Source organism: Diabrotica virgifera, chromosome 2 (genome assembly GCF_917563875.1).
Source record: "Diabrotica virgifera virgifera chromosome 2, PGI_DIABVI_V3a".
Classification (NCBI taxonomy): Eukaryota; Metazoa; Arthropoda; class Insecta; order Coleoptera; family Chrysomelidae; genus Diabrotica; species Diabrotica virgifera.
In genome coordinates, this window is record NC_065444.1 from 229,911,104 (window position 1) to 230,199,461 (window position 288,358).

General features: G+C 32.4%; 2 protein-coding genes and 1 long non-coding RNA gene across 3 annotated transcripts; all 3 read left to right on the plus strand.

Moving 5' to 3' along the window:
* The first annotated feature begins 46,937 nt into the window (after window positions 1-46,937).
* LOC126880466 (uncharacterized) lies at window positions 46,938-80,894 on the plus strand. The gene is made up of 4 exons (XM_050644325.1): window positions 46,938-47,141; window positions 69,777-69,952; window positions 78,373-78,480; window positions 80,599-80,894. The coding sequence occupies exons 1-4, from the start codon at window positions 47,001-47,003 to the stop codon at window positions 80,789-80,791; spliced, it is 618 nt and encodes a 205-aa protein (XP_050500282.1). The 5' UTR covers window positions 46,938-47,000; the 3' UTR covers window positions 80,792-80,894.
* A 21,470-nt stretch (window positions 80,895-102,364) lies between these two features.
* Window positions 102,365-151,179, plus strand: LOC126880467 (uncharacterized). The gene is made up of 3 exons (XM_050644326.1): window positions 102,365-102,581; window positions 127,557-128,077; window positions 151,022-151,179. Exons 2-3 carry the CDS (start codon window positions 127,581-127,583, stop codon window positions 151,152-151,154), a joined length of 630 nt encoding a protein of 209 aa, XP_050500283.1. The 5' UTR covers window positions 102,365-102,581; window positions 127,557-127,580; the 3' UTR covers window positions 151,155-151,179.
* Window positions 151,180-220,517: 69,338 nt separating this feature from the next.
* LOC126880468 (uncharacterized) lies at window positions 220,518-222,260 on the plus strand. The gene is made up of 2 exons (XR_007696601.1): window positions 220,518-221,053; window positions 222,080-222,260. It is a non-coding gene; the product is annotated as an uncharacterized LOC126880468 (long non-coding RNA).
* Window positions 222,261-288,358: the final 66,098 nt, after the last annotated feature.

Genomic DNA, 288,358 nt, shown 5'->3' on the forward strand with positions numbered 1-288,358 from the left:
TGTCTAAAGAAGTATAACTTCTAAAAAGACAAAAAATAATTCTAAATATTGTAAAATTATTTTGCAAGAACATGTGAATTAAAAAGGGGGGGGGCTAAGTTCGTCCCTAATTGTCCTAGGACAATTGTTTTTCTAATTGTTAAAAAAAATTTAATTGTTAATTGTTTCTAAAAGTTATCCTAATTGTTTATAAGTAAGCAAAAAATCCACATGTTTTTGCAAAATAATTTTACACTGTTTAAAATAACTTTTTGTCATTTTTTTTAATTAATTTAATAGTATAAATGTTCTTCTTTCACAAACTGCTCGAAGTATTACTGTAACGTCATAATTATCTGACTTATAGTGTTGCAAAAAAATAAATTTGAGATAAACAAGTTAAATAACTTTTAAAGGTTCCAACTTAATTTTTACAAGTTATTAACATTTATTAAGTCTCAAAATTTATGATTTATTTTGCAATTTTCTAAGCAACTAAAAAGGATAGACATATTCAGCGCCATATTAAAGTTTTTATATGGTTTATGAGTTTCTTATTCTCAAATTTGTTTAGAATGCTTCAGATTTTAGTAATAGACGAAAAAAGCAAAAATTTACCATTTTTTGATCTTCATTTGTTTATAACTATGTATATCATCAAAATCGGCTGCAGGAAACATATAGGTTATTAATATAGATGTCCATACTACTCAAAAAATTTGGTTTCGGCCTGGAGGGGGATGTGTCACGAGAAAAATCTTATTTCTCTGGACTACAAAGTAATACCGGTCTCTCAATATCTTTATTAAAAAAAAGATTATAATAGTGAGTTTTGGAAAAAATGTGGAAAAACTCATTTTTGCTTGAAGTGCATTCAAGTGCATATTGAAGGTCGAAGGCTAGATTGACATCAATTCCATCTACGTCATCTTGAAAATGTTTGCTGTTTGGCGAAAGTATTAGGGAACTAATTAGAACGCACCTTTTACATATCTAATATTTTTTCAGATAATAAAGATTTATCGTCTGGCCAAAGAAGCGATAGCTATATCGCTACAGCTGATCATGTATAGTCGTGGACAGTGAAGAGTTTATACCTTCATTTTTATATTGTACTACTGTAAAATTGCAGTAAAAAACTTCTTTCTATAATTTCAATTTTTTTTACGTTTTGTAAAATGGATGTATTTTATTTTGTTTTTTTTTTTTTAATTTTAATCCACCTATTCTCGGTCCGCTACTGGTAACGTCACTTTGACGTAAAAAGTGCGTTTAAACGAAGTAAAAATTCAAAAAATTTGCCACTGAATATTAGAGTGTAAACTATTCAGTAGGGCTTTACAACAACTAACAGTCATTTGTTTCGAGTTTCTGTCATAATACGTCGTATAATCTGAATGATATTCTGCAGCCTTCCATTGTGTAAGCCAAGCTGAAATTTACAGGGATTTATGCTGTTTCATTGGCTTCACTGATACTTTTGTTTTCTGTTTACTTTTATAACGATAAGTTCACGTCGAATTTCAGAGAGTAACTCAGAAGTGTCATTGTTCAGTGAATTTTATTATTATTTCTACATATTGCAAAATTTTATTATGTTAGTCTTTCATGTCTGAAATTATTTTATATGTCTTCTTTTGTAGATGTGCAAATGAACCAGTTATTGGCCACCCTGTTCCAGTTATTGACACCATATATGTTAGTGATTGGTCATCATTTTTTAAAGTTATATTTTACCAAATAATTTGTAAGTTAAAATAGGTAGATAGGTAGGTGTTTGGGTAAGCATATACTTGATCTGTGCCGCCATAGAATCTTGTTATGCAAGTTACATGATATGTTCTAAGACACATTTGACATTTAATGCCTTCCTTACACTCTGTAATATTTAGTACACATAGATAACACACACCTTTAGAAACGTTTTGATTTTTAAAATGTGATGGAATGTTTGATACCAAGTTTGTATTTTTAAAACGCGGAAGAACGTTTGATACCAAGTTTCGATTTTCGAAGTGTGAAGGAATATTTGATAATAAATTATCAGACAGAATTGTAATTTTTGTTGAGGACTGATTTGTATTATCATCAAATAATTTCCGTTTGGGCACAATTTCTTTCTCAGGGCTTGGAGATTTAGTGTGGGCGAGAAATATTTTTGGAGATAATCTCAAATTCGCTTTTGGTGTAGGTGAATGCTTGAAAATGTCAATATGATCTTGGTTATTTACAGAGCTTGATGATTTTGTGTGAGGAAATTCTGGTGTAGGAACTTTGACAAATTCAGGTAGTGGTGGCTCAAAAACCTCAGTATTGTTACTTCTACTTTCCTGGTTTAGAGGAGAAAACACTTTCAATGCTTTTTTGTCTTTTTTTGATATTTTTCAATAGGAAAGTGAACTTTTACACCTTTTTTTAATTTTGTTGGGGTCATTTCTATGGTTGGTCTACTTTTCTCTTAAGAGTTATTAAAAGTTTTAACTAATTTTTTGGTTTTTTTATTATTAGAGCTTTTTATTTTCTTTTGATTTTCTTTAATACTTCGTTTTTCCTTTCTTTCAAGTTTCCTCTGTTCCTTTTTACTCTTTTCTTCTAATTTTTTTTCCAGCTTTTCTTTTTCTAATTTTCTTCTATCTGATGAAGTTAGAACAAATGGAAGCTTTTGAGTTTGCTTCTTTCCTTTTCGTGCTGGAGTATCTCGCCATATTAAGTAAGTCGCAAGAGATTTATTTGTAGCATTTACAGATATATTTTCAGAAATGTTTAAGGGTTTCTCGGGTTTTTTGGTTTTTTGATCTTCTTTAACCGTTTTCGTCACACTTGATTCAGCTTGATTTGTATATTCTTCTATTCCTTGCATGTTGAAAATTTCATTCTCGGGTACTATTAAGGTTTCGTTCTCGATTTCAGGAATGTTTACAATTTCAGTATCATCTATTATTACAGGTATATCATTTATATCGAAAATTACTTCACCTGTGTCTAAAAATTTTACTTCTTCGTCTAAAATATTTTCTTGTTTGTCCTTTCTAGATATTTCTACCTAGGATATTTCTGTAAATGCTGAAAAGATTTGTTTCAATATTTGGTAATCATCAGATTGAGTTTTACAATTATTTCGAAATAGTTGTTTAATTTTGTCATTGCCAACTATTTCACAAAATTGTTTATAAAAAATTGTTTTATTTGGATCAATAAGTGTTGGTTAATCATTGTCCTCATCCAGATTATCTTCAGTTTCAAATTCTTTCCCAAGACATTTTAAATAGTCAAGAGCAGAAGAATTCTAAGGAAATATACCGCATGCCCTAAACCCACTTCTGATAGCATCTGGATTTAACCTATCTATAGCAGATTTTAAAACAGAGACAAACTGTACCTTCGTTAACACTTTTGGGGGATATCTCTCCTAAGCTGAAGCACAACTTTGTTCCAAAAAGTTTTTAGAGGCTTAAATGCAGCCACATACGCCGGTTGCATCAATCTCGTGGCATTAGGATATAAAGCTACTAAAATAATTTTCAAATATGTACAAAGTTGACTTGTCTGTACACCGAGAGAAAAAAATTCTTGACATAAAGAAACTTTATTAATATTTAAGAAAGATCGACTTGGCATATTGCATAAGAAATATATCTTTGTATGTAAGATATAATTTTCTAAAATATTTCAAATAAATTCTACTATAGCCAAAGAAATATATCTTAAACATGATTGAACTATCACTTTCTGGCAAACTTCAAACCCATTTATCAGAAAGAAATTACACTTGATGTTAATTAATTTTATTAGTCATAAAAGTATATTTTCTACACATTAGAAAACTATTCTTTCTGAGCAATAATATTTCTTAGTAAGGAATATTATTATTTTACTATTAATAATTAATTTATTTAATGTTAAGAAATATATTTCGTAGAGATAAACGTATACTTAGAGTTAAGTTAATATTTCTTGAAAATAATGTGATATTACATACGGCGAAATAAATCATTGTGTTAAGGTAAAATCATTATTTATTAATAAAACAAGATATAAAACATTATTATTACATACAAATATTTTCTCCACTCTTAAACCACTGGCTTCTACACAACAATAAAAGGATGGAGAGGCAAATCCAACTTTCTCAAATTTTTCTCCTTTTGTTAATAGCACTTTGTATATCAGCAATTCCCTAAAACAAAATCGTTATGTAGAAAGAGTAAACTTACTTTAATAATTTTTTTTTATAAATATAAATATATTCATATTTATATTTTATATAAATTTTTATAAATATTTATTTTGACAAATTTAGGAAATACAAAAAAAACAAATACACGGCCCCACATAAGAACTATTAATACTAATAATAATCAATCATATTTAGTTCAAACATGGCATTATTTAACCTACACATCTTTGTTTATTTTTTTCTTTTTGTTAATGAAATATTAATTATTTATCTGTATAATATTAAGTCACACAATAAACATTGTTTAGCTAAAACAAGAGGGAAAATACAACTAATGTAAAACATTGAATCAGACATAATAATATGTAATTTTCTTAATTTTTATAATCTAAAAGAGACAGCATACGTAATCATTAAGAAATTTTATTACGGGAAAGTATTATTAGTTTACATCTAAGTAATTTAATACATATTAACTAATTCACGGTTTTCGGCAATAACATTTCTTAACCATAAACATATATTTTTTTAGACTAACTGATTTCTTTATCTCAAATAAATTAACAGAAAAATCCTCAACGTTGCACCCGCCATGTTTGATATAGCGTTATATTGTATATTTTTTATAGAAGACGATACATTCAAGAAACCTATTATAGTTGATACATGTATACACATTTTTAAAAAGGTACTTACATGTATGAAGTTCTACCATTTCTGGAAGGCCCCGCAGATGGTTAATAACTCCTTTCTTAATATTGTTCTGAAGCTATATATTATATCATTCTGTCCCAGCTTTAAATTGTGGCATATTTCCCAGTTAGAATAATAAGCTTCTTTATTTCAGAGTCGTCCATCATTAAACCTAAAAAGCATATGAAGATACTATTATGTTTCTTTTTTAACCATTCGGATACGCAACAATATTATTATTACATCTTAAATTACTCAATTTACTTTTATTTAATACCTATATATGTACGTACCTTCAAAATATCCGTTAATTTTTAAAGTACACCAATAAATCCAACATCCATCTATATGAACATGAACATATCACGCCATCTTGACAAACACTGACGACTAAATCATAAATAGTTAATCTGCGCAATTCTTTTGTGGAAGAAAATCTCTTTTCAGGTAACATTTCGGCATTAATGACAAAGTTTTTATTTTATAACCACAGTTACTACAGAGGGTATTTCTGAAGAATTATTTCTTGTGGTTTAAAATATTTATTTGATTGCAAGAAAATTTCTTGTTCACAAATATAAATATGGAATAACTTAAAATTATATTTCTTATACTGCAAAATATTTGTAGTTTTCAATTTAAGAAATAAAAACTTTAGGATAAGAAAATTAAATGTAACCATTAATGCATTTCTTAGTATTGAAGAAATTATCTGTAAGAAATTATTGAGTTGTGTTTAAAAAACTCGTTTCTTTATAAGTGAACCGGTATGTTTAAGTTAATAGGATATGTTAACTTTTAAGAAATATTGCTCAAAGAAATCGGTGTTTTAGGAGAAAAGAAATTGTTCTCTCGGTGTACAGTTAAATGGGTTTTATGACCATCAACAAAAAGTATCACCGGACGTGTAATATTATTTCGATCTAAATAAGGGTTAAATATATTTTCAATATATTCATAAAAGTTTTTGTTGTCCATCCAACCATTTTCTGTTAAACCAATACCCCACGAATTCGGCACAGCACTTAATATATCATTTGGCAATCTTTTATGGGGATAAATTATCATAGGAGGTAAAATATTGCCTATTGCAGAAAATGTGAACATAACTGAAGTTAACCTTCGGATTATGTTCAACTTCATAGACGTTTCTGGAACCCTTCATAGCCAAAACCTTTTTATTTTTGGGACATAAATAAAAACATGTCTCGTCACCATTGAAAATTCTTGTTGAAGAACGTCTGAAATTCCTTTTCTATCCAGATAAGATTTTATGTTGTCAAACCATTTGGTAATATCTCTTTGGTTAATGTTTGAACTTGCTGATGTCACTCCCTCTGAAGTCCTTATCGAAATGTTGGGATTGCGCTTTAGAAATGCTGATAGCCATGTTCTACCTGGTCTATTTTCAACAAATGGATTAACTCTAGGTTACTTTCTAAAAATGATTTAACGGAGTCCTTAATGTCGTCGACACGAACAGGAAATCCTCTATTTTGACAATGAAAAATCCAGCGTTTCAGTTGTTCCTCTTCATCTTTCGAAAGAAAGGGATCTGGTCCATGCGTTATCTTGTTATGAAATTTTTCACTTTTCCGGTAACTTATGGTGGCTGTGGGAATATTAAAAATTCTTGAGGCTTCTCGCTCACTCATACCATTTTTAATTAACTCTAGCGCTTTTTTAACATCGTCTTCGGAATACTTTTTTTATAATTATTTTCAGTTTTAGATCGTTTTGGCATATTTTCTAAAACAATTTATAATAATTAGTTATTGGCCACACATAAAACACTAGTTATTAACATATGTCAATCACTAGATTCTTACAAAATCTAATGTTTCAGTTATTGGCCATTTAGTCCAATACATGATACATTGATAATTGCATGCATTAGTAGTTGGCCACCTTAAAATTTACGTTATTTGAACAAATAACGTTATATTCGTTATGCAGTTTGTAGCAGGATATACACTACATTTACACAAAAACATAAAATATAAAGTAGAAAGTGAATTGCAGTATAAACACAGGGTGTCCCGGAAAATAGTGCGTTCCTTAAAGGTATAGGTAGAAGGCACCATGTAGAACAAAAAACTCTTATAACATTTTTTTCTAAATGCAACCGTTTGACCAAAAAATTAAAATGTATTTTGGTAGGCAAATTTAAATCTGACAACTATGTGCGGTACGCAAATTTAAGCATAGACAGTCCCATGGAAATAAATAGATAGAAGATAGATAGTAAACAGATCGTTTTAAAGAATCCTGTTTAGTGTCAATGCCGAAAATGTTTTCGAATAGTGAGTGTATTACCTATTATGTTATTACCTATGAATGGTGTTTGTGAAAGGTTACTTGAAACATCTATTCGGTATAATAATTATTTTCAAGTAAGTACAACTTAGTTATTTCAGTTCACAAGTAAACAAATTACTGAGACATTATCTGGTGTATTTAAGTTCCACTGTAAACTATTAAAACTATGTAATGCAGTTAAAGCCCTCAGCAATACTCAGCATTCAACCCATTTAAACCTTACTCAATACATAATACTAGTTCAGTTAAAAGATGTGTTTTTATGTTAAAAGAAAAGATGTGTAATTCGTTTAAAATTATGCAATAGGTATTTCAATACATTTCAAAAGAAAATAATTTTAGTAAACAAATAGTAAATACATAAGTATTACCTACTATTAGGTTGGATTATTTTAAATACTGTTAATCACAATCACAAACGAGTTCTTATTATGTTATTATTTCGTAGTGCGTACGATGTTGCCAGTTTATTAAAATTTCCAAACATTAAAATACAGCTATATGGAAAACAATGTTAACTTTTTTTTTGGAAACGGTTAACTTTAGAAAAAAATGGTATGGGACTTTTTTGTTCCAAATTGTGTATTCTCTCCATACCTTAAAGGAACGCACTATTTTCCGGGACACCCTGTATAGTACTTACCGACCAACACAAGTTTCTCTAGGTAAATAACAAAATTTCGGTTGCAAACTAGCGGCACAGAACAGTGTCTCGTTCAACATCAAATACTGACTAAAATCTAATGGTTACCTTGAAATTAGATGTGTCATAATCTAGGAGACATGTTGCCAAACTTAAAAAAAGTAGTTAGAATTAACAAAATACCAACATTTTCCTAATTATAATTAAAACATATTAGTAGGCCAATAACTAGCACATGGCCAACAACTGGTGCATTTACCCTATTTATCGTTAGATGACACTAGTGTCATTATACGATTATCCAAAATCAACGGCGCACCGAACACAAACAGTGTCACATATCGACTTGTGCAAAGCATTTGTCCATCTAAGATGTGTATAAAGTGGCGTTTGTCGAGTTAAGACAGTATATATGAATGTGATTACTTTATTCAAAACAATCTGCGTATGTGCTTAATTAAAATGACACAGTATTTTGCACACATATTTATCTTTCCTTTTGCAGTATTTTGTGTTTAATGTTGTTACTTGTATTTAAAGATACACCATTAAAAAGTATAACCAGTTAAAAAGTTAACCAGATAATAATAATGATATTATATTCTGTAGTGCAAGTGTAACTTTAGATAAATATGTAATATTTTGTAAACTTTTCGTTATTTTATTGCAACTCAAAAAAAAATTTAATATTTTTAATATAATTCATATGTTATTTTATAGAGCTTCAAACACCATTGTAGCTGACTAAAATAGTTGTTATTCTAATTTTAATAGTTTTTGAATTAAATCCGAAAATGTTGTAGGGCGAACTCTAAACGTAGTTTTCTCTTTTTACTTTGCTTTTTTGACTTATGCCACTCTTTGAGCGAAGGTGCAACATGTCTTTTCTATTAAAAATGAGCTTATTCACTTACAAATAACTCGAAAAGTATTGGCTTATTGAAAACATTCTATACAACAAAAGTTGCTTAGAATTAGTCATTTTATCCAATTCCGGACTTATTTTGAATGTATATTTTTTCACGCCCGTGAAGAAGGGGGTATTTTCGAATTTTTGTAAAATGGAGGGGATGTAGAATATTAGACTTTTTCTTATATAATAAATGACAATTTCAACTACCTATTCCCAAATTTTTATCCTTCCTTTATTTTTTTGGTCAGATTGTTCTTTGATCGGGCTAAATTTGAAATCAATAAAAAAACATACTATTAAACTATTTTTATGACAAAAATAATTAAATTTGTGTTTTCATGCACTATTCACTGATATTCACAAACAACACACCCAATAAAAATGGTTTATTGTCCGATCAAAAGAAACATTGTTTATTTAGCCGATTGACCCAGTTGCAATATAGTGTCCTTTGTATTGAATGTCAGCTCGATGCTGCAAATAGAGACTAATAGCGACATTTCCTTCAGAGTTATCTAATATGGCTGGCATCAGTACCATTACCACTCGATTGAATGGCACATCAAACAAAGGTAAAAGGGTCATATCAATCATTACATTGTAGTGTCGGCGGTGTCACAGACAAAAATTGCATGGCTCCAATTAAAACTTTTGAGTTTCTGCGAGTGTTAATTATAATTAATGACTAGTATGAACAGGGCGGATAATTCAACTTTTAAAAAACTAGTTAGAACCTAGATAGAATAAAAAATCACAAGGAAAAAATTTCTTGTAACTTCTATTACAAACCGAGTCTTTCTTTCACGATTAGTGGAGCATATTGTTACTTATTATTTCTCAGTATGTGACTTATGTATGATGTTTTTTCTAACTTTATCCCTGTTGAAAGTTTCTCGTTCTTTGCCTATTCTATGCAGCACTTATTCATTTGAGGTATGCGATGTCTATGAAATCTTGAGGAGTCTCCAATAAATCCACATTTCAAAGGCTTCCAGCTATTTACGATTGATGTTTTAAGGCCCACGTTTTAAATATTTAGAAAATAGTCAATCAGACGTAACAAATTTATAAACGTTGTCGAATTTAGGGCTTTATTTGGAAATCACTTAGCAGTCTTTTGATTTTTCCGAAATATTCTTATAGGTCTGTTCTATTCTAGGCCTTATCTATAGATCAGGATTTAGGCTGCTATCGATCTAACATTCCAGGTACTTGAACCTGTTGGCCTATTCTAAAATCCTAGTGTAGGTTTTTGTACCCAAAAATCACAACAGTTTGGTTGTAAAAATGAAGCTAAAATTAAAAAGGGTTATATGGGTGATAAGCCAAACAGTTACAAGTTATTGATAATAAAACATCGCAGTACAGATAAAGAGAATATAGCAATATCGATAAAGAAAGTATGACAATATAAATTAAGAAAATATAACAAATGACACCATAAAATAAGATGTGATCAGTATAGTAGAAAAAAAGTATAGTGGATACCAAGCAAATTGAGGAAACTTGAAGATAATTAATAATATATTATATTAAAGAACATTCAGGAAACAAAATTGAGTGCAGTATAACATGAAGATGAGAATGGATGACAGATATTGCAGTTCATGTAGCAAAGAAGATGAGTCAAAGCTAAAGATAAAAATTAATACAAAACAATTTAGATAGTACTCAGACAGAACATAAGCTAAAGGAAAACACAGTTTCGTATATAAAATATGATACTTTATACATGCACAATAAGTTAAAGGAAATCACTAATAACAATAACTAACCCAAACCAAAGTCTTGAAAAAAAGGGAAGTAAATTATACCCCATATCAGGGAATATTTTTTTAGAATTGGGACAAATTACATTTTGAATTACTGGAATCTGCATATATGGAATATATCAATACTTGTTCTATAGAGGGTGTTTCGTAAAGAATGGGTCATAGCTTAACCTTAGATTCCTGAGGTTAAAATATGTAGGTTTAAGCTAACTTACCTTAGTACAGAAGTTCATAATAATGGAATTTAACTTAAATTAAACTTTTATTTTATTTATTTTTGAATATTTCCTAACAGACATGGGACAACAATACGAAATTTGGTTAGTGGGGCTGGTACAGTACAATCTACTAAATTATGTTAAATAAATGTTTCTGGCTACTACCAGAGGCGTACGACGGGGGAACGTGAATGGTCGACACTTCCCAAATTCTGCGCCAATAGCGGAATTGCTATTTTAGTGCAATTTTTTGATTCTCCAATACTTTCTATGTAAAAAACATACTTCTCATTCGTAACGATAAAGCAATTAGTTTTCGAGATATTTGAAGATAAAAACGAAGGAGCACAATACATTAATCAAAATAAGTGTGCCTTTTCATTTTTAACTTCAAATATCTCGAAAACTAACGACTTTATCATTACGACTGAGGAGTATATTATTTGCATAGAAAGAATTGGAGAATCTAATGTTATGCTAAAATAGCAGTTTCATCAGTGGCGTAGAATTTGAGAAGGGTGAACTATTCACTTTCCCCTGTCGTACGCCACTGGTAGTAGCCAGAAACGATTATTTAACATAATTTAGTAGGTGTACAGTACCTACACTTTCTGCCAAGTATCACACGGATATGTCAAATTATTTTAAAATATATATTTTTTTAATAATTTATTCTTTATTTAAAAATTTAGGAAGTATCTGTGCCCGGTACTATAAAACTATTTGACATATCCTTGTGGTACTTAGCAGAAAGTGTAGGTACTGTACACCCTACTAAATTATGTTAAATAATCGTTTCTGGTTAATACCAGAGGCGTACGACAGGGGAAAGTGAATGGTTGGCCCTTTCCAAATTCTACGCCACTGGAGGAATTGCTATTTTAGTGCAATTTTTTCATTCTCCAATACTTTCATACTCTTCATTTGTAACGATTAAACCATTAGTTTTCGAGATATTTGAAGCTAAAAACGAAGGAGCATAATACATTAAACAAAATAAGTGTGCCTTTTCATTTTAAGAGCTTGCTATTTACATAGAAAGTATTGGAGAATCAAAAAATTGCACTAAAATAGAAATTCCACCAGTGGTGTAGAATTTGGTAAAGGTCAAACATTCACGTTCCCCCGTCGTACGCCTCTGGTAGTAGCCAGAAACGTTTGTTTTACATAATTTAGTAGATTGTACAGTACCAGCACCACTTACCAAATTTAGTGTTGTTTTCCCATGCCTGTCAGGAAATATTCAAAAATAAAAAAATTAAAAGTTTAGCTTTGACACCCTGTATTTCGGTTATTATCAACTTTTGTACTAAGGTAAGTTAGCTTAAATCGACCTATTTTAACCTCAGGAATCCAGGGTTAAGCTATGGCCCATTCTTTACCAAACACCCTGATAGAGTAAAAGTATGGAATATAGATGATCCCATGCTTAAACACTTAAAACCTATTATAGAGATGTGGGTATACAAACGACTACAAAAGATAAGATAAGATGACAGAGTCATAAATGAAGAGGTCCTTAAACGATTGAACCAAACAAATAAATTAGTCAATGTAATAAAAAAGGAATGTGTGTGTACTTTGTACGCACGTAAGAAGTTATACTTCTATTGTATGATTTCACCGAAATTAATATACTTCAAAAAGTTTATTTATATTTTATTTAAATTTTAAATTAATTTTAATACTTATTACTTCGCAAAATTTTTTATTAAAACAGTGCCAAAAATTAAAATAATAAAAGAATAAAACACACACAAACAAACACATTGAAAAATGCCACAAATGATTTCTGAACAATGTAGGAAAAAACTTTAACTAAATACGTATTCTCTAAAAAAAACTTATATAATAAATAAATTTACAATCATAAAATGTATAAAAAAGTGCAGTTAGTATTGAAATTCATTCACCTTAAACTTTTACCCACGGAGACCATTTGTCATCATGTGCGAAGATCAACTAACTAAACGGATTAAACTTTTGACGGTTCTGAATTTAACCAAATTATTTTGATTTTTAATTGAAATTATTTAAAATTGAAATAAATATTTAAAACAAAACATAGAGTAAGAAAACAATATATTAGGTGAATATTGATAGAAATTTTGATGGTAATCAAATTATGTAAATCAAAGCATTACATACTATTTTGGTTGGTTCCTTTTAAATTTTTTAAATAGGTAGATACCTATGATATTTTTTATTAGGATACTGAAACATTTACAATTATTATGTACCTGTCGCTTTTAAAAACTATTTAAAAAGTCACTACAATATTAAAAATTTCTTTTTTGCTCTGCCATCACAACAATAAAAATTAATATACACAACATTAATTTGTTTATCCAAAATCTCCATATTGAACAATAATTATTGACAAATGATTTTAACACCCAATCAGATCCCGTATAACGTTTATACCATACTGTCTGTTTTTTTACCCTTTTACCCTCAATCGCGCCTAAAGAAGTATAACTTCAAAAATCACAATCCGGAATAATCCGGGTACATTATAGGGCACCCTGAAAAATTTAAGCTTTTGCATTTCGTTATAAAAGGAAATATCCAAGGCAAACTTGGCTGTGACAAAAGAAGACGAGCAGGGCTTAAACACTTAAAATGGTACGTAAAATGTTTATATAATTATTTCATTATTTAGAATTGTTGTCAGTGAAATCAAGATACATAGATACAGACATTATATCCAACGATGAATAAAGGTCATGCAACTAAAAGAACATGGAAAGGATTAGAAAAACTCAAAGAGCCATGAAACGACAGATGCTTGGTATCTCACTCATAGATCGGCAAACAAACGAAGCAACTCGAAACAAAACAAAACTAAAGGATGCCATGGAATAAGCAGCTAAATTAAAATGGATATGGGCTGGATACAACAGACGTCTCTAAAATGGTAGATGAAACAAAGAAGTTGAAAACTGGCGACCGCAAGCAGCGAAGAGACCAAGAGGAAGACGTCAAATGCGCTGGAGTGACATCAAATGAGTCGCAAGACCAATATGGAAACGCCTCACACATAACGGGTATGCATGGCGAGAAATGGAAGATGCCTTTATTCGACAATTCGAATAGAGAAAAGGCTATAAAAAAACTAAAAGAACCAGATGAACTTAAATAGTCAGTGCTTAAACCCCAAATAATCAATTTTAAGTCAATGTAATTGGTAATTCCTGATATTTTAATATGTCATAAGATATCATAACATAGCATATTCATAACAGAAAATATTGTCTTCTGGCACTCAGTAACATTTGATTAGTTATCAGTGAAACTACGCTAAATTAACATAAAATTTCGACCTACTCATTTAACCAAATAAATAAACACTAATGTTTATCTATTTGTTTATGTGCGATAAAAATTTACTTTACCTTATTTATGTTGTACACTGCAAGGATATGAAATCAAGGTCGGAACTGATCGAATGTAGGTGGTTGTTACACTTATTTCATTCTATTAGATTTTCTACACCGTATTCGTTACTTTCACTACAAAATGTGAGTGTAAACATGTGAGTGTAAATAATTAAATTGATATGGTCACTGCGGTGAGTGTATGCAGCAATGTTGTTTCTAATCCACAGCAATGTTGTGTCCTTCAGTTTTTCTATCTCTCATTATCTGCCTTTATATTATCTTGATACGCATTTGACGGCTTTTCCCTTCTTCTTTCTTTTTGCGTGACCACACCAAACTAACTATATTGTTGCAACTATATCTACAGTGGAATACAGTACGAGTATTTGTCCCTTTAATCCTAATAATGTTCTCTCCATTTCTTATATGATCTTTTTTTGGTATAATACACTGCCTCCTTAGACAATCCATTTCAACTACTTTATTAATTCTTTTACCTATCCTTTTCTGGAAACTGACAAACTTCTGTCTCGTGGGTGATGATAGGCTCTATCTAGGTTCGATAGATTGTCGTTTTGGAATATTGTCTATTAAGACATAGAGAATAGAGAGCATACAACACAGTTCCAAATAGAATATATAAAATAAAAAAGTCCAAAAAGCAACAAGCGCTTTAAACTCTTTACCATGGCCTAAAGATATTAGACAAGTTTCTAAAATGACAATCAATCGAACTTTGATAGAGCCTATCATGACTTATAAGAAGTTTGGCAGTTTTCAGAAACGGATATAAAAATAATAATAATTGAAGTAGTTGAAATGGACTTAATTCTTCTTATGTCTAACTCTGAATCTTCCAATTATTTTCTATTTTTAGATATTCTGTCTCTGGTATCAAAGTTGTTAGACCTTTACCACTATGTATATCTTTTTTACAATAATTTGATTTACTTTATTTTATATTTATTTTCCAGAATAATATCCGTTAAAAGTAAAACTTTTTATACAAATTGCAATCAACAAATATAAGATTTAAATAATACAACTACTTGTACACATATTATTATATTCTGGGCTTATTAGCAAAATACAAGAAAAATTTATTTACCAGCACTTTTATTCCTGGAATCGAATCTTATGATGGTACATATTAATAATATAGGTATGCAAAGTCCGCAGATAGTGTGCTACTTTTTTTATAAACAAAATGGCGCCCGAAAATCGTGTTTTTTTTAATTTTTGCTCTATACCTATATATGTTGTATACCTATATTATTAATATATAGGGTGAGGCAGATAACTGGCCTATTAGAAATATTTAGAGAACTAAAGGTAACAGAATCATGAAAATTGGAATAAAGGGGTTTTGAAGGGTGATCTATTTAATGAAAATATTTTCATCAATTTGCCACTTCCGGTTATACCGGAAGTTGCTTAAGGCTTCGTTTTTTTAAATGGGACACCCTGTATATTTTTACATTTTTAGATTCTACTCGATGTCTTCTTTCTTAAAATATGCGGTTTTATAATGTTATACAGGGTAGTTTAATAGCTAATTACGTTTTTTTATTATTTTCGTAGACTTTCATATTTTCACACTTTGTAGAATTGTAGTAGTTGGATATAAAAACTCTATTTATGTTAAAATGATTTTTAATATAGTCTACTAATATTAAAAATTATTAGTATAGCTAAATGTTCAATTTTAGTATACAGGGTTGGTCGAAACTCGGAATGAGGATTTTCTGAATTTTCTTAAATGGAACACCCTGTATTTTAGTATTGCAGGGAAAAGCCATTTTATGGTACTTTTTTATTTCTTAAGCATTCCCTATACCTAAATGCTTTAATTTGTGCTTAATTGTTAATCGCGCCAAAAATGTTAACTACGTAGGCATTTTGATAGCTCAACCATTATTGGCAATTTTAAAGATGTCTAAATTAATATGTATTTATTTCCGAAAAATTATTTGTGATTGAATATTTTCACGGCCAACCTAATAAAATTTCACGTATTTTTTGTTGAAATTAATGTTTGGCTTGAATCATCAATAACTCACAAATTAAAGCAGCTAGGTATAGGGAATGCTGAAGAAAAAAAAAGTAGCATAAAATATCATTTCATTACAATAATAAAATATAGGGTGTTCCATTTAAGAAAACTCAGAAAATACTCTTTTCGAGTTTCGACCAACCCTGTATAGTACAATTCAACATTTAGCTATACTAACAATTTTTAACAATAGTAGACTATATTAAAAATCATTTGAACATAAATAGAGTTTTTGATGTCAAACTACTACAATTCTACAGGGTGTGAATGTTGCTAGGAAATTAAGAAAAAAAACGTAATTATCTTTTAAACTACCCTGTATAACATTACAAAACCTCATATTTTAAGAAAGCAGACATCCAGGAGAATCCAAAAATGTAAAAATATACAGGATGTTCCATTTAAAAAAACGAAGTTATAAGCCCCTTCCGGTATAACCGGAAGTAGCAAATCCATGAAAATATTTTCATTAAAGAGATCACTCTTCAAAACCCCTTCATTCTAATTTTCATGATTCTGTTTCTTTTAGTTCTCGAGATATTTTTAATAGTACTTTTATCTGCCTCACCCTGTATACAATCATAAGATTCGATTCCAGCAATAAAATTGCTGGTAAATAACTTTTCCCAAAAATAGCCTAATCTCTTATAATCTGCCCAGACTAATATGCATATTCAACTGAATACTAAAATGTTGCACATTTTGATAATGCTAAGTACCATTGTCCTATTTATAGATGAGTAAAATAAAACTCATAATTACGATTCAACGAATTGGATTTCCGAAATTTATTCATGAATGTGGTTTATATTCATGGAGAGAGATACATCCAGCCTATTCTGCAAGGAAAGGTCCAAGAAAAAAGAAACATAAGGAGACGTAGAATATCATAGCGGCGCAACATCTGAGAATGGTACGGATCTACATAAAATGAAGCAGCCGTCCCTAAAGTCTGGATAGCTATGATGATTGCCGACCTCAGTCACGGATATGGCACTTGAAGAAGAAGAAGATAATCTAGAATAAATATTAGTTGATAAAAATAATTTGGTAAACGGTAAAAAACGATAAAAATATTATGAAACTTTTATTTAAAGGTAAACAAATTTTAACGGTTGAAAAAGAAATAAAATTTTGGCCTATAATCGTTTAATAAGGTCGGAGATAAACAGCAGAACACAGACCGCACCTTGAAAACCATATGGCAATAACTGCAATTTTTTCATGAAATGACCTTTGAATGCAGTCTAATAGAAAAAAAAATCTATTTTTTAATGCTATATAGCAGCATCTCCAAAAAATTTATGTTCCGCACCAGAAAGATACATTTTTTCAAAAATCGATCCTTATTTTTATACCATCACGCATTATGTGACCCACGCTCGTAAAATAAAAGCAAGATGTAATAAGGAAAAATCCTTTGCATGCAACAAAACATAGAGTGGTGCATAGAGATTTCATTGCAAAACTGGAAATAAGCGACAAGAATATAACAAATTAATATACAATGTCGTATACATAAATGATGTTGTCAAAACATAATGATTTACATCGAGTTCATTCCTAGAGTGGAATCTCACTACCTAAGGAAACAAACTACCAGGTAATTCGTCAGCGATGACAAAACTCTTGCTGATATTCATCGCGATTATATAAAATTTTGCAAAGAAAAAGGTTCGGTGTTCGGAAATTACGTTATGATGATGACCATTTCACACGGAATTTAATATAGACTTCTTTAAGCCCAGAAATACCTTTGCTTGCTGTGAGAAAGTTACAGAAATTAATTAGATAAATCGACATTAGAAACAGCCTATAATACTCACCGTCAGGAAGTGGAACTCAATAGGAAAGAGAAATAAATGACTTAAAATCTGCAAAATCCAACTCTTGCATCACTGCTTGTGTTGATTTACAATCATTACTACCGACGCCTTCAGGCGAAGTCTCTTTATTTTATTACAAAAGGAGATTATCAACATTATTTAATTTCACAATTTTTTACCTGACCACAAATGCAGGACACTTCTGTCTTTGGTTCGAGCGAATTGCTAATCGTGATTCAAATGAAATAGCGTCGTTCCTGTTACAAGTTCTGAGGAACCATGCCAGGGAAAAAGAAATAACATTATACTCAGATAACTACTGTGGGCAAAATAAGAACAAGTATATTGTCTATCTTTATCAGTATGCAGTCCAGAAATTGAACATACCTAAAATTATCCACAAATTTTTGATAACGGGTCACTCCCAAAATACGGTAGATAACGTGCATTCTTTGATTGAGAAACAAAAAAAAAGGCTTTAAAAGATGACCAATTTACGTGGCTGGGCAATGGTTCACAGTAGTTCAAACAGCGGAAAAACCAGGTGAATCTTATATAAAATTAATAAAGGGTGTTCATCGGATATATTGGACTTTAAAAAACGATGTAAGGAAATGGGAAACAATTATAACATTGACGAAGAAGGAAATCAGGTCGTCTGGAATGACATAAGATAAGCTAGGTGGAGAAGACATTTAAAAATAAGTTTCAGGTTAAGGCAAGCTTCAACGATAGAGTTCAGAACCATTAATACAAGGCAAAGAGGGATGTGGCTAATATGGAACAAAGTAAAGCATATTAACATCCACCAGGAATATGCAATCGCAAAAAACAAGATGTAGACTCTCACTATGTAAGGCTAATGTTATTCAATAGCACTATCATAGGTGTTATGCAGATTTACACATGACCAATGCAACAATAGAAACCGACAGACAGATTATAATATGCAAGACTTTGAATATCAAAGTCTTGCATCAATCTTAAATAAAAAACTGTTATTTAAAATGCATTTTTTACTGCGTCATTTGCGAAAATTGATATATTTTTTAAAACCATATAGCCGTATGTGTTAAAATACCTATTTCCCGGAGGAAATTTTATGTACTTCTTAATTCATATAAAAATATGTAAAATTAAAGACAATGGTACCAAATATCAAGTTTGTAGCTTAATTTTTGGAACTACAGGAAATAAAATTAACTTTACAAAAACTTAAAACGCTCATAACTCGATATTATGATTTTTGCAGTTACTGCCCTATGGTTTTCAAGGTGCGAGACAAGGACACACACAATCAGCGACTCAGTTGATAGTATCCCTTCCTTGGGGAAGTATCTCCGTGTATAGTATCTCTGTGTCTCTCAGAACCTCTGTAACTCTAATGCAAGCAAGTCTTGTACCTTACCACTAATGCAAAAGTTATTATGGGTTATTCTGGTATTCTATTTCTCATGATCATCTTTCAGTGCGTCACAGTTTTTCGATTTCTTTCTAACGTATTAAATTGTATATGACAGAAAAAAAGGCACGTCGTTGATTACTTTGGTAATTATTCTAGTTCTGTGATTATTCTAGTTGTCGATAGATGGCGCCATAATAAAAAAAATAATTTTTTTTTAATTAGATAATAATATTACAAATATAATCTGTATAATTTATAAGACTATACAAATCAAAGAAAATACCATTTTATAAATGCAAGAAACGCATTTGATTTGTTTTTATTCCACATTAAAAATAAAATGTGACAACTGTCAGATTTAACTAAAATGTCATATTAGAATAAATGTCATAAATGTGTATTATCACGGACTTACCCTTTTTCCTATCATTAGTTACGCACTGAAAAATGATCATGAAAAGGACAATACATAGTCAGCGCTCTATTGATTATTCAATGTATTTGGTGATTCCAAGTAAGCGTGGGGTTTAATCTTAACCTAAAATACTTTACTTCACTCATCAGATTACGATTTGTACTTGTAGGTGTAGATTATCTAATCCTTATAAATTATTTTCTTCTGATAAACTTCATGATTTTGAACTTCTTTGGGCTTATGTTAAGTACTATATTTGAATCTAATGGATGTCATGGTAGTGTTGGCGCTCTTTTCGGATATGCTGGATATTAAAAGGAATATCCTTCCAGCAAGGCGGATCTTCAGCACATAATATACAGGGTGTTTCGTAAAGAATGGGCCATAGGTTAACCGTAAATTCTCGAAGTTAAAATAGGTGGATTTAAGCTAACTTACCTTAGTACGAAAGTTGATAATAGCAGAAATTCAGGGTGTCAAAGTTAAACTTTTGTTTTATTTATTTTTGAATATTTCCTGACAAACATGGAACAACAACACGAAATTTGGTAAGTGGTGCTGGTAGTGTACACCATACTAAATTATGTTAAACAAACTACCATAGGCGTACGACGGGGGAACGTGAATGGTTAACCCTTCCCAAATGCTACGCCACTGGCAGAATTTCTATTTTATTGCAATTTTAGGATTTTCCAATACTTTCTATTTAAATAACATACCTAGTCTTGATTTGTACGGTAAAGCGATTAGTTTTCGAGATATTTGAAGATAAAACGAAGGGGCATAATACATTAATCAAAATAAATGTGCCTTTCATTTTTAACTTCAAATATATCGAAAACTAAAGACTTTATTTTTACGAGTGAAGAGTACATTAATTGCATATAAATTATTGGATAATCTAAAAATTATGCTAAAATAGTAGTTACGTCACTGGCGTAGAATTTGGGAAGAGTCAACCCTACACTTTCCCCTGTCGTACGCCTCTGATATTAACCAGAAACAATTATTTAACCTAATTTAGTAGGGTGTACAGTACCTACACTTTTTGCCAATTATCATAAGGATATATCAAAAAGGTATAAAATACCGGGCACAAATCCTTCTTAGTTTTAAAGGAATAAATTATTAAAAAATATAATACTTTCATTTTCAAACCATTTGACATATCCGTGTTATACTTGGCAGAAAGTGTAGGTACTGTACACCCTACTAAACTATGTTAAATAATCTTTTCTGGTTAATATCAGAGGCGTACGACAGGGGAAAGTGAAGGATTGACCCTTCCCAAATTCTACGCCACTGACGGAACTGCTATTTTAGCATAATTTTTTGATTATCCAATACTTTCTATGCAATTAATGTACTCTTCATTCGTAGCAATTAAGTCATTAGTTTTCAGTAGTAATAACCTAAGGACATTGATAATTGTTCGAAAAAATTTTATAACAGATTTCGAAAGCTTGTTGCTTGGAAACAGACCGACGCAGTAGGCGGAGGTCTGTTGCCTGTAAGCAACAAGCTTGAGAAAGTTGTTAAAAAATTTTTGAGCATTTATCAATGTTCGAGGGTTATTCGGATAGAAAATTTTTTACTGTAAACAGTATTCTTTGGTATATTTGATTCGATAATTTCATTAATATTCTCATCAGTATTACAACCAAATCGTGACATTTTGAAATATTGAATATTTGAAATGTCAAAATCGAAATGAAACGAAATGTAGGTATCCATAGCTACATGATTGAGTGAGCCCATGGGATCTGTTTTCAGTATAATGTTGGTTTTATTGGTTGTATTCAATCAGATGACCACAAATTAATTGATTTCATTGGATTTCTAATTGAGCAAAAAATTTTCGAGATAATTGGAGTTAAAAATGAAAACGCAGTTATTTTGATTAATGTATTATGCTGCTTCGTTTTTAGCGTCAATTATCTCGAAAACTAATCGCTTTATGGATACGAATGAAAAGTACATTATTTACATAGAAAGTATTGGAAAATTCAAAAATTGTACTAAAATAGAAATTCCGTCAGTGGCGTAGAATTTGGGAAGGGTCAACCATTCACGTTCCCCCTTGCATCTACGCCTCTGGTAGTAGCCAGAAATGTTTGTTTGACATAATTTAGTAGGGTGTACAGTACCAGCACCACGTACCAAATTTTGTGTTGTTGTTCCATGCCTGTCAGGAAGTATTTAAAAATTAGTAAAATAAAAGTTTAAATTTGACACCCTGTATTTCGGTTATTATCAATTTTCGTACTAAGGTAAGTTAGCTTAAATCCACCTATTTTAACTTCAGGAATTTACAGTTAACCTATGGCCTATTCTTCACCAAACACCCTGGATAATAGTCCTGGGTTAAACTATCCATATGTAAACAAATAATTTCTAGCTTGGGATTGTATTTCCGTGTTTTGCGTTTTTGGAAGTTCAATAATCCTGTCACTTGTCTCTTCGTAATATTCTACTTTAAGTTTTATCGGACATTATCTTGTCTTCTTCTTCTTCTTTTTGTATAGACATGACTCTGTCTGTTTTTTCAATGTGCCTCTAGTAAGTTGTCGTACCACCATTTTCGTGGTCTTCCCACTGATCGTCTTCCTATTGGGGAACCGTCTCTCGCTGTCCTGACTACCCTACTTGTTGTCATTCGGCTTATGTGGTCATTGGTTTACTGTAAAGATACCGAACTCATTAGACCTAAAAGCACTTTATCGAAACCTCACTAGACCGAACAGTAGGAGACCGAAAATCATTAGATACATAATACATACAGGCTGCTCAAACAGGATTTTAATTTGAGCAAGGGTAACATCAACCTCCCTTCACCCTTTTTCCAGGCTTATGACTGAATAGACCTAGAACGCAGTGGCGGCTTTTGGGGGTAGGCCGGATAGGCCGGGCCTACCCAATAATTTTAAGAGCTTTAAAATTAAAAAAGATATATTCAAAAATTATGTTAAAGCATGTAAATAACTTTTAAATATACTAAATCACTCAATACATCAGCGTCCGTTAAGACAACTTTGTTATAATATTACAGAAAGCATCGAATCGTATTCAGGCATTTTAAATATCATTAATAGGCCCGCTCGCACCAGGCCGAGCTAGCTCACATAATATCTCCGTACAAAAAGCGTTTGAAGTTAAGCAGCTTGCCGGACAACGATTTTATTTGTCGTGTTATGCTTGGTGTATAGGCCCGAATCGAACTGGCCTTCGCCCAGCCTCGTTGCCACTTTAAACATAATTACCGAATTCTAATATAAATTTTCTTTTAAATTTTGATAAAAAAATATGTAACATAATCTATAAAATTGTAAAACATTTTTAGACAAACAACACAATTGTAAACAAGTGCACGTTTACGCAAATGAGTTCAAAAAAATTCGTAAAATTCGAAAAAAAAAATTGTTCGATTTTCACTGTTATTACTAGTGGTTTGGCCGATTTCGGTTGATTTTTATACAGTATTTTTATACATAAAAATAAATTTATATTTGCATATTATGTATTACACATACTTATATGTAATTTGCTGGCTTGGCCTACACAAAATTTTACCCCACCAGCCGCCACTGCTAGAACGTCAGTCTACACTTAATTTATTTTTACCTTCACTAATTTTTTAAACGGATGAAAATTATTTCATATCAGACTGTACAGAGTAGCAATCTACACAGTCTGTATATAAAACAATATAAAAAAACCATAAACAAAAAGACAGAAAAATCTTAACATAATCTACTGCAATATTTTTTAATTTATGTACAATTTCGGTCTAATGGTGTTCGGTCTAGTGAGGTTTCGGTAAAGTGCTTTTCGGTCCAATGAGTTCGGTCTACTGCTTTCGGTATAATGATTTCGGTCTTATTGTCGTGTACCGTGGTCATTCCATTCTATTCTTCTGTTTCTTACCCAGTTATTAATGTTATCCACCTTGCATCTCCTTCGTATATCTGTACTTCTAGCTCTGTCCCATAGAGTCTTACCATCGATTTTTCGAAGGGTTTCCATCTCCGCTGTTTCGATCAATCTTTTTGTCTTCTTGTAGCTGTATGTTTTATGGAAATAGTATGGTATTACAGCTAAATGATTTCTTCTTCTTCTTCTTCTTCTTCTTCTTCTTCTTCTTCTTCTTCTTCTTCTTCTTCTTCTTCTTTTTCTTCTTCTTTAAGTACCATTTCCGCAACGGAGGTAGGCAATAATCATAGCCATTTGGACTTTAGCGACGGCTGCTCTGAAAATTTCATTTGATGTACAATGTACATCCGTACTATTCTCTCAGGTTGCGCAGCCGCGATATTCTGCGTCTCCCTATGCTTCTTTTTCATTGAATCTTTCTCTGTATAATGAGTTGGAGCAAGTTGCATCTCTCTCCAGGTGTATCTAATATGTCCGAGATATTCCAATTTTCTAGTTTTGATTTTATTTCACTCTTTTCCTATTTCATATTTACATTTTTATATTATTCCACTTCTCGCCATTTAAATTAATTAACCAGATAATTATTATAGTCCAGGGTAATAAGGATTTATAGCTGACTACTTTTTTAGGTATTGTAGACCTATAGGAAGAAAACCTACCTGTTTCCTGTCTACAGTTCGCGTCTGATTTTTAATTATTAAAAATTTAGTGCAAAAATCGCGATTTTCTTCGATTTTTGAACCCCATTAAAAAGCTAAATAGTTGACATAACATTAAAAAATTCTGTAAAATAAGTCAAAAGGGTTATTTGTTAATAAATTTTACTAAAACTACCTTAGAACTTTAGTGTTTCACCCAAAGTTGGGTATTGGCGTACTTAACAAACCTTTAAAATGTGAGACCGATCCATTAAATAGTTTAAGAATTATTCTATTTGTTTATCCCAGAGACCTTTATTTTGCAATAAGATAAGACAGAAAATAATGAAGGTAGGACAATTCTGAGTATGTTAAATGAAAGTAGAAGAACGATAGTATCAAAATTTATTAAAAAAAGGTGAAAAAATAATTAGTATAGTTTAAAATCCTAATGCCAAATTAGACCTTACAAGCATTTAGAATAACTTTAAAAATATTGTCCGTAGAAACAATCTTTTTATATACAGTAGAACGTCAATAATCCGGATTAATTGAGACCGGACCCCATCCGGATTATCAAATTATCCGGATTATCGAAATTACCTTAAAAGAGGCTAGAATAGACATTTAAGTACCTACAACAAACATTTTAAAACTTTATATTTTCTCTTAAAAAGAAAAGTGTCTAGAGGTGAAATTAAACAAAACATTTTTTTATGTTCAAACACTATATTATAATTTATTTATAGCAACATGTGTACAGTACAAACATCAGACACTATTCGAGCTTTTAAAAAAATGTTTAAAAGGTTTTTGAACCGCTCTTCGTTTTTTTGCAGCTTAGTTCTTAATTCGTTTTAAAAGAATATGGTAAACCGCAGATGTTCGTATACAATTAGCGTCTCTTTGCAAAGACCATGACATCGACTTTGCAAAGTAACAAGACACTTACTCAACACACACACTCCACATGACACGAAGTACCTCATGTTGTGACTGGCTGAATGACATCAAGTCCATGCCATTAAAAAAAAGAAGATATTTTTGCTAGATACAAATCCGGATTATTGACGGTCCGGATTTTTGACGTCCGGATTATCGAAGTTCTACTGTATTCGAAAAGATAGTATTTTAACACAAATTTTCAAATAAAAAAATTTAGCCTGGGTTCATTTGGGACAAAGTTAGCCATATGTTTTTTTAATTCACAGCGAATTTGTTTAAAATAATTAGGGAATCTTATTAATGCCATTTTAAAGAATGGGATTTGTATTTTTTTCTAAAAATTTGCACAAACATTGTACCTTCACAGCACCCTCTACTAATTTTTCAAAAATGTTGTTCAAACGATTAATAGTAAAAACCTACAAATCCACCGAGTTAAAATACCGAAAAAGCAATTTCAAACGAATATAATTTTCTATATCTCTGGATCAACTCAATGGATTTTGATCTTTCTTTTTTTAATTTGTATGTAATTTCTACGTACATTACAAATATGCAATTTGTTTATAAATTTATTAATTAATAAACAGTCTAATTTATTTACACAGTTCTTGAAAAATATTTTTTTTCAAAAATCTATTTTTTTAATCATAGTATCATTAAGGATCATAGAAAAAGTTAAAGTACACTTTAATAAAGAAATGATTTTTATTAGATAATTATTTATTTTAGTTTTTATTTTTATTTATTTAAAACTTTACAAACACTATAAACTAATAGTAGTTACATATTATGTAAAGTGTAGTACTACCTAAGAATATAAACCTAAAACTAATAATATAAGTAAATGAAAATGAAAAAAGGAAGGGAGTATTCGTGTTTTATGAAATCCCTTAAACCTAGCGCTGATGTGCAAGCAACGTCCTAAGGTCCCTGATTTTTACATTAAATATGTCTACATCAGTCAGTCTATTGAATACTTCGTTGCATATTTTCAACATATTATTTATTGGTGACATGTTTCTATAAGAGTTTGTATAAAAAATATCTAGGTTGGTTATCCTTAACCTACTCTTAGGTACTCTAAAGTAAACAAACTCAATCAGATCACAGTCTGTGTACTTAATACTGTTAACAATTAGGTATATAAACATAATGGCCTGACTGTTTCTTCTAGTGGCAAGAGACTGCAACTGAAATGAATCCAACATTGCCTTGTAAGAGACCATATATGGATATTCCTTGTTGTTCCTTAGGTATAAAAACCTTAAAAATCGTTTTGGAACTTTTTCAATCCTTTCTGAGTTTGAAAATGCAATTGGAGACCAGATGTTTGAAGCATATTCCATATGTGGTCTCACCAGGGCATTATAGAGCTTTATAATTGTGTTTATTCTGAAGTTATTGCTATTTCTAATAACAAAGCCCAAGGCACTATAGGCTCTGTTAGTTATTTCACAAAAGTGTGTATTGAACTTCATGTTTGTTTGAAATTTAACTCCAAGATCGGCATACATTTTATTGAACATAATTGATTTATTAAAGTATACCTTAATTTTTTCTATGATTAATAACGATAGTATGATTAAAATCATGGATTTTTGGGAAAAAAGTATTTTCTTAAAAATTGTTTAAACAAATTCAAATTAGACTGTTTATTAATTAAAAAATGTCTAGACAAACTGCATATTTGTAATGCACAGAAAAATTACGTACAAATTAAAAAAAGAACGATCAAAATATATTCAGTAGGTCCCGAGATATAGTCCTGTCGCCAGGGGGGGTACAACGGCCTTCTTAATTCAGATGGACTTACCCAAGTTTTTTTTATGTATTTTGACCCGTAGAACACGAATTTTTTGGGTAACAGTTGGTCCGGATGTCGATAAAATTGTTATAACCAAAGAAGTTGAGGAATTACATAACAGCGATTTCTCGCAAAACAAAACATTTTTTTGTATTTTTTGGGTCATTCTAACCAAAAAATGTTCCTACAAGTTTTTTCGTAGGATGCATAGTTTTCGAGATAAACGCGGTTGAACTTTCAAAAAATCGAAAAATTGCAATTTTTGAACCCGAATAACGTTTGAATAAAAAATAAAATAGCAATTCTGCTTACCGCCTTTAAAAGTTTAAGTCAAATTATATCTGTTTTGAATATTTGCATTGCTAAAAATTTATTTTTTGATTATTAAAAAAAGCTATAAACACATAGTGTTTCCCGTGCCTAATACATGCGTTTTAATGCATGCTACTTAGAAATAGCCCTGCTTGCACTTTTACCTCCTCTACGTACTCGTTCGATTTTAAATGAGAAATCATTGAACATCACTCAAGCACTAGGTGTTTATAGCTTTGTTTTAACAATAAAATAATACATTTTTAGCAATACAAATAATTAAAACCGATATCATTTGACTAACTTTCAAATGCGGTAAGCAGAATTGCTATTTTATTTTTTAATCAAAAGTTTTTCGGGTTCAAAAATTCCAATTTTTCGATTTTTTGAAAGTTCAACCGCGTTTCTCTCGAAAACTATGCATCTTACGAAAAAATTTGTAGGAACATTTTTTGGTTAGAATGGCCCAAAAAATACAAAAAAATGTTTTGTTTTGCGAGAAATCGCTGTTATGTGATTCCTCAACTTCTTGGTTTATAACAATCTTATCGACATCCGGATCAACTGTTACCCAAAAAATTCGTGTTCTACAGGTCAAAATACATAAAAAAAACTTGGGTAAGTCCATCTGAATACAGGAGGCCGTTGTACCCCCCCCCCTGGCGACAGGACTAATATAGAAAATGATAGATAGTAGGTACTTTTAAGTTGCCTTCTTTAGTTTTTGAACTCGTGCATTTTTCGGCTCCCAGCTCCCCCTTCACTTACCACGACTAGTCAACAATTAAACGATTTTAAAAATTCGTGTAAAATACCAGCTTTTCTAATATGTAAATTGATTTTTTCTACGGACAATATTTTTAAAATTATTCTAAATGTTTTTAAACTACAAAATTTCACAAATTTGGCATTAGGATTTTTGAATATTTTAGATCATTCTTTATCTTTTTTTAGTACATTTTGATAGCGTCAGTTTTCTACTTTCATTTGGCATACGCAGAATTGCCCTATCTTCATTAATATCTGTCTTATGTCATTGCAAAATAAAGGTTTCTGGGATAAACAATTAGAATAACTTAAACTAATTAATGGATCGGTCTCAAATTTTGAGGGTTTGTTAAGTACACCAATACCCAACTTTGGGTGAAACACTAAAGTTCTAAGGTAGTTTTAGTAAAAGTTATTAACAAATAACGGTTTTCACTTATTTTTCAGTTTACGTAGCAACAATTTAACTTTCAAAAATCGTCATTTTGAAGGTATTTTATGTTCTAAAAAATTAAATTTTGTAATTTTATGTCAACTATTTAGCTTTTGAATGTGGTGCAAAAAATCGAAAAAATCGCGATGTTTACACTTAATTGTTAATAATTAAAAAACGGATGCGAACTCTAGGCAGGAAATAGGTAGGTTTTCTTCCTATCGGTCTACCATAACTAAAAAAGTAGTCAGCTACCTGGATTTTTGAGTGTCCCTAACATGGTCGATTTTTAGCTTATTACCCTGGAGTATTATGATAAGTTCAACTCTATTCACTCACTATCTCACCGTTAGTAAAGTTTCCAATTATATTGGTTTTTGATTAAATATAATTCAATTTATTCCTTTTTTACACCCGTGTATAATTTCTGCATGATGTGGATCTCCTACTGTCAATAACTATCTAAAATTTCACTTTAACAACAAGTATTGAAGTCATTGTTTGAATGGAACAGTTTTACAATTTGTACCCTTTAAAATAAATTCACATAAACTGCTTCTAGTGTTTACACTATATATTTTCGCCTTCATGACAATTACAACACTTAAATGAATACCGGTAGTCAGAGGTTTTTTCCACAATTTAATAGTGAGATGCTTGTTGTCTTTTGAGTTTATACTACTATTTATGAATTTATAAAAATAAATATTCAATACGAACAGTTTTACACAAAGAGCAATTAAAAATTCAAATGAAGCAAATGATATAAATATTTTTACAGAAAGAAAAATACTAAGTTTAAAATGGTGAACAGGGTGCGAAAAATTATAAATTAAACTAATAATTATTATTAAAACTGTGACGTACATACAATAGGAATAAGAGGATGGAGCTCAAATTTATTTTTTCGAATTGCAATTTTGCGGACTGTGGAACTGATGCTCATTTCATTTTCGAATGGAAAATTTAACATAACATTTGTATAACATATATTTTAACATAACGATAACATTTGTTTGTTTTTTCAGTCTGAAAAGGGCCCGAATGTAATTGAACTTTTGGAATTTTCTAAAAAAAAAATTCTAAAAAAATTCGAGAGAGTCCAGATATTGTTTTTTGTTCACTTATTTCACCTATTAGCACTATAATATAAAGAAAAAAGAAAAAATATTCAACATAAAATAAAAACAGATAGGCTTACAATTTAAAGTATAACATAAAAAAAATCATTGAAAATGATAAAAGGCATGATTTGAGCTTATTATTAATAAATCCGTCTCTCCTCTGTGGCCCACAGACGGCAGCACTTCTTGCTTTTGTAACTAATTTGACACACCTTTTAGTAGATTGTGTGTAACATGGAATTTTTCTATTTTTCAGGATTTCATTTTCCACAAGCTGTAGCTCTATGATGGCCTGAGATAATATTTCGGTTCTGATATTCTTAGTAAATGGAGGTTCTGCATTGGTATTCCAATCTATCATATCGATATAATCATTATAGTCCAAGAGACAGTGCTGAAAAATCTCACTGAATTTACTAAAGCTAGTTTTTCACAGTTGATTTTTTTTTTGCCGAAACAAAAAAGTCCTGTATTTTGAGCGTAACTTGCTTACATTTGACGCTAGAATTTTTTTTATAAAAAAAATTAAGACTTTTAAACTCTTTAAATAACTTATACCTCATAAGTTTTCTCCAAAAAGTGCTTCATTTTTTGGTTATTTCACGTTGAAGTATTATATTTGGATGTTGGCGAATATGAACCTATTTTTCTTTAGCTATAAGTCTGCTCCTGATAGGTCTAGAGACTTCATGCATACACCATTTTTTTTCACTTTGTTATCCGCACCCCGCATTAGATTAGGTTTATTTTATTTACATAATATTAGGGGAGGAAAGTATGCTAAATGTGCAATCACTGGAGCGCTTTGGGGACCTATTGGGTTGTGAAGAGTAGGTTCTAAAACCAAAAAAAGTTAAGTAAAGTTTTCTATTTTAGTGGGGACTTTCCATTTTTAATTTAATTTTCTATTTCCAACAATCGTTTTTTCCGATTTTTAGCTCCATCTATGCATAATTCGAAAAAATGTTTCAAATAAAAGTTACTTATTTTTACGTAAGGAATCTGAATGTGCAATACAAAATGGGGGTCCTGTTAAAAATTTTAAAGTATCCCACCACCCCACATCTGGGGGGGTCGTGTTTGGTGCCATTCGATAGATGTTTCAAACATATTGAATAAGTGTATTTTTCAGTTTTTCGATCTGATGTTCATTTCGCGAAATATCGCGGGATTCGCATTTAAAATTTCAAATTTACCCCCACCCTTCTCCGTGGGCAGTCGTGTTTGGTATCATTCGATAGATTTTTGACAAATATTGTGCAAGTATTTTTTAGTTTTTGATCTACTTACTGTTCATTTCGTGAAATATTCGCTTTCTTCTTATGAAATTTTTGACTCACTCATTTCCTTACGCCCCGCCCAAATCGTCAGTTTTTGAAATATACACTGTTTTGCATGTACTTGACTTACCTTATCCTAATCTGACGATTTCGAGTTTTTCTAAGGATACATTTTTTTTTTTCGGCCCCCCTTAACGAACTCCCTTGTGTTTAGAGCCAATATATGGTAAAGGTACATCTACAGGGAACCCAAGTGTTCTCCCCATATGATAATCTGACGCTCTCGAGTTACTGCAAAGATCCCCGCTTGGGCTCCCCTACCATAATATAAATTCAATATTTTCCCTTAAGGTGATACAGTAGCAATCAACAGGTAGCCAAAACGCGTTCCAAGATTGTGGCTGTAATTTTGAATATTTTTTCGAGATATTTGGCACACATATTCGTAATATAATAAAGAATGGCGGTACAGAGCCAATTTGAAAAATATATTAATATGTGAAAATTACTCTGTAATTAAATACAATATTAAAAAAACGAGCCTGTACCGCCATTAAGAAGAACAAAAAACACACTTTCTTCAAATAAACTTTTTTATCCGATGCCTAGATTTTGTGTCATTTTGGAACTACTAAAATTTTTTATTTCATTAGTAGTTCCAAAATGACACAAAATCTAGGCATCGGATAAAAAAGTTTATTTGAAGAAAGTGTATTTTTTTGTTTTTCTTAATGGCGGTACAGGCTCGTTTTTTTAATATTGTATTTAATTACAGAGTAATTTCCACATATTAAAATTTTTTTTAAATTGGGCTCTGTACCGCCATTCTTTATTATATTACGAATACGTGTGCCAAATATCTCGAAAAAATATTCAAAATTACAGCCACAATCTTGGAACGCGTTTTGGCTACCTGTTGATCGCTACTGTTTCCTCTTAAGCAGATTGAAACTTTAAGTTTAGGTAAAAATTCTAACCTGCTATGTACTAAGAGTATAAGTCATAAAAAAGATTTTTCGGGATTCTTCTATATTTTTAATTATATAATTAATAACGTATTACCAAAGTAAAAAGTAGAATAGTTAATTACTAATTTATTAATCATATTTCGTCATCATTTTCATATTTAGTTGTAATAGTTATTTCATCAGTGGTAAAAAAGACTTTGAAAAGTCCTAATAAAAAATTTTCATTTTTAACTTTTACTCTTAATACATAGCACTCTAGAATTATTATTTTTAAATTAGAACCATTTCGGCGCGGACAAATTTCTTGTGTCGAATATATGTTGTTTCCTAGCTGGGTATGATGTGATAACGATGTAGATGTTCCATTGTCTGATTTTTATACGTATGTAAGAAGGAAATTCGTAGACAATGGCACAATGTAGCCGAGAGTTTTCCATGCAGTTTTCATTCTGAATTCCGTTCTCTCGGCTGTCATCTCAGGATGACGACATTTTCTAAATACGTTTCAGGAAAACGCCGACCGCCATTAGAAGATAATAGAAAGAATTTTCGCAGTCTTTGTTACTTTCGTTTCATAAATTCAATTTCTATGCCGGTATTTGCTTTTTGCTAGCACCTTTTTACGGGAATTATATGTTTGTATTTTAAGTGAAAATTCAGTTAATTCAGTTAAACAAAAGATTGTTTTTTAGTAAGAAAATTTGATAATTTAATTTGCAAAATATAAAATGAAATACATCAGGTAATTCCAAGACAAAAATAAGACTTTATTAAAATGGAATTCAAAATAGTAATGTAAATATTAAGGGCGTATGCGCAAAGTTTCGGGACAATGTGTTTTAAATGCATTATTCTTTTTCGAATCCTGGGAAAACTAATAAGTATTTTTGAAAAATTTAAAAGCAGAATGAAAGACTACATTATTGGAGAGAATTGAAAGTCCCTTAGAATAACCAAGAAGTTTCTTTAGAATGATATATTTGAAATTAAAAATTACACTAAATTATCCCCTTTCTTCACCCCTGTAACTTATTAAAATAAACATAGAGGTTTTCAAGAGCTTTCAGCTCTCGGTATTAATGGAATATTTCATTCTGCCTTTAAATTTTTCAAAAATATTTATTAGTTTTCTCAGGATTCGCAAAAAATGGATGTATTTTTGGAAATGGAAATTTTGCGCGTAGGTCCTTAATGATATACCTGATTTTAAAAATGAATAAAAAATTAAATATTTAAATACAAATTAAATCAGTCTTAAAGATAGTATAGAAGGCGTGTCACGATGAGAAAACCAAAGTAGTGACTTTAAGAAAATGACCTCAGAATCATATTATCGACATTAAAATGTAAGTAATGAGCAATCATTTGTGTTAACGAACAGCTAACAGAAGAAATTGAAATTACACGTGGTAAGATACTGACCTTGTAGCCTTCACGTTCTCACTTACGGAGCTAGAACCTTTTTTTGGATTGAGGTGGAACGCTCTTAGCAGACTAGGGAAGGTGTCCCTTGTACTGTTCGCTCGGACAGGAGAGGGAAACACGCTGGGGCCCACAGATCAGAATCTGATATGGTCTATGCGTCCCGCGTGCCACCCATAACCAGCCGCCAACCAATTACAACCACCCCCTCTTCCGACCGGAACATCCTTGGACGTGTTCATTAGTGAACGATACATAGGGATATTCCGCACAGTCAGTAATATATAACTAGATCCAAACCCAGACATCCAAAGTGAAAGTTATTCTCCAACATCAAATTGTTCTATATGGTCCACATAATGTTCAGAAAAAAGTCACACCATTTTGAGCGTCGGGTTTGGGGGGAGAGGGGGGAGAAATCGGTAAATTGGTAGTTTTTTTATGTTTTTCGTCAATATTTCTAAAACTATACGGTGTAGCATGAATAACCTTTTATACAAAAATGTTCTACATTAAATTTGAAATAAAAAAAGCTCTCCATATAATCCTTCTAAAATGAACGGTTTTAAAGTTACAGAGGTAGTATAATATTGGTCCAAAAAATGGGCTAACCCAAACATCCAAAGTAAAAGTTTTACTCCAACACCAAATTGTTCTATATAGTCCACATATTGTTCAGTAAAAAGTTACATCATTATGAGCGTCCAGTTTGGGGAGGAGATGGGGAAGAAATCGGTAAATTAGTAGGTTTTTACGTTTTTCCTCAATATTTCTAAAACCATGCTTTATTGTAAACAATGTTCTAGACAAGAATGTTCTACATAAAATTTAAAACAAAAAAGTTAATATTCATATTTGTTATAAAATCAACGGTTCCCGAGTTACTGAGGGTGAAAGGTGGAGGTTTTCGATACTTTTTATATTTTTTGGGCAATTTATAATATGTAGTATTACTGCTTAAAGAAATTTTCGTTAACAGGATTGTATTTTGTAAATAAAATTTGCTATGTTAGTGGCCGATGTCAACCTCACCACCCGAAATCATCCTCAATTGCCCAAATAATATAAAAAGTATCGAAATATTGACGAAAAACGTAAAAAACTACGAATTTACCGAATTCTCCCCCATCTCCCCCCCCCCCCAAACCGGACGCTAAAACGATGTAACTTTTCACTGAACAATATGTGGACCATATAGAACAATTTGGTGTAGGAGGAAAACTTTTACTTTGGATGTCTGGTTTAAGCCTTTTTTTGGACTAATTATACTACGTTACCTCCGTAACTTTGGAACCGTTCATTTTAGAAGGATTATGCATAGGACCTTTTTTATTTCAAATTTAATGTAAAACATTTTTGTATAGAATATTATTCATACTAAACCGCATAGTTTTAGAAATATTGACGAAAAACGTAAAAAACTATGAATTTACCGATTTCTCCCCCTCTCCCCCCAAACCCGACGGTGGCTTTTTTCTGAACATTATGTAGACCATATAGAACAATTTGGTGTTGGAGGATAACTTTCACTTTGGATGTCTGGGTTATGCCATTATTTAGATCAATTGTATCATACTATAAGTAGGTCTCGAGAAGATTTGCGTAAGCCCTGCTATGCTATCCTGACCTTCTAAGAGCTGAAAGGAGGATGGGGAGATTTTTAAGTGACGTGATTTATGATGAAAATGGACGGAGCTCAAACCTGGACATTCAAAATTGACTGGACATGGATAATTTTCGAAAATCTCAGCGAGACCAAGAAGAGACGAAGAAGAAGAAGAAGCGAAGAGGCCAGGAAGAAGACCTCAAATTCGTTGGAGCGACAAAATGGACAAAAGAGTCTCAGGAACAATGTGGAAATGCTTTACACACAACAGGGATGAATAGCGAGAAATGGGAGAGGCCTTAATTCGACAATTCGAATAGAAAAAAAAGGCTATAAAAAGGAGTCTGGGATGGATATTGTCGCCAATTATTTTGTTTACTCGGAAGAGATGCAAAAAGCTGAAACCGATGTGAAATAGAAATAAATTGAATTCCAATATTAAATATGTGGATGGCAATGTCATATCAGCCGAAAATATTGAAGATCTTTAGAGACTGGTGACCAGAATAGCGCAGTATGGAAAAGAATATGGTCTAACAATGAAAGTTAAGAAGAAAAAATTTATGAGAATATTAAAAACTAAAATAGTCCATGTGGTGCGACCGCTCCCGTCTGAACAAACTTCTGATTCGGTTTCTTTGTGGATTCTTATTCAAAAATATCTCCTTTAAACAAATCTGAAGGGTGCCGGGCGAAATTTTTGGGCAGAAATTTTTTAAACAATTTTTTGAAACAAAAATACAAAACATTACCTTTTTTGCCACGAAGAATATTTTTTTAGGTTTTTAGGTCATTCTAAAAAAGAAACGAATCTTGTAATTTTTCTCAAAAATTGATATTTTTCGAGTTATATGGGATTTAAAATCTGAAAAATGCGAAATTACGCATTTCTAAGGCTTAAAAACTCATATTTAAATTAGTATTTTGGAGGTTTCCAAGTACTTGAATTGTAGTTTAAGCATTCATTTTTAAGATTCTGTAGACTGATCGGGTCTAACTTCAATTTATACCGTTGTTATTTAATTGTCAATTATGCGTGTCCATCCGATTGTTTTGCCGGTGCGGCGCGCACTTTTTCCAAAAATCTCCTATTTTCCTCCGGAAAATATATTTTTGGATTTTTCGGGACCTTCTAAATGAAATAGGTTTCTTGTCATTTTTCTCAAAATTTAATAGTTAAAGCCATTTAAAATCCGAAAATGCGCTTTAAATCGCTTATAACTTTAAAACTATTAACTTTTGAGAAAAATTACAAAAAACCTATTTTATTTAGAATGTCCCGAAAAATCTAAAAAATATATTTTTCGGGCGAAAATAGGAGATTTTTGGAAAAAGTGCGCTCCACACTGGCAAAAAATCGAATGGACACGCATACTTAACAACTAAATAACAGCAGTGTAAATTGAAGTTAGACCCGACCAGTCTGCAGAAGCTTGAAAATGAATGTTTAAACTAAAATTCAAGTACCTGGCAACCTCAAAAATACTAATTTAAATATGAGTTTTTAAGCCTTGAAAATGCGTATTTTCGCATTTTTCAGATTTTAAATCTCCTATAACTCAAAAACTATAAATTTTTGAGAAAAATCACAAGATATCTTTCTTGTTTAGAATGTCCCAAAAAACCTAAAAACATATTCTTCGGGTCAAAAAAGGTGATTTTTGTATTTGTTTAAAAAAAAAATATTTAAACGATTTCTGTCTCAAAATTTCGTCCGGCAGCCTTCAGATTTGTTTAAAAAAGATATTTTTGAATAGGAATCCACAAAGAAACCGAATCAGAAATTTTTTCAGACGAGAGCGGTCTCACCACATGAACTAAAAGAATTATCAAGAAACTTCTAATAAACGGAACCAAAGTCGAACAAGTGGACAAAATATGAATATCTTGGAACAATGATTAACTCCATAAATGATGACTTCCAGGAAATCAAAATCAAAAAGAATAGGCTGGAGCAAATTTCAACAAAATGAGAAGAGTGTTTTGCTCAAGAGATTAAAAGTTGGAGCTTATAGTAAGGTTTTCGAGGTTCTACGTTTTCTCGGCTTTGTTTTATAGAATGTAAGCTTGAACTTTGAATGCGACTTCAACGAAAAAACTGAAATAATTTTACTTGTTGGTGTATAGAAAAATTATAAATATATCGTGAACAGAATACGTCAAAAAACAAAGAGATTTTGAAAAGGATGAATAAAAAAGTGGAAATATTGAATACAAATAAGAAAATTAGAGTATTTTGGACATATTACCACGTAAAGAGAGGTATAGTCGGTTTGCTAACCTCAGACACAAATGGCTAGTGATTTTAGTAAGTAATTTTGCCAATTTGGTCAAATTTGCAAAAAAATAATTACTAAATAGTTAATAATTATTAAATAGTTAGCAATTTGGGCAATTTTGGCAAAATTGGCCAAAAACAAAACAATTACAAACTAAAATCACTAGCCCGTTGTGTCTGAGTTTAGCAAACAGACTATAGTGATAACTCTCTCAAACTGATTGTACATTGATCGCTCCAAAGAAAAGCGTAGGGAGACGTATAATGTCATGGCTGAGCACCATGAGAGAATGGCATGAATGTAAATCAAATAAATTTTTCAGTACAACCGTCTCTAAAGTCCGAATAGTATGATGGTTGCCGACCTCCGTTTATTTAAATAAAAAAGAAGAAGAAAGAAGAAAATGATATAAACTATGATTAAACAGTAATGGATAATCAAATGTAAAAGGGAATTAGGCAGAAGACACAAAAAGATGTAAGTTAAAATAAATTGGCAAAAAGGAGGTTTCACATAGGCGCAGGACCATGTGTAATAGCCAAGACTATCTACACCGAGAGAACGATTTCTTATCTCCTAAAACACTGATTTCAGGGGCGTCATTTGATAGGGTCAGGGGGCATTTGCCCCCCCCCCCCCCTGACCCTGAAAATGACTGAAATTTACAAAAAATAGATCAATTTTGTATTATGTTTGCATATATAATGTATTGTATATATAATGTTTGCCCCCCCCCCCTAGCAAAATTTCAAATGACGCTCCCGACTGATTTCTTTGAGCCATCTTTCTTAAAATTTAACATATCATACTAACCTTAAACATACCGGTCCACGTATAAAGAAACGAGATTTTTAAACAGAACTCAATAATTTCTTACACATAATTTCTTCAATACTAATAAATGCATTAATGGTTACATTTTAATGTTCTTATCCTAAAGTTTTCTTTTCTTCAATTGAAAACTACAAATATTTTGCAGTATAAGAAATATATGTTAGGTTAATCCATATTTATATTTGTGAACAAGAAATTTTCTTAAAATCAAATAAATATTTTAAGCCACAAGAAAGGATGTTTATAGTCAAAAAAGGACTTAGACAAGGTGACCCTCTATCAACTGTGTTATTTAACCTAGTTTTGGAAACAATTGTAAGGAACAGCAGAATAGAAACACAAGAAACGATCTACCGTAACGAACATCAATGCATGGCCTACGCCGACGACCTTACACTGCTAGCAAAAACTAATACCGAATTAAAGAAAATCATGAGAAGATTAGTCAGAGAGGCAAAAAAATTCGGCCTAGAAATAAATGAAGAAAAGACGAAGTATATGGTGCTAGGCAACACAGAAAGAGAACCTGTAGATATGCTAAAGTTAACAGCGTTCGATGGAAAAGAATATAAATTTAAACGAGTAAATCACTTTACATATCTAGGTGCCATTATAGATGAAAAAGGACACGAGCAAAACGAACTAAAGCACAGGATAGCTAAAGGTAACCGAAAGGTCGGCAGTTTAAAAAAATTATTAAAGTCAAATTGCGTATCAAGAAAGACGAAAATTAGAATATACCAAACTGTAATAAGAGCAACAGTCACCTACGGATGTGAAACATGGGTACTAAACAAAACAGAAGAAGAAATGATAGAGAGATGGGAACGCAAGGTACTGAGGACTATTTTCGGGGGAAAAAATACGGCAGATGGTTGGCAAAGAAGAACTAATGAAGAATTAAGGATGCTTTACAAGGAACCAACTATAACAAGATACACAAAGGCACAAAGAATCAGGTGGGCAGGTCATGTCGAGAGGATGGATAGGTCAAGAATGCCAAAGAAGATACTATTAAGAAAACCAGTTGGGACAAGGAGACGAGGTAGACCAAGAAAAAGATGGCACGAAAAGTTTCAAGAAGATATAGGATCGATGGAAATTACAGACTGGAAAGAGAAAGCGAAAAACAGGATACAGTGGAGAAACATAGTGCAGCAATTTTTACATAGTCATTAAATCAAATTATATAATAAATATAAGACACTAGTATATATTGTTATTTGTATTATGTAAAATTGTTATTGTTAAGTTGTAAAGCCCTAGGCCTCCAAGGTCTGTAGAGCATGTTAAATAAAATATAATGTATTGTATATATAATGTTTGCCCCCCCCCCTAGCAAAATTTCAAATGACGCTCCCGACTGATTTCTTTGAGCCATCTTTCTTAAAATTTAACATATCATACTAACCTTAAACATACCGGTCCACGTATAAAGAAACGAGATTTTTAAACAGAACTCAATAATTTCTTACACATAATTTCTTCAATACTAATAAATGCATTAATGGTTACATTTTAATGTTCTTATCCTAAAGTTTTCTTTTCTTCAATTGAAAACTACAAATATTTTGCAGTATAAGAAATATATGTTAGGTTAATCCATATTTATATTTGTGAACAAGAAATTTTCTTAAAATCAAATAAATATTTTAAGCCACAAGAAACAATTCTTCAGAAATACCCTCTGTAGTAACTGTGTAATAAAATAAAAATTTATCATTATGACGAAATGTTACTTGCAAAGAGATTTTCTTCCACAAAAGAATTTCGCAGATTCACCATTATTCACTATTTGTGATTGAATCGTCAGTGTTTGACAAGATGACGTGGTATTACCTCATGTTCATAGGTAGACGAATTTTGGATTTGTTGGTTTTCTTTAAAAATTATTAACGGATATTTCGAAGGTACGTACAGAGACAATTAAATTGAGTAATTTAATAGATAATAATAATATTTTTGCATATCAGAATGGTTATAAAAGACACATAATGATATCTTAATATGCCTTTTAGGTACAATGATGGACAACTCTGAAAAAAAGGAGCTTATTATTCTAACTGGAAAAAAGCCACAATTTAACTTAAAAAATAATTTTATTGACGTTTGGACTTCCACTTCAGACAGAATGATATAATATGATGTAATGTCTCCAAACAATATTAAGAAATGAGCTATTAACCAACTGGAGGCTTTCAAAAATGGTAGAGCTTTATACATGTAAGTACCTTGTTAAAAATGTGTATACTTATGTGTAAACTACAGGGTGTAACAAAAATACAGGTCATAAATTAAACCACATATTCTGGGACCAAAAGTAGTTCGAATGGACCTAACTTACCTTAGTACAAATATGCACACAAAAGAAGTTACAGCCCTTTGAAGTTACAAAATGAAAATCGATTTTTTTGAATATATCGAAAACTATTAGAGATTTTTTGTTGAAAATGGACACGTGGCATTCTTATGCAAAGAACTTCTTAAATAAAAATTATAGTGAAATTTGTGCACCCCATAAAAATTTTATGGGGGTTTTGTTCCCTTAAACCCCCCAAACTTTTGTGTACGTTCCAAATATATTATTATTGTGAAACCATTAGTTAAATTAAATATTTTTAAAACTTTTTTGCCTCTTAGTATTTTTTCGATGAGGCAGTTTTTATCGAGTTGCGGCTTCTTTTTTATTATGTTTACATAAAAATTTTATGAGGGTTTTGTTCCTTTAAACCCTCCAAACGTTTGTGTACGTTCCAATTAAACTATTACTGCGGTACCATTAGTTAAACACAGTGTTTTTAAAACTTTTTTGCCTCTTTGTATTTTTTTGATAAAGCATCTTTTATCGAGATGTGGCTTCTTTTTTAATATGGTTCAAAATATACTTAAAAATGTAAATCATAAATAAATTTTCATATTATTACAAAGTCTCCATAATCGTACTTTACCATATACAATATGTGGTGGATTTGACAAATATTGAACTATCTCGATAAAAACTGACTTTTGGAAAAAGTACTAAGACACAAAAAAGATTTTAAAAACTCGTGTTTAACTAATGGCGCTACAATAATATTTAAATTGGAACGTACACAAAAATTTGGGGGGTTTTAAAGGTACCAAACCCCCATAAAATTTTTATGGGGTGTTCAAATTTCATTATATTTTTTTCTTAAAATACTACTGCCATAAGAATACCACATGTCCATTTTCAATAAAAAATCTTTAAACGTTTTCGATATATTGGAAAAATTCGATTTTCATTTTGTAACTTCAAAGGGCTGTAACTTTTTTTCCGTGCACATTTGTACTAAGGTAAGTTAGGTTCAATCAAACTATTTTTGGTCCCAGAATATGCCATTAAATTTATGACCTGTATTTTTGTTACACCCTGGATTTTTATATAATAGGTTTCTTGAATGTATCGTCTTGGATATACAATATCTATAATTCGATATACATTGCAATTAAACGTTACCTATATCAAAAATGGCGGGTGCTGCGCTGAGGAAGTTTTTGGTTCATTTAATTGTGGTAAAGAAATTAGTTAGCATAAAGAAAGATTTTAATAGTTAAGAAATTTTATTGCCGAAAAGTGAGAATAAGTTAATAAGTAAAAAAATAAAACGGGATAATACCCGAAGGTTGGCTGTATACCATCTAGTTAAATAAAATTAACATGAAGTAAAACTCCCTAGTGTAGTTGGTATATTTAATAAAAATTCTAAAAATTTTTTAAAAATCCAAACGGATTACGTTCAAAACGTTTTCGGACTTATCAGTCCATCATCAGTGAACCTAAAAGTAAGTAATCTCACTTAGTAAAATTGAAAAAGGTGAAATTTTGAATGTTAAAAATTGAAAAGTGTGGTTACGATTACTTACTCTCTGTCCTTGCTAAATAGCCACAATGCCAAACACTGGTCAAGATGTATGTTCTAACTACATGGTGAAATCTGATCTACAATTTGGCTTACATTGGATGCCAACGGATTAGTACTAGGTACATGATGCTCTACTCCATTAATTAAGAGATTTTTTTATATTATTAGGTCTACATTGAACTACGTTTAGTCTGTCAATGATTTAGAAGGAAGTTGAAATACTTCAAATGTCAGTAACATTGACATCCAGGAAAGGGAATTTTTAAGGTATTGACCAAGGTCAAGATCCAATGTGGTTACGGAAATTTAAGTTTAAGACTGTGTTGGAATTTTAATTTTTAATATTAGAATTTAAATTTACTATTTTTATAAAAATATTACAACCATTACTATAAACCTGACTATAAAATTAAATTTGATCGAACTTATTGTCATAATATGGTAATGAAAACAAAATGTAAGATAGAATTATTGGTTAATGAAAGTTAATAATTTTTGGCCTAAAATAGCCTTGTGGGTGAAAGTTAAAACGTTGAAGTGATACAACAGTTGTTTAGTGTGTATAGAAATATAAATTTGTTAACTGTAATGTTGGTTGTATAAGTCTAGTAAGATATTGATTCTGTATGAAATTAACTATTTAAAAAAAAATTGGTGAGAATTGAGGTAACTGATATAAGATTGTTAAGTGAAAAATATAAATAATTGACGGAATGTGAAAATGTGTTAGTTATAGTCAAAAATATAGGAAATATTATAACATTATGCATAGAAAAGAAAATGGAATTATTTGATTGTTAAATTAAAACGAAGTTGATAAAATGTGTAAATGAACAAAAGATTCAAAAGAAGTGCGTCAACCGGATGCACAAGACACAAACTGTTAATAAGTATTAAATATTTTAAATGTAAACTAATAATACTTTCCCGTCATAAAATTTCTTAATGATTAAGTATGCTGTCTCTTTTAGATTATATAAATAAATAAAATTACATATTATGTCTGCTTCAATGTTTTACACTGGTATGTTCCCTCTTGTTCTGGCTAAACAATATTTAGTGTGTGACTTAATATTATACAGATAAATAATTAATATTTAATTTACAAAAAGAAAAAATAAATAAAGATGTGTAGGTTAAATAAAACCATATTTGAACTAAATACTATTGATTGTTATTTGTTGAAATGCCAAGAAATATTTTTGGATTGTAGACTTTTTTACTGATACCTACCGTTCTTATACCAAAAAATTAATAGTTTTTATGTGGGGCAGTGTATTTGATTTTTTGGATTTCCTTTTGTCAAAATAAGTATGTACTTATATCCTTATAAACATTTTTTTGTTAAAATAAGTTTACTCTTTCTACAGAACGGTTTTGTTTAAGGTAATTGCTGATATACAAAGTGCTATTAACAAAAAGAAGGAAAAATTAATGAAGTTGGATTTGCCTCTCCATCCTTTTATTATTGTGATGGAGAAATTATGTGTATGTATTAATATCTAACTTTTTTTTCCTGTTTTTATTATCTAATAAAGAATGATTTTACCTTAACAAAATGATTTATTTCGCCGTGTGTATTTTTATTATTTTTATTTATTTTTTTATTTAATTATTTTTAATTATATTTTTATTATTTTTAAGAAATGCAACTTAATTCTAAATATACCTACAATTATATCTGCGAAATATATTTCTTAACATTAAATATATTAATTAATAATGGCAAGATATAGATATAGATTACTAAGGAATATTATTGCTCAGAAAGAAGAGTTTTGTAATGCCAAGAAAATATATTCTTATGACAAGTATAATTTCTTTCTGATAAATGGGTTAACAGTTTGCTGTTAAGTGATAGTTCAATCATGTTTAAGATATACATTTGTTTGGGTATATTAAAATTTATTTGGAATATTTTAGAAAATTATATCTTACATACAAAGATATATTTCTTAGGTAATATGCCAAGTCGATCTTTCTTAAATATTAATAAAGTTTCTTTATGTCAAAAATTTTTTTCTTTCGGTGTAAGATGACTCAAAAAGAGATCATATATTTGAAAAGGTCTAGAGTTATATAAACTGAGCTGTTGTTTGAATGAAAACGGGGGTTAACTCAGGAAATCATAAACAAAATAGAGCAAGCCAGAACAGTATCAGTGAAGAAGGTGCAAAAAGTATAAAAGGACAGAACGCTAAGAATTCCCTTACGAATACGATCATTACGTTGTCATGTCTTTGTCAGAATTCTGCTGTATGTATACAGCATGTAAAAGAATTGAGGCTTTCGAGATATAAGCGTACCGCGAAATGTTTAGGTTTTACAAAGAAAAGAGTTTCTAATTCAATAAAAAGAGAAAATCGGAGTAACTTGGCATGTGATGAGAAATGCTAAGTGTATGCTTATTACATGTAATTCATAATCATCGACAGGTATTTCATCTATCGTCGGATGTAAGCCTACCTTAAGGGCGTCCATTAATTTATGTTCGTTGATATTTGCAACCATTCCTGGCCAGTAGTTCGGTAGATGTCATCGGTCCATCTCATTTGGGACCTGCCTCTACTTCTCTTGCTTGCTTTTTGTCGCCATTCAACAATTCGCTTCGTGCAATTTTGTTGTCTCTATAGTTCCTTTTCGTCCTACCCAGTTCCATTTTATATTGGTAATCTTTTCTTCGTCTTCTTTAAGTTCCATCTTATATCGAAGGTTGGAAATCAGCATGGCAATGCGGACCCTGTTGACTGCCGCTCTAAATAGCTCTGCACTACTGCATTCGAACCATTCCCGTAAGTTGTTAAGCCAGAATGTTCTTCGTCTTCCCACATTTCGCTTTCCTCGGATTTTGCCTTGCATAATAAGTTGTAATAATAAGTATTTTCCCCTCCAATCACATGTCCCAAGTGCTCAATTTTTCGTCTTTTGATAGTTAGTATTATTTCCGGGTGATTTCATATCCTTCTAGTTACTTCCACGTTCGACATTCTTCGAATCCATGACATTTGTAGGATTCTTCTGTAATACCAAAATTCAAAGGCGGCCAACTTATTCAAATGGACTTGTTTCAATGTCCACGCTTCCAAGCCATAAAGAAGAGTATAGAACACGTAACATCCAAGCATCCTTAGGGGTAGTTGTAACCTTATATCCCGACAACAAAGAAACTTTTTTAGTTTAATGAATGATGTTTGGTCTACATTTTTGATGTTATCCATGTTCCTAAGTATTTGTAGTTATTAACACTCTCAATTAGAGTATCCAGTATCCTCAATAGTTAATTGGATGCTTGCATGTGCTGATTTAGATGATCATGCATTTAGTTTTCTTTAAATTCATCTTCAGACAGCGTTCATTAAGGTACTGCATTACGTTCTTTAGATGATTGTTGTTATCCGTTATTATTACTGTATCGTCTGCAAAACGGAAGTTGTTCAAAACTTCTCCATCCAAGAATCTGAGAGCGCAACTCTGACAGACTCCTCTCTGTATTTTGATATCTTGGGTGTCCTGGTTGTCATCTCTTACCTTAGCAGTTTGATTCCAATATATATTAGATATAATTTTCATATCACGACTATCAAGATTTTTGCTTTTTAATATATCTACAAGCTTTTTATGTTGAACTTTATCAAATGCCTTTTCAAAGTCTACAAAATATAAGTACATATTCTGATTCATGTCCAATTATCTCTAAGCCAGCACATTCAAGCCGAACAAAGCATCTCGTGTGCTTATACCATTTCTAAAGCCAAATTGTGTATCACTGATTTCATATTCGATAGTTTTAACAATTCTCCTGTGTATTATTTTCAAAAAGGTTTAAAGTGTGACTCATTAAATATATTGTTCTGTGATCCGAGCAGGTTGTTGCACTTGACTTTTTGGGAATTGCTACAAATGTCGATTGCAGCCATTGTCTGGGGATTGTGGCAGTCTCATATATTAGATTAAAGAGTTCAACCATTACATCAATACCATCTTCATTAATAAGTTTTAATAATTCGATGGGCACATCATCTGGTCCAGTAGCTTTGTGTTTTTGGCTTAAATATATTACGTTTGATTGTCTTCTTATTTCTCCGTTGTATTTGCTGTCACTGAACTTAATGTTGAGCATTCTCCGTTTCATAGCTCTCTGAGTCATTTGAAGTTTGCAGAGTATTATGTTGTTAAAAGTTGTAAAACGAAGATGTTAGTTCCTCAGATACTGTAAAATATCTTGTAAGTTTAAGAAGAAGAGTTTCACATCTGTGTTAAAGAACATCTTTTATTTAAACCGGCCTTTAGGTTAAGATTTGACAGTTCTTATAAAAGACTGATAACAGGCTAATGGGTATATGGTTTACTAATTTATATTTATTTACATATAATTCTTCATCTGCATTATACATATTATTCATGGAAAATAGAAGAGAAATGTGGTCCTACACGACGAAGATCATCCTGGCTCAAGAATCGCCAACAGAGGTATTGAGTCAGCAGAATCACAATATTTAGGTTTGCTGCGAATAAAGTAAAAATCACATGAGTAGTAAACCAAATCGCTTGTGTTAATATAGGTATATGATTTTTGAGATATGGCTCATTAAGTGAATAACTATTACATACTTCTAGTAAATATTACGGTAAATAAATCTGCCTTTTGTAAAAAAATGCTGATGAAAAGAACAAGAAACACTAAAAGAGACAAAGAGAAATGGTTTAGCTGAAATATATTTCAGTTTATTATTTATCTAAACATATAACAAACCAGTTTCAGACGTTTTATATACGGAAAACAAACTTAAGCGAAATTAATACCCTTTTTAAAAGCACCTTTCTATGTACACCACTGCGAAACTCTCCTGATTTACTGTTTCATTAACACCCGAATGGCAGCAGCTATTGGAAAACTTTGTATCTTGTTTACACTCATATAAGTTCTTTAACGTAAGGTGAGGTCATTCTCTTACAAGTAAAACAGAAACTATCATGACTGAAAATACGAAATTTCGTTGGCTGTGTAGTTTGTTAGTGTTGGTGATACTCGTGGGGAAAGTTGTGCCACAGGGATTTCAGTTTACCAACCCGATTAGGTTTCCCTATTCTAATACAGGAAATCCTTATATTGGGGTAAGTAGCATTCATAGTTAAGTTATTATCCCATTTTAAGCTAATAGTCTGATTTAACGAAAGATAAGGTTTAAAAATGTTCATTGCTCCAACCAGTTACTATGAAATTATCGTTTAACTTTTAAAAATTGGAAAAATTCTTTGTAAACGGTAAAATTTTTTTATTAAAAATCTCTTTAAGGGCTACATCACAACAAAACGTTTTCGATTTTATAAAAAATCATCATCAGTGTTAGACAGATTGGATGCCAGATGAGCCACCAAAGAAATATTCGGGTAAAAACACTTTAAATATAATATGGATGCATTAAAGGTGCATACTTAAATAAAATGCCTTAGGATGGATACATGGCAACAAGGATAATGCCCTTCGGTAAAGTATTGAATTTCCCAACACGTGGGATGCAAAATGATTCCAATGACTTAATGGCAACTAAAAGTTTTTAGTTTCTATTAAGTCATTGGAATGTAAACAACTCAATTTGTATCCCAAGTGTTGGGAAATCCAATACCTTACCTAAGGGCATTATCCCTGTTGCCATGTATCCATCCTAAAGCATTTTACTTAAATATGCACCTTTAATGCATCCATATTATATTTAAAGTGTTTTTACGCGAATATTTTTTTGGTGGCTCAGCTGGCATCCAATCTGTCTAACACTGATGATGATTTTTTATGAAATCGAAAACGTTTTGTTGTGATGTAGCCCTTAAAGGGATTTTTAATAAAAAAAATTGTATACCATTTTCAAAGAATTTTTTCAATTTTTGTGATTGATGGTATACAACCAACTACAGGAAAAATTTTTCTTTTCCTTGTGGATTCTGTTTAACTTTTATTATAAAGCAGGAGATTCATATAATAATAAAATACATCGACAACAATTCATATTATATGATTACCATTCGTAATTTATAACATTCCGTTATTTTGATAAATTTTCAATGGCCACGTTTAGATTTTTATGCTTATCATATCAGAGTTTTTCTCTAAGCTCTGCTTTTCTTATTAGTTTAGAAAGCCACTGCGCATCCGCTAGGAAAAATATTCCGATTCGGATTTTTTGCACAATCGTACTCATAAAGGACCCCTTTTAACAAATTTGTATGTTGCCAGGTCCAAAATTGGGTTAAAATTTTTTTAAAGTTTTTTTTTGTTTTTTTTTTTCCTAAAATTATTTTTTTTTTGCATCGAACAAAGTTTTTTTAGGTTTTTTTGGATCATTTCAAACAGAAAAGGTCTTTAGTGACTTTTATCTAAAATTGATAGTTTTTGACATAATTTAAGCGATTAAAAATTTAAAAATTACGAAATCGGCCCTTTTTAAACCTCATAAACTGTGTGAAAAACTGAAAATTTCGATGTTGCCGATGAGGTAAGAAGATATTCTTTGAACATCGATTAATGAAATCCCGAGGAGTTTTTAGCAATACAATATCGAAAACCCCTTTGTTTTTTAATTGCCAATCAAGAGGGCGCTTGATTGGCAACCGTTGCATGTATATGCGCACATATTTATAGGGTGTCCCAAAAGTAGCGGAACGGTCGAATATTTCGCGAAATAAACATCGGATCGAAAAACTAAAAAATAAGTATTCGTTCATTTTCAAAAATCAATTCAATGACATCAATCACCAACCCCCACTACACCCCCTGGAGGTGGGGTGGGGGGTAACTTTAAAATCTCAAATGGAAACCCCCAGTTTTTCTTGCAGATTTGGATTCGTTACGTAAAAGTAAGCAACTTTTATTCAAGACATTTTTTCGAACTGTGGATAGATGGCGCTATAATTGGGAAAAACGATTTATCCGGATACCATGGGTAAATTATAGAAACGGTCTAATATCTCGATAAATACACTTCCAAATAAAAAACCAAATAACAGGTTTTTAATATTTTTCGAAAACCTATCGATAAACACCAAACATGACCCTCCAACCCACCCCCTGGAGGTGGGGTGGGGGTAACTTTAATATCTTAAATAGCAATCTCCTCTTTTTAGTGCAGACTCGAATTGGTCATGAAAAAATAAGTAACATTTATTCGAAACATTTTTTAAAATTGCTGATAGATGGCGCTAATAAATCGTATTTTTCCAATTAAAGCGCCATCTATCAACAATTATAAAAAATATTTCGAATAAATGCTGCTTAATTTTTCATAACGAATCCGAATCTGCAATAAAAAGTGGGGGTTGCTATTTAAGATTTTAAAGTTACCCCCCACCCCACCTCCAGGGGGTGGGTTGGAGGGTCATCTTTGGAGGGTTGTCATATCGATAGCTTTTCGAAAAATATTAAAAATCTGTTTTTTCGGTTTCTTATTTGGAAGTGTATTCTTCGAGATATTAGACCGTTTCTATAATTTACCTATGGTATCAGGATAAATCGTTTTTCCCAATTATAGCGCCATCTATCCAAAGTTCGAAAAAATTTCTTGAATAAAAGTTGCTTACTTTTACGTAACGAATTAAAATCTGCAAGAAAAACTGGGGGGTTTCCATTTAAGATTTTAAATTTACCCCCCACCCCACCTCCAGGGGGTGTAGTGGGGGTTGGTGTTTGGTGTCATTGGATAGATTTTTGAAAATAATTGAACACATATTTCTCAGTTTTTCGATCCGATGTTCAGTTCGCGAAATATTCGACCGTTCCACTACTTTTGGGACACCTTGTATATAAATATGTGCGGAAAAATATTTCGATTCAATTTTTTTTCACCATCTTGCTTGAAATATCCCTTCTTAACAAATTTGTATGTTGCCAGGATCAAAAAGTAAAAAAAATTTTTAAACGTTTGTTTTTTGTTTTTTCCTAAAACTAATTTTTTTGCTTCGCACAAATTTTTTAGATTTTTTGTATCATTCCAAATAGAAAATATCTTAAGCGACTTTTCTGTAAATGTGATAGTTTTCGAGATATAAGCGATTGCAAATTTAAAAATTGCAAAATCGGCCATTTTTAACCCTCAAAAATTATGTAAAACACCGAAAACTTCAATGATACCAAGTTACGTAGAAATTCTAAGAATATCGATTGATGAAGTCCCGAAGAGCTTTTTGCAATACAATATCGAAAACCCCTTTGTTTTTTAACTGCTATTCAAGCGGCCGCTACACTATTTTTAACCGTTGCATGTATACAACATTGTATGTAATATGCGTAAATATATTATAGGTCTGGATCCCGCGTATGAAAAAAAAGTTGATTAATAGCAAGCTGAAAATTTGTTAATAGCTTAAGGGTGTCTAGTTGAACAAACTTTGATATATGGGAACACTGGAACAGGAGACGTTTTAACTGTGGAACAGGTTAAAAATTTGGAACGGTCAGAACACGAAAACGGCACATTTATTTTATCCGACAGAACAGGCTTAAACTCTCCGAACAGAGATTACACTCTCATGCAAAAATCAGACTGCTATTTATCACCTGTCATAATTCCTGTCATTTGACATATTCTACATGTTCCACTCATTAAAACGCCCATTTGGTGATAAATAGCAGTCTGATTTTTGCATGAGAATTTAATCTCTGTTCGGAGAGTTTAAGTCTGTTCTGTCGGACAAAATACATGTACCGTTTTCGTGGTCTGACCGTTCCAAATTTTTAACCTGTTCCACAGTTAAAACATCCCCTGTTCCAGTGTTCCCATATATCAAAGTTTGTTCAACTAGACACCCTTAAGCTATTAATAAATTTTCAGATTGCTATTAATCAACTTTTTTTTCATACGCGGGATCCAGACCTATTATGTGCGGAAAAATATTCTGATTCAAATTTTTTTTCACCATCTTGCTTAAAAAGGTTCCCTATTAACAAATTTGCATGTTGCCAGGGTCAAAAATGTGTCAAAAAAAGTTTAAAACAATTTTTTAAACTTAAAATGTTCTCCGATTACGTATTATAAATGTACACATGCAACGGTTGAAAATAGTGTCGCTCCCGCTTGATTAGCAATTAAAAAACAAAGGGGTTTTCGATATTAAATTGCAAAAAGCTCTTCGGTATTTCATCAATCGATATCCTTAGAATATCTACGTACCTTGGTATCATTGAAATTTTTGGTTTTTCACATAGTTTTTGAGGGTTAAAAATGGCCGATTTTGCAATATCTCGAAAACTATCACATTTACAGAAAAGTCACTTAAGATATTTTCTATTTGAAATGATCCAAAAAACCTAAAAAAATTTGTCCGATGCAAAAAATTAGTTTTAGGAAAATACAAAAAAACCAACGTTTAAAAATTTTTTTGACTTTTTGATCCTGGCAACATACAAATTGGTAAAGAGGGGATATTTCAAGCAAGATGGTGAAAAAAAATTTAATCGAAATATTTTTCCGCACATAATATATTACATACAACGATTGCCAATCAAGCGCCCGCTTGATGGGCAATTAAAAAACAAATGGGTTTTCGACATTGTATTGCAAAAATGTCTTCGGGATTTCATCAGTCGATGTTCAAAGAATATCTTCTTACCTTGGCAACATCGAAATTTTAAGTTTTTCACATAGTTTCTGAGGGTTAAAAATGGCCGATTTCGTAATTTTTAAATCTTTAATCGCGTATATGTCAAAAACTATCAACTTTAGAGAAAATTCACTAAAGACCTTTTCTGTTTGAAATGATCCAAAAAATCTAAAAAAACTTTGATCGATGCAAAAAAAATAATTTTAGGAAAAAAAACGTTTAAAAAAATTTTGACCCACTTTTGGACTTGGCAACATGTAAATTTGTTAAAAGGGGTCCTTCTTCAGTAATATTGTGCCAAAAATTCGAATCGGAATATTTTTCCGAGCGGATGCGCAGGGGCTTTATGAACTTTATACATATTTGGACAGTTTCATTAATAATTATCTCGTCTTACTGTCTCCTGTGTATCTGTATATTGAGTGTTTTTTTTTAATTTCTTTTATGTTTTTAAATTTGAAGACCGATATACATGGATGAAATACTAAAAACGCTGGACGGAAGGGCCGCCCGAGAACTTTATCGTACCGATCTATTATCGTTATCGTACTAGATACTGGCATTCTATAAAAATAACAAAGTTACTCGTTATTTTGATATTTTAGAAACACCTTGTATACTTGAAAATATTTTATGGTTCTATGCATCATTAATTCCTGCATTTGAGAAAATGTTCGGGGACACACTATATATTATTGCATAAATCAATAGAATATTAGTCATATCTTCATTTCAAATTAGTTCATTTTTCTGAGAAATTAATAGTTTACAATATTTGCATTTTACTGCATGGATTTTAATGAAATTTTGGGAGTAGCCCATCAAAGTCTATCCTATATACTATATACTATGGCGCTTTTATCATGGGGGCGGTTCCCACCACTTCTCGGGAAAAGAACATTTTTATTTTCGAACAGCATGGAGCAAAAGGAAGAATTTTAAGAAAATTTAAAAATGCGCTCTTTAATTTGATCTTATTTTTTTCACCCGTCAAACTTTTTGAAAGTAGAAATAACATTATATTAAGAGGTATTGCAAAAGAAAAACAATGCATTTAAATTCTGGTGGATGATGGGTTAAATGTATGTACTTCTCATTTTTCCTTAAAGTACATTAGTCATATATTCTTTTGCACCATATCTCGCTTAGTTTGAATGTAACCGACATTTTAACGGTGCTCGTTTTAAATGCCTTTTCAAACACTACAAAAGCATGAGTACTTTGAGCATGCACCAAAAAACAAACTCTTTTTACCTACCATTATCTCTTTTTGTATTATAAATAGAATGTTTAAATTTCATTTAAACATACGAAATAATTTAAAATATTTCGTCAAGTTCCATTTTCTTTAATGTCAATTTGTTATTATAATATATTTGTAAGTATAGTTTAAGATTAGCAATAAGTGACAATGTGTAAGGACATGAAAACAATTCACCGTGCTCTGGACTGTCACAAAAAACTTCAACAAGAAAAGTCAGAAAATTATAAAAAAGTTAGATGAATTTTTTCTCTTGAAGACATACGTTGTTTCTAAAAGTTTGCACTCACAAGAAACAATACTTTGTTTCTCTCCAAGTTTTACATATTACTTTATGTAAAATAATAGTTTTTTACTGATCAGAAGCAATACTTCGTTTCTTCAAGTTTTTGTTCTCAAGATAACGCAATATTTTACCACCTGACTCCAGATACTCCAAGAATTATAGTGAAAATTCTCAGATTGGACAACCTCACCCTTCACTCTCCACACCCTTTGGGATTTAAAGACGAACTTTTTTTCCGTTTTTATTTTAGTAAGTTTATGTCACGGACTAGTCAACATCTGTAAGTTTGTAAGTTAAGTTATTGTTATATTTATTTCTAAAGCTCAGCTAGAGTAGGGTTTTCAGGTTTTTTCATTTAACTATATATTTTTTGTACTCTTGTTCACTATTATTTTGTTTTTTCTCATTTAGAATATACAATTGTCCTAGTTATACGTTCTTTTTAATTTATCTTTAGCTTTAGTGGAATTATATGTCAGCTCATTTTTCTCTTTAGTACCTTTGCCATCTACAGTATTTCTTTTGAGGCACAATATTGATATTTCGATATTAAAGCAAGAGCTCTTCTATTTACGATCCTGCACCTGTGCTTGTACATCTCTAATCCAAGATCTTTTCAAGATTTTTGGACACTTGGTTAACTCTATTGTTAACATAGAAAATTTATGAAGGAACGAATCTCTTTGTTATTTATAATCTAAAAAATTTTATATAGTGTTTTTAGTTTGATGCATAGTTTTTAAGGTATTCACAAAAAACCGTCCGAAAACGTGTCATTTTTAAATGAAAATGGCCAATTTTCAACTACGCATAACTCAAAAAGTATTGAGTTCTCAAAAAAAAGTATAGATCAGTTTTTGCTTAAAAATAGGTTCTCTAGCCACTTCCATGCCTATTTTGACCAACAAATTTTCCACCCCCTTGAAGAGGTGGGAATTGGCCCAAGATAAAAGCGCCATATTATATAGGGTAGATTTTGTTTCTTGAGCTATTCCCTACTTACTGTGAAAATATCAAGTACATCGATGTAGTAGGATGGAATTCGGAGCCAAATACCCTCATTGACTGCCCTATCATAATGCTCTGCTATGATCGCGTGAGAGGGGACATACACAAGATTCTAGCAAAAGTTCTATTTTCTGTAACTTTTCGAGTTTTTAAGTTACAGCAACGAGGTTTATGTCGTTGGAAAGGTAATTTTACACCCTTTCAAAATATGTAAAAATATACAGGGTGTATCTAAAAAATTAAGATTTTTTCTTCATTTCCGATTCAACCGGAAGCCATATTGTGGGTAAAATTTATTGTGGTAATAGATAATAAAGTACTCCATATGTCTCCCAAACGTCAAATTTCAGTTTCTATTACAGAGGAAGTTACGGGCACTCGAATATTTTTTAATAAAAAATTCATAACTCCCCTCCTATGAGGAGTTAAGAAATCTGGCTAATGTTATTCAATTTACCGATAGGATATCAAAAACATATCAAAAAATAAACAAATTCCTTGAAGCGATTTTTGAGAATATCTAGTTCAAATTTATGTCAAATTTTGACCCCTTAAATATAGGCAACCCATAACTTTTTTGTGAAAAACGATAATATTCTTGTTATAGCCCCATCTTTAGGCTATCTAAATGTTTTTTCAAATTAAATTTATCTTAAACAAGTTTTTAGATTGGTAGGGAAATGTATCGGGTGGGCGGTCGGCCATGCTGGCCGCCATTTTATATTTGGAAATGTCAAATTCCGTATTTCTATTCACCTATCGATAAGCTAACTTTAAGTTAAATTTCATTCAGTTCGGTCAAAATTTGCAAAAATGGGCCCCAAATAACCCCCCTATTTCGGCCCCCCCTTTGAGAGGTTTTTTTCAAAAGCTTAGTTTCTCGACAAAATTCTCTTAAACTTACTCATACCGAATTTCATCGAAATCAGTCCAGTAGTTTTTGCTGGGCGGTGGTGACATACGTACGTACGTACATACGTACGTGTACATACTTCCGACATGTTTTTTTATTTGCTTTTTAGACTCAGGGGGACTCAAAACGTCGAAAAAAAGTGAAATCTGAAAAAATTTTTTTGCACGACCCTATAACTTTATCTATTATACTCATACTACGTATGTAGTACGATAAAGTAAAAAGAGCTTCACATTGCAAATATTACATACAAGAGCTATCATAAAAAGAATAATTAGTTCCAACAAACATATTTAAGCTAGTGAGTAAAATTTCCTACTTTCCTTTACAATGTTTAAATAACCTCTCTCTTCTCCTTTTTCTTCTTCTTCTTCTTCTTCTTCTTCTTCTTCTTCTTCTTCTTCTTCTTCTTCTTCTCCTTATTTTTGTGTAGACATGTCCGTTTTTAATGCGCCTCCAGTAAGTTGTCGTTCCATCGCTTTCGTAGCCTTTCCACTCGCTGTCTCTCCTCTCGCCGTCTTTACTGCTCTGTTGATTGTCATTCGGCTTATGTGATTGTTTCATTTCTACTCTTCTGTTTCTTACCCAGGCCTTGATGTTCTCCATCTTGCATCTTCGTCATATATCTGTATTTCTATATCTGTCGCATAATGTCTTACCATCGATTTTTTTAAAGATTTTTATTTCTGCTGTTTCGAGGAGCACTTTTTTGTCATCTTTGTGTTTCTGTCGTATAGTCGTGTTTCTGCCGGGTGTGCCATTATTGCTCTAATGACTATTTTCTAAATTAGGCCATTCATTTCTTTCCCGATATTTTTATTTCTCTACATTGTTTCATTCGGGCAACCTGCGGGTCTGTTTGCGCTATTCGCTTGATCTTTCACTTCTGTTTCAAGCTTCCCTTACCTAGATAGTGTGATAACTAGATATTTAAACTCCATTTATCTAACCCTTCAGCTCTAATTTGCATCTTATAGGTCAGAGAAATATGGAAAAAAATGTCCTATTGTTGACACAACCCCCTCCAGGCCGAAACCAAATTTTTTGAGTAGTATGGACAATGGACATCTATAATAATAAGCTATATGTAGTCCATTCTTTCACAGTTTTTGCTCTAAATTTTAAAGAACCGCTTGGATTGACATGAAATTTAGCATACGTATAACTTACAGGCCAAAGAAAAAAAGTGATATTGTGCCGATGTGTGCTTTTGCCCTGGGGGTGACTTTCACCCACTCTTGGGGGTGAAAAAATATATGTCCAAAATAAGTCCGGAAATGGGTAAACTGACTAATTTTAAGTAACTTTTGTTCCATAGAGCTTTTTCGCCAAGTCAACACTTTTCGAGTTATTTGCGAGTGAATATGTTCATTTTTCAACAAAATAACCACATTTTTAGACGGTTTTTCGCAAATAACTCAAAAAGTAAGTATTTTGTCAAAAAAAACGTTTTTAGCAAAAATATAGCCTATAAAAAAGTAAAAAAAATGGTGTACGCGTTAGGTCTCTGGATCTCGTAGAACCAGAGTTATAGCCAATGAAAAATAGATTCATATTCACCAAATTTCAAATATAATAATTCGACGTGAAATATCCAAAAAATTAAGCACTTTTTGGGGAAAACCCATAATAACTTTTTTAAAGTGTTTAAAAAAAAGCTTTATTTCTCTTTCTACAAAAGTTTCTAGCATTAAATTTAAGCAAGTTACGCTCAAAATAAAGTTGGTCCCTTTTGTTTTTGCAAAAAAAAATCGGGAAGACCACCCCCTAATTAGCAACTTAAATGAAATTAATCGTTACCGCTCCACAAATTATTTTACTTATATTGTGTTTATATGATCTGTAAGTTTCATCGATTTAAAGTGATTATTATTGAAAAAATTTGGTTTCAAAGTAAAATTTTTAAAAATTTAAATTTTGAAAAATATACTTTTTTTCAAAATAACAAAAATTGTTAGAGAGACTAAAAATCTCGAAAAACAAAAAAAGTCAAATTTGCTTTTCTGAATATCATGTATTTTTTTGTTTTTCTGTTAGACAAAAATTGATTGAGATTTAGTGTTTCAAAATTTGCATACATTCGTGATCAGTGACTCGTTCAACCACTTTTAATTACAGCCCTTTCAATAATAAGGACTTTGAACCGATGAAACTTACAGATCATATAAACAATATATACACGAGTCAAGAAACTTTTAAAGTCGTAACGATTAAGTTCATTTAAGATACTAATTAGGGGGTGATTTTCTCGATTTTTTTACCAAAACCAAAAGGGACTAACTTTATTTTGAGCGTAAATTGTTTAATTTTGATGCTAGAATTTTTTTTTTATAAAACAAAAATGAAGATTTTTTTAAACACTTTAAATAAGTTGTAATGAGTTTTCCCCGAAATGTGCTTCATTTTTGGTTATTTCACGTTAAAATATTCCATTTGGAATTTGACGAATATAAACCTATTTTTCATTATCTATAACTCTGCTTCTACTAGGTGTAGAGACGTGATGTATACACCATTTTTTTAAATTTCTTACAGGCTATATTTTTGCTAAGAATATTTTTTCGACAAAATACTTACTATTTGAGCTATTTGCGAAAAACCGTCTAAAACGTGGTTATTTTGTTGAAAAAATGAACATATTCACTGCCAAATAACTCGAAAAGTATTGACTTAGTGAAAAAACTCTATAAAACAAAAGTTACTTAAAATTAGCCAGTTTATCTATTTCCTGACTTTCTTTGGACGAATATTTTTTCACCCCCAAGAGGGGATGAAAACCACCCCCAGGGGAAAAGCACATATCGGCACAATATCACTTTTTTTCTTTGACTTGTTAGCTATGTGTATGCCAAATTTCATGTCAATCCAAGCGGTTTTTTAAAATTTAGAGGTTTTGCAATATTTTACCGTTAATGTTTCCTGTAGCCGATTTAGATGATATACATAGTTATAAAAAATGGGATTCAAAAAACGGCAAATTTTCGCTTTTTTTCGTATATTACCAAAAAGTTAAGCATTTTAAACAAATTTGAGAGTGAGAAACTCATGTGTGTGTGTGTGTGTGTTTAGATTTATGACCTTGGTTTGAACCAATTGGCCAGCTCAAATTTTTTTTTTTATTTTCATAGACACAATTTCCTAATTTTAACTGATATACATTATATTTTAATAATCACAAACATACATATATTACATACATTACATTAAAAATACATACTAATAAAACACTATTACTAAATACTTATACTAAACCACTAATTGATATTAATTTTTTTGTTTCTTTTTTTTTCTTTCGCGCTAAGACCTAAACCCGATTCATCCTCGCGGAGGTTTAGGCCTTCTTTGTGATTTTTTTGTTTTTTTTTGTTTTTTTTTGTTTTTTTTTGTTTTTTTTTTGTTTTTTTGTTTTGTTTTATTTTGTTTTTTTTTATTGTTTTTTAATATTTATTTATTTTTTTTTGTTATTTTTTTTTCTTTTTTTTTATATATATATTTTTTTTTAAATTTTTTTTATATATATATATTTTTTTTAATATCAATTTTCATATTTTTTTAAGTGGTTATAAACAATTTTATACAAATTTATATTTCGTGTACATAAAATGGAATTTAAATTTGTGGGGAGAGTAACTCCTACTGTTTGTAGATTCTTATATAACTGTTGATTCAGCATCTGGAAGTTTGCGCAATCGAAAATCACATGCTCTAAAGTACCCAACTCCCCGCATGTGCAGTTTTGAGAAGTGGCCAACCCTAGTTTATTTTTGTGAACTGGATATAAACCATGTTTGTTCCTTGCTCTATTTAAGGTTTTAATGAAGTGCCGATTTGTAATGTCGTTAAACCACGGTTTTCTATAAATTTTTGGTTGGATATCATGAAATCGTACACCTTTAAGAGATATATCATATTCCAGTTGCCATTGCTCCATTTGTTTTTTCTTAAACCATTGTCGTAGATCAGTGACTGGCATTAATGGTTCTTCTATCGTTTCCCCTGTTGTAGTAGCATCCTTGGCAAGTCTATCCACTATTTCATTTCCGTTAATTCCATAATGAGCCTTAATCCAAACCAAAGAAATTTGTTTACCTGTATTCGTAAGTAACTGGATTGTTTCTAAAATTTTTATAATTACTACTGATGAAGTGCTTGATAATTTAGTTTGTACTATTGTGTCTACCGAACTTTTGCTATCTGTTAATATAACAAACTTATTCTTGTGATGGATATTAATATACCTCAAAGCTTGAAGAATTGCGATGAGCTCAGCAGTATAACTAGACATTTGATTTGAAAGTTTAAATTTTTTGGATAGATTTTCATTTGAATGGTAAAAGGCGCATCCAGTTGACTCAGCGAATTTGGATCCATCTGTAAAAATACAATCGGACTCCGGCCATCTTTTCAGAATTGTTTTCTCAACAAACGTATTTATGTTAAATTGATTAACGTGTGGTTCAATATTAAGATAATAATAAGGAATTTGTAGTTCTAATAGGTTATAATCACAATTATAAAAGGGAAGGATGTCATTTGTGTAAACCTCGCTATTAAATTGGATTAATAGCTGATAACTGCTTATTACTTTGGGATGAATTCTACGTCGCCAGAAGGGACTATCTATTTTTGAATTGAGGTTTTGTATTTTCTCAGATCTTTTCTGTGCTAGGAGTTTTGACATAAAAACATCACACAAAAATTGCCGTCTAAGATGCAAAGGAGGCTCTGCTGCTTCAATTTCTAAAATATGTGTTGGTGTGCTTTGTATACATCCAAGACAAAGTCGTAAACACTTATTTTTTATTTTTTCCAATATCTCCAATTGAGTTAAATTTGCATTTCCATATAAAATACAACCATAGTCAATCACTGAACGTACTAGTGCTCTATAGAAGATTAGTGATATATTTGGATCGGCTCCCCACTTTGTGTGGCTAAAGGCTCTTAGTATATTTATTGCGTTTTCACATTTTTTTGACAAATGATGAATATGTTCTTTCCAAGAGAGCTTTTGATTTAAAATTATGCCAAGGTATTTAACAGATGTTTTATATGGGAATGTGAAAGGTCCTATATTAATTTGGTTTGGTGGTTGATAACGTCTTCTCGTAAATGAACACATGACTGATTTATCTTGAGAGATGCTGAATCCATTTCTTTGTGACCATTCGGCAATTCTTTCTGTGGCGTTTTCTAATGCATTGATTGAAGCTTCGATCGACTTCTTTTCCGTATAAATGCAAAAGTCGTCTGCGTACTGAAGTATTCTAGTTTCTTCGGTAAGAGAACTAGTAACATCAGCAGTGTACAGAATAAACAATAATGGACTTAAAATACTTCCTTGAGGCAATCCAATTGATGTTGATTTGGGCGTACCTATCACTCCATTTATATTTAAATACACTTTTCTATCACGGTATAACTTCATTAAGTTCGCAATAACCCCTTCTGGAATTCCTATGGCGTATAATTTATCTGTCAATATGTCTAGATTAACTACATCATATGCTCCCTTAATGTCTAAAAATAGGCAGGATATTGAGTTGTTACGAGTAAATGCTAATTGTACATCAGTAACAAATGATGTTGTAACTTCTTGAGTTGAACGTCCTCTTCTGAATGCATATTGGACTGCTGATAATAATTGATTTTTCTCCAGCCAGTGTTCTAACCTGTTTTTAATAAGTCGTTCGTACGTTTTCATTATACAAGACCCCAATGCAATAGGTCTGTAGGAGTCTGCAGAATCTCTAGGTTTATTAGGTTTAAGAATAGGTACTATTAAATATTTTTTCCAATCGTCTGGTATGTTCGACTTGTTTGTATATATACTGTTATAAATGCCTAATAAGCGCTGCTTAGTTATAAATGGAATCTCAGCAATCATTGGGTAATGGATGTTGTCTATTCCGGGAGACGTATTATTTCTTTTCTTACAAGCTTGTTGTAATTCGTTCATTGTGAAAGGTTTATTTAGCATGTGATCATTTGTATAATTATTTTTGAACTCTCTTGGTGTTTCGTTAACCCAATTCGGACAGATTTTACTATGAAAATATTCTGTCCAGTCTCCCCACTCTATTTGATGTCTATTTGCTTGTTTCCTGTTTTTGAATCTGTTTAATTTAGCCCAAACATCTTTCATTGGAGTATTTTTGTTCAAACTTTCACAATACGATTTCCAACTAGCTCTTTTTGCTTCATTTGTAATTCTTTTAACGATCGCATCTTGATTTTGATACTTATTAAGATTATCCAAATTTGGATTCTCATTATATTTACTAAACAACTGCTTGCGTTTCGTTACTGCATCTTGGCAGTCATTATTCCACCATGGTTTGCATTTTTCCCAAGTATTTCGTTTATTTGTACTCTTTTTTGGTATAGCTACGGTAGCTGCTTCGTTCATATCTTCTAATAATTTGTCATAACTATCGTCAATAACATTCAATGATTTTTCATATAACAAAGTGCTAAATTTTCTCCAGTCTGCCTTGTTAATTTTCCATATTTTATGACTTTTTGTTGGTGGTGGCGTTCCTCTAAGTTGACATTTCATGAGTATTGGCAAATGGTTAGAGCCATGGGGATCTTGAAGTACCTCCCACTGGAATAATTGACTGATATTTTGAGAGCATATAGTAATATCAATAGCACTTTTTCTTTGGCCTGGTCTAGTAACAAGGGTTGGTTCCCCTGTATTTAAAAATACTAGATTGAATGAGTTTATTGCTTCTAACAGGTTTCTTCCTTCAAAATCTTCTAGATCTGATCCAAAAGCCGAATGATGCGAATTAAAATCCCCACCAATTATACATGGTTTTGGTATGCTATTAAAAAAATTAAGAAATTGTGTCAGTGTAACTCTACTCAAAGGTTTTATGTAAACTGAAACAAGATAAACTTCCTTAAATTGACCAATCCGAACACACACACACCTAGCCATAATCTTTTCCATTTGAGGTAAATCTATCTCAGAAAAACTAATTTCATCCTTAATTAAAATTGCTACACCAGCTTTTCCATCTTCTCTATCTAAACGTGAACAATTATAACCTACGAAATTATAATAAATATTTGGTTTAAACCAAGTCTCCGAAAGAAGACCTATATTGATTTTATATTCATGAAGTAAATACTCCAAATTACATTTATTTGAAACTGCCGATCGGCAGTTCCATTGTGTAATAGAAAAAGTTTTGTTCATGTCTGCGAGCTTAATCCCTGTTTATTGAGTCTGTCCTTAATAATATTAACCACTTCAAACTGTTGAACATTTAAAATATTATCCCTATTTAAAGATTTTAATATATCCATAACTAATTCAAATACTAATGTTATCGTTTCTGTTTCTGACATTTCATTCGTTTTAATAATATTCTCTCGGTAAGATTCTTGACTCAAAATACCCCCTTGTAACCTAGCGATTTCAATTGGTTTAGTTATTTTGATTGCTTCATTAATACAAGGATCAGGTGTTTGAGGCCTGGCCCTTTTCGTTGGATTTCTATAGATAGTGTATTTATGGGAATATATGGGGCTAGACTGCGAAAAACCTGAAGAATATGGAAGAGCAGCTTGACTTGGAAGGAGTGGAAAAGCTTTTTGAGACGCTAATTCTATGGGAAATTGAGGATTTAATGTTTTATTTTCACTAGTAGTTGCATTTGCATATGTTCTATTGGGGATTAATTTAATTGCGTCATTGTATGTTAAATTTTTTTGAGACATAATATCTTTAATAGTTTTTTGCCTCAGATATTCAGGACACAGCTGAAAATTTGTAGTTAAATGATCTCCGTTGCACTGAAGACATTTATTGGTTGGGTTTTCCGTGCATTTGGAGGATAAATGTTCACCGTGACATTTGAAACATCTAGACTTACCACGACACTGTCCACCCACGTGCCCGTAACGATGGCAATTGAAACACAAAATTACTTTCTGTACAAATAGTTCGACCGGAATTAATACCTTATTAATAACTACATACTTAGGTAAACTTTGTGCCCTAAAAGTCACAATAATACTTTTAGTTGGAACATATACCGTAGTATTATTCTCAACAATTTTCCTTTTTAATCTTTTGACTTCTACTACTGTAAATTTACAGTGGTAGTCATAGGCTTTAATTTTATTTTTTAACTCCTCATCTGAAATGTCTCTATCAATATCCCTTAAAATACCCTGACGATGAATCATAAATTTAGGTACATAAGCCTCAAGTTTATTTTCAGTAAACCTTTTTGATTTATTTTGATCTACTAAAAAATTGGCCCATTTTGACTCTCCAAAAACTACTTTTACTCGATGTTTTCCTGCCAAATCAATTCTTTTTATTTTATTATCCAGTTCCGGCCAATTTTTTAGTATTATATCACCAACCCTAATCGCATTTAGACGTAAATCACTTTTATTTTCAATTATTACTTCAAAAGGACCTGTGTCAGTTTGTAAATATTTATAGGTAGTTCTAATGTCATTTGTATTTATTTGGGACGAGTTTGACGAAATATGAAGTTGATTTTTACTTACGTTTGAGCTGCTATTGACATTTGTATTAATATTATCGATACCTGAAACCGCTGTTATTTCCATATTATTATTCTGTTCTTCTCTAAACTTGTAAAATTCGTCCTCTCCGGGATCGGGAGGGTCACCGTCACCGTGTCCGCTCATCAAGATTTAATCGCTTCGAACGCTAAAACTGACTTATATTTATATAAAACTTAAACTATAACTAAATTAACGAAACTAAAAAAGAAAATTTAACGGATTTAACTAATAAAAACTGCTAATAAATTTAAATTTTCGAGAGGAACTTTGAAATGCGTCTTTATACTTTGACAGTAGTTTGACGTTGGAGAAACTCATAAATCGTATAAAAAACTTCATTGTTCTAAGCAACTATTGGTTGCTTAGAAAATTGCAAAATAAATCATAAATTTTGAGTTTATATAAATATTTATAACTTATGTAAAAATTAACTTAGATCCTTTTTATTACACAGAATGCTGAGACTTCTGGTGCTTAAATCATACACTAAATTTCAAAGCAATTGGTCAAATACTTTAAAAGTTATTTAATTTGATTTTCTCAAATTAATTTTTTTTGGAACATTATAAGTCAGAAAATGATAAAGTTACAGTAATACTTTGGATAGTTTATGAAAGCGGAGGGTTTACACTATTAATTTAATTAAAAAAAAATGACAAAAAATCATTCTAAATACCGCATAATTATTTTGCAAGAACATGTGAATTAAAAAAGGGGGCGCTAACTTCGTTCCTAATTGTCCTAGGACAATTATTTTTCTTTCTAAATGTGTATAAAAATTCAGTCTTTCTAAATATAATAAAAATATTTTTCTACGTGTAGCGGTTAAAAAGTTATTCTAATTGTTTATAAGTAAGCAAAAAAATCGACATGTTTTGCAAAATAATTTTACACTGTTTAGAATTACTTTTTGTCATCTTTAATTAATTTAGCAATATAAACGTTCTTATTTCATAAACTGTCTGAAGTATTACTGTAACATCATAATTTTCTGACTTTAGTGTTGCAAAAAAATGAATTTGGGATAAACAAATTAAATAACTTCTAAACTATTTGATCAATTGCTTTGAAATTTAAAATATAATTTAAGCACATGAAGTCCCAACATTCCATCTAATAAGAAGGTTCTAACTTAATTTTTACATAAGTTATGAACATTAATTTTGCAATTTTCTAAGCAACAAATAAGGACAGACATATTCAGCGAACGCCATATTGAAGTTTTTTATATGATTTATAAGTTTCTTATTGTCAAATTTGTTTAACGTGCTTCACTTTCTAGTAATAGACAAAAGAAGCAAAAATTTACTGTTTTTTGATCTTTATTTGTTTATAACTATGTTTATCATCAAAATCGGCTACAGGAAACATAGAGGGTATTAATATAGATGTCCACGCTACTCAAAAAATTTGGTGTGACACGGAAAAAATCATATTTCTCTGGTCTATTAGTGGATTTGCTGTTATAACCAGGGATTTTTTTGGGGGGAAATTAACATGTTCAATTTTCTGGCGGTTATAATAAATTGGTGCAGCATATATTGTAAATCATCTTCACTTTGAGAGATTAGTATTGCGTCATCTGCATAGCAGATTATTGTTGTTGTTTTTCTCCTAACTAATATCTTTATTTAGTTCTTACTTTCTTTATAATTTGATCAGGTTAAATCGTAGAGGAGTCAGGGAATTCCCTGTTTTATTCCACTGCCAGCTTCTTTTGGGTTAGTTAGTTCTTCTATAACTTTTACTTTTATTCGTTCTTCTGGTAAATATTTTCGACGGTTTGGATTATTCCTAGAGGTATTTCTCTTGCATACAGTAAGTGGAATATATCCTTTAGTTCGACCGTTTCAAATGCCTTCTTAAGGTACACGAAACGTAAATATGCCGATTTGCTCTATTCCAATGATGTCTCTTGAACTTACCTCATTATAAATATAGCGTCCGTGCATGATCCTACCAACCTAAAATATTGTTGTTCTTTTGCTAGAGTTTGTTTGTTTTTACTTTGGTTTTTAATTTCACTGTTGTATTTAAAAATTAATTCTCCTGTAATTCTTCGGCTCCGATTTGTCTCCCATTTTGAAGAGTAGTATTAGAATGATTTATTTCCAATCTTATGGTATTCTCTTTTTTCTCTATTATTTTTTGGATCAGTTTCAATTGCTGTTTAGTCAGATCTAGTTTTTGTACTTTAGGAGTTCATTCCGTTTTCGGTCCTCTCCTTGTGATTTTCTGTTTTTTAATTTTCGTAATGCTTCCTTTATCCCCCCCTCTTCAAAGTTTGTTTCTTTGTTTGTTGTTGTTGGTCGTTCATTATCGTCACCTTTAGCAGATAGGGATCAAATGTACTCTGCCCATGTTTTTTCTAACTGTGTTTCTATCTGCTCGTTTCTCTGTTTTCTTTTTTCCTCTGATCATTCTCCCTGTTCCTTTTTTGTGTTTCGTAAAAGTCGTGTTCAATCTGTTGTGAACAGTTATTCTTCCACTTGTTTCCTTTTTATTTGTCTGATTAAAGTAGTCGTTTCGTTTCTAATTCATTTTAGTGGTTGTATGCTATTGTTTGTGTTGTGTTTTCTATTGCAAAAAGGCTTTCTTCTCTTCTTTATATTTAATCTTCACTTCCTTTCTATACCATGGATTTTTCTTTTTTTATATATTAGTGTTCGTTACTTTCCTTTTAATATTTCATTTTCAGCAATCGTCTCTGGGATTATATGTATAAGTGTTCCGTGGATTCCGGGGGTAGTTCTTCGGCTCTGATTTTTGTTTTTGTTATTGCCGCTCTCTTGGATGTGAATTATTTTAAAATTATTCTAATTTTACGTAATACTACGCTATGGTTGCTACCTACATCTGCTGAGTTGAAGCATGTTTTAGTTGAGCATGAGGCTTCGATTATTTTTGATGGATGTGTATGACTGATTATTATACATAGTCCTGTCGCCAGGGGGGTACAACGGCCTCCTATATTCAGATGGACTTACCCAAGTTTTTTTATGTATTTTGACCTGTAGAATACGAATTTTTTGGGTAACAGTTGATCCGGATGTCGATAAGATTGTTATAAACCAAGAAGTTGAGGAATCACATAACAGCGATTTCTCGCAAAACAAAACATTTTTTTGTATTTTTTGGGCCATTCTAACCAAAAAATGTTCCTACAAATTTTTTCGTAGGATGCATAGTTTTCGAGATAAACGCGGTTGAACTTTCAAAAAATCGAAAAATTGCTATTTTTGAACCCGAATAACTTTTGATTAAAAAATAAAATAGCAATTATGCTTACCGCATTTGAAAGTTCAAGTCAAATTATATCTGTTTTAGTTATTTGTATTGCTAAAAATTTATTATTTTATTGTTAAAAAAAGCTATAAACACCTAGTGCTTGAGTGATGTTTTTAATGATTTCTCATTTAAAATCGAACGAGTAGGTAGAAGAGGTAAGAGTGCAAGCGAGGCTATTTCTACGTCGCATGCATTAAAACGCATGTATTAGGTACGGGAAACACTATGTGTTTATAGCTTTTTTTAACAATCAAAAAATAAATTTTTAGCAATGCAAATATTCAAAACAGATATAATTTGACTCAAGCTTTTAAAGGCGGTAAGCAGAATTGCTATTTTATTTCTTATTCAAAGGTTATTGGGGTTCAAAAATTGCAATTTTTCGATTTTTTGAAAGTTCAACCGCGTTTATCTCGAAAACTATGCATCCTACGAAAAAACTTGTAGGAACATTTTTTGGTTAGAATGACCCAAAAAATACAAAAAAATATTTTGTTTTGCGAGAAATCGCTGTTAATTCCTCAACTTCTTTGTTTATAACAATCTTATCGACATCCGGATCAACTGTTACCCAAAAAATTCGTGTTCTTTGGGCCAAAATACATAAAAAAACCTGGGGTAAGTCCATCTGAATTAAAAAGGCCGTTGTACCCCCCGTGGCGACAGGACTAACATAAATCTATCATAGATATTTGTCCACGGGTATGATTGAATGTATATTTGTGTTGCCTTTGTGTTAAAAAATGTGTTGTTTATGCTAGTAAAAGTGCGTTTTTTTGCATTCTTGCATTCAGTTCCCATTTTCGTTATTATCGTTCTTGTTGTGTTTTTGCCTCCGGATAATACATGGTTTCCTATTCGAGTGTTAAAATAGTCGAGTTAAAATTCGAGTATATATTTATAGTTAAAATCCTAGTATCTTTCCTCTAAATTGATCTACTACTTTTGTTTTAATTCGTCTGTTTTTGTTTTAATTCGTCGTAAAAGGTCTCCTTTATTTGTTGTTTGGGGCTCTTTATTTTTTGGGCCGTATACCCCAATAATGTTCCGGTTTTCCTTCTTCATTCTTATGTTTGACACTATTTGAAATAATTTTTGGTATTTTCGGTGTATTAGTAAGGTTACACCTTGGTTGGCCCTATTTTATTTGGCTATTCCACTGTAGATTAGTTTACATTCACCTAATTTTGATTGTCGTATTCCCTTCTTTGCGTTTCCTGTAAAGCGAATATGTCTATTTGTTTCTTGTTTCTTTTAGTACTTGGTTATTTATTAGTCTCTTTTCATTTTTTAATTTATTTTTTGTCATTTCCAAAAATTGTTTTTTTTTCTGATTATAGCGGCGTCTATCCATAGTGCCAAAAATGTCTCAATTAAAGTTCATTGTTTTTACGTAAGGAATCCAAACCTGTAATAAAAAGGGAGGTTCCTATTTAAGATTTTAAAGCAACTCCCACCCCACCTCCGTGGGTATCGTGTTTGGTGGCATTCGATAGATTTTGAAAGATATTGAACACGTATTTTTCAGCTTTTGAACTGATTTTCATTTCGCGAAATATCGCAGGGTTTCCCTCCCAGCTCCCTCCGTGGGGGTCGTGTTTGGTATCATTAGATAGATCTTTGAAAAATATTAAATATTCGCTTTTTTGTGAAATTCTGTGACTCGCCCATTTCTTTACGCCCCACTCAAATCGTCTTTAATTTTTAAGCATTTTTGACACTTGATGATTAAGTTATGAGGTATTCTAGTACTAAAAGTTACTCTTGCTATAAGTAGGTAAAATACACCGTTTTTTTTATTTGTCTATTAAATTTTTTTAAAATTAAAGAAACGAAAAATTTTCAATTATATTTTTCTAGAAAACGATGCATCCTACCTGCTTGAAGCAAGAGTACCCTTTGGTATTATATCTCAAAATTTAATAATCCAGTGTCAAAAATGCTTAAAAATTAAAGACAGAAAAGTAAGGCGATAAAATAACCGTTTCCCTGCCCAAAACGGGCGCCTATGACCGGTAGTAGAAATTCGTAATTGATGGAATCAATTTATCTCTGGAAGATAAATAAGCGCATCAGTTTTGGTTTTTCTAAATAGAAGCGTTCTGGAGATAACGTGTGATCAAAAATTATTGTCAGAATAGGTGGCTCTGAACGACAGATATACTATACAGTGCATGTCTATTCTTAATTCAGATATACTTTCCAGTTAACGTCAACTTTGCAGTGTACGTCAACTTAACAAGAAAAGTTAGGTTATGTAGAGATGTTGTTGGTGGACCTATCCAGCATCTTGTTTGATTTCATTTATTATTGTTATTTATAATTTTGTTAATTCTTTTTATTTTTGATTAAAGTTCTGTTTTATAAAGGTTTGACTGATTTTTTATGTTTTATAATGTTAATCACAATAAAATAATTGATAAACCTATAAATTCAGATTAAAACAAGACATACCTACGTAATTTTTTGCACGGCTAGTTTTGATCCCAATAATTGTAGACCGCTCGTTATTTAACAAAAACTAATTCCAAGACGCCACCTTCAAAGAGCTCTAGCTCCCTTAGGAAGCATTTTCGAGCTAGTTGAATTGAGCTAAATTGTCTTAAAATTATCTGAAAAATCTCCAGTCTTCGTTTGACGGGAGAGTTTCTGGACACCCTGTATAATATTATATTGTGTATAGACTTCAATTAAGCTTTTGATAAAAGAATTTCGTAAAATAATTTTCATCTAATAAAAAAATAGCAATTTAAACAAATCGTGCCAGACTGGTATAATGTAACTTCCCATATTATAATAAAATTGAATGTATATGCACAATATTGTAATAACTTTATATTGTTTCAGATGTTTGTGGCCATTGCGGTACCAATTGATCTAAGAGGTCCGGCAGATCTTTTCTTTTCTGCAAATTTTGAAAGTTCCTACGGTCTACCCTCAAACCAAAGTTTGCTTAGTTATCCACCGATATATGCTTCGACTCGACAACTAATATACCAGTTGCTCGAATCAAAAATAAAAGGGTTTGTACAATCAATTCATTAGTAGGTATAGTCGAGGAAATGAAGCATTTTGGCTCGCAATTTTTTCGTCCAGCATGGATTTACTTGAAATTTTCACAGAAGGTAGGAAATAGTCCAAGGATCATCTTCTATATCATGCCGCTGTACGCTAAAACATTGGAGGTGGTTGCCACCCCATCTCGGGGGCGGGAATTTTTTATTACATTTTATCTATGTAAATCGATGTAAAAAGTGATTATAAAAAAATGTTTTTTACATTTTCCTCGTAAAACTAATATTTTTCGAGTTATTCGCGCTTGAAAGTAACAGTTTTTCGATGAAAAAATCGACTTTTTTAGAGGGTTTTTGAGAATACCTCGAAAAATATGCATTTAATCAAAAAAACTGTCAATATGAAAATTGTATATTTTAGTAACACAAACCAAATTATTTTTCTGTAATATCGCTAAGACCAATACAAATCGAGATACGGCATGTTAAAAGTTAGCTTTTTTAGTCAAATGCATAATTTGAAATATTCAAAGTAAAATAACGGAAAAACTTTGCATTTTTGGAGGAAATCTTAAATAATCTTTTTTCAAGCATACAGTTAGACCTTTCAAAAAAAAATAATGAAAAGTTTCTAGTCTGAAAATTAAGCGACTTATGATTAGAAAAAAGTCGGTACCTGCTTTTCTCTATGAAAAAATCAGTGAAAACAACCCCCTAACTACCCTCCTGATTAAAAATTGGTCTTCACCTTGCTGTAATTCCTTTTATATTTGTATTATCAATATATCCAAGAAGTTTGACCTATTTAAAAGGCCTAGTTTTAGAAAAATTGGAGTTTAAAGAAAAATTAATTTTTTGTAATTTCCCATTTTTCACCTTTTACTTCAAAATATCTCCGAAAATACTGGAGATACAAAAAAAATGATACATTAGCAAATTGTAGCCTCTTTAATAACTAAAATTTCCTTGTACATAGATTTTCATAACAGTGAACAGTTAGCGAGATATAGCTGTGTAAAACCTCTATTTACGAGTAAACACCCACTTATTCGAGCCCTTTAAACCCACCCTTATTAAAAACTGAGGGATTTTACGGAATTTAGTTGACACAGTCTTATAACTCTTCAAAAATCCTAGAAAGTCGTTTTTGAAAAATCTTTTCACCGCCAAAAATGAAGGAGCTCTGTTTATAAAACGAATTTTTTTTTCGAAAAATTCGGATAGTCAGCTTATGGATAATTTTCAATGTATGTATAATACCACAGAACCCGTTCGTATACTGGAAGATGACTAAAAAACTATTTGTATTTGTATTTGTACATATTTGCAAATTCGTATTTTTGTGTAAATAAATGTTTTTGTAATTCTTTAATTCTACTTCTTTTTCTGTATAGACCTATTAAAATATCTACTTATAAAAACTGTAGTGTTATTAAGGGTGGTTTTTAAGGGTTGAAGTATTATATTATATCCTTAAGTATAAAACAATCAATATTTAACCAATCAAAACCAAATTTTACCCATATTAATGTATAAAATATTTTTATATAATTTTTGACAATAAAGGGTTGTTTACACCCCTAAAAATAATCAACGCCCTTAAGCATGATATAGAATATAAAGTACAGGGTGAGATGATCCTAATCCCAAATTTTTATGTAAATCGATGCAAGCCGAAATTATTCCTTTAGAATAAGTAAATTTTTATATATAGCTCCAACAAGGGTGGTTTTAAGGGTTGAAATATTATGACAGTATGTCTTAAAGCATAACACATTCATTATGTAACTAATAAGAACCAAATGTTGACAATATTAAAGTTTAAAATGTTATTTTATAATTTTTTACAACTAGGGGTAGTTTTCGCCCTTACAAAACCAAAAGCGTACAACGGCTCAATATAGAAAATGAACTAGTGGGTGTAATGAGCCTAATCCCAAATTTTTGTACAAATCGATGCTGGACGAAAAAATTGCGAGGTTTTGCCATTTTTTCAGCTTCATTTCCTCGACTAGTATGCTCATTTTAAAATATTAATCATTTAACCGAAACACGACAATGTTCCGATCTGTTTAATGGATAAAAATTATTGGATATCTAATTTAGCATGTTAACAATTACAAAAAATAAGGGTTGCCCAATCTAATCATGTTGTAACAATAGTTAACTCAAAATTAAAAATTAATTTTTTCTTAAAAACATAAATACATAAATATAAGTAAAATATAATTTTTGAAATTACGAAGTACCTATATTTAAATTCAAACCTTATTCTATGAGTTCTTAATGAGTCTTTTGGGCTTATTTTATTCTGAAACATTGTTTTTTAGTTGTTAATGCCCGTCTCCTCATAAGAAACCTTCCTCATTAACAATTAAAAAAATATGGTTTAGAATAAAACATGGCTAAAATTCTTATCAATACCTGATAGAAAATGGTTTGATTTTGAATTTGTGATTACAAAATAGTTCTTTTCCTAACTAGTGCGGAAAGTGATACTTTCACGCACGAGCGGGAAAGTGCAATTTTCGGAAACGAATTGCTTGCGTGAATTGCTCTTTTAGCACGGCCGTAGAAAAGGGTCTAGGACGTTTCATCGCCGCCGTTTCGATGCCGCCAGTTCGATGCCGATGCCGGCCGATTCATCGCTAGTCAATTAACCGCTATCTGATATATTTCCGAATTTTCGACAGTTACAATTATTAGTTATTTTCAGTATTTAGGAATTCTAGGAAATGCGAGATATGACGGCGATGAAATGGACTGGCGATGAACCGGCGGCATCGAAACGTCCCATTCCGGTAGAAAATAGGTATTTTTCTAACTATGTAGTGCGGAAAGTAATACTTTCACGCACGAGACTGCTGTTGACCCAAACGACGCGATAGCAGAGTTCGGGCAAGCAGTCGAGTGCGGAGAAGACACTTTCCGCATGATTTAGGAACAATATTTTTCTATGGCCGTACGTTTAGAAAAAAGCCACAAAAAATACACAAATTAATTCTTTGACAAAGTTGTCAAAACCAAACTTTCAATATAATGGATTACCACGACGACGATATTGGTTTCCATGACGACGATTCAAAACCATTTGTAATTTTCTACTAATCTGACTAATATTATTTTAAAATAATTGTATTTCATCGAATTATTAGTAGTAATTGCACAAGAGCTCTAAAATTATCGAATTTATCCCGAGTGACACTTTGACCGTTTTAATTTCACGACCCGAAGTGGAGTGAAATTTTGTCAAAGTGGCATGAGGGAAATAATTCAATAATAATTTTAGAGATCGAGTGCAATTTTCTGCGATTATTTCATGAATAAAATTGTTCAAAACCAAAATTGTACTGTAATTTATTTATGTAAGTAATAATTACTGCAGTTAAACACACAGTTGTTATAAATATTTGACGGTTGAAAGTAATCACTTTTATAACTTTTAAAACAATTAGTAAGTTAACAATTATTAAGTGAACAACAAGTAATTACAGTATGGTATAGTTAGACCCAAACCCAGACATCCAAAGTGAAAGTTATCCTCCAACACCAAATTGTTCTATATGGTCCACATAATGTTCAGAAAAAAGTCACACCATTTTGAGCGTTGGGTTTGGGGGGGAGAGGGGGGAGAAATCTGCAAATTCGTAGTTTTTTAAGTTTTTCGTCAATATTTCTAAAACTAAGCGATTTAGCATGAGCAACCCTCTACACAAATTGTTCTTCATTAAATTTGAAATATAAAAGGCCCTATACATAACCCTTCTAAAATGAACGGTTCCAAAGTTACTGAGGTAGTATAGTATAATTGGTCCAAAAAAGGCTTAACCCAGACATCCAAAGTAAAAGTTTTCCTTCAACACCAAATTGTTCTATATGGTCCACATATTGTTTAGTAAAAAGTTACACCATTTTGAGAGTCCGGTTTGGGGGGGAGATGGGGGAGAAGTCGGTAAATTAGTAGTTTTTTATGTTTTTCGTCAATATTTCTAAAACTATGCTTTAGCGTAAGGAATGTTCTATAGAAAAATATTCTATATAAAATTTAAAACAAAAAAGGTTGTACACATAATTGTTATAAAATCAACGGTTCCAGAGTAAGAATTGGAGATTTTCGATACTTTTTATATTTACCGATTTCTCTCCCCTCTCCCCCTCCCCCAAACCCGACGCTCAAAATGGTGTGACTTTTTTCTGAACATTATGTGGACCATATAGAACAATTTGGTGTTGGAGGATAACTTTCACTTTGGATGTCTGGGTTTTTGGTATAGTTATATCATAAATATTGTCCAAAAAATATAAAAAGTATCTAAAACTTCGACATTTCACCCTCTATAACTCTGGAACCGTTGATTTGATAACAATTATGTATAGAACATATTTTGTTTTAAATATCATGTAGAACCTTTTTGTATATAACATTGTTTACGCTAAAGCACAGTTTTAGAAATATTGACGAAAAACCTAAAAAACTACTAATTTACCGGCTTCTCTCCCGTCTCCCTCCCACACCGGACGCTCAAAATGGTGTAACTTTTTACTGAGCAATACGTGGACCATATAGAACATTTTGGTGTTGGAGGAAAACTTTGACTTTGGATGTTTTGGTTAGGCCTTTTTTTTGACCAGTTATACTATACTACCTCCGTAACTTTGGAACCATTCATTTTAGAAAGATTATGCATAGGGCCTTTTTTATTTTAAATTTAATGTAGAACAATTTTGTATAGAGGGTTGTTCATGCTAAACCGCATAGTTTTAGAAAAATTTGCGAAAAACTTAAAAAACTACGAATTTACCGATTTCTCCCCCCCTCTCCCCCCCTCTCCCCCCCAAACCCGACGCTCAAAATGGTGTGACTTTTTTCTGGACATTGTGTGGACCATATAGAACAATTTGGTGTTAAAGGATAACTTTCACTTTGGATGTCTGGATTATGCCATCTTTTGGATCAACTATACTATACTAATTAATGTCATTAATGTAACTGAATGTATTTTTTCGTAGCAACGGACATCTGACGTAATATACTTGACGACGGGATATTATCAAAAATTATCGGTTATAATATCACAAGTGAGTGAGAATAAATTGAAAATAATGCGACAGTTTTTCGAAAACTTGTTGTCTGGCAATAGACACGAGAGTCCGCAGGGCTCGAGTGGCTGTTGCCCATTGCCGATAATATCGATTTTACCCATTTCTTTCCTAAGCCATAACTTTGGAACCAACCTGTATATTTTTTGTATATTTGGTACACATATTTATGTCTCATTCAAAACCCAAACAACCGACATACTAACCGTAAGAAAAATCCAGGTCCGGATTAACAAAAAATTATAAAGTCATTGTGACCTTAAAACAACACCCTATATATTCAAATTTTGAAGATCTGTTTGCATATTTGAAAAGAGCACAAAAAAGTAAGATTAATCGTTCGCTTAAATTTTTCTTCCAGACAATTTTATGACTTAAATTTTGAAATAATATTGAATTATTTAAGAACTCTGACATTAAAAAGCAGGTATTATTAAGTTTTAGTTATAAATTATTAAAGTTAATGAATAAATACTCATTTCAAAAATAATCAATACTTATTTACCATACTGGAACGACCCAATTACCAATGACAAGATAAATCCAGGTTCGGAATAACAAAAAAATATAAAGTAATTGTGACCTTGAACCAACACCCTGTATATTGAAATTTTGAAAATTTGTCTGCACATTTTAAAAGACCATAAAAACTGTGATTAAAGGTTCATTTTAATTTTTTGAGCCGTTGATTTAATTACATCAATTTTGAAGCTATATTGAAATTTTAAAGAACTCTGAGATTAAAAACCAGGTATTATTAACTTTTAATAATTTGATGTAAATGAATCAATACTTATTTTAAAAATACCTAACATTTATTTACTATGCTGGCTTCATGGATTCTCTGTATTTGCAGCTGTATGCACATCATTAAAAATTAGAATTGCGAGAATTAGGATATTTTAATGATTTAGTAAAGAATTAGAAAAAAAAACAGCTATAACTAATAAAAAAAAATTCCTTTAAACAATTTAACAACTTAACATAAATTAAATATATGTAAACTATAACAGTTGCTCAAAATGTCAGCCATGTTTTTCGATGCGTTTCGTTGCTCGTTTTAAAAGATTTCGAATCGATTTTCTAATTACATTGGGATTGTTCTTAATTTTTCTTGCAGCTTCGTGTCACCTTGACAGAATTAATCAATATGATTTCAAAATTGCTATAATTAGATTTTTAACGCAGTTTTTTATGCTCTTTTGAGATACGCAAACAAATTTTCAAAATTTCAGTATACAGGGTATTGTTTCAAGGTCACAATTACTTTATATTTTTTTGTTAATCCAGACCTGGATTTTTCTTGTAATTAGTAATTGGGTCGTTCCAATGTGGTAAATAAGTATTGATTATTTTTAAAATGAGTATTTATTCATTAACTTTAATAATTTATAACTAAAAGTTAATAATATCTGCTTTTTAATGTCAGAGTTCTTAAAAAATTCAATATGATTTCAAAATTAAAGTCTTATAAACTTTATAATTTTTTGTTAATCCGGACCTGGATTTTTCTTACGATTAGTATGTCGGTCGTTTGGGTTTTGAATGAGACATAAATATGTGTACCAAATATAAAAAATATATACAGGGTGGTTCTAAAGTTATGGCTTAGGAAAGAAATGGGCAAAATCGATAAAACACCATGTAACTAGGTTATAAAAGTCGGCAGGGCAAAAAATGTACTGTTGGATTTTTTATCTAGCAGTGTGGTCTGGTAAACTCCGATTGAGTTTGTTTCTCTGACAGGAGCATACCTAACATTACCCTTCCTATTGCCCTTTCTGTTCTGAGCACTTCATTCATATTTGTCTTTGTTAGGGACTAGCTTTAAAATCCATATATCATGATAAGAAGGATGCATTAGTTGAACACCTTGGTCCTCAAGTATTGAGGTATTTTTCGATTCTTAAGCCGGCCACTTACGATAGTGCGGCTCTTAGCTCTTAGGATTAGTTGTTTTAAATTCGGCAGGTATTCACAAATTTACACTTACTTAGATTTAGTTCATACAAACTTAACAATGTGTGTTCCTCCATTTATGACTGTATGTGATTAAGATTTTGAGCTGCTATCCCTCAATTTTCTCTTCTCTTCTTGTAGCATTCTATGGTTCAGTCGATACTAGGTTAGCTGACATCCTCTTTTACTTTAACAATATTTAGTCTTCTATAGTGCCAAAAATAATATTTAGAGCTGGTCGACAAACTTTTTTTATTATTGTCCCGATTTTTTATAGCGTTCTTCGCCTTCCGTTATCCCAGTTTCCAGCGTTGTTGGTGGTTTTATTCGCCAGGTTGAAGGTTCCTTTCCGACATTGTCCTCTGAATGCCGCCTAACCAGGATTATTTCGGCCTTCTCCTCTTCCTTCTTTCCCTTGGCATCCATTTTAAAATCTGTTTTGGCAGCCTGTCGTTGTTCATTGTTTCTACATGACTATACCAGACCAATCGTTTGCTTTGAATTTCTCGTCTATAATAGTTGATTTGATTCCCATTATATTTCTGATTTGGTCATTTTGTATTCTTTCAAGCCTTGATTCTCTAGCTGATTTTCTCCAGAAGTACATTTCAACTGCAAGTAGGCGTCGTTCCAGCTATTTAGTAAGTTGCCATTTCGCATCCTTAGAACACTATACTTTTAAAGATGGAACTAAATATGAGATGCTTTCTTTGATTTGATAGTTCTTTTGAGCATAGCATCATGTTTAGGCATCCAGTCACCATTTTTTACTTTCATGATCCTTTGTTCTATCTCTTTTTCAGTGCGCCCACTCTTATTGATTGTTTTCCTAAATGTACATAGTCCTCACAATTCTTGATTGTTTCTTGTTCGTTACCTATTAGATCTTATACTTCAGTTCAGATGCATAAGTATTGTTTTTGATTCTCGTTACAGAAAGGCCCCACTCTTCATATGTTTGAAATAACCATCTCGTCATAAATTCTAAATCTGCCTTGTCTGGTTCCACTACAAGTTGGTCGACCGCAAAATGTAGAATGTTGTATCGTCGTCAAGTTGGATCCCCATCCGTGAACAAGATCTTCTCCAGCGTTTTAGTGCTTCATTTAAATAAATCTTGAATAGTACTGGAGACATTCAGCATCTTTATCGTAACCCTTTTGTTACTGGGAATATTCTTCTGATAAGATGCTGTTTAGGTTTATTTTTGATGTTGCTTTATTGTATAATTGTTTGACTACAAAAATTGGAAAAAACTACTTTCCTAAATACTAATTTGATATGCAAATTTGGTTTAAATGCAATTTTTAATGTAAATACTTTACACAATAATTTTAATGTGGGTACGTTTTTATCGATTATAATTTCAGATATGGATATCCTGGAAAGAAATGCTTGCAAAGAGCAATATGTGAGGCAGCTGAATATACTACAGAGAATTATGGTGTTCTTGGAGACATATTACACGTATTGTTAACGTAAGTTAAATATTATTGTTAACTAAAATAAATTTTTTGTTTCTGAACTATTTTTGGGACTGATTAAAATATTACAACTTAAAACATTTTGCTTGCAAAACTTGCATTTTGCTTACATAAATCTTACATTGTTTCATAAAACTGCATTCTGCGATCTGGACGTTTCTTTGATGTTACTGTGGGAGATTCTAAATTTTATATAAAATTTATACAGTTGATATTTTTCTTTTTGAGTACACGTAAAACAGACTTTTTAGAAATGTTCATATTAGCTCCAATTTTCCTTGAAAATTTATATATTTTTTATATACAGACATATATCTAGTATAAGTATAGTATATGTATAATATGGTAGGTACTAGTACACTTTTGAAGACCAAAAATAAGCATATTTATTTTTTTCAAAAATTTTTTAAGCCTTTATTAAAAATAGACATAAAACTTTTTACATATTAATATCTAACTCTTAGAGAGTACAAAAAATATATCTCTTAGGATTCGGATATCTTAAATAAAAAAATCGTACGGCATTTGAAAAAGGAAGTTTTTTTACGTGTTGGTTTACCACAATTTGACCAAATAATAAAAAATAAATATTTTTAAACCATGAAAAACTGAAAAAAAGGGCGATTTTTTCATAAAAATTTTTCAAATATCCGTAAATTTTTTTTTGCTCAATTTTTTACTAAAGGTGGTAAACTGTCACGTAACAAACCTTCATTTTTCAAATTCCATACGATTTTTTTGTTCCAGAGATCCCAATCCTGAGATTAACTCTCCGCCATCGGAACTACTTTTTTCGAGGCTTCGAATTTGGCGCCCTCTAAAATATCAGTGTACGTGCACAAATGAAGACCTTGGGACCAGAAGGGGGCATGCCACCAAACAATATTTTGGAGAAAACATCATTTTAAACTTATTTTCAAATCCTGAAATCCAATTTTTAAAATTTTCTTGGTAGTAAGGCCCATAATCGTTTGGAAATATGATATTAAATACACAATAAAAGTAACACAAATGTTTATTTAACGGTTTTTGAGTTTTTGAACATTTTTTGAAAAAATATGAGGCTTATGCTCTTTTGTATAAAAAATTATATTCTAAAATATGAATATAAAATGCACCAATAAAATAATTCAGTTGTCAATATTTTCAATATCTGAAAAGTCGTCTAAATGTTCAATGTCTTCCAGTGGTTCATTATTCTCAGTATCTGGTAGAATCTGTTGGCAAGCACCAATTTCTGCCTACACTGTTTTTTGCAACCGCAATGCGCACCTAATTTTTTGGTTCTATTTTCTTCCCTTTTGTATTTATATGCATATTCGTACACTAGATTTTTTTTGTCTTTCGCTTAATTTTTTATGTCGTTGGGTATCCTTGGGTCTCCATCTGGAAGGCGTCTTCTTTTCTGAGAAGTCTGGCGGGTACAAACCTATTCATTTTCATACAATGTAGTAGGTATTTTACTAAAAAGGTATAAGCCACAGAAAACCCTTAGAACAATCCTAATATTTTTAGGTTCGAAAAATATAACATAAGGGGACAAGCCACACAGTAAATAAACTTAGTGTTCCTGAGTTTATATTTTCCCAATCGTTGCTACTTCCCGATACTGTATTTGTCATCTCCGCTTTTATTTAAAAACGGATCTTGGTCACTGTGTTCAGAATCAAACTCAGAAAAGTCTATTTTCCGTTTACATGCACGAGAATGTTCCGCCGCCATGTTGATTACTACTGTGGCTTGTCTCCTTCTGTTGCAATATAAAGTAAGGGTGACACAACGGGACTTAACTACAGGGGCGCCATCTATGAGAAAACTGCTGAAATTTTCTGTTTGAGACATTAATATGGTCTTAAAGTGTGTGATTTCTACTTTAACTCATTTTTTACGAAATTGTGGCTTGTCCCCTTCTGGTCCCAAGGTCTTCAAATAATAAAACAAGATATATTTTTTATATTTCATAAAAGTTAGATATTAATATATAAAAAATTTTATGTTCATTTTTAATAAAGGTTCTGAGAAAAAAAAATTTGAAAAAAATTCTTATTTTTGGTCTTCTAAAGTACCTTAAATCAAATTGGAATTTGATTAACAAAGTTTTGTTTGTTCTAGGCCATCCACATCCCGCAACGATACTACTGTAGAAGATTATGCAAAATCCGAGGAATATGGTAGAACTAAAGGAAATTGCAAAAAATATAAGAAAAATTGTGGATTGAGTATATTGAACTTATTTAGTGTGGTCAAAGATACATATGCGATGTACAATCCTAATACCTTAAAGAAAGAAATATCTATGCTCTAGTGTTTGACTTATTAATTAATACGTTTAATGATAATATTAATAACCTGTTCAATGTTTAACTGGAAATATTAGTTTCATTTTTAATACATAATTTTCGTGCAAATATTTACATTTTATATAATTTGTGCTGTTGGTGAGGATTCACACATTAACATTTACAAACTTTAACAGGCCTTAAAAAGGCGATAATAATGAAATTTAATATTTATCTGTATAAGTTACTGATATACAGTCTGTTTCAACGAAAATTTGACCCCCACAGAAAAGAAACTAAGAGCTTCTTCAAAATTTAAAAAAACACACCAATTTTTAATGGAAGTGGGACGAATTTTCATGCAAAATTCATGACCTCAAATGTAACCCCCTATTGCCCCCACTCAACCCCCACTTTTTTTAAATAGCAAGTGTGGTCGGGTGGCACATCATTTAAAAGGTAATTTTTTTCCCTAAACGACGCTCTATTTTTTTTATTTATTTAATAAATTTGAAGATAATTTTGTACTTAACAAAATTATTATAAAATAGTTGAATCCAAAATTATCTTTAAGGTTATTCCGCAAATTAAAAAAAAAATAGAGGATCCTGTAGAGAAAACAAATACCTTTCAAATTATGTGCCACTCGACTACATTTGTTATTAAAAAAAAACTGATGGGCTGATGCGGGGCAGGTAAAGTGGGACTAATTTTACATGAAGATTCGTCCCTTCCTCAATATAAATTGACATGTTTTCTTTTATTCCGAAAAAACTCTTGGTTTCTGAGTTACTGGGGTGGGGGTCAAATTTCCATAAAGGGTATATTAGGTCAGAGGCGGCCCGTCGGGGTAGGCAAGGTAGGCGCTGCCTAACCTCTTCAAATGTACAATACAATAATAAATAATTTATTAATATAAATTATTTATTTCAAAATGGTAATTTATAAATTTTGACACAATGCGTAAGAATCTAAAATAAAAAAGCTATTTTTTAATTTCTCTTCAAAGTTGTAATTTTGTACGCTCCTCGTAGTAGTACTACTGACTTCTATTAATGGCACTACCCTATGGACAGGCACTTTAAAATCCGCCTAACCTAAAGAACAGAACAGAATGACATGCGTCTCTCATTCTTACACTAGCACAGCGCTGTAACTGTGGCTTGTCTAGCCCTAGTGGACGAGAATTTCCGGGAACTTTTTGGGGCTAGGTTAGGCTACATTTGTTTGCGCATTCGGTAATGGTTGTCCCGAGCTGTATCTCCGATATCTCTAACGCGAAGCAAAATATCGAAAATTCGCCTGTTTGTAGATTCGCAGTAGAGAGCGTTTAAAATTTAAATTTGAGTTGACTATGACTATCTTAAAAAATGTGAACCATCACACTTGCTTGACTGCAGAATTTTAAATCTGTATTTAGTATATATATTTCGAGTATATAGGGTGTTTCATTAATAATTGCCCATATAATAATTGGAGAAACCTTAGCACCAAATAAGAAGATTTAACCTAAAACACTTAAATAAAATGTGGTTCCTTACTTAGTTACAGGGTATTTTATTTAAAAATTTAAAAAGTATTTTTGCTCAGAATTTTAAAACTATAAGATATATCCTTTTCATACTTGGCAGAAAGTGCGACTACTATACACCCTACTAAATTGTGGTAAACAAACGTTTCTAGCTACTACCAGAGGCGTACGACAGGGGATAGTGAATGGTTGACCCTTCTTAAATTGTACGTCACTGGAGGAATTACTATTTTAGTGCCATTTTTAGATTTTCCAATACTTTCTACGTAAATAATATACTCTTCATTGGTAACGATAAAGTCATTAGTTTTCGAGATATTTGAAGTTAAATATGAAACGGCAGAGTTATTTTGATTAATTTATGATATGATTCGTATGATTAAAATTTAAAAATTTTTGTACCCAGTACTTTAAAACTATTTGGCGTATCCTTATAATACTTGACATAAATTGTAGGTACTGTACACCCTACTAAATTAAGATAAATAAACGTTTCTAGCTACTACCAGAGGCGTACGACAGGGGATAGTGACTTGTTGACCCTTCCCAAATCCTACGCCACTGACGAAATTGCTATTTTAATGTAATTTTATGATTTTCCAATTCTCTTTATGTAAATAGTATACGCTTCCTTCGTAACGATAAAATGAGTAGTTTTCGAGATATTTGAAATTAAAAATGAAGCGTCACAATACATTAATCAAAATAACCGTGTCGTTTCATTTTTAACTTCAAAGATCTCGAAAACTAATGACTTTATCGTTACGAATGAAGAGTATATTATTTTCATAGAAAGTATAGGAGAATCCAAAAATTGAACTAAAATAGTAATTACGCCAGTGGCGTAGAATTTGAAAAGGGACAACCATTCACTTTCCCCGTCAGACGCCTCGGGTAATAGCCAGAAACGTTTGTTTAACATTTCTGGCAACAAGTTTGTACAGTTTAACAATTTAGTAGTTTGTACAGTACCCAGACTTCCTACCAAGTATGAAAAGGATACGTCGAATAGTTTTAAAATGTAAATTACAAAAAAAATATTTATAATCTTTAATTAAAATATAACCACTGAACTAATAATTGATATTTTTTGTAAGTAATTAGCTTGTACTTTAATCTCACTTTTATGCTCTGAAAGAATTAAAATAAATTATAAACAACGTAGTAATCGTATGTTTAATTTGCTGTTTCATAACTTTTTTGCAAATGGTTGCGCAAAAGTTTTACAGCATTTATTTTCAAGATCTTTGAAATACGCATTTTACCTATTTTTTAAAATTAGAATATAATACAAACTTTCTAAGAAACGTTAATTTGTTTATAACTATTTTTTTTTAACATTTAAATATTATTCAAAAAAATTAAAAATTTATATTTTGTCGACAAAATATTAAATAGGCATCTCATCTTTATAAGATTTCAAAGTTTGATCAGTGTATCATAATTAGTTTGGTTATTATTGCGACCGTAAATTATTAATTAACAATTGAATTGTTGTTAAAATATTCGTTTAATTTTCACCGGCTTCTCGAATTATAATCTAAACCAAGGAAGCTTTTATGTCATCGAGTTATTTAATTATTGGTAGATAATTACAGTCTATTCGGTTGACTTTCCACGGTTGGGGATTAATCAAGAAACAAACGAATCGGCAGGTCGATTGTAATATTTTAGGTATACCAGTAACACAAGCGTAGACCTCGGGTGTGTAGAGGGCCAATATCTATTTAATTATTAAATTTTTAGTAATTTTTTTATTAAAATTTAATAAACAAGATAACTTAACGAAAAATAATAAGATGGATAATAAAATACAATGCACATTTGATAGAAATACCTTTCTTAGCAAAAACTTAATACTAACTTAGGAATAAGATTATGCAAAACTTCTTCTTCTTCTTCAAATGCAAATCCACTAATGGATGTTGGCGATCACATTTTCCATTAACTCTCTGTTTCTTGCAATGTGTATCAGTGATTGTATGTCGGTAATCCCTGTCCATTGCCTTATGTTTCGGAGCCAGGACATTTTCTTGCGTCCTATTCCGCTCTTGCCTTCAATTTTACCCTGTATTATAAGTTGAAGGAACTGGTATTTTTCGTTTCGCATGATGTGACCCAAATACGCCGTTTTTCTTTTCTTGATGTTTTCGAAAAGCTGACGTTCTTGGTTGATTCTTTTAAGGACATCCACATTTGTGACTTTCGCCGTCCATGGTATCTTTAGGATACGGCGATAAAGCCACATTTCGAAGGCTACTAATCTGTTTATATCCCTCGTTTTCAGTGTCCAGCCCTCTATGCCATATAGCAGCACCGACCACACGTAGCATTTAGTAAACCTTAGTCTCAGTGTAAGGTCGAACTCTGAGCAGCTCAGTACCTTCCTGAATTTTACGAAAGCTTGTCGAGCTTGCTCAATGCGACATTTTACTTCCCTGTCCGATGCCCAGTCTTCAAAAAGCCACGTTCCTAGGTATTTGAATTTGCTCACTCTCTCAATGGACTTAGTATTCAGTGTTATGGTGGAGTTTTCAAATGCATCCAAGTTTCTGGAGATGATCATGAATTTGGTCTTTTTGGTATTAATCTCTAATCCCATTCGCTTACTGTATTCTCCGATTATAGTGACAAGTTGTTGAAGATCTGCTATGTTGTCGCAAATTAAGACAGCATCATCAGCATATCGTATGTTGTTGATTAATACTCCATTCACTTTGATTCCCATCTCTGCATCTTCCAAAGACTCTTGAAATATGGCTTCCGAATAAATGTTAAATAAAAGAGGGGAAAGCACACATCCCTGCCGAACACCCCTTCTTATATGTATGGATTTGGATATAGAATTGTCTATTTTTAATTGTGCTGCCTGATACCAGTACAAGTTTTCAATGCATCTTATGTCTTTTTGGTCTATATCAAGCTTCTTGAGGATCTGCATTAACTTGTGATGTTGGACACGATCAAACGCTTTCTCGTAGTCTAGAAAGCACAGGAATACGTCCTTTCTCTGATCGTAACAATTTTGGACCAACACCTGTGTTGCTACTATTGCTTCTCTTGTTCCCAAACCTTGCCTAAACCCAAACTGAGAATCACTAATGTCCCATTCACATTTTTTGTATAATCTTTGATGTAGTATTTTTAAAGTGTGACTCATGAGGCTAATGAGTCTGTGATCCTCACATCTTTTTGCATTGACTTTTTTGGGTAGGGGAATAAATGTAGAGAGCAACCACTGCTGAGGATAGCAACCAGTTTCATAAATAAAATTAAATATTTTATGTAGTGCTGAAATTCCCCTTTCATCTAGTAGTTTGAGTATTTCTGAAGGGATTTCATCAGGTCCAGGTGCCTTATTGTTTTTTGAATATAATATTGCCTTTTCTATTTCCTCTTTAGTAATTGAAGGGCCAGTCAGCTGGTCGTCTGTATAAACTTCACTCATGGATCTTTCGTCATGAAAGAGCTCCTGAATATAGTTTTCCCATATATGAATTTTCTCTTTTTCACCTAGCACTACCTGGTTATCCTGATTAACTATCCGATCGTCGTGCTGTCGTTGTAAATGTTCTAGATCGATACATTGTTGCTTAAGCCATTCATTTTTTGCTATTCTTATCTTTGCTTTTATTTGCCTGTTAATGTTTTTATACATATTGCTGCCATCTGGGTCATTCTTGTGTCGTCGTCGTTCATCAATTAGTAATAGTAATAGTATTTCTTCTGTCATCCATTTTTGCTTCTTGTTCTTTGGTTTGTACCCCAAGTTGCTTTTCATGATGTCTGTTACAGCACTTGTAATCGTATTCCATGTTGGTGTTAGATCTTCGGTAATGTTTGTCGTCAATATTTGAATTTGTGTGTTTATTTCATTACTTATTTCTGCTTGTATCATTGGATCTTTCAGTTTATCCAATGCGATCTGTTGTTGAGTTTCAGGCTTGTTTTTGCATGAAAGAGCGATCTTTATGACGGCCACTAATAGTACATGGCACAAACCATACATACTTATAGACGTTTCACGACCATGTTAATCTTTCGGATCGAATTAACGCCATCTCTTGATTGGAATGGGAACTAAAATGACAAATTTTAGTTACGTGAGAATTTCAAATTATAAATTTTGCGGGATTTTTGATGAAATTTCGCAGGAAATTAAAACAACAGAAAGAAAACTCAATGTTTTATTCCATATTTTACTGAAAACTTCAAATATTCCAATTTGTTTTCAAAATGCTAAACACTACTGCTATGTGTCACGTGAAAGCACTGATGTGTATCGACTTAAATGAAAATTTTTGAAAGAATCTTGTAGGATGATTGTTTAGATAAATATTACCTTATAATCTTTTACAAACTTCCAAAAATATATAGGTCCGAAATGTTGATGACACACTTCTTGTCTATTGGAATAACCTGTTTCAGGATCTATTATATTAACAGACCTTTTTTTAATGTGGAGGAACACAATACGGGATGATCAATGTAAACTAAAAATTCTACTCATAAAAACGGAGAGGAGGTTAATACACTTAATTAAAATTGTGATTAAAGTTTGTAATCAAAATTTGTTACTTGTAAAACTAAAAATTTTTATAGATTTGGCAACATCCAGCAACGTCACATGTAATTATCAATATGGCGGTCTAAAAAAGTGTATAAAATCCAATTTTCAAAGTCTTTTATTATGAAAACTAATGGATAATCCGCAAAATTTTTTCTTGAGAATAGCTTAAATTAATGTATATTTTCGTATTTTTCAAAAAATTTCTCTCATAGCGGATGCCTACTAACGGCCACGGCACCACAAATTAATTTAATTGTCAACTGTCAGTTGTTAAATATGACAAGAGAATTGACTGACAGCGACATCTCTTGACTGGAATGGTAACTAATTTGCTGTCTTGACCTTGACAATTTACGTGAAACGTCTATGAGTATGTATGGTTTGTGGTACATGGTCAGAAGGCACATCTGCTCCAGGATATGTGCAAGCTCTTTTGACAGTTGTGCTGAATCTACCGTTGATGATATGTTATGCAAAACACCTGACTAGAATATTTTCCCGAGCGGATGCGAAGTGACTTCCTTGACTAAAAGAACAATTAGGATTTACCCTCAAGTAATATTTTAAATACGAAAAAATAATAGGGGTGATTACATTTCAAATCACTCAATTTTGGAGCAAAAGAAAATTTGGATCTCCGATTTGTCTGGAAATTGGTATATAGCTTCTACGTGACCTAAAAATAAGATATTTAAGGTCAAAAATATTCTTCTTTTTTTCTCAAAATGTTATTTTATGCGATTTTACAGTGATTTGGTGTTTATTTAAACAAATTTTCATTTTCTATCGTGAAGTATCAATGAAAATCATAATATTTTAATAGAAGGGACTTAAAAATGTCATTATATGGCATTATAACAAGTTACTTTGATTCAAAACAAGTTGTCGATCAAATTTTATAGTGTAGAAAACGTTAAAATACCGTGTTTTACATTTTTCCCCATTCCCAAAATACGTTATAATCGATTTGGCTGAAAATTTGCCCACAGATAGCCAAAGCATATGACTTTAAGTGGTAAGAAGAATTTAAATTATGTTATAATACCAAAAAAGTTACATGCAATATCATAGTCAAAGATATAAGCTTCTACTCTTAGTACAATTAACTCGAAAATATCGACCACACGACAAAAATTGTTAAAAAGAAATTGTAATAATTGTAAATACGATTTATTTGGAACAATTTTAGTTCCTACCGTTTTTGTCAAAAAGTTAAAAATGGCGGAGATATTGAGCAAAACAGGTTCTCCTTTAAAATCAAGATGGCGACTAACATAACGGAGGAATTCATTCGTGATTTTAAATTTAGGCTACTATTGACTCCCCTAAAGATTATAAAAATCAAATTATGGGCAGCTCGGCATGCAAGGTCAAATCCTATCCCGACTGGACTAATATACTTTTGAGTCGGATATTACTGCACGTAATTTTTTGGTATTGTAATAGAATTCAAATCCTTCTATCCACTTAAAGTCCTATGTTTTGGCTATGTGTGGGCAAATTTTAGCCAAATCGATGATGATGTATTTTGGGAGTGGAGGAAAATGTAAAAAAACAGTATTTTAACATTTACACTATAATATTTGATCAAAAACTTGTTTTGAATCAAAATAACTTGTTATAATGCCATATAATGACATTTTTGAGCCCCTTCTATTAAAATATTATGTTTTTTATTGATACTTCGCGATAAAAAATGCAATTTAAATAAACACCAAATCACTGTAAAATCGCATAAAATAACATTTTGAGAAAAAAAGAAGAAGATTTTTTGACCTTAAATATCTTATTTTTGCGTTCTGCAGAAGCTATATTATACCAATTTTCAGACAAATCGAAGATCCAAAATTTTTTGCCTGAGTGATTTGACATGAAATAATAATAATAATAATCATAATAATGATGTTTATTTAGGAATAACAATAAAAATTTACAAAAAAAAAATAAAAAAAAATAACATAATGAGTACTACCTAAATAAACATAAATAACTCACTGAAGTTGAGCTACCCTGTATATATATTACTAATATACTGTTATATTTCTATTTGATATGAAAATTAAATTTTGATAATTATAAACAAAATTCAATTTAATATAAAATAATTTCAATTTTCTCAACCACGAGCATATAAATTTAAAACAACCTGTATACAACAAATTGTTATATGTAATTTTAAGAAGTGATTAGAATAAGCGTACGAAACTCGGAACAATGTGCTTAGATAAACAAAGTGAATGACGCGTACCATTATCGTTCTTCTCGGAAGGTCGATCATTAGCCTATGCTAAATAAAACTCAGTGAAATAGATGATAGTTCATTATCGTTTTTCGCGGAAGGTTTCGATCATTAGCCTATGCTAAATAAGACTCATTTGAAAGAGAGAATAGGTCATTAAAATTTGTAAATAGTTAGAAAGTATTTTAGAATGGGAATTAAATATTTTCTTTTGAAATCCATTAAGCATATTTAGAAAGATTAAAAATTGGTTTTGAGGAATATTACGAATGAGAGTTGGTGGTGGAAAATTGATTTGTGAATCTGGAAGGGATATTTAGAAAGTAGGGGAATGGATGACAAAGTGAGAGCAGAATGTTTTGAGCTGTCGAGAAGTGAAGTCGAGTAGTAGACGGTAGTGTTCGAGGAGTGAGAAAGCCGGTGTAGTTCCGTGAGTGTGGAGTATCTATCGTGGAACGAGAAGTAGGCCAGGTCGAGAGTAAAAGAACCTCCTTGAGCCCAGAGTGTCCCGGTAGCTGATAGCAGTTTCAAAAAAGGTAGAACACAACATCACGACAAAAGCAGGAACGAGAGCTATTCGAGCTAGTTTTTCAAAGGAGAACAGCACTGGAAGCCAGGACGAGGTTTGATCGCAGCCAAGGATAGCAGGAAAGGGTCTTGTGTGAGGACATTTTCAGTTCACCAGGAAAAGGTCAGTCTCATTTGTTTGGACATGAATGTATGGGTTTTCGTATTAAATTCCACATAAAAAATTGAATAACATAATCAATAATATCAGAAAAGCTTCATCAAACTTAAATAGAGTTGTTCCTAATAACTCCTAATAGTTAAATGTTAATAAAAACTTTCAATTGAAAACCAAAAGGAAATAAGATTCCCATTTGTAAATATTATGTTTAAGAATAATAAGAAATAGCAAATATTAAGCATTGATTGCCTTTTTAAATAAAATAAAAAATATTTTGATTATAATTGTAACCCATATGTGTATTTTTTACTCTTTTCTTTTCTATCCCGATTAGGAACCATTAAGAAATATTTATAAGCCACGGAAGTAAGTAATTAATTTATAATTCGCCCTGAGATTGAAAACATATTGATATGTGATCTGGTTAATTAATTAGATTAGTATTAATACATTGATTAAATTAAGTAACATATAAGAATATTATCTCATATCAATAATAAAGATCACATCAACTGTCGTCCAACGTGGAAAGCATTGTAAAGTATTTCTAGTGGCAAATTTGAAGGATAGAAAGAGTAAAGCCGGTGTTTGAAAATTTATATGCCTGTGGTAAAAAGTGAGATACTTACATTTGATAACATAAAATTTTAGATCTCTTTAGGTACAAATTTTACATAACTGATTTAATATTTTATTTTTACGATATTTACATTTGATATATTTATTGACAATTTATAATATTTGGGTAAAAAAAAAGTCGTCTTGGTAACATACTAGTAAAATTTCATATTTGGCGGGGATAATACTTCTTGAAAACAAATGTCTGTGACAAGAAGCCAAAGCAAGGACAACAAAAAACAAAAAGAACATTCAGACCAAGAAGATATTTTAGACACGACAATCATGGCATCAGAACAGCAAGAATTATCAGGAATAGATAAACTATTACAACTGATGCAACTCCAGTCACAAAAACTGGATGACAATCAACGAAAAGTGGATCGAAAAATGGATGAAACACAACAAAAATTGGATCAGAAAATGGATAAAGTGGAGAAAAAAATGGATGACAATCAACAGGAAACAAAACAAGCGATAGAAGAGAACAATAAGAAAATAGAGGAACGCATAGAAAAGTATGAAATGAAAATTAAAGATCACATGCAAAAACAAGAAATGAGAATGAAGGACCACATGAAAGAACAAGAAATGAAAATTCAAAATAAAATGAAGGAGTTAACGAATTGCCAGAAAAAAGAAATGGAAAGTTTGGAAAACAAGTTGCAAAACGCTATTCAAGCAGACATAGAAGAAGTGGAAAGAAAGATTGCGGAAATCAATACGCAACAAAATGTCGGAGAAAGAAGAGAAATGGTTATACATAGCACAGATGACGTGAAGATAAGGTTTGGCGGGGATGTAAGAAGATTACACCCAGTGCCGTTCATTAATAGCCTGAAAAAGAAAATACAACACATCGGAAATTTCGATACAGCAAAAGAAACTATCAGAAACCATCTCAAATATGAAGCAAGCCTATGGTTCGATAGTAAAGAAGAAGAATTCGGCAATTGGCAACAATTTGAACAAAAATTTTTGAATTATTTCTGGGGAAAGGTCCAACAATTGGAAATTAACAAGGAATTGCAAAATGGGAAATACAATGATAGGATGGGTGTATCAGAAAGGACATATGCTTTGCAAATTTACAATAATGCAAAACATTTACAATATAATTACTCATCGGAACAATTAGTCGAACTGATTGCAAGACATTTCGAGGAAACGCTGGAAGACCATATCACATTGCAAAATTACAAAGACATAGATAGTTTATGCCAATTCCTACAAATAAGAGAATCACGTCTAAGAGAAAGAAAATCAAGAAGGTCGCGAGAAGATTACAGGCCCCGAGAAACACAAGATTACAGAGATAGAAATCAAAATAGGAGGGACCATACAAGACGAGATTTTAATCCCAGAAGGGAAAACGAAAATAGAGACAACGGAAGAGGAAATTATGAACAAAGAAATAGGCAATGGAATGAGGACAGAAATCGAGAATACCAGAATAGAAACACCACACGCTCAAATCAAGAAAACAGAAATAATGGTAGACAAAATGAACAGGGATATCGAGAAAACCGAAACAGATCCGACAGACCAAGAGAAAATAGAAGAGAAGTAAATAATACCCAGACAGATGAATATGACGGAGAGAGACATTATGACGAAAATATAAACAACGATGAGCAACCGGCGTCTTTTCACGACGGCGCTCACTAAAAACCAAAAATCAAACAGGAATCTTTTGTCACCCCAAGGAGTTTATTAAATTGGCAGGAAACAACGAAAAGAAAAATGGAGTTAATTTAAAATTTGTGGATGGATTTATCAACGAGAAACCAATTAAAATTATGATAGACACTGGATCTGAAATAACATTGGTCAACAGAAAACTAATAGAAGAAGTTAACTTAACAAATTTAATTTATAAAATACCTAGGGTAAATTTAGTGGGCGCAAACAAACGGACATTGGCAACTATAAATGAAGGCATACGAGTAATGGTACGACTGGGCAAGAATATGTATGCACTACAATGTGTAATAATGCCAAACATGTCACATGACATGATAGTAGGAGTGGACGAATTGGCAGAAAAACATGTAGTGATAGATTTTAAAAATACTACGATGAAACTAACAGAAGAAAAAGAAAAAGAACAGGACAAGGAACATGAGAAACAAAATACGGACGAATCAGGTAAAGAACAAACAGTGGAAATGAATTTGGCAGCGAAGCAAGGACAAAGAAGAAAAAGGAGAAAAGGTCAGAAAAAGATAAAAGAAAATGAAACCTGTGGCTCCTCAAAAGAAGAGTTGAGCCCAGAAGAAGAAAATTTGAGAGTATCAGAAACAAAGGAAACCTGGGATTCCTCAAAAGAAGAGACGGGCTCAGGAGAAGAAGAAATAAAGCTAAAAAATGAAAGTGAAAAGAATATGATTGAAACAGTGGTATTTGAGGAGGAGGTATATGCAAACGAGGATGCAGAATGCACGGTAAACATGTGTGAAGAATCTGAGAAAAAAGACAGAAAATTGATATGTGGAGAAGGGAAAGAAAAAGAATTGCGGTTGATGTTAAGAAACTACGAAAATTTGATCAATGAGGAAAACAGAGTGGCTAAAAAATACGAACATTCATTTGAGGTGAAAAACTTGGGAAATTTTCGATCAAAGACTTACCCGATTCCATACAAGTATCGACAAGAGGTGAAAGAAGAAATAAATAAAATGTTGGAAGATCAAATCATCGAAAGATGTGATTCACCGTATGTTAACCCGATTGTGATAGTAAAGAAAAGCAGTGGAGAATTGAGATTATGTTTAGATGCCAGGAATATCAACCAGCACACAGTATCACAATATGAATCACCTCTAAACATCGAGGCCATTTTTGGAAGAATCACCGGGTCACACATATTTTCGAAAATTGACTTAAAACACAGTTTTTGGTTGATACCGTTAGCTGAAAAGTGTAGAAACTACACCGCTTTTTCTATTGATGGTATTGTCTACCGGTTTAAGGTAGTGCCGTTTGGATTGCAGAGTGCTTGTGCTGCACTCGTCCGAGCTCTACATACCATTTTGAATCGCCACGAAGATTTCATAGTTCATTATATCGATGATTTATTAATTTTTTCACAAGATACTCAGATTCATCTGAAACACATAGAAATAATTCTGGAAGAATTGGACACAGCGGGATTGAAATTAAACATTGAAAAATGTCAATTTTTTCAAAAAGAAGTCATTTATTTATTTGGGTTTTCAATTGGACACCAAAACAGTAAGATTATCCGAAGACAGAGTCAAGCTCATAGATGAATACCCAAGACCAACGAATTTGAAAACATTGAGAGGTTTTCTTGGCACGATTAATTATTTTAAAAAACTGATTCCCGATTTGAGCCAAAAGGAAATCCCTCTGATAAAGTTGCTTAAAAAAGGAATAAAATGGAATTGGAAAGAAGAACAGGAGGAAGCTTTCGAAACATTAAAACGAGAATTCGCAAAAGGAACGAAAATATACCACCCCATTTACAATTTACCTTTTATACTCCGAACTGATGCGTCCATACAAAAATTTGCAGGAGTTCTGTCTCAAATACAAAACGACCAAGAAGTGCCGATATGTTTTATATCGCGAGTGACTAAAACACATGAGAGAAAATATAGTGTTACAGAATTGGAGTTTGCCAGTGTACTATATTGCGTAAACAAATTGAGGTTTTACTTATTGGGAGCAAAATTCACAATCGAAACAGACCATGCAGCTTTAGTACATATCATGAAGAATAGATTAGTAAATAATAGAATACATAGAGGTATTCTATTATTACAGGAGTATGATTTTGAGTTCCGATATATAAAAGGAAAAGACAACATAATAGCCGACGCTCTAACACGGGATGAGGACACGGGAAAAAAGGAAACAATTACTCTACAGGTGGGACTAAAGAGATTAATACAAGAAGAAGGGATATATTCGTTAAATGAGATAAGGACAAACCAAGAAGACCTAGAGGAAAGAGAGAAAAGAAGAGCGGAAGTAGAAAATGACATATATTTTAAGAGAATAGACGGAAAGGAACTATATTTAGTGACACAGACATTGGCCGAAAAGATAATAAAGAAATTACATGAGGACAATGGGCATATCGGTAGCAGAAAAGTTTGGCTCGTTTTTAGGGAAAATTACATCAGCCGACAGGATTACCGCATTGCAAAGGAAATTACCCAGAAGTGCGATGTATGTCAAAAATATAAGAGTCGGAATTTCAAAAACGAAAATGTTGCCAAAAATATTGAAGACCGAAACAAACTAGACATTGTAGCAATAGATATGTTAAGCGATCTAATTATGACCACTAAAAGGAACAAACATATTCTGGTAATGGTGGATGTGTTTTCAAAATACGTAAAATTATATAGTTGCCGCACCACAAAGGGGGAGGAAATATTAAGAAAAATCGACAATTTTATAGCCATAGTAGGAACACCAAAAAAGATCCTACTGGACAATGCAACGTATTTCCGAAATGATCGTTTCAAGGGACAACTTCGAGAACGAGGAATAGAGACAAATTTTGTCAGCATCAGGCATCCACAGAGTAATCCTTCGGAACGATTCATACAGGAAGTGACGAAATTTCTTCGCATTGCAACAGATGGTCAACATCGCCACTGGGACAGGAAAATGGCGGAAATAGAAAGGTATCTAAATACAATTCCGAGCACAGTAACAAAAGAGACCCCAGAATACATCATGAAGGGTGTATTGCCGATAAGGCCATGGGAAGACCAAAAGCCAAAAGAATATCAACAGGTGATTGAAACCGTACAGAGAAGATTACGGCGAAGCAACGAAAAATATATCCAAAGACAGGAACAAAATAGAAAAAGAAGACCAGTGACTTTCCAAAAGGGTGAAAAAGTACTCGTGAGGGCATTACGAGTATCAAATCTTCCTGGGGGCATTTGCGCAAAGTTGATGCCTGTTTTCGAAGGCCCGTACATCGTGAATAATGAAAATGGGATAAATAGTTATGAGTTGAGGCACAGGAACTCGGAAAAGATCCGAGGAATTTATAATATTCACGATGTATACAAATATCACGAATAAAAGACAGAATTACATGAAGTAGATAGTAAGTTAGGATATAAGAAGTAGATTAAAGTAAGGAAATATACAGGGAATTGGTTTTGCCTCGAGAAAATTTATTTAAAAATGCAGATAAATTTTATCGAATACAAGGCGGGGATTTGTTATATTTCTATTTGATATGAAAATTAAATTTTGATAATTATAAACAAAATTCAATTTAATATAAAATAATTTCAATTTTCTCAACCACGGGCATATAAATTTAAAACAACCTGTATACAACAAATTGTTATATGTAATTTTAAGAAGTGATTAGAATAAGCGTACGAAACTCGGAACAATGTGCTTAGATAAACAAAGTGAATGACGCGTACCATTATCGTTCTTCTCGGAAGGTCGATCATTAGCCTATGCTAAATAAAACTCAGTAAAATAGATGATAGTTCATTATCGTTTTTCGCGGAAGGTTTCGATCATTAGCCTATGCTAAATAAGACTCATTTGAAAGAGAGAATAGGTCATTAAAATTTGTAAATAGTTAGAAAGTATTTTAGAATGGGAATTAAATATTTTCTTTTGAAATCCATTAAGCATATTTAGAAAGATTAAAAATTGGTTTTGAGGAATATTACGAATGAGAGTTGGTGGTGGAAAATTGATTTGTGAATCTGGAAGGGATATTTAGAAAGTAGGGGAATGGATGACAAAGTGAGAGCAGAATGTTTTGAGCTGTCGAGAAGTGAAGTCGAGTAGTAGACGGTAGTGTTCGAGGAGTGAGAAAGCCGGTGTAGTTCCGTGAGTGTGGAGTATCTATCGTGGAACGAGAAGTAGGCCAGGTCGAGAGTAAAAGAACCTCCTTGAGCCCAGAGTGTCCCGGTAGCTGATAGCAGTTTCAAAAAAGGTAGAACACAGCATCACGACAAAAGCAGGAACGAGAGCTATTCGAGCTAGTTTTTCAAAGGAGAACAGCACTGGAAGCCAGGACGAGGTTTGATCGCAGCCAAGGATAGCAGGAAAGGGTCTTGTGTGAGGACATTTTCAGTTCACCAGGAAAAGGTCAGTCTCATTTGTTTGGACATGAATGTATGGGTTTTCGTATTAAATTCCACATAAAAAATTGAATAACATAATCAATAATATCAGAAAAGCTTCATCAAACTTAAATAGAGTTGTTCCTAATAACTCCTAATAGTTAAATGTTAATAAAAACTTTCAATTGAAAACCAAAAGGAAATAAGATTCCCATTTGTAAATGTTATGTTTAAGAATAATAAGAAATAGCAAATATTAAGCATTGATTGCCTTTTTAAATAAAATAAAAAATATTTTGATTATAATTGTAACCCATATGTGTATTTTTTTTACTCTTTTCTTTTCTATCCCGATTAGGAACCATTAAGAAATATTTAGAAGCCACGGAAGTAAGTAATTAATTTATAATTCGCCCTGAGATTGAAAACATATTGATATGTGATCTGGTTAATTAATTAGATTAGTAAACACATTGATTAAATTAAGTAACATATAAGAATATTATCTCATATCAATAATAAAGATCACATCAATACATACAAAAGTAGCACCCCTTGTGCGTGAGACTTAAAAATATAATATACTAATTTACAAATATAAACAAACACAAAAAATATTTAACAAATGTATAAATGTATACAGTTTTCGAAAATTTATAAAAATACTAAAAACTCTAACATTAATCAAGAAAAAATAAAAATATAATAATTTTAATATAATTTGTGATATAAATGTGGTCATCAATAATTCAAGAAATGTTGCAGTTGATAATAAAAATCTATTTAGATACAATTTTTATTTTCGATATAATTTTTTATTTCTTATTTGTTTATTTATTACAATTATTGTCCATTGATAAGTTCTTCGCAGAATTTTGTTGATTTGTTCCCAATCCATTGTTTAATTTCATATTTATATCTATGTTTTTTATAATTTTTAAATTGTTTTAAATTATCCGGTAGCAAATTGTACAATTTGGGCCCTATGTAACCAACATATCTTTGAAGGATGGATTTATTACATTTTGGTAGAATTGTATTATGTTTTATATATCTAGTTTGGTGGGCATGACTGTTAAAATTTAATATTATCTTTTTTTCATGTATATGTATAAGGGCTTTATAACAGAATAATTTACGTACATTTAAAAATTTACTTTCGTTATATAACAGCTCACTAGAATATCTTAAATTTTTCCCGTATATAATTCTAATTAGCCATTTCTGAATAATATTTATAGAATATAAGTAATTATTGCGTATTCCACCCCATCCTAAAAGGCCATATGTGAGTTGAGATTGTATAAGTGCATAATAAAGAATTCGCAAATGAGTTATTCCTAAAAATTGTTTTAAAAATTTAAATCTTGATAAGAGTTATTATTTGCTTGGGTGTTCCATCGTAAATGTTTATCAATTATTATACCTAGATATTTAATCTCGTATGTATGTGGAATTTCATTTTTTGCATCAATTTTTAATGAGCCAAGATTTGGGAGGTTATTAACATATGATGTAAATGGTATATATTTTGTTTTTTCTATAGTTAAGGTAAGTTTATTAAACTGAAACCATTTCTGAATTGTAGCAAAATATGTTTCAGCTTTTTGTTTTAAATTATTCCATGTATTTGCATCATAGAATATAGCTGTGTCATCTGCAAAACTTATGATTTTACCTGTTACATTCAGTCTGAATAGATCATTGATATAAATATTGAAGAGAATTTGTCCCAAGACTGTTCCCTTTGGTACTCCGTAAGATATAATTCTTCCTTTACTGATTTCTCCATCTATAGAAACATGTTGTTGTCTATTTAGCAGATAACTTTCTAGGATGTTATATGCAAGTCCTCTTATACCGTATTTTTGAAGTTTATTTAGCAGTATTTTATGTGAAACTGTATCAAATGCCTTTGCTAAATCTACAAATATACAAAGAGATGGTTTTGCATTATCAAGAGCTTTGTAGATGTTAGCTGTTAGAGCACAGATTGCATCTTCGGTTGATTTTTCCTCTTGAAACCCATATTGACATTCAGATAGTATATTAAATTTTTTTAAAAAATGTGTGAGTCTTATTTTAATTATTTTTTCGAATATTTTGTACTTTATTTAAATATTTAAATATTTCGAAATGTAACATATATTAGTGCCGATTCGATATGCGGTCTACCATCCAATATGCGGTCTACCGCAGAGTAGCTAATTCGTTATGTAGTCTATCACAGAGTAGTTATTTCGATATGCGGCCACCACTAAATAATGTTAATACATTCAGTAAATTTTGCATCTATTCTTATATACAGTACGGTGCAAATGAAAGGAATAAATTCGTTATTTCGTAAACCGATGACATTAGGGAAAATCCATTAGGCCGCATTGCGGCCGCTTTAATATATCACTTAAATTGATTGTGACTTTATATAAAACCATTTTAGAGAATAAATTAAAACATCAACAATACAGCAACGTTTAGCCTTCTACCTTTTGATAGTTATAATTTGTTTTATTTTTATTATACATATTGATATTCATGTAACAATTAATATTAGGTATATTGATTTGATTTTTTGCTACGGGTAATGAACTGTTATAAAGAATCATGAAATTATATCGTTATTTAATTTGTATAAGAACCCGCTCAAATAAAAAATGACTGCGCCCATGTGTAAATAGTCAAACTACAGCGGACCAGTCAATTCGTTCATTTCTTTCTTAATCCGTGACCGGTGTAAGCCTACCGAATAGACAGTACTTATCTAAAACTTTATTTTAATTTTAAAGATTTTGTTGGGAAAACCCGCATTTTTCGAGGAAAATTTTCGTCGGAGCCGATCGGGAAAAACATTTGTTTGTGCAGAATTTAATTTCGGTGAATTTTTATTAGGGTGTTTTTGGTGTGAAGTTAAAATGTTCGTAGTTATGGAGCAAAAATTGAAAAAAAACACGTTTTGTAGGCACCATTTTGTTAATAAAAAAAGTAGCACACTATCTGCGGACTTTGCATACCTATATTATTAATATATATAATCATAAGCTTCGATTCCAGCAATAAAATTGCTGGTAAACAACTTTTCCCAAAAATAACCTATTCTTCGATCATCAGCCCAGACTAGTAATTGTAGATAAAATTTTTTTTTTTTTCAAATTCAGATTTTTCGGATTTAAATTTTTTTTATTATTATTTTTTAATCGCCAAAAGTCAGAAATTTTAGAGCGCCTGAGTTTTTTATACATATTTTTGTTAACATCATCAATAAAGTTGGATGAGCAAGTATTTTTATACCGTGATAGTCCGAAATAACTAAGAACTTTTTATTATTTTATGGTTACAAATACGTAACTACCTACCTACCATAAATGTAAAAATTTGTTGGCCTATATGGAGTATATGGTTTTAAAGAATAATTTTAATTTAAAGTTTATGTTTATAATAAGGTAAATTGCCTTTAAAAGTTTCCATTTAAGAAACCTTTTAGTTTGCTATAAAACTGCGAGCACTTAAAGTGCCTTTTAACATGGTTTTAAAAATACCTCCACAGCAGCTTTAAAAACAGTTGCTTAAGAATACAAAGTTTTAAGAAGGTTTTAATTTTTGGTTTTCTTGACCTCCTTCAGTGTGGGCCCTTTTGTGCTGAAAGCGGATTTATTGCAATCTTAAGGTTTAGGTTGTTTAGGTTGTTACGCGAGTGGTCGCGCGTGAGATTTTCTCTCACATATCCAACTTTTGCATTTCTTTACAAAATTTTACAAAAAAGATGAGGTTTCATCAACGATAAAGCCATTTTCTTTAAAAAGACACGACGTTTTTCTGTTTTATTATTATCTTTATATAAAATGTGGCTATTGATGCCGCCAATATTTAACATTGAAAAATAATATATGGTAAGTGACCATCTACAACTAACCCGTGAAACAGAATATAGGATTTTCATATCATCGACCACATCCACGGCGCCTTTTATTACATCATAAAAGGATATTATTTTAGGTTTTAAGGGGAAAATAAAATTAATTTTTATACACAGTTGGTGACGACGGTGGTCGCTTGATGAGAGAATCTCTCACATGAAGCGCACTGACTCAACAATATGGTGATACTAAGTAAACTGAGTCACTATCTGAGTAGACGAGTCTATTAGATTGTCGAGGGGGGATAGTTAGGAGACTAGAAGGAACTACAGCGCGTATAATTTCGCAGAAAAAAAGTTGTGCGCAATTTTCTGAGACCATGAGAGAAAATCTCATATAGCGATCACTGGCGGGTTAAAAACCAAATGGTTTTAATTTTAATTTTATTCTACAGTTTTAAAGCATCCTTAAAATACTTAATAAACCCGTTCGGTGCTACTTGGGAAGACATATTCTTACAGGAGACCGCTACAGAATATTTCAGCTGATCATGAAAGGTAATATCGAAGGCTGCAAAGAAACTGGAAGTAAGCAGATGGAATGGCTAAAGAACATTCGCGATTATACAGAAATTCGCAGTAAAAAACAACTATTCCAATTAACTGAAGACTGCGAAAAACTTTCCAATGTAATTTTTAATGTTCGAATACAGCACATAAATATAGCACCTAAAGAAGAAGACTATGAGTTTTCTAGAATTTCTATGGGAAATTTAATGTTTGAAGTTAACACGAACTCCAGTTTTTTTTGCAGCGTTTTTGAAACAATGTATATTTTGAAAGAATATATATATAATTAAATGAACAAGCTTCCAAATAAAACACTGTCAGTAACTAGGAACAAGCTGCCAAATAAAAGATTCTTAATAAACGTAGAAATACAGGAAGTAACTTCGAAAAGGAGCTAATAAAATACATATAAATCACCTAACCGTAAATACTCACCAGCAATAATATGAAATATAAACCAAAATATTCAAAATTATCCCCAATCAATTTTGAATACAAGATTGGACAGCATTGCCTAGATACTGTAACTTTCATCAAGGATCTTAGTGTTACTTTAAACTCAACTCTACAACTTTCTGATAACTTAAATAATGTGGTCAACAAGGCATTTCAGATGCTTGGCTTTATCAGAAGAAGCACACAGCATTTTACTGGGATTACTGCCTTAAAAACGCTTTATTGCTCTCTTGTCCGTCCCCATCTTGAGTATGCGTCCTGTGTATGGTCACCTTTTTATGATGTGCATATTGAGACCTTGTGTCGTGTTAAGCATAAATTCCTTAAACAGATTGCTTTCAAATTAAACATCTTGAACAACTACAATGATGCAGATTTACTTGCTACATTAAACATGCCACCCATTTCTATGCGTCATAAGAAGAGAGATTTTGTTACCTTTTACAATATTCTGCATGGTAGAGCTGCTGCTCCTTTTTTGCTTAATACAATTACTATACATGTTCCATCTAGACCTACCAGATCTATATCTAGTTTCCATTATTCTATACATCGCACTAACTATGGATTTAACAACTTCATTTCAAGAACTGCTAGACCAGCCAATCAATATAACAACATAGATTTCTTTGCAACCTTTGGCTTATTCTTGCGTCAGGTTTTGTATACTCTTGGCTCGAGTAATAGAGATAGAGATAATAGATACAGATAACTTTTGTATTACATTGTATAATAATACAGTTTAACTTTTTGTATTGTAACTTATTGTAATTGTAATTTATAGTTTAACATTAATTGTAATTGGGTTTGCCCGTTGATAAATAAAATAAAATAAAATAAATAAAATGTTTAAACTTATTGCTTTGAAACAGTTTTTTAGTCTGTTGCGTAGCAAATCTCAAAGTATAGATAATTAATTAATACTTTTCCCTTGCAGCTTCAAGTGATGGTCTCAATCGTTCGTCCGTGTTAAGTCTCTAATTGGATTATCGGGTGATTGTGTAGCTTTATATGTGCAAATTAGATATCTACGAAGTCTCTACTGTAGCAATAGAATATTCATAATCACCAATCGATTACTAGTTGAAGGACGTCAATATAATTAAACGCGAAATTGTGAAAGATTTTTTTGTGTTACTTAATTTGTTATCTTTGACTAAAAGAAAATAAAAATGGACAAACTACTTACTTTGGCTCATATTTAACCGGTAAGTCTCATAATGAGAAAAATATTTTCATAAATGTCTTTTGGCAATAAAATTAAGAGTAATTAATTTTTTTTAAACCAATATTTTTATATAAAAAAACGACTGCTGAGTTTATACACTACTGGTAAATACCATTCATTTTTTTTCAAATTTTTTTCTTTAATTAGGTATTAATTTTATCTAGTCTTAGGTTAGGTGGGCTATTTCTGTTAACTACTTTCACATAAACATTTTGGACGTCATGTGTCGATGAGGCAGAAAGGGGTGGTAATTAATCTGCTTCTTCGGTCCTTAATTAAATAAAGATTATTTCGGTCCAGATAACATTATAATACGTATCACATAGGATGTCGAAATACAATGGTCAACAATTACAATACTGATCTAACACACTATTTCGAAATAGCCAGGTCTAATAACAATATACGAATCATCCATGTCTTTTCACCCAGTCTGTATTTATACACCATGCACTTAATCAATAACACGTAACTATACGTTCAATGTCATCATTTCTTATTTTTCGGGTGTAAGGTTATTACAAAAGTAGTCACATTAATATAATTATTAAGAAATAAGATGTAAAATACTATAAGGGTAATTAGACTAGTGCTTAGCATATACTATAGTCACAATAATTTAAAACAATATTTCAATTTTTAATTTTATTGATTTTTCTACTGGTGCGATCATGCATCGCTGGCAAAATATATAGGTTGTCCCGAAAAGATTGGTCATAATTTATACCGCAGATTCTGGGTTCAAAAATAGGTTGATTGAACCTCACTTACCTATATACAATAGTGTACACAAAAAAAGTTATAGCTCTTTGAAGTTAAAAAATGAAAATCGATTTTTTTTATATATCGAAAACTCTTAGAGATTTTTTATTGAAAATGGACATGTGGCAATTTGATTGCAGTAACATCTTTTAAAAAAATTAAAGTGAAATTTGTGCACCCCATAAAAATTTTATGCGGGTCTTGTTCCCTTAAACCCCCCCAAACTTTTGTGTACGTTCCAATTAAACTATTATTGTGTCACCATTAGTTAAACACAATATTTTTAAAACATTTTTGGCTCTTAGTACTTTTTCGATAAGACAGTGTTTATCGAGATATTTTGAATATTTGTCTAATCCACCACATATTTGTATGTGGTTAAGTTCGATTATAGAGACCTGTTAATAATCTGAAAATTTATTTATAATTTACATTAATAGGTATATTTTGAAAAAGAAGCCACATCTCGATAAAAGGTGACTTATCAAAAAAAGACTAAGAGGCAAAAAAGTTTTAAAAACACTGTGTTTAACTAATGGTACCACAATAATAGTTTAATTGGAACGTACACAAACATTTGGGGGCTTTAAAGGAACAAAAACCCCATACAATTTTTATGTAAATATATTAAAAAAGAAGCCGCATCTCGATAAAAACTGGCTTATCGAAAAAATACTAAGAGACAAAAAAGTTTTAAAAAGGTTGTGTTTAACTAATGGTACCACAATAATAAATTAGTTGGAACATACACAAAAGCTTGGGGGGTTTAAGGGAACAAAACCCCCATAAAAATTTTATGGTGTGGACGAATTTCACTATTATTTTGTTTTAAGATATTCCTGCCATAAGAATACTAAACGTTCATTTTCAATAAAAAATCTCTAATAGTTTTCGATATATTAAAAAAAATAAATTTTCCAAAAGTCTCTAATTTTCAACTTATACACGGAAACCATGTTTACACAATTTTTTTACGAATACCCTACCGTGACACCTATGTTATGATTTTACTTATTTATTTATTAACTTTATTTTAATTGAAAACATTTAATTTAATAGTCTTTATTTTTAACTTATTTACACACATATATTATTTAATTTTATTTATTCAATATTTAACTTATTCACAATAGATATATGCGAAAAATACAAAAAATCCCCACAAATTATCCCTGGACAAAAAATCCCCAGACAAAAGATTCCCACAAAAAATCCCCACAAATAATCCCCAAAAATAATCCCCGGACAAATAATCCCCGGAAAAAAATCCCCACAAAAAATCTCTGACAAATAATCCCCACAAATTTTTTTGGACAAAATATCCCCACAAAAAGCCCCGGACAAAAATCCCCAAGAAATATTTGCTGCCGAATAGTTCCCTAAAAGTTTTTCCGTGAATACAATCGACGCAAATATTTTTCTCTGACTTAGAGAAAGTTTTCCGAAAAACCGTCTGAAAACGTGTTTTTTTTGTTGATAAATAAATATATTTTTGATAAATAACATTTTTTTCGCTCGAAAATAACTCGAAAAGTATTGACTGTGAAAAATCTATATAGAACAAGTTGCTAAGAATTAGTCAATTTATCCATTTACTGGCATATTGATATTTAAACATTACTTGTTACAAAGTTTTTATTCGATTACTTGTAAAAAAAAATATCTGTTATTACCTTTGATGAAATACCAATAGGCAACAACTTATTTTTTTATTAGCAGTATTTAGATTATTCGATATTTTTAACAAAAGACGCAGCAAGAACGTACAATATACACATTTTCACTGTTAACTGCTTTAACATAAAAGAAAATTCTTCTTTAAAATGTGCCTTAAAATAAATTTAGAGAAGTTGAGGAAATGTTTTTTTGCAGAAGTACAATCTGATGACGGTAAAGATATCATAATATGACAACATTAGGGTATAATAACTAGTAGTTTTCAGTACATATATATGTATTCGGAAAAGCATTCAATGTTTTCATAAATTTTTTAAGGTCCGACTGGTATATTATTTGACAAATAATGACATGACTTCGAAGTTAGTTAAGTACGATATAATGCCCTAATGCCGAATGCATTAAATTTAAATAACTAGTTAAATACTGTCAAGTTGACAAATAACAACCTAAGTAAAACTATGGTTACCACAATTACGTTACGACTATTGCTGGTAAATGTACTTATTTAAAAGCTAATTAATTCAAAATTCATTCAAATTTTTTGCATATAAAGAATAATTTAGTCGGACATTAAACGTTGAAGTTACCAAGGGTATTATAGATAATAACGCTTTCAGTCAACGTATATCCCTCAAGCCAAAGGCCCTCGGTATATACACCATTGACCTCAAGTGTTATTATCCTTATAATACCCTTGGTACCTTAATAACTAGTATTGTTCCGAAAATTTGCAATATAGGACATTATTTCTCTCTCCTATGCCGCTACAGTCCATGTTTGGCCCTGACCGTTCCCCAGCATCTGCTGCCAAGTACCACTGTCCCTGGCTGCTCTCCTACAGTTACCCAGCCTCAATATCTCTTTAGTCTCAGTCAATATTCTTTCCATCAACAGCAATATTTCGATTCAGCACCATATAAGTCATTACTTGCATCTGGTTTATCCGACCCCAAGGAGCGTGTGCAATCTGCAACAGTATTATTTCGTTATCCGTACGATCGACATGATGTCATCTTCTTCTTAACGTGCCCTATCAAGTCCCCTTGACGTTGGCGATTAACATGGCGGCGAAACTGTCTCTGTCTCGAGCTATTCTAAATAGTTGTTCTGCTTTCTTTATTCCTGTCCACTCCTTGATATTCTTCAACCAAGAGGCCTGCTTTCTACCAATTCCTCTGCGTCCTTCGATTTTACCCATCATAATAAATTGAAGAATATTATACCGGTCTCCCCTTACTACGTGTCCAAAATAGGGTCCAAAATCTTTCTATATTTGATGTTATCAAGCAGCTCGCGGGCAGCATTTGCTCTATTAAGGACTGCCACATTTGTCAGCATAGCCTCCATGGTATTTTCAGTGTACGTTTATGTAGCCACATTTTAGAGGCCTCCAAACGATCAATGGTGGATATTTTAATGTCCATACTTCGACACCATACAAAAGGACGGATCAAATGTAACATTTGATGCCATTTCAAATAATGACTGAGCCTCTGGCAGAGAGACTATGGCAGTGAAGCATGGGTCCTGAAAGAAACATCCAAAAACAAACTCGATACATTCGAAAGGAAAGTACTGAGGAGAATACTAGGACCTGTGAGGGAAAACGGGATATTCAGAAGTCGATACAACAACGAGCTTTATCAACTTTATAAGGAAACACCCCTGTTAGACTTCATTAGAATACAAACATTGCAATGGACCGGACATGTGATAAGAGTGGGAGAGGATAGGCTACCGAAAAGAGCACTAAAAGCTAGACTACAGGGAAAGAGAACGGTTGGAAAGCCAAGAAAGCGCTGGGAAGACACAGTAAACAGCGACGCACTAGTCCTTTTAGGAGTGCGTGTATGGAGAAGAGCAGCCACAGACAAACAAAGGTTTGTCAAAAAATAAAGAAGGACAAGGCTCAATTTGGACTGTAGTGCCATGGAAGGAGGAGGAGGATAATTAGTGATTAGAATGTATTTTATAAAAATGCCCTATGTCTTGACGCCCTGTTGTGCGTATCAATAAATACATCGGCACATGAAGCTAACAGGTTTGTTAATATATTTATGGAAGTGGGACAAATGCAAGAATAATGAAAAAACAACATGTTAGTACATGTATAGAAAAATAAAGGAGATGTTCAGTAATAATTTGTAAAATATAATATCATCATGACCATATGTCGGAGACCGAAATATCGTGAAATCTGTTGAGATTTGCAAAATTAAAATCAAACGTAAACTGATGAAAATATATTATATTTTAGTGATTTTGTCAGGGGTTTTAGGGGTTTTAAAAGAAAGTCCATCATCATCAACAATAATACTTTTCAATATTTTTGAGTTATTCGTGTTTGAAAATTGTTCATTTTCATTGAAAATTACACCTTTTCGGACGGTTTTTTGCGAGCACTTGAAAAAATATACATACATCTAACTTAAAAAAACTATATAAAATGTTTTTGTAGCTTATAAAAAACAAAGAGATTTTTGTTCCTTCATAAATCTTCTAGTTGTAATACAAAACGAGATATGGTAGGTGAAACAGTTTGTTTTTTTGTGCATGCTCAAAGCGGTGTATTCAATTTGAAATAACAGAGAAACGATCGATTTTAGGTGTATAATGCTACCAATATCTTTTCTAGTGCTTGAAAAGGCCTTTAAAATGAGCAATATTAAATGTCGATGACATTCAAACTAAGCTAGATAAGCTGCAAAAATTTAGTGACTTAAGTATTTTCAGAAAAAATGAGAAGTATATTTAACCCCTCATCCACCAGAATTTAAATGCATCGTTTTCCTTCTACAAGACCCTTTCCTATAGTGTTATCTCTTTGTAAAAAAAAGTTGGACGGGTTTAAAATGAATGTTTTTTGAAGAAAAAAAAAAGATTAAAATATAGAGCGCATTTTTAAATTTTCTTAAAAATCTTCCTTTTTCTCCATGTAACGCGAAAATGATAAGAGATACAGTAATGAAAAATAAAAACAAACTTTTGATTTAAAACACCCTATATTTTTGTACAGCACCTTTTTTGGAATCTCTTATCATTTTCAAGTAACATCAAGAAAAATAGTTATTTATGATATAAGTGTTAACAGTACAATTTTAATGCACGCATGTGAAAGTTTGCAGAATGAGCGAAGCGAATTCTGCAATTCCCATGAGTGCCTTAAAAATGTACTTTTTAACACGTATATCATACAATATTTTTTCTACAAACGTTATAAATTTATAAAATACAATATTTTTGTTAATTGCTGAAACCGTCAAACCTATGACACGTAAAAGGTAGAACTGGTTGTCTACACTCGAGGGGAATGTCTAAAAATTCTTAGCGAAAATATTATACCGTTATATAAACTTGTTTTTTTCTACAAACGTGTTAAAATGCAATAATACAGTTTAAATTAAATTTTAAAAAAACCTTTTTTCTACAACTGTGTTAAAAATGCAATTTTTAGCACTCCATACGAGCGTTAAAAATGCTACTTTAAGGCACTATTGCTTTAAAAAAATTTTAAGGCACTGCAGTTCGTATTGACCGTATATACAATTTTGATGTAATGTCAAAAAAATATAAAATTGGAATGTCAGTCAAGTTCAAGTAAAAGCTTTTGTAGATATTGTCCTGTAATTACGTTTGTAGAAAAAATATTGTATTATATGCGTGTTAAAAATTAAATTTTTAAGGCACTCATCTGAATTGCAGAACGCGCTTTCGCTTATTCTGCAAACTTTCACATGCGTGCCTTAATCGTGTACTTTTAACACTTATATCAAAAATAACTATTAAACCACCTTTTTCAAATTGCGCAAGTTCTACTATTAATATTAATGTTAATAAATGAAATATAAATGTTTTGACGTTTCACAATTTGACAAATCACTTTCAACTACAGTGCCTTAAAAATTTTAAAGCACTAGTGCTTTAAAGTAGCATTTTTAACGCTCCTATGGAGTGCCAAGCCCGTCCAACATTTTGAATTTAGAAATAACACTATGATAAAAGGTATTATAGAAAGAAAACGATACATTTAAATTCTGGTAGATAAAGTGTTAAATGTATTTCTCATTTTTTCTTAAAATAAATTAGTCATTAATTTTTTGCAGCATATCTCACTTAGTTTGAATGTAATCGACCTTTAATATTGCTCATTGTAAAGTTCTTTTTAAGCACTACAAAAGGTATTGGTAGAATTATACATCTAAAATCGACCGTTTCTCTGTTATTTTATGTTGAATACACTAATTTGAGCATGCATCAAAAAAACAAACTTTTTTCACCTACCAAACTTTTTTTTGTATTATAACTAGAATATATATACCTATTGATGAAGGAACCAATCTCTTTGTTTTCTTATAGGCTTCAAAAATGTTTAAAATATTTTTTTTTGGTTATACTTCTTTAGGCACGAGGGTGAATTTTTATTTTCCTATGCGCATGCGCACATTGATAGTATGGTATTAGTCGTTCAAACGTTATACGGGATCTGATAGGGGGTTAAAATCATCTGCCAATAATTTTTAAATATGGAGATTATGGATAAACAAATGTTGTGTATATTAGTTTGTATTGTTGTGATGGCAGAGAAAAAGAAAGTTTATGATTGTAGTGACTTTTTAAATAGTTTTTTAATGCGACAGGTACGTAATAATTGTAAATGTTTCAGTATCCTAATAAAAAATTACATAGGTACCTACCTATTTGGAAAATTTAAAATGAACCTACCAAAATAGTATTTGCTTTGATTTACCTAATTTAATTACCATCAAAATTTCTACCAATATTCACCTAATATATTGTTTTCTTACTCTATGTTTTGTTGTATTTTAATATTTCAATTCTATAAAAAAATTTTTATACATTTTATGATTGTAAGTATATTTATTATATATATTTTTTTAGAAAATACGTATTTAGTTAAAATTTTTGTTTTATTTTTTAATTTTTTTAATTTTTGGTACTGTTTTAATAAGTAGTATAATAAGTAGTAAGTATTAAAATTAGTTATATTATTTAAATAAAATTAAATAAACTGTTTAAAGTATATTAATTTCGTTGAAATCATACAATAGAAGTGTAACTTCTTACGTGCGTACAAAGTACACACACATTTTTTTTGTTAAACGCATAGGTATTCGCAAAAAACCGTTTGAAAAGGTGTTATGTTTCAATGAAAATGACAAATTTTAAAACCACAAATAACTGAATTGGATTTAAAAAAAATTCCAGCACAATTTTTGCTTAGAATTAGGTCCTCTAGCCACTTCCGTCATTATTTTAACCAAAAAATAATTTTCCAGCCCCGAGAACGGGTGGGAACCGCCCCCAAGATAAAAGCGTCATAGTATATAGGGTAGACTTTGAATTAGGAGATAAGTAGGGGCTATTCCCAAAATTTCATTAAAATCCATGCATTAGGAGAGAATTCGGAGGTAATATCCTGCTCATTGACTGGCGTACACGCCTTTGTTAGTTTTTGATTCAACATTGTCAAAACAAAAATTTCTGGAACCATTGTAGTAGAGCTTAAAAATATTATTAGTACGGAACTGGAAAATCAAGAGGAAAACTCTAAGCTTTTAGTTTTCTAACGTTGGTAGTGATCTTTATATACCTACTTAGTTTCGAGTAATTGGTTATTGAAAATTTTACAATCGTAACGAAAGTGTTTCTGAAATTTTAGTTTAAAGTGTTTCTCAACTTTAATTTATGATTTTAGATAGCAAAAATATTACATGGATTTTTAACCTACTACCAGACAGTAAGTGCCAACAACTGATGACATTCTTTTGAATTTGTTTGAATTAGTACGAATATGTGAATAATTTACAAAATATAATTTAAAAAATATAATTTATTAAAATTATTGCATTCACCAATAACAACTATGTACCGACTTTTATAGTAAATAAACGTTACTAAATTTCTCTTATTATTTCTGTGTAATAAAAATAAATTTTACACTTGACGAATTGCTATCTTACAATAATTCACTCCATAGCCATAATGAATTTTATAATCGAAACAAAACAGAATCAACTAGGGATGGCGGTTTTTGACAATAAACCGGTTTTCGGTTATACCGGTTTTTTTTGCTTACGGTTTAACCTGGCGGTTATAGCCGGCCAAAAAAAACCGGTTTTTGGAAAAACCGGTTTTCGGTTTTTTTAATACAATAGGTTACAAAGTTACATTTACAATTACAATTTTCCTCTCCTCCCAAAATCAAAAAATTCCCCAACCATTTCAACTTATAAAAAATTTCCCAGACTCTTTGAAATGGGATTTAAAAAAAAATAATATCAACATAAATATTTTACTTAAAAATAAATTGGATAATGCAATATATCTTTTATTTTTGCTACCATCAAAAAAAAATTATCATGTATTACTTTTAACACGTTTGTATATATTTCTAGAATAGGTACATTTTAACTCATTTAATACTTCCTGTATGGGTGTATCGTTTTGAAAACGTAGGGAAATTCTTGGAGAATCGTATTCGTAATCAGTAATACGATATGCATAGGCAGAGCATTATTTTTGGTAATCAGATAAAATCATTCACCGACTTTCAATGTCAAGAGTTAAGAGTTTAGTGTGAAAAATAGATGTTTGGCTTGAGTCTAATTCAAACAGACACTTCTTATGTAAATATTATGATTACAAATACCTTTTCAAGGAAATATTAAATAAAACTTAATAACTGATTCTGCTGGCTGATGTGAGATTGCACTTTCAGTTCGCTTCTGTATTTATAAAATAAAATAAAATTTGAATTATGGTTTTGTTTGGAATAGTTACTTGAGAATAATAATTATGATTGGGATCCCAAATAATACCTAACCTAATCCTAATCACCGTAAAAACCTAATAACCGGTTTTTTCTTTAAAAAGAAAAAACCGGTTATAACCGGGACAAAAAAATAACCGGTAAAACCGGTTATTGCGAAGTAAAAAAACCGGTTTTAGGTTTAAACCGGTAGGTTTTTCCCATCGCTAGAATCAACCAATACATTTTTTAGATTTAAAAATTATCAGACTTGAAAACAAACCTGAGTACTCCGTGTTTCATAAACCTACACAACATGGATTAACATAACGAACAAAGAATAAACAAAATAATTTTAAACCAGAAACTCCATAAGATGGTCTTGAAATAATTAGTGTATCCACCACCACGGAAAAATTCCGTAACTTCTACTCGATTGCGTACACAGGCAAGATGTCAACAGAACCAGTCAAATACCTAAAATAGAAAGGAATAAACCAGCTTTCAGAACGAACAATATCTTAGGCAAGTATATTAAGAACAACTAGAGCCAAAATAAAAAGGGCTCAAATAGTGGTGTATAGAAACTTAAATGTGGTGATTGCCCAAACACTTAAGTAAATACATCGGTCAAACTCGTAGAAACTTTTACAAACTTATAGCGGACTACAAAGAGGCTCCTTCTACACCATAACCTTAACCTTTTAAATCAGAGTCATTATGTTAGTAACGAATTCGAAATACAGTGGAACTCCGATAAGTCGGCCCCCGATAACCGGGAAGTCTGGCTAACCCGGATAGATTTTCACCAGACAAACATTTCAACAATAAAAATGTATATAATATTTGAGAGATAATTGTGTATTTGTGTAATTTGAGCTATACCTACGATAGTAGAAATGACTCATGGCACATGGCGGCAGAGCGACGTTCATTGGCTCGGATTATCGGAAACAACAGGCACCTGCATTCATTTATTTATTTCAAGCTGTCTTAACATTGTTCAAAAAAGACTAAAAGACTATTTAAAAAATTCTTTTTTAAACAATAGTCTCCACTGTTCTGGACATTAAAGTAAAAAGCGAAACTAAACAAAAATATCAGAGAGGACCACAAAAAATCAAGTGGTGGATGCTAAAAGATGAGAAAGAAGGTCTATTCAGTGAAAGAATAGTAGAAAAAATATGTTGGAACATGAAAGGAAGCCCTTACACAATTTGGAGAAAAATGGAGAATATTATTAGAGAGACGGCTATTGAAATACTTGGGAAAACGCCACGAAAGAAGTTTGAGGATAAAGAGACTTGGTGGTGGTCAAATGAAGTACAAGGAAAAAAAAGAGAAGGGAAAATTATATAAAAAGTGGCAAGAAACCAGATCGGACATAGATCTTCAAAACTATATGGTCACCAAAAAGGAAACGAAAGTAGCAATAGCAAAATCTAAAGCAGAAGCGTATTTAAACCTATACTATCAACTTGATACCAGGGAAGGCGAAGCCAGGGAAAGATATATAAAATAGCCAAACAGAGAGCAAAGACATCAAGAGATTTTAATCAGATTAGATGTATCCAAGATGAAATAATAAAATACTAATTCACGAAAAGGATGTCAGAAAGAGATGGAGAAAGTATTTTGACAGTTTATTAAATGAAGAATTTGACAGACAGCCTGTGAAGTTAACGGAGACAGTAACAGCAATGGTTACCAGAATAACAAACGAGGAAATAGCCCAAGCGCTTAAAAAAAAGAAAGGAAAAGCAGTCGGACCAGATGATATTCCTGGGGAAGTATGAAGAGCTTTGTGAGAGACAGGAATAAGTTTGCTAGCAGGTCTATTTAATAGAATTATGGAAGTTGGACAAATGCCAGACGAATGGAGAATCAGTATATTACTACCTGTCTACAAAAACAAGGGAGACATATAACAATGTACAAACTACAGGGCTATAAAACTACTTAGCCACACCATGAAAATATGGGAGAGAGAGCAATTGATAGACGGATACGTGAAGAAACCGAAATATCCAATAATAAATTTGGCTTTATGCAGAGCAGATCAACAATAGATGCAATTTTCATTGTAAGGCAACTGATGGAAAATTACAGGAATGAAAAGACAAACGCTCATATGGTATTCGTTGATCTTGAGAAAGCATATGATAGAGTTCCTTGAGAGATTCTGTGGTGGGCACTCAATAAGAAAGGAGTCCCTGGCTAAAATGTGAAGATTGTGAGAGATATGTATGAGGGAGTAACGACTGGTGTTAGGACAGGTGTGGGAGAGACTGATAAATTTCAGGTGAAAGTAGGATTGCACTAAGGCTCGGTGCTTAGTCCTTATTTATTCTTATTAGTTTTGGACCAGATAACAGCGAAACTAGAGGGTAGCATTCCATGGTGCCTAATGTATGCTGATGATATAGTGTTAATAGGAAATAGTGAAAGAAACTTAGAACAAAAACTGGAACGGTGGAGACAATCTCTGTAGGAAAAATATTTAAAACTTACTAGGACAAAAACAGAGTATTTGGAATGTTCATTGAAAGATGGAGTTACTACAAATAAAATGGTATCTTTGGATAGTGAAATGATTGTGAAAAGCAATAGTTTTAAGTACTTAGGATCGGTATTACAGAGTAATGGAGAAATAGATGGAGATGCATGCAGTAGAACTAGGGCTGGATGGATGAAGTAGAAAGAAGCGAGTGGTGTGTTGTGTGAGAGAAAAACTCCAATGAAGCTGAAGGGAAAATTCTATAAAACAGCCATAAGACTGGCTATGATGTACGGAACTGAATGTTAAATATATTGAATTTTCTGAATGACTATCTTGAGATAAACAGCTCTCCTCTTCTCAATTTATTCCGCTTAAAGGCTATGTGTGGACGCATAATAAAAATACATCACTTAAGAATTTGAGAAAGGCACTCTTCCGAAAAAGTGATAATACATTATATAATAATATAATGTAGCTCTTGAAAACACAAACAAACTCTTTAATTAATGTCCAAACTTGTATTACTGTTCCTTCTTTATTAAAAAATAAAAACAATTTCCACAACAATTTCATTGCCCATTCTAACTTTTATATATTGTTCTATAAACGTATTGTAAAAGTTATTTTGATTATGGGAAAACGATAATATTAGACCAGTCCATCTGTGAAAAATCATTGATTTCATGTAAAAATCTTATACAGATATGTGGAGGTTCTAAATGATATACCAATATGAGGGGTAGTCGATTAAAAATTCGTAAAGAGGTACAGGTGATTTTGCTTTGTTTTTTTTTTAAACAATCTAAAACAGTGAAAAAAATATTTTTTGCCTATAAAACATTCCTTATTCATTTTAGGTAGAGCCACGAAAGACCTCAGGTCCAGATGACATATAGGTAGAGATGATAAAACTTATCAATGAAGAAAATCTTCAGATCTTAATACTATTATTTAACAAAATATATACCACTGGAATCGTCGCAGAAGACTGGTTTCGACATTTATACCCATTCCCAAAACAAATACAGCAAATGCTTTATTTGCTCATAGTTTAGATTAATTAGCCCAATGAGCTATTTTGTGAAAATTTTACTTAAAATTGTACATCAACGTATATAGAGAAAATGTGAGAGAAACCTGACCGACAATCAATTTGGATTTCGTATGGGGCTTGGTACGAGGGAGGCATTATTTTGCCTCCAGATATTACAACAAAAATGCCGAGATCAGCAAAAAGACTGCTTTATCGTCTACGAAAAAGCGTTGGATTAAGTAAAACACACAGAACTCATAGAAACCCTAACGTAACATGGTATAGACCATAGCAATATGGCACTTATTAAAAGCCTATATTGGGATCAAATGACGTCAATCAAAATAGACAATCGTCTAACAGCAGAAATGGCAATAAAAAGAGGAGTTCGTCAGGGCTGTGTACTTTCTTTCTTTCCAAAATATCTTTTAAAATGCCGTCGAGTGAACAGCCGTGGCGCAGCGGCATGATACTTGCCTCATAAGCCAGAGCACCCGGGTTCAAGCCCCGGCACAGACAATCCATTTTCATTTCTAAAAATGATACGAGCTCTTCACCGAGACTCGGAGTACGGTAAGCCGTCGGTCCCCCTGGGCTAGTGTACATCGACACTAGTTACTTGAAACATGGTTAAAGATGCAATTGGCGCCGGAATAATCCGAAAGGATCTCCATGGCAAAAATGCCATACGATATTATTATTATTAAGATGCCTTCGAAAATATTGAAGAAGTAATAAAAATCAACGGAGAATACGTAAACAGCTTATGTGATAACCAGAGAGAGAGGGAGAGATAGCTTGGGGATGATTAAAAACACAAGTAAAACAAAAGTAATGGCTGTTACACGTTACACGTGCACCAAATGTGGACATTATTATTCGTGTCTATGTATAACAAACACATAGAACCTGTACAAAGATTCCAGTATCTTGGTTAGTGGATGACAAACGATCTAGACAACGAGGTCGAAATACGTTTTGACAATTTTGACATACGTTTTCAGTTGCGTTCGTTAGATTTTGTCTAACAAAAGTTACTACACCCTTCGATCTACTACAGCGCGACCGATCCCGGGTTAAGTAAATCGCTTTTCGGGATAAACAAATTGAATAACTTATAAACTATTCTGTCAATCTATTTTAAATTTAATTTCTTAAATTTTGAAATATTTTAACTTTAAATTTAGAATTTAGTAACTCATTATAGTCCATCAGCTAACGGTTTATGTTTTACATTTTAAAAAACCGCATGGATTGACATGAAAGAGACACGCATAGCTAACATGTCAAAGAAAAAAGTGATTATGTGGCGATGTGTGCTTTTGTCTTGGGGTGAGTTTTACCCCTTCTCGTCGTGGCCTGGGACGACCGAATAATTCGCGGGACGATCGAATATTTCGCGAAATGAAGATTGGATCGAAAAACTGAAAATAAGTGTTCAATATTTTTCAAAAATCTATCGAATGACATTAATCACCCTAGAGGTGGGGTGGGGGTAACTTTAAAATTTTAAATAGAAAACCCATTCGTTATTCGAGATTTGGATTGCTTACGCAAAAGTAAGCAATTTTTATTCGAGACATTTTTTAGATATTTCTATAGATGGCGCTATAATCGGAAAAAATTATTTTTTCGTGATAATATAGGTAAATTATAGAAACGGTCTAATATCTCGAGAAATACACTATCTACCAAATAAAAAACCAAAAATACGTGTTTAATATTTTTCAAGAACCCATCGAATAACACAAAACACGACCCTCCACTCTACCCCTGGAGATGAGGGGGGGGGGGGTAATTTTAAACTATTAAATAGGAGCTCCCATTTTTTATTGCAGATTTGGATTCCTTTCGTAAAAATAAGAGGATACCCGTAAATACTTTTATTCGAGACATGTTTTCAACTTATTGGCCAACAGATACAAACAAAATACCGGACTTAATTATTTCTTTGTTATTAAAAATATTTCATCCAATTATGTAGATAAATGAAGGTTGGGATATGAATTCAGATCATTCACCCGTAATACTCACTGTGAGTGACACAATTATGAGAAAGGATTGTAACCCAATACTAACAAATAAATTAACAGTTTTGGATCAATCCTTGAAGATAGAATTGAATTAGCAATACCATTAAAAAAAAACCTGAACAACTAGATCAGGAAGTTGAGTTGCTTGTACAAAATATACAAAAATCAGCATGGGAAAGTACTCCAACTATAAGATCAAACGTCAAAGGAAACAGCTATCCGAAAGAAGTTAAAAAGTTAATTAAAGAGAAAAGAAAACTTAGAAGGAAGTGGCGACAAACCAGAGCACCCCAAGATAAAACAAATTTAAACAATGCTTGTCAAAAACCTAAAAGAGAGATCCAAAATATAAAAAATGAGTCAATCAGTTATTACCTGAGGGAGTTGACGGATGATAGCAGCACGGAGTACTCTCTATGGAAAGCAACAAAAAGGCTAAAAAGACCAGTAACCCATTCTCCACCCATTAAACTAGAAGACGGTAGCTGGGCTAGAAGTAATGAGCAAAAGGCAAAGAGATTTGCCACATATTTAGAAAATACATTAAAACCGCATGATGACCAAAATAATGATCAAATATCGATAGAGCCTAATCAGACAGAGAAGAGAATCAGACCAACAACCCCGAAGGAAGTAGCTGATGAAATAAAAGACAATATAAATCCTAAGAAGGCACCAGGATATGATCTAATTACTGGAGAATTACTAAAAAACCTGCCTCGTAAAGCCATAGTCAAATTGACCAACATCATCAATGCTGCAGTTAGATTGAGATATGTTCCAAATTTATGGAAAATAGCTGAGGTTATAATGATAAGGTACACAGAATTACTAACATAATTGAGAAATCATTAGAAGAAAAGAAAGTATGTTCTACAATATTTTTAGACGTAGCTAAGGCATTCGAAAAAGTATGGCATAAAGGTTTAGTCTACAAACTCAAAATTCTTATGCCTTAACATATATTCAGAAATTTTGCAATCATATATATCTGACAGATATTTCAGAATTAAGCAAGAAGACGTGTACACTGATCTAAAACAAATCAGAAGAGGAGTCCCTCAAGGAAGCGTATTAGGTCCTGTCCTCTATCTATTACACACATACGATATACCTGAAATGGAAAATGATACTATAGCCACATTTGCAGATGATACCGCTATCTTAGCACTAGGTGATACCAGCGAAGAAGCAGCAGAAAAATTACAGTTGGCAATAAATAAAATACATAACTGGACTAAAAAATGGAAAATCAAATTTAATTAATCTAAATCTATATATGTCAATTTTACAAATAAAAAATCGAAAACATTCCAATTAGAATAAATTATGCCCAAATACCATGTGAATCTTTTGCAAAATATTTAGGTATCACACTTGATGCAAGGTTTCGCTGGAAAGACCATATTTATTAAAAAGGAAAGGGAAGAATTAGGCATACGTTACAAAAAAATGTATTGGCCGATGGGAAGAAACTCTGCATTGTCCACATATAACAAAATACTTCTATACAAACAAATACTTAGACCAGTATGGATGTATGGTTGCCAACTCTGGGGCTGTGCCAATTCAAGTAATATCCAGATCATCCAGAGATTCCAGAATAAAGTATTAAGGAACATCGTTGATGCTCCTTGGCACATCCGAAATGTCGACCTCCACAAGGATCTTGAGATGGAAGATGTAGACAAAATTATCGAGAAGATGGCAGGTACTCACGAACAACGGCTCCACAGTCATGTAAACATCGAGGACATTCAACTCCTCGATAATACTGGGTTATAAAGAAGACTCAAACGAAGAAAATCATTTGATTTAGTATAAAGTGTTAATGTAAAAGCAGAGCATAGTGTTGTATTGTGTGTTAGTTTTAGTTTTAAAATGCATACTTGTTAAATAAGAGGACACCATAGGGTTAAGATCTTAGATTATATATTATTTAGTAATTTAAGTTAAAAAAGAACTGATAATTGGTCAACTGATGACCAGATTTTACTAGTCTAAACACAGCTTGTGTTAAATAAAAAAAAATTCGAATTATGGACAGATGGCGCTCTAATCGGAAAAACACTATTTATTAGCGCCATCTATCAACAATTCTTAAAAATGTTGCAAATAAATGTTACTTATTTTGTCACGAGGAATCCAAATCTGCAATAAAACATGGGGATTCCTATTTAAGATTTTAAAGTTACCCCACCCCAGCTCCAGGGCTGGAGTGGAGGGTCCTGTTTGATGTTATTCGATAGGTTCTTGAAAAATATTAAACACGTATTTTTGGTCTTTCATTTCGAAGTGTATTTCTCGAGATATTAGACCGTTTCTATAATTTACCTATGGTATCACGATAAATCGTTTTTTCCGATTATAGCGCGATCTATACACAATTCGAAAAAATGTCTCAAATAAAAGTTGCTAATTTTTACGTAAGCAATCCAAATCTAATATAACAAACGCCATAGAAAGCGCCGCAGCGGAAACGATAGGGAAACAAAAGAATAACAAGAAGAAAAACCAGTGGTTTGACCAGGAGTGCGAACAAAGCTTGCAGCAGAAAGCAATCAAGAGGCTGGAGCTACTAACGCGACCTACAGAAGAGAACAGGGAAGACTACAACAGAGTAAGGACTCAAACGAGAAGACTTTTGAGAAGAAAAAAGAAACAGTACCTAGAAGCACGAATACAGCAACTCGAGGAGGAACATAGAACCGGTCAGTCTAGACAGTTTTATAGGGACATAAAAACAATGACGGGCAACACGATCAACAGCCCAAGATGTATAAAGGACGATGCAGGACAATTGCTCACTGACGACGAAGAGATAAGCCGCCAATGGAGAAAGTATTTTGAGCAACTCTTAAATACAGAAAACCCCACAACGACAGGGCAACAAAGACAGTACCAGTTAGCCGAACCTGAAATACCAGGGCCCACACTAGCTGAAGTAAAGTCCGCAATTTCGTCCCTAAAAAACCATAAAGCCCCAGGCCCAGACGGCATACAGGCGGAACTACTAAAAAAAGGGGGAGACAAACTACATCTTGAGATATATCATCTTATAAAAGAAGTCTGGGAAAGAGAAGAAATACCGAAAAACTGGCATGAAAGCCATATAATACCTATTCACAAGAAGGGAGACAAACAAATATGTCGGAACTATAGAGGAATATCGTTAATTAATACAACATACAAGATTATATCCATAATACTGTTTAGAAGATTAACTCCATACGCAGAGGAAATAATAGGCGACTACCAAAGCGGATTCAGACCGGGAAGGTCGACTATAGACCAGATCTTCGTCCTACGCCAGGTGTTGGAAAAAAACTGGGAATTCAACCGCGATGTACACCAAATCTTCGTGGACTTCAAACAAGCTTACGATTCTGTTAGCAGAGAAGCATTGTGGGAGACTATGGTAGAAATGGGAGTACCTGGAAAACTGGTACGATTAGCAACGGTGAGCACGGAGAACGCTTCCGCACGAATCAGAGTTGGCAGCAACACGTCGGAGGAATTCCTCATTGACACAGGACTTAGACAAGGAGATCCTCTCGCCCCCCTGCTGTTTAACTTCGCACTGGAACATGCAGTAAGGAAAGCTCAGCCACAACTGACAAACGGATTTGCCGCCCAAGGATCAAAAATACTATTAGCCTTTGCGGATGACGTGGACACAATTGCACAATCCACCAGAGATGCAAAAGAAGTTTTCACCCTATTCGAGAACGGAGCCAAGGAAGTTGGTCTTAAGGTCAACGAGGACAAGACCAAATACATGGTGGTTACGAAGAACCCAAGACCAAGGGTTAGACAAAACGTAACAATTAATGAATACAATTTTGAAGTCGTCAAAGAATTTAAGTACTTGGGAGCGATCATAACATCTGAAAATAACTATGAAAAGGACGTGGCAGCCAGGATTATTGCAGGAAACAGGGCATATTACTCGTTAAGGACCCTACTTAAATCAAAAATACTCTCAAGACCAGCAAAAATAAGAGTATATAAGACAATAATTCGTCCCACAATAACGTACGGAAGCGAAACCTGGACTCTGAATCAGCGGGAAACAACAAAATTACTGGTACTTGAAAGAAAGATACTGCGGACTATCTATGGGCCTTGCAGAGAAGAGACAACAGGAGAATGGAGAAGAAGACACAATGATGAACTCCAGACAATATACGGAGATGATAACATAGTACGCTACATTAAATCAAACAGAATACGATGGGCGGGTCACGTACTAAGATCAAGTGACGAAAGACTTCTAAACGCCACATTCTGGGAAAGGCCCGATGGAAAAAGGTCAGTTGGTCGCCCAAGAAAGAGATGGAAGGACGCAGTAGCCAGCGATCTACGCAAAATGGGAGTACAGCAATGGGAAATAGCTGCTCAGGACCGACAACAATGGAGGGAAATAGTAAACGCGGCCAAGACTCACATAGAGTTGTAGAGCCAAATGATGATGAATCCAAATCTGTAATAACAAATGTGGTTTCCATTTAAGATTTTAAAATTACCCCCACCCCACCTCCAGGGTGTGGAGTGAGGGTCGTCTTTAGTGTCATTCGATAGATTTTTGGCAAATATTGAAAACGTGTTTTTCAGTTTTTCGGTCCAATCTTCATTTTGCGAATTGTTCGATCGTCCCGCGAATTATTCGATCGGCCCAGGAGACGAGCTCCACCCTGGGCACCAGGGAGTCAATTCTCGAGAACGATCGTTCGCTGAACGTATACGTTCGTGACGTAATGAGCGAACGTTTCTAAAAAATGCAATTCTGGAGGAATGAATCTTGAACGATTCGTTCGAAATCATCGCTCAAAGTGATCGTTCGACAACGAGTGGTCTTCATCATACGTTCGATAATAGTAACGGCGTTCTTCTTAACCTCAACTCTGTTTTTGTTGTAAATAAGATTTTGGGAAAATTAATGTGAAAGATTTGATATTAGAGAATATGATGAGTGTTGTGAGGGAAGCTGAAATTTTAGTGGAAGACGGCCGCAAAAGACATTTTTATGATAGATTTAGGTTAGATTCCTGGTAATTTTACATTCTTTCAAAAATTGATTTGTACAGTAAATAAGTTACTTTTAGATGTTAATGAATGAAAATACACGTTATCCAGGCACTACACATGATGAACTTATTTGGAATCAATACTCAATACAACTACCAAAATGTGCCACGATATCTTTTTTAAGATCAAGGTCATTTTACCTATCAGGTCAGAATGTATTTATAATATACCACAAGGCCTGAGAATTTACCGTGAATTAGTAGAATAAGATTTAATTAGTGCTGCTATATTATTATGAATTATTTTCACAATTAAAGAAATAAATTGAAAATTTACTGACTTTTACTAATTATTAAACTGAAATCATTTTCCATTTTCATAATGTAATATATTTAAATCTTGGTGAATGAATGTGACAAATCAGGTTTTAAATAAACACCGAAACAGTTTTATCACATGGAACACAAACTTTTCAATAATATTTACCACGATGCCGAACCTATAGATCTGTTAAAATGAGCGAATATGTTAATCGGAGCGAGTAGTTAAAAACATCCTCGAGAATTAACATTGCGGGAACATTGCGTTCAATTTCATTCGTTCGTGAGCGTGTAGGCTCAGGGAACGATCATTCTCGAGAATTGTCTCCCAGGTACCTCGGAGACCATAACCGTCATGAAATTTGTGTTCAATGACCTCCAAAACCCAAAAATATAAAAATTGAACTAGTTTCCGTCAATATTTCCTGAGTTCTAAATTTTTCATTTTCCGTCTCTTCGAAATGTACTTTGAAAATGCATTTTCTCTTGCACAATTTTTTTTGCCGGAGATCAATTTAGTTCACAAAATTGCCTGACACTCTCTCGAATCGAATCCAAAAAGTTGCATTATCTTACTGCACAAAATTCCTAGGTTTTGGGGTTTTTAGTGCTTCGTTGCTTCGCCTAATATTAAAACATTACTTGTTATAAACTAAAAGTTTTTTGTTATTACCTCTAATGAAATAATTAATAGGCACCAAATTATTTTTTATTGGCATTATTTAGAATATTAGATATACTGTTAAGAATATAAGCAGCAAGAACGTAGGTACATATTATATAAACGTATCAACCGTTAGTGCTTTATAGTATAAAAGAACATTCTTATTCGAAATGCGTCTTAAAATTAGTTTAGGGTGGTTGAGAAAATTTTTGTTTGGAGAAGTACAATCTTATGACGGTAAATATACCAGATGAAACAAGGTTTAGTATACTCTACCCTAAGTTTATTTATACAGTGCGTCCATAAAGTAACGCATAAATTCATTGTTTCGTAAACCGACGACTTTAAGAAAAAAAATCCCGAAACAGTTCGATTTTGATTTTTAAATTTCGATTTTCTGGCATATACATCGTACTAGTGACGTCATCAATCTGGGCGTGATGACGTAATTGATGATTTTTTAAATGGGAATAGGGGTCATATGATAGCTCATTTGAAAGGGTATTTAATTCTCTATTCAATAATATAAACCCTAACATAATTTTTTATGCATGGTGTTCAAAAAAAAATTTGTAATTAAATTAATCGAGAAAAACAGAAGAATGTACGTAATTTCTTTAATTCCAAATACGTTTTACTGTTGACAGAAAACAGGAAAAAAAATGTTTATTTGACAAATAAATATTGTTTTTCACTTAAATTCAAAATTTTTTTCTATGTTCTGAGAGCAGTAAAATGTATTTAGAATTAAATAAATTGCATACATTCATCTTTTTGAGTTAATTAATTTAAATTAAAAACATTGTTTTTGGACACCCTGTATAAATAATTATGCTAATGTTTATATTAGTGAATAGAGAATTGAATACCCTTTTAATTGAGCTATCACATTACCCCTATTCTTATTTAAAAAATCATCGATTACGTCACCACGCCCAGATTGATGACGTCACTAGTATGATATATATGCCAAAAAATCGTAATTTAAAAATAAAAATCGACCTGTTTCCGGATTTTTCCTCCAAGTCGCCGGTTTACGAAAAAATGAATTTATGCGTTACTTTACGGACGCACTGTATAGGTTTGGAAAAATATTTAGTGATTTCTTTAATAATTAATTTTTTACCAGTGATTTTGCCCGACGCGAAATACAATATATTGCCTTCTAGAGTCACTGCAGTGCACTGCTCCATTTTTTCTGATTTCCTCAATTTTTTTTGACACCCTCCAATTTTATCTGATTTCCTTCATTTTTGCCTGTCTCTTTTTTTTTATTTTAAAACTCGAGAAGGACTGGATTGATTTGGCTACTTTTGATTTTGAAATATTTGTAGAAGTTTAATGAAGAAGATCTTTACAATATCCCATCAGATATCAAATTTTATTAGTTGTATAGGAAGTGTGTAAAAAATATGCTCCTTACTCAAGAATATCTCAAGATAACTAGGAAAAATTTATCAAAGGACAGCATTCTAATAAAAAATAATGTTTTGGAATATAAAAAGTAGGTTTTGCAGAGACCGTTAAAAATTTACAATTTTCAACTGGCACTTTTGATCGAAATGTTCGTCTGAAATAAAAAACTAAATAGTGATATTTGTAGAAAATTTTAAGTACTTTAGTTTTTGTGAAGAGACCTTTTACTAAAAGTTATCTAATAGTTTTCGAGATTTAAGCAGAAATTTTTCATTTTTTTCGTGATTTTTTCAATGTTGCGTCACGAAATTTTGTCCGCAAACCTCATATTCGGATTCAGCACCCCAAAATACATATGAAATGAAAAAATCAGAACTACCCCAAAACTTTCCCACTAGGGGGCTTCTAGAGTACAAATTGACTGAATTACTGAGTATCTAAATAAAATAAGATCAAATATAATTTAAAATATATATCATATTTTTTCAGGTGATCCATATTTTTGGATGCTAAATTGGGGAACAATCCTATTCCGTAAACCTTTTCAGGAATATATATGTCGTGTTATATTCTGGTATCACAATGTTACTCTGTATCTTATGGCTACTTTCGCATATTTAAAAAGACCTACTCCAATTGAGCTCTTGGAATACCTGGCTTTAGCTTCAATGGTCTTCTTTGTTAGTAAATTTTTGCATTAGGCTAAGTATTATGAAGTATTATGGGGTTTATAATTTAATTTATGTCATACCGGTTTAATATTGTGTATTTATTACTTAGTTACGAACCACATAATGGTATACTTTACATTATGCCCGCGCGGGCATAATGTAAAGTATACTAACTATAATATACTATAAGTACTAACAAATATTTCCCTCTATATTAAGGAATTTTTAAGAAAATAATAACCCTCGTAAGGCGGTGCTTAGATTCTTACGTAAACAACGCTGCTGTAAAGACAACATTTTTTTTATATGTGAACGTCGGAAAAATTGATTTGAAAGGTAATTAAGACTTGTTTATTATACTATTAAACATAATTTTACAAAAAAAGTACTTAGACAAGGCGAAAACGGCGGGTTCGTTGGGAAAAATATTCCCATGAAATTTTTTTGCATAATCACATTCGTCAGACACCCCAGAATAAGGTTCAAGAAGTCGCCATGCGAAAAGTGGTCCAAATTTTTTTTAAAAATTTATTTTAAACAAATTTCAAAAATCAATATTTTTGGCCCGGAAAAATTTTTTTTAGGTTTTTTGGACCATTCTGGATAAAAAAGGTCTGTTATATTTTTTCTCTAAAGTTGATCGTTTCAACTGACCAACCAAACGGTTCAACTGGCCGCTTATGCCGATGATAATTATGAGTAGAACATCAACAGGAGCACAGGAAACATACGCAGAGTTAAAAAACACTAAACAAAAATGCTAGGTCTGGAGATTAACACAGAAAAACAAAAATAATGACTCAGACAAGAAGAAATATAGTCACACAAAACATTATAAGTACATGAAGATGATATTGAAACAGTTGCAAAGTTTACATACCTGGGAGTAGAAATATATGCCGACGGATCAGAAGTTGGAGAAATACGGAAGAGAATAACACAGGCAAACAGAGCTTATTTTGCCCTCTCCCATATATTTCGGTCTAAAAGTGTCCACCGAAATACAAAGATGAGAATCTATAAAACTTTAATTCGACTAATAACATGCTATAGCAGGTCCCGTAAGAAACATCCAAAAACAAACTCGACACATTCGAAAGGAAATTACTGAGGAGATTACTAGAACCTGTGAGGGAAAACGGAATCTTCAGAAGTCGATACAACAACGAACTTTATCAACTTTATAAGGAAGCGCCCCTGTCAGACTTCATTAGAATACAAAGATTGCAATGCAGGGAAAGAGACCGGTTGGAAAGCAAAGAAAGCGCTGGGAAGACACAGTAAACAGCAACGCACAAGCCCTGTTAGGAGTCCGTGTATGGAGAAGAGCAGCCACAGACAAGCAAGGGTGGAGGCAAAAAATAAAGGAGGCCAAGGCTCAATTTGGGCTGTAGTGCCGTAGAAGAAGAAGAAGATTATTTATGATCCTAAAACTAAAAAATATTTCCCTTTATATTAAGGAATTTTTAAGAAAATATATAACAGGTGAGGCTTGTTCATATGAGGGCGGTTTGCCAACGTCGTCTGCGCGGTTTACCTGTTTTCCCCTGTTTTCATTGGTAACTTCAATGCCGGATTTATGTTAGGACGGGGACGTGGACGACACGGCTGTCTTACGGGGCACGTTGAAGATCGTCTCATATGCACAGCATTGGCTTGTTTATGCTACAACGGGACGGAGCGACAACGTGGCGGGCGACAACGGAGCTGGAAGGTGCGCTTTCTATTGTTCTATGGCACGTACCTATCGTGCACGCCTCGTTCTAACATAAATCAGCCTTTAGGGTGAGATCAAATAAAACAGGTAAACTGCGTAGTCGACGTTGACAAACCGCCCACATATGGACAAGCCCGTACAATTGCCGTCTGTTAACGTTGTAAAATTATGCCGCTCGACAAAGGTTAAAAAATTATGTTCTGTTGTGATTTACAGCATTGTTTTTAATTTAAAATTTTAGGCAAGTTCCCTAAAATTTCAGAACCAGTTACGTTATCGTCAATTACCACTTGAAAAGGGAGTGTTTGGTGATGACGGATATGTATTTTATGTTGATTCTATTAATCCGTTTTAATTTTTAGCTTGCAGCATTCTATGGATCATTCATGAGAAATTTCGACGTATTCAAAGAACTCGCAAAGGATTTAGGTAACCTCAGCTATGTATATGCAAGACCAGCAAGTCAGAACGTCAACAATCAAACGTACCAACGCAGTGACAAACTTAAGCGATATTTCAAGTTATACGCAATCACTTTTACAATATTTTACTGTATGAGTATCTGGTTCCTTCACAATGTCAAAGATAATATTGCGATGGCTATAATAAAATCATTGCCTTTCTGCACACAAATCCTTTTTGTCACATTTGCTTTTATTCAACCACACAGTGTATTGTTTTGTTCTGTAATTATGTCATTATTGTGTTACTTTATATATCATTTGATATTTAATTTGCATAACTTAAACGAAGAACTTATTACATTAATAAACAAGAAGAATTATCACATCGATAAGTTTAATCAAATTAATTGTGTCCGCTGTCAGAAGGATATTTTCCAAGAGATGGTGTACCTATTTAACCAATATCTCAGAATTAAACAGTAAGTATTTTTTCTTGAAACTACTCCATTACAATGTTACATTTTTTAAGCCGTACCTTGCACTTGTTAGATGAGTCAATTTTATTTCTTTAATGTGTAGGGGGATCATTAGAAGCTTAAGTTCAAGTTTTTGGGGTCGCCACCCTTGTCCTCCGGCCGCCATCTTGGAAATAGTGTGCAAAGGGATTTCGCGCTATATCTCGTAAACTACCAACCCTACGGAAAATCTAATTAAACACAAAATGTAGAAAATTAAATTTTCTACAATTTTATTTCTATTACTTTTTATCGTCAAGTGACCAACAAAAAAGATATAAACAAAAATACAGTAGGAAAAATGAAAGAATACCCATGAACGAACATATAAAACACGCTGTCCTTTCCTGTCACCGTGTCACACAAAAAATTGACCAGCGCAAGTACATGTAATAATTATTGTTACATGTACTTGCACTGGACAATTTTCTTTGTGACACGGTGACAGGAAAATACAGCGTGTTTTATATGTTCGCTCATGGGTATTCTTTCATTTTTCCAACTGTATGTAAAAAAAATTTAACAGGATTCCTTTTGATGTTATAACTTTTTTTCAGTTCATTTTAAAATAAAACAACATTTTAGCAATTTTGTAGAGGGTTTTTCAGCGAACAATTTCCACTATAAAATTAATTGATTGGTTGACTTACCTGTTAAAGAGGGACAATCATAATTGTCCTATCTTACATTTCGAACATTTGTACTTATGGTAGTGGTCTTTTCGGGCCGCTGATCACAGTTTAAAGAAGCAGAAGAAGAAAAAGAAGATTATTAAGCTTCTTAACAAGTGACGTCCGCGCATCACTGTTTTTTTTTTATTTTATTTTTATTTTTATCGCACAAGACATGGGTGGGTTCAAAAGAATCAATGGGGGGGAGCGTACAAATGTTCGAAATGTAAGATAGGACAATTATGATTGTCCCTCCTTAACAGGTAAGTCAACCAATCAATTAATTGTCCTTCACATAACATTTCGAACATTTGTACTTATGGTAGGCTGTTGAAAGATTAAACAATATTGTGCGATAAATAAACAAAAGTACATTGCAATCCAAAAATGAATAGTACTTAGCAATTTTTTTTTTATAAACTTTACAAAAAATATATACATATGTATACCTAACTAATATATTAGAGCAATTATTAATTAAGATTCATGTTTATATTTTAATTATATGAGATGTGTACTTTCAACCAGGTACAAATAAACATAATAAGAAAATTAATGTTCTTACTAATATTAGTAACCTACACATGTAATATAATTACAATTACATACAATTACATGGACTCACCAGACAATACGGTTTTGCAAAGAGTCCGTAATCTTTTGCTAGAGGTTTATTATAAAAAATATTGAATACTTGAGAATTTTCTGTCCATCTCGCCGTCTCTCTAATATCTTCTATAATCCAGTTCTAACTCCCGCTGAGGTAGATGCATGTCTGACACTATACACTTTAAAAATATTAGTGTCTATATTTTTAATTTAAAAAAATGTTATATCTATCTACTCAACGCCTGGGTAGATGTTGCTTTATACGTCTCTTTTTGTTTTTGTTTTTAGTTATAAACAAATTGTCTTCCGATTGAGGACGAATGTTTTAGAAATCTCTAAACACTCTAAACTGTATTTTTTGTTTTAAATAGGTTGATATTTGTTTATTTATTAATATTATTATTATTTTTTGGGGAAGTCTTTATCCTATGTTATATCAAAATGTCAATTTTATCTTGATCCATGAAAATATTCTGAATTTTTATTAGGTACAGGGTTTGCAACCTCTGAACTGAAGTGAGTGCAATCAACATTACAAGTTTGTAAGTAAGATCTTTCAGGGAAAGGCTTGTGAGACGAAATAATGTTTCTAAATAAAGTAATACTGGTAGAGGGTCCCAAGTTAATTAATATTTGGGCAATTAAGGTTTGAGGTTATATATACATTTGTAAAAAAATTTAAAAATGTTTTTATAATATTCTAGGATATCTTCTATCAACGCCAATGCAGCACTGTGAATGTTAATACGAGCTATAATTATAATCCGGTTCTACGATAAATTTAATAAAATTAAAATTTGATAATTCATAAGCAAAATGGTTATTATTTTATACTAAACCGTCACCATCTCTTGAAAACTGTATCATACAGATTTAGTGATTTGTTGTAATAGATGGGATGGAATCCTCAGGAATGCCTTTTCTTAAAAAGCTTGCCTGACAAGAATATGGAAACCCAAAGGATGTCCTGGATATAAAACCCCAAAAAAAATTCTAGATTAAATTTTTATCAGGTCCATAATTATCTTTTTGGTTGTTTAAGGTATGGTGGTCAAAGGTTGTGTAGGTACCAAGGCTGAAAAACATAAAATTTAAATCCATGCCAATCTAGAGTTAAGGCATTGGCTTTCTCTGATCCGGGGTCAGGGTTCAAAATTACATACCTTGCACATTTTTTTTTTTTTTTTAGGATATGTGGCAAACATATCGATTTCTGGAATAAGAAGCTGCTCAAAAATTATAGTAACACAATTATCACTTAAAGAATACCTACTCTGTTTCTATTTTTAAAGATCTTGATTCCGAGTCAGGCAAAAGCATTTTTTTTTACTGTTACAGATGCAAAAATAATTTTTAAATTCCTATTTTCACAGAATTATTAAACTTATCTGCAAATGTTGAGTACTGTACACTACCCATCTTGTTAATGCAAGACACAGCTGTTGCGTTATTTATTCCTAGCAAAATGTTACAATTCCTATATTCGTTGAAAAAGGATTTCAAGCCACTATATGCTGCTAGTAACTGAAGTACATTTATATGTAGTTGTTGTTCATGACTCCAAAAAACCATGAGTTTTGTTATCAATGCAGCATACCCGCCATGCTAAAAGATATATGCATCGCAAAATATTTCAAGTACATAATTGGATTATTTTGTATTTTGCTCACTAATTGGTATGTTATTTAACCACCAATTGTAAACATTTCTAAGTATTTAGGTATGGTCATTTTAGTGTTATAACTATTAGTTTAAGAAAGGGGCTACTTTTCTTTTGTATTTATTTATATATTGTTTTTTTTTTTTTTTTAGTATAATTTTCCATATTTAACTTCCATAAATGGACGAACTGTTACAAACTGACCGATTAAGGCTGCAAATGATCTTATTTTACATGTACTTTTATTTTTGATGTTCTGAATACTAATAGATTTTTTTTTTTTTTTTTTTGTCAGCAGGTGCAAAATATATCAGGTTCGAATCAAACGTAAAACCAAGAAAAGTTATATTTTGTGGGGGTGAAAGTATACTTTTCCTTTTTTTTATTTATAGTAAATCCCAAGCAGAAAAAACATAGAAAATGTTTAAACAATATTTTCTTTACATTTTAAATATGATTTTGAAATTGGTAAATGGTCCTCTAAAAAATTGACAAAAGTAAAGCCTCCTGTTATTAGATTATTTAGGGCTGGTTTTAAAGTTTTTGTAAATATAAAAGCCGAGATATTATTCAAACCAAATGGTAAACAGTTTAATTAATATAAAAAAGTTCTGTACTTAAATTTTAAATATTTTTTAGAATTTTAATGAACAGGAATAGCAAAATAGACAACTTTTAAATCTATTTTTGCCATAACCCTTGAAAATGAGCTTGAGGACTGACCTATTATAGTCTTCCAGCTTAAAATATGTGGCTTCTATAAAGCAATTTAATTATTTTAAATTCAAAACAAAATTCTCTGATTTCCGTCTTTTTAGGCACAAAAAACTACGAAAAATAAATTGTCCTTTTGTATGTGAAGAAGGAGAAATAGTAATTTTTAATTACTTTTCAAGTAATTTTTTTTTTTTTTTTTTGTCATACGACCAGTTTGGGTCTATGAGAACTTTTGGTGCTCTCTCTTCAGAGGGCGTTGTTTTAAATAAAATATTAAAACCTTAGACCAAACTTAAAAATTTCTTATCTGAAGTAATCCCTTTCCATATTTTAATACAGTTAGCCATATTACCCTATTAATTTTTATTGACATTTAGTATGACATCCTGGTTGTTCTCATTTGCTTTTGGTACTGCTGTCTGTTCGATTGTTTGCATCTCGATGCTAGTAGAGGGTGATTTGAGTACTGACTTTGTCCAATTCTTGGTCTGCTCAAGGTTGGATTGAAGTTTAAACGCTGCTGATTAAAGTTGCTAGATTCTGAAAGAACTCTTGATGGATGCTGAGTGGAAACAGCAGCTTGGCTTTGTGGTATAGTCTTTGGATAAACAGTGGTCTTTTGTGGCTTCGTAATGACTTCGAGATGACTTAATAAAGCTGATTTTGTATCTTTGATTAATATTTTTGACAAAACCAAACAAAAAATTATTGTAAGTACACTTACTAACTGTGTAATATTAAAGTAGACGATAAAAATCAATGCAGAATGTGCAAAAAGTAGTTAAATATATTTTATTCTATTCTAAACTTCTGGACTACTATAAGTAACTCTGCGAAATAGGAGTAGCTCAAAATAAAGATTTTCTGGGCTACTAAAAAAAAGTACCCTCTTCTAGTTTTATTGTTTGAGGACAAACCAAACAAACATTTAATGTAAGCAGTAAACTTACTACCCTCGTAATATGAAATCTAGGCAAAATGTGCACAAAGTAGTTGAATAAATACATTTTATTGTATTCTAAACTTCTGGGCTACATTAAAGTACCTCGGAGAAATAGAAGCAGATAAAATAATCATAAAGATTGTCTGGGCTGCTAAAAAAGTACCCTCTGCTGTAATTTTATTGTTTGAAGACAAACCAAACAAAAAGCTTGGTGTAATTAAACTTGCTTGTAATCTTAAATCAAAGTAGAATTTACAAAAGTAGTGAAATAAATATAATTCTATTGTATTTCAAACTGCTGGGCTACTGTAAAAATTCCTCTGAGAAATAGAAGCAGATAAAATGATCATAAAGATTGTCTAGGCTACTAAAAAATACCTCTGCTCTAGTTTTATTGTTTGAACACAAAACCAAACAAATAATTTAGTGCAAGTAAACTTGCTTGTAACGTGAAATCGAAGTAAAATTTACAAAAGCAGTTAAACTAATATATTTTGTTCTATTCTAAACTTCTGGACTACTGTAGAGTACCTCTGAAAAATAGAGGCAGGTCAAATAATCATAAAGATTTTTTGGGCTGCTTAAAAGCACCCCTGCTCTAATTTTATTGGTAAACCCTTTATTTTGTTCTATTTTAAACCTTTGGGCTATAATTTTATTTTTAAACCCCCAATAATGTAGTCTGTATTACTTTGGGCTACCTTAAGGTATCCTTCTTGACACAAACAATATAAATTTTTGCATAATATCATGTCTGTCGGACATTTTGCTACAAAATAAACATTAATAGGAAAATCAGTGCAGTGTGGCAACATAGCGCCTGTTACATCTCTGTGTGTTTTGACAAATACTATTGACGTTTTGAGTATTTCGAATAGGGAAGAAGGCGAGATATAGTAACTATGACAACAGAGAAAATATATTGATAACAACAAAAAAGGACCCCAAGTTTGAATTTGGTTAAAATTGTCATTTCGTAAATATTAAATATTTATAGTTCGATCTATTCACACATAATTTAATTTATCTAACATAAAATGATTCAAAAATATCTTATAAATAACTTGATCTTTTGGGATAAAACCCAAAAATATCATATAAATACCTTAACTCTACCAGTTTCTGTTGCAAATTTTCATATTTCCGCCTCTTTCGGGATACACAATTATTCTCTGATGACTTTTGTGGTATTTTAAACACTGTCTAATAATTTTTATAAAACTATTTGGAAAGCACTTGTGATCAGTACACGCACAGAAAAAAAACAGTGATGCGCGGACGTCACTTGTTAAGAAGCTTAATAATCTTCTTTTTCTTCTTCTGCTTCTTTAAACTGTGATCAGCGGCCCGAAAAGACCACTACCATAAGTACAAATGTTCGAAATGTTATGTGAAGGACAATTGTTTAATTTTATTTATTTTTGTAGGTGTTACAGCGCTCCAAACTTGACCAGATTCTCAAATGCTCATAGGGATAAAATAAAAATAAAAGTTAGGCTTACTTTTCTATCTATATATATTTTTTATTCATACAATTTATTATGATTTTAACATTCCTATGCTATTATTATTCTGTTTTTGACCTTTCTCCCCACTATAAGACTTATAACCCGAAGCATATATAGAAACGGCCCAAGAAGTTGTTTGAGGACAAATTCGCCGGTTCAGAAGAAAAATGACGCAACTGCATATTGCAAAATTGTTAAGAAGAGCAAAAACTGAATTTTTATTATCAAAATCATAAATTATGATTAAAATTAGCCATTCACCATACCGTGGTCAGGATCTCGAGATATAAGCGTTTTTTGGGGTGTGCCGCTTGTTTATGAAGTAACATAACTTTTTTCCTATTGTATATTTTGACTTCAAATTTTCCAAAAAACTTCTTCATGAATTATATTTATTGTTGTGTTGGTTAAAATTATAAACTAAAAAGTTTGTCACTCAACTTTTTTAAGTAAAGATGAAACTAACGAAATATAATGACAAAATGTTTAAAAACTAACAACTCCTTTTTTAATGTGTTTAAATATTTAGTACAAATCCCATTGTTATCTACATACTTCATAGATTAAACAGTAAAATTTTCAAAAGGAAATATTTACAGCGACCAAAGACACAGCGAGGTAAATTTGAAAAATCATCAAAATTGATTTTCGGTATTTTTGTATAAAATTTGATTTTTGAACATGTTACACCAAATCTAGATAAAAATAAACTTAATATTCGGATTCAGCGACTTCGAAAACATAAAAATAGACCAAATTTGGTCATTCACCTTAAATTTGATTTTCGTGGTCGGCATAAAGATTGCTGCCGCTCGACTAATATATAGATAGAAAAGTTTTTTTTTTATTGTATTCCTATGAGAATTCGAGAATCTGGTCAAGATTGGAGCGCTGTAAAACCTAGATAATAAATAAAATTAAACAACTTTATAGCGAAAATTGTTCATTGAAAAATCCTCTGAAAATCGCTATGATGTTATTTTATTGTGAAATGAACGGAAAAAAAGTTATAACCTCCAAAAGGAAACTTCTTACAAAATTTTCTCATATTTTTATTTATTACTGTTTTTGGTCACTTGACGATAAAAAGTAATAGAAATAAAATTGTAGAAAATTTTATTTGCTACATTTATATGTAATTAAATTTTCTGTAGGATTGCTAGTTTAGAAGATACAGCGCGAAAACCCTTTGCACCCCTTTTTCCAATATGTCGAAGCTTCTACTGAAACTTGAGCTTCTACTGAACCCCCCTGCACATGAAAAAAATAAAATTGACTCCTCTAAGAAATGCAACCTAAATGTAACATTTTAATTGACTAAACGTTTATTCAGCAATCTGTTAGTTATAAAAATTCTAACAATAAGCGTCTTTGGGGTTGAAGTAAAAAAATTTACGTGAGAGGTCACTTTAATGACTGGACCTCTAGTATGGAACAAACATGACATTTCGATAATATGCTACAGACAAACATACATTTCACATTTACAAACAATACACAGGTATATCTAAAATATAAACACAATTACGGTGACTTATAAAACTTATTTCATTCCCATTTCAGAAGCCAACGAGTAAAGTACTCCTCGCTTATCGTCTCTGCTAATAGTGTATCATATAAAAACTAGTTAGTTAATGTGCTGTGTTTACCAACAAAAATACTGGTAAGCGATTTTTAATTAACAGCAAATATCGACAACCAAAAAATTAGGCCAGTTCTTACTGGCCATATATATTTAATATTTTGGCATCCAGAATATTAAAATCAAATTATGGCATCAACATCATCTCAAACATCATCACAAACAGTACAACCCAGCTTCGCCGCAGTAACAAAAATCACACCAAAAAAACCTACAACAGCAATATCATGTCCCAGTAGAAGTTTCGCCATCGTTATGAACGCTCTTCCTGACGTCGTGCTATTTGAATACATCAAGGCAGTCGGCGAAATTGTTACCCCTAAAGAAATAACCTTTGCCTCACGAATTTCTAACCAGCGTATATGCATATATCTTTCTTCCTTATCCGTAGTGGATAATCTTCTGCAAAATTATCCGACCATTACTGTTAGAAATCAAACAGTATCTATTCGCAGACTTATTACACCTGCAAAGAGGCTACTACTGTCCAACGTGAGCCCTTCGATCCCGAATTCACTCATAGAGCAAGCACTTAAAGAAGAACTTCGATTACAACTTGCTTCTCCTATCTCTTTTATCCGATGCGGCTCACCTGAGGACGAATACGCTCACATTTTCAGTTTTCGACGCTCTATCTATTAGTCCTGTCGCCAGGGGGGGTACAACGGCCTCCTTAATTCAGATGGACTTACCCAAGTTTTTTTTATATATTTTGACCCGCAGAATACGAATTTTTTGGGTAACAGTTGATCCGGATGTCGATAAGATTGTTATAGACAAAGAACTTGAGGAATTACATAACAGCGATTTCTCGCAAAACAAAACATCTTTTTGTATTTTTTGGGTCATTTTAAGCAAAAAATATTCCTACAAGTTTTTTCGTAGAATGCATAGTTTACGAGATAACCGCGGTTGAACTTTCAAAAAATCGAAAAATTGTAATTTTTGAACCCGAATAACTTTTGATTAAAAAATAAAGTAGCAATTCTGCTTACCGCATTTGAAAGTTTAAGTCAAATTATATCGGTTTTGATTATTTTCATTGCTAGAAATTTATTATTTTATTGTTAAACAAAGCTACAAACACCTAGTATGTGAGTGATGTTTTCAATGATTTCTCATTTAAAATCGAACGAGTAGGTAGAGTAGCTACGAGTGCAAGCGAGGCAATTTCTACGTAGCATACGTTAAAACGCATGTATTAGGCACGGGAAACACTAGGTGTTTATAGATTATTTTAACAATAAAAAAATTAATTTTTAGCAATGAAAATAATCAAAACCGATATAATTTGACTTAAACTTTCAAATGCGGTAAGCAGAATTGCTACTTTATTTTTTAATCAAAAGTTATTTGGGTTCAAAAATTGCAATTTTTCGATTTTTTGAAAGTTCAACCGCGGTTATCTCGAAAACTATGCATTCTATGAAAAAACTTGTAGAAATATTTTTTGCTTAAAATGACCCAAAAAATACAAAAAGATGTTTTGTTTTGCGAGAAATCGCTGTTATGTAATTCCTCAAGTTCTTTGTCTATAACAATCTTATCGACATCCGGATCAACTGTTACCCAAAAAATTCGTATTCTACGGGTCAAAATATATAAAAAAAACTTGGGTAAGTCCATCTGAATTAAGGAGGCCGTTGTACCCCCCCTGGCGACAGGACTATATATTATACCGGATAAAGAAAACTTTGAATTAAATACCTCAATTTTAATATCGCACGAAAATAACAATAATAGAATCTTTATCACTTCGGATAAACTTGAATGTTTCTTATGTAAACAATCTGGACACACTGCAGACTCCTGTTCTAACCCTCAAGAAATATCTACCAATCTTTCTCAAAATACAACTTCTAGCCTAATCCCATTTGAAACTCCTTCTACTATGTCTCGTCCTTCCTCCTCCTCAAAAGAAGAAATCAATACAACTAATAACGACTTAATAATTCCAAATGAACAGTCTCTAATGTCAGTGTCCTTACCTTCAAATCCTTGCATCAAAAGAACTTATTCTACCGACACAAGTCTCGAATCACCCACTTTATCGGTTACTGATAACCCCCCAGACTTAAACCCTATAAATGATAAATCTCCCACAGCCTTTGCAACTCCTAAAACAGCTCCTAAAAAGAAATTAAAAACTGATGACAAAGAACTTGGTAAAATTACTCCCTCTGCTCAATCAACTATTGAACAATTAATTAGTGCTAACCCAGAGAGATTTTCTTTGACAGCATTACAGCTTATTGCCTTCCTGGAAAATTCCTTTGGTAGCAGTGATCCTCTCAAAGAAGCTCATAACTTTACCACCAACATTAAGTCTCTTTTAGAAGACCTTACGCAAATATATCAAGCTGTATCTGATAGATCGCTTAAAAATCGAATTACAAGATTATCTAAAAAGCTTAAGATCACATTAAATCCCGTAGACGCTGACGAAGTTGCAAGCCTTTCATCCAATAATTCATGTACCTCAAACACCAATGATACCGATCTTTTCTAAAAATAATACAAAAGTCACTTTATTATGGGTACCATCCCATGTTGGCATTAGTGGTAACGAAAAAGCCGATTGCCTTGCCAAAAAAGCTGCATCATCGTTGGATACCATACTTAATGTACAAATCTGTAATGATCTAAAAGCCAGACTGAAGAAGCACACTCTATCCACCTGGCAAATTCACTGGAATAAAATTACTTCAGTGCTGCATAAAATTAAGCCCTCAGTGAACCTATTTACCTGCCCTAGTTTATCTAGGAAAAACATGGCAATCTTACGAAGACTGCATATAGGACATACCCGTAACGCCAACAGCTTGGTATTAGTCCTAACTTCAAAGATGTCCTCAACAGTACAGACCAAATCAACAAGGTTATCAAATTCCTAGAGAAGAATCAACTGTTAAACAAAATATAATTATTGTTAACTGATCTTTTTTTACTTATGTTAACTACTACTAATGTTAACTATATATTTATAATTTGTAATTTATAATATTACCATGTAAACTGTAACTCGTGCTAATGGCCATAGATGTCACATGCACGTTAATTTAAATAAAAAAAAAAAAAAAAAAACTTATTTATAAATAAGGTCCAGTGGATTTTTACGTTGTAGTCTGTGAGTTTGTTGACTAGGTATAATTAAGCAAGTTTATTGCCAGAGCATGTGGATAGCTTTCTAGGCGTTTTATGTACCGAACACTACACTGAACTATTACTTTACTGATCGTAGGTATTTCTAGATTACAATAAATGTCTTTTTTTGACACGAATAATGGGGGGTCTGCTATAGAGCGTAACAGTTTAGATTGTAATCTTTCCATTATGGATAGGTTGGGTTTTGCTGCTGTATCCCATAGCTGGATCCCATAGGTCCAGACCGGTTTGAGTATTGTATTGTATACCAACAGTTTGTTACGTATAGACAATTTCGATGTTCTGCCCAGTGTCCAATAATATTTACGAAATTTTAAGTTTAACTTTTTATATTTTTTCGCGCTTTTTCCATATATGGGTTCTCCATGTCAAAGTCTTGTCCAGGTGCATAAGAAGGTATTTAACGCTTTCGGTTTGTAGACCAGGGCGGATCTGTAAAAATATTAGTACATTTGGACGTTGAGAGGTGACTCAAATTTTTTTGCAGAAATTGCTTGAAAATAAATCAAATAATAATATTTGAGTTATCCTCCCTGTCAAAAAGGTCCGGAACATTGTTTAAATAATCAAAATGTCAAAAAATGAAGGAAAAATTCGATTTTTTTCTTCGTTTTTTGATTATAACTTTAAAAGTATTAATTTCCGAGAAAGGTTGTACTAACATAAAAGTTGCGTAATTAAATTTGCTACAATATAGAATTAGTTAAAGATTTAGAAAATAGTCACCCTTGTTGCCAAATAGCAATAATTGCGAAAAAACCATACAAAAACAAGTATTCGCATTTTACGTTTTTCAACCATTTGTGCTAAACTTAGGACCTTCATATTTCACCCAGAAACACTTTATGATACAGTAAAAAACTTCTGTAAATTTCATTAAGATCGGTTCAATAGATTTTGCAAAATAAATTTTTTCAAAATGTTACAGGACTGAAAATAAAGCAGATAGCAAGTTGAAATTTTTTTTGCGTATAGAAGTGTACTGTACCTTTCATTTTCAATTTTGCAAAATTCAAATCGATTAAGACCACGGCGTCAGGAATTTTTTTAAATAAACATTAAATATTGGTGCTACGCGCAGGACAGCGGATAGTTTACTCCGATTGGGCATTCCAATGACCTTTGATAATGATTGATACATTTTAATTTTTATTACATTTCGATATAAATAAATAAATTTGTTTATTGCAAAATAAAAACCTATACTCTATCCTTTAAAATAACAGTTTTTTAGCAAAAATTTTCTTTGTTCATATATTTTAACTTAGAGAATAAAAGTTTATTATTTTTAAACATATGCAATTGTTTAAACAATATTTCACAAACAATAATAAAATTAGTTTGATTTTTGTGGAATTAAAATATTAAAATACAACAAAATATAGAGTAAGAAAATAATATATTACATAAAGATTGGAAGAAATTTTGATGGAAATCAACTTGTGTGAATAGAACACCGCTGTCCTGCGCGTAGCACCAAAAATTAATGTTTATTTAAAAAATTTCCTGACGCCGTGGTCATTAATCGATTTTAATTTTGCAAATTGCAAATAAAAGGTACAGGACACTTCTATATTTAAAAAAAAATTAAACTTACTATCTCCTTTATTTTCAGTCCTGCAACATTTTAAAAAAATTATTTTTTTTTGCCAAAGCTGGATTGCAAAATTTATTTTGCAAAATGTATTAAACCGATCTTAATGAAATTTACAGCGTTGTTTAACTATATTATAAAGCTTTTCTGGGTAAAATATGAAGGTCCTAAGTGTAGCATAAATGGTTGAAAAATGTAAAATGCGAATACTTGTTTTTGTATGGGTTTTTTCCCAATTATTGTTATTTTGCAACAAGTGTGACCATTTTTTAAATCTTTAACCAATTTTATATTGTAGAAAATTTAATTACGCAACTTTTATGTCAGTACAACTTTTCTCAAAAATGAATAGTTTTAAAGTTATAATCAAAAAACCAATAAAAAAATCGAATTTTTCCTTCATATTTTGACATTTTGATTATTTAAACAATGTTCCGGACCATTTTGAGTGGGAGGATAACTCAAATATTATTATTTGATTTATTTTCAAGCAATTTCTGCAAAAAAATTTGAGTCACCTCTCAACGTCCATCTCAAAACAGATGCGCCCTGGACTATTGTGGAATTGCTTTATTATTTATTTCTATATTAGGTGATATTTCTATTTGAGGCTAAATACTCAATACACGTAAAAAATGGTATATACCTTAATTTTAGTTTTTTTCTGTGTCAAATATTATACCTATTTTACTATTTCCATGGGGTAAAAAATAACCGAGATAGAAACGTTTAAATCTTAAATTTTGCTGTGAAAACCATGCAACCGGGGCTATTTAACCTTTTATTTTTAAAAAAATAAGAGGTCTAAACGATTAAATTCAACGTGATTAAATAGCCTATGGAACTAGCTTTCAAACGATTTTTAGTTAAACCTGATATCTTAAAAATAGATGGAGTTACTAAAAAAAATAACATTTTTTGGAAACATTTTTAAAAAATAAATTTTGAAAAAATTTTGTTGCATAAATTTTAATGCTATCAACATGCTCGGGGGCTCGTTTGATAGATATTTTTATGTACTTTTACAAATGTTTAATAAGTTTATGTTATAAAATGCATCTTTTTCCCGTTATTTCAGCTTGAATACTTAGATGTTTTTACTCGCCGAAAAAAATATATATTCAATTACCTATAACTCACTTTTTGTTAATATTAAAGGATCTTTATAGTAAAGGGTTTATTTAGTTTTTTATTAGCTCTAATTTTGGTAATAATAACTATTTTGTAAAAACTTATAGTTTTTGAATTATTGATGAAAAATCGGTTAAAAACATGCCTTTTTCTCAAGAAAAATTGAAATTCTTGATCTTCAATAACTCAAAAAGTTTTGATTTATTTTAATAACTTTATATAACAAATGTTTCTTAGAATTGGTCCCTCTATCGAATTATGGGATTCTTTTCAATAAAATAATTTTCACCCCCGAGAAGGGGTGGCATCCACCCCCAGGGTAAAAGCGCAAGTTGGTACCATGTCACCTTTGTTTCTTAAGATATCCTCTAACCAATCACCAATTTTCATGCAAATCTATGGACGTTCAACGAAATCGGAGGTAATAGCACATATACACCTTCAGTGACTGCACTATATAAAAGATTTAAAAAAATGGTGTACGCGTGAGTTCTGTAGACCCAGTAGAAGCAGAGATTGTTTGCTTTTTTGTTTTCTTGTTAGACAAAAATTGCAAAATTTGGTGAAACTCGTGATTAGTTACTCGTTCAAGCAATTTTAACTACAGCTTTTTCGAAGATAAGCACTTTGCACCGATGAAACTTACAGATCATATAAATAATACATAAGCAAAATAACTTGTAAAGTGGTAATGATAAAATTTATTTGTAATGCTAATTAGGGGGTTATCCTCGCGATTTTTTTACCAAAAAATAAAAGGGACCAACAATATTTTGAGCGTAACTCACTTACTTTTAATGTTACAAGTTTTTTTTAAAAAATAAAAATAAACCTTTTTTTAAACATTTTAAAAAAGTTGAAATGAATTTTCTCCGAAAAGTGCTCCGTTTTTGGGTTATTTCGCATTGAAATATTCGATTTGGAATTTGACGAAAAAGAACCTACTTTTCATTAGCTACAACTCTGCTTCTACTGAGTCTACAGACCTCAAGCATATATTTTTATCGCTAAAATACGTACTTTTTCAGTTATCTCCGAAAAACCGTCCAAAACATGTCATTTCTGTTAAAAATGAACATATTGACTAGCAAATAACTCGAAAAGTATTGACTTAAGGAAAAAACTCTATAGAACAAAAGTTGCTTAGAATTAGTCATTTTGTCCAATTCCGGACTTATTTTGAATGCATATTTTTCACCTTCGAGAGGGGGTATTCCCCTTAATTTTTTGTAAAATGGAGGTGATATAGAATTGTAAACTTTTTCTTATATAATAAAAGACAATTTCAACTAACTATTCTAAAAATAATTATAATAACTAAAAATTAAAAAAAAAATACAAAAATAATTATTGATTAGTATAATTGTTTATTAGAGATTAATATTAATATTAGTTTTAGGATCAGATACGAAAAAATGAATATTTAAATAAAAAATATTAAAATTGGTGAATGGATTTAATGTCCGCAGTCATATAAACCCAAATAAACAAAAAACAACAACTAACTAATCCCAAATTTTCATTTTCATCCTTCCTTTATTTTTTTTTTTTCGGTGTCAGATTGTTCTTTGATCGGGCTAATACCATAACTTTTAAATGTAAGTTAAGAATAACCAGTAAAAATCATTCCACGAGAGAATAATTTCTAGACCAGGGCGCATTTGTAAAAATATGAGTAGATTTGACTGTTGAGAGGTGGCTCATATTTTTTTGCAGAAATTGCTTGAAAATCACTCATATAATAATATTTGAGTTATCCTCCCACTAAAAAAGGTACGAAACATTGTTCAAACAATCAAAATGTCAAAAAATTAAGGAAAAATTAGATTTTTTTCTTCGTTTTTGATTATAACTTTAAAAGTATTTAATTACGAGAAAAGTTGAACTGATATAAAAGTTGCATAATTGAATTTCCTACAATATAGAATTGGTTAAAAATTTTAAAAATTATCACTTATGTTACAAAATAGCAATAATTGCGAAAAACCCATTAAAAAAAAATTCGCATTTTACGTTCTTCAACCAAAACTATTTATACTAACCTTAGGACCTTCATATTTCACCCACAAAAACTTTATGATATAGTAAAACAAGACTGTAAATTTCATTAAGATCGGTTCAATAGATTTTGCAAAATAAATTTTGCAATCCAGCTTTCGCAAAAAATGCATTTTTCAAAATGTTTCAGGACTAAAAATAAAGCAGACAGCAAGTTGAATTTCTTTTACATATATAAGAATACCGTACCCTTCATTTTCAATTTGCAAAATTAAAATCAGTTAACTACCACGGCGTCAGGAATTGTTTTAAGTAAACATTTATTTTTGGTGCTATGCGCAGGACAGCTGATACGTTCGCTCTGATTGGGCATTCCAATGACCTTTGATAATGATAGATAAATTTTAGTTTTTAGTACATTTCGATATAAATAAATAAATTTGTTTATTGCAAAATAAAAACACACACTCTGTCCTTTGAAATAATACTTTTTTTAGCAAAAACTTTTTTTGTTGACATCTTTTAACTTAGAGAATAAAAATTTTATTATTTTTAAACATATTCAATTGTTTAAACAATATTTAACAAACAATAATCAAATTGGTTTGATTTTTGTGGAACTAAAATATTAAATTACAACAAAATATAGAGTAAGAAAATAATATATTAGATAAAGATTGGTAGAAATTTTACATTTTCTAAAGAGAATTGGTATATAATTTTTCATAACAATGCTAAAAAATTTACATTTATGTACCTGTTGCTTTTAAAAACTATTTAAAAAGTCACTACAAGTATCAACTTACTTTCTTGTCTGTTCTCAAAACAATGAAAACTAAAACACCAACTTAACAATTATTAACAACAACACATTTGTTTGTCTACAGCCGCAATATTCGATAATTTTTGACAGGTCATTGGAATGCCCCATCAAAGCAAACGTATCCGCTGTCCTGCGCGTAGCACCAAAAATTAATGTTCATTTAAAAACTCCTCACGCCGTGGTAGTAAATCGATATTAATTTTGCAAATTGCGTATGAAAGGTACAGTATTCTTCTTTACGCAAAAAAAATCAACTTGCTATCTGCTTTATTTTCAGTCCTGCAACATTTTGAAAAAATACATTTTTTGCGAAAGCTGGATTGCAAAATTGATTTTGCAAAATCTATTAAACCGATCTTAATTAAATTTACAGTATTATTTAACTATATCATAAAGTTTTGCTGGGTGTAATATGAAGGTACTAAGTGTAGCATAAATAGTTGAAAGTTTTTAATGGTTTTTTCGAAATTATTGCTATTTTGTGACAAGGGTGACAATTTTTTAAATTTTTAACCAATCCTATATTGTAGTAAATTTAATTTCTCAACTTTTATATCAGTACAACTTTTCTCGATACAACCTTTTAGTTATAATCAAAAAACGAACAAAAAAAATCGAATTTTTCCTTCATTTTTTGATATTTTTATTATTTAAACAATGTTCCGGACCTTTTGGAGTGGGAGTATAACTCAATTATTATTACATGAATTAATTAGAAGCAATTTCTGCAAAACAATACGAGTCACCTCTCGACGACCATCTCAAAATAAATGCGCCCTGGAATATTAAGACAAATACCGTTTGCGAAATACTGTAAGTATATTAAACCGGGAGATATTACCAGAACTTCCACGATTTTCTGAGTCCTGCCCTTTGCAATACTGGAAGGTTAGAAAAAGTAATTACAATTTATGGAAAAATCCACGGTTTTCCTGTGACATTTTCCTATGAAAATTAGATTTTACATGAGGAAAAAAATGGGAAGCTACGATGAATTTCTGAGTCCTGCAAAGGAGGGTTGCAAAAGGACTAAGGGAGTATATAGATATACAAACATATAATAAAAATAATGAAATTTTCATAATTTTCTGAGTCCTGCCAACTTAATAAATTAAACATAATTATTTGAAAGTGATCGAAAAGAATGTTGGCATGACGTCTCCTAATGTTTAACTGCACGTCCCTTTTAAAATACTGTGGAAAATTTTCACCCTGGTTCCGTGATTTTCTTAATCATAAAATAAATTTTATTATAAAATATATAATTTAAGTAGAGATTATTCAAAATGGCAGGATGTTAATTACACCTTTTTTACTATACATAGTTAAAAAATGTGTAAGAAAATTCGTGGAAAGTTACACGATTTTGTGAATCATGGCATTTTGCACATATCTCAAGAATGTTAATATAAAGCTATTTACAAAGAGGCAGGATGGCTGTGTAGTTATTTCGTATATAAAAATAAAACTGTAAATCTGTAAAATTATTTCAGGTTGTCATACAAACATATTCATATCACCACAATTTTCTGAGTCATGCCATGTCAAGTATGCTTAAAAAACACTAATATAAAACCGTTTACAACGTGGCAGGATAATGGCAAAGATATTTATTACATAAAAATTAATTTTTACATCGTTAAAACAATCGTACGGTATTAAATCTTATTTTTCTAATTAATGTCTCGGATTTTTACACACCTTTCAAATCTAATACCAAACTGTAAGATCTTTATTTTAAGCGATTAGATCATATTTGTATCTAAGTAAACGTAATAAAAGTAATAGGAAAAATATCAATAATTTTACAATTAATTGGTTAGAGTAGGGATTGTACCTATTATACAGGGTGTCCAGAAACTCTTCTAATAAACGAGGCCCGGAGATTCCTCAGATAATTTTAAGAAATGCTTCCTAAGGAAGCTAGAGCTCTTTAAAGATGGCATATTGTAATTAGTTTTTTTAAAATAGCTCCAGAACACTTCTTTTTAGAAAAACGAAAACTGGTACACCTATTTATCTTCCAGAGATAAATCGATTCCATCAATTGTCAATTTTTAGTACCGGTCATATGCGTCCGTTTAGGGCAGGGAAACGGATATATATTTTATCGCATAACTTTTCTATGTTTAACTTTTAAGCATTTTTGACTCTGGATTATTAAACTATGGGGTATTATTGTACTGAAAGGTACTCTTGGTCGGTAGGATACGCCATGTTCTAGAAACATCGATTTGAAAAATTTTTCGGTTTTTGAATTTGAAAGAAAAAATATTAAGAAAAACGAAAACTGGTACGTTTATGATTCTAGAGATGAATCGATTTTATCAATTTTGAATTTCTAGTATCGGTCATAGGCGTCCGTCTTGAGTAGATCAACGAAATCTCATAACTTGCTTTAATTTTTAAGCATTTTTATCAGTAGAGAATTAAATTATGAGGTATTCTTGTACTAAAAGTTACTCTTGCTTTAAGTCGATAAATACACCGTTTTTTTACTTTTTTTTTCAAATTTTTCTTAAATTCAAAATACGAAAAGTTTTAAAATTGATTTTTCTAGAAAATGGTGCATCCTACCGACTTAAAGCAAGAATACATTTTAGTACCAGGATACCTCACATTTTAATAATATAGTGTCAAGAATGCTTAAAAGTTAAAGACAAAAAAGTTATGCGATAAAATAACCGTTGCCCTACACGGATTAATACGACCGGTACTAGAGATTCAGAATTGATGGAATCGATTTATCTCTGGAAGATAAAATGGTACACCAGTTTTTGTCTAATATCGAAATGGAAGCGTTCTGGAAATATAAAAAAATCTAATTACAAGGCGCCATCTTCAAAGAGTTCTAGCTCCCTTAGGAAACATTTTTGGATTAGGTGAATTGTGTTAAATTGTCTTAAAATTATCTTAGGAATCTTAAAATTATATACAGGGTGTTCCATTAAAAAGCAAAAGTTTGTGTGGCCCTGTCAATACGGGTAGCCCTGTATATTAGAAAATATTTTTAAATTATAATCCTATCTTTGCCCCACATTTTACCTAAATAACTTTTTTTCGTATCTCTTACGACAAACGAGTAATTGGACTTTGCCACACTAATGCCCCAGCCTGTATACGAAATAACTATAAAACCATTCTGCCTCTTTGTAAGTAGACTTGTATTAATATTCTTGAAACATATCCGAAATGGCATGACTCAGAACATCGTGGAATTTTTCACGAGTTTTCTTACAAATCTAGGACTCCTGCCTTCTTACAAGAACCGTTTAACGTTCCTGCAGAGTACCGAAAAAGTATTGATGGCATTTGAGTATTATAACTTTTTAAAAGCAGGACTCAGAAAATGACGGAATCAGGGTAAAAATTTTCCGCACAATTTGTAACGGTCCACCCGTTATATTATCATTTTTAGCGCTGTAATTATTTTAAAAAAAAATAATTATTTTCTCTTGACCTCCCATTTAAATTCTTTAATTTATCGTAAAGGACTTCTCATGTGACGTCACACTGTACGGAACATAGTTGTTGAACCGTTCCTTGTCGTTTAATTCGTGTTCCGTGAGAGTTTGACGTTTTCCTCGCTGACTGTGGGAGGAATGAGAGGCACTTGGCCGGTGGCTGCGAGGTTGACAGGTTGGTGTTGGTGGTTAGTACCGTAAATGGCGGTTAATTTCTTCGAAATTAATTTTTATTTCAACTAAGTTTGGAAGTATAGTAAAAAGTTACCACCACTTGTTTCCTGGAGTACGGGTTTCCTGGAGTAAGGATGGGAGTACCATCAGTGGAAGAGGAATAAAAAATTAACCGGTAAATCGTTTTTTCTACTAATGTTTTTTAGTTAACCTTGAATATATGAAATAGTTGGTTCATTGTTAAATGTTCTTAGCCAGTCCCTTAGGTGAAGGATGTAGATTATTTCGATCTTTATATTATCTTTATATCGATCTTTATATTAATGGGGTTTTTGGTTTTACATAACCAAACATTTTTGAAGTCCTCAAATTAATATTGGAAATAATTACCATTTCTCTGTACGTTTTAAACCGATTGAACATCCAATATATCTATAAATTTTCATGTCCAATATATCTATAAATTGTCATGTAACTATCTTTGTCTGGTTCAATACCATTTCATTAAGGTATATAAAATGTATGTAGATGGCTATTACTATCTTAATCATGTTATTTCAGATAAGTCATATTTTATATTCCTATTTCAAATGCAATGCCATTATTTGTTCATGTTTTCAAACTCAAAATAGTTCAAGGTTACCTGAGATTAGTTTTTGTTCCATTTTTAATGGTTGTTTTTTTTATGTTATTGCTTCTAAAAAGTTTTCCTCGATTATTTCTTCTTCTCTTTACTTTTGTTTACCGGTTTATATGAGAAATCAAACGAAGTATATGTTTTTAGCCATTTGGAAGAAAACTAACCCTCATGTGATGTCGTACCCACCTTGACTACCTAGGGAAGCCACCTTGACCTTATTGCAGCTACCGCCAAGTCAAACTGGGAGTATGTTTTGGGAACAAGCTTTTTGGGGGACATTCCAGCTCCTTTTCGTCCTGCCACCTGGGCCTACGAGGGGCATGGAGGTGCATCATAGTGATGCTCATTTTCTAGGATGCAACCGCAACCTCGTTTGGGAACATTTAGTGAGGAGTTTTAGTAACTATTGGTTTTTTTTATATTTCAGACTATCTGTTAAATACACTATGTTTTTTTTCCAGATTTAGGTTACCTCTGTTTTTTTTGACATATGTATTTGTATATTAGATTATTTGGTTCCCAAACTTTGTATCTACGGTAACTTCTTGTGCACAGGAATAAGCCTAGAGAAAATTAGGTTTTTAATACTTTATTATTGCTTTGATATTGGTTTATGTAATTCGGGTAAATTTATTTTGTAACATTACTTGCTTGTTTCCCAAATATTGTATTTATTCGCTTTATTTCGTTTGTTCGGTTACTTCGTCGTTACTTTATTTCATTGCATTTGCTCGGTTAATTTAGGTCATTTTGTCGGTATTTTTCTTAACTTCACTTCTATAACGTTTATTCATTTGTATATTTAATTTTGCTTTATTCAGTATTGTATTTTCTCTTAGTGAGGCTTGGGCCTATTTATTTGTATTATTTTCATCTTCGTCGGTTTCCTTTAGTTGTACGTAGCAGGCGTACTATAACCATTTGGTAGAAGACTTATGTAATTTTGTACCCTATATGTTAGTAAGAGGTACTTATATTTAAGTTTGTAACAGATAACATTATTGTTGTTATCTTTAAAATATATATATCTTCTTGTATAACTTATGTCATTTTAGAGTCACAGCATAATATGAACTTGCTTAACTCAGAGATTGTTAAAAATCTGGTAGTTATTTTTAATAAATATGTTTATTTATTTTGTATATCATTTATTTTTATTATTCCTTTATGTTCATTATTACAGGTTTGATATATTTAATATCTGACAGCAGTATAAGATACCTGGGAGAATGATCGAAGATCATTTTCATGGCGCCCATGATTTGTTAGATTTATTTATCTTGTTCGTCTTTAGAAATTATTCATCTTCATTCCTCTTCAGTACATTATTCTTATTTTATTATTTCATATTTTAGTCATTATTACTATCTACATAGAGCTACTGTTCTTCGACAGGCATGCAAACGAGCCGTATCCATCCTTGAGTGTCAAGTTGCTCTCTTGCATCTATAGCTAGCCAACTCTATTCAGTTTGCCTCTGTCTCTTCCCACGTCTACTTATTATCCCTTCTAATTCCCCTTTCTTCAGTACTACTGCAAAGTAGTATTTTTTATTTTTCCTACTTCGGCTCAACCGCTGAAGCCCCTTCATTTTTATTTTCATAAGAGGCCCCAACTAGTTACCTTAGTCTTTTCTTTTCTTCTTTTTTTTCCTTACTTCTGTTGGAGTATATCTTTCTTTTTACTTTCACTCCAACAGAAGTTTTCTTATTTTTGTTACAAATTTTCCAAGGGACAAATATACTTATACATTAGGAGACGTCATGCCAATATTTTTTTGATCATTTTGAAATTAATATTTTTAATTTATTTAGTTGGCAGGACCCAGAAAATCATGAAAATTTCATTATTTTTCTAACATGTTTGTATACATATATACTCCGTTAGCCCTTTTTCAACCCTCCTGTCCAAAAAAATTTCTTCATAAAATCGATAGTGTCCTGTCATTCTACGGATATGGCAGGACTCTGAAATTCATCGCAAAACCCTATTTTTATTTTTTGGGAAAATCTAGTTTTTACAGGAAAATGTCACAGGAAATTTGTGGATGTTTCCACAGATTGTAAGTACTTCGTCTACCCTTCCAGTATTGCAAAAGGCAGGACTCAGAAAATCGTGGCTGAACTTCTGTATAATATTTGCCGGTCTATATGATTGTTATATTTTCAGGGCTGTAGACGATTTTAATGACTTTTTCAAATGGAGAGTACTGGCTCTAATATTTGCCGGTAGTGCAGTTACTGGATCATCTCTAGTATTTATAATCGTATGTGTTTATTATTTTGATGCTGTATTAACGTGAATAAAAAGGACAGTACATAAATTGTCATTTGCACTTTTATTCTGTTTTAGTCAGTGAGACGTGAAGAATCCATGATATCTTATTGCTTATTTATTACAACAATTTCATGCTACTGTATACTGGCGGAAGCCGGGGAAGACCTTAGATCAAAGGTAACTAAGTAACACTATGTACGAGTATGTGTCTAATCTTCTTCTCCTTCATGTGCCTTGTCCGTTGCGTACGTTAGCTATCATCATAGCAATTTTGATGTTGTTTGTGGCGTTTCTGAATAACTCGATCAATGTTAGTCCAAACCATTGGCGTAAGTTTTGAAGCCATGTGTGTCTCCTTCTTCCGGGTCCGCGTTTGCTTTCTATTTTACCCTGTAATATCAGTTGGAGTATATGATATTTATCATGTCTCAAAATATGACCGAGGTATTCAAGTTTCCGTTTCTTAATCGTGAAAGAGATTTCTTTTTGTTTTCCCATTAGGCGCAATACCTCTAAGTTGGTGGTGTGAGTCGTCCAGGATATTTTGAAGATACGTCGATACACCCACATTTCGAATGTCTCCAGCTTCCTCATTAATGTTTCCGTTAGTGTCTATGCCTCTGCGCCATACAGCAAGACTGGAAATGCATAGCATTTTAGCAGCTGTATTTTTAGTGGGAGAGATATGTCGGAATGGGTGAATATATTTCTCATGTTGTTAAAATGTTGCTCTGGCCTTTTCAGCTCTAGATCGTATTTCGGTTGTTTGATCCCATTTCGAGTTGGCGACTGTTCCAAGGTATATATACGAGTCAACGTGTTCAATTAGTTGGTTTTTTATTTTCAATTGTCTGGCAGGTTTTTGAGTTTTGCTGACCAGCATCCATTTTGTTTTATTTATGTTGAGGTTAAGTCCTCTTTCTTCACTCGCTCTTTGTATCCTGTCCATAAGATACGGAAGTTCATCGATATTACTGGCAAATACGACTGTATCGTCCGCATATTGGATGTTATTTGTCAAGTCTCCATTGATTTTTATGCCTTCGTTTGCTTCATCTAGTGCTTTTTTTAAAATTTGTTCAGAGTAAATATTTAAAAGGAGAGGGGAGAGAACACATCCCTGACGCATACCTTTTCTGATATCAATGCTCTCTGTGGACGCATTGCCGACTTTTACCCTAACTGTTTGATTCCAGTAGAGACTTGTTACAATTCGGATGTCCTTATCATCAATTCCTATGTTTTGTAGAATTTCAATTACTTGGTCATGTCTTACATTATCAAAGGCCTTTGAGTAATCTACAAAGCACATGCAGACATCCTTGTTCATATCTCTACACCTCTGTACTAATACTTGCAGACAAAACACTGCCTCCGTTGTGCCCAAAGCGTTCCTAAAACCAAACTGTGATTCGTTGATTTCCGCTTCACACTTGTTGTAGATTCTGTTGTAGAGTCTGTTGCAGATTCTGTTGTAGATATGTGCAAGTAAAATGAGCCTCCTGCTCCGTTCGGATTTCCGGGTGAGGACTGTCTCAGGGGGAACACCATTGCAGGTTAGAAAAATCAGGATAGGGTCATGGAATCTTGGTAGTCTTACAGGTAAGAGTCTGGAGTTAGTGGATGCGCTCAACCGAAGGAGAGTTCAAATTTCTTGTATTCAAGAAACTAGGTGGAAAGGACAAAGGGCGAAAGAACTAGTTGAAGGTTACAAATTGTGGTATGCAGGGAGTAGTAACACTAGAAATTGGGTTGGTATAATTGCTGCTAGTGAAATGAATGATAACGTAGTGGAAGTTGTAAGAACGAGTGATAGAATGATGTGAATGAAATTTGTAATCGATAAAGAGCTATTGAATGTTGTGTGTGTATGCTCCTCAAACAGGTCTGGGCGAGAATTAAAGAAGAGCTTTCTCTGACCAATTAGGAGACGTCCTAAGTGATATTACGTCAGAGGAGAAAGTTGTAATAGGAGGTGATTTCAATGCACATGTGGGCCAAGCCAAGGCAGGATACGAAGCAATACATGGGGGATTAGGCTTTGGAACTACAAATGAAGCTGGAGATGATATGCTTGAATTAGCAACAGCAATAGATATGGCGATTGTCAACACATTTTTTAAAAAGAGAGAAACTAATCTTATTACGTACAAACGTGGGCAACATCAATTCCAAGTAGACTATTTCATGAAGGACTGCAAGATAATAGTTAGTGAGACAGTAAGCCAACATCATAAGCTAATTGTTCTGGACATTGAAGTAAAAAGGGAAGCTAAACCAAAATATCGGAGAGGACCTCAAAGAATTAAGTGGTGGATGCTAAAAGATGAGAGGAAAGGCCTATTCAGGGAAAGAGTAGTAGACAAAATATGTTGGAACATGAAAGGAAGCCCTAATACAATTTAGAGAACAATGGCCAGTAGTATTAGAGAGACTGCTATTGAAATACTTAGGAAAACGTCAGGAAAAAGTTTGAGGATAAAGAGACTTGGTGGTGGTCAAACGAAGTACAAGGAAAAATAAAAGAGAAGAAAAAATTATATAAAAAGTGGCAAGTGGCAAGAAACCAGATCCGACACAGACCTTCAAAACTATATGGTGGCGAAAAAGGAAACGAAAGTAGCAGTAGCAAAAGCCAAAGTAGAAGCGTATTCAAACCTATACGATCAACTTGATACCAGGGAAGGCGAAACGGAGATATATAAAATAGCCAAACAGAGAGCAAAGAAAGCAAAAATTTTTTATCAGATTAGATGTACCTATCCGAGATGAAAATAATAAATTACTAGTTCACGAAAAGGATGTCAAAAAGAGATGGAGAAAGTACTTTGACAGCTTATTAAATGGAGAATTTGACAGAGAGCCTGTAGAGTCAACGGAGATAGTAGCAGCAATGGTCACCAAAATAACAAACGAGGAAGTGGCTCAAGCGCTTTAAAAAAATAAAGAGAGGAAAAGCGGTAGGACCAGATGATATTCCTGGGGAAGTATGGAGAGCATTGGAAGAGACAGGAACAAGGTGGCTAGCAGGTTTATTTAATAGAATTTTGAAAGTTGGACAAATGCCAGACGAATGGAGAAGCAGTATACTAGTACTTGTCAACAAAAACAACGGAAATATACAACAATGTACAAACTACAGGGCTATAAACTGCTTAGCCGCACCATGAAAATATGGGAAAGAGTAATTGATAGACGGATACGTGAAGAGACCGAAATATCCGAGAATCAATTTGGCTTTATGCAGGGTAGATCAACAACAGATGCAATTTTCATTATAAGGCAATTGATGGAAAAATACAAGAGTAAAGAAACAAACGCTCATATGGTATTCATTTATCTTAAAAAAGCATATGATAGAGTTCCTCGAGAGATTCTGTGGTGGGCACTCAATAAGAAAGGAGTCCCTGGTGAATATGTAAAGATTGTGAGGGATATGTATGAGGGAGTAACGACTAGTGTTAGGACAGGTATGGGAGAGACTGATAAATTTCATGTGAAAGTAGGATTGCACCAAGGCTCGGTGCTTAGTCCATATTTATTCTCATTAGTTTTAGTCTCTCTCTTTTAGTCTTTATTCTCATTAGTCAGGGTAACATTCCATGGTGCTTAATGTATGCTGATGATGTCGTGTTAGTAGGAAATAGTAAAAGAGACTAAGAACAAAAACTGGAACAGTGGAGACAAGCTCTGGAGGAAAACGTTTTAAAACTTAGTAGGACAAAGACAGAGTATTTGCAATGTTCATTTAAAGATGGAGTTACTTACTACAAATAAAATAGTATTTTTGGATGGTGAACTGATTGTGAAAAGCAATAGTTTTAAGTACCTGGGATCGGTATTACAGAGTTATGGAGAAATAGATGGAGATGCATGCAGTAGAACTAGGGCTGGATGGATGAAGTGGAAGGAAGCGAGTGGTGTGCTGTGTGACAGGAAAATTCCAATGAAGTTGAAGGGAAAATTCTATAAAACAGCCATAAGACCGACTATGATGTACGTAACTGAATATTGGGCAGTGAAAAAAAAAAGAGGAACAACGAATGCATGTGGCGGAAATGAGAATGCTTAGATGGATGAGTGGAGTGAGAATGATGACTTTTTGTAGATTCTGTTATATATGATTTTGGTGAAGACTTTGGTGATATGATTAATTAGGCTTATCAGTCTATGCTGGTCACACAATTTAGTGATTGGTTTTTTAGGTATGGCCACGAAGGTTGAGTGTAATCAATTTTCCGGAATTCTGCGGCTGTCGTTTATATTATTCAAAAGAGTGGTTAGGGTTTCTAGGAATGATTTGTCCGTTTCGCATAAGAGTTTTAGCACTTCAGCATGAATATTGTCAGGTCCTGGAGATTAGTTATTTTTAAGGGAGCACATTGCTTTTTCTTCCTCTGAATTGAGAATGGACGTCAAAGTTAATTTAAATTTGGAAATCTCTCCGAAAAATATTAATTTTTGGCGGATTATTTGATTTATACCGTTCTAATTTAGTTTGTTTAGTTTTGTTAAACTTTTCCTTATTTAGTTTACATTTTGAAAGTGTTCATAAGTTAAACGTTACTTGAAAACTCCTCTATGGAGTCATCTAGTGGAGGCGAACCGCCTGATATTGAGAATTCGATGGATAGTAGCTGTGATTTACAAGATTTAAATGGATTTCTACCCAACCAGCCTCAAAATAAGATAAGTAGTAGTATTAATCTTAACAATATTAATGAAAAACAAAATACTTTAGTAAACTCAGATCAACCAGAAAAAACCAGGCCTGTTTATTTATACGAAAAAATTGATTTAGGACCTTTTTACATTTTCATTGAAAACTCCAGTTTAAATTTTACAGGAAAATTAAACGCTGTTAAAATAGGCGAGATCCTATTTACGTTACATCCAGAAATTGACAATTATATAAAAAAAATTGACTCAATCGGACGCAACCGAGTTAGGGTCTCATTTAAAAATTATAGTAGCGCAAATGCTTTAGTTACTTCCAAATTCCTTATTCAAAAAAATCTGACCGCATACATTCCAAAATTTCAATTGTTTAAACTAGGTGTAGTAAGGGATATAGATTCAGATATATCGGAAGAATATCTTAAAAATAGAATAAAGGAATTTGATCACCATTGCAAATTCTCGGTTGAGTATGTGAAACGAATAACAAGAAAAATAGTAGCAGATGACAAAGTAATATTTAATCCAACAAAATCAGTTATTGTGTCTTTTAAATGCCAGAATATACCAAAGTATGTAGTAATTAATCATGTCTTACACACTGTTGAAAAATACCAGCAAAAGGTAATTATCTGTTACCACTGCTATAGGTATGGGCACATGAGTAAGCAGTGTAAAAGTAATCCTCGCTGTTTTAAGTGTCATGAATCTCACCTTTCCGATTCTTGTTCTTTATCATCGTGTAACAAAAAATGTCTATCCTGTGAAGGTGAACACTTCACTAATGAATGGGAGATATGCCCAGAATTTGATCGCCAAAAGAAAATAAAACATTATATGTCTGAAAACAGCTTATCTTTTAAGGAAACAATTAAACTCTTTCCTAAGATAACTTATGCATCTATAGCAGCCAATAATTCCTCAATAAATTCTCATCCAACTCCAAATATGAATGCACCATCCTCTTCATATTCCTTTACTCAATTGTCCACGTCTCAAACATCTTCCAATCAGTTCGCTCTACCTTCAGTTTCAAATAGATATACAATAATAAAACCACCAAAATACAAACGACCTATCTCTTCCTCACCAGACCAAGTAACAATGGAACATCAAAAAATAATAAAGTTAAACCCCATGTCCAACAGACCTGGTGGTATTATCACCTCTTCTTCGTATCAATCTACATTTAATCCAGAACAAGGATCTAAAATACATGAACCATCAAAGAATTAACAGAATTAATATCAAATATAGTTACAAGTATTATCTCTAATATAAATCACAAAAATTTTGAAATTCCAGAAAAATCAGTTCTAGTAAATTCAATTCAATCAGTTTTAAGTTCTCTCTTATATAATAATGAATAGATTGGTAATTTGTCAATAGAATTGTAGATCGGCTAACTCTAATAGAGAAAACCTTATCCACCTATTAGAAGACCAGAAAGTTGATATCGCATTATTATCAGAAACTAGATTTAAACCAGAAAAGTATTATAACTTTCACGGGTACAATATTGTCAGAGACGACCGCTTTTCAGTAACTGTTGGCGGTGGCTCAGCAATTTTAATAAATTCAAACCTATATTACGAGGAAGTCACCATGAAAGTAGATTTAATAAACGTCAATAAAGTAGCAATAAAAATAAAGTTTAAGTCATATACTGTCACATTTATATCTATGTATGTTCCCCCAGGAACCAAGTTATTGTTACAACAATGGAACAATTTCATAACATCTATAGAAAGACCATTTATAATAGGAGGTGACCTTAATGCTCACCACGTTGCCTGGGGCCTAGACAACCAAACAGATATGAAAGGTAAAATCTTGATGGACTGTATAGACGATAATAATTTAATATTCAAAAATGATGGCTCTCCTACTTTCTTTAGGAACTTCTCGAAATCGGCAATAGACCTGACCATTTGTACTCCTGACTTAAACCACCTGATCACTTGGAAAACACTTCAAGACCTATTTGGTTCAGACCATACACCTATAAGAGTAGAGTTAGAGGATCAACCAACTCATACATATAATCCATATTCACAAAAGTGGAATTTAAAGAATGCCGACTGAAAATTATATGAACAGTATTCGGAAGATGTATTCTCTCAATTTAAAGATATAAATTCTTATGAACAAATTTTGAACAATATAAATACAACTGCATCCTACTGCATCCCGAAATTTAAAATAAAAAAATCGACTTCCAGAGGAAAATACTGGTGGGATTTAGAATGTGAAGAAGCAGTCAGAAGAAGACAGGAAAGTTTTTGTATATTCAAAGAAAATCCAAACCATGAAAACCTACTTAAGTATAAAAAAGATGATGCACATGTCAAGAAGATCACTAAACAAACTAAAAGAAATAGCTGGAGAGATTATGTCGGATCCCTAAATAGGTCAGTCCCTATTAAAGATGTATGGTCAAAAGTTAACCGAATAAAAAATAGAAAAACAATGAACAAAGTCCCTGTTATTCTGTCGGAAGCTTCGTGGATAGAAGAGTTCCATCAAAATATCACACCGCCGTCTGCAGAATTAGTAATTCCTGATTTACAACTAAATGCTCTGTACGACTATCCAGAACCAATCCGTTTCCTAGTCAAACCATTTTCTGCCACTGAACTAAACTTTGCGTTGAAGAAAAACTCAAATTCAGCACCAGGTGCCGATAATATCCATTACTCGATGCTATCAAATCTTTCAAGAATTGGTAAGGCTGCACTACTAAATATATATAATGAAATTTGGATGCGCCGCATAAAGATTCCTGACGATTGGCACGTTTACACTATTATCCCGGTTTTAAAACCAGGAAAATCATCAAAGAATTGGGATTCTTACCGTCCAATCGGTCTGGCTTCCTGTATACTAAAAACATTATGAGAGACTTATTAAAAACCGTCTGGAATTTTGGCTAGAAAAGAACGACCTATTACCAAGAAGTCAGTTTGGTTTTAGAAAAGGTAAATCCACACAAGATAGCCTCTGCCACTTTTTAATAGACATTTATAGTTCCTTTACTTATAAGAAAGCAGTTAGTGCTTTGTTCTTAGATATAAAAGGGGCTTACGACAACGTTAATCTTTACATACTATACGCGAAAATGTTGGAAATAGGAATACCCGAGATAGTAACATGGAACATCATTAACTTATACATTAATCGAGCAGTTCACGTTAGATTAAATGGAGATCAATCTAACTCCCGATACACATCTTTGGGACTACCTCAGGGTAGCATCCTAAGTCCTATATTATATATACTGTATACTGCTGACTTAGAAACTAAACTTCCTCAACACATAAAAATCCTACAGTACGCTGATGATGTTGCGATATATGCAGAAAATAAGTCAATAGATAGATGTAATAACTACCTTAAATCGACATTGAATATTATAAAAAAATGGGCTACCGATAATAACTTAACAATATCAGAGAGTAAATCAACCATTGTTACCTTTACTAAAAAACGATATGTTCCTCAAAGCCATCTACAATTTGATAATACTAGTATTCCTTATAAAACTTCAATAAAATCTCTTGGCGTATTTTTAGACTCCAAATTAAATTGGAAAGAACACACAAATTACATATTACGAAGAATGGAAAATGCAATGAATATCATGAAGACTGTAAGTGTCAGTAACTGGGGAGCTGATCCAAACATATCAATATTACTATACAGAAATTTGATAAGATCAATCTTAGACTATGGATCTATTTTTTATGGCTCAGCATCAAACTCTGTACTCCAAAAAATCGAGAGGATCAAAAATAAGGCACTTAGGTTATGCACTGGTTATCTTCGTAGCACACCTATATTGGTCATGGAATGTGAGCTTAATGAACCTCCACTTTCATTACGCAGGGAATACCTAAGTGAGAAATTTATAGTTAAAACAGCGGTTAACGATAAACTGCTATTAAATAAAATTGTTCATTTAACCACCTCATACCTAACTCATTATTACTGGGAAAAAAAGAAACTGCTTTTAGTTGTGGAAAGCTTCCTCAACGTTTCTAATTCCATTGGCGACATACACCAAATTGAACAAAGCTCGTCTCGAAAGCTAAATTATGAAGATTATTTATCTCCAGTTAACTGTCATTTAAGTAATATTCGTGCGACAGACTTCCTTACTAAAATAGACCACCTTCAGTGTGTACAAAAAAACTGGGGGAGTTATCAGAAATTATATACGGATGGTTCAAAAATGGAAGGAAAAGTTGGATATGCTATATATTACCCACAAAAAAGTATAAAAATAAACAACAGATTACCTGATAAAATGACAATTTTCACAGCTGAACTTATTGCAATCAAAGAAGCATACAAAATATGTATTAATCAAAAAGAACTCAATTATGTTATATTTACAGACTGCCAAAGCATTGTAAAGACATTGAAATATAATGTACATAATTTTGCAGAAAATTATATCATCAGTGACATCATAGCAATGAACAGTGAAGCTTTGAAATCGGGCAAAAATATAATATTGTGTTGGATAAAAGCACACATTGGTATAAAAAACAACGAAATAGTAGATGATCTGGCTAAAAAAGCAACAACGAAGGAATCCACTCTGCATACTTATCAACTTCCTATGGGAGACATAATTTCTATTATGAGATCTATCAAACGGACGAAATGGCAGGAACAATACAATAATTCAGACAAAGGAAATTATTACAAAAAAATCCAGCCTACACTTCCCATCAAGACATGGTTTAATCAAGTTTCCAACAAAGGCTTTATCAAAACTATTTGTCGAATAAGAAGTAATCACTGTCTGACTCCAGTCTACAAAAGAGAAATAGGACTTGTAGATAATGATGAATGTTTATGTGGAGAGCTAGCTGATCTACAACATAATATGCTGTTAGAATGTCCTTTACATTTTATTGAAATATCAAACTTTTTGCCAATCTAGTTCAAGTTAATGTACAATTTCCTTTTAATCTTATATACCTTTTACAATCAAACAATCTAGATGTTTATAAAATTTTGTACAACCATGTTAATTGTTTAAAATTAAAGCTCTGAGAAAAAAAGAAAAAAAAAATAAAAAAAAAAAATAATTAAATAAAATAAAAAGTTACTAAGATCTAAACCTCCGCGAGGTTGAATCGGGTTTAGGTCTTAGCGCGATAAAAAAATATAAAAAAAAAAAAAAATGTAATAAAAAAAAATGTTAAAAAATATAATAAAAAAAATAAAAAAAAAACAGTAAAAAAAAAACAGTAGTACTAATAGTTTTAAATTTAGATACTAAGCATATATTTTGTAAAAGAGAGAATTCAAAACACATTGACTGGCCAGTTGGTTGCTTAAACCAGTGCCAATAAAACATAAACACACACACAATTGAGAATGGAAGGACTGTTTTTGGTGATTTCAATAAAGTAATTATTAGGGCGCTCTGAAGCAAAGAGGTTTTCAAAATATTGCTTCCATGTTTGTAGAATCTTTGTTGGTTCTGAAATCAAAATTCTGTTGGTGTCAAGTATGTCCGTTGCTGAGCTGTAATTACTGCGGAATATGCATCCATGCTAGCATCACAAAACGTATGTAAGGAAAATTGTTCAGCTTCTTTGGGGCCTGCATGTATCCATCTAGAAATCTTAATCGCAGCTAAATATGAAAGCCCTTTGATCCAATTCCGAAACAACCGACCGGTGTATTCCAAGGTAGTTGTTCTTTCCATGTCTTCTGCAATAACAACTTCGGAATTAACGTGGTTGGACAAGAATACCCAAAAGGATCAAACACACGCTGCGCTTGTGAAAGTATGACTCTTGTGGTTATAGGTTTATCAAAAGGTTGATCTGTATCTTCATCCTTTTGTCCTAGATACAAGGTGTCATCTATTTTGTTCCATTTTATTCCCAAAACCTGGGTCGAGGCATTAATAGTGTCATTTTGGTTGGCCTGTATACCCCACCCTCTGAGGTCAAACTTGCCTTCAGCCATTATTATATTTAACTCTTCTATAAAAGTTCGCAGTGCCGGTTCACTAGCACCGAACAGGGAGAAGTTGGTTTTTTGCGGTTTCCCAACTTCATTGCACAATTATACCTGTTCGTCCCAAGAAAATAGCCGCAACTATTTTCTCCACTCGAACGCACACTGTCCACGCTGCACTCAAAGCCACCTCCTGACCGCCGACGAGGGACGCAGGTTCGCCTGTCGTTGTACAATGGTTTCTAGGGAGACTGGTCGAGAGCAAAGCACGGACAGTACACGTAAATGTCTATGGAACCAACAACAATCCATCAAACTTTCTTCTCTGTTGACTTCTTAGCCTTCTGGACACCACCGTCCGGCATAACCCAGGATCCAAGAACACCAGGACACGGCGCTTGCCCCAGTGTGTTTTTCGGACTGTTTGCTTTTGCTGCCAACACAATACATTCACCTCAAACCCTGAAGAGGACAAAATCCTAAACGGGGAAGCACGTTGAACGCATTTCTTCTAATCATTATCTAGACAAGCAAATCAAACAATGTGGCAGTTCACTAGCAACATTAGTGACGCAATTGACAACGTAAAAGCTATGCGACAATTTTAAAATAGTGTCTTCCGAAACATTCAGCAGTTTTGACGCACATTTTTTTAACATCAAGGACAAATTATGTTCTAGTGAAGCTCCCAATAAAAACGGACTACTGCTGATCGCGCGAATACCACACGACAATGGCAGTACACCTTTTCTTTACCTGCATCAGCCATCCAAAGAAAACGAAGAAAATCTCTGTCAGCTCTGTGTATCCCAATCTGTCAAAAGGCTTTGCGAATATCTGAGACTATACCGATTTCTTGTCGTCTGAATCTTAATAAAATAGCAGGAATCACTCCAATTAAGTTAACCCCCTTTTCAAGGCGATGATTTAAAGAAGGTTTGTCTTTTCCTTTAGATGAAGCGTCAAAAACTGGTCTGATTTTTGTGGACGCGCTATTAGGCTTAATTACCGGCCAGTGGGGTAAATAATGACCTTCCTGATTTGGCTGCTCCTCGAGCACTTCCTCAATTATACCTTCATCCAGCCACTCCGAGTAATGCAGCCGAACTATCATCTGATAGTTCGGCTGAAGATAGTATGGTATAACTAGACCCAAACCCAGAGATCCAAAGTGAAAGTTATCTTCCACCACCAAATTGTTCTATATGGTCCACATAATGTTCAGAAAAAAGTCACACAATTTTGAGCGTCGCATAAAGCGGATCTTTAAATAATGAATAAGATGATGAGTCAAATTTAAAACTGCAATAACTCAAAAGCCACTTTTTTGACTTATTGCGTTTTTCTTATTTCCCGACGATATTATCCGTTTCTAGAATATAGTAAAAAAGACCCAAAATACACTCACCGGCACAGAAAAGGGGCACTCAAAAAAATGGGTCATTTTTAATGTCTTGTATTTCCTAAACCTAATGTCCGATTTAAGTAATTTTTTTAATATGTTATAGCCTTATTATTTAGCAATATTGCTGTAATAATATTCTTGCTAGACAAGTACATTGTCATTACATACAGGGTGTACGAATCAAACTGTGTTTTTTCTCAAATTTTGGAATGAACACCATGTGGAATGTTCTAGCTTTTATAAAATACTGACATTAAAACCCAACTATAGCCTCAGGTTTTCTTAACATTCTGTTTTCTGATTCATTCGCTTATGTTGGATAATGAAAAAGTTAGGCACTTTAACAACTACCCCTGTTTTTCGTCAATACAGAGTTTTTTTAAATAAGTAAGGCACACTTTAAGGGGTAATTCTACATGATAAAATAATGACAGTTTGCTTTATAAACGTATGCCCGCAAATGCTTCGTTTCCGAGATAGGGGGTGTTGAAATTGTTCTTACAAACTGACGATTTATTTATTGCTCTAAAACGGTTTGTGATATGCGAATGAAATTTGGTAGATTTTAAGAGGTAGTTATTGCGCATTTTTTGGCATACAATTAAGAATCTTATATTCACCATTGGCGTGCATACGGGATATATCTAAAATCTTTATACCCGTATGCACGCCAATGGCGAACATAAAATTCCTAATTGTATGCCAAAAATGCCCAATAACTACCTCTTAAAGTCTACCAAATTTCATTTGCATATCACAAACCGTTTTAGAGAAATAAATAAATCGTCAGTTTGTAAGAACAATTTCAACACCCCCTACCCCGGAAACGAAGCATAAGCGAATGAATTAAAAAACAGAATGTTAAGAAAATCTGAGGCTATAGTTGGGTTTTAATTTCAGTATTTTATAAAAGCTAGAACATTCCACAGGGTGTTCCAAAGTTTGATAAAAAAAACAACACAGTTTGATTCGTACACCCTGTATACAATGACAATGTACCTGTCTAGCAACAATATTATTACAGCGATATTTTTAAAGAATAAGGCTATAACATATTAAAAAAATTACTTAAATCGGACATCAGGTTTAGGAAATACAAGACATTAAATATGACCCATTTTTTGGGGTGCCCGTTTTTTGTGCCGGTGAGTGTATGTATTAATACAACAATACATTTTTTGTAGGTATTTTGTTGTTTTCTGTGCATTAATTTATGTTTTAGACTGAGATGCTGTTTATTAACGCACAACAACTGAACTGGTACTACTGGAATAAAGAAAACAAAAATCTTCTGTTAATGTTCTTACTGGTAACCCAGAAACCTCTAGAGTTGAACTGTCACGGATTTTTGGTCCAAAGTCGGGAGATGCTTCTTAAGGTTATATTTTTTCTTATTACGATTTCTTTTGATGATCTCTTAGAAGTTATCCATATGGTGTTTGGTCTTGAGAAAGGTTACACGTTAACCACCAAAAGGGGGAATTTATTAGAGGAAATATACGACCTAAATTAATACGACCTTGGTTGATGTATCGCTCCCCGACTTCGTTAGTGCCATAACACTAAAAAAATTGGAAAATTGTTTTTTTGGCCTAATATGTTCATTTAGGTGTTATCTTCATTGTGCAATAATTTCATATAATTTAGTTATCTTAAAATCAAGATATTGCGCCTGTATCGTTATGACGTTTTCCGGTTTTGGCGCTCCCAGCGACAGCAAGACCGCCACAAGACAGTTTGGGTCACGCTGTGGTCGAGAGTATATGTGTGGTAAGTAGATTTCATTTTTCAATATTGGCCTAACATGTGATCATGCATTTGTTAACCAAGAAAAATTACTCAAGTAAAACTTCTCTAGTGCCCTAACCTGTGATATAGCAGTAATGCAAATTGGAATTGTGGGTTTGTGTGATACACCCAACGTTGCTCACTGCCCTAACCTGTGTTATGGCTGTAATGCGAACTTGATTAGAAATAGATTTCCGATGGTAGATCATTTGCCATACTTTTACATAATGTGCTAAGGCGTTATTGAAGGATAACTATAATTGATCTATGCTGGCATAAAACGCTATTACTTATTATTATTAGTCGTTAAGTCGTATTTAAGAGATTTAAAGCGAATTTGTAGCGTCTTTTTTTAAATCTTGAAACTAAGTTTTTAATTTATAACTTAATATCGAGTTGGCCCTTCATTGTTCGGAGTCAAAATTTCATTTTGACACGTTGCATTATCGCATTCCTTATTACATGGGCTGCAGTATGTATAAATACATTTAATAAACATAATTTAATATTTTCCCTCCTATTCCTTTAGCACAATGAATACCAATTCAAGAGCCGCCTTGATGCTGCGCCTAGTTCACGACAATTATTCCTTGCAACACGAAATAGAAAAGGACGGTGATTATTCTATAACGTCAGAAATTGAATTTGCATACCTCAGCAATATGTGACTCTAATTAGAAAAGCAAAGAAGACCGGAACACAATTTGAAGTGAAAGAAATGTCTCATGCAGATTTTTACGATTTCAAGGCACTCAAAAAACAAATGGGTGCCAACTTTCATGTTGATGAAGCTGGCCAGAAGCATAAGCTTAATGAAATCAAAATTGCAAGGTACGAAATGCCGGACTACTACTTAATAGCTACTTCATACGAAGACATAGATGAAATGAAAACAGTTTTCTTCAAACAGCGACAAATCAACAAAAAACCTGTCAAATTATTACTGATGCATGCTACAAGGAAAAAAACTGATAATGACGAAACGAAAAAACATAATATTGAAGACTTGCTTAGTCAGCAAGTCATTACCGAAGCTTATGGTCCCATGTTAAGAGCCATTTTAAAGTCATGGACGGTGATCTTTTCATTTTAGACAACTACAGTTAAGTGTTTAGTATTTTAGAATTATTTCCTCATTTGCATATTTATAAAATGACAAATTTAGTTTATTAAATAAAATACAATATATTGACCAATATTTTACAATTTTGCAGTTTTATGTCGTTTAAAGTTCAAGAAAACGATGTCATTTCAATGAATTAATACAGGTTCATAGGCCGTAAGCCTCGAATTTTAAATTTGGGCGCCCCAGCAATAGCGCCTTATCATATTTTAAGGGTGAATTTCAGGGTAAAGCAATGTCAATAACTAAAAATAAATACTAGCATTAGATAGCTACATATGAGGCGTTAAGCGCAAAAGTCTCACAAGCCCAAAATATTCAACTTGGAGAAAATCGCAAGAGAAACTTTGCTCTTTTTTTAAAGGCAAATTAATGTTCCTTAAACTTAAATTGTATTATTTATTTTTTTTATGTTTGTATGTAAAATAATGTTAGGTATGGTAATATTACTTTTTTTGCATGTGATTAAAAAAATAAAGATTTTATTGTGGTTTGGGCCGCTTTTGCATTTATAGTTTTTATTTATATAACTTGTCAAAGCAATATGGGCTTGTTATACAAAAAAAAAGGAAAATACAAGTATGTATTTAAATTTATTAAAAAAAAAAAAATTTTATTTACAATATTTTTCAATGGTCATCATCTGCTATTGCGCCCTGGTCCTCTGCAGCACGTTCGCTGTGTAGAAGTAGTTTATAAAATACGTGATGAACGGGAGGGATATAATAAATTAACGCTAGCAAATCTTTGTATTTTGCTACTTGTATCGACCTTGGTCCTGCAAATAATCGCTGATTGAATGTGGAAAGTTCCAAAAAGTTTTTCTTGTCCCATTTTGTCATGTTAGCTTCATAAAAAAGAACCTCTTCGTTGTTGGAATATTTGAATTGAATAAATCCAGTTTCTTCCTTACTGTATTGTAGCCACTGTATGCGCAACCATTCTACTTTTTCTCCTGTTTTAGTTGTTTTACGATGCGTTAACGCCTTTTCCAAACCTTGCGCAGAAAAAAAAATCTGTGGATTTCATTGTGACCACATGTAACTTGTTCTTTTTTCGTGTGTCAGAGACTACTTGCATCCAGTCACTAGGAACATAGATGTTTTTATAGTGCTTCTTGTTCTGCTCAATATCTCCGAAATCTTGATCATTCGGTAGATATGAATGTCCAGAGACTAAAAATATATGATTTATAGTTTCTACTGTAAATTCGTTGCTTGCAACAATGTAATTACAAAGAGTAGCTATTTTAAAGTGTCTGTTCTGTCCTCCACATTGATCACTGTACATAATCAATGTTTTCGTTCCAGCATATTTGTTCTTTATATAATGTGCAATGCAGGATCCAATTTCTTGGGGTCCACGTGAAGCAATGCTTTCATTCCACATGTACATGTGGGCAACATGTGTTTGTAAGTTATGAATTCCGAAACAAACCGTCCACAATTGCCTTTTTTAGTAGGCAATTCCCGTAGAAATAATTGATGTTGCTAAAATTTTCATATGGTCAAATGAAATAACTGCCAGATCGTTGTCGAGAACAGCAGCTGCTGCTTCCTGATTCATACCTATTCTATGCGGCGCGGCGTCTGCCTTTCTTTGATGTAGTTCTTGCTCTGCTTGAATAATTTGACACTCGTCGTTATTTGCTATAGCGGATTTAATTTTAACGTTAAATGCATCACATTCGATCACCTGATCTTGTTTCGTCATATTGTCTAATTTTATCGCCCATAATATACAGGGTGTAACAAAAATACAGGTCATAAATTAAATCACATATTCTGGGATCAAAAATAGTTCGATTGAACCTAACTTACCTTAGTACAAATGTACACCTAAAAAAAGTTACAGCCCTTTGAAGTTACAAAATAAAAATCGATTTTTTTCAATAGATCGAACATTGTTTGAGGTTTCTTATTGAAAACGGACATGTGACATTCTTATGATAGGAACATCTCAAAAAAAAATTATAGTGAAATTTGTGTACCCCATAAAAAATTTATGGAGCTTTTGTTCCCTTAAACCCCCCCAAACTTTTGTGTACGTTTCAATTAAATTATTATTGTGGCACAAATAGTTAAACACAATGTTTTTAAAGCTTTTTTGTTTCTTAGTACTTTTTCGAAAAGTTAGTTTTTTTGAGATATTTTGAATATTTTGTCAAATCCACCACATATTTGTGTACTGTTAAGTACGATTTTCGAGACTTGGTAATAATATGAAAATTTATTTATAAATTACAGTTTGAGGTATACTTTGAACCATATTAAAAAAGAAGCCACATCTCGATAAAAGATGCCTTATCTGAAAAATACTAAGAGGCAAAAAAGTTTTAAAAACACTGTGATTAACTAATGGTACAGCAATAATAGTTTAATTGGAACGTACACAAACATTTGGAGGGTTTAAAGGCACAAAACCCCCATAAAATTTTTATGTAAACATATTAAAAAAGATGCCGCATCTCGATTAAAGCTGGTTTATCAAAAAAGTACTAAGAGGCAAAAAAGTTTTAAAAATATTGTGTTTAACTAATGGTACTACAAAATTAATTTAATTGAAACGCACATAAAAGTTTGGGGGAGTTTAGGGGAACAAAACCCCCATAAAATTTTTATAGGCTGCACAAATTTCAATATAATTTCTTTTTAGGATGTTCATGCCATAAGAATGCCACATGTCCATTTTCATTAAAAAATCTTTAATAGTTTTCTATATATCGGAAAAAATCGATTTTCATTTTGTAACTTCAAAGGGCTGTAACTTTTTTTGTGTGCATATTTGTACTAAGGTAGGTTAGCTTCAATCGACCTATTTTTGGTCCCAGATATGTGATTTAATTTATGACCTGTATTTTTGTTACACCCTGTAGTAATTAACACAACAACTAACACTTTTTGCGGAACAAAATTCGGACTGTACCCAATCAGCTTTACGTCAAAACTGCAAAGATGCTAATGCGAAAGCAGGCCCATGAGGTTTGGGCCGTTTTTGCATTTAAAATGACTTGCAATATGAAGAGTGCAAAAGTGGTTTGCACTGCCATCTCCCGACGGGGAGCCTAGGAAGCCTAGAAAACCATCCCTAGGGCGGGTCACATTTGCATTATAAAATTTTTTGTATTAGCAGGCCATTTCTGTATACAGGGTGAGGCAGATAAAGGGCCTATTAGAAATGTCTCTAAAACTATAAAATAAATATGATAATGTCCATAAAGTAACGCATAAATTCATTATTTCGTAAACCGGCGACATTAAGGAAAAATACCGAAACAGGTCGATTTTTATTTTCAAATTCCGATTTTTTGGCATATTATCATACTAGTGTCGTCATCCATCTGGGCGTGATGACGTAATCGATAATTTTTTTAAACGAGAATAGGGGTCATGTGATAGCTCATTTGAAAGGGTATTCAAATCTCTATTCACTAATATAAACATTAACATAATTATTTATACAAGGTGTTCAAAAAACATTTTTTTAATTAAAATAATTGAGACAAAAAGAAGAATGTGTGTAATTTATTTAATTCAAAATACGTTTTACTGTTGTCAGAAAACAGGAAAAAAATGTTTATTTGACAAATAAATATTGTTTTTCGCTTAAATTCAATGTTAAAGCTGCCACCCACCTGTCTCTTGGCAGTGTGAACATTTCGTTTAAGCGAAAATCAATGTTTATTTGTCAAATATTTTTTTCTGCTTTCTGACAGTAGTAAAATGTATTTTCAATTAAATAAATTACATATATTCTTCTTTTTGTCTCACTAATTTTAATTAAAAAAATGTTTTTTGAACACCCTGTACAAATAATTATGTTAATGTTTATATTATTGGATAGAAAATCGAATACCCTTTCAAATGAGCTATCACACGACCTCTATTCTTATTTAAAAAAATCATCGATTACGTCATCACCCCCAGATGGATGACGTCACTAGTATGATATATATGCCAAAAAATCGTAATTTAAAAACACAAATCGGCCTGTTTCGGGATTTTTCCTTAAAGTCGCCGGTTTACAAAATAACGAATTTATGCGTTACTTTATGGACGCACTGTATATACAGAGAGCACGTAAAGGTTGGAATAAATTCATTTTCTCGAGAATGGACGAGTTTGGAAAAAAATCCCGAAACAGGTCGATTTTTATTTTTAAATTGCGACTTTTTGGCATATACATCATACTTGTGACGTCACCCATCTGGACGTGATGACGTCATCTATGATTCTATTAAATGAGAATAGGGGTTGTGTAATAGCTCATTTGAAAGGTAATTCAAGTCTCTATTCAGTAATTCAGTAATATAAACATTAACATAATTATTAATTTATACAGGGCGTCCAAACAAAAATTTTTTAATTAAATTTATTGGCATAAAAAGAAGAATCTGTGTAATTTATTTAACTCAAAATACATTTTACTGCTATTAGAAAACAGAAAATAATATTTATTTGACAAATAAATATTGTTTTTTGCTTAAATTCGATATTAAAGCAGCCACCCACCTTCCTCTTGACAGTTTGAACATTTAATTTAAGCTAAAAGCAATGAATATTTTTCAAATAGACATTGTTTTCTGTTTTCTGAGAGCAGTAAAATGTATTTTGAATTAAATAAATTACATGCATTCTTCTTTTTACGTCAATAAATATAATTAAAAAAAAACATTTTGGACACCCTGTATAAATAATTATGGTAATGTTTATATTACTGAATAGAGAATTGAATTACCTTTCAAATGAGCTATCACACGACCCCTATTACCATTTAAAAAAATCATCGATGACGTCATCACGCCCAGATGGGTGACGTCACTAGTATGATATATATGCCAGAAAGTCGTAATTTAAAAATAAAAATTGACCTGTTTCGGGATTTTTTTCCAAAATCATCCATTCTCGAGAAAATGAATGTATTCCAACCTTTACGTGCTCACTGTATAACTCAATTTTAAAAAATTTGTGGGTTGAGCCACTTTTGCGCTCAACGCCTCATATAATATATTATAGTCACCATGATTGCAGAATTTGGTTAACTTAGATACGTAGTTCCAGAGAAAAAAAATGAAAAGTTCACCTTGTTTTTACTCTCCTGAAAAGTTTGCGATTTCGGGGTTATGGCACTAACGAAGTCGAGGAGCGGTTTATGGAAATGTGAATGATATAATCTGAGCACAAACGGATTAGGCTGAATGAAACATTATTATTTATTGCTGTAAATTCAATAAAACTCGGAAAATACGTCTTAAACAGTCCATTTGTTAAATTTCGATTCAACGTAGTCAAAGCAACAATTTCTGCAAACACTGTAGGAGAGTATAAGGATATTATTAGTCCCCAGGAAATAGACCAAGCCATTTAGCGCTAAAAACACCGGAAAAAACCAATTTTTAAACACAACACCTATATAACTTTTTCACTGTGTTCAGGATGATGTCAGGAAAAAAGTCTACTATAGAAAAATGGGTGGAAATGCATAATTGCATTTTAAAGTGCATAAAACGCATCCAAAAGTGCATAATCATGTCAAAATAAGGCCAGATTTTGTTATTCGGAGAATTTTGGGGTCGCTGAGCACGACAACTCCATCAGAACCGACCTCTGGAGCACATGGTGCTCTGGTGCCCAGGCCACTGCTAAGGCGCGTCATCTGGAGGTTTGAGTGTTATCGGCACCAAATTAATACAAACAGATTACTTGGAGGTTTTTAGAGCTGATGAACACGAATACGCCATCAGAATCGACTCCCGGAGCACCTGGTGCCAAGTGTAACTGCTAAGGTACGTTATTTTCTGGATTTACGAGTGTTTCCGGCATTAAATTGATGCAAATAGGTTTCTCAGATGGTTTTTGGAGTTGCTAAAAACGAATTCGCCATCAGAACCGACACCTAGAGTACCAAGTGTCTAGGGTCACGTCATCTTCTAGTTCGAGCGAGATCGGTACTAAATTGATGCAAACAGATTACACCAGAACACTGAACAGGATTTTTAGAGGTTACTGAACACGAATAAGCCATCAAAACTGATCCCCGAAGCACTGGGTGGCCACGGTTACTGCTAAGGTACTTTATCTTCAGGGGTTTCGAAGGTTTTTGGCCTATTGAGTGCATTCAAATAGATTGCTAGTTGGTTTTTGGGGTCGCTTAATACGAATACGCGAATAGTACCGACCCTCGGACCACCTGGTGCCCAAGGTCACTGCTAAGGTATGTTATATTTTGGAGTTTGGGGAGTTTTTGGACACCAGGTGTACACGGGGGTCGTTTCGGATGTATTCTTGTTCAGCGATCCCAAAAACTCACTAGTAATCTGTTTGCATCAATTTAGTACTGAAAATACTCGAAACTTCAGATGACTTGCCTTAGCACGTAACCTGGGCACCAGGTGCTCCGGTGGTCGGTTATGAGGACGGATTCGTCATCAACGACCCCAGAAACCCCTGAGTAACAAAATCGTGCCTTTAATACACTTATTTTGACATGCTTATGCACTTTTAGATGCATTTTATGCACTTTAAAATGCTACTATGCATTTTCACCCATTTTTGAATAGTAGACTTTTTTCCTGGCATCATTCTGAATACAATGCAAAAAGTTGCAAATCTCTAGTATTTCGCTGTATTAATTTAAAATACGCTTTATTTTGTGCTAAATGTCCTGGTCTAAAATAAAGCATTTAAAAATTTATAAATTACTAGCGCTATAGTTTACCTGGAATATATTGGGGAAGGCAATAAAAAAGATCCATCATCTTGGTTATCGAAATTTTTACTGCACCATGATTTTTTGTTAACATTAAGCAAAAAAGTGACCTTTTTCATTCATTTGAATATTGTGAAAAAACTACGCATTGAAAATGAAAATACTTAGGACAACTTTCTTAAAAATATTTGCTCTTTAAAATGAGATTTTCTAATTAAAAAATTATTTATAAACAACACAGTTATTACAAATTAAATCTGAAAGTAAGATTGTTTTCAATTGTTTAGAATTATTTAAATAAATAATAAAAATATTTTTCTACAACGGTGTTAAAAATGCAATTTTAACACTCCATACGAGAGTTTAAAATGCTACTTTAAGGCACTAGTGCTTTAAAATATTTTTAAGGCACTGCAGTTCGTATTGACCGTATAGATAATTTTGATGTAATGTCAAAAAAATATAAAAATGGAATGTCAGTCACGTTCAAGTAAAAGTTTTTATAGATATTGTCCTGTAATTACGTTTATAGAAAAAATATTGTATGATATGCGTGTTAAAAAGTACATTTTTAAGGCACTCATGTGAATTACAGAACTCGCTATCGCTCATTCTCCAAACTTTCACATGCGTGCCTTAAACGTGTACTTTTAACACTTATATCATAAATAACTATTAAAACACGTTTTACAATATGAGTTTTTATGTAGTTACTATATGTGCAAAAGATGGGCTGGATCAATAGGGAACTTGCATAAAATTTTAAATTCGAAAAAAATGTTATAAATCACAACATAACATAATTTAGAACCTGTATCAAAGATAAAAAAGTTTTGTTTATCTTTCGTTTGGCCCCTAAAGACGACTAAAAATTCAACTTATACCAGCCACCCCAAAACGCATCGTGACGTCACACCGTTGTATGTTTACATTCTACACCAATTGTATATATAATTTTAAATTAGACATTATAAACGTCAGTAAAAAATACAGTTATGTGACGTTAAAAGTGTTTTTGATCGTTTGAACTATTCATAGAAAATTTGTACTTTTACAAAATGGTTTTATTTTCAATAGTAAACCTTCTTTTCTTTCCTTCAGAAACTGTATCAAACTCCAATCTCAACAAACTGGTATATATTATTACAACGACATACGATAAATGTCATTAGAATATCAATATTTTTTCTTTATTCCCGACGACGAGCTGGCCAAATACCCAAGTAGGTGGAGGCCAATAAACGAAAGAAGGAAAATAAGAATATACCAAAATATAACGCTGTGTCTAGGTACACGCTAACGTGTACACAAATAAAAAATTAGAGTGTCAGAGTGTTGGAATTTGTTTAATCGCGTTGTGTTTACACTTTAATTTTAATATTGATTAGTAAAGAGATTTCTTATTTTTTATTTGTTAAGTGTTTGTTTTTAAATTAACTATGCAGTGTGGACAATTATTTAGTCGTTTTAATGAGTTTAATAACATTTTAAAACACTATGAAAAAGTTAAGAGACTATAAATTAATATATATTTTTTTAGTTATAAGTGAAATAGTATTACCGTCCAAAATTAAAATAAAAGGAGGACCTAAAGCTTTCACAATAATAATTAACTTGTTCTGAAGGTATTTACTTGTGGCATTTTTGTAATCAACCATTCTAAATGGGAACAAAGATACAACTTAACTAAAAAAATGATTTTATTAATGTTTCGACGTCTAAATCGGACGTCGCTGTCAAAATACAAAATATTATTAAATTAAACAAAAATATTGTTGCTTAGTAAAAAAATTTTTCTAATAATTTCTTTAATCTGACTAATTTTTGTATTTTGACAATAACATCCGATTTGGACGTCGAAACGTTAATAAATCATTTTTTTAGTTAAATTGTGGCTTATTTTCCATTTAGAATAGTTTATTATAGTAATTAACTTACGTATAAAAATTATTTTAACAATATTTTGTACGTGTCATGTCCTAAATACATATATTTATTGTGCTAACCTAAATATATACTTTTATATATACATTGATTTATTACAATTAAGTTTGAAACATCTGATTAATAGTTCTGCTTCTCTTCCCTTAACAAATATTTTTCTATCAAAAAAAACACTAAACATATCAAAATAGCATGTACCAAAATATACAGTCACTGCGCACGCTAAATAATGACGTCACTGGCTTGATAAAGTTTAATTCGCGTGTACCTAACTTTTTTATTTGCGTACACGTTAGCGTGTACCTAGACACAGCGAAATATAACCATAATAATAACTAATGTAAAACTATGTGACGTCACGGGTCGTTTGAACTATTTTATACCGCAGAAGACTTTAAATATGTATTTCTAAATTATTACGAGTTTTTGAAGCGTGAAATTTGGAAATCTCATTTTTAAGCACAACTTAACATTATTATGTAAGAAAAAAAATGTGCAAGTTCCCTATTGAGTAGTGTTAAAAAATTTTTATTTGTTTATACCATTTGAGAGAGAAAAGGTCATTTTCAAATGGTTCTACAGGTTCTGTCAATATTTAGAAAGGCCTTTTTGCTCTCATTCTCTTCGTAATGTCTCAAGTTTTATTTTTTTAAATAAATATATTCATTTATTATCTGTGTTTTGCATACTCTTTCAGATCATGTATCTTTTTTTGTAAAGGTTAACACTGCGCAGATAATTTAATGGTTTAAAATTCGAAAAATAGTACTTCATTTCGTAAGAATTCTTTGTAAGTAAACAATAAAAAATGAATATAATTTTTTAAAAACATTATTTGGCCCATCTTTTGCAATTATAGTAACTACATAAAAACTCATAATATGAAATGTATTTTTATAGTTATTTATGTATCTAGGGCAGTAAATAGATGTTTATACCCTAAGGGCGACAAGTTTATAAACTCGAGGACCTCTGGCCCGAGGGCATAAACATCTACTAATAATGCACGCGTTGCTTACAAAACTTTATGTCATACTGGTTCATTGCATCAATTAAAGTTTTAATTTTACTTTATATTAATTAGAAGTTATTGTATCGCAGCAGGTAGTTAGTACCGTTGCTAGGAAAGTGATGTTGGTTAGCAATTTGTTATTAACGTAAACAAAGTTTTTCTATGTGACATTGTCAAAAAAAAAGTCAGAATGCAAGAGAAATTCGACATTTCTGAAGAAATGGTTAAAAAAAAGCCAAAAAAGCGACTGAGAATCTGTTACCCAAAAAATCCAAAGAAAGGTACGACAAGGAATACGCTAAATTTCAACAATAGATGGCAGAAAATAATATTGAATTCGCAAATGAGACCGTACTACTGGCATATTTTGAAGACATATACTGTATGCCCGCGCCGGCATAAAGTATACTGTGACCTAATTATGTCACCCGACTGTTTTCAGCTCCCGGCGTAACAGACGCCGAAGATGTTTACCAAGTAACCTCTTTTATACATTGATTTATGTATGGAGACCCTAATTTAAAGAAAGATCTCGATCGAGTTGTTTACATACCTTTTTCTAATAATTGTTCTTTTGTTATTGTACTAGTAAATTATATTTTACGTGCTTTAAGTTATTATGTAAATACACGTTTATTCTTGATAATTCTTTTGTATTCGAGATGATTAACCATTGTATAAATAAGAGGAATTTTGAAATTAGCAGTTAGTTGTGAATTTGAATACGTCGATATACTTTGATATGTATCGGTCGCGGTATATTTTTGAATTTGAAATTATGTAGATAAATTATTAGATTTAGTGTAATAAATAAATTAGATATCGTACTTTGTAAAATAAAGTGTATAAATTCAGTGTTTTTCATTTGTTTAGAAGTAAGTTATTAAAAATAAATAAAGTCAACTAAAACTAAACATTAGTGCCTGAAAGATTATAGAAAAGTCAGTTTTGTAAAAATACCATTATGTGGTTCGTAACTAAGTAATAAATACAGAATATTAAACCGGTATGACATAAAATATGTTTATTGTTTATTTTGATAATTATAAAGAATTAAAAAAACTGTTACCTTGGGTTTAATTTTCAATAACTCATTTGCTGATAAACGTTTTGTAATTTACGAAATCTCATTTTAAGAGCAAATGTTTTCAAGAAAATCTTCTGTTGAACGGTTTCATCTACAATACGTAGTTTTTTCAAAATATTGAAATTAATGAAAAATGTCGCTTTTTTTCTTAAATTTTAATAAAAAACCATGACGCAGTAAAAAATTTCGATGTCCACAAGATGGCACGTCTTTTTTTCTATTGACTTCGTCCATATATTCTGGATGTGATGAAATAGAAACGCTACAACATCAACATGACAGCTTTAATGTACACAGAAAAATAAAATAATTAACTAGAAAACCAGAATACAAGCATAATATACTAGTTGATGAAAAGGGAGACATAGTAATGGATACAGAAAACAAATTGATGGTATACCCCATTCCACGAATATACGACCCTCTTGGATTATCGCGACAACGAATATTTTACTGTGCAAAATATAAAGAACGAAACTAAATTGCAAATTATATTGTTGTTTATTGGAGTAATTATTAGAGCAAAATACATTCGTACTTCTTATGTTGCACACTAAAATATTCGTTGTCGCGATAATCCAAAACAGTCGTATATTCGTGGAATACACCATATGGACAAACTATATAGAACAGCTGTTTAACGACATCCGAGACACAATAGATAACAAATATTTCGTAGAAGAGACTGGACCAGAAATAACAGAAAGTGAAGTAAAACACTCCATTAAAGAACTAAAAAGTGGGAAAGCTTTAGGACCGGACGAAATACCGACAGAAATATTGCAACTTATAGCCGACTGCAATATACATGTTATTGTCGAATTATTTAATATCATATACAGAACAGGTATATTACCTAAAGAATGGCTTCTATCAACAGTCGTGACTATACCGAAAAAGAGAAACGCTAGACAATGTTGCGAACACCGTACCATCAGTCTAATGTGCCACATACTCAAAGTAATTCTAAAGATTATTCATCGTAGAATATACAAAAAGTTAGAACAAGACATTGGACAAACTCAGTTAGGATTTAGAAATGCTCAAGGGACCAGAGAAGCATTATTTGCAGTAAATGTGCTAATACAAAGATGTTTAGATGTAAACCAGGACATCTATGTCTGCTTCCTAGATTATAACAAGGCATTTGATACGGTGAAACATAATCCGTTAATAAAACTACTGAGAACAAAGAACATCGACACACGGGATATAAGAATAATAAATAATCTGTATTATGAACAAGAAGCTGTCATAAGAAAAAGTAATTTAAACACCAATAAAGTAAAAATCAAAAGAGGCGTTAGACAGGGCTGTGTCTTGTCGCCATCATTGTTCAATGCATACTCAGAAGAAATATTCAAAAAAGCATTAGAAGGTGAAGTAGCAGGCATAAAATAAATGGCCTACCCGGTCGCCATCACTGTTTAATGCATACCTACTCAGAAGAAATATTCAAAAAAGCATTAGAAGATGAAGTAGCAGGCATAAAAATAAATGGCCTACCCGTATGTGAAATTAGATACGCTGATGACATAATACTACTAGCAGAAACTATTACAGATCTACAAGGAATTTTAGATAAGGTTGTTGCAACGAGTGAAGAATTTGGTCTGTCACTAAACATAAAGAAAACGAAATTCATGGTTATATCCATGGGCGTCCATATAAAAATTTTCAGGGGGGGGGTCAGACGTGAAGATTTTGCACATTACATTTTCTACACTATGGATAACAATATATAGTTTAAAGCATCCGAAAAGCTAGGGGGGGCACGCCCCCCTACCCATAGGAATGGGCGCCTATGGTTATATCAAAGAAAAATATTAAAAACGTCAATCTACACGTAAATAATAAGACGATAGAACGAGTTCAGAATTATAACTATTTAGGGAGACAAACATTAGTGAAACAAACGATTATACCAAAGAAATCCGAATTAGAATAGAAAAGTTTAGAAGTGCATTCAATAATATGAAACAAATAGTATGTAGTAGAGACCTCAGTCTAAATCTTAGAAAGTGAGTACTAAAATGTTATGTATTTTCTGTTCTTTTTTTATGGTGTGGAGACATGGACTCTCAATAAACAATGCCTCAATAGATTGGAAGCATTTGAGATGTGGACATATCGAAGAATGCTGAGAATCTCCTGGACAGAGAGAATAACCAATGAGGAAGTACTAAGGAGAATGCAGAACAGCAGAGAGATACTGCATTCCATCAAAATAAGAAAACTTCAATACTTGGGTCATATAACACGTGGTGACAGATATGAACTCCTAAAATTAATTATGCAGGGAAAGATTCAAGGAAGGCGCAGCATAGGTAGGAGATAAATGTCCTGGCTGAGAAATCTCCGAGAATGGTTTGGATGCAGCTCAACTGAACTTCTTCGGGCTGTAGTGTAAAAAGTGAGAATAGCAATGATGATTGCCAATCTTTGTCGCGAAAATGGCACGTAAAGAAGAAAATATATTCTGGTTAAAAAATAGCAGCCACTAATTTTTTTTTTTCAAATGATTTTTGGCTTCGTTTCCTGGGGCGTAATACGAAACTGGGGAGACAAACGTACCAAGAAAAAGTCAAACGTACCATCAAAGATCTTGTAAAATCAACTTTAGTTAATAATAAGTACATGAAAGTATTGAGAACGCTAATTTTTTAGTTTTATAGCGTTGTTAGCGTCTTTTATCTACATACTTAATTTTTGGGAGTGTGAAATATTATAATGAGGTATTGTTCTGAAGCTATTTCCACAAAATAAGCCACTAAATAAGCCACAATTATGGAAGTGGAAGTCGAAACGTCAAATAATTAAATTTCGAACTTAAATTGTGGCTTATTTTTCAAATAAAATAGCAACTCACAATAATATCGAAGATATTTGACTTTTAAAGTGTAACTGAAAGGCCTGGATCCTGCGTACCAAAAAAAAATTTTAATAGCAAGCTGACAATTTGTTAATAGCTTAACGGTGTCTAGTCGGACAAACTTTAATGTACGGGAATACTGGAACAGGGGAAGCTTTAACTGCGGAACAGGTTACAGGTTTCGAAAGTCAGACTACGAAAATGTCCCATGTATTTTGTCAGACAGAACTTTCAATTGATTTGTTCTTCTTCTTAAAGTTCCATCTCCTAGAAGAGGTTGGATATCATAATGGCTATGGTCACTTTGTTGGCTGCTGCTCTGAACAGTTGTAATGAACTACAGTTAAACCATTCTCTAAGGTTACTCAGCCAGTAGATGCGTCTTCTTCCTATGCCTCTTCTTCCTTGGATCCTTCCTTGCATAATAACTCTCAGCAGCTCATATTTCTCTCCTCTGGTAATGCGACCCAAATATTCAAGTTTTCTTGTTTTTATACTGTTCATAATTTCTAACTCCCTATTTAAACGTCGTAGCACTTCAACATTGGTAATCCTTTGAACCCACTGAATTTTCAACATTCTTCTGTAACACCACATTTCGAACGCTTCTATTTCTCTTATGTGTTGCCTTTTCAATGTCCAATCTTCCATTCCGTATAGTAATATAGAAAATATGTAGCATCTTAGAGCCCTCAATCTGAGAGGCAACTGAAGGTCTTTGTTTGTAAGCAGTGTCTTCATTTTTATAAATGCTTGCCTTGCAGTTTCAATTCGGATTTTAATTTCTTTGCTTTGGTCATTTTTGTCATCAACCCAGGTTCCCAGATATTTGTATGTCTTTACTTTTTCTATTTGGGTTTGCTCTAGTATTACCCTTTCATTTCCATGTTGTGTTTTTGAGACAATCATAAATTTAGTTTTTTTCTTGTTTATTTTGAGTCCGTATCGAATGCAATAATCGTTAATTCTATTTAACAATTCTTGTAGCGACTCCAGGGTATCTGCCATTATAACGGTGTCATCAGCGAATCTTATGTTATTTACTATTCTTCCGTTTATAGAGATTCCATCATTTAGTTCCGCTATCGCCTCCTGAAATATGTCTTCACTGTACACGTTAAACAGTAGCGGCGACAGTACACAACCCTGTCTTACCCCTCTCTTTATATCAATATTCTCGGACTCTTGTTCGTCTATCTTTATATTGGCCTTTTGATTCCAATACATATTGATGATAATTCGTAAATCTCGTCTGTCTATATCTCTGTTTTTCAATAATTCTATTAGTTTTTCATGTCGGCTCTGTCGAACGCTTTTTCGAAGTCGATGAAACAGGAATAAATATCCAGGTTCATATCTAAGCATCTTTGAGAGAGGACATTAAATGCAAACAATGCCTCTCTTGTTCCAAGTCCTTTGCGAAACCCAAATTAGGTACCATCCATATCATTTTCTAGCTTTCTGTATAATCTTCCATGAATCACCTTTAGAAATATTTTGAGGGTATGGCTTATTAGTGATATTGTCCTATAGTCTGAAAAATCTTTGGCATATATTGTTTTAGATATTGTTACAAAGGTGGACACCAACCATTCCTGAGGTATTTTTCCGGTTTTATATACTTCATTAAACAGATCCAGTAGTACAGGTAGAGTTTCATCGTCTAAAAATTTCAGTAATTCTGCAGGTATTTCGTCTGGACCTACAGTTTTTACGTTTTTTGCGTTTCGTATTGCTTGTTCGATTTCCTCCATTATGATCTCTGGTCCCGTTTCGCAATCGATTTCTTCCGGTTCTTGTCTATTATCCTCAAACAGATCTGTTATGTAGGCCTTTCACTTTTTTAATTTCTCTTTGACTTCTATAATAATTTTTCCCTTTATGCCTTTAAGAAGGCCACCTTTCTTTTTTCGCTGTGTATTTGTGATTTTCTTTATTTTCTTATGCATATTAAAGCTATCATGTTTTTTAGAATATTCTTCTATTTCACTGCATTGATTTGTCAGCCAGGTGGACTTGGCCTCTTTTATTTTCTTTATTATTAACCTCTGTATTTCTTTGTATTTTGCCTTATTCCTGCCTTTATGTTTCCTTCTTTCCTCCATTAACTCTAGGATTTCTGAAGTCGTCCATCTCTGTTTTTTCTTATTTTTGTCTGTAATATTTTCTTTCCTGCCTCTACTAACGTTTCTTGTATCATGTTCCATTTGTCATTAACATCTGTTGCCTTTATCACGTCTTGTTTAAAATTTGATTTTGAAAATTGATTTGTTACCCTTTCATTAAACTCTCATGCAAAAATCAGACTGGTATTTACCACCAATATAATTCCTGTCATTTGACATGTTCTATGTGCCGGGCTTACTAAATTGCAAAATATATTTATGGGACAAATAGTTTTTCATATAATATAGAAAGTTTGCTGTTGAATAAACTTAAATATTACCTGCTAGTTTTCACAATCATAAACTTGTCAGGATGACACGTTCCACAATTAAAACTTTCCCTGTTCCAGTGTTACCTTACATCAAAGTTTGTCCGACTAGACACCATTAACACTAGAAGCATCAACATTTTTGCATACCTAGAAGCACCGGAGCGGTCAAGATGACGGGTATTATTTTCTATCGTGAGTCGTTTTCGTATCGTTTTTTAATTGAAAAAAAAAACTTTATTGAGTTAGTACCTACTAACAAAAGACATTTAGTTAATTTAAATAAATTATTTAATTACTTAAGCACAATTTATGTAGTAACAATTTTTTTTAATTTTGCTTGTACAAGACCTACACACAATTTTTTTACATACATAGGTATATGACTTTCACATGTTTTATTTTAGTTTTAGTTCCCAGTTTTCCACTTCTTCTTCTTCAGGTGCTATCTCTGCTACGGAGGTTGGCAATCATCATAGCTATTTTAATTTTTGAGTCAGTAGCTCTGAACAGTTGTTTTGAGCTGCATCCAAACCTGAGCCATGAAATTCGTCTTCTGCCGATGCTTCTTCTGCTATCTACCCCTTCTTGCATTATGAGTCATAGGATGCCATACTTCTCGCTCCGCATCACATGTCCGAGATATTGTAGCTTTTGTTACTGCCTAGGTTTATTATTTGATTGAGGTGTTGTATCTCTGATTTGTTTCCGTTGATATTGTCCTGCCCTTAGTCAGATGATCTTATCGCAATTCTTCAGCTAACTGAAGTAGAAAAGTTTGCCCAGATATTTGACAACCAGTAACTTCCTTATACAGAATCCAAGCATTTATTCCTACCATATCTAAGATATTAAAAAAAGCCTACAACGGCCATCTTCTTGAAGCTGATTTGGTTGAGCACTGTATGGCCATCTGATCTACAACGTCTACTCCGTATTTTGTATGGTTGTAGTAGGTAATGGTTTTAGGTTTCTCCTTTTTGTCTATGCCTATTTCAATATTGTTTGAGTATAGAGAATTCAGCGCTAGAAGATTTTTGATCATTTTTCTCTGGTACACCTGGTTTCCCTGGTTAAGTCTTCGTGTATGAAAATTTTTAATTTGTATATTTCCATCTTTTCGTTTTTTACTGACGGAGGAATATCCTTTCTTGCTCGGTTTATTGTTCCAATACTGCTGGTAGCCTTCTTTCGTAATATTTTATGTATCGTGGCATTTCTTCCCTTATTCATAAATGGGCCCATTAGACGGCTAATTACATGTTCCCCTAGAAGTTGATTGTCTGGTCGTTGTTCATCTTTCTCTAGGTAAGGATATCCGTGCAATAAATATTTGGACTAGACACTAGCTGTAAGCCAGAATTTGATTCCAAACTTATCGGGTTTGTACGCTATGTACTGAGTGAAGTGACATCTTGCTTTTGTGGGAAAAGCTGTTCGTCGATAGGTATATTTTAGCCAGCTGTAGGTGTAGCAAAATATACAATTCGCTATAAATAAGTTCAATATTGCCGACTCAAGTGCTTTATCTGTTGATCATCGCTTAGATCTGGTACTTCTCCTCCGTAATAAGGACCGCATTTTTTCTAGGTAGACACCAACATATTCAACAAGTAATTACACTAAGTACTAGTACCTACCTGCAAAAGAGAACTTGTAATCCTTAAAGAGATGTAGCAAAGTCCTAAATTTTTTAGTTTCTAGAATAACTATGAATAAGTAGTAATACAGAGGGTCAAAAATAGAAAGCAGTCAAAATGACCGCCCTGGTGCTTCTAGGTATATATTAACACATCTCAAAAATAATTACACTAAGTACCTGTAAGGGAGGAATTATAATCCTAAAAAAGTCTAAAAAAGTCCTAAATTATCAACTTTCTAAAACAACTCGGAATAAGTAATACAAGGGTCAAAAATAGAAAGCAGTCAAAATGACCACTCTGGTGCTTCTAGTGTTAAGCTAATAACAAATTTGCAGCTTGGTATTAATCAACTTTTTTTTTGTATGCGACATCCAGGTCTATGAACTTTAATGTATGATTTTAGATAGCAAAAATATTACATGGATTTTTAACCTACTATCGGACAGTAAGTGCCACCAACTGATGACATTGTTTTGAATTTGTATGAATTAGTAGGAAGATGTGAATAATTTAGAAGCTATATATTAAAATTATTGTATTCACCAACAACAAATATCTACTGATCTTAGTAATAACCTGTCAGTAATTTATATTTATAGTAAATAAACATTATTCAATTTCTCTTATCATTTCTCTCTAATTAAAATAATTTTTGCAATCGCCTTACACCATTTGCTTATTACTAGATTTAGGTAAATATGCAAATTGCATAGTTTGCATTTATTATGCATAAAAATGCAAAAACGTCAAATTTTGCATATTTTTTAAAAATTGTTGCACATAATTTGCAATTTTGTTTGTAACTTTTTATATGCATGTAACAAATAACTTTAGACCAGTGCAGATAGCTCTAAAATGGACCAAAAAAATAAAAAATTAATAGCAGGATGAGACCAATTCCAAATGAAAGTACACATATTAGATAACATGTGAAACATTTTTCACCAAATCTGGATGAGGGGAACATGCGTTGGGGGAGCATTTTTAGGGGTGAAAACGGTTAATTACGTTTTGCGGCAAAACGGCACATCCTATCGAAAAAAGTTAAATCGCAAAGTTGTAGACAATAAAAAGATCAACAACTTTTGTAAATAAACATTTTTCACATAACCTCAAAATATCCGAGAAAATCGGAAAATTCAATGTTTTGGATTTTATTTTTTCTCAGTGAAAAAAAAAATTATTTTTTACCAAATATGGTGGAAACTTACCTCTTTTTGTCCCAAACAGGCTGTAATTTTTCTGTATAAAAATATTTTTTAAAACTCTTGTTTTTTATGTCTAAGGGAAAATGTAAGCATTTTTTCAATTGAAAAATCTCCCGAAATTTTTTTAGATTTTTAAAGAAGTTGGCATTTTTTTGTTTATTGAAACCTCTATTTTCTGATGGTGTAAAAAAATATATATGTTACTGTGGAAAATTTTGTCACAAAAGGCAAAAATCGGAAATTTATTTTCAACCTCTCACCATTTTCAGATTCTCAGACGTAATATAAGTTGCATAGCGAGCAGGAACCAACGAACCTCTGTTAAAAATTTACTACACTAATGCCGTTTTCTGTAATTTTTAATTTTTTGAATAAATTATGGTTAAAAAAAATAAAAAACACGCTTTTAAAGCACTAAAAATTTAAAAATAAAATATTACTAGCTTTAATTTTAAAAGTTATTTTTAAATTTTTAGTGCTTTAAAAGCGTGTTTTTTATTTTTTTTTAACTATATATTTTTTTTAAAGGTCGGCCTACTTACCTAGAAACTACATTTTTTTAAAACTTTTTCCTCATGAACCAAATTAAAAGTCGCAACAACTTTTTTAACGAAAAAGTTTATTTAATAAAAAAGAAAGTAATTATTATAATTTTAATGGCCAATTTTTCATCAATTAATTAAGTATTTGCTTCTTTGATGGCATTTCTTCATCACATTCGGTAATGCTTACAGATTCTGCAGTTTCCTCTAAATCTTCTAGACCATCATGGTCTTCGTCTACATTTTCTTCATTTGGCGTTGGTTTCTCATCCATAATGGCATCATATTCATTAATATAAAAAAATATGGTTTTTCAACATTGGAGCATTTATCAGAAGTACAATTTGAACATAAATTGGTACATTTCAAACCATGCTTTCGGTACCCACATTTTTGACTATTGCATCCAGTCTCACAGCTGCAGCAAATACTTTTTAGTAATATTTCTGGAATTAATTCTGCATTTGTGAATATGGGCACAATGCTACGTTCATGTTGCTTCCAGCCCCAATTTGTTGCCGTCAGTTTGTTACCCATCCAAGATTGAATCTGATGGTATGCTCTGTAACAGTGTTGTTCTGCTGCGCCTTCAGTTGGTGGGAGATTAGCTAGTTTAAAAGAAGTTTTTACTCTTGCTAATTGGTATTTGTTAAATCTTAATTGATTCAAACTTATATTTTCATTTCTACATTTATAAATTGATAGAATTAATTGTAAACCATTTTTGGCGATATTTTCTTTACTTGCATCTTTTTTGTAGAAATATTGGCTAAATGTGACAAGTTTTTATTGTCTAATAATGCTTTCACTATGTTTTTTGCCATAAATTAAGCTGTTTAGTTATTAGAGCATCATCATTATAATTTTTTTGACAACTTTTATGAATAAAAGCTGATGTCATATTTGCAAATTTTTTGTGTCTACTGTCAAATCTTTTTTTACCAGACTCCACTAAACGTTTCAAAGCATTTTCTTTTATTTTATACAACTGCTTATTATCTGCCTCATTGCAGATTATACAAACAGATTCTTCCATATCCATAGTGATAATCTACAAATACAAAATCATGATTTTACAATTTTCTCTTTGAGTAAAACTAAATTTGCTTGTGCAAAAGAAAGAAATTATTGTTTGTTAATATTGTACTGAAGTACCTATTTCTAATTTATTTTGAATATATTGTATTAAATTATTATTAAAAATTTGTTAATTTAAAAAATGAAAAAATTTCAGGTTATTTTAGTCATACTATTTATGAAAAAAAATGATAATATTTCATTGATTAATTGAGAATAAGACACAGGTAGTATTTAACTTTTTATGTAGATTCCACAATTTCCTTTAAGGTGATACAGTAGCGATCAACAGGTAGCAAAAACGCGTTCCAAGATTTCGGCTGTAATTTTGAATATTTTTTGGAGATATTTCGCACACGTATTCGTAATATAATAAAGAATGGCGGTACAGAGCCCAATTTGAAAAATATATTAATATGTGGAAATTACTCTGTAATTAACCCGGCACCTGCCACGTGGCTTTGCAAGGCGCCAACTGCCACGTGGGGATCTCATAGCACCCCTTAACAATTTTCTGTGATCCACTTGTTTAAAAAACAAAATAATGTGTTGAGTAACACAAGAATATAAATAAACATGTTTTATTAACTTATTAGCCACTAATATGTTATAAAAGTTGAAAAATAAAATGAAAAACGTGTTATAAGCAAATTAGCAAGTACCAAACCATAATAAATGAAGTCAAGTAAAATATCTAAAAAAATTAAGATATAGTGAGTATAGAGTCTATATTAATAATTTAAATCAGTTATTTCAATACAAAATGTAAATTTGACCTGTTTATATCAAAAATACAAAAAAAATTTAAAACATAAAGTGCCAGATGATGACACCCCAATTCGACTTTAGAGCTATAAGTTCAGAATGACACTAAATAACCACTTTAAACACTAACACATATATACTATATAATATTATAGAAAGCTACTATGACGCACAGCTCGCTTACCAAACTTGAAATACCAAATATTTGATAAAAATTTGTTATGGGGTGCTGGTAGATCCCCACGTGGCAGGTGCCGGGTTAAATACAATATTAAAAAAAACGAGCCTATACCGCCATTAAGAAGAACAAAAAAATACACTTTCTTCAAATAAAATTTTTTATCCGATGCCTAGATTTTGTATCATTTTGGAACTACTAAAATTTTTTATTTCATTAGTAGTTCAAAAATGACACAAAATCTAGGCATCGGATAAAAAAGTTTATTTGAAGAAAGTGTATTTTTTTGTTCTTCTTAATGGCGGTACAGGCTCGTTTTTTTAATATTGTATTTAATTACAGAGTAATTTCCATATATTAATATATTTTTCAAATTGGGCTCTGTACCGCCATTCTTTATTATATTACGAATACGTGTGCCAAATATCTCGAAAAAATATTCAAAATTACAGCCGCAATCTTGGAACGCGTTTTCGCTACCTGTTGATCGCTACTGTTTCCTCTTAAAATAAATAAATTTGTCACTAAATGGGCTGCACCTACTCTCTATGCAACTTACATTACGTCTGAGAATCTGAAAATGGTGAGGGGTTGAAAATAAATTTCCGATTTTTGCCTTTTGTGACAAAATTTTTAACAGTAACGTATATATTTTTTTACACCATCAGAAAATAGAGGTTTCAATAAACAAAAAAAATGCCAACTTCTTTAAAAAAGCTAAAAAAATTTCGGGGGATTTTTCAATTGAAAAAATGCTTACATTTTCCCTTAAACATAAAAAAACAAGAGCTTTAAAAAATATTTTTAAACAAAAAAATTACAGCGTATTTGGGACATAAAGAGGTAAGTTCTTACCATATTTGGTAAAAAAAAAATTTTTTTTCAGTGAGAAAAAAATAAAATCAAAAACATCGATTTTTCCGATTTTCTCGGATATTTTGAGGTTATTTGAAAAATGCTTATTTACAAAAGTTGTAGATCTTCTTATAGCCTACAACTTTGCAATTGAACTTTTTTCGATAGGATGTGCCGTTTTGCCGCAAATCGTAATTAACCGTTTTCACCCCTAAAAGCGCTCCCCAACCCATGTTCCCCTCATCCAGATTTGGTGAAAAATGTTCCACATGTTATCTAATATGTGTACTTTCATTTGGAATTGGTCTCATCCTGCTATTAATTATTTATTGTTTTTTTGCTATTTAGACTGGTCTGCTTGGAAATCCCAATATTTAAGGGGCTATCCTAGTGTAAAAGTACGAAATTCATATACTTCTTTTGGGAATTACTAAAATAAAAAGTACTGTAGCAATTATTTTGAAAATGTGTTTGAGCATTTATTATATTATGAAAAGAAGCACATGTAAAACAATTTTCATAAAAAAATATTGAAAATTAAACGATTTATGCGCCATCAACTGGCACCGTGAAAATAAAAACATGGCCCCACTGCTGCAGTGATTGTGACTAATAGAGGTCCTGAAAAATAAAATTTCAAAGTGATTGAAATATAAGTCATTTCTTATACCATCAACTAGAACTTTTGAAAAATATTAAAATTTGGAAAAATGACAAAGTGTTGAATTTTTTTTTTAATTAGCTAAAATATTTTCAGTTTCAAAAACCGCCAAATTGACATCTTTTATCCGATCAAAAAAACCCTAGTTGATGGTATAGAAAATAACTTATATTTCAATAATAATTTTGAAATTTTATGTTTCAGAATCTCTATTAGTCCCAATCACTGCAGCAGTGGAGCTCTGTTTTTATTTTCACGGTGCCAGTAGATGGCACATAAATCGTTTTAATTTCTCAATGTTTTTTATGAAAATTGTTTTACATGTACATCTTTTTATAATAAATGTTCTTGAAAATTTTCAAAACAATTGGTACATTACTTTTTATTCTAGAAATTCCCAAAAAAGTATATGAATTTCATACTTTTACACTAGGATAGCCCCTAAATTTTGTTTTATAACCTCTTGATATTCAAACTTTTGGTATCAGAATGTATTACATATATAGTAACTAATAAAAGATAGCGGCTTATAGTTTTGTCCTTGAATATAAGGGTTCCAAAATCTACCAGTTTATATTTCTAATCTGTAGGCAACATTTTTAATTGACGGTCAATTTTATTTTTGTTCTAAAATTGAAGCCTTGAATACGTTTCTTTGTAATTGTGAATAATTTTGCTTCGAAAAGGCCGAATTACGCGGTGGTACAAACAAAGATTTTAAAAATTGAGAATATTTTTTAATAAGTGCCGACCCATGGTTGGTTTGCAATACATCGATTTATTTTTTCTTTTTTCAAGCATTTTTTATATTTCTTGGATCTCGATGCCTCTCGAACGTTGATTTACCTAATATCAAACATTAATTGTCTTTTTCTTTTAGATAACGTATTGTTTCCTATCTGTAGTTTATTTGAATTGAATTTTTAGATTTAAGTCAATCAGATGCTACCTATCAATTTATATGTTCCTACCAAAATTATTTAGCCGCGGGAGGGTCACGTCATGAGAATAAAAATTTTCATGACCTTGATACGATCAAGAATGTCATGATCAAGGTCAAATTCAAGGTCGGTATCGTTAAGTTGAAACGTATTGAAATGTAGATATAACCATTATATTCATTGTTGTAGTTAGAAACATAGGTTCTTGCTCGTATAAGAACGCGTGACCTTGGCATGACCGTGAAGGTCAAGTTCAAGGTCAAAGTAAAAGTCGTCATTGGATAGCCAGGAAAATGTCCTAGACTACTAGTATTTTTCTTTGATCCTAACCTCTACATGTTGCCAGATAACCAGTAACTCCGGGAATTGGAATACCCGGTAAATCTTATAATTTTCCGAGTTTGTGCCTTGTTTGTGAGATCTGCCCATACGAACATTTTATCAGGATACTTCAAAGAGTATTTTCCCAAAGTATGAACTAAATCCACTGGGACCTAATTTCCATAAGGTTTGTGCGGAGTACTTTTCTAATACGTTGAGGATTAATTATTGTTCAACATTTCGCTCTGCAATTTGTGATAGCTACTACATATAATATCGCTTTGAAAAAAATTATTTAGTTTAAATTTTTTGTAAAACCCATTCCAAAAATAGGTAAGAAAGTTCCCATTCCAAATTATCCACTAATTTTAATTTGATTTTAATTATCATACAACTGCCAACGCATCAGGTTATTTAAAAACAGTGACAAATTCAATCAGAAACATACTGGTTTATATCTTGCAGTCGAGGCATTAAAGGATTGATTTTTTTGTAGTAAGACGGATTTTAATGCGGATTGGTGCGTTGGATTCGTGAGAATGTCAGGAAATTTTGTGAACTAATGTAATTGATAAGAAATCTCAAATTGCATTTGTGCATAAGAAAAATGCATTTCAAAAATGCATTTCGGCAAATAGTGGGAAAAATTGACTCAATTTTCTTACTCGGGGGTTTTTGGGGTCGCTGAAAACGAACATGAGGTCGGCGAGAGTGTGCAAACTACCTGGTGCCTGCAGCGGGTGTAATAAACGTCTTCCTCTGGAGTATTATGGTAATTTGTTAAATAATTGGCCCAAACTTGTAACTCGGGGGTTTTTGGGGTCGCTGAAAATGAATATGAGGTCGGCGAGAGTGTGCAAAGTGCCTGGTGCCTGCAGCGGGTGTAATAAACGTCTTCCTCTGGAGTATTATGATAATTTATCATATAATTAGTTTAAACTCGTTACTCGGGGGTTTTTGGGGTAATCTATTTTCTTCGATGTAACTATAGTGATCGAAAAGGGTGGTATTTTTATTATAAATAAACATAAATTTTTATTGTTATAATATATTCATGGTTAAAAAATTTCATTATACAAAATTTATCGTAATTTATCTTTAAAATTCATTTTCTTCATCATTATCATCTTCTTCTTCATTATTCCCTTCCTCTCTCGAGTCCAATGCAATATTTGTGCAATCAGAGCCTACACAATTTTTGCAGGCTAAATTACAAACTAACCCATGCTTCCTCCACCCGCAGTCTGACGTACAACTACAGAATATTAAATTTAAAATGTTTGGAGGACCAGGTGGCTAAGTCATTGAAACTGGAATTAATACATTATTTTGTAATTCCCATCCCCAATCGGTTGGGCTCATGTTACTGTCCTCTCCATGCAGCCAAATTTGTGTTTGTAAATCGTCGGCTTAGGGACACACAAACCTAACTACATTTCGGGTAAGGGCGAACTTCCTATGATATTGCCGACGAAATATACCCTTTTTAAATGCTGGGTAAATGCATCAACAGATGAAAGAATTTTTCCAATGACAATCTTTTTGTTTTTGGCAATAGCCATTAAGAACATTCTGTATCTAGTAATTATCTCTCAAGGGAAAACCATATCATCCACATGCGACTTAATTCAAACTGCTTTAAATGATATGAAATTAGAATTTAGTCGTTGCGATATTTATTTTTAGTGACCCCAAAGACCCCTGAGTAACAAATTTGGGCCAATTATTTAACAAATTACAATAATAGTCCAGAGGAAGACGTTTATTACACCTGCTGCAGGCACCAGGTAGTTTGCACACTCTCGCCGACCTCATATTCATTTTCAGCGACCCCAAAAACTCCCGAGTAATGAGTATAAGCCAAGTATATGAAAAATTACCACCATACTCCAGCGGAAGACGTTCATTACACCCGCTGCAGGCACCAGGTAGTTTGCACATTCTCGTCGACCTAATATTCGTTTTCAGCGACCCCAAAAACCCCCGAGTAAGAAAATTGAGTCAATTTTTCCCACTATTTACCGAAATGCATTTTTGAAATGCATTTTTCTTATGCACAAATGCAATTTGAGATTTCTTATTCATTACATTAGTTCACAAAATTTCCTGACATTTTCACGAATCCAACGCACCAAACTGCATTAAAATCCGTCTTACTGTGCCAAAAATCGACAGTAAGGCCTTGTTTTGTGCTTCAATGCCTCGAATATTGAGGAAGGAGGATATTATGATTTTGGCCTCATTCTAATAAGTGTATCGTATCTTTTTTGTATTTCTTGCTAATTTTGTAATACCCACCATAAATTTTTTCCGCATCTGTATGTAAAGTCCGGATTATAAGCATTTTGCTTTTTTGTTTTTTCGCTTATTATTAGGATTTTTAGTAAAAATGCTTATTTTAAATATATGTTGCTTATCTTTGTTTATTTTACTTCTTATGATAAACTATAGTTAAATTTCATGGATTACTTCCTGTCTTAACCAAAATTCTATAAGTATACAGGGCTATTAAACTCTAATAATTCAATAAACCATAAGAATTTTAATCCCTTAGGCATAGGAGATAAACGGGAAAACTCATCGTTATACCTGTCCACGTAATAAACTAATATTTGTCTGCAGAAATTTCATATTTATTATATTGTTGTAAAATACTTTTCGGTAGTATCGGTTGCATTTGTCTAAATTTAAATATGTACCAATCACATCTGCAGATGTTGAAAGAACTTTTTCTAGGTATAAACTGGTATAAATAAATATGTCTACAGATAGAAGACATAGGTCTTTACAAGAATATTTTGAAAAACATATTGTTAATTATTTTTCGATTTTTTAATTATATTATAGTTTAACACTTTTTAATTTTTATTTATTTTTAATAATACTATAATTAAAAATAAATGTAATTTAATGTTAATGTCCTTTTTTCATATTTATATTATTATATCCATGTTTACTTACAGGTTTTTTTTCTTGAACCTTGCTTATTTCATAAAAACTTTGCTTATTTTTGCGACATTTTTTGCTCATATAAGCGCTTGTTTTGACCTTTATGTCATGCTTATAATCCGGACTTTATATATATCATTTGCAAAAATGTATAATTAGTTGAAGTATTTATTTGAAAAATATCATAACAAATCACTCAAAAAGTATAATTCCGAATAAAAACACTAATACATAATGTATGTTTAGAATATACCCACGTTATCGACATCATTATTTTTTGTTCCACTTCAATTAACCTCTTTTGGTAAATATCAAGCAAAATGTAAGTGATGTCAAAGTGGAAACATAATCCCGCGTATTATTTTTTCATTCGTTTCACATTTAAGTTATTTTTATAAGAAAGTTGAGTATTATGTGGAGCCATAGCCAAGAGGTTGGATATACAAAAAGCGACTTTGTAAGAACGATGCGACCCTTCTATTTTTCTTGAAAATTTCCAGGTTCTTAAAGCTGTCCATGCCTTATATAATGGACTCGGAAGTTGACGCCTTTTGAATATTACAGGTAGCGCTTTATTTGCACATCTCTTATAAATACAGACCGCAAAAAGATCAAGTGGTGTAGAAAAAGACTTATATATATCGGGTGTTCTACAGCATCCGCCGTTTCCCGCATCCTGTTTGCCATGCTTTTCGGTCACGAATGTCTTCCTCATTGAGTTGTCTACATACTGTTCATTGCTCTCTCTACATCTTCTGCCCATGTTCTCTTCGGTGTGCCTCTTTTTCTTCCCTCGGGTGGTGCATACTGGATCATTTTTTGGGCCATATTGTTGGTCCCATTCTCTGGACATGTCCGTACCATATTAATCTTTCTTGTTCTATTCTGTCTATAGTAGCCTTTTCTACTTCCATTCTTTCTTTTATTTCTTCGTTTAAATATTCTGCAGCTTCTTCTAAGCGCGTCCATTTCGAAAGCTTGAAGTCTTTTATTTTGTCAGTCTTTTACTTCCCACACTTCCGAGTTGTACAGGACAATTCCTTCCACAAGAGTTTGGTAGATTTTTTCTTTGTCTGATTTTGCTGTCCTGTACTCCACCAAATGCCATTCAGCTGATTTATAGCTTGTCTTCCTTGACTTATTCGATATACTATATCTTGATCGCATGTGGATTTTTTGTCAAAAATAGAACCTAAATATTAAATAGATAGAAAAATACTTACAGAGTGTTAATGTACTGGTAGTAACTTAAAAAATTAACTATTAGATAGTGGGTTATGTCTTCTTCTAAAGGTGCCTATCTTTTAGAGATGTTGGCGACCACATTGACCCATCTTATTCTATTCACAGCAGCTTGAAATAGATCAGTTGATAAGTATATTTTCTAAGATTGGCTAGATCCTCGATTTTTGACCCTTCGCTTCGTTATTCATTATCGAACGTATTCGCTTCGTATCTGTTTAGAATATGAAGCGAATACTTTCGATAACGAAGCGAAGGGTCAAAAATTGAGGCCCAGACAGGATATTTGTTTACGTCCAGGGCCTCCCTTGCATCTGTAGAAGTCAGTATTTATTATTACTTGGTTTCTGTAAAAAGTTTAAAATCATCTGCGCAAGTCTCCACAATAAGCCAGTACTTTACGGTCATGTGGAATAGGTATTAAAATATGTTAGAAACTTCTTCTTCTTCTTCTTTTTGTATAGACATGATCTGTCTCTTTTTTCAATGTGCCTCAAATAGGTAACTTGTCGTTCCATGGTTTTCGTGGTCTTCGCACTGATCGTCTTCCTATTGGGGAACCGTCTCTCGCTGTCCTGACTATCCTATTTGTTGTCATTCGGCTTATGTGGTCATTCCATTGTATTCTTCTGTTTCTTACCCAGTTATTAATGTTATACACCTTGCATCTCCGTCGTATATGTGTACTTCTAGCTCTGTCCCATAGAGTCTTACCATCGATTTTTCGAAGGGTTTTCATCTCCGCTGTTTCGAGCAATATTTTTGTCCTCTCTGTGTCGGGTCGTGTTTCTGCCGCGTATGTCATTATTGGTCTGATGACTGTTTTGTAAATTCTGCCATTCATTTCTTTTCCGATATTTTTATTTCTCCATATTGTGTCATTCAGGCAACCTGCGGCCCCTCTTCTGGTTCGAGCCTTCCGTAGCTAGATAGTGTGATGCCTAGGTATTTAAACTCCATCACTTGTTCTATTATCTGACCTTCCAGCTCCAATTTACATCTTATTGAATCTGCTGTTATAACCATGCATTTTGTCTTTTGTAAGGAAATTAACATGTTAGATTTTCTGACGATTACGTTGAATTGGTAGAGCATACGTTGTAAATCATCTTCACTTTGAGAGATTAGTATTGCATCGTCCGCATAGCAGATTATTTTAAGTTGTTTTTCTCCCATTTGGTTTCCTTTTTTGGTTCTTACGTTTTTATTATTTCGTCCATGATCAGGTTGAAAAATAAACGACTTAAGGAATCCCCCTGTCTTATCCCATTGCCGGCTTCAATTGGGTCAGTTAATTCATCGTCCACTTTTACTTTTATTGTGTTGTTCTGGTAGATTTTTTCGATCGTTTTAATTATTCCTAGAGGTAACTCTCTCGACTATAACAAATGGATAACGTCCTTTAATGTGACTCTGTCAAATGCTTTCTTAAGGTCCATGAAACATAAATATGCGGGTTTGTTTTATTCCAACGATTTCTCTTGAACTTGCCTCATTATAAATATGGCGTCAGTGCATGACCTTCCCGACCTAAGACCTTGTTGTTCTTCTGCTAATGTTATAATTTATGTTAAAAACTTAAAATACTTTTTATAATTGGTTGTCTCATTTGAAAAATAGGCACAGGGAAATTCTAAGGTTTGATTGGAGAGCATGGATTTAGTGAGAGCAATGAAAAATGACACGTAGGATACTGGGCGATAATCCAAGAAAGGTGATAATCGAAAGTTGGAAAACTATAGGCCCATCTGTCTATTGTCACACCTATTTAAAATACTTAACAAAGTCTTAACTACCCGACTAACAAGAAAATTAGATTACCAACAATATGAACAGGCAGGTTTTAGAAAAGACTATTCAACTTCCGATCACCTGTTAACCACAAAAATATTAATAGAAAAATGTAACGAATACAAGTTTCCAGTTTATATAGCATTTGTAGACTACGAAAAAGCTTTCGACACTATAGAACACACGGCCGTAATAAACGCAATGCAAAATTTTAGAATAGACAGCAGATTTATATTACCTTAATAAAAGAAACTATGAATCAAGCTACAGCTACATACTACCTAAATGAAAATGAATACACGAACCCTGTACCATTAAACAGGGGAGTCAAACAGAGAGACACTCTATCGCCCAAACTGTTCACCTTAGTTTTGGAGGACGTTTTTAAAAATCTAAATTGGAAATATAAGGGAATAAACATCAAAGGCCGCTACCTCAGTAATCTACGATTTGCGGATGACATAATCCTGATAGCTACTGACCTAAAAGAACTGCAAGTTATGCTTTCAGAACTACACACAGAATCTTCTAAAATAGGACTGAAAATGAATTTAAACAAAACAAAAGTCATGCACTCTGAAGAAACGATGACAATAATAAACAACAAAGTTATAGAAAATGTTGAAGAATATATACTTGAGACAAAAAATAATACTAAATAAGGAAATTCAAACGAAAGAAATAAAAAGAAGAAGATAGTTAGCATGGGCAACATTCGGCAAACTGAACTATATACTCAGAAATCAGCAAATTCAACTACATCTTATATCTAAAGTTTTTGATGCATGCATTATTCCGATATTAACATTTGGGGCACAAACATGGACAATCGCAAAAAAGAATATGAACATACTCAGAGTCACTCAACACGCGATGGAAAGAGCAATACTTGGCGTATCACTTAAGGACAGGAAAACAAACACATGGATAAGACAGAAAACCAAAGTCACCGATGTGATACAAAAATCAATAAAATTGAAATGGGAATACGCTGGACATGTAGTTAGGAGCGATCTTAACAAATGGCACAGAACAACTTTAACCTGGAGACCATACGAACACAAAAGACCCAGAGGCAGACCTCCTATGAGATGGACAGATGATCTGAGCCGAACTGCCGGGAAAAATTGGCTACAAGTATCGTACAACAAAAAACAATGGAAAGGAAGACTTGAAGAGGCCTTTGTTTAGATGTGAACGTGAATGGCTAGACGAAGAAGAAGAAGATACTGGGCCCAATAAGTAAAAATAACAACTGGCGAATTAAATTTAGTACAGAAATATACGAACGATATAGCGAACTAACATTAGCACAATCCCCATAAATTTGCTAAATGCAAGAATGCAAGGAAAGAGACATGTTGAAAGACCAAAAAAGAGATGGGAAGACGAGGTAGATGCGGATACTAAATACCTCCTGAAAACGCGTTCATGGGAGAGAATAGCAGTAAATCGAGACGATTGGAGAAGATTGCTGAAGGAAGCCAAGGTCCGGTTTGGGCTGTAGTATCATTGGATGGATGGAAAGAAAAAGGCGAAAGGTTGGCCGAATTTGTCCAAGCAAAAAAAATTGTAATAACGAATACGTTATACAAGGTTTCACCAATAAAATTGAAAATAAAACTGAAATTTACCTCAGAATACGAATAATAAAATCATAGGAAACCAGAGAGACTATATTATGATAAAAAGACATAAATTATATTAAATTCTCAAAGGCGTATCCAGTAGATGACGAAGCTTCTGATCATAACCCAATCGTTGCTGAATTCAAGTCAGGCTAAAGGGAGCCAAAACAGACAAAACATCAAGAACTATTGCCAATTACAACTGATACAACTGTAGAAAAACAATATACATATGCCAATACATACACAGAAATAGGTACTGACAATCATCAAATCTCAGAAGTTAGAATACTTTGGACACATTATGCGAAATAAATCCAGATATGCCCTCCTACAAGCCATCCTACAAGGAAAGATATTTGAAAAGCGAGGTCCAGGATAAAGAAGAACATCCTGGTTGAAGAACCTAAGAACCTGGTTCAACACATCTATGCAACTTTTCCGCGCTACTGCAGATAAAATAAAGATTGCCATGATCGCCAACATTCATCACGGATAGACACATCGAGAAGGAGAAGATATACAGAGAAATATAAAAATAAAATATGGGAAGCAGAGGAAAATAATTGGTGAAATGGGAGAAAAATCTCCCATTTCAAACAAAAAATAAATTAGAAAATCTACAAAAATTGCACGACTTATTTAACATACATGAGATTAGAGATATCATTGGAAGCTAAAGATACAGGCAAGGAAATGAACTAATTGACGGCAATGGGCAAATAGCAGCAGACAAGGAAAAAACTTCGAAGATAGAAAGAATAAGAAGATCTCTTTCAAGGTGAAATACTCTGTCCAACAATATCAGAAGAACCAGACAAAGGGCCGATGATAATAAAAAAGAGGTAATATATGGGTTCAAGTATATAAAAATGAAAAGACTCTTGTTCGAACTTCTGTTGAAAAAAATGCCCTATGTCCGAACTTCTCATTCGAAGATGTGTAATAATTAAAAAGTTCTTATTGACAGCTAACAAAATACTTACACTCGACAAAACTTCAACAATGACTTACATACTACTTGATGAGGTAAATATTCTAATTCATAAGAGTCCGACCTCTAATTTAAAATGCTCACAAATATTCTACAATTCGTCAAAAAGATTATTGTCTTTACATAGTAACTAAACCTTTGTACTATGATGCTTACACAAATATAATTTGAAGTAATATGTATTGCAACAGAATTTATACACGAGCGGGAGACACCCTCAAAAAAGTGCTTAGTTTTCGAGATACTGACCACCGTCCGCCCCTTTAGCATATCCTGTAATAGAGGGTGTTGATGACGATAAATTAGAAAATTCATCTAAGTTTACTATTTTATCGAATAGATTGCTCGAAAACGAGGAGCTCTTGGAAAACGAAGAAAACAATGAAAAGGTAGAAAATGCAGAAGGTGCTAAAAACAACGAGCTAGATGAGCGTATTGGGTATGTTGTAGATGAAACCTTAGCAGATGAGCTTGATCATAAACCTCTCAATTTAAAAAGGAACAAACAACAACAAAAAGTTCAAAGAAAAACAAAACCAAGAAAGCGAAAATATACAGCTGGACAGAGGAACCTTTTAGCTACCCGGTAGATATTAAAGAGGATAATTTTCAAGTTCCAGACGAGGTTTTGTCTCCAGTTGATTACTTTAAAATGTTTTTTGATGATATAAATTTTTGATGATATAAAAGAACAAAAACTTTAAAACAATTTCGTTTTTCCATAATCGACAGCGTTCTCCGTGAAAATAAAAAACTTGGAAGACCTTCAAATGAGGACATTGCTGTTCCAAAAAAAGAATAAGAACCATATTTAAACCCCGGCCAGAAGGTGATATAAGATTTGATAATTTCGGACACCTTCCACAATTTTCCACAAAGGGTCGATGTCGCCATTGTGTAAATATCCAAACACATATAAAATGTACGATATTGCGATTTTGACAATGTTCGGTCACATAAAATTCAAAATAAACCTCTTTTTCATTGTCAGCACCATCGAAAACATAAAATAAGACCAAAATTAGCCATGCACCTCCCATGGTCAATATCTCGAAAAATACGCGTTCTTTTGAGGATGTATAACGTCCCCAAATTATTATTTTATTATAATTAAAATATTTTTTTTTAAATCTCATAAATATCATAAAACCTCATAAATATCATACATCTCATAAATATCATTAAAATAGAACTATTTTTATTAGACATATAATTTATTTGAACTACACCGCTACGCTAGATGCACGTGGCAAGTGCCGAATTCGAGAGAGATCTCTCGAAACGAGAGATCTTAAATCCGTGAACCAGCGATTCTCCTATCTTAAAACATTGAGGATTTGTGCAGTGCACACAGAGACCGGGGCGGGGCGTTTCGATTTACAGTTTGGCATTTTCTGTTGTGGGAATTTATTAAATACAATATTGGTAGTTTTATTAGGATGGAGCCTTATTCAAGTTTATAAAAGAAAATGCAAATATTTTTGAAAATCGACTTCTTATAAAAAGAATGGACTAACTTGGCCGGAGATAAACTTTGTACAAGAATGTGCAATAAGAAATAAAAGTTTAAACATTGTTTTAAAGTTGAATAATATAGAAAAACTTCGTGGTTATGCGGGTGTGATAAACTACATTCTTTGTTTTGTTTTTCATGTTTAGTGTTTTCAAAGAATGAAACTATAATTTCAATCTCGGTCTTTCGGTGCCGTTAAAATAAACGGATTTTTAAAAAGTTTTGACAAAGCCATATTTCAATATTCGTATCTTCATCGTCCACCTTCACCACCGAAGAAGCGCCGTCATTCAGTAGGTATCATATTCTGCACAAAACAAAAAAGTGTGTGACGTCCTGATTAATCGGGTCAAAGATAGGTTTCATTTTACAGAATATCTTTTGGCGGGGCCCCCAAAAATTTTTTGCCTGCGGCACTTATTCACCGTTTATACGAGTATAATTGCATTCTTTAAATGAACACCCTCCTTAAATTACCACGAACCGCCACTGATTCCATAGTGTTGGACGATTAAGTGAAACATAAGCCTCTTTGAAATCTAATTATTATAGTGTAGTGCGCTATCTTTTTATTATAAGTATGTAACAAGTGAAGAAACCTATCCGTCATATAATTGGATAGTCGCGTAGGATATTTCACCTTATTATTGGTTACTAGATTAAGGTGACTGTCAAAATGTGTCGGACGGAATAAAATCAATTTTAAGGGACTCTTTTCAAGGAAATTTGAAGCCCGGAGGATTTTGTATCACGGAAACTGATGAAGTGGATTGTACCTTCGGAATACAATAAATTGCCGAATAAAATGTTTTTCTCCCACTCAAAATGTTAAGCTAGGTGACATATAAAGCGATATATGTCAGAAACTTTATCTGGAAATTCGAAATATGCAAATATAGTTAATGAGTTTGAATATGCTAAATTCTATATAGTCCATGTGGTGAGACCGCTCCCGTCTGGAAAAATTTCTGATTCGGTTTCTTTGTGGATTCCTATTCAAAAATGTTCCCTTTAAACAAATATGAAGGGTGGCGGGCGGAATTTTTGGCAGAAATTGTTTAAACCATTTTTTTAAACAAATACAAAAGATCACGTTTTTTGCTCCATAACATATATTTTTTTTTGTTTCGTGGGTCATTCTAAACAAGAAAGGTATCTTGTAAATTTTCTCAAAAATTGATAGTTTTCAAGTTATAAGCGATTTAAAATCTGACAAATGCGAAAATACGCATTTTCAAGGCTTAAAAACTCATATTTTAATTAGTATTTTTGAGGTTGACTTAAATTGAAGTTTAAACATTAATCTTCATGATTCTGAAGAGTGAACACGATAATAAGAATAAATAAAAAAATATGAAAAAAATAATTTTTAAGAAACACTTTTCTTTAGTTACAAGTGACTAAAATTAAACATATAAAAAAATCAACTAAAAAGCAAAAAATAAAAGAAATTTAAAAAATCTAACACATTTGTCAAAGAAAAGCGTGGCGCGTCTTCATCGAATAAACGGTTTTCGCATTACGCTTTTCTTTAACAAATGTGTTAAATTTTTTCAATTTTTTTAATTTGTTGCTTTTTAGTTGATTCTTTTATAATATGTCTAATTTTAGTCACTTGTAACTAAAGAAAAGCGTTTCTTAAAAACGTTATTTTCGTTTTTTTTTTATTTTTTACTTTTTAGTCTTACACTCAAACATTACAATATATCGTCATGTTTATTAAAATATGTAAAAAACATATGATGTACAAACATGAAAAGTAGACGAAATTGGCAAAAAAATTTGAAACTTTATTGTTTATTTATGAAACATAACGTAAACAATTAACGTAAAAAGTAAAATTATGTAGAGTTCATATAATTAGCTACAATCTGTAAAAGTTTGAAATTTCTTCATTGTAAAAAACAAGGGAATTTAAGCATTTTCCGTTAAAATCTTTTTTTTTATTTAAACAATTAATAAAAAAAAATTTATTGACTATTCGTGTATTGTTCCCGCGAATGCATATGTCTGCAAATTTTTAGACATTTGCATTGAAGAAAAGGCAGTCAAATGAACGTCTAAAGATTTGATGCAAACTATTGAACTAAAGAAAATATTGAGATAAACATAAAATACTGAAATTAATATTAAACATATTGAAATAAATATTAAAATATTAAACATTAAAATATTAAACATTAAAATATTAAACAAAAATATTGAAATAAATATCTTTCTTTCTTTCTCCCCTTCCTTATACCCTTTCAGGTGTCAGATTTGGGTTAAGTTTAGCTACATATTCACCCATCTCTTCCATTCTTTTCTGTCTTGTGCTATTAGTTTCATTTCTTCTAGCGTTTCCTGTTTAATTTTTCCTGCTTCTACTATTTGCTGTATCCATTTTTTTCTCGGTCTGCCTTTTTTCTTTTTTGTAATATTCCTTTTTTCGTGAACTTTCCTTGTTAGTCTACTAGGTTTCATTCTCATTAATTTAATTGTCTCTTTATTATTTTATTCATTATCGGTTCCTGTTTAGTTATCCCTCTTATTGCCTCATTTCTTATTCTATCCCATTTGGTCTTTCCGGCTATAGCTCGTAGATGTCTCATCTCAATTGCATTTATCCTGCTATTATGCTTTTTCTGTAAAGTCCAATTTTCGCTCGTATACAGTATCGTCGTTATCACAATCGTATTATATATTTTAATTTTTGTTTCCTGGGACAATCATTTTTCCTCAGAACTGGCGCTCGTGCGTAGTACAGTTTGTTTGATTTTTTGGTTCTGTTTGTTATTTCGAGATCTATTTTCCCATCATTGGTAATTATACTTCCAAGATAATCATATGCGGTAACTATTTCCAGTTGAGTATTTTTTATATTTACTTCATTTTCTTCCTTTTCGCCGATGACCATTATTTTACTTTTCTCGATGTTTATTTCCATTTTTAATTTCTCTATTTCTTCTGTCCATATGTTTATAAGTTTTTGCATTTTGGTCAAGGAATCTGCTATAAGGACTATATCATCCGCATACAATAAGGCTTCTATTTTTATTGGCTGTAGTCTTTGGTATCCTATTGTTGTCTGTATTTGGTTCGTTCTTTCTCCAGTATTTCTTGTCAATTCATTCATGACTCTTATGAATAGTAGCGGACTAAGACTGTCTCCTTGTTTGATACCTCTTTCCCAAGTGAATTCTTCAAATCTTTCTCCTGCTATCTGTACACGCCCTTTTACTACTCTGTATATACTTTCAATTATTTTTATCAGTGTAATTGGTACTTTCATATTCTGCAAGCATTTCCATATAATTTTTCTTTCTATAGAGTCGAATGCTACCCTTAGATCTATGAACGCTAGAATGAGCTTTCCCCCCGAGTCAATACTTCTTTCTATTATATTTCTAATGATGTAAATGTTATCGTTTGTCTGTCTTTCTAGTGTAAACGCTGCTTGTTCCTCTCCCAGTTCTTTTTCTACCTCTTGTCTTAGCCTCTTCTCTACTATTTTGGTGTATATTTTAAAACATACCGATGATAAACATATTGCTCTATAATTTTCGCAGTTGACGTGTTCTCCCTTTTTGTATATTGGCACTATAAGGTTACTTTGTCAGTCTTTTGGGATTTGCTGCTTTTCCCATGCCTCTTTGTATATTTTCAACGACCAGTTTATCCCTTCTTCTCCCACGTACTTGATCATTTTCGGGTGTATGTCATCATCCCCTCCAGCTTTACCTATTTTTACGTTTGATACTTCCTGTATTACTTCTTCTCTACTTATTTGCTCTATTTCTTTGTTCTCGTTATCTTGATATATTTCATTTCTATCATCTATTGTTTCATTTTTAAATTTGTTTTCATAGTATTCTGCATTTGTTTGGATTTGGTTTGTTGTATCCCTTACGGCTGTTATTTCTTTACGTTTTCCTTTCTTCATATGTCTGATTGTTGTCCAGAAGCTTCTATTATTTGTTACATAGTTTTCCTGTAATTCTTCTCCAAACTCTTCCCATGCCTTTGTTTTTGCTTTCCTTATGGTGTTTTTCGCTAATCGTCTCAGCCTTTTGTATTCTTCTTTATCTTCTTCCAGCTCGGTTTCAATGTATTTTTTCCATGCTATTTTCTTTTTCTTCACTGCTGTTTTAACTTCATTGTTCCACCATCTCGTTCTTTTATGGTGTTTGTTATGTTTTCTGATTCCACATTCCACATATTTCTGTTGCTGTGGAATTTATGACTACTTTGAAGGCGTTCCATCTTGAAATAAATATTAACCATAAAATATTGAAATAAATATTGTAATAAAGAAAATAAATCCAATTTGCGTCTCAAACTTATTTCCATTCGGCAATAGTCACTCGAAGCCCATCTTTAATGAAACTCTGCATTAAATCTAACATGTTATTGTAATTCATAACAGTTTTTGGTCTACCTGTTCGAATGCCCTTTGGCAATAACTCAATTAGATTTTATATTTATTTAATTTATCAGATACTTTTAGGATTAAACCAATTCAATATTTTTTTCGTGTGCTAATTGTTTTAAAAATACTATGTGTAATGTTTGCAAATATCATGTATCAGCCACCTTGTCGATATAGTTTACGACCTAAGGCACAGCTGATATTGAATTAACTAAATAAAACGCGGTGAAGTAAACATAGAATAAGATTACTATAAGATTGTGCTTTAAATTATTTTCATATTCGTAATTATTGTCTGGTAATTAATTCTACACTAACTGTGAAACGATACGATAAACTACCCCAGACACAGAGAAACGAAATAATATTTGTGTGTGTGTGTGTGTGTGTGTGTGTGTGTGTGTGTGTGTGTGTGTGTGTGTGTGTGTGTGTGTGTGTGTGTGTGTGTGTATTACATTTATTATGGCATCATGTGTGTGCATTTTGCTACGTTATGGCATCTGCGAGCTTTGTGGCATCATACACGCGATGCCATAAAATTTTAAGTCGATTTTTAGCATCTACGGCATTATATTGTCACAGATGGCGTCATTTTAATATTTTGTAATATTTTGGTGTGTATGATGCCATAAGATGATATCGTTGTACATTCACACACATGTATTTGTTATGGCATCATTCTCGCTGCGTATATAGTGCTGCCCCCTACGATTAAAATAATATGTGCATGAAATAATTTACACTCCTTTGGAACATGATGCCATTAGGTACGAGCTATCAGAAGCGAGTGGTGTGTACCTAATTTGCGGAATTATATCGATTTATACTTTGTTAGTTTTTTGTTGTTGTTGTTGTGGCCGTTATAAAGATAATGTAGTGTGTGTGATGTTATCATGACAATGTACGTAAACTTCAAAAATATCACAGGTCAACCAGGGGCAACTGAAGCTCTAATATATTATATTCTCGAAGGTTTTTGGTGGTTGGTGCACTGAATGTGAATCTGGGGTCAAAATTGTTGTGTCACGTCAAGTTTTCGAGATATCCTAACCTTTATTGTATTATTTTTAATATCTTATTTTTGATAACTTTGAAATAAATGAAATATAAAATGAAAATACTGAAAGCCAAGGGTAAACTAATGAACTACACGCAACATAGAGTATATAATTTTAGAATGTGACCTAACAGTAAAAAATATAGAAATACCTAAGTACAAAGAAACCTTAGGAAGATAGCAACAAATGAAAGACTAATGGAAAAAGGACAAAAATTGGCTATGGTTTCATAGTTATTGAAGGCATTAAATGGAAATGGAACCAAAAAACAAGCAGAATAGAAAAAGTAACAAACAATGCAGAACCAGCTAGTTCATAAAACTAGCTGAAGAAAACCGTGACCAGACATCTCGTAACGCGACAATTCGTAACCGGACAAGTGGTAACGGACAACTCGTAACGGCGACAGTTCGTAACAGCGAAACTTCATAACAGCAACAGTTCGTAACTATACAAGTTCGTAACGGACAATTCGTAAACGTCCAAATTGAATTATTCTGTTTATGTTTGTTAACGTGAAAACTAACTGTTATTACAGTTATAATTGAATGTTTATCAATTTAACGAATCAGTACCGGGATGAACATGTTTAATACATTTTATATTTCGTGTCTCAAAATAATATATTAAAAGTCCTTAATAACAAACAAATATTTAAATACATACAAACTTTTAACAATATTTTTAAAAGTTCCTCTCATTGTTCCTTAAATTTACATATACCTAGACAAAGGACTAATGAAGTAATTAATGAACTCTTTAAGCCGGCAACCGTCTTTAGACATTCCCAACTTTTTAAGTAAACATTTTGTAAAGGAAAACAACTTTTCTTCTTCTTCACTTGCCTTGTCCGTTGCGGACGTTGGCTATCATCATGCAATTTTAATTTTGTTTGCGGCGTTTCTGAATAACTCGATGTTAGTCCAAACCATTGGTGTAAGTTTTGAAGTCATGAGTGTCTTCTTCTTCCGGGTCCGCGTTTGCTTTCTATTTTACCCTGTATTATTAGTTGGAGTATATAAGATTTATCATGTCTCACAATATGACCGAGGTATTCAAGTTTCTGTTTCTTAATTGTGAAAGAGATTTCTTTTTGTTTTCCCATTCGGTGCAGTACCTCTACGTTTGTGGTATGAGTCGTCCAGGATATTTTGAGGATACGTCGATACACCCACATTTCCAATGCCTCCAGCTTTCTCATTAATGTTTCCGCCAGTGTCCATGCCTCTGCGCCATACAGCAAGACTGGAAATAAATAGCACTTTTGCAGCCATATTTTTAGTAGGAGAGATATGTCGGATCGGGTGAATGTATTATTAATGTTGTTAAATGTTGCTCTGGCATTTCAATTCTAGATCGTATTTCGGTTGTTTGATCCCATTTGGAGTTGACGACTGTTCCAAGGTATATACGACAGGTTTTAGAATTTGGCTGACCAGCATCCATTTTGTTTTATTTTTGTTGAGGTTAAGTCCTCTTTCTTCACTCGTTCTTTGTACCCTGTCCATTAAGATACTGTGAAAAACAACAATTGTCCAAAAATTAAAATTTTGGCAAATCAAGAAAAAGTTCCCAGACATCTGTTGTTTTCTATAGAAACATCCAAATGTTCTATGTAGTTTACTCCGGACATCATAGATTTTTACAAAACTAAATGTGTCAGATGGATAAAGAAACTACTATTCTATGAGAAGAATACATAAAATCGAATTTTCTTAAAATGGACATTTATTGTTTTTCAAATAAACGCTTTAATTTTAAAAATGTTTATTCTGATACTGATTTATTAAACTGATTATTTTTTTCACCCGTCAAATTCTGACGTTTTTGCTTTTTCAGCCAATCACCACGCGTCTTTCTAGCCAATCATTAAGTGTAATACTGATAAAACAGCCTCTTCCTTGATAAAACAGTCTCGTCCCTGATAAAACTTAAGGTACCCTAAATTTCACATAATACGTACATACCTTAATTACGAGCGACATTGGAAAATCTTATATTAGTTATAAAAATTATGTTTTTAATAATTGTTCATTTTCGATTTAAACAGTTTTTTATGTATTAACAATATAATAAATAAATTGGTTCATTTTTAAATCATAAAATAATTTATCTATAACCTACTTAAGACATTGATTCTAGTTGTCTTAAAAATATTTCACAGATGCCCGTATTTACTAATAATACATATTGGTTCACAAAATAATCTTTTCAAATACCACTCGTCCTCTAAATTTTGCTTGATAAATTTAGAGGACTCGTGGTATTACCTTTGATAAACATAATTTCATTTATAACTGTTTAACAGTTAGTTTCAACGTTAACAAAAATAAGCAGAATAATTCAATTTGGACGTTACAAATTTGTATAATTACGAACTGTCGTCGTTATGAAGTGTCGCCGATACGAACTGTCGCTATTACGAATTGTCCGTTACCATTTGTCCGGTTACGAACTGTCGCGTTACGAGTTGTCATGGAACCGAAGAAAACACAAAGACGGAACGAGAAACAAAACAGGCACAGTACAGGGACATGAACAGATCTAAAGATAATAACACAAACGGAAGGTAAAACAAAGTGCAAGTTAAGCACAGAAAAAAACAAAACAATTCTGAAAATGGCATCATGGAAAGTAAGAGGTATAAATGGAAAGGCAATAGAACTGCGGGAAGAAACTAGAAATAAGAACATTGAAACAGTAGCTTTAACAGAGACAAAGAAGGAAGGAAGAGGATCAATAATATTAGAAAAAGGAATGTTACTAATATACAGTAAAGTGGTAGAAACGAAGAGAGCTCAGGCAAGAGTAGCGTGCATAATAAAGATGAATATTATCAACAAAGTAAAAAATTGGATATATTACAACGAACATATACTAAGAGTAGACGTAGATATGGATACAGAGGAAACCAATACAAAACTAATCATATGCTATGGACCAGATGAAGACGCAACAAAAAACGAAAATAATGAGTTCTGGGATAAGTTCCCAGAAGTGATAAATATTTGTACCTACAGAGAAAATTATGATCACAGGAGACATGAACAGTAGAGTGGGAAAAGAAGCAGAAAAAGGGAACAATGTCATTGGACATTATGGGGAGGAAAAAATAAACAAAACTGGAAATTACCACTCAAATTCTGTCTAGGTCTAGACAATAACCTGGTGATTATGAACACACACTTCCGGCATAAAAGTATACACAAGATCACAAGAGAAGTCAAATCAAGAGAAGAACAATCAATTATGGACTATACTATAGTGCAAAAAGCAGAAGAACTGGATAAGAGACGTAAGGGTGAAAAGGTGTTATGAAATTGGCAGTGACCACTATATACTGGAAACCACATTCAAAAGCAAAAGAAAAGAAATAAAAAGGAATGAGAGCATAAACAGAAAACACAAAGAAATAATAAAAAAATTATAAACTAAGGGAAGAATCAACGAATCAACGAAAATAATATACACAGAGGAGCTAGAGAAAGAGATGGAAAATGAACACGAAACAACAGAAATAATAGAAGAAGAATGGGAAAGATTTAAAAATGCGATGATAAAATCAGCTAATGCAATATGTGGGACTACAAGAAACAATAACAGAGAGAAACGAACATCTTGGTGGAATGATGAAGTGAAAAGATAAATAAAAGAAAAGAAGAAATTATAAAAAACAATACGTACAAGACAAAACACAAAAAATATGAAAATTATAAGAGACAAAGAACAAAAATGAAAGAGATAGTGAAGGAAGAGGAAAAGAAAAGTTGGGAAAAATTCGGAAAAAAAATGGAAGAAAACAGCACAGAAACTGTAAAGTTATTTTATAGAACACTGAAGAACCTAAAAAGCAACAAAGAAACAAAGGTGAAACAAATAATGAACAAGGAAGGAACAATAATAAACGATAAGAAAATAATGGAAAGATGGAGGGAACACTTCGAGCTGATACTGAATGGAAAGCAAGGGAATACATTGGAAAAAGAAAGCCAGATCAATAGAGGGTCCATGAGAAACACGGAAAATCAAGAAACTTTAGAAAAAGAAGAACTGGAAGAAGCAATAAGAAAGATAATGATTAGAGTAGCACCAGAAATGATGAAATATATAGAAGTAAAAAAAAATTAATTTTCATAATTTGTTTAATTTGTTTTCATAAAAAAATTACTATGCATATAGAACCTAATATGGAAAATAAAAGTAATACCCAGACAATGGACAAATGCAGTAACTACAGTAGAATCCCGATTATCCGTGCTCCTTGGGACCAGAGGTGGCACGGATAATTGAAAAGCACGGATAATTGAGAAGCACGGATAATCCGAACATGTATTTCTTATGTATAATACATACAGTCGGAAAAATGAAAGAATACCCATGAACGATCACATCAAGCACTTATTTTGTATTTGCTGTCTTTTTCTATAAATAACAAACGTTTGTTATAGACAAGGACAGCAAATACAAGGAAAGTGATTGATGTGATCGTTCATGAGTACCCTTTGAGTGTGGCAAGCAAAACCAATAGCGAAGAACAGAAGACGACGAAGCATTAAAGAATGGAATAGTCACATCTCGCAGATACTAGAAAGTAAGAGAAAAACTTGGCAAGAAGCAACACAAATGGCCACCAATAGGAAAGAATGTAGGAAGTTCATTGAGAGTTAGACGAAACTCCCGACACCTCAGAAGATTAAGACACTGATTAAGATTGAATGAATGGCTCAACACCGAAAGGTATCAATGAGTCTACTGATTAAGTAAGTAAAGAAATAAGTTTTTTCACATCACCTTTTAGTTCAATTGTCAAACATTAAAGAGCAGGTGTCCAAGAATCAAGAAAAGAGAAAATCATCGGCAATAGAAGAGGTGTGAGTGATATGAATTAAAAAAAATAATAATAGATTAAACAAAATTGTAGAAATAAATATCTGCAAAAAAGAAACACAAGTTAAAAAAAAAGAAAAAAAGAAAAAAAGAAAAAAAGAAAAAAAGAAACGCAGTCAGTAAAAACTCTTAAAACACCTCAAAAACCCCATGGATGCCCGAACAAATAAAATCCGTAATTGCTTTCTTTAAATTTGATTTGAAGAAGGAAGTACTACCAGGAAAACAAAAATGTGAATAGTGCAAATCAAAATACCCAGTATTAGAAATGAGAAAATTTACGGATATAAAGTTTTATTTGAAAAACTATTAGAGCCGCAATAAGCGACTAATAAATAATAATGACAATAAATTAATAACATAGATTTTATGCAAATTGTTTGCAAATAACAGACGGAGTTAAAAAAACATTAATTTGTTCTGTAATTTATTAGTTTTTTATTATCCCAAAAATGTCGGGCATAATTGAAGTATTAAGTCATGGTGTGTCAAGTGTGGTATTTATGACATCTCAAGGTACATGTGGCGTCTGATGCCACAAGTAATGTTATCATAGATTTCCCTGTAGTTTTGTTTAGAAGGAGGGTATAACAAAATTAGAAATATATTACTGATCCACACCTAATTAGAATCAACCTAACGTACGTAGACTTGATGATGCCACTTTGCAGTCTGAAGCACAGATGCCACAACGAATGCGGCGCCGTGTATGTGTGTGTGTGTGTGTGTGTGTGTGTGTGTGTGTGTGTGTGTGTGTGTGTGTGTGTGTGTGTGTGTGTGTGTGTGTGTGTGTGTGTGTGTGTGTGTGTGTGTGTGTGTGTGTGTGTGTGTGTGTGTGTGTGTGTGTGTGTGTGTGTGTGTGTGTGTGTGTGTGTGTGTGTGTGTGTGTGTGTGTGTGTGTGTGTGTGTGTGTGTGTGTGTGTGTGTGTGTGTGTGTGTGTGTGTGTGTGTGTGTGTGTGTGTGTGTGTGTGTGTGTGTGTGTGTGTGTGTGTGTGTGTGTGTGTGTGTGTGTGTGTGTGTGTGTGTGTGTGTGTGTGTGTGTGTGTGTGTGTGTGTGTGTGTGTGTGTGTGTGTGTGTGTGTGTGTGTGTGTGTGTGTGTGTGTGTGTGTGTGTGTGTGTGTGTGTGTGTGTGTGTGTGTGTGTGTGTGTGTGTGTGTGTGTGTGTGTGTGTGTGTGTGTGTGTGTGTGTGTGTGTGTGTGTGTGTGTGTGTGTGTGTGTGTGTGTGTGTGTGTGTGTGTGTGTGTGTGTGTGTGTGTGTGTGTGTGTGTGTGTGTGTGTGTGTGTGTGTGTGTGTGTGTGTGTGTGTGTGTGTGTGTGTGTGTGTGTGTGTGTGTGTGTGTGTGTGTGTGTGTGTGTGTGTGTGTGTGTGTGTGTGTGTGTGTGTGTGTGTGTGTGTGTGTGTGTGTGTGTGTGTGTGTGTGTGTGTGTGTGTGTGTGTGTGTGTGTGTGTGTGTGTGTGTGTGTGTGTGTGTGTGTGTGTGTGTGTGTGTGTGTGTGTGTGTGTGTGTGTGTGTGTGTGTGTGTGTGTGTGTGTGTGTGTGTGTGTGTGTGTGTGTGTGTGTGTGTGTGTGTGTGTGTGTGTGTGTGTGTGTGTGTGTGTGTGTGTGTGTGTGTGTGTGTGTGTGTGTGTGTGTGTGTGTGTGTGTGTGTGTGTGTGTGTGTGTGTGTGTGTGTGTGTGTGTGTGTGTGTGTGTGTGTGTGTGTGTGTGTGTGTGTGTGTGTGTGTGTGTGTGTGTGTGTGTGTGTGTGTGTGTGTGTGTGTGTGTGTGTGTGTGTGTGTGTGTGTGTGTGTGTGTGTGTGTGTGTGTGTGTGTGTGTGTGTGTGTGTGTGTGTGTGTGTGTGTGTGTGTGTGTGTGTGTGTGTGTGTGTGTGTGTGTGTGTGTGTGTGTGTGTGTGTGTGTGTGTGTGTGTGTGTGTGTGTGTGTGTGTGTGTGTGTGTGTGTGTGTGTGTGTGTGTGTGTGTGTGTGTGTGTGTGTGTGTGTGTGTGTGTGTGTGTGTGTGTGTGTGTGTGTGTGTGTGTGTGTGTGTGTGTGTGTGTGTGTGTGTGTGTGTGTGTGTGTGTGTGTGTGTGTGTGTGTGGGTGTGTGTGTGTGTGTGTGTGTGTGTGTGTGGTGTGTGTGTGGTGTGTGTGTGTGTGTGTGTGTGTGTGTGTGTGTGTGTGTGTGTGTGTGTGTGTGTGTGTGTGTGTGTGTGTGTGTGTGTGTGTGTGTGTGTGTGTGTGTGTGTGTGTGTGTGTGTGTGTGTGTGTGTGTGTGTGTGTGTGTGTGTGTGTGTGTGTGTGTGTGTGTGTGTGTGTGTGTGTGTTTTATTGGCACTGGTTTTCACAACCAACTGGCCAGTCAATTTCATAATGATTTTTTAGATTTATTATTTTAGATTATAACTCAGGGGAGTAATGTGTAGTGTGTGTGTTGAGTAAGTGTCTTGTTACCTTGCATAATCGACGTCATTATCTTTGCAAAGAGACGCTAAATGTATCCGAACGTCTGCGGTCCCTCCGGTAAGTACCGATCCCACAAGGACAGTAACTATTTTCATCCATTAATTTATAATAAACAAAAAATTTCTGACACTGTTGAGATTCGAGCTCACGACCATTCGGACTTTTCGATCCAAAGCTAGGCGCTCTTACCACTGAGCCACAGAGGGGGTTCGAAATAATATTGAATATTAATACTTTAATTATCCATGATACATAGCTATCGTTGACTCTGGCCTAGCTCAGTCTCCCAAGGTGTGTGTTCGCCTTTTCCTAATCAAAATCATGAACACTGAAAATTAGGATGGAAGCCAACAAAACAATCTTCTTCTTCACGTGCCATATCAGAATTATCCTACGTTCGCGATCACCATTGCGAAGGCTTCTCAATCTTCTGCAATATGGAATAAGTGTCCTGTATTTGATATCTGAGTCCATTAACGAATGTTTTTTAACCAGGAAACTTGTTTTCTTCCTATACCACTACGGCCCTCTATTTTGCCTTTAAGGATCAGTTGTAATATTTTATATCAACTTCTCCTCACTATATGTCCCAGATAAGACATTTTTCTATGTTTAACAATCTTTAGCAGTTCTCTATCTTTGTTAAGCTTCCTTAGTACTTCTTCATTTGTTTTTCTTGCTGTCCAGGGTATCTTCAGCATCCGTCTATGAATCCATATTTCCAATGCTTCTATTCTGTTCAAGCGTCCACACTTCTGCACTTTACAAAAGTACGGACCAAACATAGCACTTGACCATTCTTTGTCTTAGTTCTAAACTGAGATGATTATTGCAAAGAAATGACTTCATTTTCATAAAAGTAGTTTTAGTCATTGCTATTCTACGTTTTATTTCTATGTCTGGATCTAGTTGGTCCGTTATCACAGTTCTCAAATTATATGTCATTTTGTGAACTTTCTCAACTTGGACTCCGTTTAATGGAAGCTTTGCATCGGGATGTGGGTCACGACTAAACACTAAAAATTTGGTTTTGTTTGAGTTTATTTTAGTGCCCATTTCCTCTCCTACCTCGTGAATACGATCAAGCAGAATTTGGTGACCTTCAATATTATCTGACAGAATGACTGTATCGTCTGCATATCTTATCACATTAAGTAGTTCTCCGTTGATTTTTATTCCATATGGCTGTCTCTCAAGTGCCTTTTTAAATAACTGGTCCGAGTAAACATTAAACAATATTGGTGACAAAAACAATACTTTAACTAATCAAGTTTATTGTTCAATAAGAATATATAATAAAAATATGACTTATTAAATGCATTACCAAATATATTCAAATTCTTGCCACAAGCTAACAATAATTTTTGGATTAAACTTATGGCTTATTAGTTCGATAGTAACTTCTTGATGTCGAATGGTACTACTGTATGCTTGTAGACCTGGGTAGATGTTATGACCTCAGGCTCCTCCAGCTGGAGTTGTTAGTCGTTGCAGTCTAAATGACTTGGTCTTCGTTGTTGTGAGCCTTGTAGTGGCATCGCCGGCGATGGGGCTTCATGCTTGAGGCTCCCGAAGGAAGAAAGGTGATGTTATTCTAAAAACTAGAAGATCAAATACATATCAAACATCAAGAAGTAAAAACCAAAACGAGCCTTTGCCAAATAATCGTAAAAAGTAGCAAATGACAAAGGAATAAGATAACATTAACCCTCGCAGGACCAACCTTTTAGTAGAAACAGCAAGGACCAAGAAGGGTCAATAAATGTCCACACAAAAATAATCAAAAACGTCCTTCTTTATTTAAACGAATTTAAAAATAACACTTTTATATTACTCCCAGACGTTAATGGAATAGTTAAAAGATACGAATTTATAATTTACCCGTAGTCTTCGGCTTCAGTGGAATTGGCGTCATCGTAGGACGTAGGATACAGAAACATTTTTGACTTCTTGCTGTGCTTACCGCATATATACTGGCATTTTGAACAAACTATGGTTGTTTTTGCTTATTGGCCTTTTTTCTTTTAGATTTTGCTAATTTGACACATGAATAATATCGTCCCTTTCCATTTTGGGATGGTTTTGAAGCAATGGCGGCTCGTCAGAGGAGGCAAGGGAGGCTCAGCCTCCCCATAAATTTTTTACATACTCTACACTGTTTTGTTTATCATGAATCGCGAAAACAATAAGCACTCTCACTATTATACAACGTGTAAATTCCATATTATCACTAATTATCACATACGTACGGAGCATTAGCATTAGAACGCATGATCGCGTCTCAGTTTTATTAAATATTATTGTAGGCAGGACCCCTGGGTTATCCCGAGATGCATGGACGGAGCCGAGAAGCCCAGCAGTCTCCGTTGCTAATGCTCCGTGCAGCGCAGCAGGCGTTTAAGGAGACCCGGTCTCCTAACAGTGGCATCTACGGCGCCATCACACGCTGCCCGGAGATATACCAAGGGAGGCAGAGTAGCTTCTCGGCTCCGTTGCGTGGTTGCGGGCGTCTCGGGACAACGAATTTTAGGGTCCTGACTAAAAATAATGAAAAATCTAAAAGTGCGAATTTTGGTTATGAAATTTTGGTATGTGGGGTTATAATAATATTTGGAACAACTTGCTCAAATAACTTTTTCCGATATCTCTAACTCAAAGCAAAATATCGGTAATTTATTGTGTTTTTGAATTCGCAGTAGGCCGCGTTTAGAATTAAAAAAATTCAGTTGAGTATCTTAAAAAATTTGAAGCTTCGTTATGTATGGACTGCAAAACTTCAAATCTGTATTTATTTTGATATGCATATAGTCCAAGTAATGAAGCTTGAAATAGAACAAAACCTCGCAATTTTTACAGAATGGATCGATTTGCTTGAAAATTTGAGAATAAGTAGTGGATAGTTCAAGGATCAAAATCTATATGATGCCGAAAGGCGCTTTTACCATGGGGGTGCTTGCCACACCCTGTTGGGGGTGGAAATTTTTTATTATATTTGGACCGCAAAAGTTGGTAAAAACGTTCATTCTAAGCAAAAAATGTTCTATACATTTTTTTTGATTAAATTAATAGTTTTCGATTTATTCGCTATCGAAAGTGTTAGTATTTTATCGAAAAATCAATGTTTTTAATCAGTTTTCTGCTAATAACTCCAAAAGTTTTCGTTTTATCAAAACTACCTTACTTAACAAAAATGTACTGTTTGAAATAATAAACAAATCTGTGTTTTTTAATTTTCTTTATGACTAACAGTAATCAAGATATACTTTATTATATCTTAGCTCTCCTTTGTCAAATGCTAAATATTGTAGATTCAAAGTCAAAAGACGGGGGAAAATATGCATTTTTCGAGAATAACTTGTTAAAACTAATTTAAATAATTTAAAAATATCTATCTCTAGAAATAAAAAAGAAGTCTCTAGCTCAAAAATTAAGTGACTTATAATGAAAAGAATGTCAGTCCCTATTTTTTTCAGCGCAAAAGTGGTCGGAAGCAACCCCGTAATCACCACACTAATTAAAACTAGTCATTGACCTTATTTGGTATTATTTATTTATGTATTATTAATAGGTTTGAGAAGTTTGACCGACTTAGAATAATTCGTTTTTAAAAAAATTAAGTTAACAGCGATTAACGAATTTTTGTAGTTTGGAAAAAATGGCCTTTTCGTCTGAATAGAAAGATTGGCATCAGAGATGTGAAAAAATGTTTAAATATTAAATTGTAGCTAATTTAATTCACAAGAATTTGGTATGAAAAAAATTTTTCTATGACAAAAATTAAGTGAGCTATTGACAATTAAAACTTATAATAGCATGCAAAAACCACCTTTACCAACCCTTTTAAAGTCACCTCTTTTTGTGACTAAGGATTTTAATAAGATTTAATATTAATAGGCTTGTAGATCTTGTAAAAACCTATAAAATTATTTTATACCAAACTTTCTAAGATACAAAATAAAAAAGTTACGGTTAAACAATCAATATATTTTTTTGAGAAAAAAAAAGGAGGAATCCAATTGTAAGCATAATGTAAGTTAGCTATATTTTTAGTCATTAGCCTTATTCATTCTTCTTTATTTGTGTATTATTAATAGATTCTAGAAGTTTGACTGGCTTAAAATGATTAGATTTAAAAAACTGAAGTTAAAAGCCAATAAAGAATTTTTGTAGTTTTGTAAAAAATGCCATTTTCTTCAGAATAGAAAGATTAGCATCAAAGATAAGAAAAAATGTTTAAATATGAAATTGTAGGTTATTTAATTCTTAAGAACTTGGTGTAAAAAAAATTTTTTTACGACAAAAATTGAGTGAGTAGTAAATGAGTATACTGTAGAAGAACATTGATTTTTCCATATAAAGCTAACACTTTCGATAGCGAATAAATCGAAAACTATTAGTCTTATCAAAAAAATGTATACAACATTTTTTGCTTAGAATGAATGTTTTTATCAACTTTTGCTGTCAAAATATAATAAAAAATTTCCACCCCCGAGATGGGGTGGCAACCACCCCCATAATAAAAGCGCCTTTCGGCATCATATAGATTTTGATCCTTGGACCATCCACTACTTATTCTCAAATTTTCAAGCAAATCGATCCATTCTGTAAAAATTGTGGGGTGAAAAGCTTCGGTTCCTGGACTAATAGGTATCTATTTACAAATAGATGGAATTGTTAACAAATAAACGACACAAACTTTGGTATTAAACTTTTACAATTAGACTAACTATTTTTAAAATGATATGATATCATGAAATTATGAATTAGGATGATATTATGAAATGTAAATAAAAATTGGTCAAAAAATGGAGCCTTAAATTACATTTTTTGGCGCATTTTTTTGCTGGTGCAAATTTGTCTAGATATTTTACAGTTAGGTATAGCCTCCCCTATTGTAAAAATCACGAGCCGCCACTGTTTTGAAGGTATTCAAGGGGATTATTTATAGGCCACTGCTAAGATTTTATAAAAGTTTGAGGAAGTAATAATTAAATTATGGAAATACTAATTATGCCATTTAATAGGGCAGTAGTACGCCGACAACTACTAATTATTTGAGATTTTTAGGAACAAAGGTATTTAGAAAATAGGATGTATTGTAATGTTGTGGATACTTTTTAACCCTCCTTGGTCCTTCTAAGGTTAATAGTGACGATTACTAGTTAAGTTATTTGATTATTAAATGCATATTAATAGATGAAATGAAATATCCACAATTAAGATATCAAGACACGTGGAGAGTCGAGGTTAGGTATAGAAACAAAAAAGGTTATGAATGATGTTGTTGGAAGTATGTTGTATGACAGTATGTTGGAAACTACTAACCCCAAGAGAATATGATGGTCTGATGAAATAAATGGGGCCTTATCTAAAATCCATGGCTTTTATAGTGAAATTAATTTTGCACCACTCTAAATCCTCTGTGTTGCTGAGAGACGAAGTGTCACTGTCGTATCAGCGAAACACACAACATAGAACATGAAATTTGAAATAACGACTAAGTAAGTACATGAATTACTGAACATAGAACACAAGATTAGATAAAATTCTAGAATGTAAAGAGAGTTGCCTAAACGAATACAAAAGATATTTATTAATGAAATATTAGAGAAAATGGAACAAAATAGCAAAGATGTGAAGTTTGCAACGTTACAACTGTGCAGTGTAACTGTAAAATATGTAGTGATTGAATAAACTCACTCAGTCTATTTATTTATAATTATTCCTACCTCCTGAAATTAAATAAGATCCCGCCATAAGATACAGTTAGAATACACCAGTTATCTAATACCTGACGAAGGACTTCCCTACATTATTATACCCTATTTTACTTGTTCAGTTTTCTCAAGATGCTTTAAAATTGTTTCTATGCCGTCACCATATGGATAGGTCCATGGTTCGGGAAAGTATCGTTGAAAAAGTTAATTCACTCTAAGATTTTTTCCATCGTCGTAGTCCCTCATCAATAAAACAGAATCCGCTTTTTTTCATTAAAAACCATCAACTTTATTGTAGAGCTTTTAAGAAAATATAAAACAAATGCCAGCTTTAGTTCCCTAACAACACACAACATTCCAGGAATGTACTACCAAAGTTCTATCAATATTTGAATGTCCTGGACATTTAGGGAACATTCGGTGAACATCTGTTTAAATTATTCCTGGAATGTTACCATAAGACATTCTGTGAACATACTACCAATGTTCCTATATTTTAAGTTGCGAAATAATACATACGTGTAACAGATACAACATTACTTATAACATACCAGACAAACTAAGTGACATTTTAGGCCTACAGTGCAATAATATGTCAAATTTAAAGAGTTTCCCAAGTTCAATTAATACAATATTATAAACATACAAATGTAATAAAAATTATTGGTCGCGAATATTCAATTTGGAATGCGATTTTGTTAATAAAAAAAATACTTATAACTTATGCAGAACCCAAGAGGCATTTATATTTATTTCTTTTGCGTTCATTTTCAAATTCGCCTTGCATATATTTTTGTGCATGGCGCTTGAGAGGGCATCAGGTGCCAAAAAGCGACCAACCAACGACTTCGCTTCGGCCATCTTGGCATCTTCATCTTGGCCACCTTGCCCGGCCTTGCCCAAAGCATACCCCCACCTGGGGGGGGGTATGCTGTGGCCTTGCCTTGCTGTGAATCGTTGTTTGTATTATTTGTGCTTTTTAAGAATATTTTTTTAATTCGGATACTATTATAATAGCTTTAATAGTATTATTAACATAGTGCATAAAATGGTGTCCTGTTTTTAACGCAGTTGGAGTAGCAGAAACAAATGTAGATAAAAAAATCTGCAGGAATAACGTTTCAATTATGACAGAAGCTCGAAACAAATGACTGAATGAAAAGCCCTATTAAAAGGTTAGTATGCAAATATGTAAACGAAGGCATGCCCTGTATTTCAGAAAATAAATTAATACTATTAATACCCTAATAATACTATTCATAAAAAATCTTTTAAGTAATGTAGATATAACAAAGTGAATAAAAGGCATAAATCAGAAGAATTATTATTTTATTTTATAAGTTAATAATTGGTCATATCCATTTATTATTTTAATAATAATTGTGAATAAGCCACAAACTTCGCTTATTCCTAACTAAAATAGTAAATAGAGATAATAACAAAAGGATTTGTAAAACTAAAATAATTCTTTTTGCGTTTTTGCTGATGTATGCGTTTATAAATAGGATGGTAGACCACACACTATAATATGCAGTAATTGCAGTACCAACTAATGAATACACAGAATATTATAGTCGATTTGCTAAACTCAGTCTCAGTACTACCGAGTCTCAGACACAACTGGCTAGTGATTTTAGTAAATAATTTTGCCAATTTGGTAAAATTGGCAAAAAAAAATAATAACTAAATAGTTAATAATTACTGTAATTTTGGCAAAATTGGCCAAAAACAAAAAAAATTACCTACTAAAATCACTAGCCAGTTGTGTCTGAGTTTGGGGAACCGACTATACTAATAAACAATTTCTAAGCTGTTTTATAATATTTTGTGAGTTCATTAATCATATTTTTTATTTAAAACTAAAATTTGTTAATAATGCTTAGTAATGCATATATTTTGTATTTTTAGCTTTCCAGAAGATCATGCGAAGAAGACATGAAGTATAGATCAGATTTGTTAATAGAGGAGTATGTTCAAAACACTTTTTAGAAAAAGATATTGACAGAACTTCACTTTCATCTGTTCGTTTGAGAGACTGTGCTGTTCCAATAGCTTATGTCACACAGGTATATGCATAACCTAATTAATAATACAGTCCGTACAATATAAGATACTGTTGTAATTCATTATCTACATCAGAGATCTAAGTTGACATTGTTGCCCAACTACAAAAAATTTTTGAATTCATTTTAAGTCAAATATATCACATAATTATTGCGAAGTAGATTATACAACAAAACAGATTAATAGTCAATGTAAATAAATAAAAACATCAGAAATAGAAAACAAGAATTAAGGTATAAACTTATGTTACAGTTATTAAGGTACCAAGGGTATTATAAGGATAATTACGCTTGAGGTCAATGGTGTTTTTAACAAGGGCCTTCGGCCTGAGGGATATACGTTGACCGAAAGCGTTATTATTATAATACCTGTGGTGCCTTCAACGTTTAATGTCCGACTAAATTATTCTTTATATGCGAAAAATTTGAATGAATTTTGAATTGATTAGTTTTTAAATAAGTACATTTACCAGTAACAGTAGTAACGTAATTGTGGTAACCATAGTTTTACTTAGGTTGATATTTGTCAACTTGACAGTATCTAAGTCGTTATTTAAATTTAATGCCCAAGGGCGTTATATCGTACTTAACAGACTTCGAAATGTCATTATTTGTCAAATAGTGTACCAGTAGGACATTAAAGTAAATAATAAAAACAATAAATATAATGAATACTAAATACTTATTTGTTTGTGAAAAATCTATTTCTTTGTGGCTTTTTTGTAATTAACTATTCTAATGGGGAAATAAGCCACAATTTACTTGAAAAAATAATTTTATTAAGGTTTCTACTTCCACATCGGATGTCGTTGTCAAAATACAAAATGTTCATTATTATTATTTTATTTATTAAATATTATTTATTATTTATTTAAATATTATTTAATATTTATTTTTTTATTATTATTATACGTATTATTATAATTATTTTATTATTATATTATGCGTATTATTACCTGTAAATAATATTTCTTCTGATTGTTAATTGTAAAGGATAGAAAAATTACCTTTTATTTTATTTTCTTTTAGAATCAGCTGAGAGAAGTGGTCTACAAAAAACCAGAAAGGAAACGGAATATGTGGCTACGAAAAGCAAAAGAAAGGTTTACAAAGCAAATGTGACACATTTTTTTATAATATTTAGGAATGTCAGTAAATTACATTAAAAAATGTATGTAAAGATTTTTTGCAATAAAAATGTTTATATTTATCAAGGATGTATTATTTGGTATGGCCACATATCGTCAGTGATGTGACAATACCTCCTATCTGTTTTTTTTTCAAGAGATTTGTAAGATAGACTAAAAACTTGTTTCAGCCACCTCCTTTTTTCATATATTTTTTGACTTGTTTTGCAGTAAATTCAACTATCTATTTACTACAAAAAAAGTCAGAATACGTACGAAAACAGAAAGTGACCTTAAAAAATGTTTTTCGTCTCCTGCAAACCTCATGAAAAAACATATAGGAGGTATTGTCACATTACTGACGATATATTTCAGTGAATGTCTAAAAAATATACTGTGAATGTTCAAAGAACGTTCGTAGACATTCATGGAATGTTCTAACAAGACATTCAGTCTAAAAATATACTGTGAATGTCCAAAGAACATTCATGGAATGTTCCAACAAGACATTCAGTCTAAAAAATAGACTGTGAATGTCCAAAGAACATTCGTAGTCATTCATGGAATGTTCCAAGAGAACATTCTAAGAATATTTAAAATGCTGACACAGCACTTTCCTGGGACTTTCCAGGGACATTCGTGTGCATTTGGGGACATTCCAGGAATGTTTTCAATGTCCTGTGTGTAAATTCTAGGAACATTCATGGAATGTTTTGTGTTATTAGGGTTATTAATGCAATTTACCTTATTAAAAGAGTTTTCAATCAACTTCAAGCTATTGTTAGTCTTATGAATAAATGTCAAATGCTCTGGTCGTAATTCACACAGTCCCTGCCTTTCGCCGACCATGGTCGAGTGTATTATATTCCCCATAACCCTCTTTCGATGTAGTAAGCCGCATGTCCCCGAAGTCGTGACTTCCTCGAAATCCCATTATTTGATCCCGAAATCTACACCTTGTATTAATATAGTAAATACCAATATTACAAATATATAACGCGAGATGATAATTAAATTTCATATGTTACTTATGGACACCGAAAAATGCAAACAAATCAGTCAAAATGAAAGAATGTGTACAGATAGTCTTCCGTACCCCATAGACACCGATGGTATACGTGAACCCCAGCTAATGAAACCTCTTTTCTGAAAGTTTGTCAAAAACCTGCTAGATGTCAATGTTTTCGGCAAATGGTTACAATGTGCAAGAAATTCACCGTAATTTATGCTTACTTGCCATTTCTGAGCCATTACCAGTAACATTAAATTGTTCAAGTAAAAGCGTCACTACCCAAATAATCAAAACAAATTCAATTTTAAGATTAATACCCGAATGTATCGCATTCATCGGCAGTACCACAGTTCACGCCGTAGACCAAAACGAGAAAAATCCAAATATCACATGTAGAAGTCACCCACTTAACGTACCCTACAGATGCTGTGATAATTTTGAGGCAAAGAGTTTCATATTAAAATAAAAACAACACCAATTGAACCAATATTCGCAAGAACTGGACCATACCATGAACCAACCATTCATCGAGGAACATTTACCCTTATTCACTATATCAACCTCATCCGTGGTTATCATTGTAGCTTATACATTTTCTCTAAATTTCCAAACAAAAGATTCCTAAAAATTGTAAGCGCCTAGTCCCAGGCCTCCATCAGCCTCCATCTTCACAACCACGCAGAAATTCCATTAGACAGAAATTTCAAGGCTAATACCTTCAGAAGAAAACTTAATGTCCAACAAGAAAGTGAAGAAGAAGTATAAACACCAATTAATCTTTACAAGTCAAAGCAATGGCATTGACTTTTTATTAATAAGGGGGGCTACATGAAAAAATATTAACCTTGAACTAACTTAAGTTCACCAATTTCAGATTGCTTCATTCCATTCCCATAGAAACAACTGACATGCAGAAGAACTTTGTACGACGCGTTGACCAATATTCAGGGGAAATGCAATATTGCATGTTATACCTATAAATTACCATTTTATACACCGGAGACCTGAGCTAAATTCATGTAGAAGAATTGCTCTGATGTACCTTAAGAAATTGATAACTTAGATATGTATATGTTACGGTAAAAGTAGATAATTGATAATTGTATACAATTACCGGTAATTGTATACAATTATCAGAGCCGACGGTAAATATAGGAAATTATTTCCAATTATCTACTTTTACCGGTAATTACCAAAGATCAGTGGTAAAAGTAAGTAAAATGATGAATAAAAACAATAAGTTCCAAAATCAATTCAAGAAGTTTGATTTTTATTGAACTTTATTAAAAATAAGCTATTTTGCCTGTATTAATACTACTGGTTTACTTGCTGCTTATTGTGACATGGCAAACTCTCATGGAACTTGGAATGAAGCAGCTTTCCAGTTTTTCATACTCGCGCAATGAAAAATGTTTAGTTTTGGAAATATGTCTAAAGAATTTAATGATTTTTACAGATGGTAAATTGATTTCTGCTATGCAACTGTAGCAGTCGCCCTTCATTAGTACCCAGTTCATATTCTCCTTAGTCGTTTCCTCATTGCTGAGTGTCGTGATTCCCTATAATACGAGCAACTATCTCTTTCCATCGGCTTCTGTCCTGAGATTCCATCATGGATTCAGAGAATGTTTTTCCACTGGCTTTCTGTACTTGATCCGTCCATCGAGTAGGTGAGCGACCTCTACTTCTGCGCCCTTCAACGTTTCAAATACTCATAAAAACAGCCAAACGTTTTTGATGTTTTAAGCATTTTCTTCCCTTGCTATTTAAGGTCTTTCTTTGCCACGTGTCCATTTAATTACAACAGAATCTCGCCTCTCTGAAATTTGATTAGAAAATAGTTCTTCTAGAATCGCATAGATTCATTGACTGATGGTTGTTCAAGTTTTTCTAGTTCTTGTTCTACTAGAAGCTCATTTGGTTCATCCATTTCTGCTTCTTCACGTTCTTGAAAATCAGGACCTGACTGGGTTTCTTCTACTTGTTCTTATATTTCCAAATCTTCTTCAGTCGAAATATTTTCTAACGTATCTTCTGGCAGTGATGAAGTTTCGAAACTAATTTTGGCAGAAACCTCTGTTCTTGACAAGGTAAGCTTGGTTATTGGTGAATTGTACAGATCGAAGACCCCCTGACAACTTGTTTTTGTTTGATTGCTTTCCAACTAGGAACTTAGTATATTTTCAATATCTTTATTCGCAACAGATCCTTGTGACTGACTGTGTCTTGGCTTACCGTGCACTATCTTTAAATCTTTTCACATGGAGCACAGTTCTTCTATGATTATGTTGCAGAATTCTCGTCCATTGTCGCTTTGAAGAATGCTAGGAGCTCCAAAGTCACAATATATGTCAAGAAGAACTAACGCAACTTCTTCTGTACGTTTAGTTTTCAATGGCCGTAATTGTACAAATTTTGTTAAGTGATTTTGGTAGACAAAAATGAACTTAAATTAATTATTATCTGCTTGTGCTTGCATAGATATCTATCAAATCTATTTGACCTCTACTATTCATTTCTTTTTGACAGTATAGGTTTCACTACTAAATCTTTTTTGGAACTTTAGATTTTTTTCTGGCAAGTTTCCCACGGATCCAAATAGATCTTTATGATTTCTACAGTTATGTATTGTGGAATTCCGCTTGCGTGTCAAGTTTTATAATTTGAATTTCTTACTTTTGCCAAGATCCTCTGGGAAATGTATACAATTACCGGTAAAAGTAGGAAATAAAGGGTTTTTAAAGAATATTTTCTACATTTACCGTCGACTCTGGTAATTGTGTACAATTACCAGATTATCTACTTTTACCGTAACATATACAGTGCGTCCATAAAGTAACGCATAAATTCGATATTTCGTAAACCGGCGACTTTAAGGAAAAATCCCGAATCAGGTCGAATTTTATTTTTAAATTACTATTTTTTTGGTATATATATCATACTAGTGACGTCATCCATCTGGACGTGATGACGTAATCGATGATTTTTTTAAATGGGAATAGGGGTCGTGTAACAGCTCATTTGAAAGGGCATTCAATTTACTATCCAATAATATAAACATTAACATCATTATTTATACAGGGTGTTCAAAAAACATTTTTTAAATTAAAATAAGTGAGACAGAAAGAAGAATATATTATGTAATTTATTTAATTCAAAATACATTTTACTACTGTCAGTAAACAGAAAAAAAAATTGTTTGACAAATAAACATTGATATTTGTTTAAACGAAATGTTCACGCTGCCAAGAAACAGGTGAGTAGCAGCCTTAACATTGAATTTAAGCGAAAAACAATATTTACTTGTCAAATAAACATTTTTTTCCTGTTTTCTGACAACAGTAAAACGTATTTTGAATTAAATAAATTACATTCATTCTTCTTTTTGTCTCAATTATTTTAATTAAAAAAATGTTTTTTGAACACCCTGTATAAATAATTATGTTAATGTTTATATTATTGGATAGAGAATTGAATACCCTTTCAAATGAGTTATCACATGACCCCTATTCTCATTTAAAAAAATCATCAATTACGTCATCATGCCCAAATGGATGACGTCACTAGTATGATATATAATATATATATTATGCCAAAATATCGGAATTTAAAAATAAAAATCGACCTGTTTCGGGATTTTTCCTTAATATCGCCGGTTTACGAAATAATGAATTTATGCGTTACTTTATGGACGCACTGTACCGGGTGTCCCAATAAGAATGGCTCTTGGCCATATCTCAGGAACCGTTTATAGTAGAGCTTTGAAATAAAAAATTTTATAACAAAAGTTGCCTCAGGAAAATCCTGGAAATTATTTTCATAATTGTGGGACCACCGCTAGAGGGCGTAATTGAATATCAAAAATTAAAAAATCTAAATTTTACAAAATTTTCCTAATGAAGGGGCACTGGAAATCCGATCGTCGTATTCTTCATAAAATTCTACGCATATTTGATTTGACAAGTTTAGGTCTACCTTTGGAAATAAGAGGTGGGGGTGAGTGGGAACCTTGTTATGAAAAACTGGCTGTGAGTCCGGTTCTGATTAATCAAATTTTGCAAACTTGGTCTTGTTGAAGACAGATCTTTTTCGTCAATGTAAAAGTTATGATTTCGAACCAACTTACTGAGTAATATGCCAGCTAGAAGGCGTTATTTAATTTTTTTCAGAAATCTAGTGTTCCTTGGAAAATATTAAATACAAACATGCATTTTTAATACCATATTACAAAATTAGACAAAATTAGCAACAGAATAGCGAAAACCGCATGTTAATACCTTTTTTCTATCTCGAGATATCTTACAAAACGTGTAAATTTAAAATCATAACTGTTACTGTCACCGGTAAACGAAATTCATTAAAAGTAGTGTGCTATGGAAACAACAAAGAAACATTTTCCAGCTGTCAACGTATATTAGGTCTTTTCAACGCTTCTCATTTGTTTCGAGCCTCGTTCATATCTCGTATATTAATATTATACACGGATTATACGGCATATGACAGAGGCTCGAAACAAATGATAAGCGTTGAAAAGCCCTATTACAAAGAAATAAAAACAACTATTTAGTGATGAAATAAACGTTAAAATTTTTGCCCATCATTTTCGTTGCAAACATTTACTCTTTCAAGAGTAGATTGAACAGCAGTCTCAATTTCTGCTCTCGATATGCTGTGAATGGCGTTTAGTATTCTCTGGATAATGTATTCTAGAGTAGTGTATGATGGGCAACAATTTGAATATTTAGGTCGTCACTAAGTAGTTCTTTTTGTTCTGTGTTATATTTAATTTTAATAGTATTGTTTCTCTTTATATTGTTGTTTTAATTAATTATGTTTTTATACGTTGACATCTGGAAAATGTTATTTTGTTTTTTTTTCACAGCACACTACTTTTCATTAACTTAGTTTACCGGTGATAGAACAGTTATGTATACAATTTACACGTTTCTCGAGATATCTTGAGATAGAAAAAAGATATCGACATGCGGTTTTCGCTATTCTATTGCTAATTTAATCTAATTTTATAAAGTATGATTAAAAATGCATACTTGTATTTAATATTTTCCAAAGAAAACTAGATTTCTGAAAAAAATTAAATAACGCCTCCCAGCTGGCTTATTACTTATTAGGATGGTTCAAAATTATCACGCTTACATTGAAGAAAAAGATCTGTCTTCAACAAGACCCAGTTTTCAAAATTTTATTTAGCAGAACCGGACTTACAGCCATTTTTTCATAACAAGGTTCCCACTCACCCCCACCTCTTATTTGCAAAGGTAGAGTTAAACTTGTTAAATCAAATATGCGCAGAATTTGATGAAGAATACAATAATCGGATTTCCAGTGCCCCTTCATTAGGAAAATTTTGTAAAATTTAGATTTTTTTATTTTTGATATTCAATTACGCCCTCTAGCGGTGGACCCACAATTATGAAAATAATTTCCAGGCTTTTCCTGAGGCAACTTTTGTTATAAATTTTTTTATTTCAAAGCTCTACTATAAACGGTTCCTGAGATATGGCCGAGAGCCATTCTTATTGGGACACCCGGTACATACAGTGAGCTCGTAAAGGTTGGAATAAATTTAATTTCTCGAGAATGGACGATTTTGGAAAAAACTCCCAAAACAGGTCAATTTTTATTTTTAAATTACGACTTCTTGGCGTATATATCATACTAGTCACGTCACCCATCTGGGCGTGATGACGTCATCGATAATTTTTTTAAATGAGAATAGGGTTAGTGTGATAGTTCATTTGATAGATAATTAAATTATCTGTTCAGTAATATAAACATTAACATAATTATTTATACAGGATGTCCAAAAAATTTTTAAAAATTTATTGACATAAAAAGAAGAATATATATGTCATTTATTTAATTCAAAACACATTTTACTGCTCTCAGAAAACAGAAAATATGTTTATTTAAAAAATAATCTTTGCTTTTCGCTTAAATTAAATGTTCAAATTGTCACAAGGCTGGTGGGTGGCTGCTTTAATATCGAATTTAAGCAAAAAACAATATTTATTTGCCAAATAAACATTTTTTCCTGTTTTCTGATAGCAGTAAAATGTATTTTGGATTAAATAAATTACACACATTCTTCTTCTGTCAATAAATTTAATTAAAAAAAATTTTTTTGGCCACCATGTATAAATAATTATGGTCATGTTTATATTACTGAATAAATAATTGAATTACCTTTCAAATGAGCTATCACACGACCCCTATTCTCATTTAAAAAGATCATCGATGACGTTATCACGCCCAGATGGGTGACGTCACTAGTATGATAAATATGTCAAAAAGTCGTAATTTAAAAATAAAAAGTGTCCATTCTCAAGAAAATGAATTTATTCCAACCTTTACGTGCTCACTGTATATTATATGACAGAAAAAAGGTAAACTATCAAAATTAAATGTAATCCTTAGTATTTTTTTTACCTACCATGTTGCATCATATTCAGAGTAGGTACTAGAATCGAGAAACCTTTCAAATTAGTATCTCGAAAAGGATGTTAATCTAAATAATAAATTAATACTCTGGGCTAATTAGCAAAATAAAAGGAAAAGTTATTTACCAGCAATTTTATTGCTGGAATCGAATCTTATTATTGTATGTATTAATAATATAGATATGCAAAGTCCGCAGATAGTGTGCTACTTTTTTTATAAACAAAATGGCGCCCGAAAATCGTGTTTTTTTTTTCAATTTTTGCTCTATAACTCCAAAGATTTTAACTTTAGACCAAAAACACTCAAATAAAAATTCACCGCAATTAAATTCTGCATAGAGACGTGTTTTTTCCGATTTACTTCGACGAAAACTTTCTCCGGAAAAGGCGAGTTTTTCCAACAAAATCTTTAATTTTCAACTAAACTTTTAGATAAGTAGTTGTTAATTAATAATTAAATAACAGAGTACGTAAAAGCCCCTTCCGTATATATTATAATTCCAGAAGTCTATGGAAATTGAATGAACAGTTTAGCAACAATTAAAATGTTAATTAAAAATTTTCGGTCGCTATAATAACGACAATAATTATGATGCTTAAGAATAACTATGATTTTTTCATAAAAAGACACTATACCTATCTAATGTACTTTACAAAATTGAAATTGAACGATTTAAGCGGCCTCAGGAATATTTTAAAATTATAAACAATTTTTTGGTTTATAAACAAATAGAATATCTCGGGAAATATTAAACTAAATTAAATTATGAAAACGGTTTTCAAAAGACAGCGACAGGACGCTTCTTTTAAAAGAAAAGACGTTTAATTATGACGAGTGGTTCTTGAGATACAATCGATCAAATTTGACCGGAATTTACGGCAAAGATATAAACAACAGAATCATAATTTTCAAACCGTCACCTTTTTATTTTTGTCCTCTTTCTCCACACCAATTTTCATATCTTTAAAATCCTCATAACATATATTATTATGATAAAAACTATCGATAATACGTGTGAAAATTGCCAAAAATAGCAAAATTCCAATCAAAAATTAGGTTGAAGAAAATGTAACCCTAAAAGTTCAAAATCGGTATACGTTAACAAAATGCATTTTCTCGGCTTCCCATGGAGCAATTTCCTTCATTCTTTTTTTGTTCCCTAATAACTCGAGTAGAGCCATCGAACTAACGTATTATTAAATGTCAAACTTGCTTTTGTTTTGTTATAATAGATTAATTTATTTATAAGAACAGAAAATTACATATTTTTTCCAGTTGTAGGCTTTTTTTTAGATAAACTTACTACAAGTGTACCTTTTAAAGTTAAAAACATAAATATTCTCATTTGAAAGCTGTATAATTATTTAAACAGTTTTTATTTAAACAAATTAAAATATTGTGTTATAATAAATAAATTAATTTATTATAACAAAAGAAAAGCTTGACATTTAATAATGCGTTAGTTCGATGCGTCTACTCGAGTTACTTGGGAACAAAAAAAGAATGAAGGAAATTGCTCCATGGGAAGCCGAGAAAATGTATTTTTTTAACATATACCGATTTTGAACTTTGAGGGTTACATTTTCTCCAACCTAATTTTTGATTGTAATTTTGCTATTTTTGGCAATTTTCACACGTATTATCGATAGTTTTTATTATAATAATATATGTTATGAGGACTTTAAAGATATGAAAATTGGTGTGGAGAAAGAGAACAAAAATAGAAAGGTGATGGTTTAAAAATTATGATCCTATTGTTTATATCTTTGCCGTAAATTTCGGTCAAATTTGACTGGTTGTATCTCAGGAACTACTCGTCATAATTAAACGTTTTTTCTTTTAAAAGAAGCATCCTACCGCAGTCTTTCGAATAACGTTTTTACAATTTAATTTAGTTTCACATTTACTGAGATATTCTATTTGTTTATAAGCCAAAAAATTGTTTATAATTTTAAAATATTTCTGAGGCCGCTTAAATAGTCCAATTTCAATTCTGTAAAGTACATTAGATAGGTATAGTGTCTTTTTATGAAAAAATCATAGTTATTCTTATGCATCATAATTATTGTCGTTATTATAGCGACCGTAAATTTTTAATTAACATTTTAATTGTTGCTAAACTGTTCATTCAATTTCCATCGGCTTCTGGAATTATAGTATATACGGAAAGGGCTTTTACTTTACCAAGTTATTTAATTATTAATTAACAACTACTTATCTAAAAGTTTAGTTGAAAATTAAAGATTTTGTTGGAAAAACCCGCTTTTTCCGGGGAAATTTTTCGTCGAAGTAAACCGGAAAAAACACGTCTCTATGCATAATTTAATTGCGGTGAATTTTTATTTGGGTGTTTTTGGTCTAAAGTTAAAATCTTTGGAGTTATAGAGCAAAAATTGAAAAAAACACGATTTTCGGGCGCCATTTTGTTTATAAAAAAAAGTAGCACACTATCTGCGGACTTTGCATATCTATATTATTAATATATACAATCATAAGATTGGATTCCAGCAATAAAATTGCTGGTAAATAATTTTTCCCAAAAATGGCCTATTCTCCGATAATCAGCCCAGACTATAATTAGATTAAAGATCTTTAAACTATTTATAGAGAAAATGCAACAGTGTTATACTACTAAAAATTAGATGTTTCAGAAAAGACTTTTCTGACAAATTTTACTTTTTGTCTTTAGTTCACTTTATCTGTATTTCCCAAGGGTAACTTTATATCTTAAAACAATATATTTTTCTCGGTGTACACATTCATATTCATTTGCCATTACCAAAGGATGACCATTAATTTCCTTTTGAGCTTTTTCCAAGAAAAAAATATATTTCTGGTCGTAATTCACACAGTCCCTGCTTTTCGGCGACCATGGTCGAGCGTATTGTATTCCCGATAATCCTCTTTCGATGTAGTAAGCCGCATGTCCCCGGAGTCGTGACTTAGGTTCGGCCATTGATATCTGCAGAAACTCAATAACTTTACGAACCAACCAATTTACCGCTGCAACACAAAGTTCGTTATATTGCGCCACAACGTAGCCTGCATATTTATTTCTTTAATCTTTGATATTTTTTTGGAAAATTAAAAAGCTTAAAGTCTTAAAATTAATGGTCCACTAATTAAAATGAGTACAATAAGAATATAATAGGTAGATTGTGTTTTCTTCACTTCTATTATTCTTATTAGGCGTGCGGCAGTGACCCCTAAAATTACGTTATACCGACCACGAAAATAAATTTTAATGTGAATGACCAATTTTAGTCACTCTTTATGTTTTCGAGGTCGCTGAATCCGAATATAAAGTTTATTTTTCTCTAGAGTTGGTGGAACATGTTCAAAAATCAAATTTTATGCAAAAATGCGAAAAATTAATTTTGATGATTTTTAAAATTTACCTCGCAGTATCTTTGGTCGCTGTAAATATTTCCTTTTGAAAATGTTACTGTGTCATCTTTGAAGTATTTAGATAACAATGTAATTTGTCCTAAACGTTTAAACGAATTTAAAGAGCAGTTGTTCATTTTTAAACATGTTGTCGTCAGAATTCGATAGTGCACAACGTCCCTAAATAAGTTTCACTTCAAATATTTATTTCGTCGAAGCGATGACGGTCCCTAATTCAATACTTTTCCCCCATCCAAAAAGTGCACAACGTTCCTAAAGAAGTTTTCACTTCAAAAATGTATTTCGTCGAAGCGATGACGGTCGCTAATTTAATAATTTTTCCCCATCCAAAAAGTGCACAACGTCCCTAAAGAAGTTTTCACTTCAAAAATTTATTTCGTCGAAGCGATAAAGGTCGCTAATTTATATTTTTCTCCATCCAAAAAGTGGACAACGTCCCTCAAGAAGTTTGCACTTCAAAAATTGATTTCATCGAAGCGATGACGGTCGCTAATTTAATGCTTTTTTCCATCGAAAAAGTGTACAACGTCCCTAAACAAGTTTCACTTCAAATATTTATTTCGTCGAAGAGATGACGGTCCATAATTCAATACTTTTCCCCCATCCAAAAAATGCACAACGTCCCTCAAGAAGTTTTCACTTCACGAATTTATTTCATCGAAGCGATGACGGTTGGGATGACGGTCGATAATTTAATACTTTTTTCCATCCAAAAAGAGCACAACGTCCCTAAAGAAGTTTTTACTTCAAATGTTTATTTCGCCGAAGCGATGACGGTCGCGATGACGTTCGCTAATTCAATACTTTTTCCCTATCTAAAAAGTGCACAACGTCCCTAAAGAAATTTTCACTTCAAAAATTTATTTGGTTGAAACGATGACGGTTGCTAATTTAATAAATTTTCCCCATACAAAAAGTGCACAACGACCCTCAAGAAGTTTCCACTTTAAAAATTTATTTTTTCAAAGCGATGACGGTCGCCAATTTAATACTTTTTCCCACCCAAAAAGTGCACAACGTCCTTAAAGAAGTTTTCACTTCAATACTGTTGTGGAATTGTTTTTTTAAGGAAATAAAAAAAATTTAATTTATAACAACGACCATAAAATCATAGTTTTTCATCACCCTGTATATCACCAAAATTGTTTAGAATTTAATTTTGCTATTAAGCAAGTGTTTCGGGAAAAAGTGAAACGACTAATAAGTGATTCGACGAAATGCACGGGACACGAACAAACAAATTCGGTGATTAGAGAGTTGAACATCGTTGACGAAAACAAAGACGTTTTTAAAATCCTTCCGGGAAGGTATTTTAATGTGGTAAACAAACTGTATTAGCTTTTAATTTTAAAAGTAGAAAGTAGTAAAGAACTAATTATGATATTCTTTGAAATTTACAAATTGTAAAAGTTGTTGGAAGAATATTTGGTTTCTTAAGAAATAAATGGTTTGAGAGAGGTTGTTGTTTATTAGATGGAAAATATCAGGAGAAGGGATAATGAATGTGAGAGTATGGATTTGAGAGAAAAATAAAGACACTGTGTAATTGACATCGGAAGAGAGCAGTCCAATTTTTTTATAAAGTGTAGAATCAGAGTAGAGTGGTGTGATCGGCCTTTGCGAGCAGAATCAAGTTGAAACTAAATCGTCGACCGGTTGAAGAGTTAATTTTCCTGGTCCAAGGGAGATTCCTTTTGTTTTGTCTAGAACGAGTAGCTGATTATTATCCGTTTGTGCACAAGATAGTCGAGCAAGTCCTGTGTGTTTTTCTTGGAAGCAGTTTGGACGAGAGGGACTTTTTCGCAACATCCAGAGAGTACGTGTTGGGAGAATCAAAGACGGCGCAATCCAGAAAACGAGGGAGTGAAGAATGAAAGGTTAGTCAAATCATTTGTCGGAATTGAGAAAATTGATTTATATCAAAACCATAGGTATTTGTTTATTGAACAATTTTTTTAACGCAGTTAGTCATTTCAAATTTGAGAAATCAATTTAAGAGAAGAAAAGTAAAATTCATTCAATTTAGTATGAATAAATAAGAAATTAATCAAATAAATATTTTGTCAAAACAAGGAGATATCAGAGTTAGAGTTTAATTTATTAAGCTAGAGATTGTTGCAACAAAGTTAAATTTTAGCATTTTTGAATCTTATGTACACGGCTTATTTGATAGAAACAATAGATTACATTTATATTATTTTGAGTGTTTTCAATTTCCCTGTTTCTACTCTGGAAGAAGTAAGCAACCAGAAATACTAGAAGCCACAGATCACAGGTATTGTATCAAATACAAGATTAGCCCTGAGAATAAAACTGATTGGAAAATTTAATTGGAATTTAGTTGTGTTTTTACATAGGCAAGAAATAAAATAATTGAATAATCAATTAAATTAAGAATTTGCTAATTAATCTAAATAAATAGAAAAAGTAGAGCATAACAATACATATACGTACAAAATTTATTTTGCCGAAGAGATGACGGTCGCCATGACGGTCGCGAAATAAATCCTTTTTCCCTATCGAAAAATGTTTTACATTTATTTTAAATTTAAATACTTTTTTACAATTTATGTATAGATACACATAATATAGATACGTACAAAATTTATTTCGTCGAAGAGATGACAGTCGCGAAATAAATCTTTTTTTTTTCCATCCTAAAATAGGTTTTACATTTATTTTAAATTTAAATACTAATTTATACAACAAATCCAATAGTTATTAAAGTCCATGAAAAATGTACAGCACTTGCTAAATCAAATACTTCAGTTTCGATTATATGGAATCCTTCACATGTTGGTATCAAAGGAAACTAGAATGCTGACCACGCAGCAAAGGAAGCACGTCGCCGCTCTGATCTTACAGATGAAAATATCAGTTGTTTCAAGACATAACAACTGAAATCAAAAAGTTATCTACCTCAATGTGGCAAAATCAGTGGAGCAAGTGCCATTACCCAATTAAAGTCCATCCAACCAAGCATTTTAGGACCTAGACTGGTAAAAATGGAAAGGAAACCGAAAACCATCATCAGAAGGCTCAGAATTGGGCACACCCGCCTAACCCATGGATACTTGATGGTTCCTGAAGAACCTCCAAACTGCCAACACTGCAACACTCGACTAAGTGTACTGCACTTACTTGTGGAGTGCAACCACTACGCAGCAGGACGGACGTAATATTGCATTCACGGAAATTTGTGTACTATTTTAAACTCTAAAAACAAATTGTGTAATGTGATAGAGTTTCTTAAACATTGTAAAGTATACCAACTACTGTAAATTTAACTTAATTATTTATTGTTATTGTAATGTTCCTTGTGTCAATGGCCGCAGCAGCCGAGACACGTTAATTGAAATAAAAAAAAATTAAATACTTCTTTACAATTTATATACAGCGTGTCTACTTAAGTTGGAAACATATGGGAAACTTTTTTATTAATAATTTTACGAAAAAAAGTTATTCTTTATAAAAAGTTCTGCATGCCCCAAAACCTATGATTCAATCAGCAGATATCAAATTTTCTCAATATTATACGAGGTATGTAAAAAAATATGAATTTCGGTCAAGGGTAAAGTACCTTCATTTCTCTCAATATCGAAAATTCTTATGATAAAAAGTTGTTTGGAATTAAAAACTAAGATCAAATATGCAGCTATATGCTTCTAATTGAAAAAAAAAATTTTTCTCAAATTTATGGATACCCAACATCGTTTTTAATTATTACAAATATGATAACTCGTTTATTATTCATTTTAAGAAAAAAAGTTATTCTTCATAAAAAGCTTTGCATGGTCTAAAATCTAAGACACAACCATGATATATCAAATTTTATTAATTTTATACGAGGTGTGTCAAAAAATATGAAATTCGCTCAAGATTATAGCACCTTTATATTTCACATTATTTCAATTAGATGGATATAATTGCAAATTGAAACATAGTTTTTTATTCTAAACAACTTTTTTAATAACCGTTTTCAATATTGTGAAAAATAAAGGTACTTTACTCTTGAGTGAAATTCATATTTTTTGACATACCTCGTATAAAATTAATAAAATGTGATATTTGAGGGTTGCATCTTCGGTCTGAGGACATACAGAGCTTTTTATAAAGAATACCTTTTTTTCGTAAAAGTAATAATAAAAGAGTTATCGTATGTGTAATAAATAAAAACGAAGTTAGTATCAATAAATTTGAGAAAAATTTGGAGAATATTTTTTTCCAATTAGAAGCATGTAATTGCATATTTGATCTTAGTTTTTATTTCCAAACAACTTTTCATAATAAGAATTTTCGATATTGAGAGAAATAAAGCTACTTTACTCTTGAAGGAAGTTTATATTTTTTGATATACCTCGTATAATATTGACAAAATTTGATATCTGACGATTGAATCTTAGGGTTTAGAGCATGCAGAACTTTTTATAAAGAATACCTTTTTTTCGTAAAATGAATAACAAAAAAGTTTCCCATATGTTTCCAACTTAAGTAGACACGCTCTATACATACAAATAATATATAGCATATGCGATGACGGTCGCAATGACGGTCGCGAATTCAATGCTTTTTCCCCTATCCAAAAATCGCACAACGTCCCCAAAGAAGTTTTCACTTCAAAAATATTTTTTCAAGAATTGTTTAAACAAATTATACTGTTTATTAATTAATAAATTTATAAACAAATTGCATATTTGTAATGTACGTAGAAATTACATACAAATTAAAAACAGAAAAATCAAAATCCATTGAGTTGATCCGGAGATACAGAAAATTATATTCTTTTGAAATTGCTTTTTCGGTATTTTAACTCGGTGGATTTGTAGGTTCCCCCTAGTAATCGTTTGAACTACATTTTTGAAAAATAGTAGAGTGTGCTATAAAGGTACAATGTTTGTGCAAATTTTTTAAGAAAAAATACAAATCCCATTCTTTAAAATGGCATTAATGAGATTCTCTTAATTATTATAAACAAATTAGCTGTGAATTAAAAAAATATATGGCTAACTTTGTCCCAAATGAACCCATACTAAATTTTTGTATTTGAAAATTCGTGTTAATATACTATCTTTTCGAATATATAAAAAGATTGTTTCTACGGACAAGATTTTTAACGTTATTCTAAATGTTTATAAACTACAAAATTTTAAAAATTTGGCATTAGGATTTTTGACTATATTAATTATTTTTTTATCTTTTTTTAATACATGTTAATACTATCACTCTCCTACTTTGATTTGGCATACTCAGAATTGCCATATCTTCATTATTTTGTGTTTTATCTTATTGCAAAATAATGGTCTCTGGGAAAAACAAATCAAATACCTCTTAAACTAATTAATGGATCGATCTCAAATTTTGAAGGTTTGTTAAGTATGCCAATACCCAACATTGGGTGAAACACTAAAGTTCTGAGGTAGTTTTATTAACAAATAACGATTTTCACTTATTTTGCAGTTTGCGTAGCAACAAATTAACTTATTAACTTTAAAAAATCGGCATTTTGAAGGTTTTTCAATGTTCTAAAAAACTGAATTTTGTAATTTTATGTCAACTATTTAGCTTTTGAATGGAGTGCAAAAAATCGAAAAAAATCGCGATTTTTGCACTAAATTGTTAATAATTAAAAAACGGACGCGAACTCTAAGCAGGAAACAGATAGGTTTTCTTCGTAGAGGTCTACAATAACTAAAAAAATATCAGCTACCTGGACTACAGCCGGTGACCATCCGGCTCCCAATGAATTGAATTGGGAATAGGGTTTTTCATTGATTGTCATTTGTTTCGAGCTTCTGTCATATGTCGTATAATCTGTGTATATTAATATTATACACAGAATATGCAACATATGACAGAAGCTCGAAACAAATGACTGTGAATGAAAAGCCCTATAGCCGGAGTATTGAGCTGCGACGTATTGAATCGGAGCCTGCCACGGAGCTGTCCTAGATTAAAGTAGTCGGAGAGATAGAAGCGGATTTTGTGCGTGATAAGTAATATGCAAAAACTATACGGGGATATGTTGAATTAGTTGTGTACATGACTTTAACCAACGACCGGAAACCAGAGTGGGGGCCGAGGGTAGTTATAAGGGGTCAAAGTCGCGGTTTTTATTATTTTTTTTGTGACGCTAATGATCGAGATAGTGTACCAAAATTTGGGAATAAGTAGGTCATGACGTAACTAAGTAAAATCTCTAAGGGCGGAACGCTGCGTGGCCGACAAAGGGGTGGGGGTAGGTGTGAATATAAAAAATATAAGGGGTTTTTTGCGACGTGCTATATTGAGATAGTGCACCAAAATTTGGGAATACGTAGACCATGACTTAGCTAAGTAAAATCTCCATAGCCGGAAACCAGAGTTATGGATAAGCGTAGTTTTAAGGGGTGAAAGTCAAAGTGTGTATTATTTTTTTTTTGTGACCCGGCACAACATTTGTCCCTCACGCAGCGTTCCGCCCCTGGAGATTTAACTTAGTAATATTATGATCTACTTATTCCCAAATTTTGATGCACTATCTCGATAACGAACGGCAAAAAAAACCCCATATATTTTTATACTCACCCCTGCCTACCACCCTTTTGTACCCCAAGCAGCGTTCCGCCCCTAGAGATTTTACAGTTACGTGATGACCTACTTACTCCCAAATTTGGGTGCACTATCTCCATCATGAGCGCCACAAAAAAAATAATAAAAACCGCGACTTTTACCCCTTATAACTACCCTCGTCCGCCACTCTGGTTTTTACTTTACTTACTTGGTTGGTACTTATTCCCAAATTTTGGTGCACTATCTCGATCATGAGCTTCGCAAAAAAAATAATAAAAAACGGGACTTTGACCCCTTATAACTACCTTCCTCCCCACTCTGGTTTCCGGCTCTGGGGATTTTACTTATTTATGTCATGGTCTACTTATACTCAAATTTTGGTGCAATATCTCAATTACGAACGTCGCAAAAAAACCTTTATATTTTTTATATTTACCCCTACCCCCACCCCTTTGTCGGCCACGCAGCGTTGCGCCCCTAGATATTTTACTTAGGTCCGTCACGACCTACTTATTCCCAAATTTTGATGCACTATCTCGATCATGAGCGTCATAAAAAAAATAATAAAAACCGCGACTTTGACCCCTTATAACTAGCCTCGGCCCCCACTCTGGTTTCCGGACGTTGGTGAAAGTTATGTACACAACTAATTCAACATATCCCCGTATAGTTTTTCCATATTACTTATTACTTAACATCGGAAACTACTTTGTAGATAGCCATAGCATAGCGCTGCAGAGTGGTCCGACTATTTTTGCGCTAAACCTTAAGAACCTCGAAACCCCGATGGGCAACCACCATTGCCCTACATGGCCGTCATTGGATTCTTTATTTTAAATATTTTCAAAAGTTGACGATATAACAGAGATGACACAATGAGGATTTTAAATAAAGCTTGCATGTTTATTATTTTTTTAACCTCTTTTAAATCCCAGTATTGGCGCTTATGTTAGACGCTGGCATCAGTCACTATCTGAAAATAATAACAAATAAAAAGTTTTATACTCGGTTCATCGCTATTAGTCAGATTTATTACTCTAATACTTTCCTCCTAAAACATTTTCTGATCTATGAACAGATGTTCTTCAGACTGGAAAATGCTCGTTAACGTAGATGATTCTTGAAATCTTTACGGAGGCATTCAAAGAATCTATTAGGTAATTTAAAAGTTCGTATAAACATGGAAAATTTACAAAAGAGCAATTTACCTGAAAACTTTTAATAGCTTTGAATGTTGCAGTTAAAACTTGAAGTTTTTCAATTATATATCAAAATTTATTTTAATGTATAATACAATACGTTTTAATTTATTATAAATGCTTTGTAGTTCTAACTACCTAGCTGTAAAAATTACACAAGAGCTCTAATATTACCGATTTATATCCCGAGTGACAATTTGACAGTTTTAATTTCACGACCGGTAAATGAAGGGAAATTATGTCAAAGTGTCACGAGGGCAATATAAATCGGTAATTTTAACAGGTCGATTAAAATTCGGTAAGATTATTTCATAAATGAAACTGTATTTTTTAATTATTTTATCTAATATTTTATTGGTACCTTCATCTGAATATTGGCTAAACTTGCTCAAGGTGTTCACTGTGACAAGTTGTAAAACATTAATTTTGGTGATTAATGCCACTGAATGTTTATTTAATTTTAAATTTGCCTAACAACGAAGGGCATCTGGCGTGATACTTGATGATGGGAAATTATCGAAAAAAAATTAACAACATTTTTGGTAGGGGAGCCCAAACGGGGATTTTTGCAGATACTCGAGCGTGTCAGATTATCATATGGGGAGACACCTGGTACCCTGCAGATGTACCTCTACCATATATTGGCTTTTAACAAAAGGAAGTTCGTTAAAAGAGACCCGAAAAAAAATCGATCCTTAAAAATACTCGAAATTGTCAGGTTAAGATAAGGTAAGTTAAGTACATGCAAAAAAGTGAATATTTCAAAAATCTGACGATTTGAGCGGGGCGTAAGGAAATGGGTGCGTCAAAAATTTTCACAAAAAAAAAACGAATATTTCGCGAAATAAACATCAAATCAAAAAAACTAAAAAATACTTCTTCAATATTTTTCAAAAATCTGTCGAATGGTAGTAAACATGAAACCACGGAGAGGGGTGGGGAGTAAATTTAAAATTGTAAATACAAACCCCGCGATATTTGGCAAAATGAATATCAGGTCAAAAAACTGTAAAATACACTTTAAAAGTGTTTCTGAAAAATCTATCGAATGGTACCAAACACAACCCCCACGGAGGTGAGGTGGGGGGTTACTTTAAAATCTTAAATTGGAAACCAACTTTTTATTGCAGACTTGGATTCTTTACGTAAAAATAAGCAACTTTCATTCGAGACATTTTTTCGAATTATGGATAGATGGCGCTATAATCGGAAAAAACGATTGTTGGAAATGAAAAATTAAATTAAAAAGTGGAAAGTCTCAACTAAAATGGAAAATTTTACTTAACTTCTTTCCAATCAATCAACAAGGTGGGTTGGTCTGTGTCCATTGAACTGGCAAGAACCACAGGTTCTTATCGAGTAGTGAATCATGTTGCCCTTTGAGCACTAAATTTATCTTTTAACATCGACTTAGAGTCGCTACTCACATCATATTTTCAACATGTAAATCATTTTTCTCGATGTCACCTACTTTATAAGGTTGCTAGTTTCATCTACTAAGAAGAACGCACTGAAGATGATCTGACCTAGATCGAAAACGTTTTGCGAATCCTTTTGGATGACTTTTTAATAGTTTTTCAATAACTTTTTATACCATTGTACAAAGTGTTCACTTGTTCTGTATGATTTTTAATTATGGTGTACAGGCAGCTACTGGAATTTTCCCATTGATTTTGTAATAATATTATAATATCTGCTCCACAGCTGACCATTTTTCTTAATGAATTCACACCAATTAACAAATTTCTTTTTACATATTGAACATGACACCTCCATGTAAGTCTTTTTTCAAAAATAATTCCTAATCATCCACCGATAAACGAATGGATAATAATTATATATTCATTAACATTAATATGGATCAAATGGTAATCGTGCTAGTCGCAAGTACAAACAAACCGATAGTAAAAAGGAAAGAATTGGAATCCTAACAATAATAATTGATAAACATTAGGTTTGTTCTAGCAAATAGTCAAACTAGTCAAAAACCGTCAGCAAACAGTTGGTCAGTGAGAAAACATAACACAGTCACCAGTGCTATCCCCTTTACTCGCGCTGGTCCGCTATTCGCTGATGGTTTCAAACCGTTTGAAACTGATGCTAGAACAAACCTATTAACACACCTAGTATGAGATCTGAAAATAAATCTAATAAAGTGTTTGTGGGCGGGGATAAAGTGTATTTAGACCAGTAACAATCTGTGAAAAAACGTCTATTTTTGGATGTGAGAGGTGGCATTCGGATTTTTGCAGATAAAGTTAGGTGACACCTTTAGTAATAATAATTCACTTATGCTCCTTCTTAAATATGCCCGGAACATTAATAAAAAAATTAAAATATTTAAAAATTTCGAAAAACGTCGATTTTTTCTGCTCTCTTTGCTTATAACTTTAAAACGATTCGTTTTGGAACAAAGTCGTATAAAAATAAAATAAAGATAATTGAATTTTGTATGATATACGACTGGTCAAAAATGTCTTAACGTATTACCTTTTCTGCAATATAGCAATAAATACAAAATAAGGGGGCAAAATACGCCTGTTGTTATTCAATGTTTTTAACCACTTTGGTGGCACTTAGAACCTTAGTAATTCGCTTATGAAATTCTTTGTAACATGCTTAAACCGTGTACCAAATTTCATTAAAATCGACCTAATAGATTTTGCATAATAAATTTGCAATCTAAATGTTTTTAAAAAAGTTCAAATTTTTTAAAATCTTTCTGAACAAAAAGTAGATCATTTAGAAGTTAACTAATTTTTTTACATATAAAGAGGTTCTCTGCCTATCTAATACACTTTACAGAATTAAAATCGGATTATTTAAGGGGCCTCAGCAATGTTTTAAACTTATAAACAATTTTTTGGCTTATAAACAAATAACTTTGTTTAATAATAAAAAAAATAATTTTTAGCAATGCAAATAATTAAAACCGGTATAATTTGACTTAAACTTTCAAATTCTGTCAGCAGAATTGCTATTTTATTTTTTAATCAAACGTTATTCGCGTTGAAAAATTGCATTTTTCGATTTTTTGAAAGTCCCACTGCGTTTATCTCGAAAACTATGCATCCTACGAAAAAACTTGTAAGAACATTTTTTGCTTAAAATTACCCAAGAAATACAAAAAAATGTTTTATTTGCGAAAAATCGATGTTATGTAATTCCTCAAGGTCTTTGTTTATAACAATCTTATCGACATCCGGATCAACTTTTACCCAAAAAATCGTGCTCTACGGGTCAAAAAATATATAAAATCTTGGGTACGTCCATCTAAATAAAGGAGCCCGTAGCACCCCCTCCTGGCCACAGCACTAATTTGTTTATAAGAAAAAAATTGTTTATAACTTTAAAACATTGCTGAGGCTGCTTCAATAATCTGATTTTAATTCTGTAAAGTGCATTATATAGGTAGAGTGCTTCTTTATATGTAAAAAAATGGAGAAATCTTTGTATGTTCTAGTTTTTGTTGTAAAAGATTTTAAAAAAATTTAATTTTTAAAAAAAAGTTTAGATTGCAAAATTATTATTCAAAATCTAGTAAGTCAACTTTAATGAAATTTGGTGTACGGTTTTAACACATTACAAAAATTTTCTAAGCGAATTAGGAAGGTTCCAGGTTTAACCTAAGTGATGGAAAATCATTGAATAAGGACATGCTTATTTTGCCCCCTTATTTTATATTTATTGCTATTTTGCAGCAAGGGTGATAAATTAAGACATTTTTAACCAACCGCATCTGATAGAAAATTTAATTATCTTTGTTTTATTCCTATACGACTTTGTTCCAAAATGAATCGTTTTAAAGTTATAAGCAAAAAAATAGAAAAAAAAAACGAAATTTTTTGAAATTTTTAAATATTTTATTTTTTTTTTATTAATGTTCCGGGCATATTTGAGAAGGAGCAGAAATTAATTAGTATTAACGAAGTTATCACCTAACTTTATCCGCAAAAATCTGAATGCCACCTCTCACATCCACCTAAAAACAGTTCCTTACTGGTCTAATTCTATATTCAAATTTTGAAGTTGCAGCCTTGTAAGACCCGTTCTACTTTCATTGTATTGCCTTAACTAGGAATATGTTTCTAAAAGCTTTATTAGCTACGATGTTTTTTGTACATATATCTGTTTGGTAAAGTATTATTCTCAAGTGCTTACATTTTATAAATTAATACAAAGTTAAACAGATCCATCAAATATTTATCGATAGAGTACGTACTAAAACGTGTTCGTTGTAAAATTAAGTCGTTGTATTTGGAAGATAAAAAGTTTGGTGAAGTTGCAACTTGTTTATTATGAAGTTAGGAAAACAAGGTAAACCTAGTCAGCATTCGGAGTTAGGGGTAGTTTACGGAAACGTTCTCTGGCGCCACGTAAAAGTGGCGACGTAAACACACTCATCAATAACAAAATTACCTGCGATCTGTTATATCTGACGAAAACATATAAAACAGGCAATAAGCCGAAGTTGAATCTATTCGTTTTCATATTGTGTTCCGATGAGTTTCAGATAAATTTGAGATTTATGAAAATTATTATTTGGAAAGATCAATCAGCAAAAGTTTTAATTTGAGTATTTTCCCTCTAAAGCAAATAGTTTCCAACAAAAGTTCCATAGTGGACGTTTTTGGATATGTAACATGTATATAATATTATTTACGTTAATGAAATAATTAAAATCGAAAATGTTAAATCAGTTAAATCATGATTAATTCAAAAATGTGTGGGTTAATTTCGAATCAAAAGAAATCAAAATTCGAATAGAGAAAGCAAGAACAAACTTCAATAAAATGAGAAAGGTACTTTGTGTAAGAGAACTGAAATTAGACTTGAGAATTAGGCTGGCAAGGTGTTATATTTTCTCGACTCTGCTTTACGGGACAGATGCATGGACACTTAACGCGTCGACTACTAAAAAGTTGGAAGCATTTGAACTGTGGTTGTATAAAGAAACTGAAGATATCATGGACCTAGCATGTAACAAAAAACGAAGTCATGAGAAGAGTCAACAAAACAATGGAAATATTGGACCATCAAGACACGAAAGCTGCAATACCTGGGGCATGTTGTGTGTAATGATAGATAAAAAATTTACAAAAAAATAGGGACTGATATTCTTTTCATTATAAGTCACTTCCATTTGAGCTAGAGACTTTTTTTATTTCTGGAGATAGATATTTTTAAATACTTTAAATTAGTTTAAACAAGTTATCCTCGAAAAATGCATAGTTTTCCCGTCTTTTGACTTTGAAACTACAATATTTAGCATTTGACGAAGAAGAACTAACGTATAATAAAGTATAGCTCCATTATTCTTGGTCCTCAAGAAAAAAAATCGTTTTTTTTTTATTTTTTCAAAAGCTACATTTTTGTTAAGTAAAGTTATTTTGATATAACGAAAACTTTTGGAGTTAATAGCAGAAAACTTATTAAAAACATTGATTTTTCGATATAAAACTAACACATTGGATAGCGAATAAATCAAAAACTATTAATTTTATCAAAAAAATGTATAGACCATTTTTTGCTTAGAATGAATGTTTTTACCAACTTTTGCGGTCAAAATATAATAAAAAATTTCCACCCCCGAGATGGGGTGGCAACCAACCCCATGGTAAAAGCGCCTTTTGATATCATATAAATTTTGATCCTTGGACTATCCACGATAGTCCAAGAAAAATTACGAGATTTTGTCCTATTTTAAGCTTCATTACTTGGACTATAAATAATGACACCACCGCTATCTTTCGAAGTTGGAAGTAAACATCTATATGACATTTTTCCTGGTAAAAGTATAAGGTTTTTGGAGTTCAACAAGCTAACTGAAATTATGCATTTTTTGAGTTGTGTCACTTTTCCTCCGAATGAGCGACATATTGTTTTAGAATTCTAAATACGTTTGTCATTTACTTTAAACCCTCAATATATGTACATATGCGAGTACCTTTTCAAGTAATTTTACAAAAATATATAAAACGAAATAAAATTCGTTCGTCTAATAATATTTTAAGTATTCATGCTATCAAAATTTTAACGTCCTTTTGCATTGCTCGAAGAGCATACTGGAAGAGCATACTATCTGTCGCTGCTCTTCAAATAAAATAGACCGCAGTATTTAATTTTCTTGCAAAGCTCATTATTCACCCCACTTGTTCTATGGTTTCCACCCATTGTAAGGAATTTGTTATGTTCGAAATAAAATTAAACGCTGCAGTTTATTCTTGGTTAAGAATAATATTTCAGTTTGGCATTTAGAAAGCAAGCTCTGGAAACAACGCGAACTAGGAAAATAAAGGATGTCTCGAAAACTTGAAAAAGTAAAATATTTTGCTTTATATAAAAATCTGCAATATAATCCGTATTTTTAATAATGAGAAGCATATTAAAAATATAAATGGGTAAATAACATATACATATAATAAAAGATTTTATAACAATAAAGTCTCTGTTCTCGAATCGAAACCTTTTGTAGAGATATATTATTTTTCTAACAAGTGTGAAAAGTCATACTTTTCCGCACGCGATTGCAGTTTACGAAAGACGCGAAGCGGAGTGCAAGCAGTCGAGTGGGGAAAAGAGACTTTCCGCAAGAGATAGGAACAATGTTTTTTCTAGGAGCGTTTAAAAAATGACCAAATCTTAATCAATTATTATACACAAATTAATTCTTTGACAAAGTCGTCAAAACCAAACTTTCAATATAATTGGTTAGCATGACGACGATCTTGGTTTTCATGACGACGATTGAAAACCACTGTTGATTTGACTTTCGAATATTATGTCAAAATAATTTCAGTTCATCGAATTGTCTCCTTAATTTCATTAAAACAAGAACACAATAAAGTACATTTGAAATAAATTAGTAAATAATATTAGTCTGGGCACATTTTTGGAGAATATAGGTATGCAAAGTCCGCAGATAGTGTTCTACTTTTTTTATAAACAAAATGGCGATCGAAAATCGTGTTTTTTTCAATTTTTGCTCTATAACTCCAAAGATTCTAACTTTACACCAAAAACGCCCAAATAAAAATTCACCATAAGTAAATTCTGCATAGATATGTGTTTTTTCGATTTACTTCGACGAAAATTTTTCCCCGGAAAATGCGGGTTTTTTCAACAAAATCTTTAATTTTCAACTAAAATTTTAGATAAGTAATTGTTTATCAATAACTAAATAACTTGGTAATGTAAAAGCTCTTTTTATATAGATTATAAATCCAAAAGCAAATGGAAATTGAATGAACACTTAGCAACAATTGATTTGTTAATTAAAAATTTACGGTCGCTATAATAACCACAATTAGTATGAGATACAAGAATAAGTATGATTTTGTATAAAAAGACACTGTACCTATCTAATGCAATTTACAGAATTAAAATTGGACTATTTAGGCGGCCTCAGAAATATTTTAAAATAATAAACAATTTTTTGGCTTATAAACAAATAGAATATCTCGGGAAAATTAAATTAAATTAAATCATGAAAACGGTATTGGAAAAAAAGTGGCAGGATGCTTTATTTAAAAGAAAAAACGTTTAATTGTGATGAGTGGTTTCTGAGATACAACCGGTCAAATTTGACCGACAGTTACGGCAAAGATATACAAAATAGGATCATAATTTTTGAACCATCACCTTTTTATTTTGGTCTTCTTTCTCCACACCAATTTCCATAACTATAAAATACTCATAACACATATTATTATAATAAAAACTATCGATATTACGAGTGAAAATTGCCAAAAATAGCAAAATTCCAATAAAAAATTTGGTTGGAGAAAATGTAATCTCAAATTTCAAAATCGGCCTACTTTAAAAAAATGCATTTTCTCGGCTTCCCATGGAGCAATTTTCTTCATTCTTTTTGTTCCCAACTAACTGAAGTGTAGCCATCTAACTAGTGCATTATTAAATGTCAAAGGTGCTTTTGTTTTGTTATAATAAATTAATTTATTTATTATAACAAAAAATTTTAACGTGTTTAAATAAAGATTGTTTTAATAATTAAATAGCTTTCAAATGAGAATATTTGTGTTTTTAACGTTAAAAGGTACACTTGTAAGTTTATCTAAAAAAAGTCTACAATTGGAAAAAATGTAGTTTTCTTTTCTTATAAATAAATTAATCTATTATGTCAAAACAAAAGAAAGTTTGACATTTAATAATGTGTTAGTTAGATAGCTCTACTCGAGTGACTTGGAAACAAAAGAATGAAGAAAATTGCTGCATGGGAAGCCGAGAAAATGAATTTTTTTAACGCACACCGATTTTGAATTTTGAGATTACATTTTCTCCAACCTAATTTTTTATTGGAATTTTGCTATTTTTGGCAATTTTCACTAGTAATATCGATAGTTTTTATTACAATAATATATACTATGAGTATTCTGAAGATATGAAAATTGGTGTGAAGAAAGAGAACAAAAATAAAAAGGTGCTGGTTTGAAAATTGTGATCCTATTTTCTATATCTTTGCAGTAAATGTCGGTCAACTTTGACCGGTTGTATCTCAGGAGCCACTCATCACAATTAAAAGTTTTTTCTTTTAGATGAAGCGTCCTGCCGCTTCTTTTCCAATACCGTTGTTATGATTTAATTTAATTTAATATGTCCCGAGATATTCTATTTATTAATAAGCCAAAAAATTGTTTATAGTTTTAAAATATTCCTGAGGCCGCTTAAATAGTCCAATTTCAATTCTGTAAAGTACATTAGATAGGCACAGTGTCTTTTTAAACAAAAATCATATTTATTCTTATGTATCATAATTATTGTGGTTATTATAGCGAACCTAAATCTTTAATTAACAATTCAATTGTTGCTAAACTGTTTATTCAATTTCCTTCGGCTTCTGGAATTATAATATATACAAAAAGAGCCTTTATACTACCAAGTTATTTAATTAGTGATAAACAATTACTTATCTAAAATTTTAGTTGAAAATTAAAGATTTTGTTGGAAAACATTTGAGTATTTTTGGTGTAAAGTTAAAATTTTTGGAGTTATAGAGCAATAATTGAAAAAAACACGCTTTTCGGGGCACCATTTTGTTTATAAAAAAAGTAGCACGCTATCTTCGAACTTTGCATACCTATATTATTAATATATACAATCATTCAATTCGATTCCAGCAACAAAATTTGCTGGTAAATAACTTTTCCTTGTATTTTGTTAATTAGCCCAAAGTATATCTAAATATTAGTTTATTGCATGTATTATAATTATTTTAAGGCCATATTAAAATATCTAAATTCAGTGAGGAAAAGTAATGCGGAAAAGGAAAACCTTCCAAACTAAAACGCGTGTGGAAAAGTAGACTTTTTTGCACGCTCGTAGAAAAAATATTTTTAACCATTTGACTTCCAAATTCAAAAGTGTTAACTCTAATGTGCGGTGACATTAACACAAAAGTCGGCAACAGTACATCTAATGACGACCTAGAGAATATACTGGAAAAATTAGGCATTGGTTAGAGAAACGAAAGAGGAGACAATTATGAGTAGTCGATTTAATCACCATGTACGCCGACTTTATACTTAGAAAACTCCTGGAAATAGGTGTAGAAATCAAATTGATTACATCCTTACTAATATTCGCTGGAGATCAGTATTAATCCAAACAGTCAAATCATATCCAGGATAAAGCTCAAATTTAAAGCCCCCAATGAATCTAGAGGGACAAAGAGGATAAAACTAAGAAAGAAGTACGACCTTCTCCAAGAATTGCAAAGTATGCCCAAAGCTAGTGAAAAAGAACTACTGAATAACAAATGAAACCCATAAAATAATTGAAAATAGAAGACATTATTGTCAAAGTGGTGTTCATAATGAATGCCTGCAGTAGACTGAAGTAAGTATGGGCTATTCCACGAATATACGACTGTCTTGGATTATCGCGACAACGAGTATTTTAGCGTAACATAAGAAGTGCGAAAGTAAATGGCTCTAATAATTGTTCCAATAAACAACAATGTATTTGGCAATTTACTTTCGTTCGTCATAATTTGCACAGTAAAATATTCGTTGTCGAGATAATCCACAACAGTCGTATGTTCGTGGAATAGGGTATACGTACGTCAAATTCGTCACTGTTGATCCCATTGTGTGTCAGGCTGCATTTCGCCTTAGTGTACAGTCAGGCCCGGCCCAGGGGTGTGCGATCTGGGCAGCTGCTCAGGGCGGAAAATTTATAGGAACTGCAAATTATAGATGACACCCAATGTTTATGTACCAAGAGTCTACCAAGTAAGGAAGGGGGCGGCGTTCACCGATCTTGCCCAGGGCGGCAAAATTCCTACGGCCGTACATGTGGGATGTTTCTTAGCTCTAAAATTTTCCATATACCAGCATGAGATAAGCTGTTAAGGCACGTTCGAAATCAACAAAAAAAATGTATACGGGTGTGTTCCATTCAACCGATTGTTCCATTATTACCCTCACAGTTCTAATATGGTCTATGCACGTGGATTCTGGTCTAAAGCCTGCTTGATTAGCCCGAACTTTAACCTTGATTTTTAATTATTTTAAGTATGGTGGTCGTGAGAAATGTATTTATGGCAGTAAGCAAGGTTACTCCTCTCCAATTTTTGCACAGTGTGAGGCTGCCCCGTTTTGAAAGCTTTATAAGGTATCTTTTTTCCAGCCCGCTGGAATATGGTTTGTTTCCCACACCTCTCGGATTATGGCTACAAAAAGTTCAGCAGGTAGATGCGGATAAGTATTCAAACATAAATATTATTAGGAAATAATTTTGTATCAAAAAGACTAAGGAACATCTGTGTACCGTCAAGTGGTGTGTAATTCGGCGTTATCTAACTGCCCCACGAACTACCTGGGCCCATTAATCTGAGAAAGTTAGGGATTAAGTCTTAATGACCGGAAATTCCAAATTTGATTATAGTTAAAAGTAAGAATATAAATATTTTCAGTTATTCACTTCAGTTGCAAGCAGTCTAGTGCCGACCACTAGACTGGTAACACGCGTGCGAGCGGAGCGGAGCAGAGAAGCAGCGAAGAGAAGCCAACGAGTAGTGGGGATTGCTCGGCTGGGGACTTATTAGTCCTACCTTGAATGTAAGCGAGGTAACAGTTGAGCGTTTTCACTCTCCGAGGCGAGAAGACGCGGACGACAAGAAGCCAGACGGTGAAAAGGTTGTTTTCGGCTAGCAGGAATTCTCATTCCATCACGAATGTAAGCGTGATAGCGAAACCGTAACACTTTTTCGCCTTAGGCAAGAAGGTGAGGCAAAAGCCGTTCGTCTGGATGTGGTGAAACTTAGGGAATTTCTATTGAGTTCTCTGAGACGCCACAGCTAGAGATCGGCTAGCGGAAAAAGAAATAGCGGGCTCAACGAGAGCCCGCTACGGGATATCTACTGTGCCTCCGTAAGGGAAGGGTGTAGTTTAAAACACTGCACCTCGACACTGCAGGGTGTAGCTTTTGAGAATCTACATTGATGCAGCCCCGGCCCCTAGGTCAGTAGATCGAGAAACTCAAGTGGAACCCGTACTCAGTTCTGTCTGGGTACGTGAACAACCGCGCTTGGTGCAGGGAGCCAACCCTGAAGTCGAGCTGGCGTCGGGCCAGTCGGCAGAAAAAAAGGCTTCATCCAAAATTAGGACCGTTCGCCCCCAACCCCAGACGATTGATTGAGCTAGGCCTCGATCACGCCCCCGATCCATGGCGCAATCCCCGCCAATCTATGAGGGCTCACGCGAAGTGGGCTCTAACCTGTTTCAGGAATTAAGTTCCGACACCGATGACTGCTCATCCATGGATGAAAATGGGTTCAAGAAACCTAAAAGCGAGAGGAAGAAGGAGAAATCCAAAAAGAAGAAAGAGGAGAAATCAAAGAACGACGCAGAAGCGAAGAAGGACGGAGAAAATCCAATAGCAGAGCCCATGGATGATGAGGCAGAGCAGGCAGTCAGAGGCACCACCAAACGAACGAAGCCGAAAGAGAGTGAAGCAGACGAAGACATGAAAGGGAAGGTACTCAAGACAAATGAGCAAGAAGAGATGAGGAAGATGCTAGAGGCGATGACGGCAGAGAGAGACCAACAAAAGGCCGAAAACGAGAAATTGTTAATCACAATCTCTCAACAACAAAAAATGGTGCTAAAAATGCAAGCCCAAATGGATGATCTGTTAGAACAACAAAAAACAACGAAAGAACAACTAAATATGATGACAGAACTCTTAAAGAATCTCCAACAGAAGCCAATCTCTGAAGTCGAGAAATCGCAGCCAATCCCTGAAGCCAAAAAGTCACCCGCAGAGGAGAGACTAAGGAAAATCCGAGAAACACCAAAAAATAAAGAAGATTTCCCAAAACTGAAGACACCCATCTCAAAAGACGAGACGTCATCATGGGAAAACCAAGCAAGAAACGCCATGAGAGCTGCTTCACCCCCACCAGAAGAATCCTACAACCTTCCCCGAGGAAAAGCCCCACCAATGCATCCATCTACGAGCACGGGTGGAGATGCGCCTGCCGCACGGCATCCCAAGGATTCAGAGTCGAACCAAATGGAGACGAACCAACAAGAAGAAGCTGCCGCGTTACCTGAACAACAGGTAACCCGTCAACGAAAGCCGCCTGTAATTAAATTACAGAGCGTGAGCGAGACAGGGGCTATCCTCAGTATAGCCCAGAAACAAGGCGTAATCACGACAAATAAGATCTCCAAAAGCGGAAGGGAAACCCTCATCCAGGCGAAAAGCCCGGAAGATTATCAAAAGATGACACACATTATTGAGGATTACGCAAAGAACATGACCCTAAAAGATCCCAAGAAGAGACTACAATGGATAGCCTTCCCATTCGAGGAAGAAGTAAAACCTAAAATGGTAATAAGAGGGCTACCAACGAATACCAAAGAGGAAGAGATCAAGAATGACATGGCAGATCAATACAACATTGACTGCCAAGCAGCAAAGAACATGTCAATAAGAGCCGGCCCAAGAAGACAGCTACGTATGTTCGTCATAACTCTGGATCAGGGGGGCGGCGAGGCGCATAACCAACCTGTGCCACATGAAGGTCGTGGTAGAGGATCTCCGAAAAGCGACAGGACCCACGCAGTGTTTCAACTGCCAAGGCTACCACCACGCCCAGAACGCGTGCCACAAGGACCCCAGGTGTGTCAAATGCGGTGAGGATCACCCCACTAAAATGTGCAAAAGGGCCAAAGAAGTAAAAGCTACATGTGCAAACTGTAAAGGCAGCCATCCAGCCAGCTACAGAGGATGCCCTACGTGGGGAAGACCCCCACCAAGGAGGCCGCAACAACAACAGCCACAGGCAAGAAGACCACAAGCCACCGGCACCACCTACGCCCAGGCCACGCAAAACAACCAGCACCAAACAGCGATCCCTGATGAAGACTACATAGTCAGAATAGTGACTAGGGTAGTTAGAGAAGTTATACAAGGCACCAGGGAAGCGCAGAAGTAATGCTGACAGATAGGGGATATTTGAGGATAGGCTCCTGGAATCCGGGCGGTATATCAACGAACCAAAACATCATGGATGAAATCGCCAATAGATATGAGATGGACATCGTAGCAATCCAGGAAACCAAGCTAACAAACAACTTCAACCTAAAGTTCCCTGGGTACGATGTATATAGGAACGACCTCAATAGAAGATCAGGAGGAACGGCCATCCTAGTTAAGAAGGGTATCACTCACACCAGATTCACGACTCCACCACTAGTTAACATGGAGGCAACAACAGTCGAAGTGAAAATGAGGCAAGGCGCAGTTAGAATAACATCAGCCTACGTAAGACCGCAACACCCATTAATGGACGATGACCTAGACGCGTTCCTAAACATCGCTGAAACATCCATCATAATAGGAGACCTGAATGCAAGATCCCCCAACTGGAACGATAGAGCTACGAACAAAAATGGAAGACTACTAAATAGCTATATAGAAAATAATGAAGATACAGTGGCGATGGGCCCAGATGAACCAACACACTTCCCAGGAAATGGACTTCCCACCCATATCGACATAGTTGTGGCCAAAAACCTAGGACTACAATCAGAACTAATCACGCTGGACGAAGGATCAACAGACCACAACCCCATTCTTCTAGAAATTGGAACATGGGAAGAGACAAACCCACCGAAAAGAACAAAAAAGAAAACAAAGTGGACGAATTATAAAAGATTAGTGAGTGAAAGAATAAACACAGTGCCAGTTATAAATAACCCTGAACAAATAGAAGTAAAAGTCCTAGAGCTTGAAAACATCATCCAAGAGGCAATCAGAAACAGCACAACAGAGGAAGAAGTCGAGATCCACACGGGAAGGTTCAAAGACATACCACAAGAAACTCAAGAGCTGATAAGGGAAAAAAATAGAGCGAAAAAAATAGCCAGAAGAACAAGAAATCGAGTAGACAAAACCTGGGCAAATACATTAAACAGAGAGGTCAAAACGGCCCTACAACTCCACCGCAGCAAAAAATGGGACAACTTTGTACAAGAGATGGAAGAACTAGACTCAAACATGAAAAACGTTTGGAAGCTCCAAAAAATGTTGAGAAGCGACAGAAAACCCATCCCCCCATTACATGGAAGAGACGGCATGGTATACACCATAGAGGATAAAGTAGAGGCGATGAGGGCTACACTCGAAAGAGAATGCGACCTAAACTACCACCAAGACGAAGACGACGACTTCCTGGAAGAAGTCGAAGAACAAGAAGAAGGACCAGAAGACCCAGAGGACATCATTCCCCCAACATCACCGGAAGAAATCAACGAACACATCCGAAACAGTTCACCGAGGAAAGCACCTGGCCCAGACGAGATAACAAACAGAGCCCTAAAGTATTTGCCCAGAAAAGCAATAGTGTACTTCACAAACATAGTGAACGCGATACTAAGATTCAAGATATTCCCGAACAGGTGGAAAATGTCCCACGTCATTATGATCCCAAAACCTGGAAAGAACCACACATTCCCGCAGAACTACAGGCCAATCAGCTTACTTCCAGCGATCAGCAAGATAGTGGAAAGAATCATTCTAAGCAGACTGCAAGCGGAAACAAATAGACTAAACATTATCCCAGAAGCTCAATTCGGATTCAGAGCAAAGCACTCCAGTGAGCTACAAGTACTCAGACTAACCGAGTACATAGCAGCTGGATTCAACGACAGGCAGTACACTGGAGCAGCGTTCCTGGACGTAAGCAAAGCATTCGACAGAGTATGGCATAAGGGGCTTCTATACAAAATGAGGGGCTACGGGTACAGCGGGGCTATGACAAGGCTAATCTCATCGTACTTGGGCGGCCGGAGTTTCAGGGTTCGGATAGGACAAGTCCTGTCCGAACTCGGGAACCCGGAGGCTGGAGTACCCCAGGGAGCGGTCCTGTCACCCGTGCTGTACACGATATACACCGCTGACGTACCTAGAACACCAGGTACCCTTATGAGCCTATACGCCGACGATACAGCGATAGCGGTCAAACACAGAAATGTAGATATAGCAGTGACCAACCTGCAAACAGCACTACAAGAAGTAGAGGAATGGAGTATAAAATGGAAGATAGCCATCAACTCGGAAAAGACACAAGCGGTTCTATACAAGAAAGGAAGACAACAACCAGAGGAACAGCTGACGGTACAGAACACCCCCATCGAGTGGAAAAACGAAGCTAAATACCTATGAGTCATCATGGACAAAGGATTAACCTTCCAAAAACATGTAGAAGCCACAGTCCACAAGGCCAACATAGCAAAAGCAACACTAAGAGGACTTACAGGCAGAAAAAGCAAATTAAGACTAAAAACAAGGTTAAGATTGATAAACAGTATTATACTACCGGTATTAACTTACGCATCTCTCGCATGGGGACAAGCATGTAACACCCACAAAAAGAAGATCCAAGCGGTCCACAACAGCAGCTTGAGAGAAGCCGCCAGAGTCCCAAGATACGTCGCAGAAAGATTCCTGTTCAGAGAACTCCAACAGGTGAGAGTCACCGAAATCATGACAGACAAAGCAAGGGTCAAATTCGCGGAACTGGAGCACCACCCAAGTCATATACTGCGAGAGATGCTAAGGTATGATGAGTTCCACCGATGGAAGCATAGAAGACCGAAACAGCAAATAGTGGAATAAAGTGATCAAAAGTGAAAAGTGATAGTAGTCTGTTCGTAGCTCAAAACAAGTGCCGAAGATAGCGTTACATACGGAGATCCAACACCACGATCACCTCCAAGGTAAGACAATTTTAGAAAATTATAGAAGGGCGCAGGCCCCCAAAAAAATATATATAAAAAAATAAAAAGGCGTAAGCCCCCAAAAAAAATATAAAAAAACCATAAAAAACACATAAAAACTCGAGCAACAAGTCATTGGGCGGAGCTCAATAGGGCTCAGCACGATGACTTGGGGCCCAAGCAAGCAATTTTTAGTACTGCGGTTAAGTAAGTAAGACGATAAAGGCATAGAGCGCATCACACTGAGCCTAAGATTTTTTGCATTCGATTAGGGTACCACATGGAATCTTATTACCCAGGATTCCATTGTGAAGAGCATTTGGCTACGATAGTTGTGCCCTCATCGCGCATCAGCGTGCTATGGGGGGGAAAGAGATGGCCTGGGGCATTGGAGCGAGGTGGGGTGATCCCTGTTTACACTCGGGTCAAAACACCTCGCCCCAATGAATTGTTACACCCGAATGTACTCTTTCGAGAGGGTGGATATTCCCACAGGTCGGGTTAAATCAAATTGCTTGCTTGCTTGCTTCAGTTGCAAGCATTACGGTATAGTGTCCGGTTTTGTCCGTTAGTGTTTAACTTTTAAATGGCGAATCCAACGACTATGTTTAGTCAAAGGGGAGAACTTTTATTAATAATTAATGAATATAAATATTCAAAGGCCCATGTCTCCAAAGATGGAAAAGTTAGATGGCGATGCATCAAAAAAGGGTGTCAACAAAATGTGTACACCAAGGAAGGTGATGAAAATTACGTCATTCTTGAAAAAGCATCGGTGGAACATAATCATGCTCCAGATGTCCACGTTGACCGGCAAATTTTTAGTAATTCTACAAAGAGGAAAGCTGTAGAAGACATATGTGAAAGACCTTTAAAGATTGTCCACAAGGAATTGAGGAAGGAAAATTTTAACAATTTACCGCTGACGACGAAAAACATTTCTTGCGTTCGAAGAAATATATATCTATGCTGCAAGAGGAAAATCCACACCATCATTGCCCAAGTCACAGGAAGAAGATCTACAAGTGTTAGTGAACTTAAATTTAAAAACAAATACAGGTGAAAACTTTTTATTATCTACGAAAAATAATTCCGCAATTTTTAGTTGTTTCACAAATCTTTACTTTTTGTGTAATGTAGATTCTTTTTATGTAGATGGAACTTTTCAATACTGTTCTAAATATTTTTGTCAGATATTTACTATACATGGCTACAAAAATGGTTTTTATGTTCCTCTAGTATTTTGTTTGTTATCAAATAAATCACAGCAATCGTACAAAAGTAAATTTCAGACCGAAGCCAAAGAATTTCTGATTTTGAAATAGCGATTGAAAATGCAGCCTAGTTAGTGTGGCCCGACATTATTATTTTTTGTTGCAAATTTCATTTAACACAAAATTAGTACCGAAAAATTCAAAATTTAGGTTTGTCTTCGGAATTTAAAATCAAACTGTTATTGGAAAATATTTAAAATTGTTTTTCGGCATTCTTTATTTAGATCGAAATGATGTTGGTGAATTTTTTTCTAATGAACTTTTTAATATTATGCCAGAAGATGACAGAGCTTTACAATTTTGTGATTACCTAGTTGATAATTATTTAACGGAAGATTCAACATTTCCACCTTGTGGAACATGTGGGCTTCAAGTTCATCATCTCTTATATTTACTACAAACGCATGTGAATCATTTCACTCGAAATTTAACGAATGTTATTATAAATGACATCCTGACATATTTAAATTTACAAACATTTTGTTAAATTTTCAAGCAGAAGTATATGTGAAAATTAGAACTGCATATAGACTCGAAAACAAACTTGATAAAACGGCAAAAAAAAAGTTGGTATTATTGAAAATAGGCTAAATTAATATTACATTAATTAAAACATTACTAAATAAAACTTCATTCATTAAGTCAGTTTGCAGTTATTATGCAGCTAACTTTTAAAAACTAAAATATAGTGTTCACTCTTACTTATTTTAATCACTAATCAGACATTAGAATTAAGCATTGCTATTGTTTAACTGTAGTTTTTATTATTGTATAATAGTTAATGTAGATTTATAACTACACTTTATCTACTCTATGTCATATTATGTATAAGTTTTTAGTTTGTGAAAACTGTCATTATAGATAGCAGTGCGTGAAGGGTTTAAAGTGTGCGTGAAGTAACAATGTATTTTAAATGGGATTTACTTTTTCGCACACTTTCAATGGGTTTTTGGGCACACTTTCATATAATCAAATATCCTTAACATTCGCGTTGTCATGGTGATGACAATATGAGCAATGACTTACAACAAAATTTTTGACAGTTTTGTGGTTTGAAAGTAGTTAGGATTTTTAAATGTCAAAGTTCTAAAAATTGTAGAATAGAAATGAGTTCCAGTAACGAAGAGTTACAGTTTTTTTATTTGTTTATCGTAGATAAAATATTGTATGAAACTGTGCGTGAAGTACTTTTTGCGAACTTACGCGATGTATAGCACTCGCTCCGTTGTCGCTCGTGCTCTAAAAATCGCGTGCGTTCGCAGAAAGCATACTTCACGAACTGTTTCATAAATATCTATTATTCGATTCTATTGTTATAGTTTCATTATTTAATCATTTAAAATTTTCGCTCATGTTTTGGGAATTAGGTTCCTTTTTGAATACAATAAAGTAAAATAAAAACTATGTATGTTCACAAAAATATTATCTAAGTACCTAGGTAGCGTGGGGCAGTTCGTAGTCGCTTTTAATCCTACTATAAAACTGAACGCATTAAAACCTAGGTAGCGTGGAGAGTTCGTAGTCGCCTAATTATAAGTTGTTAATGTCCAGTACGCCCTAAATGTAGATTTATAAATAAACTTTATTCGATTATATTGTTATAGTTTCATTATTTAATCATTTAAAATTTTCGCTCATGCTTTGGGAATTGGGTTCCTTTTTAAAAGAAAAAATATAAAAAAAAATTTTAAGAAACGCTTTTCCTTAGTTACGAGTGACTAAAATTAAAAATAGTATAAAAAAAATGAACCAAAAAGCAAAAAATAAAAAAAATTGAAAAAATCTAACACATTCGTCAAAGAAAAGCGTGGCGCGTCTTCATCGAATAAACGGTTTTCGCCCCACGCTTTTCTTTAACGAATGTGTCAGATTTTTTCAATTTTTTTTATTTTTTGCTTTTTGGTTGATTTTTTTTATACTATTTTTAATTTTAGTCACTCGTAACTAAAGAAAAGCGTTTCTTAAATTTTTTTTCACATTTTTTTTTTAGTTTTTAGTCTTAAACTTTTCAAACATTAAAATATATCATCATGTTTATTAAAATATATGTATAAGACACATGATGTACAAACATGAAAAGTAGTCGGAATCGGCAAAAAATTTGAAACTTTATTGTTTATTGGGTGGAAATTTTTTAATATATTTTGACCGCAAAAGTTGATAAAAATATTCATTCTAAGCAAAAAATGTTCTATACATTTTTTTGATAAAATTAATAGTTTTCGATTTATTCGCTATCGAATGTGTTAGTTTTATATCTAAGAAATCAATGTTTTTGGTATAGATACTCATTTACAATTCACTCAATTTGTGCCGCAGAAAAACTTTTTTCAAACCAAGTTCTTGGAAATTAAATAATCTACAATTTCATATTGAATCATTTTTTCGTATCTCTGATGCTAATCTTTCTATTCTGAAGAAAATGGCATTTTTTACCAAACTACAAAAATTCGTTATTCGCTTTTGACTCCAGTTTTTTAAAAACTAATCATTATAAGCCAGTCAAAAGTCTAGATCCTGCTAATAAGAATCTAATAAAGAAGAATGAATAAGGCCAATGATTAAAAACACCACTAACTTACATTATTATGCTTCCAATTGGTTTTCTCTTTTCTTTTTTTCAAAAAATATATTGATTTTTTAACCGTAACCTTTTAATTTTTTATCTTAGAAAGTTTGGTGATAAAGAATTTTATAGGTTTTTATGAGATCTATAAGGTTATTAATATTAAATCTTTTTAAAGACCTCAGTCTCAAAGAGAGGTGACTTTGAAAGGGTTGGTAAAGGTGGTTTTTGCATGTTATTACAAGTTTTAATTGTCAATAGCTCACTCAATTTTTACCGTAGGAAAATTTTTTGCAAACCATTTTCTTGGGAATTAAATAAACTGCAATTTCATATTTAAACATTTTTTCTTATCTCTGATGCTAATCTTTCTATTCCGAAGAAAAGGGCATTTTTTACCAAACTACAAAAATTAATTATTCGCTTTTAACTCCATTTTATTAAAAACTAATAATTTTAAGCCAGTCAAACTTCTAGAACCTATTAATAATACATAAATAAAGAAGGCAAAATAGGGCCAGTCACTAATGTTAATTTGGCTGGTGATAAGGGGGTTGTTTCCGATAAATTTTTTGCCGAAAAAAATAGGGACTTACATTCTTTTCATTATAAATTATTTACTTTTTGAGCTAGAGACTTTTTTATTTCTAGAATTAGATATTTTTAAACACTTTAAATTAGTTTCAATGAGTTATCCTCGAAAAATGCATAGATTTCCCGTCGTTTGACTTTGAATCTACAATATTTAGCATTTGACGAAGAAGAGCTAACATAAAAAAGTATAGCTCGATTACTATTGGTTTTAAAAAAAATTAAAAAAACCAGATTTGTTTATTTTTTCAAAAGGTACATTTTTATTAAGCAAAGCTGTTTTGATAAAACGAAAACTTTTTGAGTTATTAGCAGAAAACTGATTAAAAACATTGATTTTTTCGATATAAAACTAACACTTTCGATAGCGAATAAATGAAAAAGTATTGATTTTATCAAAAAAATGTATAGAACGTTTTTTGCTTAGAATAAATGTTTTTACCAACTTTTGCGGTCTAAATATAATAAAAAATTTCCACCCCGAGATGGGGTGGCAACCACCCCCATGGTAAAAGCGCCTTTCGACATCATATAGATTTTGATCCTTGGACTATCCACTACTTATTCTCAAATTTTCAAGCAAATCCAGCCATTCTGTAAAAATTGCGAGGTTTTGTTCTATTCTAAGCTTCATTACTTGGACTATATATATATATCTAACAATCAAACACTGAAAACGTTTGTTTTCTATACTTCCACAAAATTTATTACAACTACGTGACTACAGCTGTTTCGGCAGAGTGCCTTTCTCAAGTGATTTAGTTTACTATGTGTTTGCCTTTTTAAAGTTTTTAACTGAAGAGGTTGAGGAGTGGGGAGCTGTTTGTCTCGAGTTGGTCATTCAGAATTATATCTTTATTTTTCAATTTATTAATTTCCATAGATTATAATAAAGATAGCTTAAGGCCTTTATTTTGAATATGCAGAATTTGAAACTGTTCATTAAAATAATGATTATGATCTAGAAGGTGAAGTGCGTATGTAGACGTGTCTATTTTTCTATTGCTGAAAGCCCTTTTGTGTTCTGCTATCCTCACCATCTTCTGTTAAAGACTTTAAAAAGGCAAAGACATAGTAAACTAAATCACTTGAGAAAGGCACTCTGCCGAAACAGCTGTAGTCACATAGTTGTAATAAATTTTGTGGAAGTATAGAAAACAAACGTTTTCAGTGTTTTATTGTTAGATAAAATGAACTTCCATCAAGGAACGGTCGAATCCATCAAAACTATATATGTTTATAAAAATATTATCTAAGTACCTAGGTAGCGTGGGGCAGTTCAGTTTAATCATATTTAAAAGCTACTAACCCAACTGAAACCATTAAAATCTAGGTAACGTGGGGGAGTTCGTAGTCGCCAATGTAATTTTACCTCCACCCAACTGCTGCAGTTTTAGTATGGTTTAGTTTTTCAGCTACATTGACGTAAAATTTTCTAGCGGTATCACGTACCGCATGTCAGTTTTTACGCTTCTATAGTTAAAAGCAGTCCATTCAGTATTCTTTCAATATTTGAATAGCAGCAAGTTCATCCAGTTGTTCTACTTTCAAGTACTTTCAACATTGTTTTGCTATCTTTTAGTTAACAATACTCGTTTTTTTTTTGTATTCAGTTTATATAGATTTTTTAAGAAACTCCACCATTTTTTAATATGCAGTGATATAAGACAAACTCATAATAAAAACAAAGGAGAATTGGCAAAGGTATGACATACCGCATGCCAGTCTATACCTCCTGAAATGTCCACGTCAGTAGTTACGCGTTCAATTTTTTTTCATGGCGTGGGTGTATCACCCAACCATTTTGGCCTAGGAGAGATATCTGACTGACTGACTGAGTTTATGTACCTAGTCAAACATGAATCTTATAAGAAAATAATTTTGTGGCAAAAAGACTAAGGAAATAAATGGGTTGATAGTTATCAAGCGACAGTTTTTTGTTAAATATTAAATGGATCCCTAAGGAAAATAGTAACTTTCTGTATTTGAGAATTTTTCTATTTAAGAAAGTTTTTAGTAACCTTTCCTCGTAGATATTAATATCAAAGACGAGAAAAAGAAACCATCATGTTCGATCATTTTCCGATGTTTCCCAATTTATTTGAAAAGCTTCCAGAAATTGTTTTCCATTAAGGATATCAACTAATGAAGTCGAATGACAATTATTCTGCACTCGTCTAACCATTTAGCTGGGGACGACACTAAATGAATTTAGATGAAAATAGGAAAAGGAATATTTTAGACAAAGTACAAAAACCAATAATGACACAAGTCGGAAATATTGTTTGGAGCTCGGAATCATCAGTGGAGTGCCCGGAGGTCTAATCCCATCAGTTTATTTTCGAGCGTAAACTATCGGAAGTTTCTTCCTTTAGGTGACAAAATCTGTATAGGTCATCATCTTCTAATCCCATCAGCTTCAACTGCTTATTTAGCCTGCAGTGGTGCCCTGTTTTCAGATTTAGTATGGCTTTGATTATTTTTGGCGAATGTTCTATAATAAACTGTTTCGCCTATCTTCGTTCTGGTGAATTCTTCCACCATTCCAGAGATTTGTCAGTTATCCACCTTTCTGAAGCCGTTTTTTACTGCCTTTGCAACATAGCAGAAAAGTTCCGGTCCTGTGAATGGCATTAATGAGCCTTGTTTGGATGTTTAATCTGCTATTTCATTGTCCTTATGACCCTCGTGCTTTGGTACCCAGACTACCGTAACCTTGTTACGGTCTTCTAATTTCTTTAGGGTACCCACACAATCTCATACAAGTTTATAATTGACCTCTACCGAATTGAGGACCTTAAGCGTTGCCTGGCTATCTGTAAAGATGGCAATTGTACGGTACGTTCTTTTCTGCCTTGCTATTTCTTCCACGCAGTGATCGATTGTCGTTATTTCCGTCTGGAAAATTGTGACATATCTATGTAGACAGACTTACCTGGAAATGCATCCCTTGCTTGGTCTCTGCTACACTGGATCCTACATCCTCCAATGTTTTTGAACCATCAGTGTATCCGGTAGCTTACGCTTATATGGTTACACCTTCCTTCCAGTCCGCACCAGTACATTAATTTTGAATTTATTGTGAAAGCTCTATCTCATAGCTGTTACATTGAGGGGTTGCCCCATTCGTATATCTTTTAGCTCCACGATTAGCTTTCTATTCCCAACACTATGCGCCCTGTATAAAGATATCCCTAGCTCAGCTTGGATTTCAACAAAATTCATATTAATGTTGAGGCAATAACATACATATACATATATATTCGAAGATAAAAACTACATTTTGATTAAATGTTAAAAGTTGTTCAATTTTCACATGTCAAAATTATTATTATATTTTTTACTGTGTTAAATCTCTTATTACAACCTTTAACTTTAAATAAGTACCAGGCCAACCCTGTCCTGTTCAGTACCATGTAGTCCATACCCACGGTTCTTAGACATTACTACGGTTGCCTAAATCGACTAACCAATGAACATTAAGGGTGAGATTACGTCACGAGAGTTTACTGTCATTTGAATCGTAATATGATTTTTTTCGAATCCTGAGAAAACCAAGTATTTTAGAAAAATTTAAACGCAGGATGCAAGATTACATTATTACCGAGAGCGGAAAGCCCCTTAGAATAAACAAGCAGATTCTATTGAATGAAATATTTGAAATTAAATATCACACTTCTCTTTTATTTTCAGCCCTGTAACTTATTAAAATAAACATTATAGAAGTTTTCAGGGACTTTCAGACCTCGGTAATAATGTAGTCTTTCATTCTAAGTTTAAATTTTTCAAAAATATTTTTTAGTTTTCTCAGGATTCGAAAAAAATGAATACAATTAAAACACATTGAGAATTTTGATATGCGTCAAAATTTTGCATTAACTCAATGTAAAATTCTGAACTGTTGAATTCCAGCTTCCCTAATAATTATTGTACATCAAAAGACATTAGAAACTATTTGTACAGGATTGAAATCTGTATTGGAAATAACTGTTAAAATTGGTCTGCGTAATTAAACATATTCCAAAATTTTGTAAAAATGTAATACATTTTAGTTCTCAGCCCAAACTTAGGCCACACACAATGCAATGATGTTCACATTTTTGAACTGTCAATATTTTTATTTTATCATCTATTGTTTAAAAACAATACAGTTGATAAGATACCCTAAGTTGCGGAGAAAGGATTAATAATAAAGATTTTTTATTCAGTCAATGGTGTGAGCACTGTCAGTTAAATAGTAACGTGGGGCCTTACTTTTACACGCATACCTATTGTGGCAAATGTATCATATTTTTCAAAATTTTGGAATGCATTTAAATCGTAGAACAATTTTAACTTTTGGTTTTAATACAGATTTTAATTCTTTACAAGTATTCTCTCATGACTTTTGATGTAAAATAATTAGGGAAGCAGGAATTCAAAAATTCAGAATTCTACATTGAGTTTCCTATGGCCCTTTTTACGATTCACCACCCGGTATAAGATAGAATGTGTACTATTTGTCTAATTATTTCATAATAACACAAATAATACACATATATACACAATAACACACATTCAATGATCGAAAATCATTTAAAAATATGGTAATGTAAACTCTTGTGACGTAAAGTCAAAAATATAAGTGTCCCCACCACCGTCGGACAAGACAACCGTAATAAAGTCTAATAACCGTGGTCCATACCCTCCTAATTCTTTCCCTCACCCTTACAGACAGACAATAATACTTAGACACTTGTAATCGTAACAGAAGGAATCTTTCTTTTTTCTCTACGATCTTTCGAAGGATCAACTCGGGTACCGCTCATCCCTTGACGGTACATCTCATCAATCTCTTCTTCAAAAGCCGGTCGAACGGTCAACAAGTATGGTTTGTTCAACAGTAAATGGTTTGAATTTAATTAGTGCGGTCGTAAATATTATTAAATTTATCTGACCTGGCCCATTGTTAAGACCCACCCGGAGCGATAAGCCACCGAGGTAGACAGAGTTGGTCTTTTGCAATTAACACCGACTAGACGGTACTCCCATAATAAAGCCTAAAATAAATTTTACCTGAAACCGGGCCTTTTATACTATTATCGGTTAATCCGGGCTCTTTATAGTGGTAACTAATTAAACTTAACCGTTTACTGTTTAACATACCATACCTCTCGCCACGCGTGAGGGTGCAATCTTTCTTCTCTTCTCTAGCACCCACCTAAGGGTCAATAACGATATTTTTTACCTCTGCCGGCTGAAGGGGTAAACAGACTTTCTTTTGGGCGGAAACGAACAATCAAAAGTCGTGCACGAACAGTTAATTTGCGAGTGACGCCATACACGATTTCGCAGCAGTCAAACGCGAGGCACGTGGAACGGGAACAGTCAATTCGTGTGTGACCGGCTTTAGTAGTCGACAAGGTTTCACAGTTTGGTAAGACTTTTTATCTACATGTACATATTGTCTATTTATATTCCCACTTGAACCTAGCAATCCTCATACAATTCAACCCTGAGAGTGTATTCACAATATGTGCAAGCTTTATCGTACATAAGTGTTCAAACATATAATATATTATTAGGAAATAATTTTGTGGCAAAAAGACTAAGGAAATAAAACAGTTAGTAGTTATCTAGCGACAGTTTTTTGTTGAAGATTAAATGGATCCCTAAGGAAAATAGTAACTTTCTGTATTTAAGAATTTTTCTATTTAAGAAAGTTTTTAGTAACCTTTCCTCGTAGATATTAATATCAAAGACGAGAAAAAGAAACCATCATGTTCGATCATCTTCCGATGTTTCCCAATTTATTTGAAAAGCTTCCAGAAATTGTTTTCAATTAAGGATATCAACTAATGAAGTCGAACGGCAATTATTCTGCACTCGTCTAACCATTTAGCTGGGGACGACACTAAATGAATTTAGATGAAAATAGAAAAAGGAACATTTTACCCAAAGAACAAAAACCAATAATGACACAAGTCGTAAATATTGTTTGGAGCTCGGAATCATCAGTGGAGTGCCCGGAGGTCTAATCTCATCAGTTTTTTTTAGCGCGGAAGCCATCGGAAAACACTTAGATAAGACGAATGAGCCGGGCAAGTGTCGACTTTAAAAAGTTTCTTTTTTCGCTGTGACTTGTAAGAATGATATCGGATGGATCGCTTCGAAAAAATAGTTAACTTGAAAAGTTTGGGGCTTTCGATTAGACATATTTTTTGTGAGGAAGCTATTCTTTGTTGAGTTATTTATAGTATTGCGTTGTTTTTTTTTACAATATAGTTAGATAAGTACATAAAAGATAATTTTCAAATAAAATCAGCACGGGAATTTTCTTAAGTATTAGTTGGAAAATTAATAAACGTAATTATGCCCTCAAAAGTTGGTTCTTTTTAGAATATTAGGTTTTTAAAACATTTTGGAAAAAAACGTGCCACAAAAAATTCTTTAGTACTTATCCCAGTAAATTATTAGAATAGAAATATGCTTTATTGTCATGAAAAATTTAACAACTATATAGACAAAGCTTACAATAATCATAAATAAAACAATAACAAATACAATTTACTAAAGTTATATAAATCGTCAACATAAATAAAATATAATGAAGTGAAACAAAAACAACAGTAACAATCTATTGCAAAATTTAAAAACATTGCAAATTGCAAAATCTACCTTATAGAAAATCTACTAAAGAAATTTAGTAAATTTAATAAGTTAAGCTGCTGCATATGGCACACAAATATAGATTCTACTTATATATATAGGCCAGGGTAATAAGACAAAAATATACCCTGTTCGTGACACTCGAGCAGCCAGGGTACTGAAGCGTTTTCTCGATAAGTAATACCTATAGGAACAAATTGTAACTATTTCCAGCTTAGGATCTGGCGGCCATTTTTATTTATAAACAATTAACTGTCAAAAAATGGCATTTTTCCTTTTTTTCAAATCAATGGAAAACAGTGAAACTTATGATTTTTTTAGTACAAATATCTTTGAGATTATGGAAAAAGCTTTAAAATGACATATTATAAAGTTTGATATACTCATTTATTGTTAATATAATTGCGAAAGAAAGGTCGGAATTGCAAAAAAAATTATTTTCGCATTAACTGCTGTAAAAATTAGTGTACAGGTTTGAAATTTTTGTCAAATGAGGGTTCTTTGGTGCTTAATATGTGATAAAAATTTCAAAGCGATTCATTAAATTGTTTAAATTTTATTCGAATTGTTTATCTCAGTGAGCATTTTTTTTGCACTAACATAAGTAAGAAAAACATGACGTTAGAACCATTCCACAGGTGTCAAATGGAAGAGCATGAACTATGTTTTCAATTGGTTTAAAAAAAAAGCGAATAAAAAAATGAGTTTATTATTAATAAATAATTGTGCAAAAGTATCGTAACTCTTTCCTTATAAACTTTTTGAATAACTTTTTCCAAAAAAATTAACTTTTTTACCCTGTTTTAAATGCACAACTACCAAGTAATGTTATTTATATCATAATTGATAAAAAATTGTAATAAATATATATAATTTCTTATATAACAAAATAAAAAGTTTATAAGGAAAGATTTACGATACTTTTGCATAATTATTTATTACTAATAAATGCATTTTTTATTCACTTTTTTAAACCAAGTTGAAAATATAGCTCATGCTCTTTCATTTGACGCCTGTGGAATGGTTCTAACGTCATTTTTTTCTGACTTATGTTATTGTATAAAAATGTTTTTATCACATATTAAGCACCAAAGAACCCTTATATGACAAAAATTTCAAAGCTGTACACTAATTTTTACAATAGATATTGCGAAATTAATTTTTTTGCATTTCCGACCTTTTTTCGCAATTATATTAACAATAAATGAGTATATCAAACTTTGTAATACGTCATTCTAAAGCTTTTTCCATAATCTCAAAGATATTTGTTCTAAAAAAACCATAAGTTTCACTGTTTTCCATTGATTTGAAAAAAAAGGGAAAAATGCCATTTTTGACACTTAATTGTTTATAAATAAAAATGGCCGCCAGATCCTACGCAGGAAATAGTTACAATTTGCTCTTATAGGTATTACCTGTCGAAAAAACGCTTCAGTACCCTGGCTGCTCGAGTGTCATGGAAAAAAACTTATTACCCTGGACTAATAAGAATACTGTAATTTCTTAGTTAGGAAACTCTGCTATTGAATAATATGGTCTTTCAGATAAATAGGCTTTTGTCATTTTACGGAACTTCGGGGAAAGATGTTGCAAATTTAAGTTCTTGAGGGAGATGTTTGTGTAGTTTTTTTGCAGAATATAATACAGATTTCTTTACTAACTCACTGGACGGGATCGGTAAATAGATGTCAAAGGTAGAATTTCTGGTGGAATAGTCATGCCTAGGTCTTGCTGGAAAGACATGTAGATTGCAGATGTTTACGAATTAAGCAAACAGTTTCTAAAGTATATAAAGAAGGTAGTGTTAGAATCTTGTGATCTTTGAAGTAGCTTCTGCAATGTGTTGTTCTTCTGAGCCCAAACAGATATGTTATTGCTCTTTTTTGTAATTTAAAAATAACATCGGATTGGGCAGCTGTACCAGAATCCCAAAAAGGAATAAGACCATATCGAAGATGGGACTCGAACAAAGCAAAATATGTTATTTTGGAAGAGGCTAAATTCATTTCATTCGAAACAGATATTATTGCAAAGCAAGCTGAGAATACTTTCTCGCTTAACACATCGATATAAAGGGATCATTTAAGGTTGCTATCTAAAAAGATACCAAGAAACTTTACAGAATCAACAATACTGATCTGGCTGATATAAAGAGGTACGAGTTGAAGAGCTCCTTTATAGGATAATGCTACTGTTTTATTTACGTTAAAAGAGCGTAAATTAGAATCGGACCAGGATTTTATTGTGAGTAGGTCAGAAGTTATAGTAGCATGAAGAGTTGCGATATTTGAGTTGCTCCAAGTGATACTGGTATCATCGGGAAAAAGAAAAACTTTTCCATCGATTTTTAAACTAGTGATGATATTAATGAAGATAAGGAAAAGTAGAGGACCCAATACTGAACCTTGAGGTACCCTAGTAGGTACCCTATACTTATGTCCTTTCTCGTTGATAACAACATTTTATCACAAAATCAGTTCGGCTTTTTAAATAATAAATGTACCCCCATGTTTTCTGTACTACATGAGGTTTATCAAACATTAAACAATAATCTGCACACTGCCACTGTTTTTTGTGATTATGCCAAAGTTTTTAATTGTGTAAATCACGACAGTTTCATAAAAAACGAGATTTCTATGGAATTCGAGGTATTTCTTTGAACTGGTTTCAATCTTACTTAGATAATAGGAAACAACTGGTTCGAGCAAATGATACACACTCTAGTCTCAAAAACATTATGTTTATGTATCGAAATATTTAATGCGTCATGGTTTTTTATTAACATTGAAGAAAGAAAAACAGCTTTTTTCATTCATTTCAATATTATGAAAAAACTATGCATTGTAGATGAAAATGTTCAACAGAATACTTTCTTGAAAATACTTATTCTGTCTTCTTGTAGTGCCTGTTCGTTTCGAATTCTGGCGACCATCATGGCAATCTGTACTTTGCACACTGCTGCTCTAAAAAGATTTTTAATTGTTTTGTTGAATCACGTACGTAGATTTTTCAACAAGGAAATCCTTCGCTTTGGTCCTCGCTTTCCTTCTACTTTTCCCTGCAAGATTAATTGCAGCCGTCCATATCTTTCACTGTTTCTCATGATATGACCGAGGTACTCGATTTTGGCTGTTTTTATTTTGATTAACAGCTCTTTTTTTGCAGTTTCAGCAATATACCCTTATTAGTAATGTAGTCGGTATACGAGATCTTCAGGATTCGATGGTAAAGCCACATTTCAAAAGCCTCAATTTTCTTGCAGGTGACGTTTGTGAGAGTGCACGAGATAACTCCGTACAACAGTATAGGACATATAACATCGTAGTAACCTGACTTTTATGGGTATCGACAAATCATGGCATTTGAATAACTTTGCCATTTTTTGAAATGCAGATCTTGCTTTCTCTATCCTACATTTGATTTCTATGGAATGGTCCCAATTTTTATTGACGTAAAAAGCTGGTTTTTCCACAAATTTTGCATACAATCATGATACTACTGTCTGCTCTTATATGTGCCAAAGAAAAACAAAGTAGTAGTGTTACTCTCGTCCGTGCATATGACAGAAAAAGTAGAAGACAGTGAAGTAGCAAAGCCGGAAATAATTCAGTAGTACAATAAAACCAAAGCGAAATTGATAGCATTATATGCCCAAATTTGCGTTGACCCGGCTTAGCATGCTACATTATACATCGAGAGCATAATCCAGTACAAAAAACAAAGGACTAACACAGGAAATTTTTGAAGGGTCATTCTAAAGATATTTGGTTGCTTTAATTTCAATCTCGAAAGTAAAAACTGGATGATGATGAGCCGTTTTCTTCGTAGTGCTGTAGAAATGGTCCTTGGTCAAAATGGAGTATGTATTTGCTGTAGATACTCCTCCTCAAGTATCTCACAGCATTCGTGGATCTAGTTCAGTAACCGGCAGTTGTCATGTTTGTCGAAACGAACGGAAAAACAGCGTAAAATGAGAAATACGTGTGTAGTTTGTTTACTACCTGCGTGACGAACATTCTTTGGCTAAAGTGATACGTATGTGTTGCGCAGTGGCGCACCCGGGGGGGGTTTGGGGGTTAAAACCCCTCCCAGGGCATATAATAAAATATAAACAATAGTAGAAAAATGCCACTTGTCGTTCAGAAAAATACAAAAAAAATTTCGGTGCCCAAGCGATGCTAGGACAAATAATCCCCGGACAAAAAAAATCTCCACAAATTATCCCTGGACAAACAATCCCCAGACAAAAATCCCCGGACAAAAAATCCCCGGACAAAAAATTCCCAAGAAATATTTGCTGCCATATAATTCTCTAAAAATTTTCCCGTGAATGCAATCGACTCAAATGTTTTTCAGCCTCAGTGCGTGAGATCTATAGCAATCGCCATGAAACCGCTTTTCGACACGAAAATAATGATTAGCAATTACGGTTAAGCATGAATTGTAATTTCGATTACCAAATTTCGAATTTTAATTTCATGCCGAAAACTTCAAAAGTTTACATGACAAACGAGTGTGAGTTTTTTAAAAAAATCGTGGAAGATATGAGGAATGAGCTAAGACTGTTGGCACCATGTCGTAATTATTCGCTTAAATCTTTTACATCCTGCTTTGAATAACTATGTTCAAAACATTGACTATTCGTGATGATAACTGCTGGTCCTGAAAATGATAATCTTGATTATAATGCAAAAAACCTGTTCCTTTTTGTAAATTTAACGTCAAAAATATTTAGTCATTATCATTATCAATGGCGTTATAACTCTTAGAGTGTCTTTGCGAGTGGTTTACTATTGCCTTCCATGTTTGTTGGTCCTGTTCCACTATTTCCCATTGTCTCACCTCAATTTTCTCCAAATCTTCTCTGACTGTATCTTTCCACCTTTTTCTAGGCCGTCCTGATCTACATCATAATCACATAACTAGTTTTCGATTGGCTTACCAATCATCATCAGTGCTTACGTGAAATTTACATGCTAACCACCAAGATATAATTTTATAAAAATATGTGGGTCAAAGCCCTATACAAGTAATCCGTCAAGGAAACATCGGTTGAAAATGCTAACTTAAGAATGGATGTTTAAAATATTTTACTAATATGCCCCAGGTAACATCTGAGCTGTGGTTTGACTTGTTCACATGGTGAAAGTATTTTCACCATTATTTCACCAGTATTTTCAGTACAAGTGACTTATATTTCGGTATGGCAGCAAGTCACTTGCTGCCATACTTTCACCATGTGAACAAGTCAAACTACAGCTCAGATGTTACCTGGGGCATATTAGTAAAATATTTTAAACTTCCATGCTTAAGTTAGCATTTTCAACCGATGCTTCCTTGTATAGGGCTTTGACCCACAAATTTTTATAAAATTATATATTGGTGGTTAGCATGTAAATTCCACGTAAGCCCTAATGATAATTGGTAAACCAATCGAAAACTAGTTATGTGATTGTGATGTAGCCCTTTTTAGGGATTTTAAATATATACCTTTTAGAAAAATATTTAGTCATCAGTTTCAATTCACTGCAAGCAACATTTCAGAAACCTGCTTCAACAGCTTTCAAAAGTTATGGCAAAAACCTGTGTTCTGCGTTTTCATAACAAAGCTAAACATTCTTAATAGCGCAAAAATTTTTCATCGATGCACACAGATAATAGGCAATGTTTTGAACTCAGTTATTCAAGGCAGAGTAAGCAAAATATTTAAGCGAATAATTACAACATGATTCCCACAGCCTTAGCTCATTCCCCATATCTTCCACGATTTTTGAAAAAACTCACACTCATTTGTCATGTAAAACTTTGAAGTTTTCGCCATGAAATTGAAATTCGAAATTTGGTAATCGAAATTACAATTCATGCTTAATCTTAATTGCTAATCATTATTGTCGTGCCGAAAAGCGGTTTCATGGCCATTGCTATAACTCTTATGCACTGAGGCTGAAAAACATTTGAGGTGATTGCGTTCACGGGAAAACTTTTAGAGAACTATTCGGTAGCAAATATTATTTCATGTGGATATTTTGTGGAGATATTTTGTCGAAAAAAATTTGTGGGGATTATTTGTCCGGGAATTTTTTGGGGATTTTTTGCTTGGGGATTATTTTTGTCCCAGGATTTTTTTTTGTCTGGAGATTTTTTGTCCAGAGATAATTTGTGGTGATTTTGTCAGGGATTATTTGTCCGAATCCCGCCCAAGCCCCCCCCCCGTAGAGGAAAATTCTGAGTGCGCCACTGGTGTTGCGAAAATTTACACTAGCATTCATTTTTGTCTTTTTATTCAAATAAGCTGTCATTTAAATAAAAAATGTATTGACTTTTAAAATTATTTATTTAAAAAAATGTAAAAGGTACAAATGTACCTATGCCGTCGTTTATGGGGGCTAGGAACTGTTTAAGCCTCCTTCTGGGAACTGAACAAATATTTTTTTGTTACATTTGGCTCACATAATCTACTGGATAAATGTAGAGATATCACAAAAGTTCAAGTATCTACTTCATTGAAAAAAAAAGTTATCACAATTTGAAAACTCAAAAGTTACAATAATTGTACCTATGCCGCCCGACGAAGGTTAAATAAATTTCTTACTTGCTTCTTCTTCCGATTTTATTTTATATCTTTAATTATTTGTTCTTGGTGCTTCCTTTTTTTCCTTCCATTAGTTTTTTATCTGTTCTCGTCGGTATATACTTTTCACTTAACTTGTACGAGGAATTTTGTAGCACGTTCCGTCTAGCCATGGTTCTTCCTTCCATGGATTTTGAGGAAATCGTCATCGAACCAGTTTTTGCTGTTCTCTTTTTATGCCCTAGTATTTCATCTGACACGCTTATCAAAGTTAGTTTTATATTTTTCTAAGCAGAGTCTGTGTTGCTTTAATCCTCTGAATGTGTTAGCGCTTTTTTATAGCGTTTTGAAATTTTTGCTCTGTCTCATTATTCCGCAAAACTGCGGTATTCCATAATAGACAAGGAAGGATCTGTTTTGAGGTGGATGTGAGAGGTGGCATTCGGATTTTTGCAAATAAAATTAGGTGACAACTTCGGTAATTATAATTGACTTATGCTCCTTCTCAAATATGCCCGGAACATTAATAAAAGAATTAAAATATGTAAAAATTTCGAAAAACATCGATTTTTTTCAACTTTAATTGTTTATAACTTTAAAACGATTCATTTTGGAACAAAGTCATAAAAAAATAATTGAATTTTTATCAGACACGACTGGTTTAAAATGTCTTCAATTATTACCCTTTCTGCAAAATAGAAATTAATACAAAATAAGGGGGCAAAATAAGCCTGTTTTTATTCAATGTTTTTCAACCACTTTGGTTGCACTTAGAACCTTCATAATTCGCTTAGAAAATTCTTACAACATACTAAATCTGTCCACCAAATTTCATTAAAATCGACATAATAGATTTTGCATAATAATTTTGCAATCTAAATTTTTTTAAAAAAGTTCAAATTTTGTAAAAACTTTCTGAACAAAAAGTAGACAATTTAGAAGTTTGCTAATTTTTTTACATATCAAAAGGCGCTCTACCTACCTAATACACTTTACAGAATTAAAATCGGATTATTTAAGCGGCCTCAGAACTGTTTTAAAGTTATAAACAATTTTTTGGCTTATAAACAAATATAGTGAGGACGTTTCAGTTGGAATAAATTCATTTTTTCGAGAATGAGTGACTCTGGAGATAAATCCCGAAAAAGGTCGATTTTTATATTTAAACTATAATTTTTTGGCATATATATCATACTAGTGACGTCATCCATCTGAGTGCGATGACGTAATTGATGATTTTTTTAAATGAGAATGGGGGTCGCGTGCTAGCTTATTGGAAAGGTTATTTAATTCTCTGTTTACTAATATAGACATTATTATAATTATTTATACAGGGTGCCTAAATTTTTTTTAACTAATTGAGACAAAAAGAAGAAAGTGTATAATTTATTTAATTCGAAATACATTTTACTGTTGTCCTAAAACAAAAAAAGAATGTGTGTGTGTACTTTGTACGCACGTAAAAAGATATTCTTCTATTATATAATAGGTAATTTAAACGAAGTAAATATACTTAAAAGGTTATTTGTACTTATTTTATTTAAAGTCAAACTAACTTTCTTATCTACCACTTTCAAAAAAGAAGAATATCTTCAAAAATTATATATATAATAATATACTTACAATCATAAAATCTATAAAAAAAATAAAAAAATAATAATTTGCTTGGGGCTTGAACCCACTTCACGTCTACCGCGCCGTACGAAAGTTGACGCCATTTCAAACTGCACCAAACTTTCGTATACGTCATGTGGAAATATACACAAACTAAACGTTTACACCATAAATTTATATGAATTTAATAAAATTATTAATTTGATTTTTGTCGAAATAAAATACAACAAAATATAGAGTAAGAAAACGATATATGAGATGAAGATTTGTAGAAAGTTTGTTCGTAATCAGATTATGTAAATTAAAGCATTGCCTACTAATAGGTAACTACATTATTTTGTTTACATTTTCCAAATAGATAGGTATCGAAACTATTAGGTATTTCCAATTGAAACATTTAGAATTACATTGGGGGCTCCTATTTAATATTTTAATGTAGCCCCCACCCCACCTCCGTGGGGGGTCGTGTTTGGTGCCATTCGGTAGATTTTTGAAAAATATTGAATAGGTGTATTTTGCAGTTTTACTATCTGATGTTCATTTCGCAAAATATCGCAGGGTTCGTATTTATAATTTTTAATCTACCCCACACCCCTCTCCGTGGGGTGTCACGAGCCCCCACGGAGGTGGGGTGGGGATTTAATTTAAAATCTTAAATAGGAACCCCCAATTTTTATTGCAGATTTGGATTCTTTACGTAAAAATAAGCAACTTTTATTCGACATATTTTTTCGAATTATGGATAGATAGCGCTATAATCGGAGAAAAATGATTGTTTCAAATGGAAAATTAAATTAAAAAATGAAAAGTTCCCCACTTTATGGAAGAACCTTTTTCTGATTTTAGCACATACTCTTCACAATCCAATAGGTTCCCATAACGCTCGAGTAACTGCAAATTTAGTATACTTTCCTCCCCTACTATGAGGATTTATTGATGAAAAACATGGATAGTTGTTAACGCACATAACTTTTTTATTATCTCACATAAGTAAATGAATCGAAAAGGAAAATGTTAAACAAGCGTAAGTCTACAATCGAGTATTAATTTTAATATTTTATATATGCTAGAATATTCCACAGGGTGTTCCAAACTTTAAGAAAAAAACACAGTATGATTGGTACACCCGGTATAAAATGGTATTTACCTGTCTAGCAACAATATTATTACAACGACATTCTTAAATAATAAGGCTATAACATACTAAAAGGATCACACAAATCGGACCACTGGTTTATGAAATACGAGACATCAAACATGTCCCATTTTTAACGTGTTCAGCTAATTTTGCCGGTGTGTGTATGTAAAAAAATTAGCAAACTTCTAAATGGTCTACTTTTTGTTACAGAAAGTTTTTAAAAAATTTTAACTTTTTTTAAAAAATTTAGATTGCAAAATTATTATGCAAAATCTATTAAATCGATTTTAATGAAATTTTTTTTGGACGATTTAAGTATGTTGTAAGAATTTTCTAAGCGAATTACGAAGGTTCTAAGTGCAACCAATGTGGTTGAAAAACATTTAATAAAGGGGGCTTCTATTGCCCCCTTATTTTGCATTTATTGCTATTTTACAGAAAGGTTAATAATTAAGGACATTTTTAACCGGACGAATATGAAACAAAATTCAATTATCTTTATTTTATTTTCCCACGACTTTTTTCCAAAATGAATCGTTTTAAAGTTATAAGCAAAGAAAGTAGAAAAAAATCGATATTTTTCGAAATTTTTATATATTTTAATTTTTTTATTAATGTTCCGATAATATTTGAGAAGGAGCATATGTCAATTATTATTATTGAAGCTGTCACCTAACTTTATCTGCAAAAATCCGAATGCCACCTCGCACATCCAAAAATAGACGATTTTTCACAGACCCGTCCTGGTCTATAATGAAATAGGCGAACGGCAGCAACCCCTAAAATTACGTTATGCTGACCACGAAAATTAACTTTCAGGTGAATGACCAATTTTCATCACTCTTTATGTTTTTGAGGTCGCTGAATCTGAATATGAAATTTATTTTTATCTAGAATTGGTGGAACATGTTCAAAAATCAAATTTTATACAATAATGCGAAAAATAAATAATGATGATTTTTAAATTTTACCTCGCTGTATCTTTGGTCGCTGTAAATATTTCCTTTTGAAGATTTTACTGTGTTATCTTTGATGTATTTAGATAACAACGAGCTTTGTCCAAAATATTTAAACAAATTAAAAGAAGAGTTGTTAATTTTTAAATATTTTGTCGTCATATTTCGTTAGTTTCATGTTTATTTAAAAAAGTTGAATGACAAACTTTTTAGTTTATAATATTAGCCAACACAACAGCAAAATATAAGTCATGAAGAAGTTTTCAGGAAAATTTTAAGTCAAAATATGCAATAGGGAAAAAGTTATGCGACTTTATAAACTATCGGCACACCCCAAAAAAAGCTTATTTCTCGAGATACTGTGTGGTGTGATGACCACGGTGTGGTGAACGGCTAATTTTTATCATACTTTATATTTTTGATGGTGCTAAATACGAAAATGGGAACGTGGGGGAACATTGGCAAAATCGCAATTTTGCCCTAAAAATAAAAAAAAATGAAATCACATTTTTCTGCATTTAACTCGCTAGAACTCTGTTCCATTTAAATATTTTTTCTGAAATTTTTACAGTAAATATTCCTTACCTTTCTGAAGACAATGATATGTGTTTCAATCTTTCTATGTTATTGTAATAAAAGTTATGAATTGTTTAAAGTAAAAGGTGCAGATTTCTAAATTGCAAAGTTTAATCGCAAAAATTGAGTGACAAAATTTGAAATTTAGCTTTTTAATTAAGGTTGTGTTAAAATATAGGGTAGGTATAAAGAAAAAAATATTTTATAGAAAAAAAAATGGAGCAACTTTTAATTTAAAGAAAAACGTGATTTCATTTTTTTTATTTTTAAGGTAAAATTGCGATTTTGACAATGTTCCCCCTTCTAAAATTCAAAATAAAACTCATTTTCGTTTTCAGTACCATCAAAAACATAAAGTAAGACCAAAATTAGCTATTCACCAAACCGTGGTCAGTATCTCGAGAAATAAGCGTTTTTTGTGGGGAGTGCCACTCGTCTATAAAGTCACATAACTTTTTTCCTATTGCATATTTTGATTTGAAATTTTCTATAAAACATCTTCATGGATTTTGTTATATTGCTGTGTTGAATAAAATTTTCAACTAAAAAGTTTGTCACTAAACTTTTTTAAGTCAACATGAAACTAACGAAATCTGGCGATAAAATGTTTAAAAATTAACAACTCCTCTTTTCATAGGCGTAACCAGGGGGGGTTTTGGGGGTTGTAACCCCCCCCATTGGGATGTACTTTGAGCTCTATACGCTTAACACCATAGCCCTCAGAGACCTTCCAGTAGTTGTAACCCCCCCTTTCAGGTAGTTGTAACCCCCCCTTAGGATCATCCTGGTTACGCCTATGCCTCTTTTAATTTGTTTCAATATTTTGGACAAAGCTCGTTGTTATCTAAATACTTCCAAGATAGTACAGTAAAATTTTCGAAAAGAAATATTTACCGCGACCAAATATACAGCGAGGTAAATGTGAAAAATCATTAAAACTGATTTTTCGCATTTTTGCATAAACTTTGATTTTTGAACATATTGTACCAATTGTGGATAAAAATAAACTTCGTATTCGGATTCAGCGACCTCGAAAATATAAAGAATGACCAAAATTTGCCATCCACCTATCATGGTCGCTTTTTCGATTTCTAAGCCTCAAATTAGGGGTGTGAATTAGCCTATATAGACAAGGCGGAAACGGCGGGTTCGTTGGGAAAAATATTCCCATGAGATATTTTTGCATAATCACATTCGTGAGATATCCCAGAATAAGGTTCAAGAAGTCGCCCACGAGAAAAGTGGGTCAATTTTTTTTTTAACAATTTTTTTTAATCAAATTGCAAAAATCAGTATTTTTGGCCCGGACTAATTTTTTTTAAGTTTTTTGGACTATTCTGGACAAAAAAGGTCTGTTATAATTTTTCTCTAAAGTTGATCTTTTTTGAGTTATAAGCTAGTTAAAATTTGAAAAACGCGAAAATGGCATTTTTAAGACTTAATAACTTAATGTTGTTCTGAAGCTATTTTCTTGTTTATTTTAAGCAACAACATTTTTGTTTATATTAATAGTATTTTGTATTTTGACAACGGCACCCGATTTGGGCGTCGAAACGTTAATAAAAAATCATTTTTTAATAATATTGTGGCTTATTTCCCATTCTAAATATTTAAAACTTAATAACTTGTTCAAAAATTATTATTTTGAAAGTCAGAAAGTGACTAAATCAAAGTTTAAAGTCGCCGCTACATGATCCTGAAGAAATCTATGTCATTAATTTACTACTAAGCTCTTATTTTTATTTAATAACAATGAGTGGTTAGATCGAATTTACGCTGATGTAAATGTGTGTGTGATGAGTGCGGGATGTATGGGATGTGTTATAGGGGTAGTACCTTTCTATCGGAACGGCCACATCGAGCGTCATAGACGGGAGATGGTTCTTGATAACTGGTCCCCATAAGACATCCAACTCTCATTTATGGCTCCTCGTGCCACATCCCGGGCAACTGCATTGGTCTAAAGGCTAAACTAAGTGAGGGTAACCAGATATGGTGAAATCTACCGAATGATTGCCGGTATAAGCAATCCCACCACTTACTGACCAACGGCTTCGGGCGGATGAGCTAGTATGTGGAAGGGCACTCTTTTGTCCTGAGATCGAGAAATCGGTCCTGAAGGCGGATGAACCAAGGATGGTCAACGGTGGAAGGATGCAGAAGGCAACGGGGAACCACTGCATTACCCAACAAACATGTAATAGCTGGTCAAGCTAAATACTGAATACTGCAGCTGATTAGTAGTCGCATAAAAGTGACAAAGGCTGTTTAAGCTATTTTGCTGTTTAATATGTCGAACAAACACTGCTTCAGGTTATTTGTAAGCCCTTTTGCAGCCAATTGACTTAAGCTGAATATTAGACTGGAGAAGCGCTATTTAAGGCACTTTGTATTATAGTATTCAGCATTTCTTATTCAGCTGAATGCTAAGCTGAACTAGCGCTGCTGCAGAATTTTTGTCTACTTTTGATCAACAATGTAAAAAAACTGAACAAGAGGCTGGGGAAGCGCTATTTAAGTCAGTTCATAATACATTATTCAACCTTCTCTATTCAGTTATATTCTGGGCTGAAATAGTGCTTGTCCAGAACTTTTGTAAGTACTTTTAATCAGCAACTTTATAAAAGCTGATATAAAGCTGAAAAGGAGCTTTAATTTAATTAAATCGTTCATATTCGTTGCAAAAGGTGTATACTTAAGTTCGATGAAAAATGGCTTCTGCAGCTGATGATTATTAAGTATTATACAATTGTTTATATTTGCTATATAATTTTAATTATTTAGATAAAAGATATACACTGTTCTTTACTTAATATTTAAAAAATATGGATAAAAAATCAATTCAAAATTTAAAAAAAATAAAAAAATCTGGCCATTATTACCGAAAATTAAAGGTAAACCGTTCAAATTATGAAGAGTTTTTAAAAAATCTATATGCACCAAGTAGTGTTTCTTCTCATTCAAAAGCTAACGACACAGCATCAGGATCAGGTAATTTTGTTTTAATTTTGTGAGTATATTTTAAATAAAAAATAATTTGTTACATAGGTTCTAAAGAACAGGAGTGTATTTCTAGCACATCAAGTGATCTTGACGATAATCTAATGGAAACCAGTGAAACATCAGATGATAGTGACCAGTTTATTGATGAAGATATTTTTAAAACAGAAGATACTGAAATGCAATTATTACCTTGTTCAAGTACCGAATTAGGAAATTGGGCAATTCGACATAATATTACACATGCAGCTCTAAAAGATCTCCTACAAATAATCAAGAGACAGTATGATTCTAGTTTATTTATCGATGCTAGAACATTATTAAAAACGCCACAAAATACGAAAAAAAGTTGTAAAGTTATACAGGGTGGAGAATATTGGCATCAAGGTCTTGACGTTTGTCTAACGAACACTTTTAAAAACTTGTCAAAAGACATGTTAATACAGCTCAATGTAAATTAATATAGATGGGTTGCCAATATATAAAAGTTCCAAACGTCAGTTTTGGCCAATTTTATGTAGCATATATGAAATTCCTGATATACAACCTATGATTGTTGGCATTTTCCATGGAAATAACAAGCCTCTAGATATAAATGAATTTTTGGAGCCTTTTGTTGAGGATGTTAAGCGGCTGCAATCAAATGGACTCTGTGTTAATGGGCATATGATGCACATAAAAATTAGATGCTTTATTATCTGCGATTCACCTGCACGGGCATTTATTATTTTATTATTTTATTCCACGTAATGTCTGGAGTAGAATTGACATCCTTTATCAGATTTTTCACGTTTTTTGGTGGCCAAAATAAAATTTTGTTTTTTATCCACTTGTGTGGAACAACAGTTAAGACCGACCTTCCAGCTTCTATCGTCTCAACGATTTTAAAATGGGGTTCTGTAATAAATTAAACTAATTAAAATTTCAAATATTAACTACAATATTACATACATAAGTAGAAAAAAAGAAGTTTTAAATTTCATCCAATGCATAGGCAACTCATATTACGTTCTTATAATAATAAAAGTATGCTTTTTATTTACCCATTATTTTAATTAGAAGATTTGTAACTTATTAGTAGTTTGTTAATATCAGTCTCCTTATATAAATAAATATATCCCAGGTTTATTCTAATTATTTAAGACCAAAATATTTCGTAATAAAATAAGTTTATTACTAAATGTAAAAAATAATTAACCTAACTTTTTTTAAATGTATAATATTGATAATTATTAATATCCATTTTTACAAACACTTTATATACTTAAAGAATAAATAATAAACAAAGTACTTACCTGGATTACAATTATTCATTTTGACTTAAAACTTACGCAAAAATCACTATAAAAATAAAAAAAAAATAAATAAATTTTGATCTCCGTTTACAGACAAGACAATATTTTCGCGGTAAATCCCAGGAGTGTTTTGTTCTGGTAATAGTCAATCTCAATTCAGCTAAAATTTAGTGAATGTGGCGTTGTTTACTTTTGTAGCAAGTATTCAGAAGTTTTTCAACTAAAATTCCGATAATTATTTTCAGCTTTTGTTCGACAAATAAACAGCGCTTCTTCAAATTTATTTCAGCTGTTGTTCAGCTTCCAAAGCTTTTCATTTATACAATAAAATACACATTTTTGGTAAGTGCCAGATTAGCTCAGTGTAATAAGCAGTGATATATGGATCGAGAGGTAGCAGGTTCAAATCGCACAGAAGACACTATAAAATAAAAAAAGTAAGTATTACGATTTTAAATAAAATAATAAAATAAGTGTGAAATTGAAGTTAAAAGAAAGCTAATGTCGATAATAAATCGTAATAAATATATAAAAAAAACATTTTTGTTTTATTTATAAAAAGCTGAAGAAGAGTTGAAAAATAGACTGTATAATATCTGCAAAAGCTACTTTTCAGCAAGGAAACATATTATATAACACGTGAAAATTGGTCAAAAGCAGCTGAACAAAGGCTGAAAGTAAAGTTGTTTAGAAACTGAATAAGTATTTCTTCATTTTGCAGAAGTGGTACAGTAGCAATATGAATAGCCATATAAAAGTTGAAGAAGCGCTTATAAATGCTACTTTATTCAGCTTTAAGCTGATTATCTTCTCCTTTTTCGCCTGTTTAGAAACTGAACAGATGCATAAACAAACTAATCGACTACCTTTGTTCAACATGCAAGCTTCTAAAATTAGCTGATAAAACGTTAAATCAACTTAAAATGTTTGTTGGGTAAAGACTCATAGAGTACCCCTAGTTAAGTCATTACGGTGTACACAAAAAGTAGTGGAAACTCTACTGATCATGGGAATCGGATACCAAGATCCGGCAGAGAGAGAAAAGCACAAGACTACAAGGCTCACTCGGTCGTAAACCTGCAAAATCCTTGTACAAAAATGCAGAAACCAACAACTTTAAGAGTTGCAACGTGGAATGTGAGAAGTTTGTTCTCTGCAGGAAAACTGGATAATGTTGAACAAGAAATGAATAGACTAAACATCGATGTTTTAGGAATCAGCGATACACAATGGCGAGGATCTGGGAAATGTTCAACACGAAATGATGGCGTATTCTATTACTCCGGAATCGACAACAACACCCATCGGTACGGAGTTGGAATCATCATTTCAAAGAAATGGAAAAATTCTCTAATTACCTGTACTCCTTACTCAGAACGCTTAATATTAATACAAATTAAAGAAAGACATAACTTAATAAATCTTATTCAAGTCTATGCACCAACAGCAGATAAAGATGACGATGAAATAGAACAATTCTACAACGACTTAGAAGAAATGCTGAAAGCAATAAAAAAGCAACACATTAACATAATAATGGGCGATCTTAATGCCAAGGTCGGTCAAGGTAAGGTAGGAGAACATGTAGGAAACTATGGACTTGGAAACAGAAACGACAGAGGAGATCGATTGATTCAATTTTGCCAGAGCGAAGACTTCGTAATAACAAACACCCTTTTCAAATTACCTCCTAGGCGATTATATACATGGACATCTCCACAACATACCAAAGAAAAAATAGTGAGAAATTAAATAGACTACATTCTGATAGCAAGGAGGTATCGTAATGCTGTTAAATGTACTAAGACGTACCCAGGAGCTGATATAGGCTCAGATCATAACCCGGTAGTTACTGTGATAGAGGCGAGACCAAAAAAGATTAGGAGACCACACAGAAAGACACTAGATTTAGATAAACTTAGAAATAAAAATATACGACAAGAAACAGGAGAAGAAATAAATGAAAACCTCAGTTCAGTGCAACAACAAATTAATGATACGGATAACGTTAACCAAAAATTAAAGTACATAAATACAGCTATACAAACAGCAGGAAAGAAACATCTGACAAAAACAACAACAAAGAACAAGGGGTGGATGACACAGGACATACTAGACTTGATGGAACAAAGAAGAAAGATGAAGAATTACCTAGACAAATACAAAGAAATAAACAAACACATAAAAAAGAGAATAAAAGAAGCCAAAGAGGCGTGGATTAAAGAACAGTGTGAAGAAATGGAAACCTATGAGAAAAAGTACGATGCGTTCAATATGCACAAAAAAGTAAAAGAGATAACAGGAAGCATAAAGAAATGCGAAATAGGTAAACTTAAAGACAAAGATGGAAATCTTATTGTAGATCTAGAGAATAAAATAAAAAGATGGACAGAATACCTGAATGAATTATTTGAAGACGATAGAAACAACTTAACTCAGATAATCAATGCAACTGGGCCAGACATATTGAAAGAAGAAGTAGAATACGCAATAAGAAACGCTAAAAATGGAAAAGCAAACGGACCTGATGAAATCCCTACAGAACTGCTGAAGCTTTTGAATGATAAATCCGTAACCATAATATTGCATATATTCAATACAATATACAGTACTGGTATAATACCGCAAGAATGGTTGCTGTCTACCTTTGTCACCATACCGAAGAAAACTAAGGCAATGCAATGTTCAGATCATCGAACAATCTCCTTGATGAGTCACCTGCTTAAAATATTTCTTAGAGTCATTCACAACCGAATCTATCAAAAACTAGACATCGATATTAACGATACACAGATGGGATTCAGAAAAGGATTAGGTACAAGGGATGCTCTCTTTGCCTTGAACGTTCTAACACAGAGATGCCTAGATGTTAACCAAGAGGTACACGCCTGCTTTATAGACTTTGAAAAGGCCTTTGACAAAGTACGCCACAGTAAACTCAAAGAAATCCTGGAGAGTAAGAACATTGACACCAGAGACATACAAATAATATTAAATCTTTACTGGAATCAGCGAGCTAATATAAAAATAGAAGAACAAACATCGGACGAAATAGAAATACGTAGAGGAGTACGACAGGGTTGTATATTGTCACCGCTCTTATTTAATATCTACAGCGAACAAATATGCCAAGAAGCTCTCTCATATGCAAACGAAGGGATAATAGTCAATGGAGAAGTTATCAATAACATTCGATATGCTGACGATACTGTGATAATGGCAAGAACAGCGGAAGATCTACAACATTTAGTTGAAACTATGAATGAGATATGTAATAACTACGGCATAAGGATGAACGTCAAAAAAACCAAATATATGACCTTCAATAAGAATCCAATAAATCACACTAGTATCACAATAAACGGTACCCAACTTGAAAAAGTAAACGAATACAAATACTTGGGAACCCTTATCAATGAAACAGGTGACCAAAATCACGAGATAAAAAGACGTATTGAAATTGCCAGGTCTACTTTTATAAAAATGAAAAAATTATTTTGTAATCGTGATATTAGTATTCATCTACGAACTAGAATGTTAAAATGTATGTATTCAGTACTTTGCTCTACGGTGTTGAGTCATGGACTCTTAAACAGAGGAATATTAAAAATCTTGAAAGCTTTGAGATGTGGTGCTACCGCCGTATACTACGAATAAGTTGGGTGGATAAAATTACAAATGAAGAAGTAATACGCAGAATAAATAACGAGCCAGAAGTTCTACGGAGTATAAAAAAGAGAAAACTTGAATACTTAGGCCACCTGATGAGAGGACAAAAGTACACATTCCTACAAAATATAATGCAAGGAAAAATCCAAGGACGAAGAAATCCAGGCCGTAGAAGAATGTCCTGGATGAGAAATTTGAGAGAGTGGTTTGGCTGTACCACTAACGAATTGTTCAAAACAGCAGTAAATAAAATTAGAATCGCCCTAATGATATCCAATCTCCGATAGGAGAGGCACTCAAAGAAGAAGAAGAAATGTGAGTGCGAGTAAGATGCACAATTATTGGACTGCTGGAATGGCTTCTCTCTCGCACTCAGCATTTACAGCCACGCACACGTGCATGGCGCTTATTATTATTACTTAAAAATAACAGCTTAGTAATAAAATAATGACAAAAATTTCTTTAGGATCTTGTAGGGGGGGCTTTAAACTTTGATTTAGTCATATATTACTTTCATAATAATAACTTTTAACCGAGTTATTAAGCCTTGAAAATCGCCATTTTTCGTTTTTTTCAATTTTAAATTGCTTATAAGTCCAAAAGGATCAACTTTAGAGAAAAATTGTAAGAGACCTTTTTTGTCCAGAATGGTCCAAAAAATTAAAGAAAAAATTGTTGAGGCCAAAAATATTGATTCTTACAATTTGATTAAAAAAAATTGTTAAAAAAAAATTGGCCCACTTTTCACATGGGCGACTTCTTGAACCTCATTCTGGGATGTCTCACGAATGTGATTATGCAAAAAAATCTCATTGGAATATTTTTCCCTTCGAACCCGCCGTTTTCGCCTTGTCTAATAATATTGGTGAAGTATTTTTGTGGATCTTTTAGAACGCTCTCCTTGTGCTTACGTTCATGTTTACCAGAAAAATCATGCATGTCTCCATCCGCTCCACTTAATATTACGCTTCTTACGCTTAGACACAGACACTTCCTACCCGTCCTTGTATCTACCACCAGAACAAGATCGATTTGATTTCTTTTGATGCGGTCTTTGGAAACCCTCGGTTCTTTGTGTATTTTCTTGTGTTCGAACATTGTTGATTTTATTAGTAGGTTGTGGGATGCTGTAAGGCCTATTAACTCTTCCACTTGCTCCTATATCCAATGTAGAAAAGAAAACAAGGTTGTAAAGTTTGATATTAAAACTCCATCTAAACATATTAGGGTGAGTTCTATGCACTTTTGGTACAAACACGTCTACATAAAAATTGTTGACGGTTAAATTTCCTATCTAAATATAACTTTTTAAAGTCAAAGATACTTTTTTTTACAAAAATATATTCAAAAGAATGTAACGTTACAAACGTCACATCTTTGATATTTTATTTTTAAATAATTATTTTACC

Bases quoted from the DNA above. Each gene is read 5' to 3' on its own strand.
- LOC126880466 (XM_050644325.1), top strand. From the start codon at position 47,001: ATGACTGAAAATACGAAATTTCGTTGGCTGTGTAGTTTGTTAGTGTTG. The intron at 69,953-78,372 runs GTTTGTACAATC...TTATAATTTCAG, and splicing joins CTCGAATCAAAAATAAAAGG to ATATGGATATCCTGGAAAGA. The intron at 78,481-80,598 runs GTAAGTTAAATA...TGTTTGTTCTAG, and splicing joins ATATTACACGTATTGTTAAC to GCCATCCACATCCCGCAACG.
- LOC126880467 (XM_050644326.1), top strand. From the start codon at position 127,581: ATGAGAAATTTCGACGTATTCAAAGAACTCGCAAAGGATTTAGGTAAC. The intron at 128,078-151,021 runs GTAAGTATTTTT...TTATATTTTCAG, and splicing joins CAATATCTCAGAATTAAACA to GGCTGTAGACGATTTTAATG.